Source organism: Drosophila eugracilis, unplaced genomic scaffold (genome assembly GCF_018153835.1).
Source record: "Drosophila eugracilis isolate 14026-0451.02 unplaced genomic scaffold, ASM1815383v1 contig_445, whole genome shotgun sequence".
In the NCBI taxonomy this organism is placed as follows: domain Eukaryota; kingdom Metazoa; phylum Arthropoda; class Insecta; order Diptera; family Drosophilidae; genus Drosophila; species Drosophila eugracilis.
This window is the reverse complement of record NW_024573311.1, coordinates 1,838,524-2,100,195: the sequence shown is the minus strand read 5'-3', so window position 1 is coordinate 2,100,195 and position 261,672 is coordinate 1,838,524. Positions and strand designations below refer to the sequence as shown.

The window sequence follows — 261,672 nt, the reverse complement described above, 5'->3', positions numbered from 1 at the left end:
GAGATGGCGGTTACCATTTAGAAGAGGTCACCTAAAAGGGACAAAAAAGTGGGCGGCTGTATATTAGAAGAGGTTAGAGTGAGCCAGCAATTATGTTAAAGCACGTGAAAATTAATTGGAAAACATGTGGTTTCAATTATTTGTTTAGATTTTATCCATCATTGCACTTGAAGTGCCATTCATTGTACTATTTTATGATTTGAAGATCATAAAATTAGCATAAAATGCCATTTTCAATTCAAAATAATCTTCTTCAATAGAAATTGATATCAATAATTTAAGAGAGAAGGTTGATGGACTTCAAGTAGTTAGGCATGGCTGCCTAAAAGTATGCTATATAAAGAAGAGATTTACTTCCACCTTCTGAAAAGCAGAATAAATTGTCTATAAGTAGATACAAAAATTATTTTGGGAATGACTTTCCTGCGTAAGAGTTTGTGGAAATTTATATATCTGATCTTGGCTTAGATCTCAAGCCGTAACAGCTAAAGAAATTACTGGGATTGCCTTGTGACAATGGGGCCAAGTGTGTGACAGTCTCATTTTATCAACAACAAAGGATACAGAGAACAGGAGCCAGCGGAGCAAACGACTCATAAATCATTCGCGACATCGATGTCGACTATGACGACGACTGGCAATCGCAGCATCTGATTGACTACTGTCAAACGGATGGACGAACGGGGATCAACGGGGAAACCCCCAGCAAACAAACGAATATATATGAAATAAACCTATACACCGATGCTACTGCAATAGAGCAAATATCTCTCTCTCAGAAACATTTATACATATCTACATATGTTCGTTTGTTCCACGTTTATGCTGCATGTAGAGCTCGTACAATATACAATGCCATATATGATGATGATGTACTGCTCGACTTTGGTGTCTCTTTCTCTGACTGTCTGTATATATTTTTATATATATTTATGTGTATATATATCTGTATAACCTGCATTTGTTGTAAGCGAGACTCCTAGGTGTCTCCTGCAGTCGGTGGGATTTTAGCCTGGCTTGGTTTGGTTTTGGTTGTGCTGGAATTCCTCATGTCGAAAGCACAATGGAAATTTTGCAGCATTCATATGCACAGTCACTGGTAGAACAGTGTGAGTGAGCTATTTATATAGTTTAAAATATTATATTACAATGGCTTTCATATATATCAATCTATATTTTCGATATCAATAAGATTAACTCCGTAAAATATATAGCTTCTAGCATGAGAATAACTTTTAGTTACTGAAATTAAAAATCCATTTTCTATAAACTTCACTGTCATATCTGTAACCAATGTACATTGCTGTACTCGGGATCACAGTCGGCAGAGCGTAACAAATGAAATGTGACACATTATGCGACCAGGCGTATAACTGTCTTTCCATCCGCCCATCGATATGTGTATCTGTCTGTGTGTGTGTTTGTGGGGGTGTATTAAATCAAATCGAAATGACTTTCGTACTCCATCAAATGGCGAAATTATGCAATAACTCCAATTGATTACGCGTGCGGGAGTTATCTAGTGGTCAGTCAATCCATCTAGTACTCCGAAAATCCATAAATATATATTTATATATATATATATTTAAATCGGAGTAAAATTTGTAGTATCAGAAAAGCGTTTAAAGAGGGTAGGTTCAGTGGGTGGGCCATAATTTGACTGCCTTTTCATCGTACTTCAGTGCCGTTTTTCGTTTTATTATTATTCGTTGTTGTGATGTTTGCTTTGACAAGCCACTTTAACTAGATGGAGCCAACAAACCTGTGCTCGTCATCCTCCTCAGCTCTTCCCCCCTACCCCGATAAGCACAAATTGCACACGCATTGACAACACACACACACAGGGAAAAAAACGAAACAACCAAAGGGGTTGTGAGGTTTTTAGGAGGGGTGGTGACTTTGGGGTGGGGAAACCCCTTCAAGTTGTTATCTGCTTGCTTAGCTATTGCTGCTGTTTGGCTCTTGGTATTTGCTTGCCATGTGTGTATATTTATACCCTAGGTGTTTGGTAAAACAAAGTTTATTCAAAAGTTAAGAGTTAAGAAAAACAAATAAAAGTTCAAAAAATATTAATTTATTTTTTAATATAGTCAAATATATTTAAAGACACTCAAGAATGGCTAATAATTATAAGAATATTAATCATTATTAATACAATTTTATAATTAAATAACTTATAGAATTTTTAGATGTTAGTCATTAACCCATGTAAGCCATTAGCCATATACTCGGATGAGTAAATACCTTTACTAAGTACCCCATAGTCTAAAGATATATTCAAGCAAATTCCCTGTTATGTGCGAGTGTTTTTGTGCAGTCCCCTACATATCCAGTTAAAAGGATAATGGAGCACAACAATTTTTACACGCATATATTTTACAAATATTTGCATTTTTGCAGGGTCTACCTTGCCTGACAAGTGAACGCTATTCCAGAGCTCCGAGGAGTGCGAAAAGGGTGATGTTCCTCTGGAATGGTTAGCTATAGTCACATAACTTTGGCGTACCTTTTGCATTGCTCCTTCTTGACAAAAGGACATTTTACCTCACTTTGGCTTCGCGTTTTTTTGGGCTTAGGCCTTAAGAGTCTCTCAACTCCCAACTGCCAACTAAACGAGTATTGTGATTGAGGTTAAAATAGGAAGAGCAACTCGAACTGAGTAAAGCGTGTTTGACTGCGCTTTATTGTATTTTATTCCGTTCGATCGAATTACGTGCCTTTTACACACTCCCTAATGTTATCGGCTGCCGTTGATATTACGATGAAAGCCGTTTATATGCAAATTTAAAGGAGTCACAACAACGAAGTATTCTTTGGGACAAATAATAAGTACTCCTGTTATCATTTAGAAGGGATGTTTCTAAAAATTGGATAGATAATGAGCGATTTTGATTTGGTTTCTTACAAAACGTCATGGACAATCACTTAGGAAATCTAACTGTCAGGTAAACTAATTCAAACTTAATCAGATTTAAAATTTAACTCTTACATTTAGCCATAATCGAGTTAACGTCAAAGAACGATTGTTGCACCGCAAGCTCAACTGAAGTCCTGCATTTGCCAGCACTAATCTGCACATCAACTTCTCTGTCACAGACAATTAAAGAAAAATTCCCAAAAATATAATTCTGGCAGGTGATATGATGTATATTTATTGCATTTAAACAGCAGATGGAAAAAATGCATTTCGATGCACAACAAAAAAAGAAAGAGAAAGAGAAAAACGTCATTGCACATTATATTGCTGATAGGGTAATGCATTTGCCCAGCCATTAACAAGCCATTCAAAATAATGAAGAAAGATGAATTGAATGAATCTGAATTTGAGGGGCCAGTGAAAATATACGAGTACTGCTAGAATTTTTCTACCTCGTTATTTACCAATTTATATTCAAGCAGATGCAAATTGGCATGTACATAAAGCTGGTTTCGGATACATAAATTAGTTGGAAATCTGTATTTGAAAGCCATTAACCTGATTGTCCCATTCAGTTGGTTGTCAAATGAACTTTATTTTCAGATGTTCTTAAATTAGGTCGACAGAATAATTTATCATCTTAAAAATTTTCATAATTTCACTTATCGGTATGTTATCATTACTCTATTCGTCGGATATTGGCTTGATTAATAGTGATAGGGACAGTGGTTAGGGTTTCTTTCTAAGTGAATGTTGAGCTTGCAAATATAATATTTTCTAATCTTTATACTTAAATATTTATTATTAAAATTGGAAACACTGTATTTGATTAAAGACTTGTTATAGTCTGACAATTATTTCAACCAGTTCTAATTTGTCTGCACATTTCAACGAAACTTTAATTAGCATTCTGGCTTTAGTGTAAGGTCAATGTGCAGTGCGCTTATTAAGTGTGCATTCTGCAGAAATGGGTCACCGTTGGCTCATCCACGTAGCATCCCCTCTGGCAGTCTCTGTCTGCCTTGTTAGCCATCTCTTTCCAGCTCGCTCCACTTGCGCCTTTTGCATAAAAAATGATGTGCGTGCCATGGAGGAGATGATGATGATGACTGGGGCAGAGCCGCAGTTATAGCCAGGTCAGGTTAGGTCTAGCCGGGCTTAAAGCTGCCACGATTTTGCCTTTGTTCTAAGCCCGTATTCGACTTGTAAAGATTTCTGTACACTGGAGGAAATAAGTGCCTGCCTAAATTTGAGTTTAGTTTAGTTATTTAAAATCTAAGACATAATTCAAATCGGTGATTAAAACTTTCAGTTTGCCTTCGGAGTACAATTGGGTAAGTATTTATTAACTCTTTAATTTTATAAAACGTTATGTAAGAAATAGTTCTGTGTGCAGGGTTTTCTCTTTAGGCCATCCTACATCATCTGAGCGAGGCGACGTGCGGCATACTGTCAGTGTCGTCCTAGTCGTCGTCCTTCTAAAAAATTGTTGGCCTAGCGGCTGCGTGCAAGGCAAGTGGCGCCAGTTTGTATTGTCATCCTTTTTACAGCTTTCCTTCTGCGCTTTTCCTTCTTTTTTTCCTACTCAGCTCTCAGCCTGTTTCGCTGGCTCCATTTCCATGGCTGTGCGAGTGTGTGTGTGTGTGCGAGGAAGCGCTTTTTCTTTTCTATTATTGTCTCACTTACAAGTGTACCCGATGTATTATGCATATCCTGTAACACTCCACTTTTGTTGTGCATTAGTCAAATGTGCGACAGTTGGAAAATGGCGAAGCCAGAAAACATTGAGGGGAACTTGCTGGGAAGCAGTGTGAAAAGCGGGGGGTGAGATGGCAGGACATCCATTTAAGGCTCATACACACACACACAATTGGCCTGGGACAAACGAGAGAGCGCGAGTCGGGCTAAATATGTTGTTTTCTTGGCTTCTGTTTTTTCTTTGTTCTTTCGCCAAGGTGGCTGGCAAATTAAGAAATTAAAATGCTGAAAATGGCAACGAATTAATAAGCACCTTAGCCTCAGTCTTAGTTGCTTAATTGGTTAGCATTTGGCTGTGAGCTGCGAGCTGCGAGCTGTAAGCTTCTGGCTGCCTTATTTATATTAATGCCAAACTGTAAGACCGGCTAGATTGGCTTTACCCGCCCGTTAAAGGTGGCAATTATCACAGTTCCCTTCAGCTGTTGGCCAATTCCATAAAAGTGACACTTAAACTGTTTTAGTTTTTCCTCTCCTCGGTGTGTTTTCCTTTGTCGGAATCCAGTTGCAGGTGGCAATGGCCCAACGGCTAATTGGGGGGCGTTGGCTTGGCCCAGACTAATGTGCTTAACCATGGATTGCTGCAGGTGTTGGGGAAAGGGATTCGGATATGGATTTTTGTATCCCCGAGTTTCTGGGAGTATTAGGTTTGTGTTTTGGGTTAATGCCAATATTTTGGTCTTAAAGATGCATAAAAAACGAAGTTAAACAAATTTTTAATACTAAATATCTTATTATGAAGGAAATAACATATTTAGTTAAGTGTTAAGTTCACTGAATGAATATATTATATCCCTTCTTTAACTTTTTCAAACTCAAGGCCATTCATAATGCCTTGATTGTTTATCTGTTTGCCGAAGAAAATTGCAGCAAATTGTGTTGTTATAGTAATAAGTTCGAATAATTACTTTATCGATGTTCCTCTTTAATGTATTTGACCAGACTAATTTGATTGTGTTTGGATTAACTAGAGATAGAATAGTGACAGCCACAAAGAAGTGATTACCATCGGAGACGATAGTTTTCTGATTTGTAATTGATGGAGTATTGATTATATTTTTCTTCATTTACGTTTACTGAGAATAACTCTAGAAGATATAACAAATTCTTAGCTTTATAAACTTATATTAAATTCAGTTCCTAATCATATTTTGTATCCTAGTCCAGATAGTTTCTTTTCTTAAAGTTTAAAGTACACAACATTCTACTCAATCCTTAGATTTCAGGGAGTGCCTTCACTGTACACTTGTTAAGTTCCTGTCACAACGCGATGGATAAAGAACAAGTTTTAATTACAACTTCCAATGTAGCCGGATGACTGTGCTGTTTTAGCATTTGAAATTTTCAGCTTTTGACAAATGCTTTCATCCTTCATGTCCTGCCCTGAATACTACGCACCTGTTTCCTGGAGCGCATTTCGGTGCCTGAGTGCCAATTACGGAACGTGTTTAATTGCTCGATTAGCGAGCATTTTGTTTGGCCCAGTCATGCCACGCCCACGCCGAACCCACCGACGCCCCCAATTTTCCGTCACCATCCATCTACACACAAACACACAGTAACTGCTTGTCATCGCTCTTCCCTGCTGCACAGGGAAACGAAAAATGAAAATCGCGTCATCGTCCACCGTCTCCGTTTCTGTCTCCAGAGTCATCATCTCGCCCTCGGAATTCCCAGAGCTATAATCTTGAACTTGCTACCCTTGGGCTAAGTTCGATGTGGGGGGATACTTTTGAGTTGGCTCAGGATGGTTTTTAACTAAATCTCGTTTTCAATTTCATTTCCACTCGAGCAACACTTAAAAACAGTCGCCGAATTAAATTATTCAAAATGTCAAACAATTATTCAAACGCCAAAAACGGACGAAAGCGAAGCAGAAGAAGTTCAACCCCCTTTCGCCCCTTGAGTCTGGTTTTAGCTATGGCATCGGGGGAGTTTATATAAGCCAACTTATGATTTAAAAAGATATTAGACTTGTTCACAGTTTGCCGCTCCCTTTGTTTGTTGTTGTTGCCTTTTGTCCTTTATGCTAAACAGAAGACGGCAGCGCAGAAGCAAGAAAAAAACAGGAAAAAACCCAGAAAGCTGGAGAAAAAGTAGCACAAGCTTTGGCAAATTATGTTGGCAATGGCATATAAATATATGTATTCAGATATATATATATAAGTATATGGAAACGCTGCCACAGTCCAGTTTGACTAAAATTCACTGAAATTGGAAACAAAAGAGGTATAGCGGTGTTAGGGCGGAACACCAAAAGATTTTCTTCCAAGAAGTTTTTGTTTAGAAAATATCTCTCTCAAACCAGAAATATTAATGGAGGTAATTCAAATTACGTTGTTATGGTAATAAAAAGCTTTGATATAATTCCACTTTTTCTCACCTTTAATTTTCAAAATTATTTTTAGATTTTTTGGTTCTTTATAACGAGTGTCGCCTGTAACTTAATAGGGGATTGCGAAAAAATTTCATTATATCTGAAGTTGAGGGCAGGTTTATGGACGAATTCTACGCATAAACTTTTATTAACTGTGTGCGTATTTTGCAATTTGGAAAAGTTTTCATTCCCACCCACTTTTCTTGGGCTGCAGCTTTTTAAAGCGCCGCAAAATATGCAATGAACCTTAGGCAGGAGCCTTGGTCTTATCGTCCATTTTAAAGAGATTGTCGCTTAGAATTCTGTAAATATTGCATTGAGTGTGTCTGGCACGCAAATTTGCTACTTGTTCCTGTCAATCAAAGGTCCTGGCCGCAGAAGCCGCCAACACCACACCCACACCCACACCTACACAGACGTACGATTACAGTTGTATTGGGGGGAAATTTAATGGCAATGTGGTTTTTATTTTAATTTGCCCAACTAGAAATGATCAAAGGTGAGCGGGAAAAGGCCTAAAATATATTTATTCTACATGTTTCTCCAATTCGGCGTTTTTGACTTTTTCGTTGTGCGGCTTGGTTTGGTAAATATTACAGTATTACGGTGCCTAGTGTCAGGCCTAATGAGTCAGATTTTGGCTTTGACGTTTGCAAAATGTATCGTAAGCGAGTTGATTGAGCAAGCCAAACGGGTTTTGGCAGGTTACTCAGTCAGCTAATTAGTAAATTTAGGAGAAAATGAGAAAAAAATGGGAAATTGTCATATTTTTTAAAATTTAAAACGATTTGAAAATTGCATTTAGAAGTCAACCCATTTAATTTCTTTTAATAAAATAAAATAAATAGAACACAATTAAATTAAACTAATTTAAATTAATAAATTCCTGACCTAAATTAAAGTTTTACATTTAATTTGAGCCTCTGAATTCTCACTGAAATGTATCGAACCATATCTAAATGCCAGTTACTCAACACCGCAAATTGGCATTAATTATGAAACCACAAAGCATTCCACCCGTATTTATATACATATATATATCTTAACATATATATTTCGCGGTATAGTTGGATCGTGGGCGAGTACCAGTTACCATCTTAATTATGTTTTCTTCATCTGTCACTTCTCACGCCCAGGCAATCGAACACTCGCCACAAAACCAATAGAGCAACAAATGAAAATCCTAGAGGGGAGCACAAAAAGAAAAGAAAATACCGGGAAGAAGTGTCATAAATCTATAACAAAAATGTTTGGCCATTAGTGGGAGCCAAAGAGGAAGCTGGGCCAGAGCAAGTTTTGCAATGGCTTTCAATTACACTTGACGCTCATAAGTATGCTATGATTAATGTAAAAGGTACACTTGAAATCCGAAAAACGAAATGCGAGACCCTCTCAGTCGATTTATCATAGACACATCTTCGGTTAGTTGTGAGTTGGAAATGGGAATGTTGGGGCAGGGGCAGGGGCAGGCTCTTAGCTCTTTGGCAAACTTTGGCTTTCTTCGCTGAACGCACACATAACATGGGTCATAATTACGGCGGACGAAGCGCTAATAGATGGTCCACAGAATTTTCATTTGTTTTTCCGTAGGAAAAAGGGTATTGTACGTTTATTACGCGCTTGGAAAGTCATTTATTATGCTATTAATAAAATGCCAATAAACATTACTAATTTACAAACAATTTAAGAGGGCTTTATAAGCTTTGTCTGAGAAAATGTTAAAGTAATAGAACTTTATCTTATGATAGGTAGGGTATACTTGATTTCAAGCAATCGCATCATGATTTTTTGCCTTCTGTCGTGGTGCAAATTAAGTCATTAGACTAGCACTGGATTTTCGCTTGATTGACACAACATTTCGCATGGCAACTAATTGATGTTAATTATTCGTTTTTAGTTTTGCTCCAGGATGATGCCTTGATGGATGGTTGGCTATTATATAAGAGGATGCCAGACATACCCTTCGGCAGCTGTACTCGTAAGTACCAGCTTAAAGCCTTTTTATAGACTGGATTAGCTGGGGGAAATGCTTTTCAAAAGCAATTTGGTTTGCCTCAGCTCGCAACGTGGCTAAAAATAAAAGGCAGATTCTCAATCGAGAGTAAAGTTAAAGCGACGCAAATCGAATCGTCGAGCAAGCCAACGAGTTGGTATTAAGTGGGTGGATGGCTATGGGAAAGCCAGATGGAAACATCTTTCACCATCGACACTTGAGGGAAAGTTGTCCTTGTCGATGGTGATGGCGAAACGGTAGCAATTTCTGAATTTATTTTTATCCTTACGAATGCCGCGGAAATCCTTTCAACGATGTTGACGCGTTTCTGCGTGGGTAGTTTCTCTTGCTACTGCTGCTACGAAGGATTCTTTATCCCCAGTTCCCTGATTCCAAGTCCCACATCCGCCATCATCCCCATCCTTTTACTCCAAGTCCTCCCTCCTCTTTCATCAGTCTGCGTGTCTGTGATAACAAATGCAATGGCGTAATCAGGAACAGACTTGGCCCTGCAAAACAATCACTCACTGTTTGACTTGAGTTAATCGCCGTTGGCCTTCGAGAACCACCTCATCGACTACTTCGACTTATAGGAAATTTCCACTGCAAGAAATTTCTTGAAATGGTGACAACTAAGATACTCATAATCTTAATAAGCCTTTTTTTGGATTTTTTATGATGATGATTTTGAAATGAAAGTAAAATGAAGAATTCAAGAATCGACAGTATTGGAATGCTATAATGACTAAAAAGCTCTAAGGAACATATATTTTGTTGTTAAATGAATATATTTTGGTCATAAATCCTGCGATTAAACCAACTTTTTTTTCAACTGAATATTGAAACTGCTTTCCTTATACACCAGTCCTCGATCTCCCACATACATCGTGGGATACACACGTATCGGAGGACTCCGGGGGTAAACAAAATTGATTGCGTGTATTTTCATTTTGCGGGCATTGCCGCAATGCCATTTCATTTTTGGCTTGGCAGATGAATAGTTTGCCCAAGCTCTGGCTTGGCATTTGACTTGACTGAGCTCCTTGACTCTGCCCAACAATGATATGAAATATTCGAAGTATGCACTTCGTTCACAAACATTAACCAGGGCTGCAAGTCCATAAACATTATGAAGTTAATGGAATTTAATCGGCTTATTTAGGTGGTTCTTGGAAGTTATTTTGGGTAAATGTGGTTTTAGTTTTACGGAAATCATCTCTTGAAATTTGAATTTTGAATTTTGTATTATTTAAGTAGACATTTAAGAATTTTTCTATATTTAATATTCATTTAAATTGGCCGTTTGGCCAAAATGTGTCAAAAAGCATGAGCTAAAATTCTGTATTAAAAGGCAATTAAAATGAAATAAACATCAAAATATAGTTATATGTCATAAAATTGCTTAACTATTATAGAAAAGAGCCAACAAAATAATATGCAAAATTACAAATGAATTTTATATATGCATTAATATGTATTTAGTATAGATAATGGGATGCTATAACGTTAGTTGGTTGATAATTCAGCATAAAATTGATGTCTTTAATAGATTTTATACATTTTTTTATTTATTCGTTTTGATAAATATAATCTAGAAATCTTTTAGTAAAGTTACCTTAGTTTCAGTCCTTAGAACTCCAATCAAATCAAAGGGAAAAGCCAAAGAAAAACAATTTAATGGATACCGCATGGAGTGCTCTATTGTTTTCTTATCGTATTAATGTCAATTGATTAAAAATCCCTCGTCCTGCATCCCTGACAACCTGCAGTCGTGTTTCTGTGTTTGCCAGTGCGTATTTGTGTTTGTATGTGTGCGTGTCCTTTTGGCTTAACTTGCAATTTACTCAGCTCAGTTCAGTTGAGCTCAGATCCTGGCTATGCAATCCCCACTTTTCTTCGACCTGCTTGCTTGCAACTTATGCGTGACTCAAGTGCATACTCGAGGGCTCAGAGCTGGGCTAAAAGTGTACGCAGCTAAAACTTTTCCCACTTGAAATAGTTTTTCCTCAACCCACTTTCATCTCGCTCCCAGTCAATTGCTGTCTCATTTCCCAACCAGGCAATGTGCTGCTCCTACTCCGACTCGCGTTGACTTTATGCAAAAAAATGTTTTTACTCATTTTAATACACATTTTTATGGCACTTTTGCTGGTAAGGCGCCGCCGAAAAGGATTCCGTTGCCATCTTTCTTATTTCATTTTTTTCCTAGATCCTTGGTCCATGCTCATCTTTCATCTCGTTAGTGCGTAGTATTTATACCGAAATTGGCTCAATTTGCTCTCGATTTATGCAGAAGATACTCGAAATGCTTTTCCGCTGCGATTGTTTGCACTGATGGCCTTCTGAGAGCCCCAAGCCAAGCCATTTGATACTTAATTGACTTGCATTTTTGCCCAGCAGCTGATTGCCGTAATGATGGACCATTAGTGATGAGTGCGTGAACGATTGTTATGCAAACAACGCCCAATTGGTTTAGGGTTCAAGGATCTTTTAAGATATTTCCTTAGCTGTTAAGATACGTTTAAGATATACAAAAAAGATCTAACAATTTGACTTAATGAATTAATGTAAGAACAGAGTTTAAAAAAGTCATTTAAAGTCCATATAATTAAAAATATTTGCACATAAATAAAATGTATTTACATTTTTTTGTTAAATAAACCCTTTAACTTACCTTTTCTTTGTATAATCTATATAAATATTAACATTTTGAAATCCCAAAATTTTTGGTATTTTGTCTTCCCCATCGCATCAAGGCCATCTCCAATGGCAGCCTGATGATGTCCGCTAAGTGCATAATCCCCCGGCGCACCCCTTGAGACCCCCCTGACCCGATAACCACTTAGAATATATACATACATATATATTTATGTGCGATATTAGTTCTCGTCGCTTGGCCACAATGTTGCCATTTTATTGTGCAATTGCGAGGAGCTCGCGACATTGTGAGTGAAAGTCAGGGAGACTGGGGAATGGGAAGAGGAAAGGGGTATGGGGTGTGAAAGCGGTATGATGGGGTTTATGGTATTGGCAAACCTTTCTTGCTCTCGCCGGCATAGTAAACGATTTCCGGCGCAGGCCGAAAGGTGGCGCTCTACCAATTGAATTGCAAATGTTGGCCGACGACAATGAGAAGGCGAAGTCCTGGGAAAAGGAGTGGGGCGGCGGGACGGGTACGAGGACGGAAGCGAGGCCATCAGAGGCAGCCATTGAATGGCTTACTGGAGGCGACTCATGATTCTCGATTCCGACACTAAAAATAAATGGGAATTTTCCACTTATAGATTTAATGCTGTGAAAGTAGTTCAAAAGCTTAAGTTTTAAAAATTGAAACATTTTCTAATGATTTAAAAATAATTTGCAATATTTTTGAATTCTTTTTTAATTATTATAAAATGATTTCTCTCAGTATTCAGCTGGCTCTGTTTGGCCTGCGGTTTGCCTAACGCGTTGTTTGCTCTGCGGTTCCTCCACCCCCGCAGATCCTCCGGCTCTGCGTCTCCGGCTCTGATTCCGATTGCGACTGCGATTGCCGCTGCTGCTGGTGGTACTTCGGCGGAGCCTCCTTGCTCCTCTGGATTGTTTGTTTGCTTTTGCGGCATATTTATTTCAAACGAGCCTGCACTTAGCGCTCCGTTGGAGGGGCGGCTGGGGGTTGGGCTAATGCAAAATTCAAACGAAAGGCGCTGCAAATGAGAAAAGGAGGAGGCTGCATGGCTGAGGTAGAAGGAGTTGGGGGGGGGGGATGAGTTCACGCCAAAATGGTTTCCGGCACGAAAGCGGAAGTCAAAACACGGAGCGGGGGCCATTGACTTGCCTCGGCTTATTTATGTTTTCTCTGTTCTCCCCTTCTCCCCCTTGTCAACCGTAGGACCCCTTTTCTCACCTCAAACGTCCACCCATTGCCGTCGAAGGGATTGCCTAATTTAATTAGTAGTCCTGGCCGGGGGTGAAAAAAGAAGCGAAGAAAACTGAAACACTAAAGGAAGGGCAAAATCGGGAGCTTTCAATAGCTATGAGTGCCCCAGGCATTAAGGGGATTATGATTTAATATCTTACGGATTAATCAGGTTTCAATGTTATAATTTAAGAAATTAAAAAGGAATCCATTCACATGTGAATGCTAAATCTTAAAGGTTATTTTATCTTTACAACTTTACTTTAATCGATAGTAAGAGCTATAAACTTTCTATTCATGAAACTCTTGAGACTCATTGTCAAACTTTATCCCAATATCGATACATCCCTTTTTAGGGTATGAAAACGGAAAATTAAGAACTGCCTTCTTACGCATGGCTTGGTCCAATGATTTACTCAGTTGGTCTGCTGTTGCTGCTGCAACTGGCTAAAGATGTGGATGCGGACAAGGATCGGGCTAAGGACCAGCGAGGATGGTGGAAAGCAGGTGGTCGAGCCAGTGGAACCTGGCAATGGAAACTGGCAGCTGCTGGCAGGAGTCGGCAGTTGGCAGCTTGACGTCGACATTGCTTGTCATGTTTGTGACACACACTTCAGTCTTCCGTCTTCAGTCAGTTGAGGTGCCAGCTCCGGCCAGGCCAGCCAGTCCTATTTTGTCGTGGTTTTGCCACCGCCTCTTCTCTTCTATTTTTCCTATGCTTTCTTTTTTGTTTTGCTTCTTGTATTTTGCGTTCTCCTTAGGAAATTTTTTGTTGTTTTGTTTTTGGCGTGCCACATGCAAGTTGCAAGGCGGCAGGACCAAGTCCATAGGCTGCCTGCCAGCTGCCTGCCTGCTGCCGTGTCCTTGTCAGAGGGGCTTTTGCCGCTGTCAACGTGGCGGATACCCTGCAGGATTTGCCAGGTGTCGGGGTATATCCAGGCTAAGCTTACCAAGTCGTAGAGACAGGCAGAGTGGACAAATGTGATGAACATTCTGGAGAAGTTTAAAGTTTGCTAGGATTACTTGACCCTTGTAGAGGGGTAAAAAATGTTTCCTAATTAATAACAGTATTTACTATTAGAAGGTCCATCCCCATCTAGACTAAGAAATTAATTATGGATGAAAGAATGTAATGATTCCTATGGTCATTAATAACTAAAATAAATATTATAATTTCTTAATAACAACCATATATAAATTTCCCATACTCCATTATTTAACCATTTCAAATTTAAATTATTAAAGCCAGAATTAACGCTAATATCGTACGTTACTCCGACGATTGTGTTTTTGAAGGCCATGAAAGGTAAGAGGACAGACAAGCATTGACAGTTTGACGGATAACAATCATCGAAAGTCTGCGAGGCTCATCGCCGTGTTCATTAACATCATCGCCCCATTGAAATCTGTAAAGTTGCCGACGGTTAAAGTTCAATTTAAGATTTTTTCGTGGTATTTCGTAGTCAATCACTCTCATTCGCGTCAGTCTTACTTAGATTTGGTTTTTCCTCCTCTTTATCAAGCGCTGCATAAAAAAGCTGAAGCTGTCAAAGATGGCAACTTGGATGAGAGGGCTTGGGGGGTTGAAATAAGGATGGTTTAAGTTAAGGTTGCCACGCCGATAAAAATCCTTTTGATTAGAGAGAGAGGAAGGAGAGAGGGAGAGAGAGATAGAGAAGGAGACCGACTTGAGAAATTAAATTGTGCTCACCTGGCAGCTTGGCCCCGCCCTCCTTGCTCACACTAAGTCAGCATGCCATGCCCCCCGCCTGCCCATCTCCCAGTGCATTTCTGCTGCGTCTGGCTTTTGGCTTCAGTTGGGCTGCCTGATAAATTTCCTTATTTCATGCTTCGTTTTTTAATTTATTTTTATTTTCCATGATTTTCCGTTGGATTTTCGTTCCCTTTGCTGCGCGATTCAGCTAACCGCTCGCGGCATTTCCGCTGAGCCAGACGCAAGGATATGCCAGAAACACACTCATACACCCGCACACCCATACACCCAACACACACACCATCTCAACAAGGGAGCAGTTGTGTATTCTTGTAATTACAGTTATGTCTCTGGGGTAATAGAGAGTACGAGCAACGAGATTCGCTTCTGATCAAATGAGCACAACATTTTCCCAAGCTTTTCTTTTATTTTGAATTTTCGTTTAACTTTTTTTCCTGCATTAATTTGTTTTCTCTTTTTTTTCGGCTATTTTCCTTTAAATATTACTTTTTGGCTTTAACTTAATAATAAGAATTCCGATAATGGGGCGTATGAGCTGAGGAATTGGTATATAGATTTTCCTTTCTTTTTCATTTTTTCCCTTAGTCGGACGTGATTGCAACAGATTCTCTTTGGGATTTGCTCAGGATTTGGCGCCTGCTAGTATGAGTCTCTGTGTGGGTTAGTGTATGTGTGTGTGTGTGTGAGAGGGTCCTTATCGGGTTTTGCCATTGTCGCTGCTGTCGCCTGTCTACTGTCTCTCGTCCTTTCAAGCTCCTATCTTGTCTGTTATATGCTCTTTGATAATGACAAGCGGGGATTTCATTCAGTCCTCACATCGCCTTTTTACGGCTTCGTGATTGGTCTTTGATTTGAATGAAGTTGGGATTCAGTGGGGAATCCCCGTGTTTATATATAGGTGTATATGCTATATTTGCATTGGATTTAAAGATGAAAGGAAAAACTGCACCTGCAGTCATTTTATATTCATATCTGGCTGGTAAATCTTCTTTTAATTTATGATTATGGAAGAATTTAAGCAAAAATTTAAAGAAGGAAACTAGTTTCTTATAAGCTCTCTAATTAACGATTTATACATTTTTGAAAGTTAGTGTAGTTAAAGTCCTCGATTAAAAAATGTTAACAGATCTCTTTAGACCATAAAAAAAGGAAGGTTGGGTTCAATGATCTTTCTTTTAACCATCCTTAAATTAATAATTATTTCCACATTGTCGATTTAACTACTATTGATAATTACCTAATTAACTGTTTATTGAAAATTGAAAACTAGAAACAATATTAATTTGCACACACAAAAACTTCCCCTAAAAAGTAAAAAACTTAATTGCAGGGCATTCCGCCTTGAGTTGATAATATTCAAGGACACGACAACGACGAAAAAGCCCTCATTTTTCCTGTTCATATTTTTTCAATGTTCCGCATCTTTTTTATTATTACTTTTTTTTGTGTTTTTTGTTTTTTTGTTTTACTTATTTTTTTTATTTTCTGGTCTTTTGAGAGCCGAGTTGAGTGGCTTGGCCTGGGGCGCGATGTTGTCGTGGGGTTTGACATCGCGATGGTTGTTGCCACTGCCGCTCATCGTTAGCCACCTTAGTGTCCAATATGCCAGGACACCCAGGGCTTTTCCACCTCTTATATATATATATATATTTTCCGGGTTCCCCCATCCTTATCATCTTTGGTCTTTTTATTATGACAGCGAAAACAACGAGCGAGCTGGCGCAAAAAAAAAAGGGAAGAAAATTTAATAATGCCATCAACAATAAATCTATTTGCTGTTATTGTTCCTAGACAAGAGCAAAACATCTGCTGGGCAAAAAGGACGCTCCTCGCTGGATCCGGTTCATTCCGTTTAATGGCTTTTGGGTTGTTTGGGCTTAAATAAATCTGCGGCTATTTTCATTTTTACCTACTTTTTTAATTGCATTTTGATGACGTCTTAATTTTTATTTCGGCTCCCGGTCTTCGGACCTTACGCCACCTCCCCCCAAATCCAATTTTCGTGCAGCATCCTTCTGCCCAGTTTTCCAACGCTGTAAGAGTTCCATTTTTATGCGCTTAATCTGCTGTTTGCCATTTTTCAAGGTTTTTTTCACCCCACCTCCCTCCCCCCTTTGGCAGTACATTAAAACTCCCTGTGGCCGTTACAATTTCATTCGTTTTTCTTGTTTTTTGCTCGGTTTGCTGGCGTTTTGTTGTATTGTTTTTGTTTGCGGCAATTTTTGGCATTTGCTGCGGGCAGTAAGCAACCAAACAACGACCAAAGTCACTCAGCAACATTGTAGTCTCGTGTTGTTGTTGGTTTCGTTGTTGTTTTAATGTCGCGTGATAAGCGATTTATGGCGGAGCTCTCTTGAATTGGTACTTCAGTTTTTGGCATTGCGCTTGACTGAATGAGGAAAAGCTGGCTGGAGTGGAATGGGGGTGAAAAAGCAATGGGGAAAGCGGGACAAAAGTGTGGAGAAAACATCGGCGAGTGGGGTATGTCTTAATTCTATTTAATGGCATGCCATGGTTATAAACTGTAAATGGTTTAATTGTTAGGCACCAAGCAACAGCAAAAATATTGCCAATAAAATAGAGACTTTTACTTCCCCGAGTTCCAAAATGAAAAGACAGATAATAAATAAATAAATATGTATGGATAAAGTTGAAGGTTTCCCTCGGGTAGGAGTTTCCCAACTGGCACCTGCAGCGGTGTCTTGCAATTGCCTTTCCCTAGATAGTTAGTCAAGGTTCGGGCGATGGCATGACAAGATATAAAGTCCATATTATAGACATGCAAGCCCACAGGAAAAGAGTTCAAATTCCGGAAAGAGGCCGCAAAATGGTGCAGCAAAGAGAAATGGTTACGTCTTGAAAAACTGTTTGAAGGGAAACTTAACTCATTTTGGAACCTTGTCCAAGGGTTTTTTTACCTGCTTTCTTCAAATGCATATTTAAGTATTACAAAATGGATCAAACTTTTTCCCAGGTGGCGAATTAATAGGCTGGTAATCATAGCGAAATGGAAAAAACCAACTATTTTTGAGATATATTATTCATAAATCGTTTTTTCTGCGTAATTGAACCCCGCAATTAATAAATTATTAAAGTATATAGTACCCTTCGTTTTTACCTTAGTTTTTTATTAGCACAAAGTAAGGTATAAGTACTGATGTAAATGAAAATCCTAACAAAGATATGTATTATATATGAATCACCATATTCCAATGATAGTTAACTTAAAGCATTCTACTCACTATCCGATATCAATAGTATCCCCTGAGCTATTAACCAAACAGAGGCAGCCAGCTCTTCGCATATGTTTTCCTTCCTCTGACTTTAAGCCCCTTAAATGTCTTCTTCGTCCACCTGTTCTTTTGCCTGCACCCTTACTTGTACTTAATTGAGTTACCAAAGTATCTTATCGTCGTAAATGCACTCCAAACTCCCCATCACACGGGCCAAACTGCCACTGCCACGGCCTTACCTCCTTGGGCCAAAAAAAAGGTAAAAAAAAGGTAAAACTTTAATGGGGCATCGAACAGTTGAGCCGCTTAAAAATGAAGGAAAAAGGGATGGAAATTTCGAGTGCAGAGTCCGAAAATAAACAGAAAATTGAAAAAGGAAAATAACTCATTCATACATATTGTACACACTCATGCTGGCCAATAAATAATGCGAATGCTGCGCTCCTTGAGCCGAGGGGAAAATCATAAAAATTGCTGTCCTCCACACAGCGGCTCCTTTTTTTCTCCTGATCCATGTATTTCCTTCTTTCCGGTATATCCGTTGCCAAGGAGCGTTGTCTGGTCAGACGCTTTATTTTCGGTGTATAATTAATAGTTTTTCTGCTCACCTGACATTTACCGAGTACTCCGTTGCTTCAAGTGCGCTTTAAAGCCGTGGCCCCCAATAATGGAATTCACTTTAAGTTTCGTCCGGGGCGATGAAAGTAAAAGTTTTGCCAACCGTTTCGTGGAAACTTGTTGAGACGCTACTCTACTTCCAAAGGCATTGATGAAGGCTTATAAGAAGTTGCCCCCTGCCTTTGTTTGTGTCTGAGTGCGGTGTAGATTACGCCTTAAAGTTGCCAATTAAAAGTTTTCCTCAATCTCAGATGAATGAGGTTCAGGAATATCGCGATGGGGATAGCAGTTTGTTTGACCGGGCTTCGCACCGATTCTATGATTATGTTCTGTTTCTTATACTGAATTTTAAGTCCTTAATTAATCTCTGAAAGCGGTGGAATAGGTATGGAGTAATGGATTCTTGAAGCTGTCTGATATAAATTATATTTTGTGAAGTGAAATTCAAGCTAGACAGATTTTTTTCAAAGTATACTTGAAGGAGAAATAACACCCTTTATGAAATAAATCAATTGCCTTAGAAATCTGAACTGTATTTTATACACTTCTTTAGATGTCTAGAACAGACCGACATTATAGGGAGCCCCATTCTATGCTGGTTTGCTTGTGCTAACGATTTTCCAAGCTGTCACTTCTTTTCTTTTCTTTTAGGTTGTTTAAAGTGGTTAAAGCATTGGAAAATATTGAAAACTGTACCTTTTTGAATGGATTTTCCAACAAATTAAAAGTCAAGCAAGCCAAAATACTGTACAGCTTTCTATGACACCTACTGAGGCCTGTCATATTCATGTATTCAGAGGGAAAAAACGTATGGAGCACAGCTTCGAACTACCTTGCCCTGAATTCTTGATAACCTTATGCATCTGATTACGATTGATAAATCTTTAATTAACCCACAGGCACGCAGGAAAAATCGAATTGACACGAGCCGTTTGTCATTGACCCTGGAACTGAAACTGGCGCCCAACGGTGGGGCAAAGGGTTCGGCCTTGCCACAAAGTCATCCCAAAGAGCCGAAGGGGGTCGCGTGTGCGGGCTGTTATTGAATTTTTAAGATTTATCGATTTTTATGTGCACATGAAAAGCGATGTTGGTATGGCTGTGGGTGTTAGGGGTAGGCGGCAGGTGGAGCTATGCTACCTGTGCAGAGCTTTGAACTCTCGACTCGACTCGACTCGAGTCGAAAGGACTTGCCTGTCTCGACAGCTGGCGGCATATCGTACGATGTTATAGTCAATGTAAAACACAGAACATAAAAAAAAGAAACACATCGTAACCAACTGACTAGGGGCATCATAAATTAAGGGCCTTAATAATGATGAATGCGGGGTGAAAGGCCAGGTACTGCTGCAATCAAGTCCCTTTAAGACAGCCCCGACCCGAATGATTTGTAGGTCCTGCGATTTTCCAGAGCCTTTGGGGGATTTATGCCCCTAAAACAACCATTGATGTATATGACTTGTGGAGGGTTACCGAGTTTATGACGTATTGGAATAATAGTTATGACTGTATAAAACCCCTTTAAACTGGCACTTATGGCACCCTGATGACGCCTGAAGTCGCGCCTTAGTTCATGGCAGCCAACGTGACGTATGCGCAATGTCCCTGATTTTAATTCGGATTAGTGGCACGTTTCTTCTGGTTTTAATTAATATTTACACACTTTTAAACTCAATGACGTTTGCGGCTTGTGAGGTCATAGAAGGCAAACTAAAAACGTATAATTGCTGACTGTGCAGGGGAGATGGAAAAACACATGTAACTGAAGTGAATCTAACCACTACGAAAGTCAAGAGGTTGATTTCAGTTATCCCGACGGATGTTTGTTCAGATTACATCAAATTAAATCAGTCAATCATTAAATTCATTGCCTTCGGCCTGAAGTAGTAAACAAATTGGTTTATTGATATAGTTTGAAATATCTTTTTGTGACATTGCTGGACATTCATGAAGAAGTTTTGTAATTAAGCCGTCTGTTTACTTTGAGTATAATTTTCTTTTAATTTAAATTTGAAATTAAATAGCTTGCGTTGCATTGTTTCCTGTCAGAATGATAGACCTTGACAGAAATTAGAAGAGTTTTTATCATTAATCTTATTGAGAAGTTATTTCAGATTTTCATTTCAATTTAAGGTCGTCAGCTTCTATCATTCCCGATCTTCTTTATGAAAAACAATTACTTTTCTTTATAAATGAGATGCTTAAAACCCATAGGATTACCTTTAAAATATCAGAATTGCCATTTCAAAGGATTCAAAATCTCCTGAATTTTTATTCATAAAGTTTTATAAATTTTCCACCTGGCTTTTCCCGCTGTACTCATTCGCCTGGCCTGTGCGGTAATCACAATTTGTCACATAATTACCATTCAATTTTTCGTATTACGAGCCATCAGTCTCGATTAATAAGCTGGTCTCCTATTTGGTTGCGAATTGCACTTTTCCATTCACCGTCTGCCATGTTCCATTCAACGTGCAGCAGCAGCAGCAGCAGCAGCGGTGGCGGCAGCTTGTTGTTCATTAACACATATTTGTCAAACTGACGAAAATTTTTCGTGATATATGAAGATAATTATTGACGATATTGTCGGACAGAAATTTGTGGGTGGGTTGCTACACACGCACACATTCTACGCTGATGAGGTGTGACAGATGGTGGGCACAAAAGTGAAAGTTTTTTTCCATTGCACAACATTGAATTATTAACCCCTTAGTGTACGACCACGCCTCTTCGCCTACAATCCAGTGCCGTGCTTTTTGACAAATTGACTAAATATTTGAGCTGGCGTTGAGAAATGAATTACAATCGATAAGTCATAAATGTCTCTGAATCAGACACGCAAAAACCACCAGGCGAAGAGAATATTACGTGGATCGAGTGGTGGCTGATGGGTAGGTTGGTGATGGTTTATGGGTGGTGCTTGGCGGTGCCAAGGTGGAATGATTATTATTTAATCACGCTGACAACCTGGGCGTTGGAGGTGGCAATGAACTTAAGTTAACTAGCCGGCTGCCTCGACACTCAATGAATCAATAAGAGAGACGGGATAAGAGGATACGAATACACGGAATCGATTTGATTGGCAGCCATTCGATTCGATTTGGATTTGGCTTTTGGATTTGGTATGGCGGAATGTTATCTCAGGTGTGGCGACACACGTGCCCAATTATCCTTGGATATTGCTTTAATGCCCCGCCAAGATTAAAGTCAAATTGCAAATTGTTTTTATAATTTTCCTTTGCGCTGAGCTCTAAGCCAACATCTTTTTCCAATTTGATTTGCATGGAAATGTAATTGTTGTTGCTGAAATGGGGGCGTGGCAAGGAAGATGGGGGCGTGAGCGGTGGGCGATGGGTATATCTATCTTCAGTTCACCCAATTCAGGTGAAGCAACCAGCAAGCATAACAACAACTGCGCCGTTCACAATGTATTTTCTATTGAATTTTTAATGAGTTCGACTGTAAAGGTGGAGGAAGGAAAGAAAGCCCTGGGATGCTGTAGATGGAGCTTATATAGTCAAAGATCTTAATATTCCCACGGCCTTTACTTGAAAACTTTGCGGCCTTGTTATTGCTGCTTCCTGCTGAATTTCCTATGAATGAGGGCAGATAGAAATGAGGACTAGACTCTAGGAATTCCAGGAAATCAAAAGCATATATCTGAAAGTAAATACCTCTTTATATCTAGTTAAAGAAAAGTTGATACAAAACAGTATGAACTTAACTTCCATGTACATAAACCATACTTTTATAATCAAAGTTTAACATATCCATCCATTCCGGGATTATCTATTAAATTTTCGAATATACTTTGATAATAACTTTTAAATGCATTTTTAAATTGACCAAAATGCTTTTATGATTACCTTTTGGGCTGGCTTTCACAAGCCACAAATCTGTATTTTACATTTTCAATGGCCTCACAAAGTTTACCATAATTTTCCGTTTCCAAAATTCCCTAGCATACTTTCCAGGGCATATGCTCAATGGGCTTTCCTCGTTATCTCCGTGGGCCGATTTGTGGGCGTGTCATAAAACAAATATCGATAAAAAGCAACAGACAGAGCGATACAAATACAAAATTGTGATTTGCATAATGTGCCATATACACACAAACACACACATACATACACGTAAAACATTGGTTCGGCCCACGTAATATACAATATAATTTACATTAAATTGCTGATCAATATAAATGTATCTATCTGGGCATTAGCTTAATTTGTAGCTGTATTTGTAACGATGTGTGTGTGTGTGTGTGCGTGTGTTTAGGATTAAATCGTTTACCTACTGCCAACAGAGATACATTGAATTTCCCTGCTGCTGACCGCGAGTGAGAAATATTTTTGCATAATTTCTCTTAGTGATTTGCTGGGGTTTTTCTGGTTTTTACGCTTTGTGCGCCATAAATTATGCTGAAAAACTGCCAAAGCTAAATACAGTAAAACAGGAAAAACTGGGGGAATCGAGATGCATATGTACGCATATATTTAGCCAAAAACCAAAAGCATAAAGTAATTTGGTTTATGGATATGACCGCCCACCATCCAACCACTTTCCTATTCCGCGTACATTTCTCGGTTGAGGCGTCAAATTCTGTTTGCCGATCAAAACAAAATTATCATTTTGGCCAAAAATATTCGTTTTTCCAGTACGCAGAATATTTGCATTTTGGCTGGTGATTAATGTTTGATGTGCAGTAATTAAATAGACAGACAGAGCAGCATGTTGCATGCAAATTCCGATTTTTCGGTTTGAGTCCTTTGTTTGCCTGCCGCGGCACTATTCGGTTTATGTTTATGCAATTTCAATTTCGGCCGTGCAATAAAAGCGATTTGTTTTAATTACTTACGCACATGGCATTTAATTATTTTTATTGATTAAATAAAACAATTAAGCTTATGTAAATTAATGTAGTCGAGTCAACTCCGCGTCAGTGTGATAGCTCCCCGCTCCCTGTTCGCCTTCTGTATATTTTTTTTTATTGTGGATCGTTGGGGCGTTGGGGCGTCGAATGGGGGCGTGGCATGCGGCTGTGGACATAGCAAAGTCAAGTTAATGGAATAGCTGAGCAGGGCAGGCAAGTAAAATAATTTAAGGCCAAGCATACAAAATTAATGAGGCCATTAAATCCTGGAGACGCTAAAGAGACACACACACACACACACACATACACTCCGAGCAGGAGTCATGTGTGCGAGAGTATGTGTGTGTTTGACAGTCAAAGGACAACTCTTTGTTCAGTCTCTGTTTATGACTCTCGTCCTGCGCCTGTATGGCGTGCGTGTGTGTGTGTCATTTATACACTAGGCAAGCGGAATTTGTTAGCTGCGTATTACTTTTTCTCTAAGAGCTAAACATTTTTTACCAGTGAAATTTTTAAGATAACGTTACTTACCTTTTCAGCCCCAACAAAAATATATAGTTTTATTGATTTTTGGATTAATAATAAAATGGATAAATAATTTTACAAGAATCAATAAGGAACGAATAGAATATTTTATAATTCAAGATTTTAGAGCATTCCTTAGTCGTTCTAAATAACCTTCTACACAGGCACCCAAAGTTTCCTTGTTGCATGCTCCTTATTTAACTTGCGGCCGCTTTTGGTCCTTCGGCACACAAACACACACCCGTGCCCAGCAAGGAAAACAAAACGGTACAAAAATATCGCTCAGCATTATGCCCGTGCACCTCAAGCAGCTGTCTCTTTGTTGCTGCTGCTCACATCCATCAGCGGTTACCGATTGTCCATGGCCCCCTCCCCGACTTACCCTTCTCTTTCCGAGGACCAACTGAATCGGACCCAAGTTAGCAGGGTTTTTGGCCTGGCTTGGCTTGGCTTAGCCTGCCCCGAAGCCCCTCAATTGAATGATGTTTTCTGGGCTCCCCCAAAAATAAACTGCCGTTTTCAACAATATTTACGGCACGTTGTCTGTTAGCTTAGGCATATATGAGTGAGAGCGAGTGTTTTGTATTTGCTGCGTGTGTGTGGTTTACCTTTCTTCTTTCGCCGCTTTTTTCTCGTTTATAAATTTGGCATAGCTGGGCTCTGGGAGAGGGAAATAAAACTGAACTACACTCAAATTTTCAAGTTGAAGGACGTTTAGTTGGGAGGAAATATTAATATGTTAAGTTTTAAAGAGTTTATGAAACTTAAAGTCAGAAATAGCTACGAATTTTTAAAGAAACGTTTAAAGTTTTTACTATTATATATTTCTTATTAATATTATTGTTTTATGGTAATTTTTGTAAAGTATCATAAATAATTACTAATTTCATAAAACGTTACAAGCTCGTTAAGCGTTTACTTGCGAAAAGTATTTAAAATAGCCTCACATATCCGCCAAGTGTAGGCATATGTTGGCCAAAGTCGTTAAACAGAGAGGCGCCCGAAAACGCAGAAATGTATGCAACATAAAAGTGCGACGAGCACCTGACGATGCCACAATGGCGGAGGCTTCATTAGAGATCACCTGGTGGAAATGGGAAATGTAGGAGGAGATGTAGGTCTTGGAATTAGAGGAGAAGACGGTGCGGTACACGTTTTGCATTTTTGGTTATTTGCACAGGCGGCACAACGGCACGTATACGTAATAAAGTTGAACAAATAAAATACACTTTCCTTCGGCGCAGAAAAGTTCTAATTTTTTGTTGCCCCAACCACCCGCTCTCCATTTGGCATGCTGTTGTTGTTGTTGGCCCGTGTTTTGTTTGGCTTTTGTTGGGCTTCAGTTGCAACCTAAATTTCATTTGAGGCACAAAACTTGTTTAGTTGGCAAACTTTGCGCGTCGTCAATAAGGCTTGGTGGCCATATCCGCAGATGAGGGGAGACGTTCGTAGGATTGGGTGGCGGGCGTTTAAGCCCAGACAGTTTGCCATGGCCGCACGCCATGATATAATCTGGGTACTGGGCCCTCGTATATATTACGCGCTCCCTAACAACTCCCGCCCACATCTGCCAGCCCAAATACCAACTCATCGTGGCCACCTCTCATCTACAAACAGACATACACGGATCGGGCAGGAGGGCACTGGGTCGCTGGGTGCATATCGATAGAGTAGAGGTTGCCTAGATTTTCACCCAAAAAAAAAAAGGAAAATCATCTCCAATTTGCCATGGAAAATGTCTGACTAAAAGTAGTTGTTTCCCTACAAGTTCAGGGATTAAAGATTGTGGGATTAAAAGGGCTTTGAATATGAAGGAAAATGGATGGAATCTGCTTGTATTAGGAAATGTGCTTTTCAGTAAATGGCTTTATTTTGAGAGAAATAAACAATAAATGTTTGTTAAATATTATGAAAGTTTGAAAAGTATTCAGTTTGTTGTGAAGTTCAGTAGAAAATATGAAAGTTTTGGTAGTATTAGTTTAAGATTTAAGAAACGAGTAAAAATATTTTTAAGTGTGCAAAGTGATTCCAAAGTTCCATTGTAATCTTCCTTAGGGTATTCCATATTCCTCGTTCATGGACATCATTTTGGCCTCTACCGATTAGCCATATCGATTCAAGCCACACTTTCAGCTTGTCTCTGCCTGTGGGTGAGTATATGAGGTAAGGTTGTGTTTTGGGGTTGGGGTTGGGGTTTAGGTTGGGGTTTAGGTTGGGGTTTAGGTTGAGGTTGAAATGCATAATTGGCGATTAGACGATTGGCCCTAATATGCCAAAGCGCAGCAGCGAATAACAAGGGAAGCGCAGTCGAGTCAGCTTTGGGCTTTAGCCCCATCTTCGGGCCAGCATTCGAATGGCCAGCTAATTGGGTCATGTCATCCCCAGCTGACCCCCGAAATGCCCCTATCCCATACCTACCTTTGACTGAAATCTTTAGAGGGTTGAGGAGTTAGCAGAGGAAAAAAGTAATGACAATGGTTTATGTTTTTCGTTTATATATAGATATATATAATGTTATATATATTTCCTTTTTGCTTTGTTGTTCATTCAGTTGCTTTCATGCATTCAATGCCCGCCTTTTGTCTGCGGGCTATCTTCCCTCTTCTTCCCACTCGACTTTCTTCTCTGCCCATCCCTCCAATACCCTCTTTCCCCTTCTTTCTCTCTCTCCTGTTAGCTATGCCGCTCTGTTGATAAGTGTACACATCTATAGACTATATACTATACGTAGGTTTATATTATACAATACATAATACATAATTTCAACTTAAATGGTATGGTTTTTTCTTGCTCTTTTTTCTCGTTTAAGATTACTTTGTGTGTGTGTCTATGTGTTTTGTATATGTGTTTGTGTGTGTGTGTATCTGTGTGCCTACTGCTTGTTGTTGCGAGTCCTTTGAAGACTCTAGCGCTCATTTAGATGCAAAGAAAAAAGTCTTTGGTTTACCTTAAAAATATTATTTTGTTTGCCTTTCCTTTTCGTTTTTTATGTTTTTTCTGTTTCTGTTTTTGTTTTCCTCTTAAATTCTAAGTCTTAGCACATACGGGCAATTAATATCTTGTGGATACGCTTTAAATCGTTACAAGGACAAACTGACATATATCTAAATGTACATGTGTGTGTGTGTGTGAGTCTGTGTGATGTGTCTTTTCATGTGTGTTCTTATTTGCGTGTGTGAGTGTGTGTGTGCACTTTGAGTACAATTTACATATGTTTATTTACGTATGCATTTGAGGAATATTTTGCCTCTGCGTTTACTTTTGAATTTTTCTCCGATTGGTTTTTTATGTTTGCCTTTCAACTGCCGACAGATTTTATTTTGTTAAATTTCCTCTTCGCCTCTCAACAGCTTGCCTTCTTCTAGATTTATTAGGAAATTTACAAAAACTTTGCAATTTTATATCATTTTATGGATAGCAGTAAATCAAATTGGATTGAGGAAATTTTTGGGTAAACCGTCCTAATTTCATTAAGAGAACATATTTGCATGACGGAATGGGGTCAACAGTCATTCTCTGCAGAATTCATTCAGAACCTGTTTCTATCAGCTTATAAATTGTTTGTAAATCTGAATAAGTGCACAGGGAAATGTGTTTTATTTAACAATTGTCTCAGTTTTTTGATAGTTATGGTAAAAAATATTGAAAACAAATCAGTATACAAGTTTGAAGTGGAATTTCTCATAGAATATTTAGAATTTACATTGCATATTTTCTGGCGCTAGTGAAAAATATTAAAGACTAAAGATGGAAGGTTGAAGGATTGTTTATTTAGTGTTTAAATTACAACTGAAATATTTTTAAAAATTATAGAAATAGATATAATATTTGAATAGGAAAACTTTTTAACAAGTTATTATGCCAGAATAAGGATAATTATCGAGAATGAATAACTTTACTGCCATCCACTAAGTCAGACTTAGAGCCTTCCTTGGTTTTTATGCTATTTCACAGCTTCTAACGGGACATAGACTGGGTTTTTAACAATAGTCGGATCAAGAATGGGTTTTCCTTTGTCTATGGGTTAGCTAATATATACATTTACCATGATTTATTTAACTTCTTCTGCAGCCTTTGCCATACGTATGCATACTATTTATGTGAATGTATATTTTACAAATGTTGAGCCACAAGTTCGGTTTTTCGTGTCTGATTTATGATTATAACTCTTGGAGGAAAGGTTTATTGGTTTTTGGGTACCTTCTTTTTTAACTTTTTTTACTTTTTGCTAACCGAACAACGAAGAAATTACACACACACATGCACACACATAGTCACATAGATATATATATAAATATATATTCATAGATTTAGTTACATTCACATGGTTTGCTTTTCCATATATATATATATATATATGTTTTTTGGGTTATTTTTTTTACTTTATGCGGGGAGTTGAGAGTTTGCCATGTTATTCAAAGAAAGTTTCTGCTGTACATATCCTATTTAATATTTAGTTTACGTTTACATTTAGTATTAGTTTTAGGTTTAGTTTTAGTTTTAGTTGAGTTACTTGCCAAGGAGAGTATACTTTAGTGTAGTGCAGTTGATTTCGTTTTAGCTTTCTCTTTGCTTTGGGCAATTATTATCTTCATTCGCATTATCTTTTTTGTCAGACACTATCACAAACAGTTCGCTTGCACAATAATCGCTGCTCGCCTAGGACCCCGGAGCTATCTATGAGTGTTATTATTTTGTATACCTAAAAAAGAGCTACCATGTTTCCCCCCTCCCAACATCTTATTTGTTGTGTTAAGTTTAGTCAGTTCTTGGTTTGGTTTCCTTCCTATCCCTCGGAGCGCGTCGCTTACACATCCGTGCCGCATCCTTCCTGATAGCCCTCGTCCGGCGAATTGCGGCTGCTGCTGATCAGGGCCCTTTTCAGGGCCGTAACCGGTGGCAGGACGGGCACGCCGCCCTTTTGCCACACCCGTATCGTCTTGGCGTTGATTGGCTGCCCGTTGGGCAGGATGGAGCAGGAACTGGAGGAGGTGCTGGGATTCGCCTGGTTTGCATGATTAACCGCTGGCGTTGGCGAGGACCGGGAACTGCCGCCACCGCCACTCCCATCGTGCAGGCGTGGCAGTGTGCGGCTACTGAAGTGCGGACTACTACCGGTGGAGCTGCCCTCCTGCTTCTGGTGGTTCAGTGTGGAGGTCAGCTGCTGCTGGAGCTGCTGCAGTGGATGCATCTGCAGCTGGTGGTTATGCTGGTGTTCTGCTCCCGGCACTAGGGGCAGACCATAATCGTTGGGGTAACCCGATGAGGAGCCACCCGACAAATTGGTGGTAACTGTCGATGCCGTAGACGTTCCTCCGCCAACACCACCACCTCCCGTCATCCCCTGCTGTAGGTGAGATCTGGGAAAGGTTTTGCTAAAATAATCCGTGGCCGCTGTTCGCTCGTGCAAGTCATACAGCTGCGTGGAGTCTATGATGGGCGTTTTGTCCGTGTAGCGCTTCATGAAGAGATCATCCGCGGATGTGGCGCCCACTGGGGCACCGTGTTCCCACAGACCCGATGGATACAGGGAGTCACAGCCATTGGCACGGCTATACTCCCCACTGCCGCCCACTCCAACACCACTGATTGGTGGTATCTTCAGGTCAGCAAACTCATCGCTTCCAAAACGCTTGGTGTCATTGATCAGATCCGGATTATTGCCACCATTTCCAGTGGATCCAGTGGGCGATATGAAGCAGGAGGCAGTGGAGAGGACACTTCCGCCATTATCATAACCTTGGTTGGAGTACGGAAGATCTGTCAATCTCGGTGGTTTCTGTACGGGATTAGCACTCCTCTGATCGTGACCACCATGGGATACTCCTCGTCCGCTGCTCTTCCTTTCCAGAGTTCCTCCTTGCACTACTCCCCCGTCGATTATATTAGCCACAGCTCCATTGGCGATGACCACCCCTCCTATGCTGCCATTTCCCGTAGCTGGCTGAGTCTTGTTCGTTATGGAATTCTGATGGTTGACCGATGTTATCACCTCCATGTGGTTGGGGGTCTTGCTATCAACATACGGCTGACGTTTGACCCTTAGCAGCAGGCACATGATAACCCCAAGGGCGAAGACAATCAGGGCCACCAGGGCAGCACTTAGACCAACAATCTGTCCACTTCCCAGGGATGCCATTCCTGCAGCTCTCATGCTCACGTGCAGGGTGAAGTTGGCCTCGGCCATTCCAGCTCGATTCTCGGCCACGCAGTAGAACTCACTGGAATCCGTCTCCTGGGCATTGGTCAGCACCAGTTTCGATCTCTTCTCGAATCCTCCCTCGACCTGCTCGAACATGTGTATCCTTTGGTAGGCGGTAAAGGCAGAGTTGTTGGCCAGAAGTCGTCCATTCCAGTACCAATTGATATTTGCCGCTGGAACAGATCTCGCCCGACAGGTGATCGAGGCATTTTCCCCCATCGCAGCCTCGACATAGTGGGAAATGGGCAACATCTCAGGTCGGCAGGCAAACTCATCCACATGAAGATCTGCAAAGCTGCGATCAATGATCCTTTCAGGACCACCAGCACAGATGGGAGCCACTGGATACGGGATATTCATTTTCATCAGCCAGAGTTTTGTGTCCCTCAAACGGCAGTCGCAGAGCCAGGGATTGTCATGCAGTTCGATGCCATGAAGACGACTCAAGGTCTCAATGGTCTTGGGCTGGAGCTCACTCAACTTATTCCCATTCAACCTAAGATGGGTTAGTCCTTGTAGGCCACCAAAGGCTTGGGCGGAAATGGTTTGGATATCACAATGGGAGAGATCCAATTTATGCAGCGCAGGGGTATTACCAAAGGCCTGGCTTTCGATTTTGTGTATGTGATTCGAGGCCAGAGTGAGTTCTCTTAGCGAGGAGATATAGCTCAAGGCCAAACTGGGTACAGTTACTAGGAGATTATGTGATAGATCCAACTCTACGAGATTTGTTAGACCCTTAAAAGTCTCTCTCTCGATCTCGCCAATCTTGCAGTTCCTCAGATATAGCTTTTGCAGGTTCAACAGATTGGCACGTATGAACTGCTCGTTGGACAGGGTCTGCAGCTTATTTCCGGACATGTCCAGCACTTGGGTATTGGGATCAATGTGCTCGGGTATCTGGATGAGATGTCGATCGATGCACTCAACCGTCTGCTTGCCACCCTTCCACTTGCAGGCGCAGACCGTCTGACAGGTGCTCTGCTGCTGGGCAGGAGGATCCAAGTCGGAGTGGGCGGGTGGAAAGTGCTGATTGGCATGGATATAGCCATCCTCCGTCATTGGCTGACTGTCTGCTATGGAGTAGACCTCGTTTTGGGAGGAAGGAGCTGGTCTATAACTCCCTGGGCTGGATGATGAGGAGGAACTGCCAGCTCCTCCATTTGCATACAGATGCAGCTGATTATAGCGATTGCCCAGAATGATTCCAGGCAGCAGGCTGAGGACCAGGAAAGCCACTTCCCTGATATGCATTTTCCTGGCTTTTTCTCGTCGAAGTCTTCTAGTTTTGAGCGTTCTAGGCTGAAGCCCAGTGTTTGTTTGTGATTAGTAATATCATTAGTTATTCTGTTTATGATATGAAGGGTTTATTTTAATAATCACATGGGTTTTATTTTAACTTTTTTTGATTTTTATATCTTATTTCCAATTTGCTGTCTTTAATTTTCGAAGCGCAGCTTCTGATTTAATTTAATTGATGTTTTTTGTGTTTTAAGTTGATATGGAAATCCATTGAACATCGGATTTTGGAATAATTTTTGTATAACTCAAGGATATGTTTCGTTGGGTTGACCTTTAAACTCTTACTTTCGTGCGATTGTATCCTTCGTTTTTCGTTTATTCGGGGTTTCTCTTTTAATTATGATATGGAAACTTCCTTATGGGTCAAGCGGAAAATTGATTAATTGCCGCCTTGACTACACTTGTTGTTGGTGCGCTTTTCGCAAAGATTTTCATGTTTTGCCGTAATTAGCGCTTGGCCAGACCCAAATGTTATTTATAGGGCTAGCCTCCCAGCACACCAACACATAGGCACTCGCTCACTGGCAAACAAGCACACTCGCACACACACACACACACTCGTCTCGATGATAATCGTTTTTATTTTTCGGCCAACGAAATTCGTATTTCCTTTTTCGCTTTTTTTCTATTATTATTATTATTTTTCTACGTAATTTTGCGGGATTTTTCTTTCTTCACGTGCTGCTTCTTACGTATACTTATACATATATATTTATATATATATATATAATATTTTTTTTTGGATGGTTGGTTTGTTTTGTTGCTTCGGTTAGCGCATTTTGCCACGCAAAGCTTTAATTCGCATCGCGTTTTTTCGTCGTTTTCGGTTTCGTTTTTGTTTGCGTTACGAGCGAACCTCGGGGGATGATTTTTGATTTTTCGAGCGAGGGCAGCTCGATGAGTTGTGATCTAGGCATTGATGACCACTGTTTTGGGCAATTCTTTACTTTTTGCACTACACAAAATAACGGTGAATCCTTGTTATCGGATGCACAACTCCTTTGAAACGCACACACACACTCAGCGACAACGGGAACAACGGCAACGCAACAACGTAACAGCGACAGCGACAGCGATAGCGGGAACCAACCGCTCGGCAGCGTTCTTCGACTTGAACAGAGCTTCATGGATTTTGAATCAAAGCCTTAGCTGTCGCTTTGCCATTCGGCTGGACACGAAGTTACTTCGGCTGCTCTTGTAACGTTCGGCTGGCTAGTAAGAGAGCAGCGAGAGAGCGTGAGAGTAGAGAAAGTTGAGAGCGAGATAAGCCTCTGTATGTTGCTATAACCGCTTCGCAACATTCACATGCAACATGTGGGCCTGCCAACCGGTTGAAAGGATTATATTACACACGAATCCGTTGTAAAGATTTCCAATTGGCTTCGCGCAATATAAATAGGGATTTGTGTTGTATAAATAAACCAAAAGGTTCATTCGTGGGCCGATCACATGACATCATTAAAACGAATTTAATTGGGCCGCCAACGTCTTGTGATTTCGCCTTTCCGACCTTTTGTTTTGCCATAGAAAATTAGGTGGCTTTTCGTCTGCTTTGCGATTCCAAGAATTTCGCTGGCCTTCAAAATTTATCAGTCTGAAAAAAGTTGTTTGCAACGTAAAATAAATTTGTGGCAAAAACAACAATTTGAGTTATTCAAATGTGAAAGGAAAAATTTTAGATATCAGGTGGATTTAATTCTTGTATTTAAAGGGGTTTTTTTTATGACTTGAATATAAGTTTATTAATTTAATACTCTCATTTGGAATAAGAAATTTATTAGATAATATTTTTTTATAAATTTCTTTTTAAATCTCCTTTGTTGTTTGTAGATTTTAAAGAATTTTAGGTTTTCTTAGCTTCGCTTAGCTTTCCCGCTAATTAACACCTTTTGTTAATGTCGTACAAAGTAGAGAAGTCTGTTTACATCGCTCGAATGTACTTCGGATGTTTCTAAGTTTCCCATTCTTCATTCCCATTCATCAAGCCCCCTTTGCCTCTCCTCTTTCGCTACCTGCAGTCAATCAGCGATCAACCTACTCAGGCATGAAACACCAACAGAAACAGACCCAAAAAAAACCAAGAAAAATTAAAGCTGAATGAGTACACTCAGAGAAAAAAAAAATAAAATTTTTTTTAAAGGATTTAAAATGTATTGTAAGAAATTACCAATTTAATTTTAATATTTTAAAATATTTTATTATATATTACTTTTTTTGATTAATGTTATTAATGTTATATTAATGTTTATAAACCATTAAAAATTAAAATTTAATTTTTTTATATTTTTTTAGCTAGATGAAAAGTGCAATCAAAAATCTCTTCTATATAATCCCTAAAATTTCAGAATTATTTAGATCTTATTTTAAGACTAATTATTATTTAGCTTGATTATATTTTTTAACATATTTCATATTTTATTTCTCAAGTTTATTTAATAGTTTTTAACCAGTTTCACTGCTTTATTTCTCTCAGTGGTCGACAACAACTAAAAACTGCTTAGCTTGCAGCCGGCAAAGACGAATGAGTAGCTGAAAAAAATACTTCCTCTGACTTGGCTCCGTTCGCTTCTTCCTCTTCTTCTGCCACTGCCAGTGCCACTGCCTCTGCTTTTGAGCTTGCCAGTCGAGTGCGGCGTAATTTCAGACTTGACCGAATGAGTCACATCCGCCAGATACGAGATACTAAAAATCCATTGAATGAATTTGCTGCATGGTGTGCAGAAAATTTCACAATGTGATGATTTTATGAGCGACTCGTTCATTCAAGATCGGTTTGCATAGTGAAAGAGCTCTCAACTCGGGTGATCTTATATGGCTGGAAAAACTATCTCCCTGCCACGTTTAATGATGGCCCAGAAGCACAAAACCAAAGACCAGAATATGGGAATATATGGGAATCTAGGAATATGAGAATGGGAATGAGAATGAGAATGAGTTGAGCTTGAGCTCCAAACTAATTAGCCCGAGGGCCAGAAGGAAGGGAGTCTGAAATTGCGTATAAGTTACTTCACCTGCGGACGACTGGGGGCAGCTACATGATACCACTCGTGTCTTTTGGCCAGACAGGAAACGCTCTCAGTGTTACCTGTTTTTCAGCCTCAGCCTTAGCCTCAACTTCAGCTTTCCCCCTCTCTCTATTGCATATGAATGAAATTGCAGCGGAGACGTTCCATCTACCAGCTGCCTCCTCCGTCCAGATTCAGATTCAGATTGCCTGAGAAGTTTTCGCAGAAAACTTGTTTACAGCCGGGGAAAAATACAAAAAAAAAAAAAAAGAAACACAGAGTAGAGTTGGCTTGTTGTTTGTCCTCTTTCGGCCAAGAGAAGAAGAAATAAAACGCGATTGCATATGCTTGTTACACTCCAAGATACATTTTCCGAAGCGAGATACATTTCCATTTTCCCACCCACTCAGTCACAGATGAGGCCGAAACGAAAAACAACTGAAAACTCAACATCGTAGACATTGATTAAGGTCAGTTATGATTGTGTATTGTTTTCTCGTATTTTTCCTCTGACTTTTTCGTTTGTCTAAGCTTCAAAAAGTGAAATCTTCTCTTGCGTGTTTTGGATTTTCTTTTTTTGTTTTTTTTTTTTTTTGTTGGGCAGCCATGCATGTGAAGTATTTCTATGGGTTGACTTCAGGTACCGAGAACTAAGCAGATTGGGTCGAAAGCTGGAACTTTATTCGCTTGAATTATTAAGTGGAAAAATCTTCTCATGTTTTGGCATTTTATGGATGTCAAGCATTTCGGCCATGTAACTGCAAAAGTGTAATAATTTATGTCGTTCTTAAAGTTTGTTAAAAGTAGCTGGTGAAGGGTTTTACATTAAATTATATTTACAAGGAAATATTATGTGGGAAAATATTAACAAATAATCATAACAAGAAGGAAAACTGCTTAAGGCTAAGTTTAAAGTAAAGTTAATGCTTATATTATTAACTAATTTTTAGCTTAATTATACAAGAAAAGAAATAAGCAGGAAGCTTAGAAAACAATAAATAAATTGATAACTGCAGGTAAAAACTATAAAAAAAAGGGTTTGCCTGACCATAAAATCCAGCTTTTAGCAATTATTAGCCACGGTTGGTAAAAGAGCCGTAAAATTATTATATATAAGTCGGAAATGTATAAACTTCTTTATAGAAGCCATAAAGAAGTCTTTAGAGCCAACTCATTATAATAAAATTGTTTTCTCCGCATAAAAATATTGGACTTCCTTCGTCGAAACCCATTCCACGCTCGACCGTCTTTGATGATCTTTTGCTTGGGTTGGCGAAAGTAGAACTCGGCCACTATGCAAATATCTTTCGGCCGCAGCGGAAGTTGGCTAGAAGGAAAAAAAAAACGCTGATCGCTGCCAAATGATCAACAGTTTTCGACTTAATATTTTTCTCCTATTTTTTTTTTTTGCACCTCTTACCATAATTTTTTGCTGCACTTCACTGTTGGCTGACTCCCCCGACTTCTGAGGTGGTTATAAATTTTTTCTGTTGACTTTCACGTTTCGCATTTGGCTTGTGAACGTTTTCTGTTTTCTGCAATTGCGTTCGGTACGCAACAATTAGCCGTAGTTAATTGGCCAAAAATGCTGTTTGCTAGCTGGTAGTTGTTGCTGGTTACGCTTTCTGCACTTGTCTGCTGAAGAAAACTTACCGCTAATCTTTGAGGCGAACACGACTTCCGTCTTGTCGGTTGCTGCTTGGAAAACTGTAAAATTTACAGTGTAAAGTGCGCAATTAAAAATCACAGCAGCTGCAGCAGAAGATGACTTTAAATTCCTCAAAAAAAAGAAGACAGAAAGAAAAACCAACCTTTTCGTTCATAATTTGAGAAATCACCTGGCAGTGGGCCTACAAGTGGGTGGCTTGGCTTGAGCCCCCAGCGACCTTTGTGCCCTTAATGCTGCGCCTAATTGCCCTTAATTTATTTAACTTCAAGCTGTGCTCAGACTTTGGCCCCGCCCACTGCTCAATTTTCCACGGAGTCAAGGGTTCGCTGCGTGTCCTTTTGGGTCACTTGGGACGTGAGACGGCCGGAGACCCATCTTCAGTGATTTGAACAAGTGTCCCTCTTGGTCCGCTCGTCCTCTACCCCTCTCATCCAATGTCCATTCCCATCGGCATCATCACAGGCCACTCAAAAGCAAACTCCTTTAAAGGTATTTGCAATTTGTCATGATCTCGGTAACGATTAATGCGAAAATCTCTTGAAAAAGTTATAAATTTTTAAATGTGAACATCATTAATAAGTTGCGACTCGGTTGGGCAGCACTAATTGGATTTTTATGTTTAGTATTTTGTTAGATTAGTATTTGCTATTAAGCAAAGGAAATGGGTTAAGGAGGAAATTAAATTTAAGGGCTTAAGAATGAGGCACATTAAAGATATAGAAATAAAAAGGTTTTCTAAATGAAAACCAGAATTACCTCAGTTTGCACTTTATGATCATATATTAATGTATATAATATAATATATTTATATCAAACTAAACGTTGTTTTAATGCAAAATAGCACCTCTTACTAAAGCATCAATAAAGTTATCTTCCAACCCTTAGTTTCGATATTCGAAACGTTGCAAATTCATTACTAACTCTTACTTTTGAGAGTGCAACCGAGTATTTTCCACTAATAAGGATATTAATTAACAAGCAGGAAAATGCAAATGGAGAATTGAGAACAGCTAAAACTTGAAATTAACCGCATTTCCCAGAGTATTCCATGTCCATCTAGTTTGGTCTTTGTCTGGACTTCGCCTTCGCAATCTACACTTTCCAACGTAATAGACAACATTTCACCCAAGGGTGAAAGTACGGACTTAGTGGGTGGTTAGAGAGAGGAGGTGACTGGGGAGGTCACTAAACGCTCTAATTATTTTCGAACTGTTTGGATTTAAATGTCTCTCAGGCGTGTGCAGTAGCAAAAGGCAGAAGCAACAACAGCAGCAGCAGCAGCAGAAGTAGCAGCAGCAGCAGAAGCGGCAGCAGCAACGCCACTGGAAATCACTTTATCTTCATTTTGGGGCATTAAGCCGCTTAGTGCAGTCGCCGCCCGATGTCCTTTTGCTATCTCGCTCCGTCTATCTGGAATTTTCCGTTCTCTGCAATTATTCAAAGCGCTCCAAATTAGGTAATTGCCCTTTAAAGAATCATTCTAATTATTTATGTTTATGTGTGGCGCCCTCTACATTTCCACACCCTCCGACAGCTACCCCACCCACTTGCATTGCATATCGCCGGCATTGTCATCGCCTGACCTCCCACTTTGCATCCCCTTTTCGGGGTGCCACGCTTGTTTGCGGCCTTGATTAATGGAGTCGTCCTGCGGCCATCGCTGGAAGCGTCCTGAAAAACAACAAAAGCTAGAAAGGGCACCGCCGGGTATTTCGTGTTTGTGTAAAATCGAAAGTTGTTTTTATTTATGGTAATTAATGAGCTATTGTTTACCTAATGCAATTATGTGTTTATTTGCATTAAATATTAAGGATTAAAAAGTGTGTTTTATGTGTGTTTAAAGAGTTATTCAAGAGATTTATTTTGTGGGTACTATAAAATGTAACATTTAGCAGGAATTTTGAAGGATAAAAACAAAATGTTTACATTAATACTTTGTTAGGTAAATTTATGATTATGTAAGAACAAGGTTTAAGTTTTTTTAATGTAACTTATTTCTGGTTGGTAAAATTATCTCAGAAACTTAACATATTTTAATGAGTAAATAAAAACTTCCAATTATTTGACTTCAAATTATATTCCTCAAATATTCCAATTTGGAAAAATTAAGTTAAATTCTTATACAATTCACACACTTTTTCACATAATAATTATACCCGTTTTATAGGATATTTCCAGCCGTAACAATTACAACAACAGTTGAATCGGCTTCCTAGGAATACGGGTGCGGACTCTGCTGTCTCGGCTGCTTGACTTGTTATGTTTAGATTTATGTCAAATTGTTGGGGCCATGCGCGACGGACGCACTGCTAGAGGGCTAGATTGGGTGGCAAATGGAAAGAGAAGGGGGTTGGTGGTAGTAAGGGGACTGCGCTCCTTTTAAGCTTTTCAATCAAAACGCGTTTAAGTGGTTTCCAGCTCAGTTTTGGGGCCTATGGGCGTCGGCAGAGGCGCCACCATAATTGGCCGAAATTAATTGTTTGTCTAATCAGTTCATTGGATGCGACGACGGCGGCGACTCTCTCTCTCTCTCTATCATCGACCATTGAACTCAGCGGGCTTAGAGCCATCGAACATGGCCCGAAAGCAATGCCCATTTCGAGATATCGACGGAAAGCAGCTTTTATGGTAATCTCTGTGAAAGATGAAATCGATTTGCCGCTTGCCCAATTTATGGGCTTCACGGCCAAAGTCGGGTCCCTAAATCTGTCCACTCTTAATTGGTAATCAGTTGTAAATTTATGAGGGGTTAAGTGTTCAGAACAAGTGGCAAAAGGGTCTAAATCAAGGACTTAAAGATGGTCATATTCTGTAAAAAATAACCTTATTTAAACTAGATATCAGCTTAGTCTGTTGACTATTCAAGTTCAAGTTTGCTTAAGCTTTGGTTTAATTATTAAATTTCACTTTTAATTTATTTATTATATTTGTCTATATTTGTAATTATATTTGCATGTAAAAAAATCTTTTAAATCTAAATTACACATGTTGTGGTTAATTAAAAAAAAAAAAAGCTTATTCTCCTTGACAGCTATATAAACCCTTATCTTTTTCCATTCGTGATAAACATTTCTTAATGAAACTCAAACAAGTTACCTATAAAATCGTTTTAATTACAGTTACACAGAAAGTTGAAAATGGAGAGAATAAACTCTTATCTTGTCAACGTTTTAACGAGACGTAAAAAAAAAGAGTTTAAAACCAATTAGAATCGCATTTCTGTTGACAGTTTTCACACATTGCCATGCCTGTCAATGCTTCACCAAATCCCTTAATCGATGTCCAGCTTATCCCATTAGGCAATCACAATTTATATGTCTGCGGCAAAATCATTCCCATACCTCGATGTGTCATCATTAATTACTTGAACGGAAGTTACATTCCATCGGTTCGGTTCAGTTTGGTTTGGTTCACTCGCTCGTTCATTCATTCATTCATTCATTCACTCGCTCGGGCCTTTTAATTTTCTATGATTTATGCGTAATTTGCCTTCGAACCGATCCAAACCCAAACGAACCTGCTGTCCATTTAAGTTCCCCAACAGGCCAGTAAATGCCGCAAAATGCGGAGACATGTGCACCTGTGTTGGCCACATCCTGTGCGAGAGCAACATCAAATAAACTTGGACGAAAATTAAGAAAAAAGGTAGCAGAAATACACCAAGAGAGATACATTTTGCCTGGACTACAGGTAGGAGTGGTCTTCGGACAAGTTATTACCCATTTTATAGATTTTTATTTATACGTTTTTAAGTATTTTGAACGACTTTAACAGAGCTTTAGAAAGTATAAAAGTAAGAAAAAGATTATCAAATTTTGGTGTTACTCTTCTTTATAAGTTCCATCATACCCTCTCATCATTTTGCTACCGAATTTCAGGTTTAACTAGACTTTACCTCCACTCGTGGAAACCCTCGAGGCGAGAACGCAGCGGGAGAATAACCGAGTCCAGGACCAGGTCCCAATCCCGGTCCCTCAGGTCGAGACACCTGAGAGCTCGGTAAGCTCTGCCTCCACTCCACTCCACTCCAGTCACTGTGTATTTAGAGCGTCCAGTGGCTGGCCTGTGACTAAATATTGGGACTGTGACTGGGACTGAGACTTCGACTGAGACTCTTGGCCAGAGTCGGCTCAGTCGGCTATTAAATGTCAATGGACTTCTGCATGAATGAGTTCTGCGACTTCTGCTTGCTGGTGCGTCTGGGACTGTTTTCTGTTCCACTTGGCATTTTGGTCTGCCTTTTGAGGGCATCCCCATTGGGCACGGCACACGCTCACACATAGTTTCATTTAAATTTCAATTGCCAAAAATAAATCTCCTTGGGCGCTAGGTGGTGGTCCTTCCCAGGCTCTATGAATATTTTTTTATTTATAGAACTTATTGAAACCTAGGAGCTAGAGGTTGGATGCGACTCTTATGTGACCAGCGGACTCGGGCAATTTCTTTTCCTCCTTAATTAAAATGTACAGCCGCAAGTTCAGTTCCGGCTACGTGTCCAGGGGCCAGGAAAAGTCAGCAGGTCGGGGCATAATTTCCGAGGGGTTCAAGGAGGCCTCAGCAGGGGCAGCAAATGGCAAAAATGAAACCTTAAACCCCAGACTCATTATGTAATTCAGGCAGCACATTCCCGAGCTTATCGCAGCGATACTAAATGCCAGCGAGGATACCGTGATAAGATGCCACTGAGGTTAAAAGGTTTAATGTCGATTCGATGAAAGTTAGTTACAAAATTAAGATGATTTATTAAAAAAATACTAGCTAAAATAGGGTCCATCCCAAATACTCACCCTAAAAATAATGATTTTTTCACAGTGAAGTCAAAAATTGTCAGAATTTGGAGCTCGAAATTCAATTCCCAATAAAACTGCAGTCACAGTTTAAAATGTGAATTTTTGTCCATTTTTCCCAAAATTAGAAAAGGTCAATTCCATATAAACAAGTCAATTTCGGCCAAAAATTTATTATTTGTAAGTCGGACATAGAATGATATGTTTATTTTGGTCTTTAAAAACACAAAACAGTCGGCTATTCAGCTGTGCCTCTTATTTCGACTAAATTATAGGCTAAAACGTGGATTAACAACGTCAAAATGTTGGGTTAATATTCGAAATTTTGATTTTCGGGACAAATAATCGTGTTGGACTGCTGTTATTATTAAATACAATTAAACTGTTTTTCAATATTTTATCAAAATTAATAAACTCTAAACCTTAACAGCACAGCTTCTTCAAAAACCTTGAGAAAAGGGAAATTCTCTCCATTTCTAATCTATTAACCCATAATCACTCGTGACACGCTTTCATCACCATTTTCTACCTTCTGCTGCTCAGATCCCCGACCATTTAGTGGCTGCATTAAATCTTCAACTAAATATTAAACGATGTCTCACATCCAACCCTCTGCCATGGGGAATTCTGGCCCACATCGACATAATAAAAGGTCGTGGCTTCAGTTTTATGCCACTTATTGTTCGGGCGGTTGGGGTTGTATTGTGGTGCTTGAGATTTTGAAGGCTTGTCGAGTAATAAACGGGTAACCTCCCTTAATCCCGGCAGCACAGTTGGAAATATTTTTCATTAGCATTAAGAGGCAATAGAAGTCAGGGGTAACAAAAAAAAAAAGATCGTATATATAGCCAAGTAAGGGGAGCAAAAGGAAAAAAGTAGTAGTTGAGCTTGCCCGCACATTTCCACGTGTCTGGCTGGTAAATCTTAGGGCTTGGGTTGATAAGGTTTTCCTCCGTTTTCCCAGTCGAAGTCTTATCTGCGACGGCTAACTGCTTGAGCGCATAAGTTTTCCTCGCCGCGTGTGTCGTTCCATTCGGGCTGGGTATCACCCTCCCTCTCAATCCTCTTTTGGCCTTTATGGCTACGTGTTTCGCAAACGGAAGTGGCCAGAATAGATGGTATATATAGTATGTATGCCATAATATATAAACACACACATTTCCGTGGGGTCTGTGATTTATACACCGCTGCTTAATGCCTAATGCTCTAACGACACTCATTAGAAACAATTGCGAGAAGTTTTAATTAAACATCGTCGCTCCCCATTTGCCTGGCTTTAGTTTCTCGACTTCTCAACGGATATATGATGTCTTCTCGGGGCTCTGTCAGAAGGGGATTTCCATAAATGCTGCCCGCTCGACCAGATCTTTGGAATATTAGTGGTAATTACACTTTTCACGCTCCAATTGCTCATTTCCCTTCGCAGCGAATATTATTTACTTTCCGTTTTTGGGCGAGAAATTAAAAATAGTTGGCTTACAATGTTTGTGCCACTAATTGCTAAGGTCTAGACTCTAGACCTGAGATCTTAGTCAAGCGTAACGCAATGAGTTTCTTTCGAAAGTTGCTTAATCGAAAACGGGGAAGGGCATACTATAATATATATCTTTTACCGAATGAATGAATGAATGTGTGACGTCGAAAATGATTCATGGGTAAGGCTATATTTGGATCGGTTTTGGTTAGCTTGAAGTCTCAGTCTCAGTTAATGCTCCATTGCAGCTCAATAGACTGAAACCAGATGGCTTTTTAAGATGCTAAAAGGTGCAACTTTTTCCCATTTTCTTACTAAGCCTGAAGGTATTTTTCAAATAAAGTACAAAATAGTTTTTAGAACGCCTATGGCAATTGAAAGGCTAACTGTCTATCATTGTCTTATACGGAATTTTATTTGTTTTTTTATATAGGCTTATAAATTTGATATTTATTGCCACAATTAGGCAACACTTTAGATTGATTGTTCAATTTGTACAAAATTTATAACTCTTTTTTTCACTTTAAACTTTATTGTATGTTTATAAATGATTTGATTTATTTATATTTTATGATGTCCTTCGGCAAAACCACCTTTTTTATAAAAACTCCTTTATTATAAATCAAAACCATTTTTACCCTCTAATAATTTTCAATTTATATTACACTTTTCCACATCTGCTGCTGATTAACTGATCCCGATCCTTGACTCTCTCAAACACAGCAACCGAAAGCCTTAAACTGAAACTCCTACTGCTTGTGACAACTTTGCCATGTAAACTCCAAGTGACTTTCCACTCGGCAACAATATGGCAAACATATTATGGGCATTTGTACTAGAGTGTATAACACTGAGTGTGCAACACCCACAACAATAACGTACAGAATGAAGAGTGGCAAGGGGAGGGGTGGTGAAAATTTAGAGGAAGGGTGAGAGTTTTCCTCTGGCTAACTGTGACAATCAACTGGAGGGGAAATAAACTCCGCTGGGCAAGGATAACAAGAGCCCTTTGCTACGGCTGCGGCTGCCCTTCTGCCTCCAACCAAGACCTCTTTCTCTCTCTGGCCATCTCTTTTCCTCTGTTTAAGCTGCCGCGATACTTTTGACTTCCTGCGGCAAAAACAGGACAACGAAAACAAGGACATGAAGTAGGCTTAGGCTTCCAACTGTGAAAATTCTCCCTCCAAGCTGGCTAGGATTTGGTTTTCGTGTGGAAAACTAGAGGGAAAAAAGGGCATAAAAAGAGAGTGAGAGGGGAACCCCATACGCCGCACTAAATTGCGGCTTTGCAGTCCAACAATGAGATACTTCAGAAAGAATTAGTTGCACTAAAAATTGCAAAAGTCTCCCATGGAATCGGCCAGACTTTCACTCTTCCTTTCTACTAGAAACCTCACACACCGTCCTACGCTCCCCCACCCCTCACTTGATTCATTTTTCATCTGGTTTTTGGGCACAGCGGGCGGCTCATGGCTTAAAGGCCCCAACTGCAAAAGGATTGAAAAAATAAGGAGTTAAGAGAGCGGGGAGTAGAGAGTCGAGAGCTTGGCGGGTCCGGAAAGCGACGACTGTTTTAGCGGTTTTTTGGCTGGACACTTTATCCTGTCCTCCCATCTAGGGCTCCCATGCTTTCCAACACCCTCATAACTGGTTATACAATTTTTAAGGCAGATCAGAGTTTTCCACTTTAAACTTTAAATATTTATGGTCCTTGGTAACTAAATCATTTTCGAGGGGCTTTTGACTATTCATTGGGTCAAGTTCGTTAGGAAAGTGATGGTTTTAAGATCTTATCTAATTAATGTATAAAAACTTTGAATAATAAATAAATTTAATAAGGTAGAAGTAAAAATTATTTAAAAAAAATTCTTTTGAGAATTTAGTATTTTTTAAAAACTTTTTCAACTTTAAAATAAGCTAAATATGGAGTTCTAACAATCACTTTTTTCCAACTATAGTTGTAGTTTTTCCTCATTTTCTTTAGACCGTGAAGTCGCATTAGAATAAAGGCGGCGTTTTTCCGCTTGTAACCTCCGTTAACCGACGCCCCTTTTCCGTTGACCCCTCTTCATCAACTTCTATACCCGCCCCGTGACCCTCTTTGTTGTTGCTGCTCTCCAGCAACATTTAGTTGGTCCAAAAAGTTGCAGTTGCCGCAGTTTCTGTTTCTTTTTCTCCCCCCGTTCTCTGTTGCTCTGTCTCTTCTTCCGTTTCTTCCTCTGCTTCTCGTGTTCTTCTTCTTGTTGTTTTGAAGGCCAATTTGGTTGCTGTTGCCAAAGTTGTTACTATAGTTAGTGTTGTTATCTAACATGTTTAATTCAAGGCGCATCGCTCGAAATTAAAGCGAAGTTGTCAAGCATGACGATCGGAAAGTGGGGGTGGTGTAGATGAGTGAGGAGCTTGTGTTGTATGTACATGCATGGTTGGTGGGCGGATAATGGGGGAGGGGCTGTATTGCACATGGCAAATTTAGCGTGAAATTTTACTTCATCCAGTTGGCTTTTTCTTTGCTTTTCGGTTGTTTTGATTGCCGTTTGACGAAATAACTGTGATTACACTTTACGTTAAGTACACAGAGGGAAATATTTGGGTGACTTTAAGCTTATTTAAAAGTATTAAGATCATTTTAGAGAACAAGTTTTGATCTATTTAGCTATGTAAGTAAATCACATGTCACTTTGATTTGTAAACTGAAAACAGTGCTTAAAGCAATTTTTAAATGGTATTTATTCAAACAGATTCCTGAGATAAAATCATACACCCTTTATTATATACGCTGAAAGTCAAAACATATATTTTTTTTCAGTGTACTAACTTTCTTCATCCTCTATTTCCAAGCGCTTCTTCCTCATCTGCGCTCTGTTTCACTTGGAAATTGTCGCTGTCAGTGCATTTGTTGTTGTCATTGGACTTCTGCTTACATAAAGCATTTCGCTTTGATTACCGTAAAGTGATACAACATAATTAGCCATAAGGCCAGGCCGAAAGAAACTGTAGCCAAGCCCCTTAAGTCAACGAAACCGAACCGAACCATAACCCTTTTATTGCAAATGAGCAAAAGCAAACAAATAAGCTGGAAATGTTGATAAGAGGCAAGTGGAAGCCATTCACTGACCAGAACTATGAGAGCTATCTATAATAAAGCAATGAAAACGGGTGTTTTACGACCAAACTAAGGATACACTAGTTAGTTAAGGGAAAATCATTTCACCAAAATCTTCAAAATATTATAAAAAAAGATCTAATTATCTGCAATTATATGTAAATATTAATTATTTACATTAAACTAATATAATATTTATAATCTTAAACAGTTTTAGGGAAATAATGATAAATTTCGTAAGCTTATTTCATTCCAAAGGAGAGTAGTCTCCCAACTTTAGTTCTTAGGGTATCGAAAACTTTAAAACCCCCTTTACCACACCCCCAATAAAACAGAAAATCTGTTTAGGCCAGTTGGTGGCACAGTGTGTGTGTGTGTGTGTGTGTGTTGGTATGGTGTTGCGTCTGTCTGTGTGTCAACCATTGTTGACAGACACAATCAAGCAATCAGAACCTAAAAACTTTATACCATTCATAGAAGGCCGTTTGCATGAGTGGGAGTGCGTGTGTGTGTGTGTGTGTGCGTGTAGGGTATGGATTGTGTCTACCCTCTAGGCATAATCAAACACAGAAGGCTCTCGTACTAATGCAGTTAACAAACTTGCGGAAACACAACCCCCACTCATACACACACACAGATGCCAACGCAAAGAGGATGGGTAGATGCGTGTGAGAGTCTTAAGTGCTCCAAACACACCCACACACACACACATGCGCTCTCAATGATGATGATGTATTGTGTGAGATGTGAATGTGATTAAATTTCCATAGGAGCTCGTCTTTCATGCCAATTTTCCATTAGTCCCCACACAGCTTCTATGCGTGAGGAAAACCCTCTACCCCCCTATTCCCACACATACACACACTTAAAAGCACATCAAGTTGTGAGGAGGGGGTGGTGGCATATGCTTATATGCTGCTCTCTGATGTTTGCTGTGCCGCGTCAAAAAGTGATGATGAATAGTTTGTTTGATGTTACTTTGACCATTCCCATGATCAGCACAAAATATACTCCACATACTATATATATATATATATATGTGTGTGTGTTAGTGTGGCAGATGAATGGGTTTGGGGGCATAAAGGGTTAGATTGGGAAATAGGCTAGTTAGCGGCGCTTTAAGAAAAACGCCAAGGGTTGCCCAGATTGCTTGCAATGATTTTGGGCAAATTTATGATAAGCCAGCAATGACAGGCAAAACTTTAGGCCCTTATATAAATCGACTTAGGGGATAAACGTAAGACGAACGTGCTGTAATTAAACCTGATGGGATAACAAGAACATTACTCTCGTTTTAGAGGTTTAAATAAAGGAAAACTAATATAGATGCTATGATTAATGGATATTAAATGGAAATATGGAATTCAATATTCAAATTTTAAATAGAATAATCAGTTAAACTAAAGTCTTAATGTCTTCTTAAATGCTTTCTTTCAAGAACAAACCCATTAATTAATAGCAATCTAATCATGAACACTCCGCAAATTACCACAGCTCCGAAATACTTTGGAATATTTAAGCCAAGAGCTCTTGACACTTAAACGTGCTGGAGCCAAAGCCAAATCCAGACCTAACCCAACCCATTGATCTTCCCGAGCCTCGCCCCAAGCCAGCTCCTCAAAACAATTAAATGCTTAGCTCGACAAAAGTCTGCGGTTCGCATTAAATCATCAGTCTGCAGTTGACTCCGTCTCTGGCATTGCAGCCCTGGCTCCAGCTCCTCATTTCCCTCATTTGCCCCACATCAGCTGAATAATTTACATAAGCAGCGACCACGGACTGCAACTCCATGCCATCATCCGTACTCTCCATTCCCATTCCATTCGAAGGACCTCCTTCACCGCTGCTGGCGACAAAAGAGGATGCCAAATTAAAGCCAAAAACCCATGCAGGCAAATCCCTCAACCAGACCTCAGCTGAAAATAAAAACAACAAATATCCCGACAGTTTCCCCTTGGCATTCTTTTTTATATACCCATTGTTTTTTTACAGGGTATTTTTGGTAAAAAATTTCCTATTTTTTCGCCTTCTTTGATATGAAAATCTTTCAGAATAAAGAAAATAAATGTGCTTATTGTTTAAATTTAAAAGAAGTTAAATAAAATATTATTGCAAACATTGCAAACTATATTTTTACTTCCAGTTTAGGTATTTTATAGTCGTAACATAGTATTGTTTTTGTTGTGGATTTTCTTCATATTTTTTCCTCAGTTTTTAGGTTACGTTTTTTGCTCAGAGGTTTTGTTTGGATTTTCGTCCATTCACTTGCGGAATTTTCGTGCTGTTGACTCGGCAACGCATATGAATGTATATCCCCCCGAACCCTGTATAGAATATCCCCTCCGCTCGTCCTACCCCCTGATACACCCTTTTTGCATTTAGGGAGTGTGCATATGTGTTGGCGCATACATAAACAATGCCACCAACAACGGGAAGAACAACCAAGCGGAGCAACCGACCGAACGGGCACCCAACGCAGGCATAACAATGACAAAAGAACGCATTTCTCCCTATCCGACCCATTAGATACCCCTTCCATAAGATACCCATCTCCCCCTCAGCCCCTGGCTGCATCCCGCTCGCGTTCTGTTCCTGTTCCTGTTTCTGGCCCTGGCTGGTTTATTATGCAAAAGTTATGCAAAGATAAGCAAAACTATGAGCAACGACAGCAGCTCACCAGCCAAAAAATTGTAAACGTTCCCCAGCCTCGGTTATGGCACTACAAAAAATAGTCTAATATTTATTTTTTCAATTTATTTATTTTAGGCTATTATTATTAAATACTAAAAATATTATGGTCATCTAACACTTAACGTTTTTAATGTATTTGTTAAATTAAAAAGTTCTGGGACCTTCAAAGTTTCTGTATAGGTAATCAATTTATTTAACAAATATTAAGAATAGGTATTAATCTAGGTATTACATGTTGAATTTTATTTTATAATTGAGAAAATATTATTATTTCTTTCTGTGCAATCGCTCTTCCCAAAAAAAAGGCGAACGGGTTCGGGTTCCTGTTCTTTTTGGAGTTGATTTTTTTGGGTGTTTTTGTTGATTCGGTGGGAAGTCGGGCAGCTGTTATGGGACACCCACCAAGTCATTCAAGTTAATTGTGCGGCCAAATGCAAAAATCAACTTTTTTACAAGTTCAACGGCAGGGGTGTAGTTCATTCCAAGGAAGAGGGGATATTACTGCGGGGTTTTATGGGGGCTCGTCGGCACCTCGTGAACGAAATGGACACTTAAACTCTAATCGAAAAACTTTTCCCCATATACAAGTCACTTTAAAATGCGCTTAATTTGATCAGCGTGCGGCGATTGTCGACGGCGAAAGAGACTTGTCCCTCTCAATTCTCATTTCTCTTCTCAGTCATTCAGTTACCTTAGTTTCCCACCCATTTTACAGATTTTCCATTCTCCCTCTCCCCTTTACCCTGCGCAGAGATTACCATAATGAGCCGCCATGAGATGGCTTACAATTGTTATAAACTTGTTACTGCCATTCGACTACAATTTGTTGGCGTTCTTTTCGTTCTATTCATTATTTTATTCTTTCTGTGAACATTTTTGAAATTGGTTATAGGATAGCCGGGTCTGCTGTATAGACATGAAATGATGCGGAAATTGCGATAACATTCGAGGGAAGTCCTTCAATGCGGGTGATTAGACTTTCAAAGGGGAGTCATTTTGTTGGGTGCTATCACAGCTACGATCTCTTTTATGGACAACATAAGTTGCTTATCTGGATAGAAAGTAAATGAAATAATCTATAAACTCACAAGTTTGGGAGAAAGGCTAGAAATATGTGCTGGATTTTACAAGCGAAAATAAATATATTATATAGAAAGTTCTTATATAAAATATTTTAATACATAAATATATTTATTTTATATTTCAATAACCTAAGAGAAAATCTTCAATTCGCAATTTCTGCTATTGAAACAATTCCCTCGACTGTCTGTGACAACATCAAGTGTGCATTTTGTTTGTGGAGGGACTTCTTCTGTTTTCCTCTAGAGTGAGTCAAGTGCACACTTTTGGTCCACTCTGCTCTCAGCCACACCCACTCACATATCGCCGGGCTGGATGACAGCATTCTGTGGTAGCAGTCGCCACTCGACGCGGTCTGCATTCAGCTCCCTCCAAAACAGCCTCGACTCGTTCAATTGAAAAATTAAGCAGCCACTTTGTCAAAATGCTGTTTCAATGGGCTCTCTCGCCCTCACTTTGCAAGGGTTTGGGTCAATCCCAAAATCCACACTCCAATACCATAAAACCCCGGAACCCAATCCTCACTATAGCTTCTGCTCCTGACTTCCAGCTCAGGCCCTTGCCTCGCCTTTGCCGGGGCTTTAATTGTCGACATCTGGGCCTGACATGTAAATGCAAAAGGTTCTTCAAAAAGCAGGATCCCCACCACTACAGGCTCTATTTTCTTTCAGTGCTGCCCGCTATAGATTATAGAAAGGAGCTTGATCAAGCTCATAATATAAAACTTGAATCTTAAAACCAATCATTGCTCATACTTCAGAATAGAAGATTTCTGAATGAGATTTTAAGTTTTTTTCCAAATTATTTTCCAAGAGGTAAACATTTTTTATGAATACAAAAATAAAATAAAGGAACTTGATCTTTGAAAGTAATCAATATTTGGCTAGAAAAGAGCTAGGTTGACATACCTCCATAGCTCCCTCTTTCACAGACTCTTTTGGTTGATGGAGCATACTCGTTTGGCACTTATTACATTGGCATCTGCGTATGGTTTTGGCGTTTATTGATGCAAATTTTGGCCCCTTCCCTGATCTTTTGGCCGGGAGCCCTGTCGATGGGTACATGGCCACCTAATTGACGTCTAACGTCGAACACAAGTGCGCCGCGCGCTGATTAGGGTTGCCTCTTAAACTGTCTCTTTTACCCCATCCTCAATCGCGACCCTAGTCCTGTTCCTGTCATTCCGTTGTCAAAAAATAAAAAAAAAAAAAAATAAAGTTTTCCCTGCAAAACCTTTTTACTCCCCCTCTTTATTTCTTTCAACGGAGAGCCCTCTACCAACCGTTACCCATTTTTTAATCGGCTTATTGTTGTGCTCATCTTTTGAATTTCGCATCTTCCCTGATTGAGTTGACATTAATGGGCACTTGGAGGTGTCAGCGAATGGCAGCAATTGGCAAACAGTCGGCATCACTTAGCATACTAAATGCTTTTCGTTTGTATTCATAGCAAAATGAATATTAAATAAACTAAGTTATTTAAGGGAATTTAGAGAAATAAATTGAACTTCAAAGTGAAAAAATATAGACTTTTTCTATAAAGAAGAATCCTTTCCTCATTATAACCCATTACAAAGCAGTTTAGATCGCCTAAACATCAAACAAATATTTTCACGATTTTTCCTGAAATCTGCATAAGATTTATTGACTTTTTAATCCATGTCAGGCTTTGGTTATGCTTTCTATTCCTCGAGCATCTCCATCATCCAGCATCTCAGGCTCATAATTATGTGGGAGTTCCTGATCCATGTCTTTCCTGGTCTCTCCCCGTTTCCTAGCTGTAGCCCACTCGTCATCAGCATCATGGAAGTGGGCGTCGTGCCGGCATTCCTCGTTCATGTGATCTACTTGCCAAGATTTTCACCAACTGACATTGCCTGGGATTCAACCGAGTGTGGGCGAAGCCGGGGCATTCCTTTTGCGAACATTACTTTAGCAATGTATATATTGCTCTTTTCTTTTCTATATACCCTGTAATTGGAGAGGAAAAAATAGGATGATGTTTATAGTGATGTACTTGAAAGTAAAACTAGGCTTTCATGAACCAATTGACATTTTAATATGCAATACCTTAGCCCAAGAAGTGACGGTTAATTTTTTTAATATATCTTAGCCCATAATAAATCCCATTAATGGGTAATGAAGAGTCTTATAATGACCAAGTTGCCTTGAGACTTTTTGTTTGGTTTTTCGGCTTGTTGTCACTCCGCGGCCGCGCCTTTGGTGCATCCACTTCGCTGCAGTGGATCCGAGGTTGAGTGCAGTCCTCCTTGCCATCGCTGTTGCTCCATTGCAATTCCGTTTGCTGTCGCTTTATTTTTATTTAATTAACTTCATTGGATTGCCATGTCAGGCAACAAGGAGCGGTAGAAAGAGTGCTGGTGGGGCAGCAGGGGAACTGCAAGGCAGTCCGTCGTCAGGTAGGTGGGCAAACCTGCTTGCATCTCCGGCCCTGCCCACATGCAAAAGCCCTGGCATCTGCTCCGTCTGTCGTTGTCGTTTTCAGCACCTTGACAATGACTTATTGTCGCCAGCAAGAATGGTGAATAGAGACAGAAGGGATCCCAGGACTCACAGCCAGAGACACAGCCTGGGCCCGGGCTCATCTCCAGTTCATTGGCAATTCTTTGGCTAAAGTGGCCTTTCTTGTCTGGCATGAGCTCAGCTCCTCTTGCCCTCGAAACATTTGCACAGACAATAATATTCTTAATATTATGATTGTCAAAGGAATTCTTATCTGTCTTATATCTTCTTATTAAATCAGATTTAAACCTTAAAAGAGGTATTTTTTTAAATGATTTGTAAATTTTTAATAGGTACTAAAATTATTTTCTGTGCATTTTCAGCCCCATATGAGGATTGGGCCTGCCCGGATGTAAATCAATTTATTTCGCTCAACTTGAATCCGAGATTCGGGCCGCAGTTGCAGCTGGAAGTGAATCGAAGGTCGGACGAGTTGAGTCTGCGGTTCAATCTGAATTTTTTGGGGTCAGTCAAGCACTTCCTGTGGCAGTCAGCTGAGAATGCCGAGATGCACATCCTGCGGCGATTTTATTCATGACGCTGCAACCAGTTAAGTGTATCCCTGGGAGCAGTAATTATAATAACCCATCCGAACTTCCCAGCTCGCACCCAGAGCCCAAGCCGCATCCCGGCCAAAAACAGAGCTGAGACGGTGTTAGTCTCCATTTCGGTTTCAGTTGCTTCTATTTCGCACAGAGAAGGCCAGTTGAGCGGGCTCACAATGAAAACCGCAAAGTCATCTCCGGTTTATTTACTGGCTAGCAGAAAATAAACCAGAAAGCGAAGATGAGACCAAAGGAACCAACAAAAAAACAAAAAAGGGCAAAGCCAACGAGGTTTGATCTTAAGTTAAAGTAAGCTAGTGGATACTCTTGGGGTTAAGGTAGTAACCAGTTTTCCTCTACAATGTGTTGGGTAAATGTTAAAAATATAAAACTTGTTAAGTTAGAAATGGACTGATCCATAGTTACTTAAGATTAGTTTTATAAAACTTCCAGATGTTGCTCTTATTAGGCTAAGGCATCTTAAGTTTAAAAAGTTTTCGGACCAACATATGCTCTAAGTGTTTATACTCCTTCCTTAGTGCACCCATAAATAAATGAAGCCGCATGAATTTTCAGTTGGCCAAAGGCTCTTCTCCGTTGGCAATAAGCAACAAAAAACAAAAGCCCAGTCAAGCTGGATCCCTTCGTATCTTCGTTCTCCACCTTGGGCGATACATCGAATTTAATTTCCTGCCAAAATCGACAGAGAGCAAAACATTTCAGCCATGTCGTTGCGGTGTGGGGTTCAGTCGAGCGTTAAGAATTCGCTCGGTTACTAAAACTTAATTTTGCGGCTTGCATTTCAGGGAATCTCTTGCTGGCCGTTGAATGAAATTTCACACAATTAGCTGGCCAGATCCTGTCCCATCCTGAGGCCCTACAACAACTGACGACCGGCACGTGATCGAGCCAAGAAGGGAATCGGGTTAGAAAAAATATATATTTTTTATTTCGGACAACAGTTGCAGGCCAAGTTTTTCGGTTCAGCAGCATTTGGCACTTTCAATGCCCCGAGTCCCAGTCATATTTCAGCACCAACTGGCGCGCAACTTATTAGACGGCTTCCTCTCTCTCACTTTCGCATCGATTCGGGCTTTTGGTATTTTATTTTTGGCCCTCAAAGGCGACACCAATTCAAGGTCCCAGCCTTTTCGAAACCGATTATTTTAGCACCCATTAAACGCGAGCCTCGGGGTTATACTTGTTTTTTACTAACAAGAAAATACTAATAATATGTGCATGAAAAAGCGATGAAGCTGCCATATTTTATGCTAGAATTTACATTTTTTAAAAGAATTTTGAGGTTTTAACAGATATTTAAAATGAAATTTTATTCAGAATATTATGTATACTCATTTATTAAGAATAAAATAAACAACAAAATGGTATCTCTAAGTCTAACTGATCCCTTTTCCATTATTAAAGCCTGGTCATTGCAAAATATTGCTTCGCAAAAAGGAAATCTGGCCAAAACAAATGCCAGGCTGGGCGAAATCATAAAAATAAATAGCAAGTGATTTCAAGTTTTTGACGCAACATGTGTAATTAATAGACTCCTCATATATATACTATATTCTATATATATATGTCCAGGGGAAGGAGGTTCTGTTTCTGGGTGGAAAGAATGATGAATGCCTCGTAAAACGCTAAAGCTGTGGGAACTGAAGGTGTCTATTGTATTATTTACGTCTGCATTGCAAAGCTATAAACCCTGCTCCTACCATTCCCCATGTAATCCACCAGTGCTCCCATTTGAGATCCATAAAATGGGCTTCCCATGGTTTTTCGTCCTCCCCATCTCGGGCAGAAGTGTCACACATGTCCTTGTGCGGCTTTGACTTTGGTCCCAGCCGAAAATAGCCAACTGAGGGTGGCCTTTGCCATGGCAGCTGTTCGGTTATTGTTGTTGTTGTTGTTGTTAGTCTTGTTGTTGTTGCAGCGAGTGTGTTGCCCACCAAGTGTGTCACTGTCACACACTTGACGATTTTTCGGTACGGCAATAGGCACTACAGCAGATGGAGCAGGCCAGTAGGAAAGCCAAAGTCGCAATAGGAAATACCCTGCAAGGAATTTTATTCAGGGATCTTAGGTTAGGTCCCATTTTTCCCAAAACAAGAATAGCTTTAAATATAAATCTTACAGAAAGTAACATACATAATGATTGTTAAAAAGCAATGCTTCTCTCAAATTACGAATGATATATCCTCCAAGGAAGCTTAACTCGCCTAAAGGTCCTGTGGATCGCACTCCAAAGTGATAGAATAGAAGAAAGGCAGATAGAGCCTCTGTTCTATGGCGCTGCTCAAGTGTTTGTTATATCTGCCTAAAGTCCCCGTGTCCATGTCCGTACTAGTATCATCCTTGTGTCCTGCTCCATGTGTCCATGTGTTCTTCGCCTGCTTGGCAAGGACAATGTTCAGTGGGTGCAGGGATTTGAGGAAGAGGATGTGGAAGAGGACCACTGGCAGCTGCGTTCACGCAAATAGAAAAGATACTCAAGGCACTCGTTCCGACAAGAGAGATGGTGAGAGAGGGGGGCGTCGGGAAAAACTGTTACGTGATGAGTGCGCATCATGCGGGTCCTGAAACCGCAACGCCCAAGGGGGTGGGTGGCAATGGGCTAACCACTGGGAAAATCAGGCATCAATGGGCGTTTAAGCCGGCTCGCTTGATGTCCGCAATGAGATTTAAATAGAATCAAATTAGTCTGGCATTTGCCCACTATCATTTGCCGTCGGCAGTAGTACCATCACCAGCAGTCATCACACCACCCATCACCACCCATTGTGCACCACCAATCCTCCGGTTCAATGGACGCTTTGTAGCTGCATGAGAAATTGTTTGCTTTAGCAGCTTAAGTCGTTTACCTAAAAACATAAATCCGTAGTATATACAAACGGTCGTCGCTTGTCGAACGTTACGTTTACCTTTGTCAACGGTTTTTGCTTACAACACGGCCCCCCCCAACGTTCCCGCCCGCTCTTTCCGAATATCTTTCTAGTCAGGTGCACAAATACAAACAACGGACGGACGGAGAGGCATCGAGACATCTACATCTATATCGAGTGAGCTACGGTTCCCTGTTCTCTGTTCCCTATTCCCAGTTCCATGTAAAGTTGAGTTCGGCCCAAGCATTGACAGTTTGAGCTTAAAAATCCAATTAGTCTTTGATTTGCATACAAACATACAACAGAGAAAAACAGGCCAGAATGCCAGGTATACTAAAATCGACTTTGAAAATGCTCATTACGTCTGGTTGATATTTTTAACTGAATAATATTGGCTTAATAGTATAGCATCGTTTTTTCTGTCTTCATTAATAAATATTATTATTTATATATTTATTTAAAAATTATATTAAAGAAAAATACCTCGCAGATCTTTATACATTACATACCTTTTATACATGTCATAGACTTCCCTCAAAACTAAAACCATATACCCCTTATTTCCGCCAATACCCTGTACTAAAAGAAAGAGCGAATCAAACTCACGTTGGGTAAAACGGGGAGGTGCAGATAAAGTGAAAGCGGCACACAAAACAGTCGCAGAATTTCTTGCTAAATATTTTAAGACCATTCCCCACCGAATGTGAGTTCAACGAATTTGTATTTCGGCTTTGATTTCGGCCCTCTTTGCTTTGAGTTGTTGCTTTTTTCGGGGCCCAGGACCTGGGCATCTCTTCTTCCCTCCACCTTGCTCTTGCTCCTTTCTGCTTTCTACTTTCTCCGGTGACTTTCTCAGCAGTGGCACCACAATAGACAATTGGATTTTTGCGGTTTCTAATCCAATTTATTTCGTCTTAAATACAAAAACTTGAAGCAGCGTCCTTTTTGCCTTTTTGCTACAAAGTGTCCCCCAAAAATGTGTTCACCTGTATGTGTTTGCTGTGTCCTGGGTGTGCGGTTCAATGTAATTTAATGGATGGCCAACACACACACACACTCACACACACATAGGGAGAGACACCCGCACACATCCGGATACAATAAGTTGGAAAGTTAAGCCCTAAAAAGGTGGGTGGACATGCATAGGCACCTGCTCACTCAAAATCAACGAGCAGAGGACAGCTCTCAGCAAACTAATTTAAATATTTCAACAATTAAGGAGTCCGGGCAATTAAAATATACCAACGCCAACTCTGGACCCCGAAAACAATGGGTAAATCGGGGATTATTCTGCAACCGGAAAGTCGAAATTTGTATGCACTATTTATGAATGAAAACACAAAAAGAGAAAGAGAGCGAGAGCTTGCCTTGTGTCTTGCTTGCTCTCGCAGCTATTTGACAGGATATTGTTTTGAGTAAGCCGGACTACTTTGGATTATAATGGAATTTATGCAACACAATGTGGATTGTGGCAGCATTCCTTATTCAAAATCGTATTAGAAGTGCTTGATCACCGGCAGCTATTAGCTGATTGATTCGTACATTGGTATTTTGATATCAATGAGTAATCAATGAGTAATTCCAGGGGCTAATATGTCATGACTTCTCAAATTTGGCTTTGATGCAAGGAAAATAGATAGAAATTTGAATGCCTCTAAAGCAGTTATAATTTTATCTTTGATTACTAGTAATTTTCTTTGAACTTCTATAGCCCAAATATAGTTAATTAAACTCCATTATTACTCTCCACCATTTAAAATCATTGATCATTTCATCAGGCGTCAGCGATACCCTGATGATTGCCAAGAGTACAACAATCAACACCGTGTGACTAACAGCCAGCCATTTCAGCCTTTTATTTCCTATTCCCGGATAACCTTCCCTTTCCTTCCTTCGATTCCACCAATTTAAGGAGTGGGCCTGGCTGTGTTTTGTATTGTGGACAACGTTCAATCAATGTCAACGTCATTGTCCTTCTACCTGCCCGATCCTGTTGCTTCAATTCTCCTGATTTCCGCCCCTTAACCTGCCATTCATCTTTTGTCCGCATTTTACCTTTACTCAGTTTCCACAAATCCAAAACCAAAAGATTCCTTCGCATTTGCCTACCATAATTTCCAGCAACCTGCTGACTATTTGGCTGCTACTTCTGCTGATTTTGAAATGCCACATGAGCCAGAGAAACTTTCGAATGGGAAGTTACACTGAAAGATAATGATTCTTTAATGTAATTAAAAGAGAAAAATTAATTCAGAAATAAATGATATATTGATGAAATCCTTTACAGATTGTAAACTTAATTTGGTTTCACTTCAAGGCTCTTCTTCTTTTAAAAATGGATCACCAATTTCTCCACGTGCATGCAATGGGCATTGTAGGTCGGAGGGAGGTCCTTATTCTTCCTTCCGTCCGCCGAAGCGATTCAAAGGGGCCCCGTGCAACTGTCAATATCACACGCAGAACTGGACACATGAGCGACACATTGACACATGGCGTACAAAGGCAAAGACAGACCACCACACACATACACGCTCAGTGGCACATCCTTCCTGCCTCTGTGTACGTGTGTGTGTGTGGATGTATTAAGTGGAAACACCTTGTAAAATGGCTGACAGGTGTTAGAAGACTTTGCAAGATTTATGCGCTGACATTAACATGAATATGTATGACTGCAGTAGTGAGTGTGTGTGTGTGTGAGAGCTAGTGTCTTTCTCTCAGGAGTCAGAATATGTGTACATGTATGTATGTGTGTGTGAGTCGCCCAAGCAGTTAAAGGATAACAGCGCATTAACTTAAGCATTACATTTACAGGGGCAAGCAAGGGAGGCACGCTTATATGAACAGGTGCCAGGACACGCTGTGGTTGCAACAATTAAAGTTTATTTGCTCCCACATAGACAAGCCCACACACACACACACACACATACACATACGTCGTATATACATCCAACAGGCACACGAGCTCGCTAGTAAATGTGTATTTATAGTCACCTTGCCACAAAATTAAATAAAAGCAAAAGTCAACAAGGAACATAGATTTGCTTGCCAGCTTTACTTGCTTTGCTTTGGTCAACTGAACAACAAATACCAACAGAATGCCACAACAACAGCAGCAACGTCCACAAAAACAACAGCCATGGCAATGTGAGGCAACATGTTAGCCATCATCGTTATAACGCTCGACAGGATCCGTATAGGAACACTCGCAGGACATACACACAGAGGACATTTTGGCCGGGCCAACGAGCGGCAATGTTTTTGTTATTCATCACAGAAAGAGGCGACTGCGTGAGGCACGCGTGAGTTTTTTAAAGTAATTTTAATATTTATAATAATAAGAGAGAGAATATATTCTTTTTTAGTCTTAGTACCTTATTTAGTCCTTGCATTACCAAAAACGGCTACCATCATCCCATCATCCTTTAGTTGGCTTTATTGGACCAAAAATCATGTTTCTCAACTCAGATTTTTGGTTTGAAAAAGCCTGATTGACTGGCTGAGCTGGCTTGATTACTTTTTGTCCGGCAAAATGACAGTGTGTGGTGTACATTTCTTTCGAGGACCATCTCTAACTGGGTTAGGGTGTCAGTGTCCTGTAGTCAGCTTTGCTGCTGTCAGCCATTTCAGTGCTTTGTTGTAGTAGATATTGTTGGTACCTTCGGCTTGGTTGTTGCCTCATTATGATTGTCAAAGTGACGGACTGGTCATGCAAAGGTAAACACAAAATGTGTAAATACAATGAGACATGGACGAGCCAGCGATGTGTATGTACGAACAGTATATGTATATATAAAGACACACACATACATATGTATAGCAGGGGGATATTACAATATTGCTCGACTCACATGCTGACTCTCAGTGTTGGCATTGTAATTATCATTGCGACACTATTTGCTGTTTGGCTTAAGTGCTTTGTGTGACCAGCCAAGCAAATCAATAAGCCCAGTTACCAGCCCCTATCTCTTACCTTTCGTTACCATTCGGAAAACCCCAACCCCCAGCCCCTACACTGCCATACCATTGCATATTTGATGGCTTTAAGACGTCGAGGCAATTGGTTTGTTATGCGCCTTTAAGTGGCCTAAACGCTTCATTTTTATGTCATTTCGCTGTCATCGCTCACAGGGCCCCACCCACTTTTTACGCCTCTGGAGGACCGGCCCCTAACTTCAGAGTCCTTCCTGGTCCGTCATTCATTATTTGCACGTTTCTCTGCTCGACTGTTCCTTTGTTTGGTTTGTGTTTTTGTTTGAGCTGCTTTCCGCTCATGAATTTTTTATTATATTTCGCCACCTAAACTCCCCCCGCTTGCCCAACACCTTCGACTTGGCTGTTGTTTCATTTTTAAATTATTAAATTTTATTGGCGTATCATTTTTTATGGGCCAACGCAGCCCGAAACATTATATTTCGATTAGCACCTGTTTGCCGACTTCCCACCCACATTTTTTTTCTTTCTGGTTTATTTTCAATTGCAGCCAATTCTCGGCTTGTTTTGGTGTTTTTTTTTTGGGACAACAGGTGCGAGACAAGCTATTGCCATTGCCATTTCTATTTCTCATTTACTTTTATGTTTTATGGAAATTTCATCCGACGTCTTCTTCTTCTTTTGATTTCCAGTAAATTAAATGCGATTTGTGTTTCACATCAAAATCATCGAAGCGAGCGGCGCGTGCTGAACGCCAGACGCTAAGTCGAAGACAAGGTGAACAAACCAGGCAGCAAAATCGATTCGGATGCCCCCCCAAACACCTGGTGAACTCATTAAATGTGTGCCCTAAAACTAACTACTCGAATGTGGATTAATCTGTGGCCGACATATTCGCTGATGCGCAATGCGTTTACAAGAGTTGCAGAAATTAATTTAATTTTTGTTTATTAATTTAGGTACTAATACTGGTAGTCAAGGATGAAACTAAGGAGGTGGTTAATGTGTTTTTGATGATCTTATTTATAATTTTTAATAAAATATATCACTTTAACTGGGAGTTACCTCATAGCTTATATATATAGTTAAAAAGATAAAGATAAAAGATACTTTTGAACTTCTTTTCAACACCAACATCAACCTAATTCCATAAAATCCCTTCTAATAACCACTATAACCATTTCAGAGTAAGCAACGTTTAATTGAATTTACCTCTCCATGGTCCTCCTTAGCCGATTACCACTGTTTGCCAGCAGCTTGAACTGCAGTTACGTTTGGGTGGCCCACACCCGTCCCTATGTCGAGGGGAAAAAGTTTCCTTGTCTCTGCAATTGTCATCGTGGCTGGTCGTTGTCTTCTTCTCTGCCTGGAAAATTACCCAAGGGAAAAGCGCCCAACGATGTCCAATGCAACTCAATGGCAACTAATTAATGTGCCCATTTAATGGGCCATACCGTAGCCCAGAAATCTCCGCCAGCCTGATGATACACCACCCACCCCTTCCCCATTTCAGTTGGTTGCGTGTGTGGGCTGTCAAGAATATTTCGAGCTCGGTCAGTTAATAAACTGTCAACGTGTTGGTGTCGATGTCATTTATACATACATGTAATATGCACTTAAAGGATTTTCTTTATACATTTTATCGGAAGTAAGTAAAAGTGATAAAATTATATTTATATATTTTCTTATATAGTCTTGTTAGTTTTCAAGTAAAACATTTTACTGTAAACGAAAACTGTGATAGCTAAGCTGCCAAAAAAAATGTTTAACAAACATTTCGGCTTACCAAAATCCCGATTTAGCTGGCAGTGCACCATAGAGAGAGAAACCGAATGTGAGTTGAGAGCATGTAGATATGTTCGTTAGTGGTCGAAAGGCGTTGACTGCATGCGATGAAATTGATTTTGGTGTGGCATCAATGAGCCTGACAGGTTGCCCCGGCTCCGGCTGCTGCTCGCTCCAGCTCCATTCCTATGGCACAACTCTGTCATCCGTCCGATTGTCAGCAATCCTCGCATCGCCTCATGCGTATTTTAATTGAATAAACATCCAGCCGCAGTTGGTAGCAAGCAAAGAGCAAAAAAAAAAAAAAAGAAATGATTAAAAAAAGAAAATTAAATATCCTCTGTTGCAATCGAGCCGAAGACAAACAACAGCCAATGCCAATTAAATGGGAATTTTAATTAGCGTAAGTTTCCCGGCATGACGTCACATCGTTGGCGGCCCAAGGATCGAGGGAAAAATCAGAGGGAGCAAGAGCTTTATGGGGCAGGTGCAATTCGATAAAGAAAATAATATTAATATTACTTATCAATAAGACGGTACAAAGAGCTTGTTTACAGCCAAGGAACGTGCTGCTGCTGGGAGCCGAGTTGATGTTTACATATGACTGAAATAAAGTGGATCCCTGAGCTGGAAATAAAGAATCTACAGCTGAGGAGGATACTTATGAAAGATAAAACTCTCCATTTAATAAATACAAATTCTTAAAACCTGAATTTTTTGATACTCTTCATAATGAATTCCCTCTCTTCTGTTGAAAACTAGAAATCTGATTTTTCAATAATTAAAAACGGAAAATGTTTTATTTTTAAAATTATTTTACAAAAGCTGTCATGGCTGAAACCAATTTGTCTAAATGTATTTTATGAATTACAAATATACCATTACAATGTAAATTGTTTTAAGCCCTCTTATTATTTTTTAATACTTTTTAGATTTGTGCAAAAAAAGGAGATTCCTTTGTGGGGATTTTGGGAATTAAATTCGCATTCGTGTTATACTTTCTGGCCGTATAACAAAACCTAATCAAACAACAATTAAAACACACACCCGGTACGAACATTTATTTCCAATATTTACCAACTCAATTTGATTTGACCCCATACATTTGCTTTATATATTTTAGATATTTTCCAAATAGATCGAGAGAGGGAGGCAGACCAAAGCAGCGGGAAATAAAAATGGACATTCAATTCGGTCGACAACTGGCTCACACTTTTAACAATTTCAAATGCCGCTCTTCATTTGTTTAAGCAGCAATTCTAACGGTTTTTTCCTTATTTTTTTGGATTATCACCAACATTTCAATCCTTTTTGCTGCCGCACTCCCATCATAGCGTACAAATTTCACACTTTCCATGGCCGCCACCCGTCACTGTCCCCCCTTTATCGGAGAGTAAATAAATAAAAATTTCAAATTCAAATTTTTGCAGATTGGCCGAGTTGAGTTGAGTTCCCTGGTGACTGCCGGCTGGACACGGACATGGATGAAGCAGAAAAGAACGATGACGAGGATTGGATTGGAGGACCAAGAGTGGACGAAGGGCTGCACTAGTTAGTCGTTCATCAAACATGACCAGGGAATGTGACTACAGTTAGGCCTCTGATAGATGGATTTTAGTTTGGTTTTTGGTATTAGTGAAACTTTAATTTTGATAAATTTCATTATGTTTTTAGTTGATGATATTTTTTAATACTCTTTTTTAAGTTATAATATTACAAATTATACATAGTTTAAGCCTTTTAGCTGCACTGTTTGCGAATTATAAATACATGTGTATATCCCCACTTGATGCAGTTGAAACTATCGGGCTGCTTTGGGCTTTTGCTGCTGTTTCCGCTTCTGTTTGATTTCATTACATCATTTGACGTCTGACTATTTGCCGGCCGGTTGGACTGGTGGCTTTGGTCTGGGGTTGGATTGGATTGGTTTCGTTGGGTTTTTAGGGGGTGGACAGACACTCAGGGGTTGGGATGGGAATGGGCCGGAGGATGGGTGACAATTCCCCCGTGCACTTGCCGTGTGAAAATTGTGCGCTATGATTTTTGTAATTTGATTTGCAGATTTTCGTCCTCTATGCCGGTCTGTCTGGTAGGTCCCCCAACCATCGGCATACATCACATAAATTGTTCGCCTCGCCTCGTTTCGCTTTTACCCAGAACTGATGAGCCCTGACTACTCCTGGGAGTTGGTCCTTGTTCTATCCTGGTCCGTTTTAGTTGTGAGTGGCTGTGAAACCACTTTTTATGATGACGCCACTGCTGTTGGAAGTCCTCGTCGTCCTTATTTTGTATTTGATCAATTTGTATTCTTGTGCCACATAGTTTATTTTGCTTTCATGCATTCCAATTTGAATGCCTCCTCCCCTTGAGAGCCAACATCCTTGTCATGTGTCAATTGCAATGTTGGAATTAAAATTCAATTCTGTTTTCATATGCACAAAACGGAAATTGAAAAATAGTGAACGGCAGCATGGAAAACTTGCCGTATTTTCTGAATTCCGCACTTCCTTGGCAAACTCAACTTGACTTGTCTCTTGGCTTGGAGAATGTCATCAAAATGTCTGCAGAAAGCTGCGAGACAGCTCTTCCCTTTGACATTCTCCGCCAGAGCAAAGTCAGGCTGCGTGACACATCTCTTCCCTGGGTTTTTGGCCATTAAGTCAAGTCTTGGCCTGAGACATTGTCTCAATCGTAGGACCCAAAAGATAAACTGGAACTGCTTATAAATTCTTTTGTCTTCGGCTGCAGCTGTCAATGCAGCAGCAGAAGAAGAGGCAGCAGCATCTTTAATCTTCCGATCTGACGGATCCTTGGCTTGTCTCGTTTGGGATCGTTTTGCCCTCGACTGGTGCGGTGCGACGAACCTGCACTCGATTGTAATTTATATGCAAGAATGCATCCAGTTTGGCCAGAGCCCTTAACTGGTTTTCAGTTTGTTTTTTTTTTTGCTTTCTTCAAGTTTCTTCCAGCTGCTGAACCCGTTCTGCGGTGCTGGATCTTTAAAGTGCTTAGGAAAAACACGGCAATAACTATTTTGATATGAGTATTTTAAGTGATTAAAATTTAAAGAATGCTAGTTTGTTCTTGCAATATAATACAAAATATAGTTTTAAAAATATAATCTTAGCCCACTTCTGGGAGGTAAATCAATAGAGGTAGACGGATTTCCACCGCACGCATTCATCCGCATTCATACGTCCATGCCCATTAGAGGCGTCAATTATTTTTTGATGGCTATGTGTCCATTATCATCAGCAGGAGCAGAAGAGATGCAGATGGTGGAAGGGTGGCGAGATGGGAGAGGGCTGAGATTGCGTGGATCGCCGGGTATGCTGTATCAAAATGAGCCATAAGTGGAACAAAGCTCGGAAACGTGACCAAATCAAATTTAATGTTTATTTCCATCAGTGGGACAAAGATGGCATACAGAGAGATTGATAGAAACCGTTGGCAGGAAGGGAGAAAGACTGAAGGGTGGTGAATAGAAATAAAAATGAAAGCGGACATGAAAATGAAAACAGATGCAGGAGCTGTCAAAAATTAACAACAGCAGCCGAGCGAAAATGAAAGGATTTCAGAAAGATATATATATAGTTTATATAGGGGTAAAAATTAATCTGGGGGTTAAAAAGGAAGTAGGTTAAACTTTTTCATTTATAAAACTTAAAAAAACCTTCTTAGCAATAATATATATTTTTAATCAAGAGTAAATTCTGCGCATCGATGGTTACATCTTCATAAATTACATTTAAATTGATTTTTCCTGATAAAATTCCGTTTTATTTTCCCTTTTTTATCACTCAATATTGATGTTCATAATGCTTCCTCCAAAAAATAAAAGAAGATTAAATGTGTCAGTCCATTGCCCCTGTTGTTTTGGTTGTAATCAAGTCCTTTTCGTGTTGTTATTTATTTTATTTTTGGGGGGGGATCCCAGATTGTTTGAGTAAATGATTTATGCCTGTCTGCACAGCATCCCATCGACTTAGTTCGGGAATCAGTTTGGATTCGCATTTGAAATATCCATATAAATATTTAAAGAGCACGTGGCCATTGTAAATGGTATGTCATGTTAGATGGCAAACAATTAATCAAAGATTTGTATTTCCCTAACTCCGAATCTCGTTCCGTCGTTCTTGGGGCAACAAAGCAATTGCCCGAGCCGGGCCCCAAAGGAGCAGCAGCTGGAATCATTATTTTCCCGGAGGTCCTTCCTTATTTTCTTCAGTTTTTTTTCTTATTTATTTTTGGTGATTTCACTTTGATTTTGGCCTCAACTTGACTTCATTTCGTATGTTGCTGGCAACATTTAACCGCTGACTCTCTTGCTGAATTTCACTCTCCGTGAGCTACTCGGCTTTCGATTCTCTTTTCTCTCTCTCGCTTGTCAGCGTTTTGGCCAAGTTTTCTATACACAGGAAACGAAGGAAGAGAAATTCGACGCATGTCCGCCGATGGGAAATCTGTTCAGGCCAACCACAGGGTGTTCTTGGTAGCATATCAGGACCTATGTCAAGTACGTTCCGTCATAATTCGGCCATTAATACACACACACATACAATCATACTCGGAATCCTTGGCAGGATTTGAAGGTGCTTCCTCTTCGCACACGCATTATTAAATATTTAATAACAAAAATTTAATGCGTGGTTTTCGACTCCTCGGAATTTTGTTTGGCTTTCCAGCATTTCTTTTTTTTATTACCACCGCCTTCGTCATTGATAAATATTGTAGGAGTCGCACGTGGTCGAAAGGTGTCAAGATTTTGGGTGACATATCCTTACCTGTCGGTAAGCTTTCGTTTTATTAAAATTATTTATAAACCGACTGACGCTTTCGACGTGGGAGTGAATTTAAAAGATATAAGACCCTGAAACTTAGATATAAATAGAGCCTATAAGGCGTTTAGTTGGCCAAGAGGTGTTAATGGGAACTTTTTTGTCTCTGAGGTATTTATTACACTTTAAAGGTTAGGCCTTATTGGACTAAGTTGTTTAATTAAGGGTATTAACCTTTAGGACGATTATCTATTTTAAAATATAAACATGGTTTGAGGGGACTTTACTTGTTTTCTTAAACCAAATTTTAAATTAACAGCTGGCATTTATCCAGTGCATTCTGCATTATATTAGTATACCTTTTTAGTAAATCTCACCTTTTCCATAAGTTTATTTCCCTGCGAAACATAAACAAATCTTAAAAAGAAATTAGACTAAAAATTTCTTCACTTGAGAAGGGAAGTTTTGTAATTTCCAAAAGAGAATCCCAAAAAGAGGCTCACCCAAAAGTAAACTGTTATATTTTTCTAAGCAATTATTTTTAATTTTTCTAAGGGGCAGTTTGGTTGTCTGTTTGTTTTGTTTTTTGGAGGAGGAGCAGTGGCGAAACTTTGAAGTGGCAACTGAGCCTACGGGAGATTTTTTCGGGGGCAGTGCCATCGACTGCTATCTGCTTGGCTCAATCAAACAGTCAACAAAACATGGCACACTTTGAGCCAACTCCGCAAAAATCCGGCAACAGAAGCATAAAAAATTGCGGCGGACAAATAAAAAAGTCGTAAACTGTACGACAAAAAAAAAAGGGAAACAGGACGAGGACGAGCTTCATTTTTGGGGAGCAAAGATGTTAGCCCTGCGGTCAGTTTGCTTATATTTCTTATTTAATTTTACACTTTCTCGCCCGGCCCCCCAACTGAGCCAAAAAAACGAAGCTTTTATTATTTTCCGTACTTTTATTTGCATAGCTGAAATCGGCCAACAACAACAATAAGAAAAAAAAGAGAAAAAGACTCGACTCTTTCTCGGACTTGGTCACGTTTTGTCAAATATTCTAGGTCTGGCGCAAAAATGTTTTTAATATTTTAGTTTTGTTGCCGGGGTTCGGAGCAATTTAGTGAAATATTTTGATTGCCAAACATGGGAAACTGGCAGCATGGCGTTTGCATATGAATAACCGACTGCACTTAGGATTCTCTCAGACACACAGATACACAGAGTGTGTGAGAGTGTTACTGTGAGTGAGAATGTGTGTGTGTGTTTCTAAACGGAAGTGGCAACATTGGCGCCACAAGCAAAAGTTTTTGTCGCTGACAGGAAGTTGCAATTTTGTTTGCAATTTCCTTCAGCGCACATTTCGGTGTCCTAGAAGGGGGAACGGGGTGGTGTGGCATAGAAGGGGCTGAAGGGCACAAACACGCCTCCTGCCCGCTGTCAGCTTGTTTAGTTAACTAAGTTGCGGTTATTACAAGTGAGAGGTGCGAGCTTAGAGTAACTCGGCGGTGCAGAGCAGCCACTGAAAGCGGTGCGCTTCGAGTGGTGCTCAATTGGCCATTTTCCCAACATCACAAAACAAGGCAGTTTTCAGCGTTTAACTTAATTAATGTTTATTTTGCAGACGGAATTTAAAATTGAATTTCCATATATTTTATAGTTGAGGTAATTTTAAGTCTTAAAATCAGTAACTAACAGAATAAAGGATACTAATAATGGCTTTGACTTATAACCTGACTTAGCTTCTTTCTGAATATCTGAACATCCCTAGTTGGTAACACTGAGTTTTGGGTAGAAAGTTACACGTGTGTTCTGCTGCTGAGCTGCTGCAGTGCTGATTCTGCCTCTGCCGCTGCCTTGGCCATATTTTCGCAGTCAACTTTCGTGGCAAATTAATTTGCAACAAAAGTTGCACGGCGCATTACACAAATTGAAATATGCAGAACACGCATTTCGCTCTCATTTCTCACTTTTTTACTCGTTTTTAGTTCTCGAGTTTTTAATTTTTATTCGCCCGTAATTTGTGGATTAAACTGGAATTATGGAAATGACAATGTAAGCTGATGCCGCAAAGTGTGTAGCAGCCAGAACGTAATCAAAAAAACATTTTATCGCCAACAATTTTCAATTAGTTTTCTGGGGTTTTCCTAATGGGTTTTAATTCATATATATACTACATATGAGTATATATTTTTTTATATTATTGTTGGCTTATGTTCTGCTAATCGTGCTCATGACAGCTTAATTAACGAAAACACACGGCTCTAGTTGCACTTTTACCAGCTGCTTCCCACAAGCTATGGGATAATCCTTATGAAATACTGAATCACGAAATCAAATATCCTAATAACCTCCAACAAGTAGATACATAATAAGGATTACACATATCAGTAATATCTGATATAGAGACAACGTCGAAATTTTAAACATAAAGACATTTGTAGTTCGCTTTAATAATTAAATCATCTACCCCACCGTCTTGCAACATTGCTGCGCACTCAGAGGTCCCTAATTAAATGTCAGTTCCCCTACTTCTCTCTTTGGCTCTCCAATTAACAAAACAGGTGGACAGAACCCGAAGGCCATGAACGCCCCCAACAGAATTTTCATACATAATTTCGTTTACAAATAAATTAACGCCAATGCCAGCAAAGGAAAATATTTTTCAAAAATATTCTTTCTTCTTCAAATAATTTTTGTTTTTTCCGCCGTTTGTTTTTTGTTTACCAACTTTTCAATTGACGGCATTTGCTGCCATGGTCATGAAGTGGCAGGAGAAGGGAGGTGGCCCAAAGGTCAGCGGCAAATATACAGAGATATATGGGCGCCCAGTATAAATGCTGCTCTGACATAATTTGCTCAATCATTTGCATAATTTTTAACAGTCCACAGCCCGCCCTACTTGGCATATTTGGGTCCTTCTCTGATTTATTTTATTTTTTATTTATATATATATATTTTTTCTCTGGTTGTGTTGCGCATCTCGTTAACAGGAGACGTGGCAGAAAATAAAAAAATTGGGAAATATTCAACACCAAAACAAACAAACAGACGAGGAGAAAAACAAAAACTCGATTGTGTTTTTTTTTTTCGTTTTGTTTTTGTGTCTGTGTGTGATAAGAGGACATTTTTGCGTAGCATACTTTGTGGCAAAGGACCAAATGGCTGACCGGAAAAAAAGGAGGGAAGCGCAAAAAATGCGACACGTGTTGCCGCAGCAGTTAAAAAATTGCCGCCTGCCATTTGCCACATTTTGCACATAAAAATAATTGTGTTTACTTTGTTTAATGTGATCGAATGCGGCGGCAAAGAACGACGCCCCCAAACCTTCTGAGCCAACTTTGATGTAAGCGTATCTGCAAGATACACAAGCCAAATGAGTGTATCTCCTCCGGTGTTGGTTTTAAATGCCAAAATGTGTTGGAAATCGATTGCAAATTTGAAGAGTGCGTGTGTTTGCCTCTCCATTTTCCCCCCTATTTCCCTCTTCCATGGCCCTTTGATTTCAACAGGTTTCGGGTGTGACATACTCGTATTTTCCTGGGGTTTTTCCGAGCTCCGAACACCGAAATTCTTGTTGATTTTATCTAAGCAGGCAAATGGCTGGAATTCTTAATTGAAACTCTTTGCTGATTGCAAAATGTGTTTGAATTCTGATTTTCGATTTCGATTGCTTGAATGCCTTTTCCAAGAGAAATATTAAATACATTTTAATTGGTTCGATGGAGATTATTGCAGAAGTTTCTCCCAACTTGCGTTTTAAATTTCTCTAAATTGGTTTTACTTTGTTACTTGAAAATGTAATAATATAGACTGTGCAATTTGATAACATAATACATATAAGGAAAGTTTTGTGAAAATATTTTAAGCATATTTGCCTGTTAATATCATATTTTCTCAAGTAGCCAATTAACAGTTTTCGAATCTAAAGGTATGCTAATCTAATTTTTTTTTTTGTTTTTGGAGAAATTCATCCATCAACCTGTATCTTTCGGCCAGTCGTGACTGGCATGTGGTCCAAATTAGGTCCCATATGTTGCCTTTGTTTGGCCAAAAAATCATCTTCTTTCTCACAAAAAACTAGACATAGATGGGATGAATGCAATGCCTTCAACTATTGACGGGTGTTGCTGTCACGGCCACAGGATGTCAGGTGTTGCTCGGCTTCTATGTAGTTTTGCAAAGGCAAACAAACAGGAGACAAAAAATGCCGAGGCCTTAACTCCACATTGCGAAATCTCCTGGCTGTAATGCCTGCAGGACATGTCACAGGGGTCCGTCTGAACATTTCAATCAGAGTCCAGTTGGCAGGACCCCCTGTTCCCGTTTGTCCGTCTCGGAATTCACCAGTAGTCCACTGTTCGGTCTGTGAATCCAAATGCAAATGCCTGAACACGATCCCCTACCCATCGTTATTGGCATCGACGCGGCCAATTCGCATCCTGTTCTAGCTCTGGTTTCATCCTGAAATCAGCTTGAATTTTAACTTTTAGCTGTGGTAAAAATACACCTTTTGCCAGAAAGTCCCCGCATATACTTGAAGGCAAATATTTTGCTTGTTTTAGCAGACGTAAAAATGTTTGTACATCAATATTTAACAAGTCCGGTATTTTTCCATTTCGTATTTTTTCTACTTTTTTCTCCCATTTTTAAGCCACTTGACTCATTTGCCATGCAAACTTAATTACAATTTCATTCGGTTTGTTGTGTAATACTCCCACATCGCCTCTAAAATAGTTTTGCATTTTCCCCCTTTTTTTTAGATTTTTTCCGATCCAGTTTGTAAAACGAAACTAATTCACTTTGCTGCCTAAATATTTAAGAGTCTCCGAAGGGCTGACGAGCTTTAAGTGCAAGGGGACGGCCGACTGGCTTGCAAATTAAGTTGTCACTTATTTGGCATGAAATCAAATTGAAATTTATTACAACAAAATGATTATTTAATAACAATGCAGCATCAACCCATCCCCGATGACTTGACAAGACTTGACTGCACTTTTCATAAATATGCATAAGTCGAGCAAGCAGGATAACCCGATGTTGGCGTCTCGTTCTCGTTCTTGTTCTCGTTCTCGTTCTCGATCTCGACATGATTTGTGGCATTTTCCGACTGCTGCCTGATGTCCCCATTTTCCAACTGTAATTGTAACTGTCATGTTGTGCGTGTGTCCTTTCCTCCCACACTGCCGCTATTTGTGTGTGTCGTCTGCAAGTTAGAAATTGAAATTTATTTGCATTTTTGATTTGTCAGTCATCATAAATATGCAAAGACCAAGGAAAGCAGCACCAGCAGTAGCAGCAGCGGGCAGCAGGGAAATGGAAAGAAATGGGAAATGTGAAGCGAGCAAGTGAGCGGCAGCAAGTGGCATTTGCTTTTTGATGAGATTTTTTAATGAACTTCTCTCAAAGCAAATCCCAACCGCCCCTTTGGTCGACCCAGACCTCGAACAATCCCTATTACAACCCTACAACCAAATGAACCCCACACCTGCTACGCCTGCACTGGGAGAAAAAAAAGTTATAAAAAGTTAAAATAAGTTATAAATACCTAATATGCCACCATTCCATATGCCACCGACTTTATTGATTTCTAAAATCATTTAAGACAAGGCTTAGGTAAAAATACACTGCAAAACTATATTCAGATTTCTAACAGTGTAGCTGCAGAGGCGCTTCCAGAGGAAGCCGCAAGAAGTCGCATTAATTGTTCTGATCTTTGCCATGCCCGGCTGGTCCTGCCAGTGCCAAGTTCAAAGCTAATGACGAGAAGCCCCTGACTGGCCGCTGAAAAGGAAACGTGGAGGCGTGGGTGGTGACTGCCATCGCGATTCAACGATTTCAGCTCTGATTGAAATGGAAACCGAAAAGGATTTTTACTTTGCTGCGGACTCGAACTCTCGGCCTTTCAGCTTAAAAGTTCAATGCATCTAGGCTTACTGAAAGAAAAGAAGACGCCGATGGCAAAACCCTGGCAAACGCTTTGCTAAGCTTTCGCCAGTCCCTAACCCTAACCTTAGACCCTACATTCGTATATCCCAACCCCCTCCAGTCCCATTCGGTTTATATTCCCTCAAACTTTTTGTCTCTATTTATCTTATCCTGTTATCCCGTTTCTCCCTCGCCAGACAATCGAATGTGGTTCCATTTCCAGCTTACACAAAAACTTGCACGTCACTAAACATCATTTGTTTTGCTTTTTGCTGTCCGGGCGATGGGGGAAGGTTTCCTTCACTAAAGCCCCACCCTTCCAAATCCTGTTGGTTTTTCAGCCACACTTACGGGCATGTGCTTGGAAATCATAAATTACCCCAAAAAGTATGCAACATAATACCAGAAATTTGTGTAAGCGCATTCTCAACGCACATTCTGAGTCAAAGAGGGGTGGGAGTTAGTTGAGGGTGAAGTGTGGGTGGATGGGTGGCTAAGACAACAACCCTAAGCGCATTTGGCTTGCACTCGACGTGACCCACACCCATACACCCAAGATGGACAGACACAGCTGTCAGGATTCGCAAGTCCTTCGCTCAATTTCATCCCCACCCCGCAGCGAAGGCGGCTAACTAACGTTTGCTCTAAATGTTATAAATAAATAAATAAAATAAATATACAAATACACACGGATTCGTGTATAAATGAATGCTGTTTTTGTTCAGCTTTCCCCCAGGACCTTCGAACGACCGCAGACTCCTAAAATATAAAAACCCACCAGTACAAAATATCCTTCTTCGGCTCTAATGAAAGTTGCAGTTGGGTTTTTGGTTAGCCCTTGGGTATTGATTCACTAGGAACCCCATTTCCATGTAGTAAGCATAAACTATTCCAATTTCGAAGGGGGAAATGCTTGGTAAATGCTTTTTTTGTATTTTCATTTAAAAGCCTCTTTGTTTTTCCCTTCTCACAGTTTTACTTCTAATAAACGTTGCATTTAAATTTGGTTTGTTGAACTCTTTCTCTGATTACAAATTCAATTGTTCAAGCATTCAAAGTTCAATATTGAAGTGTTAGATTGTGTTTTGCAAATGCCTGTATAAATGGAATATGCAAATATTTGATATTAAATGTAAATACAAGTTAACAAAATGCTTGAGAAAAATTTTTGAATTCTTGTATTTTTGCCAGATGCAGACTTTTGACATCCAAGTATGAAAATTTATTACAATCAAAAAAAGTTCTTATGCTAGGCAAACAATAAAATTTTAAAGATTTATTTATGTAAAAGCCTTGGCTAAGGGGAACATAAATTTCTAATACAGTTTAAAAATTCCCTTAATAATCATTTTAAAACAAAAATTTATTAAATGCTTCAAAGATTTGCAAGAACAGCAAAACTACAAAATGTTTGAAATACTTTCTTCAAATTTAAAAAACAAATCTGTCTTTTCACCAATAAATCCCACCATGTGTTTCTTTTAATTTACAATTTTATTTACCGAACTGAATGAATGCCGAAGGAAAGTGGTTCCCATGAATGTTTTTCTGCGGATACAAAATACAAAATATGATCTATCACATACTCCGACCATCTATCTCTGTCCAAAATAGGTGGTAGCAAGAGTTCGGGGGGCGTGGCATTTCTCTGCCACAGCAGTTCACTACTAATTGCAAGCGGTGCGTGCTGGGTGGAAAAAATGAGGAGAGAAGAGACGGAATAATAACCCAATGGTACTCAAATGAAGACCATTCCGAAGGGGATTAAGTAAATGCGTGGAAAGCGGGAAAACTGCGGGGTCGGGGGAGCCTGGGACAGCACTCATTTAAATTTCATGCTTATTGCCACAAAATAGCTCAGTTGGTGGCTGCCGCTGATGCTGCTGCTGCTTTTTGCACAGGAAATATTTTACATATATCACTGACAAGCGACGACGGATCAGGAAATGGCCAAGAGAAGCGGGAGGGGATTTCAGCTGGGATCTGGAAGCTGGAAGCTGGGAAGGTCGATGGGGGCCACGGCCAGCCAACCAAAAAACAAGCTTGGGGAAGCACCGAAATAACACCGAAGGACCCCACGGACCTCATATGTGTTTGTGTGTGGGTCTTTGTATGTGTGTGCTTGGTTAAGCTTTCAAGTAAAAATAGCAAAAATGCTGTCAACATAATAACGAAATTTTAACGCGCCCAGCGCAACGAGAGACTCAACTGCGGACTGCTCGGATCTCCTCTGGTCTGGTGTGGTCTGGTCTGGCAACGCCATTTCAACGCATCAAGTGATTTCTTTTTCCGGCTTTTTAGTCGATACCCTACCAAGGGGTATTCCCACTGGATCATATGCATCAAAAGCACATGGCTGATAGCTTTTATTAAGATTTGGTAGGAAAAATAAGAGCTAGTACTAAGTTAAAGTTCGGAAAAGAAAAACTTTATAATATAAAATTAGAGCATTTCTTGGTTCCCATTGAAATAATCTTTTCCCCAACCATTTTTTTGTATTACACCCTTCTTGCAACCCTTTGCCACCCAAAAGCCGACCCACAGTAAAAATATTCTGTGGAAAAACGTACGGAAAACTAAAAACTGAAATCCAGAAATAAATAAATTGACGTGGCTATGACGCTTACACGGTTCAGATGGGCACAGTGAGGCAATGGGCAAATGGGAAGCAGGGAGCAGAGAACTGGAGGTTTCTGGGATTGCAGGATGTGCAAGGACACAATCATCCGCGGCAAACCGAGCTGAGCTCCGCTTCTGTTGCAGCTCCTGCACTCGCTCGTAAATTCGGCATGAAAAAGTTGCACGAATAAATTAAATTTGTTTGTAGAGGGAAGGACCAAAAAAAAAAAAAAAAAAAGATAGGAAAGAAACCAGTAGGAAAATCTCCACTCTTTACTTGCTTCCTGTGACCGCCACCCCTTGGAAATTGTCTGGTTGGCATGTGAGTGCATCTGTATTTAATTTTGCCATTTTAAACGAAATTTTCACGCTGCCTGCATTTGGATTTTAATTTATACATTCGCATACCTCGACACGAACGATGACGAGTTGAGGCGTCTGGGGAATCCATTAGGAATTTCACTTAGCCGGTAATGAAAGCTCAGCCAGAGAGCCAAAAAAGCCAGGAATAATAGAAGCAGCAGCATTTGTTTTGGCCCGAAAGGCTGATGATTTGGTTAGTTTAATTAGAGAGCTTTCTGCCTTTTCTCTAAATTGCACCATCTTTCGGTGTCTGTGCATTTTGTTGTGATGTTTATTTTTTGAAAACTATTTTGAAAATGTACTAAAAGCGAAAATTGGTTGCACTTAAGGGGATGGCTTAGAATTCTGATTAGACGAGTTTAGAAGTGGCTTTAAAATGTTTGCTTCTTGTTAACTATTTTCAGACTTCCTAACAAGTACCATTTCATACATTTCGCATAATATTAATAGGTATATTTGAGAAAAGTAAGATCATAAGTCACTACTATTTGGCTTACAGTGCAATCCGGAATCTGAATCCCTGCAGACTGGAATTTGATTTTGATTTAGCTTGCAAATGACATTCTATCCATAAATCTAACGACTGTCAACCGATTTCACCTTAAGTCTCTTTTCTCTTTGCATATTCAGACAGAGTAAAAGGCGTTTCTCGGACGCAATCAGGCGTGCATCTCACGCAGCGCTAAACGCAAGTTGTTGCCCAGGTGATGAGCAGGTGAAAGGATGCTCCATACCAGTTACCCGTTACCAGTTACCAGCTAGCCTGGTGCTAATACGCCACAGCCATTTGCAATCCTGGGAGCCAACAAAGGGCCCATGCATTTGCTCGATTTCCATAGACTTTTCATTCCCCGCTTTTGACGCTGCCTCGCCACTTGAGCGTGCAATTGGCCGTGCAACGAGTCCTGCAAAGGCGACAACAACAAGAGAGGCGAGACAAACAAGTGACGATACTCTAATGGTTGTTATATTCCAAGTGAACCAATAAATACCCTGTACTTTCATGGAGTTTAAAGAGAAGTTGTCTTGTTTCCTAAGAATAAAAATGATTTATTTGTAAAAATATTTCTGCATTAAAATTTGGTATTTGAAATTGATTTATAAAAGTCGAAAAAATCACCACTTCTCCAGAATCATATAACCCTTTCTATCCTCCAACAATGGGTACCACAATCAGGCAATGATTTGACACTTGAGCAAAGCGAACGATGCTCGAGTGGCAAGTGGCAACTGGCAACGAGTGGCGAGTGGCGAGTGGAGTGAAGTAGGGGATATAAAAGCAATTTTAGCCAAAATGCGATCCAAAAGGACAAGAGAGGCTCTGCTCCCCCGACGCCTTTGTAAATTGCAAATTGCCAACGACCCGCTCACAAAATAGAAATTAAATAAAACCCGAGGACGATGACCACCTGAATTAGCCACGTCTGGTGGACATTGCCACAACCATTGCCATTGCCACCGCCATTGCCATCACCATCATCATCATAGACTCCGGGGGCAACACACACAATGCCCGGCCTAACGACAGTCAAATATAATTATGGCCTTAACAAGATGGAGACATTGTTGGCCCAAGGAGTACCACAATGAGCGGATCGCTGGTGCGGGCAACACGCAAAACAGCCGCAGAGCAAGTGTCACTAACATCCCGCTCCGGGGGGATGAACAGCAAATGAAAGAGCTGCGAGTACACCGCAAAATTAAGATCTTAATTAAGAACCCTTCTTAAATGATGAATTTTATTCAAATTATTCCTGCAGGCAAGTCATTAGTAAAGCTTTTGGGATTTATAGTAAGAAATATAATTTTTTTAGAAATATTTCATAATCATTATTAACCATTCTTAAGCCTATTTAAGTTTATTTTAAACCTTTTCTTTCAGTGCTTCCAATCCATGGCCACGCAAAACTCTCGCTGGGGGTAAAAGCAAATTATTATCATTTTTAAAAGTTGGCGAGCTCATCCGGCTGAGGACCTCATCCTGCCTTTCGCCCATCTGTCCCGTTGTTGAGGTGACGCTGCGCTTGTTTAATTAAGCCAGAAGCAGTTGAGCAGCTGAAAAGAAGTGGGTGGCTACAGTGGAAGTGGGATTGAGATTGGGCCGAGGTCATTGGGGTGGCACTGAACGGCACTGAACTGGTGAGAGTTGACTCCAGTTGTAGGACTTTTTCTGGTTCTGGTTCTGGCTCTGGTTTGATTGCCACTCAACTGGGGATTTAAAATATGCGACAGGCGTAGCGCAAAAGCAATCGAGATGAGTTGGGATACAGGGTTGATGTTGATGGTCCCGGGGATAAACTGGCAACTCAGGGCACTTAAACTATATACACGTGTTGTTTGTTATTTTCCACCCCCTTCTATCTTTTCACTCTCACGATCTAGGGGGAGGCAGGAAAATCAAAGTTTTGCCGGTTCACCTTTAGATAGTTGTTCAAATATGTCAACAGCTACGATGGCGGAAAAAAGTGTTGTGAAAATTTGCCAGACTGACGCAATTTATGGCCCTCGGTTGACATTTTGTTGCCATAACCTGAAGGAAAAGTTGGAGTACGAAAGTGCGAGGATGAAAGCAACGGAAGCCAGGATCGTTTCATATTTTGTCAACTGAGAGCGAGATTCGGTTTACTTTCCTTACGCTTTTCTTTAACCAGCCAACGGCGTTCTATCGTCCTCTTTTATTACTCTTTCATGGGGTAATCTGACGATAGTCTTAAAAATATAAAAGAATTGTTAAATTATATAATCAAAAGAAGTTATGTTCACCTTTGTCATCAAATATCATTGAGTATCTAAGAATATATATCCAGTTTTACACATTTATACCTAATTTCCTTGTATTTTTGAACCTTTTTACTAACTCTTTAATTTTAGAGGCAGTAATAAGTTTAAAACATTCTGAAAAGAGCATCTGACTTGCTGACCTGATTTTCACTCGCTATCTTCCTCGACTTATCTAAGGCATGTTGACGGTGAGAATAAATGGAAAATTGTTACAACTGCTGTTGCATTTGCATATTATTGTTTAGTTACCCACAGAACACGTGTAAGGATGAGCCAAAAAATAGGAAAAATAAACCAGAAAAATGAATCAGATTTCCAATTTCTGCTCAACTTATGCGGTGGAAATGTACTGAGAGAAAATCATGAAATTAACTGAGAATCAGCAGATTCTTCATATATTAGTTTAAAATCTTATTATTTTTTATTTACAAATGTATAATATTATATTAAACTTAATAAATATTGCTAAAAATATATTAAGATTAATATTAATTATTTGAAAATTCTTTTCTGTTTTGTTAACCCCTCTTCAGGTATCCTTTCCATTTGCTTAGCACATTTTGTATCCTATTCGTTTTTTTTTGGGTCAACTCGTGACCCAGTGATGCAAGTTTGGTTAGCTGGGTGGCCCAGGTTCGAGGACCTTGGTTCGGGGGCACAGGAGCACCCCGAGCACAACCTTGAGTGAAAAATATTGTATGCGACCAAAGTTAATGTCTGTTTACGTTTGGCGTTGGCTTTGCGCGCTGTAAACATGTATTTTTCCCCAGCCTCGAGGGATGGGGGCTTCCCCTGGCCAGAGGGGGCGTGGCCCACTGCACACGCATCAGGGCCAAAACTGTGGGGCGTTAACAAAGCCACTTCGTGTGGGGACTTTTGAAAGTAAGAGCGAGAGATAGATAGAGAGCGGCAAGGTGGGACAGAAGTTTGGACATTTGTTTGCCTGATGAGCAGAGGAGGAGCTCTTCTCGGGCGGACTGGGGAATTCCTGGGGTCACCCAGGTGAGCAAATGACAAATGGCAAACGTTTAACTCGGAATTGGCTGAAACTGCTGCAGTGCAGTCAAAGGAGCAAAAAGTTTCCATTTGCGGGCGAATAAGTTCAACTCGAAATGTCAGATGTCGTGGAATTCTCTTTGACCCGACTTGATACCACCACTTGTAGTTTTTTGCATTGAAATTTCAATTTCACCCACAGACCTGTTCAAGTTTCTTCGACAGTTAAAGTTTTAAATATTCAGGAGTAGTGGAAATGTTTATTTATGGTATAAATAATCGGACTTTGTTTTTATTAAATTAAAGAAAACTTCTATGGGTTTACCTTATGAAATAACAATTAAAACAAAAATTTGTTTACATTCTTCTTATATTCAAAGTTGAAATTCATAAAAATTCAAAAACAATTTAAAAATAAAAGTTTTTCACCTTTAATATCATTATAAAATATTGTTTACAAATTTCTTTCTTACTTTCTCCTCATTAATATGCAATGATCCTGTTTTAGATGCAGCTTTTTGTAAACATATCTCTGGCTCAATTAAAAAAAATAGTAATTTCCGCTTTACAATTTATTCCTCGCCGGAATGCTCCCATTTACGTAATGGAAGTCCGGCTTAAGAGACTTGACACCTTGTCCGTCCCTCGGAGCTGCCCCTTGCTCATACCACCCAGCACGCCCAACTCCAGTGCCCTCCTGTTTGTGCCACCCATAGTGGCAGGCCCTGTGGCTGGTTTTAATGGCTTGCTCCAATTGCCTCAAAGGCAACTTTGAAATGCAAAAATAAATGCGCTGCGATAAAATGCAAAAACAATACGGCAGTGGTGGAAAAGACAGCAAGGGGGACAACAAAAAGCGGCAGGAAGATCTGCCAGATCTACAACAACAACCATAATTTAAAGGCAACACAACAAGGACAACTTCATTACGCGTGATTTAAGGACAATCGTAGGCGCCAGCCACACCTAAGGGGGTGTGGAGGCAGAGGGGCTTGCTTTTGGTGCGTTTTATTTATTTAAACGCATTTGTGTAAATTATCATTTTAAATTGCCGCCAGAAGAGTGTCGGCTGGGGTGAGAGGGGTGCAAGTAATATATAAATAAATGAATGTTGCTTATACGCACAACAAGGACACAAAACAGAGTCCTCCCAGAGCCTGCCACTGATGCTGAAGGCTATACGAAGACTGTGCCTTAGTGCCACCCCCTCCTGTCCATCCCCATTTGACTTACTTTACAATGACATTTGCAATGTAATTTAATGAGTCACAATCTTGTTTCTCCAACTGCCTGACACTTCCTGCCTGCTTACCGCCGCCCTGCGAAAGTTCCTCCACTCACTTTCTCCTGGGCCCCCTCCGACTTCTTCTTCATGATTTCCCCCTGACGAGAGCAAAGGCAGCCATATATAACAGCTTCTGTCAGTCATTCTGGGGGCAAGATTGATGTTTCGCTTTTGCAAACTTTAAATGGAATTCAAAAATGAGGAAAAATAATCAAATTTAGAATATAACGAGGAGATGTAGATACAGTTTATACCCTGGAATATGAAATGGCTACTAAACGTATCTTTAAATGATTATTTTTTTAAGATAACGAAAAGCATAGCATAGCATAGCTTAGCATATATCCAAAAGTATAAAATGACATCCTTAAGAATTTCATTATATAGATCGTAATCGCTATTGCGGTATAGTAGAAGGAACCTTATTTGTAGTGAAATATTGTATAATTCCCAGCTGCAAAATAAAATCATTATGAAAAAGTTTAAACAACCTTAAATGCCTGTTTTAAGGGTGAAAAAATGAGGAAGAACCAACCCAATCCCAAACGTCGTGATGATAAAGATGAAGCTGAGGACTTTATTCTGTTGCTGTTGGCTCATTTTTTCTGCTGACCATGTCTATATTATGATTTTCCCTTATTCTTTTCGTTTTTCTCAGTTAATTTGTGGCCACACGCCACTTGCTACTCACTTGCCACTTGCCACTTGTGCCACATGTGGGCAGGATTGGAGGAGCAAAGGCTCTTTTGGCGAAGGCGAAGGACTGCAAATTTTTGCGCACGAACGAAGCAAACGAAGCTTCCAAGTGGACCCGCTGAAATATCCAATTTGTGAGGGCGACTGGATGGATGGGGTGGAGCTGGAGATGAAGGTGGGGATGCCGTTGCCGGGCTCCTGGTCATGAATGCCAAGTAAGACGACTAAAGGAGTCGTCCTTGTCGCCAGTCGCCTTCAAAGTAAATCACTTGAGAGCGGACAGCCACGGAACGCGTTGAGCTGCTGCCATTTTGATTTGGCGCAAAAGACGCAAAAAGGTAACTAACAAAGGGCCAGCCAAGGACCTTGGATCCCATCCTTCGACCACCCCGAACCCGAGACGCAGCGTTCTATTTTTTTTTTACCAAGGACTTTTTTGCTTGGACCGCACAATTTTTCTTACTTCATCTGTAGATTTGCTCAGCGCTGCGTTTGAAAAATTGGCTGCCGTTGGCTGAGTCTTCGGCTCTTTCGTTGTCACGTCACGTCAGGATGTCGGGACTTTACCTTGAGGAGCGGAATGCACTTGAAGAAAGGGGATATTAATTCTTTCGGAGGGAATCGAACTAACTATGAAGTTGGTAATAATAAGACAAATCTGTTCTTTACTTACTAAATTCCTAAACTTCGTTAAACTTTGTTTTTTAACTGTTTATTAAGAACATAAGATAATATATAACACAGCATGAGAATATACCTTAATTCCAAGTGCAGGAATTTTGAAAGGGGACCCACCACCCACACCTTTGCAAACTAGTTTCCTAACGCCATAATGATGATGTCACCATCAGCAGACGTCACCTCACATAATGATGAGCTGGGGTTTCAGTACGGGATTGGTCTAGTCCCGAAAAGTCTGGAATCGGGATGGATTTATTTGCGACTGATGCTGACCAACTTATCTCCATCAGCGTCGGCGGGCACAGATTGATCAACTGAAGCGGCGTTGCGAAACTTTTGCCCCGGCACTTAATGAGCTTTTAATAAAAGTCAAGCCAGCAATCGAGCAAGCCAGCAAGACGGGCAGGCAGGCAAGAAAACCCATCTCCTTCGTTCAAAAGAAAAGCATGGAAAAATCCCAAGAAAAACTGGCCACGCACGGCGGCGGGCCGAGGCCTTGAGCCTTGTGCATTTGAGCGCAAAACTTATTTCTGTCACGGAAATTAAATTTGCTCGCTCAGGCGCCGCCGCCGCAGGCACAAGTGGAGAAGTGAAGTGAAGGCCTCCGAGCACTTTGCCTAAATCATGCCCGACAGCCTTTTGGCCATGGCACCCTCTTAGCCACGCCCCCAAAAACTTCGCACAACTTCCCGGCCCGCCCCTTATGAGCCCCATCCCCCGTTCAACTTGCGCTGCTAAGGCGACAATTATACGCTTTTAATCTCTTTTGAACGTCGCGAACGTGCCCAAAATTCTCAAAATCTTTTCCGAAAAGCAGCCGAAACTTGGTGGCCAGAGCCAAGGTGTCGCCCACTGTACACTTATACACAGGCACAATCACACGCACACAAAAACACACAAAAAGGCAATGGGAAATAACTGCTTCAAATCCTTTGGAAAATCCCGGCGAGAACGCTTTGACAGCAGCAGCGAAAAATAAAAGAAATCTGCTGAGAATTAGCTGTAGATGGAAAGGAAATTTCCATTTCAGTTTTAAATGAAAAACATTTTCCATTCACAAAGCATTTATGTAGTTTTGGGTCGTCAGAAATATGCATTTTACCTCTGTCCATTTTAATCAAATGCTTTCTCCCAACATTCAAACTTTTTACATTTCAGTTTTCAGCAGCTCTAATTTAATTATGATGTAAAATATTTGTTAGCTGAGCCAAAATTCACTTTCATTTATATATTAAAGAAGACTAATTAATATTTAAGTGCCTTAAAGGGAATCAAAATTCTTTAACAATCAAACGCACAACCAAAATAATTAGCCAGTTGTATGACAATTCGAAAATCCTGAAAGCCGAACAAGAACTTTGAGCCTGGCAAATTAGACAAAATGTTTTTGGGCCGAAAAGCAGATTGAAGCTGACGCCAATTGCGGTCCTTGGATTTGGTTGTTGGCAGCCACAGCAAGAGCCCCTGTTCGATGGAAATTCTATTGGCCCTATAAATCTGTACCTGGTCAATGGCTAGCAACTTGGCCCGGGCTTACAACTCAATTCCCGTTAATTTCGCCCAAAAAAAAAACGCTTTTCGGTAGAGGCAAAATTTGTGATACGAGGTGTGTTCAAAAAGTAAGGTGACTTTTCAAATTTCTCGGGCAACATATTTTCGATTATCGTTTTTTTTGTTTTGTTATATTGGTACACTCTTCCCTAACATCTGTACCAAGTTTCAATGGAACATCCTCTTTTGTTTGGTTGTGAGAGGCGTAAAGTTACAAGTTGTTTTGCGAGCTCGGCGATTTTTTGCTTTTTTCGGTCTTGGCTCGTCTGGGCTCTTCCATTGGGACGATTGGGCTTTGGTTTCGATATCATAACCATATACCCATGATTCGTCACCAGTTATGACCCTTTTGAGTAAATCTGGGTCGTCGTTGACGTCATTCAACAGCTCTTGAGCGATGCTCATGCGACGGTTCTTTTGCTCAAAATTCAGCAATTTCGGAACAAACTTCGCTGACACAGACTCATACCCAAAACGTTTGAAAAATTTCATGGCACGAGCCAAGCGATATACCGACATCTTCAGCAACTTCTCTGATAGTGATTCGACGATTTTCCAAAACAATTTTCGTCACTGCTTGAACGTTTTCATCAGTTGTTGACGTGCTGGCGTCCAGAGCGAGGCTGGTCATTGGCATCTTCCCGGCCATCTTGGAAGAGTTTGTACCACTTGTACACATTTTTTACTCAGAACAGTTTCACCGTATGCCACTGTCAACATTTCAAGTGTTTCAGAGCACTTAATTTTATTTTTTACACAAAATTTGATGCAAATCTTTGATCCATATTTTTCGATAGCAAAAAATCGCCGAGCTCGCAAAACAACTTGTAACTTTACGCCTCTCACAACCAAACAAAGAGGATGTTCCATTGAAACTTGGTACAGATGTTAGGAAGAGTGTACCAATATAACAAAACAAAAAAAACGATAATCGAAAATATGTTGCCCGAGAAATTTGAAAAGTCACCTTACTTTTTGAACACACCTCGTATAGCTCTTTTGGCTACTAGCTACTGTGGTTTTTGGCCAAAAGCAACAATCCCCTAGTATACCGAAAACTAACAGCAATAACAACAATGCGACAGGACACCAACAGCAACAACAACTACAACAATTGTGTTGACAGGCGCGGCAATGCGACGCTGCCAACAAACAAACCGCGCTACAAACCGCGCAACAAAAATGCCGCAACAATGGGCAGGCAAAGAGGGCGTTGGCCATAAGGGGAGGGATATGGCAAAAATCAGGCAACCAAAATCCAACAGCAGGCAGAAAGTGTAATGACAATCGACAACAATTACAATCAAAAATGGCTGAGCACAGAAATTCCGGAATGGAGCAGTCAACCAGTCGACGGGTTGGCCCACCATGGCCATAATTACCTTTTTGCCAAACTGTCCCCAGGGGTGGGAGAGGAGGCGTGGCAGTTGCCGAGTGTCGCCCATAACATTTGTAATTTTTGACACACACAACAGCAGCGTGGGAGAAAACTGATTTCAGCATGTGTAGCGAATATTAAATTACTATTATTAAACTGTTTTTTTTTCTGAAAAATCGGAAATGCTTTGGACTGGAAATGGAAATATAAAGGAATGCTAAAAAACTGAAAATAATTGTAAATAAAACTGCATAAATTCTTAATTTGGAAACAAGGAAATTTCAGAGATATTTGTTTTAATTTTTAAAATAATTTTGTATACAAAATTAAAACAATTTTGATTTAAAGTTGAGGTTTTTATATAATTAGTAATATGAGTTCAAAGATTATTTTGTATAATATTAAGAGGAAATAAGAGACAGAGAGAGTCACCCATTCGACAGTCTGAAAAGTCAATTGCGATTTGAGCTTCGTGGGTCAATAGCTGACAAAATATTTCGCTACATCGACGACAGGTCAGCAAGTTGATTGCCTCATTTATTTTTCAATTACAACATTTGTGCTGGCCAGCAGAGAACAACAATAGGAACAACAATAGGAACATGCAAATTGGCGAAGGAACAAAAGGAAAAACAATGGCAGAGACTAATTAAAAAATGTAATGAATAAATGAAAAATCACAAAACTCATTAGTCCGATTGCCAAATGACATAGACTCGCAGCAACAACCAGGAACTGTTCTCGAAAACAAGTTTGTTTGACACGAAATACCGCCAACAGCATAAACATGAGCATAAATAAAAACAAGGCCGGCATTTACAAATGATAGCAATCGAGATAGATGGAAAAAAGAATGAACTGAACATAATTGATAGGTTGGGTCAACAATAGCAAAAAATAAAAGCGAAACAAAGCTGGCCAAGAGATACAAAATTTAATTAAGGCCAAAGCCAGCATGTCCTTTGACATTTGAAAAAGAGCTCGTTGCTTTCTACTAATTATATTAAAAACTATACATTTTATTCTACACTCAATGGCGTAAATAGAGATAATATTTCGACATTTTAAAAACTTTTTTAACTATTTAAAGAATGAAAGTAACCAAATAAATTTTTGCTTTAATTTCCCAATGTTGGCTGAAGTTTACGAAATGAAATGTAGTTGCACACTTCAAAAATCGATTTGAATCATGAGGAATTTTATGATTGTCCGCAATTAGATTTTAATTAATATAATTAACCTTTAATTTGAGCTAGCACGCATGCCAAGTGATTAAATGTTATGAGTACTTTTAATTGTTAAGAAGCCGTTAAGCGAGGACCCTTTGAGGGCTTCCAGTTTGTACTGGCATTTAGCTTTAATGAATCCAATTAAGGTTATTTAATATTCGTTTTAATTAAAGAAAAGTGTAGAATACAAAATGCATTTTAAGCAAGAACTCTTCCCAATTCAATTAACTTTTGAATACTACCAGAAACTTTTCAATAAACAGCTACCCTATGACCCCTGGCAGCTAGTCCTATATCACGAATCAAAGTATACCGCGCTTTCCTGGACCTGATCCTTACTGACATACATGGGGCAGCAACCGGCAGCGGGCAATCACTTCATTTCAGGACCTCCCATCTCTGGGTCTCCCACCAATCACACAGAAATTCCATGCGATGTGCTGGGCTCGATGTCGATGTAAAGCTAACATGTCTATGCCTACATGCTAATATGTCTGACAGTTGGTTTCGATTTGGGTTCAGTTTGGGTCCTGCCACTGCTATTGCTACTGCTCCTACTCCTGCTGCTACTGCTGCTTATCCTGCCAGCTTAACTGTCATGCAACTACAGCGTGGAACGCAAAGTATCCTTGAATTTGGGGCGGGTCGATGGTACCGGGATCCGGATCCGGATGCGGCTGCGAATTTGCTGCGACCGCCAAAGGACTCTATATAGGGCTTGTCCTTCTGGTGACAGCCACACGCTACCATTCCAGTTTTTCGCCCCTTCTTGGTTGTCGAACCAAAAAGGCGAAAATAAATAAAATAGAATGCTAAAAATTCAATTTGCAAAACGTTATCCGTGGGATTTACATAAAGCAGTCATTTTGAAGTTATACGCATCCCCGAAACTTTTCCACTGCCTTTCACACTCTTCCGCCTTTTTTTCGGGGGTTCTCTATATATTTAAGTATATCGTATGTTTCTACACAGGGAAAATTAATGAAAAATATTATAAAAAAGAGAAATTTCCATAGTAAAAAATCTTTTTTTTCAATATAAACTTTACCAGATAAACTATATTTTGATTTACAAAGAAAGGTTGTCTATATTCCTCAATATTTTCTGTTTTTTTCCAGTGCACTTCGTTTTGAAGGGGAACTTAGCGCAGAGAGTGTTACCCTCGTTGAGCGCAATGCCGCTGCCATGTCAATAACTTGGCTTGTATTAGTCATTTGAGCGCCTCCCCCAATTTCACTCCTCCAGCCAACCGAAATCCTTGTCTCCCCTCACTCCTCCTTTCGTTCTGCGTAATTCGAAATTTTTTACTGCGAATAGACGATTGAGTTTGGGTTGCAAATGGAAAACCATCAAATTTATTGAAATCACTTGCTTCTGCTTCTGAGACTCTGGCCGGGCTTAAATGTCCTGGCAGCCGTCTGGGGTCGTATCAGTCGCATCCTTTGCTATTGTAAACATCAAATCACAGACAGTAAAACCTTAACACACACACTCACATACGCTGGCCCAGTAGAATACATTGAGACACGTTCAGACGGATCCAGGATACCGCACACACATACGCACATAAACATAAACGTAAGCATAAACAGAAAGGATGAGACGATGGCCCAAAATGCGTCTGGGCGAATGTCCTTTTTGGCCATGCGGGTAGTGCGACGTCCTGCCTTTCACTCCAATCATTCCATTCGTCAATCCCCCGTCAGTGGTTGTCGATGCGCTGTAAATTCTGTTCAATTTTCTAAAAAGTTTTCGCCGAAATTGACTTCGGTTGTTATCCAAAACAGGGAAAAACGAAAAGAAAAAGTTGAGAAAACAAGTCGAGTTTTGAGTACAATAAATAAGATGAGTAAAGGACTTAAGTCGACTGTTAAATTCCCTGGAATTTGTGTTGAGATTATGATAGGAATTTGTTTACTATTGAAGGCGACTGAAGGAGACTAAAGGAGGTAGAAGGTTCCCTCCTTGGGTTTTATTTACATACAAATTGAGTTTTTTAAAACAAGAAAATGTTATTTCCCGATTATATAGTTAATGTAATTCTCTGGAAACTCTATAAAGATATATAATTTGGAAGCTCACAATAATATACAACCTTTCTCTTACAGAAAAATATACTTCCTATTATTCCAGAATTTCCCTGCTTATCTTCAAACTTCTTCGTTCTCCTTCGTTTTTATGCCTGAATAAATAAAGCGATAAGTACCCGAACTCCACGGCGATATCCTCGATGGTGATAGCCCAAATATTTATAGACCACAAGAAACCACGGTCGCTGTGACTTCCGTCCACTTCCTCCATCTTCTATCGCCGACTTCGTATCCTGACAATTTTCCGTGTGTCATTTTGCAAATGTTGTCAGTTGAAGTGTCCGGCAAAAGACAGAAACGGACAGCGGCCGACGGGGAAGATGGAGTGTGGTGTACGGATAAGGAATCAATAAACTTGGCCAATGGTTAGCAGAAATCTTGAATACAAATATTTTACAATGTTTACAATGTTTTGCAATGGGCGGAGGAGGCTACCCTCCTTGGCTTCTCCTTCACCTGGCCGTTGGCTTTATCGTGCAATAAAAATTCAATCACACAAGCTGGAGAAGGATGAGGAGGAGGAGATCGGAACACAAAAGCCATGATAGTTATGTAGATACAAGCCGTGGGATCGTCGTACTGGTTGAGGGTCCCAGCGCAGTGCTTAAATATTCACATATCGCAAATTCAATTGAACGCAACGCAGGATAACATGGCCCGGCTTCTGTCCTGGCGGCCACGCAATGCCAAGGATAAAACGGTGTTGACAACAACTATGGGAATACCCACACACACACCTAGTTGGGGTTGGGGTTTGGTGGTTGAGGGATAAGAGAACGTAGCCAGACAGCCGGAGCAACATCTACGAGAAACGTAACTTTTTATATGTTAAAAAGGATTTGCGGTTAAGCCGAATGGACAATGGCAAGGATTCACACACACACCCGTACAGTGACTGCGAAAAGTCTCGCAACTGGTTGCATTTTTCCCCCTTTCGGAGAAGATAGCATCTGTACATATCCCCCGGATTGCGATGGGCGCTTGAGCCTCGAATTGTTTGTGCCCCTAATAGGGATCAACGTTGGTCAGCCTCTTGAGACATCCCTGCCAGATCGCAGGTGCACGCAGTGAGCCCCCCAGTTTATCCTCGTTATCCACCTTGGGTTTTCCCACACACACACATGCTACTTGCTACATGACAGGGTAGATTGTTTTCCTGTAAACAAGTTTATAAACAGAGTAAACAAGTCTCTAAAAAGTGGAAGCAATTTTCCTGCAATTATGGCGATGGATTGGAAAAAAACACCTATTCTGTACTTAATTTAAGAAAGAGTTAGGATAAAAATCGAATACTTTTGTAAATTAAAAAATAAGAATTATATAAGGCATATAAGGTATCCCCAATTCCTCTTTTCAGATACTTGAAAGTTTTTTCTTTTAGTCTTTTTCCTCATCTAGTTTTACCCCTTTTGATCTTTTTTTCTTACCTCACTTACAGCCTGCTAATAGGTAAAAAGTTATTACGCATACGCCACGTATTGTAATTATTTTAAAAGCGGAAAATAATCGCATCAAAGTGAATTAAATTAAAAGTTCCATGGCATTGCGTAAATCACACGTTTCCCAGGGACCAAGTGGGTGTGATGAGGTGGATTGTGGGTGGTTTCCTGGGGGGATGGCGAGTGCGTAAGCTGCACATGGTGGAATTCACTTAAGGATTCGTCGGCAAGGCTCGTAAAAGGCAGAAATCAAAAGGAAAACTTTGTCGTCACTAAAAAATTTTCAACGAACGTGATGAAGGTAGAACCAGTATGGGAATGGAAATGGGTAGACACTAATACGGCGACCAAAGTGATTTTAACGCAATGCAAATGCCTGAAAATTCGTTGTGGAAGCAAGGGGGGTGAAAGTGGGCGGGCGATAAATTAATGGCGCTTAACTCCATGTTTACAAGACGAATGTGCACGGGAGTAGAGCCAGGATCCCAAGACACACACGTGCTGGTGCAGACGAGTCTTCCTTCCGCCGGAGTCCTCGAAAATAGCCGTAAGTCTCCCGGCCCCGTGACTGATGGGCGTATGCAAATGTCCTGATGACAGGCATCAGGAGCAAGGATTCCACCGCCGATGAGCAACTGCGCGACACAGAGCCGATTAAAAGTTGCCATGACAGCACAGTCACATCCCATCGCATCGCATCCCATCACATCACATGGCATCTCATCTTTTACGCCTCTCTCACTTTGGTCTTGCAATCTATTTACATTTGCCAGAGGCAGGGAAGGCGGTTGATTACAGGGTAATCGACAAACCAATATTCTCTCTTAAACATTTATTCAATGTTTATATTCCGATTTCTATTAGTTAATACATAACCAGAATCTATTTCACAAAAAATCATTTTCCCAAAACCCAGTTGAAAAACAAATTAAACATAAAAATCAAAACGTCATTCAAGGGAAAATTAAGTTTCAACACTGTCGAGGAATAACTTCTTGCCATTACCCCTTCTATTTCCCCAACCTCTTTTGTAGCTCTGAAACTTTCCAAGCAGCCATTAGAATAAGTGCAATAATTATATCACTAATGTGCACTTACAATTGTTGACTTGTCGTCTTGATGGCAGGAACGCAGTCCCTCCCGAGGGCAAGAAACTTCCATTTATTGGCATTGTGGGGGGAAGTTGACTGCTCCGGGGGCTTCTGTTCACCGGTCCCCGGAAGGTGAAATGCGTTATTTGTAAATTTATCGACGCTCCGGGAGCGTTATTATGGTAAAATCAATAACAAATATTGACAGACCCAAAACTTGAGGTCAGGGCTGTCTTAAAGGGCGCCACCTAGCGGCAGGCTAGCGTTCCCCGCTACTCGCAAATCACTACATTCGAATGCTTGATGAAAGGCACGTGACATTTAAATTTTTTATATCACTTCGAGACATGTGGTACGGGGAGCACGTTAAGGGGGTTTCAGTGGGTTTAGTGGTTCAGTGGGTGGTTGGGGGCACTGATAGGTCGGTTGGGCACGAGGACGAAACAAATCAGAAGCGAAATGCTCTCGATACACAGAAATTTATACAGAAAAATCATTGAAGCGACTTCAATGAAGATGGCGATGATGATGATGATGATGATGATGATGCTGATGGCGACGGCAGTGGGGGCGGCCGAATATGGGCGTGGCGCGACCATGACTGATGGCAAATGCTGCAGTTGGAATAGACAAATACAATGGGGATAGGGATCAGGGGGGCTGGCTGTGTAGATAGCACATAACAAGCTCAATCAAAGACAAAAAGCAAAAAAAAAAAAACATCAAATCAGCACACACATACACACAGGGGGCAGGGGGCTTGAAGGACGCACTACGATTGGATTTGTATTGATATAAATTGCTGGAGCGTCTAACGCGAATTACAGCTGCGAAAGCAGGACTCTTCGGTCGGAAAAGGGCGACGACAGCAAACAGAAACAAGGACGCGGACGCTGACGCAGACCAGGGACAGGAGTTCGAGGACATCAACAATCATGGCCAGCGAAATGAAAATAAAGGAATAATCAAATCAAGCAGCATATTGATTGATTATGCACCATAAATAATGAATAAATATGAACTGGAACAAAACAGAAAAAAAAAGAAGATTAAAAATCAAAGCAGCTCCAAGGCCAAAGTGGAATGCAGAAAAAGGATTATCGTCCTCTTTGTGGGCCTTTCACAGGTGCCTCAGACAGCATCAGGATTTCGCCTCGGAAATCGTAATTTATTTGACATTGCGCATACGCCATGTGAACCAAGTCAAGCAGTGTGCATATGTGCATTGAGTCGGAGTCGGAGTCGGAGTTGGAGTTGCCTTAACGCAATGATTAATTGTTGTATTTACCGAGTGTGCGTGTGAGGGCTGTAAGAGCCAGCCCCTCTTTTATTTATTTAGAACGAAATTAATGTGTGTGTGTGTGAGAAGTAATCCAAAAGAGTCCTTAGGCTGTTTTATTTCGATTTACTTTGGGTTCGAGAAAGTAAACCAAAAATACCTGTAAACGGTAAGTCCAAATGGAAGACAAATACTTGGACAGATCAGTCGATATAATGAGCATTTCATTGTTTTGTGATGTTCTTCAAAAATCATATAATTTTATATAAGAGCATTGAGACTTCTGTTTCATTTGTCTAAATGCCACTTCCCCTTGTGTTTAGTTTAAAATTTATGTGTGCCAGCGCAGCGATTTGTATTTAATTAAATAAGCTACTGCATATGTCTGCCCCTGGACATATATATGTGTGTGTTGTATAAATCTAAATAGGAAATGCGATAAGTAATGACAGAAAGGAAAGGCAGTGTAATTTGAATGAATGGGGATTGTGTATTTCTTAGGGCGTAATTTATGCCTTAATTTCCACTTAAAACGGGGAGGAGAACTCGAAGGAGACATCTCGCTGTGTTATTTATCAACTTTATGTATCTCCGTTACTGATTAACTGTTGGCTAATCGAAAATGTATGAGTTATTTGCATACATGATAAGCTTGGCTACCAAATTATAGCAGTCTTCTTGTTCTAGATGCTCTCAAAATAAGACTGAAAACGGTGCGAAAAAAAGCCCTAGGAAAACAAGAATTTCCGCAACACGGCAAAGTTTCGTTGCAAATTTTCTTCTATTTTTTTCGTGTATTGTTCTGTTTTGTTTCCACTGGATCCTTTATGAATGGTGGACTCCTTCACCTATATATATATATATATATGTGTGTGTGTGTGTTTGGAATGCGGCAAATTGCTATGGCCAGGCGAACGTGAAACGAGCAACAACAGCGAGAAACTGCGTTTTCCCAGTGGACTGCAAGTTGAGTTGAAAATTAAATACCAATTTTTGGTACATGGCGCTGGCCCTTTGTTGTTCTCGCTACTGTTGCCTCCTCACTGCCTGCAACATTTCAAATAACATTTCAACTTTTCAGCACTCGCCATCGTCAGCAGACAAAATTCTGCTTCGGTTGCCACAGAATCCCCTCCCTTCTTCCCACACCAACGTTTCCCTCTGCAGCGGCATTTATTTATTTGTATTTGTGCGCGCAGCTCAATTACGTTTAACGCTTTTGACGTTTTACAACATGGCCAATACCCACACACTCCCACTGGCTCGCACATACACTAGAATACACACACTCACTCACACATACGGATAGAGGGAGAGGGTCCAGTTGAGTCGCTGATTGCGGCGGACAGCGAGCAGAATTCCCCCCTCTCATCCACTCAAACATCCTTTTCTCACAAACCTTTTTGGAAATTGTTGAAATTTTTCAACCTTGTTTCGTATTTCTGTTACACTTAGCGATAGAAATTTTGGAAGATAGTTTAAGAAAAGAAAAGTTTCTTTATTAGACATTTGAATTCCTTTTGGTGAATGTTACTTAAATCATATATGAAATGAAATTTAATTTACTAGTGGCTGTATTCCTCCATGTCACAACCTACTATTTCTCTCTGTGTATTCAGTTGCGCTTAATTGGTTCTGTCAGCGGCAGCAACAACGGTGGCAGGAGCAGCAGGGGCAGATTAAAAAAGTTCTCCTAAAATAACATTAGCAGCATGTCCGATGCCAAGGGATTGGATCCAGGGCAGGATGGCGAGAGAGAGAGGGGGTGAACAGGAAAGAAAGGGGCAGTGGCAAGGACTGGAATTTAAAGCATGTGCCTCGTCTGCCGGTGCTGGGCAAACAATTTGCTTAGTTATTGATATGAGCCGTACAAGAAATCTAGAGAAATCCGGAGAAGGAGAAAGAGAGATACTAAGCGAGAAGAATGAGGAGGCACTGCGCCACTTCATTTCCGGGCTTCCGTTTTTCTAATAATGAGAGTTTGCCGTAATCTCGCGAAATGTACAATCCGATTGGAGTGAGGGTCAAAAGGGGAAGGAGTAGGAATCCAGCCAGCAGTCAGTAACCAGTAACCAGTAGCCAGTAGCCAGGATCCGAGACCAACAGCTGGCACGTGAACAATGCGAGTATTTTCGATTTGAAATGGGCGGAAAGCTGAAAGAGAAGGAGACAGAGAGAGAGAGAGAGAGAGAGACGTGGACTTGAAGCCAGGGTCCTTGTGTCCTGTAAGTGCGCTCATTCGTATCAGAAAGAGTCACGTACAAATGGCAGCAATGGCAGCCATGGCAGCCAGACTCTCCGCTTCGTCCGCTTTACAGTTTTGCACTCAATTGCTTATGAAATTAATAGGATATGTCAGTGGTTAGTATTGACCGGAAGTAATACAATTGATAAGGATTATGGATGTCCAACTGTGTGCTGCTGCCACTGCTTCTGCTGCTGCTGTTGCTGCTGTTCTGGCATGTGCGTGCCTCGATTCCTTAATATCCTGCCGCACCTTTCCTCCGCGGCCGTCCTTTGGCCCGTCACTCATCATCGGCTTGGCCAACTGGGCGTATGAGTGTTATTGACGTGTGTGTCCTGTTAGGTTCCTGTTTCCCAGTGGTTATTGGCTTAGCCCCAAATTAGCATATATAATGCAGGGGGCAATCTGCAGGCCATTTCAGCACTCCCCGAAATCCACTAACCCCTCTCACTACATCAAACACCCACGCACACACGCCATTGTTTAACACGGCGTATGCGCAATTATTAATTCAGAATTTTCATTATGCTTGCAGCGGCCACGTTTATTGTTCGGCTTGCTGCGGTCAATGTTGTTTTTATTTAAATAATTTAATTGCTTTTCGATTTGTTTACAAGTTGAAAATGCAAATTTGCTGCCTAGGCCGCGGGGCAGTAAATTGACTGCGATTTAAGCCACGCGTTAATCCTTTCCCCCATTTAAATGAGTGGGTGGCAAAAACAGTTGGTGTCGTGATAATAGTTACCAGTTGCTTTGAAAGGGGTTAAATTTATAAATGTAGTTTAAATAAATTTCTATATTCAGAAGTCAGAGATAAATCGTTTCAATTTTGAATATTTTTTAGTGGAATTTTTCTAATTAACAACGTAGTAATTAGTTAACCCATTTGTACTTAGAGTATTTCAATATACACTCTGTGTACTGAAGGCAAATACTGTGTGCTCATAATAAAATTAACAATTACGTCTATAAATAGAAATGTGCAGTATATATAATTTTAATAAATAAATAATAATTGCTGCTTCCGAATTCGTGCTCGAACGCATTTGAATGGGTCATCGATTTTTCGAATCCCCTGAAAGTGGCTATCTCTTAGCCCAATAATATTTACATTTGCAATATCCACAGCCAGCCAGATTTCCTCTGGCTGCTTACATAACCGCATTAGGCCAAGGGCGGATGGGGGATTGGCGGACAGAGAACGAAGCCGAGTAGAAAGTCAAAGCTGTGGGCCAATTCAATTTGTTTGTCTCACTATCAGACGAGCATCCGCTGACGGCGTCGCTTCCTTAACCGCCCTTACTTCTCGATTCCAGCCGTGGAACTATATCCTCGACAATTCCCAAGTTGCATTTGCAGCTGCTGGAGATGCTCTGCTGCCGGAAATTATTATTGGTTTGTTAGAGCGAGTTGCTGATCCAAAGATCCCAGTGGTAAACTCTCAGCGGCGCACTGATGAAGCTAACCAAAAAACTTTTCTCTCGCCATTTCAGTCGTAGTGTCTCTATCGGGTTTCTTGATACCTCGTGATTGGAAAATTTAAGGGAATTTTATAAAAAAGTTCATTTGGTGACATATAAAATTTCAGGGAAATATGAAACATCTTTTAAATTTAATAAATTGGTTTAAATTACTTTTCCCAAGTCAATTTATCCTAATACTTTTCCTACTGAAAGGGTTTAACAGAAATACTATTAGGCGGTAAATCCTACTAATGGGTATGTCTAAGTTCCATCACTTAACTAGATAGCTTATTTTCGCTTAAGCATACGTATATTTCTTTTTCCCAGCCAAGATGGAGTCAACTTTTGCCATCGCAACGCATCGCCCGGCCATTGTCTCCGGCTCCAGAGGAAAAACTTTGCTCATGAACTTAATGCCAGAGGTGAGGGTTGAAAGTATCTGCAGGAAGTGCGGAATGGATGGATGGTGGAATGGAGGTGCATAATGCGTAGCAGGAGTCCCTGGAGAGCTGCGGGGAGTTCGGGTGAGAGCACGCATCCTGATGACTTTGGGCATTATTCTTAAATCCGATCCAATTAAAATGCAGCCAACTTGCATATGCAATGCAATTTAATTAACGTCGCTGGGGGATTTTTGTTTACTGCCCTTTTGGCCACTGATCCACTCGTGCCTTCGGCTCCATTTACCCCTCTCTTCTCCACTGGTCAGTTTCAAAAAGCATATAAATATCCACTCAGACATGCGTGTGTATAAGAGTGTGTGTGTGTGTGTGTGAGAGTGGATCCTGGTATGCATGGCCAGCATATCCTTCATATCCTTCAGTTCATTATGCAACAATTATGCAGAGCAAAGCATGCGTTTAATCTTTTACCCAACACACGTACGTAACCAGCTATCTGGCTCTCTGTCCCACCTCTCCATCCACCATCTCACTCTCGCATTGCATTTTCTGTGCGATTTAATACGCATTTAAATGCAAATTTATATACGAAATTATCTACGTGAAGAAATCTTCGGGTTTTAAATAACATTTGCCCGAATCACCAACAATCATTCAGCAATAATATTTTACCTTTTCATTTTGCTCCGCTCTTCTGTTCGTTTGTGCAGAACGTGAAAGAACGAATTTAAAAGTTGGCTTAAGGGATATTAATAGGGGAAAATAATGGCGAATCTGTGGGATTGAAATGACAAAAAAAAGGTTTACAGAAACTGGAATTTAAAACCATTACAAAGGTGACCTTTATTCGGGTACATAGATGAAAACATTCGATAAAATTGAAAACAAAACAATACAAATATTCTGCCATAAAACATTTTCGTTTTTCATAGGAAGATAATAATCAAAATAAATAATTCTACCTTCTATGCCAGTATAAAATAATTGATTTCACCTTTTCACAGCTCAACAATTTACACAAAAATGTAAATACCCCGGCATATTTGCACATATTTCCATCTACGGGAAAAATCAGCATAATGGAAATGAAAAATAAGCAGAAAGGATGAGGGATTGCACGGAGATGCAATAAAATTCATTAACCCGAACATAATTAAAATTGATAGACAACAAAGGCGAAGTTGACTCGAGGCGGCAAGTTTATTAGTCCACGGAGCGTTAATTGCATTTGTCTACCGGATCCCTGTCTTCTTTACCTTTCCCACCTTAAAATGTAACAGCCCCTTAGCCCCTTTTTCAGCCCAGTGACATTGAAGCAGCTATCACGTTCACAGAAAACAAAATCGTGAACAAGATGAGACGGCCATAAATCGAAATCAAATCAAATGCCTGGCAATGCCGACTATAAAATACTTGGTTTGGGATTTTTGTTTTCCGTTTTTCCTACTGTTTTCCTCTGACCACGCCCACACGCCCAGAGTTTTGGCTACTGGTCTTGCTAGTGCTGCCTTTATGAAAACGTCCACAACTTTATTTGTTTTCAATGGCAATATTTTTGCAGGCAAAAAATGTCTTTTACTGTTACTTACTAAGAGGAAAGTTTTCGGGCACTTTCTATTTTAGTTAATCTGAAAGAAATCTAAAAAGGAAAAATAATTTTTTGGGGTTTTTCTTAAGATTCTATTCAAATATTTTAAAAAACTAAAAGTCAGGATATATATATCAGGATATACAAATTGCAACTATAAATTAGCTCAACATGTTTCTTGGTTTTAGATGTATTCAAATATTAATTTGAAAATATTATTTATGAAATCTTAATTAATGGCATACAATTCAATATATTTTATAAATATACATATATAATAAGTTCAAAAGTTACGTAAAGGGTAATCCAAAGTCTGGCCCTTGTCCCAAATGCAAGTGCCTGTTTTTTGTGTGTTATTGTTGAGCTCTAAGAGAATATCTCTGTGATACATTCCCCCGAAACTAGTCGAGGGTTGGAGCAGGATTTCCCCTATCATCCACCCGAAAGTGAATCGCTTTTTATTAGTTGAGGCAGCTTACGTTGAATTGATTTGTTGTTATCGCATTGTTTGTGGGCTGTGGCCAAGTGGATAGATGGATGGATAGATGGATATGGATGTGGATGTCGATGCGGATGGCTGAAGTGGACGAAAGGATCTCCACTCATCTCGACTCGTCTCGTTTAGGGACGTGTCATGTGGCAATCAAAATTGAAAATAAAAGGCAACAGCTGCGTTGTCAACAAAATAAATCAGCGGCAGCAATTTCATTATTTGACAGTAAACGCGATAAACTGTTTCGGCCTGCACTCCGGCCAGATGGCCGTCCCTTCTTTTATAGTGCTGCCGAAAAAGTTGAAATTGTTATTTGTGTTATTTTTGTTTGTGTTATTTTTGCTATATTTCACAGTCGAACACACATGCACGTACAACTGCGTACACAATTAGCAGCTTCCTCTTCAGTTATTTTATTAATTGAGCTGCAAAAAGTTTAACTGCCTTCCTTTTTAACCCAACCTGATCCTTGTCACCTTCCTGCACTGGAAATTATATTTCTGATAAAATGGGAAACCAATTTAATGAATAAAAACGAAATATTATTAAAAAATCTACTTTATTTGTAAGAGATTGTGATACAAGGGCACTTGAAAATTTATCAATAGACATATTTTTATTGCCTTCCATAGCTTAAAACCGATTTTTTCAAATGTTCCGATTCCTATTTCCGTATCCTGTGAAAAGGCGTCGACGACACACCGCTGCCAGCCACCAGCAAGTACAGGAAACCGAGTTCCCAGTGCCAGATTCAGATTCAGAGTCAGAACACCGGAGTCAGAGCCGGAGTGGAAGTCATGGCAACAACGTATGGAAATCCCAATGTGCGTGTGCACACAAAAGTTACTCTGGGAATTGCTGGAGGAGAATTTCGAAGCAGGTGGACGATGAACCGAGGAGTGTGTGTGTTGGGTATGTGACCCAACCGCATGAGGCACTGAGGAGTTGCCGAGATTGGAGGGGAATGCTATACGAATAAAATTTCATTAAATACACCAACAACAGACAAGTGCACGCAATTATGGTGAGATAGTTAAGTTTTTGATTGTGGGAATCACGCATGAGTACGCACACTCACACACACACACACACGTTCAAGGATTTCCCACACTCTTGGAAACTTTTTTTGCTTGTGGTAAAAACAATTCTCAACTTGAGTCGTGACGCAGAATTTTCGTACATTTTGTGCGGGAATTTTAGTTTTAACAATTGCCTCAATTTATGTCGCAAAACTTTCCTCCCGTACGTAAAACTTCCCATTCCTTGGCCGTGTGGTGAGATGGGGTAAGAGGGGGTGAGCTGGAGGAAGGAGGGAAGTCAACTACGCGTGTAATAAATTTCAATGCCTTGTCGTTTAATTAATGATAACAAATTGGGGTGCAGGGGGGCAACGGCAGCAGACGACGCCAATAAACACCCCCCTAGCAAGGACCTTCCTCGCCACACACACACACACGCACTCAGTTAAAGAAATTCACACACACATACATACATACTCGGCGTTAATTCAATTTAACAAATATTGACATATGCTAATTCATACAAATGTTTGCCAGGCCTCGTCGATTTAGACAGAACCAGAGTCGCGGGGATAATGGATTATAAAAACTGGCAATGAGCCGCGTTAAAGCCCAATTATTTGCAGAAGACATTAGCTGAATTGGGTTTGACGAGGGGTTGCCTTGGCACATTATGGAAGGATTTAGTGACAGTGGCAGAGGAAAGCGGTTAACTGAATTGTCGCATTAATCAATAGCTTATGTGGCACTTAGAAATGCCATTTTGAACTTCAAATATTAGTGATTAAAATAAATATTTAGCTTAAATCTCTTTTCTTTTCTGTTTCCCATCATCTTTTTACCACTTTAATTGATGGCTTAAACCCTATTGTTTGGACATACCTATAGAATCTCCTTGTTTGTAGAACAATCTAATCGCTTTTAAAACCCATCCTTAATGGCTGAGAATGAGAAAAGCTCCTCGAGTTTGGTCGCCGCTAACATAGGAGCGTCCAATCGCCTCCACATTAACTGAATTGAACCTGCTCTTTGAGCAACACAGTTGGTCTCACTTTACACTGGCTTATGATGCCGCTGCAGTTGAGCTTCCCAAATTTCCATTGACTTTAGCTCTCTCTGGAAGCCCGAAAGTATCGAACAATAACTCCACAATCAATGGCCAAAACGCCCAACAACACACACCCCTAAGCGTTGGCGTCCAAACTAGAGACCATCGTCATCATCATTGACGGCATCTGAAGTTGATGGCCAACACATAATGGCAGACTAATGACAATAATCGCCTGGCCCAAAGAATGGTGGGTGGCCGGAGGGTGTTCAGATGTGGAAAGAGCCATAAGCAGTTGGAAAATTTATGGCCAAGGGCAATGGCAAATGGCCATGTGAATGGGTCCTGCCAGCCTGGTTAACTCTGCGTAAAAGGTCCTCTGGCGGCAAAAGCACAGCAGGACATTCGATTTATAAATGAGCCATGCGTTCTCTCTTCTGCTTATATGAAAAATATGTTGAATTAATGCTTCATAAAGCAAAATGTGTCCCATTTTGATGCTCTAACAGAAGGTGTAGTCATGTTGCCGGAAGGATTCTAAAGTCATAAGCGATTTGGAGCTCTTGTTATTTACACTTTTTATGCAATTTTAAATTGGAAAAATATAAATAGCATGTAGTTTTTTAAACTTTTTTATATATATTTTTAAAAAGTAATTTATATTCTAAATTTAGTGTCAAAACAACGGAGCTTGAAGGATGTTTTTACTGAAAACTAGAAAAATAAATTTACATTGTGCTATTTTAATTTTAAGATACTTTTGAAACTTTAAAAGTCCCAAAATTATGCTTCTTTTAGGGCATCTGAATCCTCGACTTTCAGAGCCAACCTTTTTACCATGTTTTTTATGGGTGTTAGCCTGGTTAAGTCTGGGGCTTGGTCGTTGGTTTTTAACTCGGCACTTGGCAAGGTCGCCAATTTCGAGTTGAGTGAGTGACTCCTAGGCAGACAGCGCAGTCACTTTATTAAATTTAAAATCAACTTTTCCTTGCGGTCGTGTTGAGAGAGCACTGCACCCGTTTTACCACCAAGAAACCCCCAAACTGTATATATCTCCGTATCCCTGGGCTATGACCTCGTCTTCGTCTGATTGTGCACACACACACACATACATATGGGTATGGGCGTGGCCCTGAAGGGGGCATGCACAGCCATTATTGCTCCATTAAATTTGTAAGTCAAGCATTTTAATATTTGGGCCAAACAATGCAAACGAGAGGCAAACCAAACGCGCGGCCAAAATAAGAAAGGAAAAAAAAAGAACGGAAAACAAGGCAAATACGCTACGGAGCTGCACACGCGATCCCTAGAGGAGTCCTTGGAGCAGCAGCAACACTGGCAGGAGGAGCGGCAGAAGCAGCAGCAGCAACATCAGCGACATGTTCGCATTTTTATAATAACAACAGAGCAGAGGAGCAGAGAAGCAGAAAGGCAGAGGGAGCCAAAGGAGCAGCGACGACAAAGATATGCAATTTCGCATATGTACTTATATCCTAGCGACATGAAAAGGATCAATTGTGGCAAAACGAATTGCATACGAATGCGATGCCAGTGCCGCGTGCTACTGTTTGGGGGATAGTGTTTTTGCCTCCATACCCCTCCCAGGAGGGCATGGGCGTCGTCCGTGGGGTGGTTGAACGACAGCCAGCTCTCGAAAGCAAAACGACGAAGTAATCCCGGATTTGCATTTTATCGGAATGCGGCGACGGCAAATGGAGGGCAACGTTGGTCTCGTTGTTGCTGCTGCTTCCGCATTTAGCTGAAGACAACATACTGCACCGGTTCTATTCGGTTTATGCGTAGGATGAAATCATGAAAACTGAACATAGAATGATTTTAATTGCCATACCATAAATCTTTTCTTTGTTTAGATAACTTAGATAGATCTTTAAGTTTCAAGTACTTCCGCTATTCCTGAAAACTAAAATCTTCAATTCACAATTTTTACCCGCATAAACTTGTATCACCATCTCCCTCAAACGCAATGCCCCATTCAGATGCCATCTCTGTCTAGCAGTAAGTCAGTCATTTGCATGCGTCGCATATTTGTCGTTACAACAGCCAACTGTTTGTTATGCAATTGTAGTCGGTGAGTTGGTAGAATCGTCATCTCTCTCCCGACTTCCCAGTATTTGAGCATGTGTGAGTCCTTGCTGCTGTGTCCTTTTTAGTTTTTTTCAAGGCATTCTTGGAAGACAAGAGTATTCTATATTCGAAGTAAAATGTTTGACGCATTTTGTAGTTATTTTATTAATAAGTTGATATCGATATAAAGCTAAGTTAAGAGGCCTTTAAATTTTTTGAGTTCATTAATTTTCACATTAAGTTACCTTTACTTATAAAACAGTGTCAGTGAATTAGCGGTAATAAAATAAAACTCATATATTACTAGACAAAATCAGTGGTCACAAAATAACATATCTTTAGAGTATTAACAAGTCTTAGAAACCAAACTCTACCTAACTGGTTTATTCACTATGATTTCGTTGTCAACGTTTTGTTTGCCTGTTTTGCAGTCAGGAGCTTATTCATATTATATAAACTAAATGCGCTCGCGTCTTGCGTAACGAATTGAAAACTGCAATCCACGGGGAGCTGTTGAAATTTCGCTGATGAAGTGCCGGTGGCTGTTTCTGTTGTGTGTCCTTTCCCTCAATCTCTGGGCAACAGGGCGGAAAATACACAACACACAGCGACCGGAAACCAGAAAAAAGTGTTGACATTTGTAATCAAATTTTTGGGCTGTAAATGCTGTTATCATCAGAGGAGAAGAAAGGCCCAGAAAGAGGTAACAGCTTGCTGAGAGGAAGTCGTGGGGGGGCGGTAAACTGGAGGGGTTAGCCATATGAGTTATATTTTTGACACGACCATAACAGACACACACATACACACACGTATATATTCACATACACACAGCGGAGAAGTTATAGAAAATGTGCGATTTGCCAAGTACGTGACGCTTTTGTTGGATCCATTCTTTGGGCAACAGTTGCCAGTTGAACTCGAATGGGTATAGAACCCCTCTATATCTCCTTTCTCACCCCCTCAATCTACTTTCACACACAGGCGCACACACACACACACTGCAAATGGCAGTTACTTTTGTTGTTGGCATTCCAAGTTGTGCCCACATTTTTTAACGTTTTGGCGAGAAAACGCATTAAAATTTGTTGCACGTCGCATAAATGCTTCCACTGTTTGTGTGTGTGTGTGCTTTCCTATGAGAGAGCAAGTGTGTGTGTGTGCAGGAGCTAAACGAGCTAAAAGGATCCAAAAGGAGAGGGGGTAGAGTTGGGTTAGCTGGCGAGAAAAGTTTACTACGCTCCTGCACTGCAGGCAAATAAATTTGCGGATACCGAAACCGAAAACAGCACATAAAATCACAGCCAGGACTAGAGATTTCGAGAAAGGTGAACGAGAAATAGCGAACTGTGGAAAGAAGAAGCAAAGAGAGTGGGCCGAATGTCCTGTTGCCAGCGATATCCTTGACTCGACATTGCCACGATTATGCGCTGGGGTCAAGGCATCGATTTAACTTGGATTTCCTTGGATTTACCACGAAGTCGATCGCCAGGATTAGAGAGTTTCAGAGAGCAATGAATAAACCACATTATTTCTGAAGATAGCAGCAAGATGGAAATTAGAATGTTGCTAATAAAGCTAAGCTTCATATTCATGGCGATTTTTAAAGTATTTTTAATCTTATAATTTCAAGGAAGTCCTTTCTTATTTTTGCCATAAAATAGGCCCATTCTCGCAACACAAGGAACCAAACCTCTTTTCTCTTTTTTCCTAGTTTTTTTACTCCATGGCGATTTTTAAAGAATTTTTAAGCTTATAATTTCAAGGAAGTCCTTTCGCATTTTAGGCCATAGAATAGGCCCATTCTTTCTGCAACCTATCAAGCATTTGACCACCAAACCATCGTTTCCAATCTCTTCCGAGTTCATTTACTCCTGCCACTGCTAGAAACTCTTCATTTCCGCATTATTGGTAACAGTCCATCATTAACCACAAGTTTGCACCCATCGAGAATCCCCATACTGCCCACCGAGCAGGGAAGGCCAACTACATGGTGGCAACCGCAAAATGCTTTTGCCATATCTTCGAAGTTAGTTATGGCCAACCAATCAACAATTTAGCATGCCAAATGTGCAATCTCAGACCACTAATTGCAACGCATTCATCAGGGGCAAGTAGACAGACATTTAGCACACAAAATGATAGAGAGACCCCCCTTTCGCCACCCCTTTTCAACAGCCCACCCATACTATTACCCATCCAACGCCAGCTGGCAATTGGTTTATTAGGCCCGAAGGATTCTCTGCTCGATTTGTGCTGTGCTTTTCTGTTTCCTGCCAAATGAAAGAAAATTGTAAATTGCTTTTAATTAAAAGGCACAAACATAAACACCTGCTGCCTGTCCACACATACCCATACATACAAGTGTATCGTATATATACGCACTCACGCATACAGTGTAGTAACGGAAATGAAATCGCAGCTAAGCTACGGCCAACAACAATTCCACAATTCTCATTCAAACGCAGCCAGCTGTTGGTGTCCTTTTGTCTATTGGTTGCGGGTGAGGACATTAATAAGCCTGAATGGTGGTGGAATGGGCCATAGGGGAAGGTGGAGTTGTAAGGGCATTCCCGACACACACACTACCACCCACACATGCAAAGACAACAAGGACAAGGAAATATGGCGGCATGTGTTGCGCGTTTGTTTATAAATCGCCAGGCCGCACGACCAAGACTCAGTAAGATAGAATGAGAAAGAGGGACAAAGTGGAAAACAGTGGCAGCAAAATCTGGATATTGTTACTCATACGCAGTGTGCGCCATTTGGTTCGTATCCTTGATTTTACATATACGATTCGTAGTGGAGTTTTAAGACTTGGATTATTGGAACTGGGGCTAGGTACATAATTAAAGTACCATTATCATGCAGTGTTAAACTTATTTTATGAATCTAAAAATTGTTAATTAGCATAAAACCTAATTTAAAAACATTCTTCCTAGTTAGCTTTCAAATTAATCTCTTTGGGTAGCAACCAAGTACAAAGTATCTCCGGCCTTACCGACTTTGTTCATTAGGGGTCCCCCGGAAGTCCTCAGACATCCGCTTGGCCACTCAGCCACTCTGCCCACACAATTTGAATGCAAATGCACGGTGCACCGCCCGACTTGTTGCCCCCCACACATACACACCACTTACCCCACACTCATGCACACACACAGCTGCTGTGGTCGTTGTTGTTCTCGATTTCGTTGTCGTCGGTGCATTTGCATGCAACACTTTCTGTGGGCGGGTCCAAAAAGGCAGGAGGATGCCAGCCAAGTTGATTGTTTTCCTGCGGTTGCTCGAAGCTGCAAAACTGTGAACATTCGCCGGAGAACAAAAATTGAAAATGCATCTTCTTGCGGTGCTGGGAATGGGGTCTGGAGCCCAAGCTCGAGTAGTGCCATAAATATTGCGGCATTATTTTCAAATAAACTCCCAAAAAAAAACAGGTCTCCATTTTACTTTTTGGAAATTTTTGGGCCCTGCCGCCGAATGATTTTCACACATGAGGAACGTGCAAAATTGTCCATAAATCTTGCCGGGATTGGCCTTCCCCTTAAAGTTTTTTCGGAGGTGTTTCTGTTTTGCGGTTTTTTTGGTTTATTTTTGGTTCGGTTTGGGTTCTCTTTTTGTGTGTCGGTGCTTTCATTGATTCTGCAGTGCAGCAAACGAAACAACAATGGCAACTCTGGCGGCATTGTCGTTTAGCCTTTTCTACATTTGCAAGTGAAATGTTTTGCGGCTTGTCAGGCGCAATGCAATGAGGCGGGTGGGGTTCTAACCAACCAATATGCAATTGTAGCCGGCAATGCCAAAACAGATGCCAATAGACAGCGCTTGGCCCCAAAAAGTAGGCTACAAAAAAGCCACCACAGGCACTCTTTGGAGGGAGCATCGTGAGGAGGGAACGAGGGCAGCAGACTGTGTGGAAGGAATGTGGAAATGAGCAATGCCTGTATTGGCATATTCAATTTCGGTGATACAGTGGGCGGAATGGCCAGGACACATGACAAATGGAACAGAATGAAGACATGATCTTAGAGGTCCTTGAATGCAAAGCCTTTTCGGTACAAGCTGCTTTAAAGTCACCTCTTTGTTTAAAGGGCTTTTTTACTATATTTATATTTAAATTTACAATTATTACTCAGTTACTTAAAATACATTTCTGAAAGAATCTCCAGAAAGCATTCTAATTTTTATAAAAATTCTTCTAAAATTGTTTCCTTATTAATTTCCTTGCTTTTCTTCAACTCCTTTGCTCAGAGATCTTCCAAGTATAATTCACCTAGATCTCAATTGCATTCTCTTGATTCACTTAAGATGGCATCCTGTGCATCCATTGTGGCACAGATTTATGGCAAGTTAATATGTCCATTCCAAGCATTTCGATTGGCCCAAAAGGATACCGGGCGGAGGGCATAAAAAGTTCTCGCTGCTCAGAGCTGGCACACGGCAAATTATTAGTTGAGCATGTGCCAAAAAATATTGCTGAAGACGACGCCAGGCAGTAGCAGGCCGTTCCGCCCAGTCCGATGTCGCCCATGGCATTCCTCCATATATACTATATATATATATATATATACCTATATAGAGAGTCTTGGCACTAGGTCGCAAAAATTTATGGCCGTTGTCTGTCGCGGACAAAGAACATCTTTGAATGTTGTATAACTTAAGTGCCAGTGCAAATTTTCTGCCACTTCATGGCCCAAACTCACACACACTTGCAATCACATGAGAATGCACTTTTCTGAGAGTGTATGAGTGTGTTAGTTTTTGTTGCAATTTTCGAATTTATTTTCGGGGCGGAATTCTTAACTTTATGAAAAGCCATTTGGCAATTTGGCACAGCAGCCTCAGAGTGCAACTTGCAGTCCCCTTTGGCATTCGGAATTAGAAATTAAGCCTGGGAAAATAAAATAAATACTCTGCCTTAAGAATCTAGCTAATTGAATCGGGATTAGGTGGATTTTAGCTCTGGGACTGAGACACTGAATTCACATTTACTCAAGTTGAAAGTCAAATCGTGTTTCATTTATTAACTGCAATGTATTGATATTTTTGCTTAAAGTCTTACATATTTAGAGATATATGATTGCCGATTGCACTTTAAGCTTTTCTTGATTTCAATCTTAAAATGAATTTCATTTTAATTGCTGTCGATTAACTCATAACTGTGGCCCATCTGAAGAGGTTGTGTCTAAAACCCCCAGACTTCTGGCGCTTTTGGGGTAAATACGTTAATTAAGCCAAACACTTAGCCGCAGCAAACGAGTAAAGTGTACGCCTTTGGGGGTGGACCAGTGTGGTCGCTCAATTTGCCAGGCAGTTAAGTGCGTCAGTAGCAACAACACCAACAACGGCAACAGGAGGCTGTGCAACAGCAGGCAAGGACCATAAACAAAATGCAATAATGCTCGACATGACACCGAAACCCGCAGAAAACCGTACGGACAGCAAGAATGACCGGGCAGCCGCAGAGGAGAGGACAATTGGACAAACGATTATGGCCGGAAATGCATATATATACATGCGCGTTTAAGTATGTAGGTGGGCCTACATCCTCATATACACAAGTACATATATGCATATGCATATATCGAATGGCCAATGGACATAAGCACCCTGATATTGGCTTAATTAAGCAGTAATAATTGCGCATAAATATAAAACAACGGAACGCAATTCCGAATCGGGAATTTGTAGTGTTTGCGGTCGCCCCGTCTGACATTTACTGCGCAGAGCTGATAGCGTGAGGAGTAGAAATTACGAATGAATAATATTTTTTAACTACATTTTAGATGTAATAATATGAGCAGACATAAAATTTTGAAGGATGTTAAATGTTGCCTGGAACTTCTTAAAAGCTAACACAAAATATAGAAATTTCTTCCTGGAACTTTTGTTAGTCATATCAAATCTCTTGAGATATCCGTGATATAATAATTGTTTTCTTTTTTAGAAATCTTCCCACTCTTAACCAAAGTAAAAGTCAACTTTTCCCACCTCTGTCAATCCTCAATAGGCAATCCGAGGTCAGTTGGGCTCTCCCAAAGAATCGTAGATTTTTACTGCGGATCAGATTGGATCGGCTTTCATTTTAATTATTCACCTGATTCTCTTCGACATGAGCCTTAAAGCCGATTTTAAGGCAATTACAAAAAACGTTTGCAAACATTATATTCTGCATTATTAATATTATTATTGCTTTTATTGTTATTGCCGGCCTCGAACATATGTTGAACCATTTGTAGCAACATGAAAATTACACAAATCGTTTAATTTCTGCACAGTTCTTTTTTTGGTCTGCTTCCCTCAACCCACTGAGGGTCATAAATTTTATCGTAGCCTCCGACTCTGACATTTTTACCTGTGACATTTCCATTGTTGTTTCCCCGTGTTTTTGTTATTTTTTGTTTGTTTGTCGTAATTGTGGCCAGACAAAACAAGTCGCAAAAAAAAAAAGATGGGGCCGAAAACAACTTTGGCAGCGGCAGAACAATGCGGGATCATAAAAATTTAATGAAAATTAAAATGAATATAATTTGTGTGTTTAATTTAATTTTATGATGCCCCAAAGACCGCGGCCGGAGTAATGTTGTGTGGAGATGGATGCTGGCAATAAACCAATTGCGCCTAAAACTATGCAACAGATAATAAATCAGCAGCATAAATTACGAGAGGACGGGCCCCAAGGCCAAGGCGAAAGCGTCCTCTGCTTCTTGACAACACGACGAAAATGGGAAAACAATTCGCAATTCGCAGAGGAAGGCCACCACACACACACAGACACACATATACCCAAGGGAAAAGAAAAGATAAAAATAACAATAACGGTAACGGTTACAGTAAAAGCAATGTTAACAATAACATTACTTCAAATTTAATTTAAATTATTGCCCCCGTCTCTCCGGCGGGACAAACAATTGCAAAGATGAGTATCTTGCGAAGATTACCTGTAATGTTGTCGAGTATTAGCTAAACTACACTTGGACAAAAAAGTGTTCTTATAGTTTTATAAAAACTTAATAATTTTAGAAAAAACCTATAATTACTTGAATTACTATCTAACAAAATGAATATTTAATAAAATAAATTTCATAAGACCAACTTAATCGTTTCGAGTGTAGAACTCCCTCTTACCGCCATCCACAACAATACGGTAGACGAGTGCGCATGGGACAAGGAGCTTAGGTCAACAATGGTGGCTATAAGGCGGCCAACAATAGGCCACATTGGCCGGTTCGCGTTTTAGATACAAATCGCGGTCGATGAGGTCAAGCCCAGGATATGGGATTTGCCGACCGCCGGCAAACTAACATTACATCTAAGCTGCAAGCACCATTGTCAGCAAAAGAGGATTGCGGCAGCCGACCGACAATTAGTTGATATTTACCAAATGGAACTCGGCACTGATCTGTGGGATAAGCACTTCCAATTGTTTGGGCATATTAGGGGAAATTAAGTAACTGGCCATTGTTTTTGGGTCAGGAAAATGTGTTAGATCATTGGGGAAATGATTTGACTTATATGCATTCTCTACATCATATTTCTATTATAAACAAAGTTTTGGCCTTAAACTAAGCACTTTGATTTGATGCAGTACTTTGAGTCCACAAATAACTTAACCCAAATCGTTTTACACATGAGAAATCACAAAATTCAAATATATATAACCATTTCTAGCTAAAATAACATTCCAATTATTTATTCTTTGACCATATGATACGTACCGGAAAAAGAGCCATCTGCTATGCATATCAATCAATGCGCAACAAAAATCCAATTTTTCCGTCACCATAATTGTTATGCAGGTGATTTGAACCAACTCATTAAAATGAAATAACCAAACGCCAGCAAATTAAATTGCCAAATCGCACAGCTCTCCCCCAATACGAAACACAATACGAATTTCGGACTGGTTTTCCACTAATTACAAAAACATAGATCCCACCGACGATGACAGCAGCTACAACAGCAATAACAACAAAAACAACATCATTGCAAGCCATACAAAACATTCATAAACTTGATTTCCAGTTGCATTTTCCATTTCCAACAGGATGTGCATTAGCAATTCAAATTCAATGCTCGCCATTAAACTCATTAACTGCACACAGCGGCCAGGATGAAAGAGACCAGGTCCCTATGGGTCTCCTCCACCTCTGGGAATTCGAGACGACATCGAAATCTAAAACTACACGAACAGCATAAGCACAGACAGTCCATTGGGGATTGACAGTTCCGGCCCACCTTTAACGGCCATCGATCGACAAATTGAAGAACTGTCTTCATTAGACATTAGGCAGGGACATCTGCGAAAGCTGGTTAAGTGTTTGCACTAGTTTTTCTCGCATTTTCCCCAGCCTTTCTTTGCTGCTATTGGAAGAGCTTCCGCTTAGGTAATTTGACTAAACACCTCGGGGACTTGAAAAAACAAAGGAGGAAAATTGGGTGTAGCTAGGTTTGGATGTTCGGATACCCTTTATCTGTTAAGTATTGCATATTTTTGACTTACTTAATCTATATTTGTGGAAAAGAAAACAAAACGTAATCTTTCTTTTACATCTTTTTATAGATTCTGAAGACCAAATTGTACATCTCATATATAGAAATTGAACAAACTTTCTTCTGAGAAAGAATATACACTAAAAAACTAAAATGTTTCTTTAGAAGTGCGTTCCAATTATTATTTTATTATGCAAAACGCTTGTCACACATAATGGGACGACAAGATCCTTAAAATGTGCGTTGAAAACATTGTATTAGCCCTAACAATCTGCCCTTGTGCGAGGGTATGACTAAGACCTTAAAGCATAAACTAGGTAGAAAAACCGGAGACCTGGCTCGTTTGCATAGAAAAGCCATTTGCACGCCGTTGACTTCGATGGCGGCTGGGCCGGAATAGTTGACTAGCTGCCAGAGAAAGGAGGCATTGGAGCGCAGGAAGCTGCCGAGCGTTCCTGCTCCTGCTCCTAGGTGGCAAAGGATAATTGACTTTCAAATCAGTTTGCTATAAATTTTTATCGGCACTTCTGATGCTGTTGCTGGCAGTTCCAGCATTCGAGAGACCCCCAGAAGACCAGCTCGCGGCGACATCGCCATCGCCATCTCCATCGACAACGGCTGCAATCAATTGCCAAAGTCAACGGGGGCAAGCCTGTGATAATTGCCAGCTCCGTGGAGTACCCGAGGTCCTGGAGTGCCGTAGAGCAGGAGTGCCATTGGCCCTGGTATCGACAAAAACGCCACTAATGAGTTTTATTGAGTGACCCGACCCCGAGGGGGAAAACTCCAGCCCAGCTGCCCACCAACTCTGCTTCACGAGCTAAAAAAGAATTTGATGACGCACGGAAGCAGTTAATCAAATCTGCAAGTGGGCTTCCCAAAATCTGCCCGAGGGGTCATCGTAATTGCATTTACCTCTGCACCACACATACACATATGACCCACACCAGCTTTTCCATTCGATTCTGTGCCAAAAATAGTCGAGGACAAAAAAAGATTGCCAGCTGGAAATGGAGAATGGAAATGAACGTGAAAATAAAAATTGGCATAGGCACGTAAATTATGTGCTGCCAATTAGCAGGCCACAAATTCCTGCACGCAATTCTTCTTTCCTTTAGAAAAATCGCAAAAGGAAATGAAAATGTGACCAGAAATACGCAACGAACAAAAACGGGAAAATATGGAGTTGGCAAATCAAAGCAAAAGAAGTCTTAGCCTAGGCTATTTTTTCCTCGACACACCCATATATATATCGTATAATAGGCACAGCACAATGTTATGCAAAGGATGAAATCGTGAAGGAATGGGTGTGCTGGGATAAGTAGACTGGGCTATACCCTAGAAACTGTAATACCATTTTTAACATAAACAAGAGAAACTTTTAGAGTTTAATAAGTTCCTATAACAACATTTCTCTTCCTGAACTATTTTTACAGTTTCTCAGAGGTCCTTCATGTCGGATCTTCCTTTTCACCATGAAAGTCGTACAGGGTATTTAAGAAGGGAAATATGTATATAAAAATAATTTCGTCACGACATAAGTGGCATCATTAGAAGAAGTATGTTGGCAGCCACCCACCGGCAGCCTTGACTCCCATGGCAGCACCACCCCCTGTGGCACCTCCGCACTACCTCACCTCACCTCACCATTCGTCTCAAGTGCCTGACGCAAAAAAGTCAAACACCGAAATTGCCAAGCACCAACAACGCAAAAAGGAGGACAGAAAAAGTTATATATGTATATATATATCGCGGCAAGTGCTGGGGCCAAGTGAAGGCGTCAGATTGGGGGCGTGTTTCTGGTGAAGAGAGCGGATGGCGGTGGTGGTGAAAAGGGGGCGGGCTATTGCGGATGAGTGCGAAGAAAACATGGTAATTTTTCATAAAAACCGCCAAATGCGCACACAACCCGAAGCGAAGAAAAGTCGAAAAAAAATAAAAGAAAATATATACATTTTCCTTTTGCCCGCTTTTCCGTTCTCCTTCTGTTCTTTTTTTTGCTGGCCTGCGCGGTTTTTGCGGCGGCTGGAATGTGACTCAAAGACGTGGGCGCTGCCTGAGAGCTGGGGGCGTGGCATGTCATGTTTATGCGACGTCTTTAGCCATTTAGGCATGCGAAATGCGTTTTGCCCCGAAATCCTTTCTACGTGAATCCCGAGGCCCAAGGACAAGACAGGCCAAAGAAATGGGTGGTATGTTTTTCTGTTTTTTTCTTCGTTTTTGGCTAACTGAGGGCAGTCAGTGGGTTGGCCGGGCAAAACAAACTTCGAGCGGAAGTGGCAAACGGCGCGGCGGAAATGTCAACAAAACAGCAAAACGCTTTAGCCACCCCCCAACCACATAAATCCCTGCTTCGTCCCCGACCACTCATAATCATTCCCTGGTGAAATATTATCAAATTGCGGCAATTGATTTAACTGCCGGCGGGTCTACGTGACGGGGGTCCGGTCCTAGGAAAGACCCAAAATCGCGATTCAAACTGACGCAGTAAGCCATCAAAGCAGGGATCTCAAGTTGCAGATAGATAGTTTGGTTTGGCTGGCGGAAGATAAACACGAGAGGATTGAGTAACTGATTGGTAAAAGGATAGGACAGCCCTCAAGGAAAACTGAAAGCCACAGGGAAAGACAAATTGAATTAACAGCTTCACCTGATAGGTGAATTTTCAAACTCAATTAAACTGACTCCTTACGAAAATTCATAAAGAAAACATTTCAATGTTTTTTTAATCTTATAAAACTTGCATTCAATCAACCAATATCTCTCAAGTCATTGTTAGAAATTGAACTAATCTCTTTATATTTAAGATTTTCTTACTTGAAAAATACCTAATCCGCCTAAAGTTCATGCAAGTCCATGCACTAAGGCCAATTAAAAGCCAAAAATGCATCTTAATTGGAGTTTAAGTGGGAAAACCTTTACTAGGACTAGGTATTAATCCCATCAAAAGCACATATAATAAAACAACATTTTATTGAATAACTTAATTGTTTAATTACACTACAGCAATTGGGATGTGTGGGCCGAGAGCCTGATTAAGACCCAAGCTAGAACGGTTAAATACAGGGAAACATTTCTGAGAATTCCCAAAGCAATTCAGTAGGTGCCGTTGATTTATTTCGTTGGCGTAATTGAAACGCGTTGCCAGGACTGTGATCAAATGCTGAAGCATAATTAGTGCTTTGCTCAAAAATAGATCATAAATAATCGCTGCTTGCCTAGAGGATGAGAATGCCGCTGAAGGAGCAGCCGCAAATTGTCTAAAGGGGTCCTGCATAAATTACTTAAATGTTCTTCTTCCTTGGACCCTTTCACATCCCTTTTCGCCAAGCTCTTCTTCTTAGTCCCTGTCTCACTGTGTTAAAGGCAACGCGTCGTATGCGCAATTGTATTAAATTACATTCGTGTTTTGGCAAATTAATTACGAAATTATGTTGTCGTCTGGCGCCTAACGAGCTCTATCTCCAGGACTCCCCATAACCACGGCCGCAGATACATGTGTATTCATCTAACTGGATAGTGGGCGGGGCCCGTTGCCTTTGGTAACGCCTTCGTCCTTGTACTGAACGCGCCATGCATTTCACTTATCTTTGACTGTCAGAATAACCGCATCGTCCTGCCGCTTCTTCTGCCCCTTCCCATCTCTGGGTCATAGTTCATGCATATTAAAAGTAATTTCAGCTCATTTTTGGCATATTTCGTTGTCTGGCTGGACAAGGACGCTCCACCATCAGCCAATAGCAACAACAGTGGCAGCCCAAACAGATTACTCAGCATTTGAATGGACCGTGTCGTCATTTTTCGGTTTGATTCTGGCACAGAAATATTAAACGAAATCTCAGTCGCCATAAATTTGACTTTATGTTCATGCCTCGCTTACCAAATGGTGTTTACAAATCATACAAATCTCTGGCCCTGGCTCTGTCCCGTACCATTTTCCCCCTTTTTTTCTTTTGCTTATCTAATTATAGCTCGGCCAAGGTCAAAGCTCCAGCATTACTCATACGCCACATTAGCCGGCGTTGCCCACATCATTGTCAAAATAAATTACAATAATTTGTTAAATCGTTTGCCAGTGAACGTTGGGCTTTGGAATATCCGGGGTAGGAGATGGTGGCCAAATGGAAATCAAATCAAATTGCGAGCAACGTTTTAAGTTAAAAATCACATTTGCATATTTTCTGCATAACAATCAGAGAAGCAATGGCTTGTGACGTCAGAGGAATCAGGTGAACTCAACCGCATCCCATATGATGCCATCTGGTGCACTGCGGGAAATATTATCAATTAAATATCCAAAATAAAAAGGTTAAATAGGAAATTCTATATGTTCTATATTTCTATAGATAAATTAGGCTTATCATCTCTTCTTTCTCATGTTTATTAGTTTGATTAGTAGTTTGGTAACACATTAATAAATAGAAGCATTTTCTTTGCAGTGCTACCTGTTTTGGGATCTCCCTGTGAAACGTCTTTCAGACTTTGCCAAATTGCTTCCAGCTTGCAGCGACGGCACACATCAGCCAAAATCAAGGCGATGAATTTACCCCTACCTGTCACCCCCTCATCTGATCCCCTCCTGGGATACCATCCCTCGCACCACTCAATTTTCCCCGCCCCCTTTCCAAAAGCCAAGGATGTGTACGCTTCATTTATGCATTCATCAATCAGCTAACCAAGTGTAAATTTTGCATTTCCTTGCGCGTTGAAATAAAACAGAGAATTTGAATTTAGCTCCTGCGGCAGGGCACCCTCCTAGAAGCTTTTGTCTTTTGGGCTTTTACCTCGCATCGCATCGAATGCTCCCTCGTTCGCCCTTCATTTATTTTATTTTGAAATATATAAATCGCACCTAAAAAGTATGCTACACTAAACTTTGATTCATGGCGCAAACTTTCCGTGTGCGCTGGGAAATTTCGCTTTTCCTTACGCACACACCCGCACACCCACACACTTCTTTGCAGCTGTTGCCCACAACGTTTCGGTTCAACGCTTTTTACGTGCTCAGCTGCCACACGGCTCCTCATCCCACCTTTAAATTTTTTTAGCTGGAAGCACAAAAAGAAAACAAATAGAAAAAAAACAGAAAAGGGGAGTTGGGAAAGCCAGCTCCGAAAATTTTTTCGCAATTTTCCCTTGCGCCCATTTAGCACTTGGCCATGATACGCAGTTTTCTCTTTTATTTGCTGTGAAAATAATAGAATCATAAACTGAAACGAACCAGCTCGAGCGAGCGAGGGAGACATGGACTGGGACACGTGGTGGTCCGCTTTGAAGTGTTTGATGAAATTTTCAGCACTTAATGATAGCACACGCAACCTTGGTGGGAAAAGGGGGCTGTACCAAACCAAAAAAAAAAGTATGGGGTAACGACTCTGGCAACATCGCAATGTCCTTTCCTCGACCAGCGAACACAGCACATCATAAACGTCAACGGCAATGACCATGCACCACACAATTGTGTTAACCAAATGATGCTGCTGCCCCTGCTGCAAGCCAACCATTACCCCGTTTTCTGGCCACGTCCAGTTCAGTTTCAGTTTCGGACCTTCCGCCAGATCGGCTGGACTACATAAATAGCAGCCGGAGTGGGAAAAGAGGGGAGATGGGAAAGTGGGAAAGCCGTCAGCCAACCGGGCCAATAAAACCAACGAACCACTCCAAAATAGGCAGCATGGAAACGCGCGAAAATAAAATAGCTGGCGGTGGGGAATGCAAAAAGTGCAGGGGCCATTGAAACAGAATTTTTATATACCCTGGAGGACAGTCCATAAAGGCTTTTTAATGTTCGCCGTTGAAATATTTAAACATTCACGCGGACTCTATCCGACTGACCCGATTGTTTAATTTTCACTACGGGAAACGCGCCAAGAAAATTTCATTTATTTACAAGAAGGGAAAAATCTGTCATAAGGAAGATTATTTTTCTTTATAAAGAACATAAACATAACATCTTACGATAATTGGAAACTCACATTATTTTACTTACTTACTTACTTAATTTCCCTACTTCTAACTTTCAACTAAACGAATTTTGAATTTCAACCTAGCTACCGAAGGTTTTTGCATTCATTACAAACTTGCAATTACCATATAAGGCACTTCTGGCATTATCACATCATTATTATACCCGAAAATTTGCATGGCCCCGTCCAATATTGTCGGTCCCACTTTCCCTTGTTCCTTTCACCATTTTCCGCATTTTCCAACGCAAAGTTGCCTGTGCCTGCCTGCTGTTGTCACTGTTGGTCAGCAGCTGCTGTCGTTCTTTCCACATTTTCCCTGCCGCCGGTTAGTATGGCTGCCAGTTTTGTTTTTGTTTATGGCCGGGAATTATGTTGTTAGTGTTGTTTATATTTTAAAGCCCCTTCGAATGCTTAAAGTGCTGCATTGAACGCGCCAAACGGTTTGCCAATTGCCAAATAAATTACGAAATTTACAGCCAACCCCAGGAAAAGAAGGAGAATCGCTAAAAAAAAATCGACATCGAACTCACTAAAGCCCCCCGCCAAACAGTTTTCCTGCTGCGAATGGCTGCTGAGTGTTGGCCCATTTGGACACAATCAACAGCAACATTAACGATATCGCCTTCAAAGTGCCGACCCGTACCCAACCCAAAAAACTCAAGCCCGAGCCCAAGTCCACGCCAAAAGCAAAACCGAACCCGACCCAGACGGATCTGGGTTCTGCTTGGGTCCGGAGTGCGGGCCGAAAGGCCAGAGTCCGGGTCCGGGCAATAGCACGGCAAACACGCAGGTCCCCCCAATGACAAACCCCAAAAAGTTTTGCAGGTGAAGCAGATGGCCTTTACACTATAGCGATGGATGCGTGAATGGAATCTTGAAATAAATATTTAACTTAGTCTTGGAAGGAAGAATTCAACCTGTAATTTGTGAAATATTTTAAATGTTTTCAGAACTAATGATTATTTGTAATATATTTATACAAATAAAAAATAGAGTAGTAATTATTAAAATTAAAACTATTCCTACTCTGGGGTCACATGTCGTATAAGTAATTTTCATGAATATTTGAGAACGAATTTTAATCTTTAAAGAAAATTAATTAATTCAGTTTAGTTCAGAATCAGAATATTAAATACAGTTTCTGTCGAGTGCCAATCACGCTGTCATCCCTAGCTTAAATTTCCCCTTGCCCAGCGGCAAAGAGTTTTCCTGAGTTTTGCTTGTTGCGTGTCCACTTTCACTTAGTTTTCATCGGTGTGTGTGTGTGTGTGTGTCGGTGCCCTCCTGTATTAGTGTGTACCGAGAAATTGCGGTTTGTTTGCCAGGTAATTACATTTCGGCATTTTCTCTGTATGGGTTTACCCCCCAGTTTTCCACTCCCCCTCCTCTAACACCGACCCGCCGATCTTCTGTGTGTGGGCATGTCAGCGTGATAATTATGCGACTATAATCGCACTTTTACATGCCAGTCCTTTGCGAGTAGGGGGTAAAGTGGGGTCACCGCCACTAGCACCTGGAAAATGGAAAGGAAAGCAAATAGAGGAAAGGCACTGGGAGGCCGGGAGGTAAACTCAACTTGGAACTTCGAACTTGGCAAAACACTTGAACCTTAAACGAAATATGTCGTCAAGCGGCAAAAGTCAGCAGTGCCAGCTAATTAACTGGTCGCCAGGTACAGACTTTCTTCTCGACCCGACGACGACGACCACGACTACCCGCCCCTCGTGGAACACATTCATGCAATATTTAAGGCAACTTGGACGGCCGGGCTTAAACAAAAGCGAAAGGCATGTTTAATCATAAGAGCAAAAACAACACGCCGTTTGCCGTGTTGCCAAAGGCAGAAGGTTCCTTTCGGTCCTCGGCTAAAGCAGCACCAGAATTGGCCGAGAAGTGACGTCAACGTGGCGGGCATACAAAAAAGGGTTAAGCAAATATTGAAGTGAATAAAAACCATGAAAAGGGATCCAAGCAAAAAATTACGACTAAAATACCCGCATCTATATATATATATAACAGATGTATTACCAAAGCTAAGACTACTAACTTTTGAATTTAAAGTTTTAAGTTATAAGATTAAGAAGGTTATTTTGGAAAACTTTAATAAATCTCCAAGCATTTTATTTTATAAAATTGTTGAAAATATCATTCTTTACTAAAAGATAAAACAAGATAAAGTATGGATATATAAAGGTAAATAGAATAGTTATAATAAACACACAAACTTAAAGGAAGTTTCAGCCTTTTTTAAAAGGTCAAAGATGCTATTACCTTGCCTGCAATTGTGCATTGTGGCAAAGCAAAGCAAAGCAAAGAGAGATGAAACGCAACGCATACAGTTAACTACTCTTTTGGCCGAGTCGCGCTGCTGTGGGCGTGGCACATAGAGAAGGCGTACAGGCCAGAGCGAAAGCCAGTTCCAGTTCCAGTGTAAAATCCAAAGCCTGAGCCCCAGCCTGGCTGGCTGGCTGGAGGAGCAGCTACCAATTAATGTCCTTGTTAGGCAGTGGCCTGTAAAATTGGCTTAAAAAATATGTAACCTTATGCGAGAGCGAGCCACAAACAGAATACCACTATGTGTGAGTAATAGTTTATGTGATAGGCTAAGGGAGGAAAGGCCTTCATTTTATAAGCAGATTTTCTAATTAGTATAGTTATGTTTTAAGTAAGAAACGGGATAACTGTTCTTCATTATAAATGGATGGTTATTAATATTCTATTGTGGTATTTTAAAGTATTTTTGTTGACATCAAAAATTTAATTATAGTTATCCTTTGTAATTTGTATTTTCCAGCTACAAAGTTGTTCGTGGTTTCTTTTTATCCAATTATCTTGTATTTGTCAGCAGTATAAACCCATCAATGCATGTGTGTGTGAATAGGTATGTTTATACGACCGGTGAGTGTGTACTATATGTGTTGGCCAAGCGAAGGGCAGGGGGGAATTCTTGCCACTACAATGGCTACTGTTACGTCCTGGCTGGTGTTGCTTTTGGCTTTAAGTGAAATAAAGTTTACTCCGCTTTCTTTTTTATGCACTCGCGGCTATTATTTAATTTGCGCAGCTGGGCGTAAATGGGCGGCGGCAATGGCGACGGCTTTGACATGGCCGGCACGAAGGCTCTCGGAATGCCAGAGTTCAGCTTTCAGCGCCCAACGTTTCTGCATTTCAGCATTTCATTATGGGCCACCTCATGCGATGCCATGGCGAATCATTGGATCCGATTGTGAACCAAAGCGGTTGCCGGGCACGCAACTTTTGACCAAAAACCAGGTCCCCAAATATCGAATGGAAATGCAACATTTTTGCAGATATCAAAGTTTGCCGCAGTGATTTGCAAAAACCAAGAAGGACACATCTTTTCCAAAGCCAAAGAAGCCTGTCTGCATCCGTCTGCGACCAGAGGAGAAACAACCGCAGCCGGACGGGTGGAAAGTGCCAATCCCAGTGCGGCAAAATGTGGGCCAGTTGGGGGCTATTGTTAGCTCCTGCCTGCGAGGTCATCTAATCTGTAAGCATAAATTCCAATCATTTTGCAAATGGAATGTGCTAGAACAAGCCGATGAAACCGCAAAACACAACACAACAGACAGCCGAGATGCCGAGGGCAGGACTTCCGTCAAACTGCAAACTGTGGTTCTCGGGATAAGTGGAATTTTTGTTACTGACATTGATTTTGGCGCGTACCGTGCATTGGACATCACCCTTTTCTTTTTGGGTTTGATTTGAAGTTCTACTTCCAAAAATTTCCTTTGAAGCCAGCCTTCAGCTGGTCAGCATAGAAGGCAAGTCATCTAATTAGGAATTGAACTATGATATCATAAGGAAAACCAAAAGCTTTATTTGAAACACGAAATTTCTTTGGATAAAGCAAGCCTGTTCTGCACATTCATTCAAAATTATTTTAAATAGAAAACAAAGATATACATTGAACATCAACAAAAACGTAATTATGCGTAGGAAGAAATTTAGACCATGTCATCTCAACTATGCTGATGAGCGTCTGTGGGACCTATCTTATTTAAGGGTAAGCAAATCAAACCCACCTTTGATCAGCTAATGAGCCCATAACCAAAAGGCCAAATGCAAGGAGCTTAACTTGGAGGAGGAATATGAAATCTATCAAACCCGTCTGATGATCAGTTTCCTTTCCATTTTCTTCATTTTGTTTATATTTGTTACCATTTGCTTTTTATCAGCGGAAATTATTTTTGTTGAGGTGAAATCAAACGGCTTATCGATTAGGTTTATAGTTAAAAAAAACCTCTTTAACAGCATTTAGAAATGATCATATCTGACTTAGTGGTCCCAAAGCTAGCAGTTTTCGTGGCACTAGTTTCTTTGAGCCTCAATTTCTTTGACAACATTGTAAAACGGCACCCGTGGGTCATGATTGCCACCTCGATTTTGGCAGCATATGTTGTGGTATTAACAGGTGAGTTTAACAAACAAGGCACTTGACTATCTTCATGATTGGCATACAAAATCAGATTTAGCTCAAAACGCGTATAATTATTACGTCAAGGACTATCCCCTGAATGCCACATTCGATGTCTTTGTACTCTGCATGATTTACATGTTCCTGCCGATACATTCAATAAGGGCAGCCGCCCTACTGGCCACCTCAGTTAGCCTCACATACGTGTTCTACTATATGAACTCACTACGGTATGAGCAGGAATTCGAAGGAAACTTAGAAGGATTCGACGCGTTAATAGTTGATATTTTACACAACGTGGGCTTTAATATGATGGGCATATTCTTTCGCATTATGAATGAAACTATGGTTCGAGCCTCCTTCCTGGACCGCCATCAGTTCATCATGGAGGAGTTGTGGTTGCGCAACGCTCTTCATCAGGAATCTACACTCTTGGACAGCATTCTGCCGCCTCAGATTGCGAAGCCCATCCAGGATATCATTAAGAACAAGATTTCGCGGTCTGAGAACACGTATGACCGCTACCTTGTGGGTGTCCCACGCAAGGGAGAAAGCTTCATGGCCATTCAAATCCATCCCGATGTCAGCATTCTCTACGCAGATGTGGTGAACTATACCCACTTGACAACGACACTGACGGTGGTGGACCTGGTGAAGGTCCTGCACGATCTATATGCCAGATTCGATGTGGCAGCCTCTGCTTTCAAGGTGCAGCGCATCAAATTTCTGGGAGACTGCTACTATTGTGTGGCAGGTTTAGTGAGGCCCGATCCAGATCACGCGAAATGTGCAGTTTCTTTGGGCATTTCTATGATTGCCGACATCCAGGAAGTTCGGTACGTTCATCATTGCAAGATTAATTATTCACTAGCTTTCACTCTCATCCTAAGGGCTGAACGGAACTTGGATATCGACATGCGCATAGGGGTACATTCAGGGTCTCTTCTTGCAGGCGTCATCGGCGAGGCCAAGCTGCAGTTTGACATATGGGGTAATAAGTAATTACTTTGATAAGATTTCACCAAATACTTTTTCAGGTAGTGACGTCGAGGTCGCCAATCATCTGGAGTCTACAGGAAAACCGGGCTATGTTCATGTTAGTGGACGGACTTTGAACAAACTAAACCCAGAAGAATATTCCATAATTCCGGGTACACAAAAAGCCAAAGATGATCCGCTTCTAGCTGGTATGAGCACATATCTTCTTACTGCCGAAACCAAGCGCAACTCATACCAATCCGTGGAAGGAGTTGTATCTGGATCGAGCATTGATATAAGGCCAATCAATACAGTTCGCTCGACCAGGGGGAGTCACACATCAATGACCGAACAGTTGCGCCAAGAATTCCGGAATATGCCAGTTGGTGGCATTGAGTATGTAATATATTTCAAATTTTATTGATTCCTAATACTATTCCTCATAGCTTTCATAAGCATTGCTTCAGCCGAAAAAAGAAAGAAAAAACTAATACAACCCGCAGCGGAATTGGAATTTTCTGTGCAGGATTTAAAGATTCGTCTCTGGAATGGAATTATTTGCACCAGCCGGACTTTATGTTTAAGTCATCAATGCTGCTAGCCTGGGGCATTGGTTGCTGCCTGATCTACATCCAGATTGCGGCAAATAACTTTGCATGCGTCTCATGCATTGTGGTAGATTTGATAACGTTTTTCTTTCTGACTTCCCTGCTGTGCCTTGCGTGGTATAAGAACTTTTGCTGGTGGAAATGTGGACGATATGAGTTCAAAGTGTACGGCAGATTCAGCTGCTTGGCCTTCCACCTGTTCGAGAAGATCCAGCACAGCGTCTCTATGCGCATTACCGTCTATTTGTTAATTATTATTTGCTACTATGCCGTGCTCTCACTAATAATGGTGAGTTTCTAACAAAAGTAGTCATTGGGAAAAAAAAGTAGTCATATTCATCTTACAGTTAAACTGCGATCGCGCACAGTATGAGTTGAACTACATAGAGAGCAAGCTTTTTCGGTACGAGATGGATCAGGGCCCGTGCTTCCATCCTTGGGTCTTCACGAATATGGTATCCCTGATCCTTGGCATAAGTTACACGTTTGCACGCATCCCCTTTGCCCTGAAGATATTTATCAGCTGCTGCGAAACCATCGCCTACGTGCTAATCGTCTTTTTCGAGTTCGCTTTTCTTTTTCAGCACAGTCCTACCACTACGCCGTATATGAAAGCGGAAGTAGCCCACTGTCTGCGGGTGAGCATGATGTTGATCACTATGTATGCGAAGGAACGTCAGTCAGAGTTCAACACAAAGATGAACTACAAGTAAGTATCCAGTACATGATTTTACTCACAGTGCCTGAATAATCCTCATGCTAATAGACTCAATGTGGATCTGCAAAACAAGCAAAAGGCCGCGGATATAGCAAATCAATCCGTTATAATTCTGCTGAATAACATTCTTCCAGCTCATGTTGGTTAGTTTAGTAAAACTTAGCAAAACTTTGTGAACTATTTCTCTCCCTCCCACAGTCGACCTCTATATCAATTCTTTAGCCAAACACGAACTTTACTATGAAAGTTATAAAATGGTATCAGTCATGTTCGCCATGCTCATCAATTTTCCAATGAATTTGCCCAGCCTACGCGTGCTTAATGATATAATAACTGAGTTCGATAGACTGGTAAGCTTTAATACTATATATATATTAGCTTTGTTTAAACTCCTTTCTATCGCAGTTGACTGCCTACAGAGAATATTACGTAGTTGAGAAAATCAAAGTAGTTGGCTGCACTTATATGGCAGCTTGCGGATTGGATTTTAACTTGGCCTCAAGCATCCGCCAGAACACCAGTCACTATCGGAACAATTCTCTACATTTCGAGGGTAGGCGCAGCTTAATAAGGAGCAACATTAATTATTCTCATAAGAATAACAATCAATTAATATTTTAATTTCAGTGGAACAGGCACGCAGTTACAGATTGACTGATGACGCGAAACTCGATCACGATATCGATATGAACAACGATGAGGTGGTGTTCATAATGACTACGTTTGCTCTGGACCTTATGCGTGTTATGTCAGCGTGTAACAAAGCCTACTCGAATTTTTTCGACGGTGTCCTATCCAGCGGACAGATCTGCATCGGGATCTCCAGCGGCGAGATAATGGCCGGCGTGGTGGGTGCTTCCCAGCCGCACTACGACATCTGGGGTAATCCCGTCAACATGGCCTCTAGAATGGAATCGACGGGACTGCCTGGACATATTCAGGTGACGGAGGAATCCGCCAAAATTTTAGAGGAGTTTGACATTCAGTGCAATTACCGCGGCTTGACCTTTGTAAAGGGCCGTGGCGAAATTCCCACCTACTTCGTGGGCATCGACGAAAACTTAAAATTCAAAGCCTCTAATAGAAATGATCGGAATTCGTCAAGGCGATATTCAGTTATGTCTTCTCTTGATCCAGATTACCAAGGTTCGTCTTCAAGCAACTTAACAGAATCAAGCGAATAGCTTATACAATTTTCACAAAAGCTTGAAAATATATATTTTATAAAAAACCATTTAATATATTTTAATCGCAGAATTATCGTTCTTCTTCCTCTGTTTTTTACTTATCAATCATATAGCCTTTGCAACAAAAATGACAGGACTAGTTCTGATAACTCCACATTCATTAAAAATATAAATCCTACACTACAAAATAAACTCGGAGATATGAACAGAAAAATCTTTAGAAAACCGTACAGATTTAGGTTTGGGTCATGTAAACTCGAATTCGCTGCTGAGCGCCAATGGGAACAAAGCTTTTTGAGGGTAAGCTGTGCGGGGTGCTTTTCGGGTTATTAAACATAATATCTTTAGGACAAATGTAAGGATTTGAATTTGGAGGAAGAGTATAAGAAGTATCAGATCCGTCTAATGGTCAGTTACCTAACCGTTTTCATCCTACTGTTTTTACTGGTGGTTACATGCAACAATCTAATCTTATACTATGGCATCGAGGTGAGAGATCACAGTTAACCGATTGATTATTTCATCTATATGAGCCTTTATGCAGTATTTCGAAAGTGCCTATATAGATATTATTTGTGATGTAACGACATTTGCATTGGTAGCTGGCATATTGGCCGTAAATTTTGTTGAGTCCTTCGTATTTCGTCACAGTTGGGTAATGCTATGCTCCTCAGTTTTGTCGGCATATATTGTGGTAATCTGCGGTAAGTTTATATAGTTATGCCCTTGACAATTGCCTCCTTTTGGATATTATTTTTAGATATTACGCAAAACATGTATCATTATTACCATTCAAGTTGGCCTCTAAATACCTCATATGATGTTTTTGCTCTGTGCATGATCTATATGTTCCTGCCGATACCTTCTATCAAGGCAGCAGCCTTATTAGCATTCTCAGTCAGTGTTATATACATTTTCTACTTTTTGCACTTTATACCATTTGGCCAAAAAGCCATGGCAAGTCCTGTTCGCGGCTTGGAGTTAATAACCGTCGAAGTAGTTCACTACCTGGGCTTCAACATGATGGGCATTTTCTTCCGAATATTCAACGACACCATCGTGCGCGCCTCCTTCCTGGACCGCTATCAGTTCATTAAGGAGGAGATATGGTTACGTCATGCTCTGCGCCAGGAATCGACGATTTTGGACAGCATTCTGCCACCTCAGATTGCGAAGCCCATCCAAACCAGCATTAAGGAAAAGATTATGAAATCGGACAGTGATTATGACACCTTCGACTTTGGTCGCCGGAAAAGAGAAAGCTTAGTGACTTTCCAGATACATCCCGATGTCAGTATTCTCTACGCCGATGTAGTAAACTATACCCACTTGACAACAACTCTGACGGTGGAAAACTTGGTGAAGGTTCTGCATGACCTCTACGGCAGGTTCGATATGGCTGCGTCTTTTTTTAAGGTGCAGCGCATTAAATTTCTAGGCGACTGCTACTATTGTGTAGCTGGTCTAGCAGGGGCTGACCCCGATCACGCCAAAATGGCCGTGTCCTTGGGCATTTCCATGATAGCCAACATTCAGGAGGTGCGGTATGTTGGTCATTAGATTACAGCCTTTCCTTTATGTACTCCTCAACATATTTTCCTTTCCACAGGTTGCAACGTTCTTTGAACATCGATATGCGCATTGGAGTCCATTCAGGAAGTTTGATTTCAGGTGTCATCGGAAAAGCCAAGTTGCAGTTTGATATTTGGGGTATGTTGTATCAAAAGAAGGTTTAAGTAACTTTTTTCTATAATTTTAAGCTTTGTCTATGGAACATCTTGGGTTTTATTTCTGCAAATATATAAATTATTTGACCTTTCAGGTGCTGACGTGGATATTGCCAATCGTCTGGAGGCGACCGGAAAACCGGGCTATGTGCACGTCAGTGGGCGAACTTTAAGTCACTTAGACCCCAAAGACTACACGATATTTTCGGGCACAGAAAAAGGCCAAATTGGATCCAGTTCTGCAAAAGAATCCGATGAGCACCTATCTTCTAACAGCAGCACCAAACCGCGATTCATTCAAATCCTTAAAAGAATTCCGCTCCTATGGTAGCATGGAATTTAAAACATTGGAAACAGAACGAAGAACTCAGGTCGTCGCTGATGGCTCAATATCCGAAGAGTTGCGTGATGGGTTCGACAAGATGCCAGTTGGGGGCATTAAGTAAGGTTAAAGTGTAATATAAAAAAATTTCTAACATATTTCACCTTAGATGTCGATCAGCCTGCTGCCGCCGAGATACGGATACGAATAAAGAGAAATCCAATCGCGATTTGGGAATTTTTTGTGTAGCATTTAAGAACTCATCACTGGAATGGAACTATCTCCATCAACCAGACTATCTCTTTAAGTACTCAATCATGCTGGCTTGGGGCGTTGGGTGTTGTCTGATCTACGCTCAGACAGTGACCACCAAAATTGCTTGTAATGAATGCATTATTATTGATCTGATAGCGTTTGTATTGCTTACTTCTATGCTGTGTATCGCGTGGTACAAGAAAGTCTGTTGGTGGCTATATGATAAATATAGCCCCAGGAAGTATGGAAAATGCAGCTGTTTTATATTTTATATCTTTGAGAAGATCCAGCACAGTTTTGTACTGCGCATTGTTGTTTATATGACGGTTTTAGCTTGCTACTTCATGGTGATCTGTTTGATAGTTGTAAGTTTTATCCTTAGTTATTCTTTAGTTTAGTTTATCAAAGACGTCAATGATTATTTTAAAAGTCTTTTAAATTCTAAGGTGACCTGTGACCAAAGTCAGTTTCAGTTGGATTGGATTGATAGTAAGCTCTTTCACTACGAACTGGATAGGGAGACCTGTTTCCATCCGTGGGTCTTCACGAACATGATGGCTCTAATCCTTGCCACAAGCTACACTTTTGCGCGCATTCCATTCGCTCTAAAGACAATTATCGCCTGCCTTGAAGCTCTTGCTCACCTCTTGATCGTATACTTCCAATACAGATTTGTGTTCCATCACAGCCTCACCACGACTCCCCATCTGTCCGCGGAATTCGCGCACTTCATTCGAGTGAGCATGATGTTGATCACTATGTATGCTAAGGAGCGTCAGTCAGAGTTCAACACAAAGATGAACTACAAGTAAGTATCGAGTACAAGATTTTACTCATAGTTTACTAATTAGTCTTGCTGTTCATAGGCTCAATGTGGACCTGCAAAACAAACAAAAGGCGGCCGATGTCACGAACCAATCAATCATAATTCTGCTCAATAACATTCTTCCTTCTCATGTTGGTAAGTTTTTAGCTAAAGATTTATGCTAATCGTTAGGGACTTGAAAAGTACTGAATGAACTTCGCATCCTTTTCCGCAGTCGATGTCTACCTTAGTTCAGTAGCGAAACACGAACTGTATTGTGAAAATTATCGTAAGGTATCAGTCATGTTCGCCATGATTATGAATTTCCGAATGGACATAAAAAGCTTACGGGTAATAAACGATATCATAACCGAGTTCGATAAGTTGGTAAGTTGATATACTAAATGGTTTAAAGGATATACCTGTAGTAAGGGAACGAACTTGCCTTCTGATCGCAGTTGATTGCGTACAGGGAATATTACGTTGTTGAGAAGATCAAAGTCGTTGGCTGCACATATATGGCAGCTTGTGGATTGGATATTAATCTGGCTTCAAAAATTCGCGACAGCACGTTTGTAAGCAGTAGTTCGGCATCAACCGATTGTAAGTGGTAAATGGACAGTATTACTGTCCACAGCTTCGCATTTTTTTTGGCTAGTTTTCATACAATCCTTTTTTAGTGGAACGGTTTAGCAGTCTTCGATATTCATCTGACAGAACTAACAACCGTGATGAGGTGGCCTTTATAATGACTTCGTTCGCTTTAGACCTTATGCGTGTCATGTCTGCGTGCAACACGGCATATAAGACTAAGCCCTTCGATCGGGCATTATCCAGTGGAGAGCTCTGCATAGGCATTTCCACCGGCGAGATAATGGCCGGCGTGGTTGGTGCTTCCCAGCCGCACTACGACATCTGGGGTAATCCCGTCAACATGGCCTCCAGAATGGAATCGACGGGGCTGCCTGGACATATTCAGGTGACGGAGGAGTCCGCCAAAATTTTAGAGGAGTTTGACATTCAGTGCGACTACCGCGGCTTGACCTTTGTAAAGGGTCGTGGCGAAATTCCCACCTACTTCGTGGGCATCGATAAGGACTTAAAGTTTATTGCCAAGAACAGCCCTCAGTCCTCTGCACGGCATTCGATACACGCTTCAGAGATAATTCTGTACGGCAAAAATTATGAAGAATAATTGTTCGAAAAAAATTCGTCGTATTATGAAAGTAGCTGAAATGCATATTGTGGGCTACGTAGCTCAGGTATTCCGATCTTATTTTGCTGTCTGGGAAATCTGAGATACGTAGCTTTTCGAAATGAATTTGAATCTACTTATCCCATTTTTATTTTGAAATTAAAACGTTTTTACTAATAACATGAACAACTTGTTTTATTATTGATATTTCTGTTGAAGATAAAATCCTACATAAGTAGGCGTTGACATTGGAAGTCAAAGGGCAGAACAAGTTTAAAGACAATTATTCAAAATGCCTTTGCCGGGTGGGCGGTGCTATCTGAACTATGCGCGGGAACGCCAGTGGGAACCCGGATATCTTAAGGTAAAATGTATTAAATGTTTAAATAGTAAAATATAGCAACAAAAATAAACACAATATCCCTAGGCGAAATGTGCTGAGCTGCACTTAGAGAACGAGTTCCGATTGTATCGGATTCGCCTGTGGAATAGTTACCTATTCTCTTTCTTCGTGCTGCATATTGCCGTGACTTTTCTACACGTTTGTCTGTTGTTGGCCATTGTTCAGGTAAGTTACATAAAATTTAAATTTTATTGATCCCTTCTTAATGGGAACACAATACTAACTATACTAATATAAAATCTGATATCTATACATTAAAAATATTTTCTTTTTTTCTAAGAACTCTAATCTTATCTATGTCGATGTGACCATCTCTATAGGATGTTCCCTTGTCATTATACTTGCACTGAGTGTTAACTTTTGTGATGACTTTATAGCGAGGCATACCTGGTACATGTACGCCAGCTCGATTTTCGCCTCCCTTACATTGGTATTCTCTGGTAGGCGTTCTATAAACCAAATGCATATATATATTAGTAACATTCACGAATCATTATTTTAGACCTGACCGTATGTCTCTATCACACCTACGTCCACAATTGGCAACTGGGCACGTTATACGACACCTACACCATATACATAATATACATGTTCCTGCCGATCCACTTCACAAGCGGTGCTGTCGTGCTGGCTCTTTTAGTGTCCGCTATCTATATAACGTACTTCGTTAACGTCACGGCCCGAGGTATAAACCACTTTTTTTCCGAGCTGTTTGCCGTCGGCGGTATGTCCGTGGATATGGTGCATAGTCTGTGCCTGAATCTGGTGGGCTTATTCTATCGAGTGATAAACGATACAGTGGTTCGCTCATCCTTCCTGGACCGTCACCAGTTCGTGAAGGAAGAGATATGGCTGCGCAACGCTCGATTGCAGGAGAAGCAGTTGCTAGACACCATCTTGCCGCCGCAGATCTCCCGGCCCTTGCAGAAGGATATTAAAAACAGGATAGTCATGATGAAGCATGGCAATGGCATACGCAGCCTGAGCGCCTTGGAACGTACAATGGCCATCCAGCTACACCCTGACGTGTCCATCCTATACGCTGATGTGGTCAACTACACCCACTTGACCACGACCCTGACGGTCGAAAAGTTGGTAAAGCTTCTGCATGACCTCTACGGCAGATTCGATATGGCAGCGTATCAGTTCAAGGTACAGCGCATCAAGTTCTTGGGTGACTGTTATTATTGTGTGGCAGGTCTGTCGGACCCCACTCCCGATCATGCGGACAATTGTGTGTCCCTGGGTCTATATATGATTACCATTATAATGGAAGTGCGGTAAGTGCCTTAAATTGAGATGTGACTCTTTTTATATATCATTTTTATTTTGAATTCCCAGTAAAGCTCAAGGCTTGGATATAAATATGCGGATTGGTGTTCATTCGGGGAATCTTTTCGCAGGGGTTATCGGTGAGACCAAACTGCAGTTTGATATTTGGGGTGAGCTGGACAATGTACACCAAGAAATCCTACTGATAAACACTGCTTCCCCGAAAATGTTATTAGGATTGGATGTAACCATTGCCAATGTATTGGAGTCTACTGGACTGCCGGGTTGTGTGCATATCAGTAGTGCAACCTTGAACTGTTTAACCGAACAGCGCTACGTTTTTGAAGATGGCCCCGAGAAGGCAAGGGATCATCCACTTCTTGATAAACACCGAATACGTACATATATAATACGGGAAGACTTGCAGGATGAAGAGAATGATAATTCGGTAGTCGGTAGTCCGAACGAAGTCTCCGTCTTCAATTTGGAGTCAAGACAAAGGTTAAGTGATAATACGAATGAAACTTTGAAGGAAATATTTAATGCAGAGTTGCATGAAGAGTTTCGTAAAATGCCGGTCAGTGAATTTAGGTGAGTACATAATCGTTTGAAATCCAAAACAAAAATGGTTACTGGTAAGTACTTCTTTGTAAAATAAGAACATTTTTTACCCTACAAACCCAGCCTTAAATCATTGTGGAATATTTATCGACGTAAAGATGGAGTGAAAGGACCTGCTCACCACCAGTTGAACATTTGTCTAACCTTTTACGATTCCGAACTGGATAAAGTGTATCTTAAGCGAACCGACTTTATGTTCAAGTATAGTATCCTTCTGTCCTTGTGCATTGGGCTGAGCCTGATGTACATTGAAACTATGGATAGCACAGAAAAATGCGACAATTGTATTTTTATGCCATCTTCCCTCGCTATAATACAACTAATTCTGACCTTCATCGCCTGGTACAAGAAGATTTGCTGGACAAGATATGGTCGAAAAAACCCGTCACATACATACAGTCGATTCAGCTGCATTATATTTCGAATTTACGAAAAAATCATTGGCAGTCTACTAATCCGCATCTTCATATACCTCTACTTGGTCATATCGGGCTTCTCCCTGTTGTGTCTTATCGTGGTGAGTATTCGAAGCAATCGCGTTGGTATTAGCGGTTTAAAACTAAATTCTCAGATGTCCTGCGACCGCGATGAGTTCCAGTTGTTGTTTATTGAGGAAAGGGTCTTCCACTACGAACAGTCAGAAAAAATATGCTTTCATCCCTGGGTGGCGACCAACATGGTTTCCCTTTTGATTTGCACGACCTTCACATTCGCCCAGATTCCGTTCTTACTGAAAGTCACGATGGCCGTTTTACAGACTTTGGGTTATTTGTTGATAGTTTTCTTCCAGTTTGAGTTCGTCTACCACCACAGCATAACGACAAACCCCTATTTTCCGACCGAGTATGCACATGCTCTGATAATAGTCGTTACCCTGCTGACTATGTTACTAAAAGAGCGCCAAATTGAGTTCGCCAACAAGGTGAACTTCAAGTGAGTGGGAAAGACTTAACATAACCCTTACATTTGCACTTAATCGTATTTCATTAGCTGGCGAGTTGATCTCAGAAAAAAAGAGAGTGATGCCAAATTAACCAACCATTCAATCATAATTATCCTCAACAACATTCTTCCCAGCCATATTGGTGAGCTTTAGGCTGGTAAATTATCACAATTGCAATAAATTACATATTCTATTTTCACAGTCGATGTCTATATACATTCACAAGCCAAGCATGAACTATACTATGAAAATTATCAAATGGTCTCCGTCATGTTCGCCATGTTAATGAATTTCGAAATGGATCTACGAAGCCTGCGCATACTGAATGAGATTATCACCGAATTTGATTTGTTGGTAAGCATAAAGGTTATGATTTATGATCCATAAAATGGCTAATATCCGGTTTGCCACCACACGTTTTTCTCTTAATATCAGTTAACATTCGTATATTATATGTTGCTCTTTAAGCTATTAAGTTTCATAATTTCTATACCAAAATCTAGTTGCTGTTTTACAAGGAATATTATTCAGTTACGAAAATCAAAGTCGTCGGCTGTACTTATATGGCAGCGTGTGGATTGGACCTTAGTTTTGCCGGTTCCACCAGTAAGTCGCTAAACCGAGACTCCATTGGTAAGTGTTTTGGGCTTACAAAAATGACCATCTTATTGGTTCATTTCATTTTAGACAGCGATGAAGATGGTAATCTGGCATTTTTACAACCGCAGAGTAAGAGGGACCTTGAGGAAGTGGTCTTTGTGATGACTTCTTATGCCCTGGACATGATGCGTACGCTGGCCAAGTGCACGAAGGCATACGAAAATATTCCAGGTGACAAGAATGCTGTAGATGGAACAATGGCCATTGGCATTTCCAGTGGAGAGGTGATGGCAGGCATAGTCGGCGCCTCGCAGCCACACTATGACATCTGGGGCAATCCGGTCAACATGGCCTCGCGTATGGAATCAACTGGTCTGCCTGGACAGATTCAGGTGACGGAGGAGTCAGCCAGAATTCTTCAGGAATTCGGTATTGCCTGCAAATATCGTGGCTTGACTTTCGTAAAGGGGCGTGGCGAAATTCCAACCTATTTGGTGGGAATCGATGACAAACTTAACTTTATCTATAAGGAGCAACATCGAGTTCCCAGTCATGTGGAGCGCAGTACGGTTATATCTTTGCAGGCCACCTATAATCGTTCAGAGATGGACCGCGAAAGCGTTGAGACCATTATTTCAAGGCATTCCATACATGAAACTAAGTGGAAGTAAACTATTCTACTTCCAAGCTAATCTACTAAACTAAAATACAATTTTAACAAACTGAGTACCAATAAAGAGAACGTCAGCTTTTTAAAGACCTGCTAAATTGTCTCACCATTTCCTCATCCAGAGAGTGACATGCATTTTCCATTCGAATTTCCAAACATAATTAATGATTTTGCTACGCCTATCCATTAAAAGTGTCAAAAACAAGAACGGCAGCAGCAAAAACCAGACTGCTAACTAGATTTGGCCTTTTTGCTACCGCCTTCCCCTTCTCTGTTCCAGTTTGATTGAATTAATCCCAAACCGTGTTAAAATTTTGAGTGCCAAGTGCCTAATGGTTGAAAATCCCTTTTCTCACTACCAATTAAAAGGTATTTTTACAAGCAATTTGGAAAATATGATGGCGCTGACAGATGTGGAAGGTGAGATCTCCGCCTCCCTTTGATGCTGATGATGCTTGTCATTGTTTGCCGTAATTGACGAGTCCTCGCCGGGATGAAACATCAAAAAAGCACGACAACAGGAAAATGCGAAAATATGCGTTAGAGAAACATCCATTTCCGGTGAAAGCCCCCAGGATTCGGTGTCCCTTTCCGCTTTTCCGTATAGAGTTGTTTTATCTGCACGGACACGGTCCAACGTTCCTTTGACATGTAAAACGCTCTGGTCCAAATGCACGTCGTCCAACAACAGTAAAAAAGGCAAAGCAAAATACGCTGGCTCGTTTCGAGAAGAAAAACTCAATGGCAACAAATTGAAATTCAGGTAAATTTCAAATGCAAATTAAAATGCGAAACTTATTTGCCCTGAAAACAGGTGAGAAGATTAAAAATCAATTATTTTGTTATACAGCTAAGGTGTATTCATTTTTAATATCCCCTTTTAACTTATAATAAATATTGTTTATGTTAACCTTTTTCATAAGTTTTGCACCGATAATATATATATTTTTAATAATTACACCTCTCATTGTTATATCCAATTAAGACTTCTGTTACTTGGTATCAACTGACTAGTTATTTAGAATCAACTTTTACTTCATTAATTGATATATATATATATATATATATATAAGATAATGTGAGTCATATTACATTCGTTATTATTTCATGGCTGACGGCCTCTTAACCTGGAAACTATATATTTTCACAGAAATAAACCAATTAGAAATGGTCAAAAACAACTGCAGTGCAGAGTTACAAAACAAAGTTGGTAATTTGGCTAAGTGCAGCTACACATTGCAAATACTATATAAAAAATGCAAAATTCAATGAGAATAAAACTAGTTTGCCTCGGGCAAAATTAAATAAGTTTAAATAGTTGCTAAAATTTTTTTTTTTTTTTTTTTTTTAAAGATTTTTATTTTTTAAGTTAAAAATACAGGAAACTTAAAATCTGGCATTTTCATGTTTATTTTACAAAACTAAAATCTGGCTTAGATGTGGCAAACGCACTCTTTGCTACATATTCAGATGATGATTACTTCGTATATCGAAACTGGAAGTGAAGACCAATTCTGGCACACTCAATAACAATGCGGAAAATGTTTCCATGACAAAAAGCGAGAGCCAGTAAAAAAAAACAAAGAACGCAATCGAAATCGAGTTTCATTCTCAGGCCATTTGCCATTCCCAGAATCCAAACTAACAACATTGACTCAAGTCCACACTGAAATGCCAAAAAAAAAAAGAAATGGAACTTAAACTAAACCCTCCCAAGCTAACTAATCTTTTTTTAGGGATTTCTTTTTCCATTCTAGCAGACCCATACTGTGTGTTTTGCTGCCAATCCGAGCGACCAAAACGAAAATGTCATCATCAGCAGAGCTTCGGTCAGAGAATAGAAGTAAACCCAACTATCCGAACCCCATCTCCACATATATATATTTATACATATATACATATATACTGCCACTCAACGTAACTTTTTATGTGCAACATAGCAGAATGATTGTGTTCCGTTCCAGAAATATCAGCACAACAAGCACGACAACAACTCCGGCCACAGCAACAACATCTTAAGCCGTTTCGCATAAAATTTCACACACCATTTTAGCCAAGTGCCACATTACCTGCACACAAGATGGGACTCGACTTGCCACGGCTGGTCTCGTCTCGCCTCCTCCAGTTGCCTTCGCCTCCTGCCTCGAATGTCCTGTGAACCAAACCGGAGGAAGAAAAATAAAACGTTGGAAAAATGCTGGAAAACACGAAACTGAACATAAAAAATACCTTTTGACACATGCAAGCAGAACCAAATGGGGGCGTGGCCACAGTGGCCAAAAAGAAGTGTTGGCCAGTTGAGGAAGGCGGGTGACGTAAAGGCTTAAAATCAGCGGGCAAGGACTAAAATGGCGACAGCCAAACGAGCTGAAAAGGAAAAGAAAAATCTTGAAAATTGCATTTTAAGAAGAACTTCGTGTGGCTATAACGAAAAATCTATAAACACACACATCCCCACACATCCATGTTAGGGTCTATAAGTATATATGGGAAAAGTGCGACTGAATGCAGACGATAGAAAAAGGATACAGCCAAGCTCAATCTGGCATTGACTTGGGGCCACAATGGCCTTTCGGTTATCCAGTTGGTCAGCAAAGCATCCAGGACCAATCCAATACAATTTTAACGGTAATGTGGTCCAAAAGCAGGCGATGGCGAAATTGATATGGCCCCCGAAATGGTGAGCATTCACATTCACATTCAGCTGCGGTACAGATGCAAACGAAAATATCACGTATACGCATCATAAACAGGAAAGCTAAAAGGATCTGGAGCTGGAAATCACCCTGAATGACCTTGAAACATTGTCGGAATTTACATTTTGCAATGGAAATAAAAACAATTAAAATGGTGATAGATAGTTGATCCTCGAATTGCAAAAGCCAACTATATTTTGGCATTAAACTTTACAAAATGCTTGCCAAAATGAATATTTAAAAACTTTTTTTTCCTTAAAACTCATAAATATAAAAGATCAACGTTCCAAGAAAATCCATCTTGTTTTAGTATCAAGTGAGTTGCCACAACAATTTCCACTTCCCACTCGAAACCAAACTGTTTTGGCAGAATTCTAAATCCAGAAGCGCGAAAACCGAGCGGCAACAACTTCAGAATTATGGCAACAAATTGCAAACAAACAAGCAACAAACAAGTGAATCACCTTTAACGCTTCCTATGCACTTTTTTGGTCTTTCGCCCTGCCACTCGTTCTCTATCCTTTTTCCGGCCAAAGGGATCCATGGGCAGTCAGATGGCAGGGGTAGGCAAACGGTTCAATGGGCGGTAGGTGTGGCAGGTTTTGTCATAACTTCAGCCAGTGCCTTCAGGCGGGGCACAAGAAAAGAACCAGGAATGACAAAAACTGCACACAGAGAGGCACCAGCAGACAGGTTGAACAGCTAAAGACCGAGACATGCATGTCAAAGGACAACGAAATCTTCGAGTGTGAGTGTGTCAGCTGCTACACAGTGAAAAATATTGTTAATCTATTCATTGGAAGTCATTTCCTCCATTTGAAAATAATCAAAAAATGTATCCAAAATGTCCATTAAATAAAATTCTTGAATCACTATATGGATTAAATATATTATTATCAAATCAGAGATTGCCAATTTTCTCGACGTGTATTTACGAGTGTGTTTCCGTTTGTGTGCGTTGCTTAACACTCAAAAGCGGAAGTAAGCGGCGTGTGCTGCGGTCGAGGATGAGCGGAGTGAAAGGAGTTTCTAGGGTAAAGAGAGAGAAGTGAGTCGGGACAGGAAGCAGGTTGAAGTTTGTTTTCTTGCGGCCTCATGACTGGCACTTCTGTCTGCTTCTCCTGTAGCTGCTGCTGGTGCTATTTCTGCTGCAGTGACAGCAAAAACCAAGAAGAGACAGCGGCACGGCAGCCCACGAACTCGAAGATGGCAGCAGGTGGAAGGTGGATAAAGGCTGCAGGACGAATCTGGGTAGCCTGCAGGCGGGCAGGCAAACGGGCCAGGACAGGTGTGCAGCACTAACCGACACAAAAATATCACTTTAAAGTTTTCCAGTGAGTCCTGTCGTCTGTGTTGGTTTTTGACATGAAATTGCATTACATTTCACACGGAAACAAGTTGGGTGTTGCAATGAGTTGGCTCGGCACTTTTGAACATTGTCTTATTTTTATGCCAACTGTCGTTCGGTTTCTCGAGTGAAGTGTACAAATTAGTTGGCCTTGTCACAAGCACAAAAGAAGAAGCAACAGCAGCAGCGGCAGCAACTACAACTTACTCTTGTCTGGCATCCTTAAGCTACTTTTCATCGATCCGCTCAGCAATTACGTGCAGCGTTCTCTCTACGGAAACAATTTATCAGACTGGGCAAACGACCCAAGCTGGTTTCCTCGCCCAAGGAAACCAAAAAAAAAAAAAAAAATTGAGAGAAGAAACATGAAAACAACCGGCCCCGGCCACTTTTCTCGAGCTGAATGTATGCCCAAAGTGCATGGTAAAGTAAATTTTATTTAACGGCAGCAACAAACAAACAAAGTGGGCAAATTTTCACGAAGAGTTATGGTTGGAAATTTGAGATACTCTTTAAGAATGCCAGGAGTTAAAATGATAGCTTTATGCCTGTGCAAGTTTTTTTAAATACTGCTGATTATAAAGTTTGTAACCGATGGAAAGAATTGGAAAACATAAAGATATATATTGGAGTAAAAAAATATAGAAGGTATAGTTCCTTATATAAAAAGTAAGAAAACAACAGTCCAGTTCTTCTGAAAATCTAAATTTCCTTCAGCAATTTATTGCCAAGTTGGTCTACCCCTAGCTTAAACGACAACCGATAAAACGGGGCCTTGAACTGCGTGGGTAAAATGCCAAACAGCTAAGGAAAACATGGCACGGGGCCAATGAACTATATAAAGGAACGCCCACGTCGGGGATATATACATATGGAATGGATCGGAACCCATTCTAGTGCGCTCACCTCATTCGGTTGCTGCCAAATCGTCACATCATTACTTATAGTCCGGCAAAATATAGTGTTTTGTGTCGGGCTTAGCCTAAAAATAGACTGACTCCGGCCAAATTGAAAACGTTTCGGCTAAAATGCACTTAACGAGCCAGCCTAACCGACGTAAATCCCCCAAAACCCCTTCAGCCCCCTTTTCCATTGACTGACAGGAGCCAGTGTTGAAATTTATTGTGCTAAGCAAACGGGCAATTTACCAAACTGCAATTGTCGGAGGAAGCCGCTAAAGAAGAAGAAGAATAAGGCATAGCTGATGGCAAAGGGGAGGAAGGGGGTGTGCGCTGTGTGTCTAATCGTTGCGCTAAATTAACACGTATACGCCATGTGGCTGGCCAAGATTTTTGTCTTCTTGGCAGTTGCGGAGCTTCAGGTTAGTTGCTTACATTTATCGTTGCATACTTTCAAGAGAAAGAAGAACTCTTTTGTACTCGGTACTCGAGTTACACAGAACTTTATATACTTAATTACTTAGTCTTACCGCTGATTAAATATGAACGAATTTAAATTGAAAATAATCAATATTGACAAGGTACTTAAGGAGTATCTTATATCCTGTTATCTTATTATTATTTATTATTGCTTATTCTTATAAATGAAATTACTTCTTTTGTCTAAAAAAAGTCTTCGCCTAAACACAATTTCCTTTGACTCTTTTATTGGTTTATCGATTTGATGTTGTAATTTCGCTTTGAGTACCGGATATTTTATAGTCGAAAACTCGAACCAGTTTTTCCGTGGCAATGCTCACGTTTTATGGGCCACAATTTCACAGTTAGCCAAGTTAGCCAAGTGGAGGTGCCAATATTGTTGTAAACTGCTGATAGTTGCCGCTGCTGCCAGTGTTCCTGTTGCCTGGCAAAGTGCAATGCGCCAAATGCGATTGCCATTTGCTCCGCAGCTCCGCTTTGCCTTTTCATGTTTCTCCCCAGTTTCCAGTGGTCCGTGAGGAGTTCTCATTTCTGTTTCATTTTTATTGCATTTCATTCGCTTTTCGCCACTCAGCAGAAGCAGGAACAGCAGCGGCGAGCGAAAAGCGAAATACATTTTTAGTTTTCTAATCGACGCGCGTTCATCGCATAAAAATAATGCAATAAACGATAATCCAAACGAAGCCAGCTGCATTTCTGGCTCGACTTTTGTTCGGTGGTTCGATAATGTCTTGTTTATGGTCGTGGGTCAAAGGGGGTAGCTCAGATATCTGTTCAGAACGAATGGCTAATATCGAAATACTTTTGGTTAGGGCACGAGAAAAGGACATGAGAGGGAAAGTACACTTAATCGATCTGCAACTGCAGAAATTGCTTTTCATTTATTCACAAAGAACAAATCGTGAGAAAAACGTGTTAAAGATATTTCTTTATTCAAATAAGAACTTTCTTTATGCAGTAATATATTACCACTTTTTAAGTTAAGATTTGCCTTATATCCTTTTAATTGTATTTTTAGATCTCAGTCTTAGAAATCGTCAAATCAACCTACAATAAGATTATGTAGAAGCCCTAGGAAAATCCAATTAAATTAAAGGCAAAGCAAAAATGTAATTTAATTGGAATTTAAATCAGTTCCAGTTGATTTGCATTCAAATAAGCCAATTGTCGGTGACATTGAACTCCGTTCAGCTTCAATTTGCTTACGAAATTCCCCTCTCCAAACGCTAGTCGAGTCCCCATTTCAACTTAAAGTTCAGACCGCTCGGGCATTTGAAATTCATGGCGCATTTAATGAACTTTGGCGACAGGCAGCCCAGGTAAGAGCAGGTGAACATGGCTCCCAAACAGCTGAGAACCATTTTAAAGGCGACGGAGGCTGGGCGTCTGGGAATGATAAACGGCTCGAACTGATAGAGCTAAGCAACCTGAATGCTAGGCTATAGACTTTTTTCGCTGTTTTCGAGTTGTTTGTTTGTGTTGTTTTTTTTTTTTTTTTGGTGTTTAGCCTCTGTTCGCTACGCGAAATTTAACAACACAATAAAACACATCAAATAAATTTGCGCTGAAATTTTGCTTATCGGCGAGGCGTGGCAGGGGATTGTAGGATGTTTAAGCGGGAGATTTAATGGCAACTTGATAAGCAGACAGCCAGGAGTTGCTTTAAACTCATGGTAATAAACTCAGCGAGCCGTGAGGCTGTTTTGAAAATCTAAATAGACTCGCCGCCAAAGCAACTTGAATTTATATCCCAAACCCTTAAAAAAAAGTTAAGAGTTGAAGGCAAAAAAAGAAATACGGAGCGCGGAAAACAAAGGCTAGAAATAATACCGCGGCATGCATAATTTCGAATGGTTTTTCGGCGTCGAGTCGGCAACATTATGCAACATTCCTTTCAGCACACACACACATAGACAGACAGCTCTATGGAAAACCCCAACCCCTTGCCGCTTCATGCTCATTATGATAATAAAAATGCTGAGCCAAAGAAGGCGTGGCTGGGCGGGGCCAGATCTGCGTGGGAAATTTCCATGGTCCTCCACGGTCAAAGCCCACAACAACAATTAAAACGTTATTAAGCGGCCGACAGAGTGAAAAAAATATAGGAATTATGCAAGAATGGGCGAAAAGGGATTCGGTGGAGGAAATGGCGGAAATGGCGGACCACAAAACAGATACAATGAAAGGTAGAAAAGCTAAAAGCGAGCAGCAAATAAATGACAATGCGGTAAAAAATGTTAGTGAATTTGTGGCCAAGGATGTGGACAAAAGGCTGTTCTGCTAATGAATGTGTGGGCTAAATGGAAATGTATTTTTTTTCTCCACGTGTGTGTTTTGTCTGAATTAGTCTAGGTACAGGGCAAAATCAATAAGACGATCTGGGAAAAAGAAAACTATTTATAACTGTCAATATCTTTGCCTAATGTAATTGATATTTGAAAACTTTTATCTTAAAAAAAGGACGTAATTATTAAATTATTCTGAAATAAATATTGTAAAGAATGTGTGAGAAATAGGCAGCAATTCTTATTAGCCACCAAATAAATTACAATTCCCATCTATTTCTAAAAGCCTATTAAAAGGTAATTTATATTAAAGCCACAAAATCGATGTAAAACTATAACAATTTATCGATCTCTGGTTAGTTTTTGGCATCCGCGACAATCAATTAGACCAGAGATTTGAAAGCAACAAAATGAAAACAAACTTTTGTTCCATAGCACAATGTTTCTAAATTATTGTTGCTGCTACTGATAATGATGATGACGGTGGTGATGGTGCATTTGCTTTCTGGTCTTGAAATGTTAATTACGGCCAAAGAAGTACATGAAAAGAATTTCATTTTCGGGGCACTGAGAGCAAAACAAAAACTTCACAAATGTTAATTATTTAGTATGGCAAGAGAACAAAGAGTCTTTGCAGGCAGAAACACAAAGCAACAAACAAAAAACCTCACCCATACACATATGCACAAAAAAGATGACCGAGCATACAGAATAATGCACTATAGCACGCATTCCCACACAGATATACAAATATTTGTACAATGACAAGAAAAGTTCATATTACGAAGGATATGAGCAAAACAAGGTTATGTCTCTGCATTTTAATTAATCAAGAGAAACGAACAAGGTATTTCCCAGCTACAAAGATAGAAATATATCTCAACTTTTACGGTTGCCAAGGGAAATTTAATTATAGTTACAAGTCGAAAAACGTAGATGGTTTATTATTTAAAAAAAAGGTATATCAGATAAATATATTTAAAGAAATATTAAATCTCACCATAAATTGGAATTATTTAAACCAATAGTTTGATCTTTTAAAGACTATAAAGACTCAACTTTCCTGTAAATAATTTTCCAAACTTTCTTAAGTTTTAAACTTTTTCAAAACTCACCTTATGGCCACCTCTTGAGATAATAAAATCCAAGTTTTGTTCTACTTTGTAGGCTAATTGGCATGAGTCTACTGAATAGCTCTTCATGTCAAAACAGGCGAGATGGAAAACTCTTGACGCAACAACCGGAAACAACAATGGAAAATGGCGCAGCAGAACCGGAAGCGGAAACTTTGAACCACTAGTTATGAGTATCGTTAATTAAACTACACCGTATAAATCATAGGCACCGAAATGTCGGAGAGATTTCTTCATGCTGGCCAAGATCTCGGCCACACTTTATTCGCTATTATCTGTCTATCCATTTATCTGGCTATCTGGCCAAAAGCGTCCATCTCTTCTCCGGTTTTTAGCCTGCCCCACTTGTACAACTTTTGTCTTAACTTCCTTTTCCTTGGCCTTTGTGCCTGCCACAACGTGAGGGAGGAGGAGCGAGATGGGTAGACTTGGCCAAACACTTTTCACGTTGCGCGAAATTTATCATGATTCCATTACATAATTAAATCCGTTTTAATAGAAACTTTGCACGTCTCCTCTCGTTGCTGTTGTTGTTGTTGTTGTTGTTGTTGCAGATGTTGTTGCTTTTGCTGCTTTTGAGATGTATTTGGTAAAGTTTCCATCGCATCCAGGGCCAAATTGAAAAACAAAACAGTCCAAAGGAAGCTGGAAAGTTGCCGCCGACGTCGCTGCCGGCGTCGCTGCTATTGCGTAAATGAAATTAAGAAAGTAACCAAAGACTCAAAGCTGCTGCCCCGTTCACGCCCCCAGGCAGCCCCTTTAACTTATCTACTGCTGCCATCTCTGCACTGTAATAAAAAGAACAACCGCTCTTTAAAGTATAATATTATGTATATTACGTATACGCTATTTCTTAATTTATAGGAAAGTTTTCGGTTTAAAATCATTTCCAAAATGAATAGACTATCGCTATTGAAACTTAAAATTTCTTATTAGTATATAATGAAATTCTTCCTTTATTAACAAAAAAAAAAAAAAAAAAACCTTTTTCCGCAGTGGCTCCTTGCCTTTCATTTCTGTTACCACTCGCAACCCATCTTCCACTGTTGCTTGGTTTTTGTCTTGATAAATTACCCCGTCCTTGGCAGCGATTTCAACGTTGTCGGGCGACACAGTAAAGTGATATTTTTATTTGGAGTCTCGTCTTCCTCCTTCCTTCTTCCGCGCTTCTCACTCGATTCATTCTTTTTCTTCACCTCGTCCCCTCAATTGCTGCCATTTTTAAATCTTGCCAAATTGTTAACGATGCTAAAGTTGCCATTGAATGAGAGTTAAGGCGTTCTTGAAAGTCCTGGCATTGGCCAAAAAAGCTGTGGGTGGAGGAGGAGGGACGACGTCTAGGACGACGACTACGGCTACGACGACAAAGTTTAGTAAATGAAAATAATTTTCAGTTGGAAAATTATTTAAAGTAGTTCATTAAGTGGGCAACATTATTTCCTTTTTTTTTTTAATTTTAGTACCCTCTGTCATTCGGAAGGGCTTAAACTATTTAAAAAGTATTCTTACTCACTTGCTTGTGGTTTTTAGTGCTATAGAAACCTTTTTTGACTGAACTATTGATGATAATAAATATTTGATACCTCTTTTTAGTTTAATTTAGGACTTTAAAAGCAGTCAAAACCTGAACTAATTTTTAAGTTAAATGAAACTAGTCTTTCATGGCTACTTTGTGGCACTTCCAATGTTGCGGTGTTAGCATTGCCCTATGAGCTTCACAAATTAGCCTTAGAATCGCGCTAGTTTTGTAAAGCAAGAGTTTTAAAAGGCATTAGGAATCCCTTTAATCTCCAGCAACTAACCATCCTCTTGATGCAACCAATTACCCTAACCGCACCATCAACGGTCTCCACATTTTCAATTAAAATCGCATTAGATAACCACATGAAGGCCACATACCTCGTTATCCAGCTTGTTGCTATGAAAACTCTTTCCCTCTGTAACCAGCACCACCCCACCTTTCCCCTTGTATCGCACTTTCTTTATCCCCGCTTGACAACTCACTTAAATCGCAATAAATAAGGCAAAAAGAAAGAAGCTAAAAAAAGGTAGCACACACACACCTGACAACATTGAAATGGAAGGGGGGCTGAGGTAAAACGATCCCGCATCACTGATAAGGAAAATCCTTTGGAAATCCCACTCAAGCGAACGGCGGCAGTAGGAACAACGACAGCAGGCAGGAGGAAACCCCGTTCTCAAATACCCGCAACGGGCATTAAAATAAAATTAATTTTTCTTTCACTGAAGTCAGGCAGGAGAAGGAAAATGACAAAACGATTGACTATTAAAATGGATAAGGCATAATATTTTTCGCATTTTGCGGTTACAAAGTGAACGATGGAAGGCCAGTTAAGGGAGGTGGTAGGTAGCATCACGTAAATGAAAGGCAAAAATAGTTTACAGTCGGAGCTTATCTCACTGAGCCAATAATGTTTGCCTTTTTCGAAATGACAAAAGCACTCAAGCGCAGAACGGCAGAGGGTTAGCAAAATGAAGGGATTTTAAGGACATAAAACGCGTCAACTAAAGGCTTAAAATAAAAATGAGAAAAGTTTTATGCTCTATGATCTTATCAGGCTAAGCAGCAATATAAGTTTAAAGTGAACTTATTAAAATGAAAGTTCATCACAGGATAGATAAATAAAACATATTTTTGTTATTTATACCAACGAGTAAAATTAAAGAGCAAAATAATAAGCTAAGAAAAGCATAAAAAATTATCATTTTAATTATAATTAGCTTGCATCACTCGAAGGACTTGCAAATGTCCTTGTGGCTCACAAAAATATTCTCATATATACATTTTAAGATCACTCTGTGGCCTGTTTGTTGTTGTCGCACCGAGCACCAAGCTCTTAATGTTTTCGCAACGGCAATTAAACATTGAGTTTTAGGGCCACCCCCTTGAAGCCACAGGAAGTTCAAGCTGAAGATGCCATGAATAATTTCCTGCTGCTGACCAAGAACCAAAAGAAGGCAGAGGGGGAGTAGCAGCAGCAGGGGGGAGTTAGATAAGGCATAGCTCACACGAAAGACAAAGCAACCGCAAAGTGGGAGGAAGAGGGCAATATGTGCTGAAAGGATGTGAGTGGACTCGAAAAAAGTTTCTCCGACTGCGGTGTGGTTTTTGGTTGGCTTTTGGTCTCTCTCCTCTTTTGGACATAATCGCCATTCCAAAAAAAAAAAAAAAAAAAAAAATGAAACAAACCTCATTCTCCCACACTTGGCCACGTCGCCTGAGATTATGGCTCGCTTAGTGGGCAATTATCGCCTGCAGGGCCCATAATTATTATCATCACCAGGACCAAGTTGCATTTTCATTTCATATTCAAAAGGCGTCCTCCCTTTTCCTATCCCTATCCCTATCTCTGTCTCTCGCTGGGCGGTCTCCTGGGGAGCTGGAGCTGTAAGTGGAGCTGGTCTGGTTGCATGTTATCTGCTTCCACACATGAGTGGCATGAGCAAACCGAGTGAAACTACTACTACTACTACCACTACGAGCACATGCTGAAAACATAAATATAACAGAGATATCCCCCGGGGGGCAGTCGGATTTTGGTTTGGGTTTTGGTGGGCAGGACCCATCAGACGAGGCTCCTCACACAATGGACTGCTGCGAGTGGAATTGTAAGTGCGATGCCTGCCCAGACTCTGATGAGCGACTGCCACTAAAAATAATAATAAACGTAAATTTCTCTAATTTACACACACACACTCGCAGGGACAGGACAAAAAGGAGCAAGACACACACACACAAGCATAAGGAGGGTGGAGCTCATGACAGTCACACTGACACAATGCCCTATAGAGATGATAGGAGTGGAAGTGTCCCCTTAAGCGAACTTGGAATGCCCTGCAGGTACTGAGAAGTGTATTGATTTGCAAATGGAAACTGTTTAAAATATTTATTAATATGTCCCTTTTAATATCAAGTAAAATATAAAATGTATGGTTAAGGTTAACTGTGATATATTACTTTGTTCTTAAACTGATTAAAAAAATTGATTAAACCACCATCAATATTAGCTTACCATTCACACTAAATAGTATTTTCAGATCCCTATTGTCTTAACTGAGTTATTTTTAGACCATTTTAGTAAATGGGTTACGGAGTATGCTAATGAAAGTCAGTATGATTTAACCAAACGTATTCCTCGAGTCATTATGCTTCTTTCCCCAACAAGCTATCTCACTCTGACCTACGCCTCCCCCTCCCCCTTTGCCAACCCGTCAAATAAACAACAAAGTCACTGAAATTTAATTTCCAAGCATCAGCAGGAACAACAAAAAGCGAAAGGATGATTGAGTGCGAGTGAGAGATGAAGAGCACTTGGCAGCATGTTCATGTTGCTGCTGTTGTCATGTTGCGACAGCGTTCTCCCCTCTCTATCTTTCGCACTGGCGCCGCTGCAGTAGCCGAAAAGTTGCCTTATCACTTGGGCGCATTTACATAAAAAAACCACAAATAAAAGTTGCCAACTAACGCAGCACCAAGGAGCAGAAGAGAACCAACAACAGAAGCACCAGCAGCAGCATCAGCATCTGAATCGGAATCAGAAGAAGAGCTGAAGAAAATAGAAGCACAATCACAATTGCGTTTGGCTGTGCACTGAGAAAAATATTCACTTAATTATATATATTTAAATATTTAAGAAAGAGGACTTTGATTTAGAATTTATATTGATTTTTGCAAGCCAACAGCACAAAATGATTCGATTTATATTTTTGGTCTTGATAACAATTTCTGCGCAAGGATATATTGTAATGTTACAACCAGTTTTTTTCCAGTGTAGCGCCCTTGCCTGCGACTGAGTGAGAGTGACTGAGTCAGTGAGTGACTCTCCAAGAGAAGAGGGCGGTGGGCAGAGGCTGGGGCCGTAATGAAGGGGGCACAGCTTAAGCATTAAAAACTTTTCACATTAAAGCACATTACAACAACAAATCATAGAGCAAACAAAACAAACGCATACAAACAAACCCAGCCACACGCACACACTCGCATATGTAGAGCAACACATTTAGATAATATGCTACAACTGCTGTGGCGCAAATGACAACGCCACTGATGGGAAGGGTCGCGGGGTGGGTATAAAAAGGGGGCGATGGGAAAACTCATGCGAGTTGTAAAAAGCTTTGGCAACAATGTCGCCTGAATGTCGCGCATTGTTTCCAGGCCGCTGCCTCTGACACTACCAAAACTGAAGAGCAACCTCCCGCCACCATACTTTCCGAAATTTCCGAACACCCCGCTTCCCTCTTCCAACGACGGCGCTGGCCAAACTTTTTTTAAACTTTATTTTTTGTTTTTTGTTAAGCACATTTGCGCATTTTCCTTACTTATAGCATACTTTTAAGCGCCAAAGCGCATTAGCCAGGCAATGCATGAAATTAAATTACACATCACGAAATCTTCGCCGAAACATGACAGACTGGAAAAAAAGTCCAAAACTTCTAATACAAAATTTAAGGGAAATTAGTAGAGTCGTGCAAATTAAAGATTTTTAGGTTAATATAGCTTATTCTTATAATTTAAGATATCAATTACCAAAAATGTTACTGCCCGATTATCCGCTTATCTATCTATCTTTCTATAAGTAATTTTTACTTAAGGTTACAACGTTTTAAGAGTTTTGTCTGAAAATCCTTCTGTGACTAGCCAATTATACATAGCAATTGACATCTTAAACATCGTATACACAGAAAATCCCAACTTTATGCTTATATCTATAAAGCCTTTAAGATCTTAAGCAATGAACATACTATACATCTTAAGCTTGCATCTGGACAAGGACATCTCTCAACACATAAGAAGTCCTTGACAGTTTCCGTTTCAGCCATAACTCTCCCGAATTAAGCTCTTGAAACGTTCTTGAAGATTGTTTCATTTGCAGCTAACAATGCGCTTTGCACCGAAAACGAGACACTTCTCTGCTCCTTTATGAAATGACCTGCACTCAAAAATCAACGCGTTGTCGCTGACAACCCGGAAAATCCAGAAAACCCTGGACAATGTCGCTTCGCTGATGGTAAGAAAAAGCGGTTTGAGGACGCGGACAGTGCTCGGCGAAAACTTGTTATGTCGTTAAGTGTGAAACTTATTTCGCACATGACGCCGCTTCAGTGGAGGTGGAACCAGGATGAGGATTGAGCTAGAGATGGAAGTGGAGTTGGGGTAACTTGAGGAGACTGCGGGGGCAGCTGCCGAAAATTGCAAAAGAAATCAGCAACAAAAGTTTCCTTGCCGTTGATGTTTCGCCCCCTTGGCCCAACTTCTTTTATTTATACTCTAAACAAGAGGTAGATTTGATTTAAACAAAATTTAGAACAACCCATAAGTGACAATTTTCAAGTCTTACGTCATTCTAAAAACATTTCTTTAATTTCTTCCTTTACTTTAAATAATAATAAAAAATATATTTAAATAAGTTTAAGCAAAAACATGAAGGAGCACTTTGGAAAGAGAATACCACACTTCGTTCTTTTTAACAAAATTTAATTTTCATTCCCTTCCTTTTTCGCCTCTTCAACTCTCTTTTTGTTTCTTAAAAATCAAAATAGCTAAAAAGTAGCGACAAGTGTTAAAGAGAGTGGGTGGGGGGATTAAAAAAGGCCAGGAAGGAAAGTGTGACGAGAGTGGAAAAGTTTCGGCCAGTGGAAAGTAAGCGAAAAGCATCAGCGATGCCACCGAAATAAGGAAACCGGGGAGGTGGAAAGTGAGCTGAGGAAGTGCCACCCGGCCAATCTTAAAATAAACTGCAGCTGCGCGAAAAAAGTGACAAGTTTTGAGCGGACCAGGACAGTTCTGAACTAACAGGAACATGTGTCCGCTGTCCGCAGTCTCCTTCATCCTTCTGCCCCAACGTTCATTCCCCCTACTTATTGGCACTCGGACCTTTCGGGACGTGACATATTTTGCAACATAAATGTGTTTTTCTTTTTGTTCTATTTGCGGATTTTGACTTTAACTTAAGACAAGGTTGCGTAAGGAAGGGGGGAAGCTAATGGGTCGATATGATGTGTTGACAGACCGTGTGGTTTCCATTTGGCCATGAAGTGGATGGGGAAACACAAATTGAGGACAGAGTGATTTTCAGAAAATTTCTTGAAATTATTCGGATAAATAAAGCAATGCTTGTGACCTGAACACTACTCTTTAAAACGAACAGCTAACTACGAACTACCACTACTACGAACTCAGTTAAATCACTTCCAATTTGATCAATTTTTAAACGTCAAGCTAAAAAGCCATTGGAAACGGCAAAAAAGTAAACCAAAATCAATAAAACGGTAAGTTTCTTCTGAAAATTTCGCACCTCGAATCCCCTTAAAACTTCCTCGACTCAAATCCTTTTTCCCGCAATCCCTCCTTCGAAATTCACCCCCACAATTCACAGTTGCATTTGCTCAGCTGACAATTCATCTCTTAAGAAAGTTACGCGAAAATATTCCCCCTTTCTTTTTTCCAGAGAATGCAGATGTTTTTTTCCTTGCTTTTTGGGAGGGGGTAGTAGCTGTGACTGTGGTTAAAGGGAAATGCAAATGCCAAGGCAATTTATCAGCTTGGCGGCAACATTCAAAATTAAACGCAATCACATACAAAAACCCAAAAGTGCGAACAAGAATCGTGAATGAGGGGAAAAAGTAAAGAAAAACCGGATGGTGGAGGCTGAACGGGAAAAAATACAATTGAAAACTTTTGCAATACGCGGCTGAGCGAAAGCGGGTTTTTCCGCTTGACGGGGGAGAGGGCGGAGAAAACGTAGAACTCTACTCGGTGCGTTTTCATATCAAACTTTGGCTATTGCATTTTCATGTGTCTTACTTTCTTTTCACTGATAAGACAGAGGAGCCGGGGAATCGGAACGCGGGACGCGGGAGGCGGGTGATATCGTTGTCAGCCAAATGCACTTTAGCCGAGTTATCAAAGAGTTGAAATTGCATTGCCCAGGCCCAATGCGGCGTCAGCCAAGGAGAAGAGGAAGGCGCCTTTCTTAGCAACAATTTCAAGCGCATTATCCAAAAAGCTCTGAAAGGGAAGTGAGCACAAAATGCAGCAGCTGAGCTGTAAGCAGGAAAATATGCCCATATGACACGGTAGTTTTAAAGAACTAAAAGTGAAGACCTTTGGGCCAGAAAACAGGAACGATACCAAACTCTTAAAAAAAGATTTATTAAGAACACTTCCTGCAGGAAATAAAAAGAAATAATTTCTTATTTTATATTTTATATAAACTACCATTTAAAGTGGTATCCTTTAGAAACCAGTGTCATAACACCTTATGCACTAGCAGACAAGGAGGTAAAGCCTTCGCAGCATTCGCGCTGCTCTAGAGGCACAAAAGACAAAAGTCAAACTTGGCTGCTCAGACAAAGCCTGCGTCGGTCTGTTTATCTTGTAAGGTAAATCATTCGAGACTGAAAGTCAAACAGCAGCCAAGGGAGACCATGAGGAATCTGGAGGGGTATTGGTTAGGGGATTGTGCAATCCGGGCGTGCGAAACTTTGGCCAAAGTAGTAGAGGCGACAAAGACGGGAATTGAATTCAAACAATAGCCGTCATGGGACAGAACCAAGTTGCACCATCTTCTGCACCCAAGTTGCACCTGCTTCGGCAAGGTTGCAGTTTTAATACCCCCACACCCCTCCTTATTCTCTTTTGGACTCTGCCGCATTGCGTCTCCTGTCGTGTCCTGCAAATTAGTTGCATATTAAAAATGCGTTGGCCAAACAATGACGAGCCTTGAGGGAAACCGAAGCCAAAATTTCATAGAAGTCCCATCGAGCCAAGGACCTTGTCAGTTACACTTGCAAAATATTTACTTAATCAAAATTATGCTATCGTAAGTAGAACAATATTGGCACCACAATATCTTTTCGTTTGGCTAACATGTCTAATAATACAGATATTTTATTGCAAGCTAATACGTGTATTACAAGTAATTTCTTGATTTTAAATCTATAAAATATATTTATTCTCCAAGTGCACTGCTTATTGAGAAGATGTTGCATCTATCCCTGTCCCTGGACCTCTCCCTCCCCCCTCTCATTGAGCACTCGATTGCAAAGGCAGCAGCGGCGGCAGGACGAACTTTTGCGCTGGCGTCGCTGCTGCCGCCGCTGCCATCAAATGAGAAAAGTTTAAATGACGCTGCAGTTTGCAAATGCCAAGCCGTTAAAAATGAGGATATCTGTATAAGAAGGCGAAGGATTTGGTGGAGCAGGGAACAAGGAACAACGACTGGAGACAGGGGACAGGGGGCAACTGATTGGGCAGGATGGGGATACCAAGGAGGAGAGCAACAGGAACAGGACGAAAAGGGCCGAAAGGAATGCCATTTAGGAGGTGATAAAGAGGAAGCTGCTGAAGATGGAGCACTGGAGGCAGCCCAATTTGTTATCTGCAGGAAAGTCATGGACCATGGTCAGGGAATCATCAGTTAGCCGCCCGTCGCAGTGGCTCGATCTTCTTGGGGCAAATGAAGAGAGGGTAAAAAACGTTAAGATGATGGACGATGCGGCAGGGAGACAACCAGATAAATGACCAAATTACTCCAAATTCGAATGGAAAAACTCTTTGTATTCATTTTGAATGGAATGCCAAAATTAAAATTAGTTTGCAAATTATTTATAGCCAAGCTGCAGAGTTTTTATTTTAAAACCTTTAACTAGTTTCTGTCTAAACGAAGAGTTTTTTTAATTATTATCTGATGGAGAGCCACAGCTATAAATCAAGGATGATATTTACAAACTTTTTATGATAAAAAAATACAGTTTTGAAAAACTTTTAATGATCTAAAATTGATTTTAATGCTGGAACTGTTGAAGTTTAGTAAAGGGTAATATAAAAGGGTAATAAAAAAATATCTATTTATTTACTATGAACTTTTTCAATATTTATTTATATTTTTTTTATCTACAAACATCATATTCCTTTTTTAGCAAAACTTTTTTGCAAGTCTTCAGTCCCTTTCCATTCACCCATAACCGGCATAAAAACGCAATCAGTGTTTAGCATGCTCGATTCCTATTTTCGTACTTGTTCCTCTTGCTTACACTAAAATCACATCAGATCCGCATTGTGGGTGTTCTCTGTGGGTGGGCTGGAGTTTTCTCCATTTTCCGCCACAACCACGAAAGCAAGTTGGATTCCACGTTTTCCGATTCTTTTTTTTTTTTTTGTTGCCTTCCCACGCGACTTTGTCTAACTTTTTCATTAAATGTATTTCAATACTTTTTCGGCCACCTCCTTGAACTCTCTACCAAGAGCACTGCCAATTTTTCCACTTGACCAATTCATTTTTGGCCATCATCCCCACTCCTACCGCCGCTCCTCCGCCACCCCAACCACCCAAATTTGATTTTGTTTTTTCTTCGCACCAACTTTTAGTTGATTTAGCTGCCCTGCGACGCGAACTGGAGACTCGCTTGCTCTGCTCAACTGATTGCTTACACTGAGTGCAAACAGTATTCTGATTGGTTCAGGGCAATCAGTGGCTGGGGATCGCAAAAATATATATCAAGATTTTCGCCAGTTTTTGCAGTACTTTTTTTTTTTAAAGCGGTCAAAAGCTGAAAGGAAACATTCAATTACAAATTGGAAATCGGAAAAAAGGTTTAAGAATGCTGGTCAAGCAAATGTATTGCATATTTATTGACAGGAAACGAAAATGGTTTTTTTTAAATCCAATTTAATCAAGGTTTGATGTAATTGAATTTTAATAAATAATAATCAATCATTTTCTTTACATCTTTAAAGTTATGCATCAACTGTTTTAGCTGTCTTTATTTTAAAAATATTTTGGAAAACTTTTTATAGACTTTAAGGATTTTACCTATAAAGTTTCTTGCTTCTTCTGAAATTTGATTTGTTTATTCAATGTTAGCATATTATTTGTATAATGTATACCTTTAGTTTTTCCTGTATACATTTTATTAAATTCTCTTAAAGTAACACAAATTGTCTTTTGGCACCTTTAATTTAACTGAACACTTTACAAGCCCACTGTACGGGATTGGCAGTTCGGGCCAAGGTTGTTCGAAATGAAATTCGGCCGTTAAGGTGATTGTTTTCAAACCTCAAGCGCTTCAGTTGGTTTACTTAGAGGGCCAAGTTTACAACAGTTGTGGACCTGGCTTGCTGGCCAGCAATCCCTGGTATCCACTTTTCCGTAGGTCTTCGAAGCCATTCGTAGGCGTTTGGCTTAACTGGCATATACATATACATTTTTACGGTCAATTGCCGTTTGTCTGTCCTGCAGATCCTCCTCCCCAACCACATACCCTTTAACCCCTGATGGCCCCAATTCGCTAGTACGCTCTCCTGTTACTCTGTTTGTTTGTTTGTTTGTTTGTTTGCCCAACTCGAATTTGATTCGACGAAACGAAACGAAATGAAACGAAAAAAAAAAAAAAAAAACCTTAAAAATAAAACAAGAAAAACCCAAAGAGATTTGTGTGTGCGAGCCGCCTGGCGACGAACTTTTGACCGGGGCGAATGCTGAGCAAAAGTTTTTAATTTTATTTATTGAAAAGTTTGTCCTGTTATTTATTTGCTAGCCATGTTGAAAATATGACCAAACACGCTCGGGCCGCTCAACTAGCTTAAAGCCACTTTTGCCCCATTTCACTTTGTTTGACTTGCAGATGGAACCGAAAACAGAAAACACAAACTGAACCAGGAGCTTTTAAAATCTTCTCTCTCACACTAAAAAAAATATTATTAAAAATATGTATAAAACATTACACATTCAGGTATTAATCGCACAAAAGCCATACAAAAATTTATACAAAAGTTCACACTGATTTTATTTACACAAACAGGGGCTTATGTTTGTGGCAGCAAAGAATATGTTTGCCGAATGCTGGGAACAAAAATGTTCAATAATCCATATGTAATGCCCATAAAACTAATGTTTAATATTTTTCATTTTTGACCTTAATACCATTTTTGAAGATAGGCTAATCAGTCAATTTAAAAATTAAAAATTGAAAAAAAAATTCATTTTTCTTAGACAAGAAAAAGATCCTGTAATTATTTTTTCTTAGTGGTGGCTCTTAGGCTTTTTTGCCGGACATGCCGGGCTTCATTAAAAACTCATTGCCACTTGCAAGTTTCGTTTATCATTAGAAGGATCTGTCAACTGTTACGGTTTTACAGTTTTCAACAGTTTTCCAGGAGAGGCGGATGCAGGGCGGAATGCGGAAAAACTCGCCAAAATTTTGTTTGTTTGCTTCTCAAAAAGTTTCTGTCCGAAGCCCATTTAAAAATAGCTTAAGACATGGACATCGAAGACCGTCCCTCTCGACAAACTTTTTAGCACTGAGCACCATAAATTATGGTTAGTTAAAAGTTGATATAGCCGAAAGAAAAACATGCTCAGCCATTGACGGTACAGTCGTGCCATCTAATTAACAGTTGACTTTGGGATTTCCTCAGTTGGCGGGAAAATAGATTTCGGGAAGGACTTGTTATAAGTTGGAAATTAAGGGTAAAATAATTAAAGGCAATTTTTGGGATACGGAAAATTTTAATATCTTAAAGGGATAAAAAAATAATTAATAAACCTGAAATATTTATATATGGACATACCAGTATAGTAGGTAAATAAAAATAAAAATTATATACATTACCCATGATTTACCTTTCCATTGTCTTAATATTTATATTATAGATTTTTATATAGTATTAATTGATTAACCACCAACTGTTTTTCCTAGAATATTTCCATCCAAAAATGTAACTCAAAACCCAGAGATTGCAATGGTTCATTTAACTTGCTTGCTCATAAATTTGCGCAAATAATTTTAAAGAAAGGCGAAAGCTAAGAGCACAAAATTTTACATTTTTAATTGCTTGTTGCGTTTGTTTTGTCAACGTTTTGTTTTTGTTGCTCTTGTTAATCTAATTTACTGCCTGCAACTTTGTCTGCTGAGCTTCTGTTTTTGGTTTTATTTTAATTTCCATTTTTTTTCTGGGGTTTCTGTTTTTGTTTTTCGGGCGGGGGTTGTGGGTGGTTGGAATTTTGGGACTACAGGGGGCAACGCATTATGATGGAGGAACATTCTAATTAACTTTTGTTTTAGCACAAACTTGAGTGGAGTGGCGAAATGCTGCCTTTTGCAAGTCATGGGAATGGTCTTGGTTCTAGTGGATACAACAAAGACTGTGTGGCATATACATATCAGCGTACTTATTTATGAACTTGTGCCCCTTGCAGTAAAATTAACATTGACAAAGCAACAAGAAAATTTCTTTCTTTATTTTTTTTTTTTTTTTTGCTGGGACAAGCAATTAAATTCGCTTTGTGTGCTTGGGTTTATTGTTTTTCGGTACAATCTTCTTTTTTTTGCGTTTCGAGGTTTATTTTTTGGAATTTTCTTTTTTTTTTTTTGGCGCTCTTCCGTCGCTTTCCGCTTTTGTTTGTCTTTGCGCTTATTTGACAATTTTATTCGTCCTTTCTGTGCTTTTTTCTGGTTTTAATTCAACTTTGTTTGCACATAATTTTTCGGAAACAAGCGTCAGAAAGCAAACAAATGCATGAATAAATACACACGAGATGGAACAAATGACAATGAATGCGAATGAGTGAATTGTTGCTGTTCATATGGCTGCTTTTATTGTTGGTTTTTTGTATGAAAAATGCAAAAGTCAAACAGCAACAACAACAATAAAAAGTACACAAAACATCCTTATACAACTCAGCCTGACGTTTTATTTCCTTTGATTTGATTTGATTTGATTTGCTTAGCTGGAGGGGGAAGGCGAGGCGGAAGCGTGACTATTGAAGTTTAATGATTGATTATATTGTTGCAGACCAGTTAACAGCAAATGGGTGAAAAATCAAAAGTCAAATCAAAGGAAAATGGTAGAAATGGGGAAAAGTGGAAATACACTTTCTTTATTTTATATATTTTTGTTTTTTTGTTATTACAAAAAATTTGAAAGATTAATTGATTGGAAATTTGTATCATTATTTGAGGCAAAAATCCTTAAAAATTATTATTGTTATTATAACATTAAAAAAATATTTTCAAATACCTTAAAAAATTAAGTTTATTTAGTATAAAATAACTTAACTCTTAACACTTAATAAGATTTAATAAGTACTCACCTTTTTTGTAGAGTATAGAAAAATACTAATAAATTCTTCAGCCAAACAAAAATACAAGTCAATATGAGATTGATTGAGATGATTGAATATTTAAATAATTTCTTTGTTATTTTATAAAAACGAATTTCGAAATAACTCATTTTGATTGACTGCTTTGCAACTGACAAAAGTCTTGCGGAAGCTAAAACAATTTACAATGTTAAAGGCTATACCATAAAGTAACTTTTTTAATTTAATTTCCTATAGAAAATATTATAGATTATTATCATTCAAACTAGTTTGTCCAAATTTCAAATCAACAAGGCTCGGTAAAACCCCTATTAATAACTTTTAAGCCGAGCTAACTTCTACCAAATAAGCCAAAAGGAGCTAAACAAGGAAAAACGTTTTCCAAACGACATGCCAAGTCAATTTTCGACTCAATTTTAGCGAGTTTATCATGGGATAATTCTCCTTAAATATTCAAAATGATTTTGCTACCATCTCTCTAAGCCCCTCTGCCCATCACTTTGCCCCTCTAACCAAGAACATCAGCATAAAGTTCTCCTCTGGGTAAAGCTCTTTGCATCGACTACTTCAAAGTAACAATCTCTGGCCTTTGATTTGTGCACAAATAACCATAAACAAATTACAAATTAATAACATACTTCACTGCTTAGTAGACAGGGACAATCTCTCTCTGTGTGTGTGTTTGTGTGGCGGAAGGAGAGAGCCTGCTATGGCCATAACTTGGAGCTATCAAATGTTGCCGATGAGAAACGGCTGAGATAAGAACAACACTAGAAGAAAAAGTACTGACTTTTAGAAATTCAAAAATAATTTAAATCTTATTTTAAAAACCTTTTTTCAAGTTCTAAATATTATTTTCTTAATAATTTGTCTGATATAAAGTTAATTTTTGAATATATTAAGTCTAAGTCGAAGTCTACTTTCCAAAATAATTCTTTTTTCATGTGCACAGAGTGTTCTGGACCAGGACCAAAAACAGAGGCCATGGCCAAAAGATGCCGAGGAGTGGGAAAATATTGGGGCGAGCTGAAGGAGGACAACAGAATGCGGTATAAATTTACATATTTTATTGAAAATTGAATAGCGCCAAGCAGCAGAAGCAGCAGCACCAGCAGCAGCAGCCACCAGCTCCTCTCGTCCGGCAACAACAGGAATAACAAAGTTAACAAAATCCAGAAGAGCATTTGCCCCCCTCGCAAAAACCCCATGAAACAGAGATCCCCAAAGAACAAAAAGCAGCATGCAGAAAAGAATGAAACTTTTAATACGAAAGAAGCATTCAATAGAAAGGCAAGCACAATAATAACAAAGAGAACAGCAGCGGCAGGGGTTCGGAGTTCGAGGAAGGGGATGGGTTGCTGAGTCCTGGCTAGATGAAAATATGACAGTAAGTTATATGCCAAAGCCAAAAGCAGGAAAAGCAGGAGCTGGAAATGTCAGCAGTAAGAGAAACAGGAGTATCGGCTAAAGGAAAAGCAGACGCTGAGCTGAAGAGCGGGAGACTTGTAAAAATTTTCCGGGGAAATTATTGAACACAGCGTGGAAAATACATATTATTTCTTCAATTTAAAAGGTCCTAAGCTTATTACGTAAAACATTTCAGTTTTCTTTCATTTGATTTCTATTGGTAATGAGTAAAATATTTCTTTGGTTTGGAAAATATATAGCATTTATTTGATAGTTCATTTCTGAATCAACTTGAAATACCCAATAATACCCAGGGCATTGAAACATTGCAATTTGTAGTTGGGAGTTTTTCATGGTTGGCGTTGGGCGAAGTAAGGGAGAGAAAGGGGGAGGGCGTAAGAGGTGCTGTTACAGTTGGAAAACTACTGCTGCAGTTGTTGTTGCTACTACTGGTGATTTCGATTCAGAAGCGGATTCTGCGCTTGGCCTCGCTTACACGAAGATTCATTTCAAATCAATACACATAAAGAATAAAAGGTAGCCAAACCGCTGAACCCACATACGATTGGAAAAACTGGATGGACTGTGAAAGGTGGAAATGTGGGGAAATGGAAAAGTTGGATCGAAATAAGCTGCTCTGTGTGAGAGTGCCTTGGCAGAGGGCATCGCATAATTCAGACAACGCATGTCAATGTAGTCGAACAAGTCGAGTCCACCGACATCCTACCAAATTCTGTATTCAATTTGGAAATCTATCTCAGGTGTCGAAACAATGTGAGATATTTGCCATGTACTTGGAAAACTGTCATAAACTTGGCTTACGCCAGCGGAATCAAAAATATGGCTCTGATCACCTGAGAGCAGAAATAATCCCATGATTTGAATTCATCTAGCTAATGTCTTGGAAATGAAACTCCAACTTACTTAGATTTAGCATAAGTAAAAATCAGTTCTTCTTTTGAATTTGAATGTTGCTTTAAACAATAAACTTTACCAAATAATTTATTTGTAAATACAATACTTAAAAATAAAAAATACAACTAAAAGCCCTATCATTTAACTAAATCTGACAGCCAAAATAAAACTCTGATTTTGCAAAATTTTATGAAAACTTTCGCCTTAAAAAGCAACTCACGAAAATCCCTTTAATATGCCGGATAAATCCGCTTTTTCAGCTGAAAAACAACAATGTAATACCAGGTATGTGGCAACAACAACACAACAACATAAAAAGGGGGCAGCATCAGCAGGTGAAAGTTACCTGCTATGACACCTGGCCATGGAAGCCGCCGGCAGACAGACAGATTGCTTATACGCCACGGTGGCCACTTCTACCGCTTCTTCCGCTCGTTTCGCCAATGTGAATAAATTAGCTTTATTCCGCAACTTTGGTTGCTTTCAACTTTACTTATCGATTTCCGTGGCACCTCACTTCCATTCCACTCGCCTTAAAGTCGAGCCACCAGAATCTCTTTAGTCCCTGGACAAAGATTCGGTTTTTGGTCTTAATGAAAACTCACGCTGGTAACAACAACAACAACCGCACAACAAACCCACGCCCTCAGCAAATCATTTAAAATTGTACAGACACATGCCACGCCCTCGCCGCCCCGCACTTGTACACACACACACACACATGGGACAAAAAGAAGAAGCATCAGCCACAGAGAATGAAGGTGAAATTGTTGCTAAAAATGCGAAGCGTAAAAATGCAGCGTACGTGCAAAATGTACCGCAAGCAGAGGCGTGGTTAAAAGACGTGTGGAGAGGGGATGGGGGAGAGGTGGTTGGAGCAGCGGTGGTAAGTCATGTTGCCCCATGGAAAAGCCAACAAACCTTGGCTCAAAGTTTTCAATGCGCGCGTAGCGAAAACAAAAGGTTTTTTATTGAATTTTGAAATGCTGCTACGCTGAGGTGAAGTCCCTGTTCTTCCCCTTTTTCTCATTCCATCAACCCTTCGACCCATATTTCAATAGTGATTTTGCAGGTGTATGTGTGCGTTGAGTGAAAAAGCCGCGACTGTCACGCTGCATTTGCTGCAACGAGCTGTAGAAACAGCAACAGCAGCAGCAGCATCACCGAGCAGAATACCTTAGCCAGGTGCAACTTGGGCTCAACCAAAGCCAGCACGTGCTGGCGGGGGGTATACACAGAAATATATTTATAAGAAAAACGTTTACTTAAATATTTGAAAATAATAATACAAGTTTCCAGTACATGGTTTTGAGCAACGATTGAGTAACAGTTTGGAAGCTACTACTTATAGTGATTATACATGCTGCCTAAAAGTAGGCAAGGTAGCATGAACAACTTAATTAAGTTTCAAACCTTCCTTGTAATACTACTACTAGGCAGCCATTCAACAATAATTTTACAGGAATCTTTATCTTAACTTATCAAAGGGTAACATTTTCCTCTCACTGCATCAGAATCTGCTCCTAGGGAGGTTGCAGATTTTCCACATCGCCAGGGCGATCAAAGTTTAGCGAGGATATTTTAAAGCTTGTCAAAAACGTTGCAATAAATAAACGTGGCGAGCTAAAGACTGCGCCCTAAAGCGTCTCCAAGGAGCTTGGAAAAGGCGACAAGGGTTGCTGGTTCTTGGTGCAAAACATTTGAAAGCGCTTGCGGGTAAATAACGTTTAACGGGAATGCTTTCACCTTCGGCTAGTTGACCCCAGGCACCTGTCAGTATTTGAGGCAACAAGGGAAAGGAAGCGAAGGAAATTTAATTTACACGAAAAATTAAATGTTTATGTGAATGACAGAGCAGCTTCTTTTGAATAAAATCTGCAGAGAAATTTTTGATTTAAAAACTATTAAAAGGTAATTGCCAATAGCTGTAAATTGGTTGAATGAAATCGATTTTATTGATAAAATTCTTATTGAAATTTGTGGAATAAAAATAAGCAAAAGTTAAAAGCAAAAGGCTATTTATATTACTTATTGCATAAAAAGTCTTTAACTATCCTTTACAGCCTGAATTCCCTATCCTTATTTCATCGATAATATCTTCATTCATCCAAGAACTCTCTAGAAAAACCGACCAACAAATTAGGACGAAACTTTTTGCCCCAATTCGAATGAATTACTAAGAAGTGTCCTGGCAAATGAAATGATAATGAAATGATTACCTGGAGAAGATTTCGAGATTTCTTTTCATGGTAAGCCCCCACACACACAGAGTCACAATTAAGCCTTTAGTCAATGCCCTCTCTTGACCAACCTCTCCTTCCGATGTGATTACATAAATCCTGAAGAAGAAAAAAAAAAAATACGGTTGGTGGGACTGTGGGTGAACCTTTTTTGATTATGATTGGGACACATGGGAGAAATGACTGTTGGTGGTCTCAATATGGCTAAAAGCCAAGCGAGAAAGCCACCAGGTCCTTGGGTATTAGGCTAATTGCTGGACCAACCTGAAAAGATATCCGGATCCGGATTGAATCTGTGTAGTGGATGCAACTCCTCGACTCATGTCAATGCCAAGCCAAGTTTAATCAACGTTCCACAGACTTTTTTATCGCTCTCTCTGGCTTTTTTGTGATGTTCCCTTAGATCCTATAGTTTATAATACACTTTCTGAAGGTTTACTATTTGAATGGAATTTTCTAAAAATACAATTAAAATATCAAATAAATAGTTTTTTGCTTAGATGTTGATATGACGTTTAAGGAAATTTTAAAAAACGGATTTTAATTTTAAAAAATATCCGTTTTGACTATCACTTCAAGACCGTATAAGAGTATTTGTCGCATCGCACTCTACTACAGCTACTTTCTGTTTAGTTTTACGTATATATTCAGCCTGATGTTGGCAAATTAATTCAGGAAATTCAATAAAAACAAGCACCAAAACATGGCAAACAAAACTCGTCGAGTCGTCGAGAATTTGCCCTCAATGCTCGCAGCTCCATGCAATCAAAGAGTGCATAGATAAATCACCCGGCTAAATCCAGAGGGTCTGGGTGCCATCGGAGCGGAGGGCAAAGGAGGTCTAGATGCCTGTGCTGGGCGGCGGTGGGTTAAAAAACACGGCCAAAATGTCAATGCAAATTTAATGGCTGACAATTTATATGCATGCCAAGTGACTTTTGGCCAACTACTGAACTTTGTGTGAATGCGAAAGCAGCCGGGGAACTGGGGACAGTTTGGAGTAGCAGGAGCACAAAAACCGTTTGGTGGGCAAATTCAATGGTTGAAGGAGGGTTGGCTAGAAAAAAGTTCTGAAGGTGCCAAGTGGCTGTCAAACTTTAGCCAGCAAAGCGGGCGAGAAGGAATTTCTCGCCCAAATCGAATCGAATCGAATGGCATGGAAATGCGAAATGCGAAATCGAATGAAATTCCTCGTTTGTCCTTGTTGCCGCTGCTCATAAATTAAGCCAACGCATCCCATGTACCACCTACTTCCTTCTCCTCCTGCACTCCATGTTAACATTAACGGTTTATTTATGTCGCCGCCGACATTTAAAATGCATTTCCTGCGACCAGGTTGGGCCCCAAAGATGAAACCAAAAGAAATGGCCAAATACCGGCGGAATAAAAAAGAGAGGATTAAGAGAGGTGCTGAACGGGCAACCGAGAGGCAGATGGAATAACTTTAAGACGTGTATTTATAACGCAAACCGGAAACTTTATGGCGTCGCATCGGGCGCATAAATACGGTCGAGGTGTCGACGTGACTCCGGAAGTGGCCAGGGAGGAGATCCGGAAATATGCCTCCGGGAGGAGTACTTAAGTACGGAAAAATGTGGGTCAACTAAAAAACAAAATGATAGGAGAACCTTAAACAGCTTTGATGGCTTAAGAAGTATTGTAAATATATAACTATTGTAAATTATAAGATTTAAAGAGGTATAAAATTATGTGGGGATATCTCTAAAAAACCCCCAACCAAGTTTATCTTCCTTAGGAAAGGTGAAAGCATCTCAAGGTAGTAAAGTAGTAAAGTACAAAGGGACAAACGTTACCCAAAAAGGGTAAAGACTTAACCAAAGTCAAGAGAGACAAGAACCAATTCATTTTCGAGAGACACCTGTAAACATCTTAATCAAGTTAAATAGAATGTAGTAAGCAATTTGTCAAATATGAAATACTAAATGGTAAAACCAATTCTTACATCACTGTCATTTACATGTCTAAATTGTTAAATTAAATCATTAACATCGTGTAAGCCATATTTATTGACATCTCTGGTGTTCATAACACCCACAAGCTTTGATTATTATCGCAGACCCTTCTCCCTCTTATCTACAGGCGGTATTGTGGTCAAATCCCTTCTGTTGTTATCAATCAACCGCATACAAGACACTCACAAGTGGCCAATAAATTATTAATTAAGTTGAAAATCAAGCCGGCAAACAGCAATGCTCATGATTGATGACTGATTGGGGAGAGGGCGTTGCCTTGTTACGAATCTATCATCCAACTGTCGTCGAACTTAACCAATCGGAAGACAATAAGACCTACTGTGCCACGTGGGCATTGCATCTCGGACTTCTGGCCTGGTAATTTCCAATGACAACAACAATACCAACTGAATTGGTTCGGTTTTGCAATGTGCAGCATAACAAAAGTCGCTTGTTTTTGACCAACAGCGGCAACAGCGGCAGAGCCAAGCCACAAGAAGTTGGCCAGTTCGAAGGGTTTTTGCTTTCGGGAACAACGTTATGCACTTAAAGACAAAAGAAACATTTGAAACAATCAAACAAAAAACCAAATAACAAAGAAAAAAGCCTAAGAACTCTTTCGACTATTTGACACCCAATAAAATAAAAATATTTTCAAAATGAACCATAAAAGATAAAATAAAACACACTGAATTTGAGGTCTAAAATGATATCCACTCGATTTATTAATATTTATAATACCACATGTTGAAAACCACATGACCTGTACAGAAATTCAACCACTAAAAACCAAATACAATATTCATAAATTAAAATATTATATTAAATATAAAACGCATTATATACCTTTGTAGTACCTCCTACCAAACGCAATACACCGAAACGAAACCCAAATAAAAAGGGTTGCAAAAAGCCGGGCAGCAAAGTTGGCAAATCAGCCACAAACTGGGCAGGGAACGGAGGAGTGTGGATAAAAAGCTTTGGCGGCTCGAGGCGAGTCCAGTAGACGGCGATAAGCGGGCGTGGCAGCCTCACCAACAAAACACAGAGGAATACGAAGGACGGCAGCCATCTAGGATAACAAGGAGCAGCAGTGGCATCAGCTATGTGGCCGGCTTGGCAACTGATAACGCTGCTGGGGCTTCTGGCCAGAGTTTTGGCCCTTCACTCAACGCCCGACAGAGCCATGGCCATAAGCGCGGCGCTGCTTGGCCAGGACTTTGAGGATTTTCAGCCATACTTCGCGGAGAAGAAGGAACCGGTAAGAAAACCGCCAATTATTGAGAGAAAAAGTATACGCCACGTTGAAATCAACTTGTTTTTCTTTAATGTATATGCAATTTCTGACCATTTTATTTATATTTCAGGAACCGGATCAGTTGGTGGCCGCCACAAAGCACGAAGAACACTCCGAGGGCGGCGAGGAGGAGTCTGGCGAGGAGCATCACAGCGAGCACTTCCACAAAAAAGGAGGCAAAAGTAAGAAGGGTCACAAGCACGACGAGCACTCCGAGAAGGGTGAGAAGGGTCACCACGATAAGGAGGGCAAGAAAGGGGAGCACGGCGAGGAGGAGGGTCACGAGAAGAAGCACAAGCACTCCGAGTCGCATCACAAAAAGAAGAAGAAGGGCTCCAAGGGCGAAAAGGGCAGCGAGTTCGAGGATCATGGCTCCTACAAAAAGGGTCACTCCATCAAGGGCAAGCACAATGTCCACAAACTAGACGAGAACAAAAAGGAGAAAAAGTTCTACGACGAGGATCACAATGAGGGCGGTGAGGAGAAGCACGGCGGATTCGAAGAGTCCAAGAAGCATAAAAAAGGCAGCAGCTTCAAGAAGGGTCATCACAAAAAGGGTGGACACGAGGAGCACTACGGCAAGAAGGGTCACAGCAAGAAGGGCCACAAGAAGAAGGGTCACAAGGGACACAAGAAGAAGCACGAGGAGTCCAAGAAGTGGGGCCACAAAAAGGAGCACGGCAAGAAAGGTGGCGAAGACCACAAAAAGAAGTGGCATAAATCCAAGAAACAAAGCAGCGAACACGATCATGGACATCATTAAACTTCCAGTTGACCTTCTTAGGATTTTTACTATTTTATTTTGTATTTTGTAAGCATTAAAAACAGATCATTCAGACCCAGTTAAGAACTCTTTTCAATGTTTTGTTTACATCTTTGGTAAACTAAATCATCTTATAAGCTGGAATAGTAGTAGTCCTTGTTCACTTAGATATAATATTTAACATGTACTCCATGCTGTAATCGCATTCAAAGCCCATTCAGGTCACCGAATATGACGCCCATGTCCCATATAGCTTAACATGTATAATGAACACAAAATGTCTTTTGAGGACTTGTCATAGTTATCTTTAAATTACCGCCCGAAAACAGCAAGTATTCATGCTTGTATCTGCTTAAAAAGAGATTATGCAGGACATATTTGCCACGCACTCACACAAGCTCATCAGGGAGATTAAAGAAAACATAATTAGGAGCAAAATCTGAGCCATCTTTGGCCAAGGGTTCACAGATCAATTGGCGATGTTTGGCCTGTCCCTTTTGCACACACCTGCAATGAACTAATTGCCAAAAGGTAAGTGAAATATGAATATGGCACAGAGAGAGTAAGAGAGACTAACCCTACCGTGCCAAAGGTTAATTACGCATACTGCAGGTCATTCCCTTACTTGCCATTCTGTCCCAACACACACTCACACTGAGATTTGCACACTTTAGCGTACATATATGCATGGCAACGTGTGTGTCTGTGTTTGCTTAAGCCATTTCCGGTTCGATTTTAGCCCAAATCTTGTCCATTTTCTAGCCTAAGCAAACAAACGGAAACTGGCTTAGTTGGAGCAGCCGTTGGGGAGTTGGGCCGGGCCAAGAAGGGCAAGGAACCAGCCAGGACAACCGGCTCTGTTTGGTTCCATATGCTAATCCCTACGACCAGCGTCATAAATCATTTTCAACCAACTGGAGAATGGATGAAGGCTAAAGGACGTAGGGGTCTGCAGGACAATAGAGGTCGGGGTTAAGTAAAGTTCGTCTGAGCCTAAAAGCATTTGACGATGCCCTCTCACAGGGAGTTCAACCAAATACTTAAATTTTGGTTTTTTCAAATTTATTTCAAAATTTATCTATAGATTTAAGTAAAATATTTAAGTGTAAAATTTATGAAATTATATTTTTCTGAACCTCTTTAATCAATCTTCAAGAAGTTACTTTCAAAAATGAAATGGATTTCAATGTTTTCTTACCTTTCTCAAGAGTATTTCAATCTTCTTTTCCCATAACTACACTTGCCTTCCCCTTTATTTTCGGTTTTCCGCTGGCTCTCCCTGGCATGAGTTATGCTGCAATCTGTGGGAAGCAGAGTATAAAAAAATGTATGCCAGATCCATTGGGATCTGGATCCTGCATTGCCGCACAACAACTGCAAAGACCAATAACAACAGCATGAATATAACAAAAGCCGTAGACCCAGACCGGAGAAGAAGCTTCATCTGGGGCTCAAAAAGCAAGTTTTTGTCTGGCTCAGCTTTCGTCTTTTTGGATTTTGTGTGAGTTGTAACTGCAAGGTGAACAGTCAACAGTTGAAATTCGCATAACTATAGTTACACTGAGAAAAACTGGGAAGCCTATATTACAACTTGTAAAAATGTAAAAAAACCTATAATCCTATGGTTGGGAAATCAGATATGTAAACTTCTTAAATCAAAACGGAATTCAGCTAAGAATATAATATCCCTTTTCCCTGTGCAAGTGTTTGCGTATATGTTGTTTCTGTTATTGTTTTTTGAAAATTGCCTGAGCAGCAACAACAAATATGGGAAAACCTGGAGTATGGAGCAGGGGCAGGAGCAACAAGAATCCCACATGGCCACTGGGCAAATGCATTAACGAAAGTGGCTGAGAGTGCAACAGTGGCGTCAGCTTGTGGGGATGCCCCGCACATGGGAGGATGGGGTGTAAAGGTTGCCGTGAAGGGGTACGGGAGAGCAAACCAGGCATTGCCGTGTGGGCTGGTGTATCAGCACTAAGAGATCATAATTCACACAAGTCGGCTAATAATTCAGTTAAGTTGAAATGCGCAACACACAAGTTGCACAGTTTCCACCAGCATGAGGGCGGGGAAATGTGAACGCTGATGAAGTTGGCCAGTGGATGGGGTACAAGAGGTTTTCTAGGGGGTCAGAGGTTAAGTGCCGCCACCACACACACACAACCCCTCGTGGGAGCCATTAGGAGGAGGAGCAAGCGGGCGAGAAGCTCTCCAATTTGGGTTTATGGTTTCAGTTTGAGAACTAGTTAAGGAGTGGTTTCTAAATACCATAAATTAATATATACTAATATTAATAATTAAAAGTTACAGAGAACGTTGAAGATCTTTGAACTTTAAAATTATGGAAATAAATCTTTTTATATCGAAAAAACAGTAAATAGATTAAAAATTTACCAATAATGAGTAACCGAAAAGGGTTATTTATTATTTAAGTTTTATTTTTATGGCAATTCTGATAATAAATCAATTTTAAGTTTTCTCGTATTTTAAATTAAAGAAAATTTTCCGTCTTGATTAAATATTTTATTTCCTTTATTTAATACCCCCATCTTTGTAATCCCCACACCCATTTTAGTATTTGCAATCTGAGACTGGCTGGCAGATAGTGCAGCAGTTTTAAGGGATTTTCAATGTTCTTGCAAATTAGTTTCAGCCTCCCAAGTGAGTGAGTGTGTGTGTATGTGGAAAAGTTTATTGTTTATGAGGACCAAAAGCTTCTTCTTCTGCCTTGACTTTTGGTCCTGGTTACAGCCATGTTGTTGTTTGGCTCTTTTGCTGTTGCAAAGTCTGTTCTCTGTTTGCTGTGGTAAAGTGCACCCTTATTTTTCTGCCAAAAGGCTTAACCATTTACTGAAAAGGGGAAACTTCCGCGATATTTGTTAGTTCTTTACATAGAAAACTAATTTAGCTGTCTAAAAGTTTAATTTGGCTCAACATTTCTGCTTAAATTCAATGTTTAAAACCAAGAACCTCTTAAAAATAAACATAAATAATAGGCAAATTAAGAGGACCACCGAAAAGAGCAAAGAAATTGACCATTATAGCCAAGGTTGGGGTCATTTGGGCTTAAATTTGCTGGGGTGATGCATCTGCTTGGGGACAATTAGGACAGCTCGTAAATATGCCAGAATGCGCTCGGATGCATCAATGAATGTGTCAATGATTAGGCACGCCGGGACAAAGGACACGATGCCCACGATGATGGCGCAAATCGAAATGTTGCACTCCGCATCGATGGGGTTCTAGAGGGGAAAGTGGTGGGTGGTATATGACGTCAGCGCCTAATGCAACTGCAGTGTAATGTTAGGGGGCTACGGAAATGTGAAGCCCGATCGTCGAGGGTAGAGTGATGACGGGGTGTGGTAACTGCAGGCCATAATCAAGCGAATGGAAGCAAAGGACAACGACTGCCACGATACACAGGTGCACTGGAAAAAATTATTGAATTTTCACATAAATTTTATTTTTATTATTTCTTCTTGATTATTTTAAAATTTTGCTGATATTGGAAATTTTGCTCACCACACATAATTACTTTAAAAGATTAAAGATAAAAGCAAATTGAAGCGTTTTTTAAGCTGATAAGCAACTCGTGTTATCAGTTAGATAAGAAAATAATGAAATTGATAAAAAATTTAAGGCAAGTTTGGGTATAATATTTGTATTAAGCTATATTAACATTAACTTAGATTTTATATATCACACAACATTTCTTCCAGTGCACATACACCCGCACTCGACCGAAGACAGACACACACACAAACATGGCCGTGCCATTGCAGTCAATTTATTGTGACCAATATAACGCCCGGACTGACTCGCCGGATGGCTCCTGTTCGTTGGAACTTGTAGAGTGGCGAGGAAGGAGAGCAGTGGGTGGTAAATGAGAGGGGGGCAGGAGTCGCTGGGTGCATGTAAATTGAAAATTATGGCAATGCGCAACAAGATTAGCCAATGGCTGGGTGGTCCTAGTGGTGGTGCTGGCGGTTCGGAGCCTTCCTAACAAGACCCAAATGAATTTATCGAGATGGGCAGAGATATGGAAGGTTCTGGATGTACGCGAGTTGCACAAACATAAACTAAATGAATGCCCATGGCCGCCAAATGAAGTTATGACTTAATGTATACAGTTATCCATGCATATACATATATATCTATATATATATAGACAGCGAATGGCAGAAACAGAAAGATAGCAGTCGAAATATCTCTCAACGAAAATAAAGTTATACGGAATATATGATATGCAGATTTCGGGCAAAAGTTAGCAGAGCCTAGAGGTTAAAAAAGAATCAAAAACGAAGAGTAGACTTATTGTGGAACTCAACATCATTATAATAATATTTTAAGCTGTACTGGAAAAATATGAATATTTTGTATGCAAATATTTTACTAATTTACGTTTTTTTTTTACTATTTTATATAAATAGTAATGGATGTTCAAGGCAAATTTTAAGTGAAAAACATAGCAAAAGAACTAGAAAGTTTTTACAATTCATGTTTCCTTTGTAACACAACAAAGTTTTTCTAGTTTTTTTAACTATTCCTACAAGAAAAATCTTTATATAAATGAACTAAATGTCAAGGAAAAACATGATTGGCGTACATTTTAGCTCATAATTCTAATATACATGAAAAGGATTTTAGCCAGGACACTTACGAGCACACACACCGAGAAACACAGCAAAGTGCCTTGGGAATCGAGTGGCAAGGGGTGCATATCTTAGCTTCGATGTGTCAAATTCATTCCACTTTGGTGCTCTGCAGTCAGCTCCACTCAAGCATTTTTCTGCGCCATTTTGACACAGAATCCAAAACACTCAGTCACTCACACTCATCTGCAATGCGGGGGATCTCACCCCCCGGCCCCCTCAGAATTTTCCAATGAATCGCAGGCAGATTCTCATGCTGCTCATGCTACATGCTGGATACTGCATGCCACATGCACTGGCTGCCTTATTATGCAAATGTCCCGACTCGAGATGCGCTCTCGCCAACGTCATCGATTTATAAGTTATGCAAAAAGCGGGAGTTTGAATTTACCAATCCCCCTGTCATCCAACATCCAACGCCCCTGACTTATATATATCCGTATCTTTTGCATCTGAAACATCGGGACTTTGACTGTTTGACTACTTTGTAAGCATGGATTTACGTTGTAGTTGCCACTTTTGCTGACTGCAATCCGAAAATTTAGCAAAATCAATCTGAGCGGTGAGGCACTGAGAAAAATAATTTGCTTAGGAAAAGCAAACTTCATAAAAAATAAAATTCCAAAAGATTTTCTATGCTATTACATGTGCAAGTTGCATTTTTAAACAAGTATTTAATAACATATATTTTAGTATATAATTGATTCGTAATTATTGATTCTTAACGATTGCTAATATAATTTTTTCACAGGTATGCATAATTTTTAAGCTCCATTTTTAACAATTGTTTACCATTTCGCTTTTAACTATTTTCTAATTGAATAAAATAATAGTTGAGATTGACCCATTAAGGCAAGTTCCTGTTTCCTTTTCTAAAAGACCTTCTGCGTGATATCGAAGAGTCCCTCCCAGGTGATCTCAAATATTCCATATGTGCGAATAACGCCTTTGTACAGGCCGTTCGGAACATATTGCGGAAATTCATCTGTTCTTACCTGGCACCTTTCGAATGTGAACTTCTGGGCCGAAATCAAAACCAAAGTGTCATTGAACTGAGGAAAATTCGAGCAGTCGGCGGCACTTGGCATGATGATTTTCTTGTAGAAATTATTCATGGCCTGATAAACAGTTTGTCGGGGTATGGAATACGGCTGGATCTGGAAGGTCTCACCGCCATCGGTGCTGCGATAGATTTTTGTATCCATTTCCATATCATCGGGAACATCTACATTAGTATAAAGGCTACCACTCAGTCCATATTCTCCCCGAGCAATGCGAACGATATTACATTCTCCTCCGCCCAAATCGGGATTACTTGTCGTTAGCGATACCGCTATTAATGTATACTCCCAGGATCTCTAATTTAAATAACACTTTTTAGGACCTTATTAAAAAATGTATTTTATATTAAAGAGCTTACTAGATTCCTTGCATCTTTGACAACCGACACGGCCTCCGTCATAAATCCAGAGATCAGAAGTACGAAACTTGTACAGTATACGGACTGCATTTTATTTTTGTAATAAATCTGCATTGGAATTTGAGTTTTATTTATATCCGAATTTTCAAATTAGTCAACGAGATGTCACACGTAATTATTAAATGTGTTTACATCTTCATGCGATCGTTCTAATTGATAGAACAAACAATTTCAAACATCCAATCTTGCTCCCGCTTATGATAAAGTTATCTAATATCAGATTCTACCCGTAGTACCTGTAATCTGGGGTGGATTGAAGAATAAACTGACTAGTTTATTATTGTAAATTGAATATACATATATTATTTTTTATGATTCTTTTATTTTTTTGTACCGTGTGAAATTGGTAAGAGTATTAAAACAACGCTCATAGCTTAACCTTATTGTCTGTTAACTTTTTCGCCATTTTCACTGATTGATTCTGGACAAAAAACAACAAGACAAAGAGGGGCAAAAATCGACTCCTAACTAGAACAAGAGCAGATGGAGGAATGGATAAAAGAGGCAAAAGAGTAGGACAGCAAAAAAAGATTTAAATCATCGGTAAATATCTTTTTTCAATGCAAATTTTAATCAAAGTTTTTGCCACCACAGTGAGTTTTATTCTTTGCTCAACATGGGGAAAAAAAAAAGGAAGGAGGAAATGAAATTTTTTTTATTTACTTATTTATTATTGGGCGAATAAAGAGGGTTTTAAGCGACCCTCGCTCAGACAATTATCGCGAATTGATTAATTTAAAATTGCATTTCTGTGCATTTAAATAGCAAACTAATGGCTTGCATGATTAATTGATGGCAATTTTTATTGAGGGCATTTAAAACCATGCAATATAAGTGGAAGAAATTGAGCATGTACAAAATTAATTTAATTTCGGGGCATACTTTACCATGTTATATGTTATGATTTCTTGTTTTAAAAATTTAAAATATATACTTATAATTGGACCAGCTATTTATAGTTTATGGTCTTAATCGGAAGAGGAATGTACATATATACATAGTTCTTCGTTTAGTAATAATCTGTTTATGATTATGATGTTTATTATCACGAAATTAAATAAGTTAAAATATGTTAACTTTCTAATTGCTCTTTATAATACAAAATTCTAAAAAACTTTATATGAATAATTATTAACTTCAATTAAAACCTAAAACTCTACGATCAACCCTCACACTTCTTCAAGCCAGTGTGGCCACACCGATACTTAGCTCCATCTCCCTTCTGTGCATAACCCTCTACTCCCGCCATCTCGCTCTCGCTCTCCGATTGGCAAAAGCTTCGCTCGCATTCGATATCAGCTCACAACTTCGTTTCGAAGCTCGCGATCACAAAGCTCACGATCGAACTGGAAGATATCGAAATCGAATCGCCAAGGAGAGCTTTTCGAAGTGCGAGCGTCGACGTTCAATTTCTCAGTCGGTTTTAGTTCGTTCTGTTGGATCACACTCAGCAATCACACGTTCGCAAGGTGAACGCGAAGACACAGCAAAGTAAGCTTACCTCCGAACACCCACCACCCCACACACGCCCACCAAGAAAATAAGTAAAGTAAAACAATGTTCTCAACGAATTAAATAGCTAAAAAAAGCGGCATTAAAATCCGCCTTGAATTCGCCCAGAAAAAAGTGACGAAGTAGCGATCAAAGCGGAGGAGAAAAACACGCACACAAGTTGCAAGTGTGTTAGATAATAAGTGCAGCACAAACACACAAACAAGAAAAACCATCGAAAAAACAGAAAATTAATTAGTTTTATAAAGCCGATCAGAAAAGTGCGGTATGAAATCGTGAAAATTTGCTCGTGGAAAATATTTTGCCTTGTCAGCTGACCCCTTTCCCCGTGCTCGCCCCGTCTCTGTCGCACCACGGGTCTTGTGATCGCCGCCTCTTCCTTACTCTCTTTCTCTCTTATTCCGAACTTCGAAACAGAAGTTGGAGTTTTCGGTTTTTTTTTGTGGTAATGAAAAACCAATATGGAGACTTCGGTATGAAAAGGCGGCATCGAAATTCTTTCCTTTTCCCTCACCCACTTTTTTTCATTTGTCAGCTGACGGCAATGACAGTAGTCTTGTGATCAACGTCAAAAGCAGTTGTCAAATATTCGAACTCGAATGGAGAGAGCCAGAGCGGAGAGTTGCTCTCCCACTCTCAGCTCTCTTGTTTTTTCTTCAGATAAATATTAAAACCCGCATATTTTGAAAAAAAAAAAAACAAGCATTTCAATTACATTCTGCAGCTCACATTGTTAGCCTGTGTGTGTTTTTTCACAGTTAATATTTTATTTATTTAACGATTAGTTAAGCAAATTACTCTTTTTCGAACTTTCAAAGCTCTGTCACGTGAAACGAAAGCTCTACCTTTTAAGTTTTACGCAGCATAATCGAAGAGGGGGAGTTAAAAAAAATAATTAAATCAATGATTAGTAGGTTTTGGTTATAAAATATAACCTTAAATTGGTTAAATACGTAGATTTTCTAGAAACTTAACCTGTACGTGGGAGAGATAATTACTCTGCTCTCTTTGTCAGCTGACAAAACTAAACCAGCAATTAGTGATAAGAAAATTTTCACCTCAGCCCTTTTCCAGCCAGCATTTTATAATTTTTCCTCTCCGATTTTCCCTTGCAGTTGTAGAAACAGAATAAAGCAAAATGTCCAACCTTAAGCGTTTCGATGATGAGGAGCGTGAGTCCAAATATGGACGTGTCTTCGCTGTCTCTGGTCCTGGTAAGTATTTATTAATTTAATGATGTAGCGCGTGTTTTTTTTTTTTACTTTTTCAATATTATGGATTTGTATAGCAAGCATGTATACACGTATTGTGTGTGTATGTGTAAAACCTTCATTTAATTAACCCCATAAAAGTTAACTTTCTAAGTTTCAATATCTTTTCCTTTTATAATAGCTTTTAAAATGCAGTATCTGTATTTCTAAATGTATGAAATCTTCCTTCATAATAACTATCAATGGGAGATAAACAAAATTATTTAAGAACTTATCCAAATCATATCTTTTTCATATTATTGTAGTTTTTATCAAGCATTTTATCAAAAGAAGAACATTCAAATCTTAAATCTCCAATTCTAAAACTAAAACACCTTCACATATCAGACTAAAAATGTAGCCCAACTAACCACATCAACCGCTTCATTCCAGTCGTCACCGCCGAGGCCATGTCTGGATCAGCTATGTACGAGTTGGTCCGTGTGGGCTATTACGAGCTGGTGGGTGAGATCATTCGTCTGGAGGGTGACATGGCCACCATCCAGGTGTACGAGGAAACTTCTGGTGTGACTGTCGGTGATCCCGTGCTGCGTACCGGCAAGCCCCTCTCCGTCGAGCTGGGACCCGGTATCATGGGCAGCATCTTTGACGGTATCCAGCGTCCCCTGAAGGACATTAACGAGCTGACCGAGTCCATCTACATCCCCAAGGGTGTGAACGTGCCCAGTTTGTCGCGTGTGGCCAGCTGGGAGTTCAACCCCCTGAACGTCAAGGTCGGTTCCCACATCACCGGAGGTGACCTTTACGGTCTGGTGCACGAGAACACCCTGGTCAAGCACAAGATGATCGTGAACCCCCGCGCCAAGGGAACAGTGCGCTACATTGCCCCATCGGGCAACTACAAGGTCGACGATGTCGTCCTGGAGACAGAGTTCGACGGTGAGATCACCAAGCACACTATGTTGCAGGTGTGGCCTGTGCGTCAGCCACGTCCAGTGACTGAGAAGCTGCCCGCCAACCACCCCCTGCTCACCGGACAGCGTGTCCTCGACTCGCTCTTCCCCTGTGTCCAGGGCGGTACCACCGCCATTCCCGGAGCTTTCGGTTGCGGCAAGACTGTGATCTCGCAGGTGAGGATTACTATTTATTGTGTTTTTAAGTTCCCCTTATTAATATCCTTAACTCTCCACAGGCTCTGTCCAAGTACTCCAACTCCGATGTCATCATCTATGTCGGTTGCGGTGAGCGTGGTAACGAGATGTCTGAGGTATTGCGTGATTTCCCCGAGCTGTCTGTTGAGATCGACGGTGTAACCGAGTCCATCATGAAGCGTACCGCCCTGGTTGCCAACACCTCCAACATGCCTGTGGCTGCCCGTGAGGCCTCCATCTACACCGGTATCACTCTATCTGAATACTTCCGTGATATGGGTTACAACGTGTCCATGATGGCTGATTCCACCTCCCGTTGGGCTGAAGCTCTTCGTGAAATTTCGGGTCGTTTGGCTGAGATGCCTGCCGATTCCGGTTACCCAGCCTACCTGGGTGCCCGTCTGGCCTCCTTCTACGAGCGTGCCGGTCGCGTTAAGTGTCTGGGTAACCCCGAGCGTGAGGGATCCGTGTCCATTGTCGGAGCTGTATCTCCTCCTGGTGGTGACTTCTCCGATCCCGTTACCTCCGCCACTCTGGGTATCGTACAGGTGTTCTGGGGTCTTGACAAGAAGCTGGCCCAACGTAAGCATTTCCCCTCGATCAACTGGCTGATTTCCTACTCCAAGTACATGCGTGCTCTGGATGACTTCTATGACAAGAACTTCCCCGAGTTCGTGCCCCTGCGTACCAAGGTCAAGGAGATCCTGCAGGAGGAGGAAGATCTGTCTGAAATCGTGCAGCTGGTCGGTAAGGCCTCTCTGGCTGAGACCGATAAGATCACTCTGGAGGTTGCCAAGCTGTTGAAGGACGATTTCCTGCAGCAGAACTCCTACTCTTCCTACGATCGTTTCTGCCCCTTCTACAAGACCGTGGGCATGTTGAAGAACATCATCGACTTCTATGACTTGGCCCGCCACTCTGTTGAGTCGACGGCCCAGTCGGAGAACAAGATCACATGGAACGTGATCCGTGAGGCTATGGGCAACATTATGTACCAGCTGTCTTCCATGAAGTTTAAGGTGGGTTGACATATACTTTCTTTAACATAGAGATTTATTAACCAATCATTTCCAATCAATTTTAGGACCCTGTTAAGGATGGTGAGGCCAAGATCAAGGCTGATTTCGAGCAGCTGCACGAGGACCTGCAGCAGGCCTTCAGGAATCTGGAGGACTAGAGACCGCGTTGGGCCTACTCTTACACTCTAATCTTATATTTGTTATATAGTTAACTTTTAAAAATGAAAGCAGTCAAAAACCATCCGAAAAAACCTAATCAAACACCAACAATTCCGTGCTGCATTCGAAGAGAAACGAAAGTCCAACAAATTCCACAACTTCTTGGTGCCTTCGAGAGATGTAAACATTCCGGCCTGTGGTTAATACTTCCCCTAACCACGCCTCCATCCGCCCAAGGCTACAACAACAACAACTACAACGTCCTTCTATGTACTTCCATTTACAACAACAGCAACAAAAGACGCACACACATACACTTGAATAAAAGTACACGGACACTGGCGCACACACACACAAAACACATACATAAAAGACACAAATACAAATGCATGCTTAAATAGTATTATTGTTTAATGAATGGAAATTCTTGTTTATTTGTGAAAAAAGTCATGTTTTCTCCCTGTTTGTTTGTTAAATTTATGTAAATATTTAAAGTATGAAATATTAAATGTACGAATAAAGTGCAACAACAAATACATTTAATGTAATTGAATGTGGGTTTCACTGTCTGTATATATGGATCTATAAAATTATTGGAAAAATTGATTTTTCTTGCTAACATAAAGTCCGTTTCTGAATCATCTACCTAGTCATTCCATATCCTTCTTTGCTTCTTTGAACTTTTCAAAATTATTTCTTTTCTGAAATTGTAAATTGTATATGTTATTTTGATCAAAATGGATAAAGACAGGAAGCCTTGGATTGCACCGCTAACCTCGAATACCAACAGTAGTGATGATAGCAACCATTCCACCCCTAGGGGTTCCGACTCACCGAGCCAAGAAAGTCAATCAAAACCTATGCCGACGAGCTCGGCTAAGAAGTGTACCTGCCATACCTGCACCTGTAAGCGACCAGAGGCCAAACTTGGCGCCGCAATCTCTCCCATCCAAATTCGCCAAACTGCGACCGAATCCAATGACCAGGACTTGAAAGAATCGGAACGCGCACCATCGATTCGGCTGTCTAATCAATCCGCTAAGAACACGCGCATATCATTGGACCCTTCTAAACTTGATGATTCCCATTTGGGTATGGAGGAGGTGATGGATACTCATCACTATTCATTTGACGAGGAAGAAGATGTACTGCACATGGGTCGAATCTTTGGAGTTTCCGGTCCAGTGGTGAATGCCGAGGAAATGGCCGGGGCCGCTATGTACGAATTGGTTCGGGTGGGTCACTCCCAGCTGGTGGGTGAGATCATTCGCCTCGAGGGCGACATGGCCACCATCCAAGTATACGAGGATACGTCAGGCGTAAGTGTCGGAGATCCTGTCTTTCAGACGGGCAAAACCCCTTTCTGTGGAACTGGGTCCTGGTATCATGGGCAGTATATTCGATGGAATCCAGAGACCCTTGCGAACGATAAGTGAACTGACCAATTCCATTTACGTGCCCAAAGGCATCGATATACCCTCCCTGCCGAGAGACATATCGTATGCATATACCCCCGGGAAAATCAAGATCGAAGATTTGATCACCGGTGGTGATATTTACGGCTCGGTTTTTGAGAACAGCATGATGTCTGATCACCGGCTGATGTTACCTCCGCGGTGCAATGGTCGTGTCAAGTGGTTAGCTCCTGCTGGTAACTACTGCGTGGACGACGTGATCATAGAGACCGAGTTCAACGACGAGATCACACGGCATACAATGCTCCAGGTTTGGCCAGTACGCAAGTGTCGTCCAGTGGAAGACAAGCTGCCCAGCACTTCTCCACTCCTGACAGGCCAGCGGGTCCTGGATGCCTTTTTTCCATGTGTCCAGGGCGGAACAACCGCCATTCCGGGCGCCTTTGGCTGTGGAAAGACTGTCATCTCGCAGGTGAGATTACCATAATAAATGTTTACATAAGGAAAGCAATTGAATTAATTTATGGCGTTGGCCGAAACCTAGAAAACGTTATTTTTATTTGATATATTGTTTTAGATTCAATAATATAATCTATCGAAATCTGATGGAAATTAATTACAATTTATGAGCAATACTATTTTTTCGATATATTTATTTTTTAGGCACATTTGTCTATTAAAATACATTTATTATTAAAATGGTTTATGAATAGTTTACAATATATTGCTTAGATTCAATGATAAAATAATAATGTATTGCTACTTTACCACTTTTTTGACATTTCGTGGTAGTTGATTTTAATAATTTATTGCCTTAGTAAACACTTTTACACAGATTTAAGGACTATAAATATATTTTCATTATTTTAAATCTCTCCTTACTTTAGTCCCTGTCTAAGTACTCCAACTCCGATGTCATTATCTACGTTGGCTGCGGTGAGAGAGGCAATGAAATGTCCGAGGTACTTCGGGATTTCCCACAACTGGAGATTGATGTCAACGGAACCATGGAGTCAATAATGAAGCGCACCGCCTTGGTGGCCAATACCTCCAATATGCCTGTGGCTGCCCGAGAAGCCTCCATCTACACGGGCATCACCCTCTCGGAATACTTCCGTGACATGGGTTACCACGTGTCCATGATGGCAGACTCTACATCTCGATGGGCGGAGGCGCTACGTGAGATCTCAGGACGTCTGGCGGAGATGCCTGCCGATGCTGGCTATCCCGCGTATCTCGGAGCCCGATTGGCCTCTTTTTACGAGAGAGCCGGTCTGGTCAAGTGCCTGGGTAGCCCCGAGCGTGAGGGATCCGTGTCCATTGTGGGAGCAGTGTCGCCTCCTGGTGGTGATTTCTCTGACCCCGTGACCTCCGCCACTCTGAGCATTGTTCAGGTCTTTTGGGGATTGGACAAGAAGCTGGCCCAAAGGAAGCACTTCCCATCTGTGAATTGGTTGCAATCCTATTCCAAGTACATGCGCACACTAGACGTATATTATGAGGAGCCCAATCCAGAATTCACAAAGTTGCGAGCAAAGGCCAAAAAGGTGCTGCAGGAGGAGGATGACCTGGCGGAAATCGTCCAGCTAGTGGGAAAGTCGTCATTGAACGAAGAGGACAAGATAACCCTTGAGACGGCCAAAATGATAAAGGACGATTTCCTGCAGCAAAACTCCTACAGTCAATACGACGCCTACTGTCCCTTCTTCAAGACCATCGGTATGCTCAAAAACATGATGGCGTTTCACGAGGCAGCGATCACGGCAGTCCAGAATACCGCCGAATACGATTCTCGGGTCACCTGGGGATTAATCCGAACACAGGCTGCCAACGTTCTATACGAGCTCTCCACCATGAAGTTCATTGATCCCAAGCTGGGCGAAACGGCTGTTCTTGAGGCCTTGGACAAAATCCATGATAATATCATTGCAACGTTTCGGTACCTAGAGGAGAATGTCGAGGAATTATAATGGTGATACAAATTTTCGATTTACTAATGCCAAAATTACTTGTGTATAAAAATTTTAAAAAGTTTTTAGAAAGTATTTTTATTTTTAAATCAATGGATTATCTGTTTGATTTTTATCTTTACATTATATTAGAATCATTTTTCTATCGATAAAGCTAAGAAAAGATACATTTTAGCGAATAAATGAACTATAAAGTTATCTTAGTTAAGAGCAACATTTAACACCTCTAATTATGTAAAGAAAGTTAATCCGAACTATGCTTACATTTTCCCACATATTAATATGCAGATGAGAACCCATTCGTACTACGATTATCGAGTAATTATTTCCCTCAACTTATCGAGATAATTTTCTAGTCGATGAAAAGTCATTTACCCACTGACGCGTTTTGCTCATTAGAAGCCATAATGGTGCACCGTCTGCCGCCTCCTCTGGAAATTATCCGACCACCTTCCTTTGCGGATTCTCGCCGCAGTTAATCCTTTACCCAACATCAACGTAGAGTCGGGTGGTGGTGAACCCAAAAGGAGATTATAAAAAATTTCGTTGATTTATAGGAAAAGTTTGTTAATGCGCCAAAAGCGGCCACGCCCCGAAAACCGACCAAATTTCCCAAGCTCACACCTCCAGTTCAGCCACAATCCAAAAAGCAAACGTCAAGGCCCTGTGAAGGGCTTTTTTCCGCAGCAAGGGAGCGAGAGATCGATTTCGATTCAATTAGTGGAAATTAAATGTAAGTATATATGTACAAGTCACCACCTCGCCCGCTGCATCGTCCCCATCCCCCCCATTGCCGCTCACTCTGTGGATTGCGATGATTACATTTCCGCAGCCTGAGACCTCCCTCTCCTCCACCCACTTTTCCGCCCACTACGGCAAACCAAGTCAGCCATAAAATGAGCGCCGAGCAAAAGAAGCAAGCCAAAAAATCAGAATCAGTTCAATTGCAAATTGAAAATCCCCTTACAACTTCCGTTTCCGCTATGCGAGGGCCATCACTGAGAGGAAAAGCAAATGTACTGCAAAAAAAGGAATCTAAAAACTATAGAGTTTGCATAAAATGTAGAGCTATTAACCGCATTACGTTTTGAAAAGATGAAAATTAAATGCTTAAAATCAGAAGGATTTCCATCTACAAAATGTTAGTTTAAGTCTTCAAAATTGCTTAGGTTATTTATAATTTCAATAAATTCATTATATATTTTTTAACCTTAACTTAAGAAGTTTTATCTTATTAATCCTTTTCTATTTATAAAACTGATCTTTTAGGTCACAAATAGTCATAGGTCATAGATTTGTCTGTTGTATATTTTTAATGATGTAAAACTATGTAAATTAAATAGGAAAATACTTCTTAAAGTGTGTGTCAAACTCTTGCAGATGTGTGCGTGTGCTTACGAGCGCTTTGTATGTGAGAATGTGTGTGTCAGAAAGAGAGTATGTGGGTGTGTGTGTGTGGGCGTCTGGCTGCCATGACAAACGTGGCGTATGAGCAATGCGCGCTAATTGGCTGCCATTCGATGCTCGCTCCGTTCCGTTCCGTTGGCATCGCTCTGGATCTCAGAGAAGCCGAGTATCCTTGCTCCGAATCCTGCCATCCTGCCAGTCCTGCCACCCTGCCCCTCAACCCCTTGTCTCCTATGCGCCCCACTGAGCTTGCCACCCCTCATGTCCCTGAACCATTTCCCATTTGCGAGTTTGCAAGCTGAAAGCTGCTTGGGCTCAGCTTGGGATTGCGTTGCTGATGGCGGAGTTTCACAGGGCCAGAGCACAGGATTTGGGTTGGGGTTGGAGGTACTGGGGACTTATTGCATAATTTGAAGGGGTTAAGCCATTGAGCTTTAATGCAAAATTTCAATTGAACGTCAAACAGTCAATTCGCTTTAGCGGCGATAATCGTAAAAGGATAATGGCGCTAAAAGCGCATAAAAAGGCAGCAGTCAGGCGGCAAGGACTTCTGAAAACCTCCCAGAACCAGCCCATCCCCTTCTCGATGGTGTGAGTATGTATATGTTGGTGAGTGTCTTTTTTTTTCCATTTTCCGTCTGCTACTGCTGTTTGGCCTAAGTGTGCACTCAATTAAAGGATTTCTTTTCGGGACAGAGGCTAACGGCCACACAATATTGGAATGGTTAGATAAGCTCTGAGCCACTCGTTACCCTTTTGCCCAGATATTTCGCCCTCTCTACATTTTTAAGCCGCTTTTCGGAGTATCAGATAGGGCAAATACAAAACACAAGCATACTTGGAAAACCGAGTGAATGCCATAACCACGACTGCTTAAATATTTCCATGTAATATGGTAGTAAGATTTTACGTTTGTTTAAAAATTTAAAAAAACGATATTTAGTCAGGATTTTTTTTTTAGATAGTTATTTTCATTCCATTATTTCATTTGTTTAAATACTTTATTAATACAGGAATGCGGAAATAATCTTATCGTACTATTAATTGATGGCATTCCAAATCCGATTAAGGTAGATTGATTACATAGGCAATCCAACTCATTAATTAAAAGCTCTTGATATTCTTAACAAAATTAAACGAGGATCAAGTTAGCTGCAGAGGAATTTGGTCTAATGGTATATTTTTTTGTACCTTAAAGTACTTTTAAGTAAGCATTGAAAATTTAGATATATATTTAAGACTTGGATTTATGTTCCTTGTAAAGATAGAATCCGGTCTTGAGACATCTCCCTGATATCCATCTGTTAATTTAAAGTCTCAGCACCCAATTCTTAACCCTTGCCCCCTAACTCACCGCAATCGCTGACAAGTTTAACCCAAATAGGAAGCGTGTGCCGAGGCCAAGGACATGTTTCACTGCTGGTTATTGTTGTTTCTGATTGTTGTTCCTTAGCCGCAGGGCCAAAAGGATATCATAAGCACATAAGATGATGAAGTTGGAAACGCAACGGAAAAGCCCGGGATGAGAGGAAAAAGGGAGGCGGCAGTAACAAGGACATGAACAAATAGCAAAAAAAGGGGGCGTGGAAACAAGGATGAGGGCAACTTAATTTGCAACTTATACGCAAAATCCTTTTGATTTTGTTATGTCGCCGCTTAAAGGTCTTCAGTGTCCCCTGGTATATATCCTTGTTGTTGTGTCAGTGTGTGTGTGTATGTGTGAGTTTTCCAGCTCGCCTGCAGTTATTTGCCAAACTTAAGGGTGCAACCTTTTTGCCTTGTTTTCCCTGATTTTCCACGTTTCCTTTCAGCTGTTATTCGGTTTTGGCTTGGCCAAGTTTTCGTTTTCGGTGGAAAAAAGGTCCGCTGATCATTGTCCTTTTTGGGCCTATCCACAAACACACACCCACTTACACATATAGACGGAGACATATCGGGCTGCTGTTTAAGGGAATTTAAATTAAGCCTATGCAAATTCGCCCCAGGATGCTTTTCTTTCTTTAGCGCCTGTTTTTCTTTATTTTTTAACGGAGAATGAACCACCAACTGCTGGCCGTATTAACGCCGCATTATGGCTGCAGTCACGCCCTTTCTTGGATCCTCAAATTTTAAACAGTGAACGAGGAAAAAAGATATTTTAAGAATGTATTTAAATTTTTATGCTTATTTTTACTATTCAAATCTTTTTTTATTTGTTAAATATAACCCATGAAAAAATTAATTTATTCTTAAAAAAAACATATATTATTTTTATATCTTTTGATTTAATAAAAGTTCGTCAAGTCTTTCTCAACTAAGACCAGTTTATCCAGTTTCTACTGTGCACACATGAATCAGCGCCTTAATGTATGCTCTGAAAAATGCCATGAAAAAGTTTTTGCCATAAAAATTTGCTCGCTTTTTGGAGCGTCACATAGATGGGAATGAGGGAAAGGGAACGGGAAAGGGAACTGGAAATGGAAATGGTGGGAGAGAGAAAGTCCTTTGCCACTTGCTGCGGCGTGTCGCCTGTCACACAACAACTGCCCTATCACTCACTTTCCTCCACTTTCCCTCGCCGCTTTCTCCGCAGATAATGAAATTGTTGCGAGCGGAGAGAAAAAAGAAACTTTTGGCTGTGTTCTGTGTTCATCAGGCGAAGGCAGGCAAACATTTTAAATACAAAAGGATATGCGTGGGCCAGGACGAGGAGTCCTTTTACAGTGACATTGATGAAACGCTTGAAATTTACTGCGCTGCGACCTCCTCCTGGCCCCTTGCCACGCCTTCTTTTCTCTTTAAAATAAAGTAAAATGCACTCTAAGAAACGTAATCTAAGAAGGAAAACTTAACTGCAAAATGTTTTATAATTTTCCCATGAAAATAATGTAAAATATGAATTGCAAAGAAAACTTAAAAAAAAAATAAGAAATTACCTAAATTATTATTAATGTTCCATTTTTTCTTCCAGTGCCTAGGCCACCAATTTTTATGTCTTTTTTTAAACTTTGTGGTTTTCTCGCATCCTGGTCCTTGCTTTGGTCCTGTTTCAGTTTCTGCTGGCTGGCATTGTTGTGCTTACTTATCCCTGTCGAAAAATTGCCGAAACTTGGTGGAGCTCGTCCTTCGGGAGCAGGATGGGATTGGGTGGAAGGGGAAGGACGTGGGAGACTGGATGAATGAACGAATGAAAGGGAGCTCTCCAGCTCGTAGTCAGTGCATTTAGTCAAAAGTGATTGAAAAGGCATTTTGTTATAATGCCAACTTAATGACAACGAAATTACACCAAAAGCCAAGCCAGGGAAAAAGCAATGCCAACAACAATCGCTGCTAAGCAAAATGAGTTTTCAAATACTTTGAGACCGAAACTTTGTCTCCGCCACGCATAGAGCACCCGAAATACAACAATTTCCCGCTATTTTCCCTAGCTGCTATTTTTAATAGAGTGTGTGGGTGGACGCTTTTCCCCAGCGTTCTCGCCCCTGCTGTTTCCCCGAGACCCTCACGACTGTCCTGTCATGCTGGCAAAGCGTTTTAATTGTTTGTCGTGGCCCTAGATTTCCCAGAATGTTTAAGTAATCGAATCAAGGCTGAAATCTTCTTTAAGATTTACTCACTGCTGAAACTGATTGCGAAACATTTCGCCAACGGCTGCTAAACTGATAGAACTGAAGCTGAAGTGGGGATAATTAAATTCGGAGAAGAATTAAATACGCAGAAACTTAGCTTAACTTAACGGAGAAAGTGGAACTGAGGAATACATTAGACATACATTTTCTGGAAGAAAAAGTAAGAGACTGGCGTGGAATATCTTAAAAAATGCCCAAGAAATATTCGATTGGATATCATTTTTACTCAATTAAAAACCTATTCCACAGCCCTTTTTTCCTACTTTATCGTTATATTTCCAATTTCTTAACAAATCGAATGTTTGTTTCCTGCACCTTGGTACTTTATGGGCTCGATGAACTGCGAAAACTGGAAAGTTTTACTGCCTTTCATTGTCAGACTCTGGGTTAAAGGGCAAAAGAGTTTCAATTATTCACGTTGAATAAAACGCAGCAGAGCGGACATACACGCACTCAATCATACAGTTCCGGTGCATCTTTTATAGTAAAGGTAATAATTGGGAATTATGATAAACTTTGAGTTTAATGAAATATTTATGTTGAAAATTTCATTTGTTAAAATCATATTCATTTTACAATTTACCCTGCCAAAAAAATGAAATAATTGTATTTTTTTTCGCACCTTTGGAAGGTAAAGAAAACAAATTACTCATTAAGTTCATTATAAACACGAATTATTTTCTGAAATACATTTGAACTTGGTTTTTATGACATTTAAATAATGTTATTGTAGAGCATTAAAAAACATCGGTTGCCATTATTTCTACCGCTGGTGTTTGCACACACACAGGCTGAGATTTCTAGGAGTTCGGCGTTAAGCCCAGATCTGCATCCGGAGTTGGACTTGGAGCACGTAGCCAAAAAGTATGCTATTGAAATATTTATGCACGCTCGCCTTGCTCGTTTTCTTTGTTTGCATCCGTCTACTTTGCATTCTTTCTGCCTCTGTGTTTGTATGTTTAAGGGAGAGGAAAAGAGAATGGTGTGATTGTGTGAGTGCAAGTGCCAGTGTATGTGCGGCTGATTAAGCATTTGACATACATATTTCCCTGCTGCAGCGACGAGTTCAAAGCGCATTAGACAAGCAAAACAAACACGTGCCGGCACACACACACACAAACACCCCATTTGCCCTCTCTGTTGCACTATGTAAGCCCACACTCTCAGACCAGAAGAGACCCTTTGATCCAGAGGCGAATCCTGGCATTTGTAGGGGTTTCTTTCAATAAATATAACTATTTTAAAGTAATTAAAATATTAAATTTATGAACGTATTTAAAACATATCTAAGAAGTATTAGATGAATATAAAGCCCCAGAAAAATACCCTCGATCCGCCCCTGATTTCACCAACTCGCTGGCCTATGTGTCGCATTTTCCTATTAGCAGTCAGTCGAGCAATTCGCAACAAAATATGCAAATGCAGCCAAGCGAGTGAGCTCAAAACTCCTCTGCCATCTCAATCCCTTTCACACGCCCCCTTTTTTTCCTCTGCCATAAAATCTGTCTTTGCTAGGCATTTGCCGCATTGTTTTTCTGTCTGTTTGTTAGTTACCGCCTGAATGATTTCCAGCCGAACATTTCTCAGACAAATTTTCAGCACGTGATGCAAAAAAAATAATAATATTAAATACCTCTGTCAAAGGGGAAAAGTGCAAAGAAATTAAGTTCATGCTAAAGGTTTAAGTACATGTAATCATCATTTACGTTTTACGTTTGTTTCAATAGTTAGAAAAATAAATCGCAAATCCTATCTGTGTTTGACCAGCTAAAATATCAAATCTATAGCATTCAACTTCTAAAAAGGTGAGATATTTATAGTACATTTCCCATGTACTATAAATATCTGCTTCAGTTGAACTAAAACCAATGGAACACGAAGTTGTTCCTTAATAGTTAGCCAAAAGTTGTCGCACTGATAAAACCCCTTCAAAACCAGTTTCTTTGGCAGCTTACTCACTCGACTCTCCATTTCCCATTTTGTTTCAATTATCCCTTAGCCTTATCTCGGTGAGTTCAGCTCTCCAGCGTTTGGTAAAAGTGGATATTGAAAGGAGGACCGGGCTCAAGACGACAAGAGAAATGTTATGTTGGCTTTTAATTGAATTTTGAAACCGCATAACTGAAATCGCAAAGCCAGCCAAATCTTGACCTCCGCCTCACTTTACCACTGCCATTGGACAGGCAATAAAAGTGTTGTAAAAATCCGCCAAAAGTAATTTGTGCTAAGCAAGTTGATTTTTCAATCGGACAATCGAATTATTTATTACTCTACCTTTTGCAAGGAATATAAAAGTAATTCATTTGGAAAAAAAGTGTATTTGTTCGACGATAAAAGATAAAATATTTTTTGTAGATTTCTTTTTAATTTTTAACAAAATGAAACCTTTATTTTATAAGCTCACGCATATACCTCATTTGATAGTTCTTTACCCTTTTCCAGCAGCCTTAGTTTTTGGTGGGAAGCTGCCCGGTTGATTACAAGCGATTGCCACTTGGCGATAACGCTGCCAACAGCTCGACTCCGGACCCCAACCCCGACTTTTGCACCCCCAATCCGGCCCGTATGGCCCCGGTCAATTAGTTAGCGCATTAAAGGGGATTCCACAGCTTTCGAAGAACTGGGGCGGGAGTTGGACTGGCCGGTCAAGGAATTTATTGGACTCTCAAGTCCAAGTCGGTTATCGCTGTAACCAGGCTTGCCGGATGGCGAGGGGGTGCTTGAGAGAACCATTCTCAGATCGGCTCCAGTTGAGTCGTAATTGACTTGTTGCCAAGTAATCGTTGCCTGTTAACTGCTGTTGTCAGGGGATTATCTACAGTTCAGTTGAAATCGACTGTTCCTCGCCAGCATCCTGGAATCCTTAGATCCCACATACACAAACACACACACATAGGTGGGGGGCTACAAGTCAAAGTTCAGTCAACTGCATAAAAAGTGAAAAACAATAAACATTATTGGCCTGCTACTTTGTAGAGGGGAGAATGGCAACCATGGAGGTGTGCTGATAATTTAAATGAAAAATGATTTTAATTGGAATCTTGCACTCTATGGAACTCCCATTCTTCTTTTTAGGAAATAACATTTTAATTGGAAAATGGAAAACAGTATCCTACACTGTAAATGTGCTTCCCCTTTTTAAAGAGATCTATACTCTATTTTTTACTGTCAGATAGAGCTATCCATATTCTTTAGATACACAGTTTAATATTAACTTAACGAAATGTATTTTTAATTAAATATCATAAAAAATAAATCTATAAATAAAAAATGTTTTTGTTATTGTATCCCATCATCCCGTTTGTAAGCTCTCCAGCTAATTGGTTTTGCAATGGTCGAGTGTCCTAGAATATTTACCTGGTCCTTCGACCATCCATCATCTCCCCAACATGCTCAATCTCTGTCTGAAACTGGCGCACCGGAAGTGTGGCCGCAGCAATCAACGCGCCAAGTTGGAAGCCCCCTCATCCGTGTCCTGGCTGCACTGGCGGCCATTTTGGGAGCTTAACCATAAATGTTGCATTTCGCTTTTAAGCTGCAACCTAACGATGTGTGTGTGGAGTGTGTGGGGCAGCCGATGGAGGGGAGCTGCAGAGTTCGAGGATGAGGCTTACCAGCAATTTGGGTTGGCTTTTCCCCAGTCAACGGGGAGATGCAAGCTGGTAACCAGACAGCATCTGGCCACCTTTTTACACGTGCCTTGACTGCGCCGCGTCCTTTCAGCCAACCGCTCATCTCCGGCTAATTCTCTATGCATTTCAGCGCCGCAATTCAGGAAGAATCCCCTCCTTGCACGGCCCTCTATTCCTCCCGCACGCGTATCCCTTTGACCGGAGATGTAGTCTATTTGAATCTTCCACTTGTTGGCGCCCAGTTGGGTATTGGCATTCTTTGAGAACACCTGCGTGTATGGCAGCAATGTGAGAAATTTTGTAATCAATTGTTTAAATAAAAATATACCCAAAAATTTTAAATATTTATACATTAATTTAGCTTAATCGGGAAATCGAATCGAAAAATTATAAAATTTTTGGAGCTGATTATTATTATTATCTAAACCTATCTTAAGTATAAAAACGTAATGTTGTACTTTTTGCAGTAAGAGCATCTCAGCTTTTACCTTTTGACCTTTCGACTTTTATGCGGCCATTTTACACACGCACACACTGAAGCGGTAATGCCACCGCACACACACACATACAACTGACTGACAGCTTGTTTAATTTTTTTTTTTTTTGCTCCTTTAGTTTTTTTTTCGACCATTCAATGAGCTTTTAAGAGCGCTAATTAAAAATGTGGCAAGTGTAACCAATGCAGACGCATCCCCCACTCTTCCTCCCTTCCACCTGTTTTTCATGCCATTAAGGCCTGGCCCGAACGGATCCCACATAATGTGGCTGTCGTCGTCTCGCTTTCTATTGGCCGCTCTTGAGCATTTTGCGTCTCTGGGAGTGCGCAATTAACGCCTTTACTCTTGGCATTGGCAGCCCTGGAAAAACTAAGAAAAACCTCAGACCCCATGCTTACGCTTTTCTTGCACTGCCCCCACTCTTCCCGGCAAAAGCCCCTGTGGTTATTGCGGCTTTGTTTGTGTGGAAAGCGTTTTTAGATTGCATATTTATTAAAATGCATCCAAAGTTGCAGCACATGAAAGCACAAACGCAAGACGAACGAGCTGAGGAAAAGCTAAAATGTAATAACTCTTGTTGGAGGCCCCCATCCGCTTTTCCGACCACCCATCCTCCCCTTAGTTTTTCCAGGCTATGCATTTCCGTAAGCAGCTTTTGTCCGCAGGTGTTTTCTATTGTGTTGGCTCAACGCTCAACGCTCAACGCTCGATGGAAAACGATGCGATGTAGGTGAGGCATTCACAAAAATATTGGATCATTGTTGATATTAAGTAAGTTAAAAATTATTTTACCTATTTTAGTTTTTAAAAAACAAATACTTTTCAATACATTTATATCCAAAATCTTTTTTATTTTTGATGAATTTATTTATATTTTTGATACATCGCACCTTTTTCTTTAGTGCTCAGAGCGAGCGTTCATTTTGTTGCCAAGGATTTTTCAAGACCAAGCTGCTTATTATCGCGAAAAGAGAAATAATAAAAAGGAGCGGCAACTAATAAGCTTATGGCTGTGCAACCTGCCATCGCCCAGCCACCCAATGAGCTAGCCATCATCCTTGCCGGGCTCTGCTAATTGTGAGCTAATTCTAATTATCAGCAACACATTCGAGAGGTTCTGGTTCTCGTTTTGGTCCTGGTTCCGACTCCTCCTTTTCTCTCTCTTGAAAGCTAACGAGTGTTTATTAATGGCGCTAATGGCAAGCGACGCCTTTGATGAGCGTAAAATGCTTAAGCACACAGATCCTGGCCGGGCTTTTTACTTTTCCTTCTCCTTTTCAGGCCACGCAATTAGCGCACAAATATTTCCGCATACATTTCGTTCTATATATATATAAATATATATACCTAATTTTTTTGTATTTCTGCTGCCTTTCCATTTTGGCCATAAAAATGCTCAACCGAATTGTAGTAATTACAACAATTTGCATAAGAGCGGGACAACGAGGAAAGGCGGAAATCAAAAAGCGCAAAGCACCGAGGAGCCAAGCGCACAGAAGTATGCTACGCATTTTGCAATTTATTCAGGCAGACAAACGGGTAAAAGGACAACCAATAAATTCAAAAAAAAGAGCTCTGAGCGAAAACGCTAATTATGTAATATGAAAATGCGAGGACAACGTTGAATTATTTGCATATGGTAAGCAGCAGCACAGGACAACATAGAACCCTTATTTTGTGATCCTTTTTTTTAGGTTTTCTGTGTATACCGTGTTTTTTAACCATTATCAAATTCAATTAACACTCCGCATGCGGCAAGGAATTTTTTAATTTTTATTCCCATTGCTGTGTGGAATCGAAAACCACACACAAATCAAATCCGCACTCACTTCTGGGCACAGCTTCTGCTGCAGTTGAAATTTCAATTAGGCCAACAAATTTACAATTGAATAAATTCAAAAACCTGAAAACCTTGCAACGCTTGATGTCGATTAGTGCAACAAAGTGCAACAACCGAGCGGAAGACAACAGCACCATTGTGAAAATCATAAATTCTGCCAATTGAAGGTGGAAAATTCGATTCTCTCTGCATAGGTCAGGCAAGTAAATCAAATGTGCTGGAAATTACATTTGATACTTTATTTGAAACCGAAGAGGAGATACAAGAGTGATTCACTTGATAATGTAAATTTGTTCTTTTATTTTAACTGCAAGGATCATCAACAATATGAACGGAAGCAAATTGGCGAAAAAGCAAATGGTTTACACTTTGCGTCGTTTGTTGATACGTATAGAATATATCTTTTTGTTTTATAAAAAATCATTTTAAAATTATTTAAAACCTTATGTAATTCTTTAATAAATTATTAATTTGCAAAAATAAGTAGCTTATTGCTATTTAAATATTTTTCCGCATATTTTTTCTCAGATTAATTGATACACTTTTCGGCTCAAATATCTAAAATAATATTGTTTATATATTTTTTATGAAGTTTAAAAACATGTTTTTACATTACTTACCTTATTCAGTTGCAGTATGGTCAAAAGCTTTTGCAATCGATTTAAATTTCAGGTAAACTCTCACCTGAAGATTCATGGCATAATACCCGAATAAAAACCCACAAATTACTAAAACAAAAAAAATAATAATAGCTGGAAAGCAGAGTAAACACGAAAAGTATTCAGGAAAAAAGGGCATTTCGCCTGAGTCGCGTTAATTTTGCATGCCCCAAAAAGTATGCAGTGCGACGGAAACGGAAACGAGAGCGTGAAATTTCAATATGCTGCTTACACCACTACAATTCTGCATGGCAAAAAACCAATTTCAATTTGTTAACCATTTTTTTATTCCCAATCAAATTTATTACATAGGCTCACAACAGAAGTATTGAGTAAAGGGGAGCTTGGGTTTGCCACCAAAAAACGAGAATATGGAAAACAAATTCGCAATCGGCGCTTATTTTCTTAAAAATATACATATCCATGTGTTGGCCGGGATGGGTTCCTCCTCTTGCTGCTTCTCCTCCCGGCCTATTTGTATGTGTGTGGGTGAGAGTGTGTGTGAGTGTATTTATTGTGCTGCAAGAGTGTGTGTTTGCAGGACAATTAAAACCAGGCAAACACAACAAAAGAGGGCGGTGGTATAGCAGACTCTCGCCCGTGGCCCTAGTAAATGGTAATCAACGCAAATCCTCCATAGAGCACCGCACACGGATAGGCAATCAGCAGCTGTTGATGGTCCATGGAGAAGGCGGTGGCGAACAGTTTCGAGGCCGATATGGCGCACCAGAATATGGAGATGCCGCTCACAATTAGGCCGAGTGTGCCCCTGCAAGAGTGAAACGAGATACCAACTCAGTCCAGATAGATATAGACAGCGGTGAAATCAATAAACAATGCATATGCATGAACCAGCATTCGTACAGTGTAAGAAAAAGAACACAATAACAATCTGAGGCTCTCTAATCACATGTGCAATGTTCGCAACTCCACAGGAATAATAATTAACATTGCTATAAATAGATGCCAGAGTAAAGAGCTTTACTTAAACTTAATGTTGTTAAAATTACATTCTCAAATTCCAATAATAAGATTAAATATAATTTAAAGTTTCTAAACATATTAAAAGGATGAAATGATGGTTTTGGTGTGTAACGCTTTCCTCAATGCATCGGTTTCGGAAAGAGTATTCGACTGACAAAATGTTCATAAAAAAGGATGAGTATGTGTACGTTGGTGTGGGTATGACTGAGCGTGTGTGCGAATGAATGGGCAGGGCAAACAAAGACAGCAGGCGATGTGCCGGCAAAAGGATGTGCAAACATAGCCCAACTACAAAGCGCACACATACTCCAAACAGGCTCCCACAGAGAAAGCCCAGCGGAAAATGAAAAATTGATTTCAAAGCGATATACGGAAAATGTTACCTATATCCCGAGCAAAGATTAAAGGCAAGCTAACTAAGATAGAATCCCTATAATTGAATACTTTAAGAATAGTGAATATTTCTATGCAATCTATATATGTCTTTTAGAAATAGAGAATACGAGAATAGCTATTTACTTTATAGTCTTCCAAAATCTTTGGTAGACCTCCCTTGTCACCAACTAAACAAACATCTCGATAACTCTGCCTTGACCCTCGAGTTCAAACATTTTAGAACCATTAAATCAAAGTATAGAAAACAAACTTAAATCTATTGAGTTTATGTTGCCATTGACGGCCATTGACTTGGCCTTGACAAACAATAAAATACTTGAGTTAAAAATAAACAAGTTGTGTGTTTTAAAGGATACTCAAAAAGAGATATTGGCATATGTCTAACCCATTCCAGACTGTCTAGTCTATCAAGTTGTAAGTCTAGAATCTTTTCCCGTTAAGCCATTAAATCCGGAACAGAAATCAATTTACAAAACCGAAACATAAATCCCCATATTCGAAAGTTCCAATTTTCAGCTACACGCACTCGTTTAATGGATTGCCTTTTCTGTGGTCTCGGCGGCTCGGCTGTCACCTCCACCTCCACGACCACCTCCCATTTACCACTCAACCAGTTCACTTTTTTTTCATCCTCTAGTCCGTGCAATCTTCTCCAGAACTTTGTTGGTTGTTGGTCAGTGTGTCCGTTGCTGGTGCCAAGTGATTTTTTGGCCCGGACTGGGGCAGCTTAAATGGTCCGGCACTAGCCTAAAAACCAATCAAAACAATACTATGAGGGACCGGATAACTCGACTGTCTGTGTAATTTTTGCGCACTTTTGCATCACCAAACAAACTCAATTAAAAAGTCTGTCTAAAAAAGGACAGCGGAGAATCGCAAAAATATTTACTGTAAACTTGGCTGGCATTCACAGGGACTATATGAACATCAAAGCTAGCACATACACGCCCACCCACAAAAGTGCAAGCGCTTAAAGCCAACAAATAAAAAATGAAAGCAAACAGGCAACCAAAATGGCAATTGCACTGGGCAGTTGGACAGTTTGGTGAAAGGGTTGGGTGGGGGTCTGTGGAAAATCGGTAGAGTTTTTGGGGCCGATGGGTGGATGGGTGAGGCAAGCTTGGTGTCGAGTAAGCCCGAGCAATAGTTTATTTTTACACATAGTCACACACATACGCACACTCTTATTTCCAGCTCTCGCCACCCACCGCAGCACTTAGTTTCCCCGCACCGCTCTGAAATTATGACGTGCCAAAGGGGCGGGTGGGCAGTTGGTGGATCCACTAGAGGAAGCGCTAAAAACTCACGCAGCATTTGCGTGTTGCTCCTCGCATGGCCGTCATAAAAAGCGTGGCGAGTGAGTGGAGCTAGAAAAAACAAGAAAAAAAAAACGCTGCCAGAGAAAAAAGGCGGGGCGGAAAAGGCAAGGAAAAGTGGGCGGGAAACCTGGCTAGCAAGTGCTGGACACATATTTGAAAAGGAAACTACGTGAACGAAACTCAACGGGTGGCAAGACAGGACATGGAACGTTAGACAGATGGACACAGGACCGCCTGGCAGGAACTTTTCCACCACCCACTCAACAAAACCACCCACTCCACAACTGCTCTCAACGCGAAAATTAAACGGCGCATAGTTGGCGTTATTTTGCTCCGTTTTTTTTTTGCCTGTCTTGCCTTGGCTTCAATGGAGTCCTAGGTCCTCAGTTCTCACTCCAACGTCCGTAGTCCATAGTCCATAGCTTGGACTCCTCGGTCTGTAGTCTGTAGTTTGGCAGTTGTGGCCCTGGAGTGCACTAAAAGCGCAAATTAAGTTGGCTACTCTTTTTTATTCGCATCTATGTGTATGCATCGCTGGCCCAAAACTGCAACAAAATTAAAAACCTAAATTGTGCGCAAAGAGGCAAGGGGAAATCAAGCCCAACGGATGGTCAGATAAAGAAAAATTAAACGCTGGCCCAGGAGGAGTTGCTAAGGACAAGGATGGCTTCTAGGAATTAAGAGGTCAAGTTTTATCATTCATTTTTTGTAATATTATTAAAGAAGTTTAAGAGACAATTTATTCATGAAATTATCCAAAAGAAAAACAAAAAGAAAATCTGTCTTAAAAGTTTTCCATCAAAGACGTTTTCATATCCTTTGATATTTACAAAATGTAAACGTGTTTCACCACATGTCCCTACAACATATCATTCTAAGCTTTCTATTTTCATATTATTATAAGTTTTATTTGCAAACCACTTTTACTTGAAAATTTGCTTAAACGAAATAAACAGTAATCGATAGAACAAATAAAATAGCTTGTACAAGTGCAAGAATTAAATTTGCAACAGAATAGTTATATAAAGCGCATTCAATCCAATATCTATCACCCACTGGGGCATTTTCATTTTGGCAAGGGCATCTATTTCATTACAGATACATGACCATTTCAAACAGAAATTGCAGGCTCAAATCAAACAATCGAAAAACAACACCAGCAATAACAATAACAATAATAACAGCCAGAAGTGATCAGCTTGAATAGACGAGGAGGAAAGGCGGAGTCGAGGCATCAATTGGACAAATTTGAATGGCAAGGAACAGATCGAAAACGTGCTGCAGTCGCAGCTGGGCGAGCTTAGGCAAAAGTTTGTAATTACAGGCCACAAACAATGAGGAGTCGACGCCAATGCATTGGCAACTTTTCAATTAAAAACATAAATATAAAGCACAGGGGGCACTGCGGGGTGGAACGAATGAAAGGGCAGATGAAAAGCCAGCGACTTGTGTCAACAATTACTTACTGAATGGTGATTAAAACGTTGATGCCGGACAGCACCACCATGGGCAGCAGACAATAGCCAAGCACCGAGGCCACCGCTCCGAAGGTCACCTGCGACCGGCTGACCATCAGGGACAACAGGCAATAGAAGAAGATGCAGCCCATTACGCCGATTCCGTAGATGTAGGAAAACGTGACTTTACCGCTCTGTGAGAGAAGAAACAGATTTTCATTAATAGTTAAAAAATAACTTCTATTTAAAAATGAATTTCGAAAATAATTTTGAACCAATTATTAAACTATTAATTAAATTTGATTTAAAAAGATATAATGTAAAAGTTATATGTATAACAAACCAGTAAAAGGAAGCCGCCAAGTGTGAGGCAAAAGACCAGTGGACCCGCCATGTCCGTGTCCTGCAGGATTTGCTGGTCGGTGGCTCGCAAAGGATTCAGCACGGCTAGCGTCTGGGATGAAAAAGAGCGAAGTAGTAATACGATTAAAATTAGAGCAAGTGAAGGATTACATAGTAAGGGCGTCGGATCGGGTTGACAGAAGTCCGTCCGACCGGCAACAGGCCATCATCACTCATGGAGCCTGTGGCACGGGAATGGGATTCAAAACACGGGACTTCGGTCCCGGGGACACTACACAACACAATTCATTTGTTCGCACAGCGGTCATAAAACGGAGCCCAACTCCCGTTTTTCCAAACATTTGTTCTCTATGCGTTTTGGTTTTTCCCCTTGTTTTTGTATTGTGTGTGCAGTGGCAGAGAAATTTGAAAAATGGAAATTGATGATAAATGATATTGCTGACCAGCCAGCCAGCTAGCAAGTGAGCCAGAATTTGGGAACTGGGCCAAAAGCTGTCAACGCATTTGACGCATGCGAATGTGGGCCAGGACAAGGGCCATGAAATTTGATATTACAGCCAGCAAGGACCCACCAAAAATTGTCGATGAAATTCCGAGTGTCTCTCTGTGGGTTTACCAACCTTAATTGAGATTGAAAAGAATTTGAAGTGGAAACATGCAACCACACAAGAATTGTTGAAAATCAATTCGATGATACGGTTTTTTTTATTTTAACATTTTTTCAGATATCAATTAGATAAAATTGGAAAAAAAATGGTAAGAGCAGTGAGACATATTCATGAATGCATTAGTTCATTTATCAATTTATAAACTTTTTAATACCTTCCTTCCTTTTATTCCACGGATCTTTCTTCCGGTTTTCCAAATTAAATATAAAAAGTACAATAAAAAGATGAAAAAACATTCCGATGAAACTATCTTTAGGCGACCCATGTCACACCACGTAAACCCTGAAAAATACCTCTGTTGACTCTGCCATTTGCCAACGATCCATTACATTAACAATCAGCCCCAGAGTCAAACACAAATCTAACCATAATTCCCCCAGCTAGCTGATGAACAATTTAATTAGCATTTCGTTTCATTTCAGTTTTATGATGGCACACGGACTCATTAACATTAACATTTTCATTTTTCAATTAACACAAGCGTAATAAATTCCGTGCCGGAGCGAAAGAAATGAGAATCAGGCGCACGCAAATTTTTTACAAAATGGACAAAAATGCAGAAAGTTACAGCGTGAACTGGACCGAACACGAACGGGGGGATAAAATGAGCGAGAAAAACTTTAATTAAAAACACAAAAGTTGCTTTATTTATTTAAAAACAACTACAGCCAGGCCGGCAGCGAGTGAAATGAAAAAATATGTCTTCATTAACGACACAAACCGGCAAGTGCAGCGACAACAAAGCATACAATAAAAAATGCAAAAAATTGCAGGGAAAAAAAAGAAAACAATAGAATTATTGCGGCAGGAGAGGAGAAGCTAGCAATAAATACAAAAGCGAAATGCAAAAACATTTAAATTTCAATTAAAACGGAGTTGGCGGAAAAGCGCGGCCTAAAGTGGCCGCCCAAAAGAAATACCACCCGCTGCGTTGCAAAAATTAGAAAAAAGCAAGGGGAAAAGTGCGTAGAGGCAAAGCTGGAATTATGCGGCGGGTAGAGTAATTGTCCGGGCAAACAAAGTGGGCAACTGAAAACTCAAGGCTCTTTTGTGGTGTGTGTCGGTGGCATCCGGCGGGAATCGGGCGCATAAAATATGCAATTTGCCCTGCTCCACTCAAGATCTCTAGTTAAAATTGCGTTCAAGTGCAGCGAGGTAAAAAGGAAGAGCTATCCTCTTCCACCTCCGGGCATTTCCAAAGGTGGAGTACGCAAATTATAAAAAGCTAAAGCAAAGCTTTCTTTTGTTCTACTTACCTTTTGAAAAATGTGATTCGGATTGATGCCCAGTTCTGCAACAAGAAATAAATTAATTAAGTATAAGTTTTATTATTGAATATTAAATTATTTGGGTAAGTACTGAAGATGAATAAGTTCTTACATTCTTGGAATTTAATAGGTCTTTTTATATTCAATTAATCTTTCGTTTATGAAGGTTTAAAGATATGTCTTGCCTAGTTATGTCTGATCTCTTCTTATTAGTAGTAGTAGTACTATTGATAATGGCATCGAAAATATATAAATTTTTTTGTAAAATGCTTTGTGTATCAAAGAAAATTTAAACATGTGGGTAAGGAATTCTAATAATCCAATAATACATTACAAAAACACTTATTTATGATTTAAAAATTCGTGTCTATCTCACCCTCCAAAAGTGGCGGCTCATCATCAAACTCGTTGCCGGCTCCTCCGGCGACACCTGACTTTCCACTCTTGTCTTGTCCGTAACTTGTATCGGTGTATGCCGTGGGATCATAGAATCCTCCAAGTCCTTGAGACGGGGTTTGGGCATAGGCCGCATCATAGTTCGGTGGAACAGAGGCCTGTGTGTTGTCAAATGTTTGGAAATTCCTGTAAGGAAATAAAGCAACAATTATTGGTTTAGCACTGAAATTCCTAGTTATAACTCACAGTTCTTGACCAAACTCTGGCATGTCGAAATTGTAACTGGCATCAGCCGAAGGCGCCGAGCCGTAAAAATCATTGGTTCCACCAAACTGAGCCATAATCACTTTAATTTAAACCCAATTCATATATTTACAAAATAAAACACACGTCAACTAAAGAAGGACTATCGTCTTGAAATATTTCTGCGATAATTATCGTTAGTAGCTATCGCTTAGAAATATCACTGGTTAATATATATCGATACTTTTCGATTTTTATTTCGAAAGGCGGGAAGAAATATTTTTTGATTTCTGAAAAATGTTTCGTATTGTAGCAATTAAATATAAATATATGAAAAATGGAGAATCAAAGCACAGCCGAGTAATAAAAAAAACACCAACAATTTTTGTAACATTCATAATACATTTTATTTCCATAGCTCCATTCGCAACACACACAAGTTACTGAAATAGCTATTATTCTTTGGTAGTAGAGGTATATGCTTTTGGGGCTACGTTGTTATTGCGTTCTTTAAAGGTCTATAATATGTAGGAATATAATATTTTGTAATTTCGTAAAGTTTCAAACTCCCTTTAGATTCGTTTAGTTGGTTTTAGTTTCACACAAAAGGGTAACGAACACAATCGATAACTATATGAAAATTTACTAACAATAGATTGGTATTATAATTATATATCAACATAGATAAATATACATTTGTTGTATATGTATGATATTTATGTTTATGGCTGGTTTAACTGCGTTTCATTTGCGCTACCGACTAATTATTGTTCGTCTTTCCTAACTCGCCGTCGTCGTGTGTTTTTTGTTTTGCGGATTTTTCTGTTGATTCGATTCTGACCTGACTAGACCTGAAGCGGGCCAAACTGTTTATAAACTTATAAATAAACTTGAATTCAAATATCTTATTATGCATTATGTAAATATGACTAGATTGAATGGGGAATTCGAATAATAACCTAGCTTTGGTTTCTTATTTCGATTGGTTTGCTCCTTAGTCCATTCTTCTTGCTAGGAAATCCCGCAGTTGTTCTTGGCTGGCTCCGCTTAATCCTCCAGATTTCGGAAGGCTTGCTGTAGGTCCTCGTATAACTGATCGTAGTCCGCTTTGATCTTTTGCTCGCCATCTTTCACAGGGTCCTACAAATGATTAATATTAATTATTAATATATATTATTAAGTCGAGCTAAGAATTTACGAAATTCGCAATCAATTTAAATTATCAAAAAAAACTTACCTTGAACTTCATCGACGACAGCTGATACATAATTCCGCCCATCGACTCCCTAATGGTGTTCCATGTAATCTTGTTATCCGACTGGGCTGTGGACTCAACGGCATGCCGGGCGGTCTCATAGAAGGCCATGATGTTTCTCAGCATGCCAACCGTCTTGTAGAAGGGACACACACGATCGTACGGCGAGTAGGAGTTCTGTTGCAGGAAGTCGTCTTTCAGGAGCTTAGCCACTTCTAGGGTTACCTTGTCTGTCTCGGCCAGCGATGCCTTGCCCACCAGTTGCACAATTTCAGACAGATCCTCCTCCTCCTGCAGAATCTCCTTGACCTTGGTACGCAATGGCACAAATTCGGGGAAGTTCTTGTCATAGTATTCATCCAGGGCGCGCATGTATTTCGAGTAGGAGATGAGCCAGTTGATCGAGGGGAAGTGCTTTCTCTGGGCTAGTTTCTTATCGAGACCCCAGAACACCTGCACGATGCCCAAAGTCGCGGAGGTTACGGGATCGGAGAAGTCACCACCGGGTGGAGATACAGCTCCGACAATGGAAACGGATCCCTCACGCTCGGGGTTACCCAAGCACTTGACGCGACCAGCGCGTTCGTAGAAGGTTGCCAAACGGGCGCCCAGGTAGGCTGGGTAACCGGAATCGGCAGGCATCTCAGCCAGACGTCCCGAAATCTCACGCAGAGCCTCGGCCCAACGGGAAGTGGAATCAGCCATCATAGCCACGTTGTAACCCATGTCACGGAAGTATTCAGACAGAGTGATACCGGTGTAGATGGAGGCCTCACGGGCAGCCACAGGCATGTTGGAGGTGTTGGCTACCAGGGCGGTACGCTTCATGATGGACTCGGTCACTCCATCGATTTCGCATGTCAGTTCGGGGAAGTCACGCAATACCTCAGACATTTCATTACCTCGCTCACCACAGCCGACATAGATGATGACATCGGAGTTGGAGTACTTGGACAGTGCCTGTTGAAAGATAATTAATATATAACGTAAAAAGATTAAAAATACTTAAAACCTAAAAATTGTTTTTTTTAGGAAGAATCAATTTTTACTTAGTAACTCACCTGAGATATGACTGTTTTTCCACAGCCGAAAGCTCCGGGGATGGCAGTTGTGCCACCCTGGACGCAGGGGAAGAGCGAATCCAAGACGCGTTGGCCGGTGAAGAGAGGATGGTTGGCTGGGAGCTTCTCGGTAACAGGACGCGGCTGTCTTACAGGCCACACCTGCAACATAGTGTGCTTGGTAATCTCGCCGTCGAATTCCGTCTCAAGAACAATGTCTTCAAGGTTATAGTTGCCGGCAGGGGCAATGTATCGAACAGTGCCCTTGGCCCTGGGCGCCACAATCATGCGCTGCTTCACCAATGTGTTCTCATGGACCACTCCATACAAATCGCCTCCGGTAATATGCGAACCCACTCGCACATTCAGTGGATTGAATTCCCACATCTCCGACCGAGACAAAGCGGTTGTGTTCACACCTTTGGGTATATAAATGGAGTTGGTCATCACACCAATGTCCTTCAAAGGACGTTGAATGCCGTCGAAGATGCTGCCCATGATGCCCGGGCCCAGCTCCACGGACAGTGGCTTGCCGGTACGCAGCACGGGATCACCCACGGTGACGCCGGAAGTCTCTTCATAAACTTGTATGGTGGCCATGTCGCCCTCGAGACGAATGATCTCACCCACCAACTCGTAGTAGCCGACGCGTACCAACTCGTACATAGCGGATCCAGACATAGCCTCCGCGGTGACCACTGAAAGGGGAATAAAAGAACGGGATGAAAAGGGTCATGAAACAATGGATTAGCAAGAGAAACAGCGTTAGGGTAAACATAAGAAGTAGCGAAGACATCATAATAAAGAAAACGAGAAGTAAAATTAGCAGAATAAGGATGAAAAACAGTCGGGGAATGAGCGAGAAATTAAGAGATTAGTTAGATCTTGGGAGTCAGCGACTGAAGGACGCTGGTGACGTCGCTCACCTGGTCCCGAAACCGCGTAGACACGGCCATATTCCGACTCGCGCTCCTCGTCTTTGAATTTCCTCAAGTTGGACATGGTCGCGGTTGCTTCTCTTCTTCTTCTGCTTCGGTAACGGTCAAAACGTTCGATAACTGTGAAAAAGTAACCGTTTTTTCTTATAAACAAAAACACACATTTTTCATGCCCCCGAGATAGTTTTTCGTGTGCGCTGAATAAGGAAAATCGTAGATGGCGCTGTTGTGCAGCAGCAAAACCCAACGGCAGCCCCCAGTGAAAAGCTTCACACCCCCGCAGCCCAGCATCGATTTTCCAATACAATTTTCACGCATGCCACGAACGGCCAGCTTAACTTTTCACTTTTTCCGCAGCACAATTAGGATTTTAACATTTCCCTTTTATTACGCACACTGAGATCTATGTTCTTCTTGTTTTATGCGGTAATTACTGATTTTTTGGCTGACCTAAAATTAAATATGCTCACATTTGTTTCACCAGCTCTTATGAAAACTCTCTTGCTTTTTTGATTTTTCTCTAGTATTGATCTATCGTTTATCGGCGAGGGTGCCAGGTTCTTGGTAGGAATGGACTCACGCCAAACTTAAATCGTAGCACGCACTAAATATACTCACGCTTTAATAGCGGGATTCCATTGACAGATTCTCAATACTTAAAAAAATACTAAAAAGGCTTTTCAAATTAAAAAATCATTTATATTTTTAAGATAAGGAAATATATTGGCTTGTCCCAAAGGTAGAATTAGTTTGCATAATTTCTATGGGGGTCAGTTTCTAATAAAACTGTTTTAATATTTACTAATGCTTTCGGGGATATGCTACCAGGAAAAGCTATTTCAGAGGATGTCTGAGGACTTCCGGTTTTTTCCAATCTTCCACAGGATCAAGTATTCCAACAGGTAAATTAACATTAATATCCATAGCTTTCGTAATTTTCTGAAAGAATACGAATATAAAAGGAATTAGTGCTAGTACGACTAAGACCGCAGTATAGTGCTTAATTCCAAAACCAACTGAGCTTGGCATTCTTCCCGATAGCCCCCAGCTTGGACCTATCCATAGCATTCCACCGCTAGAATTGTCTTTGTATTGCGCCGCCACAGCTTTATTGTATTCAGCCATAGACTCATTGAAGTGGTAGTCGAGCTGCGATTTCTCAAGATCGAGATGTTTTAAAGACTGGTCGGCACACAGTTGAGAGCTGTTTTTGGAGACCGAGCACCAGAAGATTGTATAGCCAATGAGCCCGTTCACTTCCTGCGGTGGCTGCCAAAACATGGTATTAGATTTGAGATTGTACCACAGCTTCTGGGGCTGACGGCGCGTAGAGTTGGTCAAAATTGGAACACGGATTATTGATCCATTCATCGAACGCCCCAAAGAGTTCTGGCTCCAGACGGAAACGCTGCCCGCCTCCTTGGCATCCCATTTATGAAAAACTGCGGAGTTGTTGCCCAAAAGAAACGGTCTTTTAGGAATACTGAAAAATGTTTAGAAAGAATTGCTCTAATTTTTAAATTTTTTTGTTTTAAATTTTGTTTACCTATTGTTCGATTGAACGATATAAGTGAAGTTGGGTCCACAAAACTCCAGTTCGTCCAGCTGTTGCCAGAAGACGTAAAGATCACTTTCAACGGAGTCGAAAAAGAATCCAGTGGATACTAACTTTGGCGGCTGCTCTGGAATTGAGGGCTGAGTTGAAAAGTGGAATACAAAATACTCAGTCGGCCAGGGTGATTCGCTGTAGTTATATCGAAGCCACATGCGCACTTCATATGCCTGGTTGCGATAAGAAGGGATCTCAAAACATTTTGGCCTTCGTCTCATATCATCTATTTCGGGCAGCACATTGGCGTCATGCTCCTTTATCAATGAATTCCGCGGAAGTAGCTTTACTCGCCATTCATATGCAGAGCTAGCCCAAGCCCACGCATGCGACCCAAAATCAACGCAGGTTGTGTTATACTTCGTGCTAATCTCAGGCCACCTAGGTGGCCAATGTGGAATTTCCATTTGAATCCGTGTCAAGCGGATCTCTTGCTTCTGCACATTATCTGAAAGGTGCAGTTCCAGTGTGAAAGTGTGATTGAAGTTAACAGTGTATTCAAAAGCAGGTCTCATATTGAGTTCCTCCAAAATTGCGGTATAATCCAGTTCAAATTCCGGGATGCACTTCATCCGTTCCGATCCACGACATTTCCGAGCTACTCCATTATCCATGCTCAAGTAGTAGGTGCTGATTTGCCACAGATACCTATCTCCCAGCTGACTGAAGCTGCACTCGACTGGCGATCCGGCCCCACTGTGTTGGCACTCAAAGTCCTGAACATTTAGCAGGGGCGGCACATCAACAAACCTTAGATGTGAGCTCATATCGCCCAACAGGCATTGGAATTTCATTGTTGTACCTTCCCTTTGGGGTTCGGTCCACCCTGTATTTTATGCTAAAATCGTCGACATGCACTGTTTCCACTTTGCTATCATCCATCAAAAGTATCATTTCCCACGTTTCCGTAATGTAATTGTTATAGAAACAAATCACATCGAATCCTTCACCGCCATGGACATAAGTTGGTTTGGTGTACACGACTGGAGAATTATATGCCCAACAATTTGCCATGGTGGCCAACAGAACGCACATCGAAAAGATCATGTTGAACGAAAGTTATTATTCGAAATGAATATTTTGGTCTCTGTTTGCGGCTGCTTATCTCTATATTTTTTTTTCGGTGACCCTGAGTAACATTTTTAATTCGACGTAATTTAACTTTTCGTAGAGTTAGAATCATTTCTAGTTTTATATTTCAACGTAACTAATAAAATTTAATGTTTTCCATTTAATCAATAGTAAATTAATTGAACCTCGGAAACTTAAATATTTGATTCTGCTTCCACAGAGAAAAAATAAAATAATAAGCTCATATACAAATGTTACGAAAATAATGTATACGAATAAAACACAAATATAAAAATCTAACCATTGTTCACATAGCACAAAAAATATATTACATTTGCATGAACAACATGTAATGTTGTTAGTTGCTTTTAAGTTTAATAATCTAACTCGCATATATATTTGGTTTTATTCTCGCATAGTTTATCGTTCATATAAAATCCGTCTTCTGATTTCAGTTCCACACAGTGTTCTGCTGCATTCCCATAGACACGGCTGGGCTGGCCAGTTCCCCACTTCAGATAAGCTGGTAATCCGGTTGCTTGAGAAACGTATTTGTCATCTTCACCCAGATTGTTGATTCCCACCCAATATCGTTGCTTATTCACCAATTTGGCAATGATTTGATTTAACTCCTCTAGATTCCTTGGAGTAGCCAGAAAGCCTCCTTTCTGTCGGCAGATATTCGATGCGGCCCACCAGTTTACCTCGTGATCGTGTTCGATAAAAAAGTATCTTGAACCTATTTTCTCGAATCCTTGAAAATGCTTTTCCAGAGATTCCTCAGATGCATTACATGCAGTTTTTGCCAGGAGCAGACTGCGTTGTACGGCATCAAGCAGGAAGCGAATACTTTCTAAACCTGGTCCAACTGGTCTGTCTTTGTTATTTGGAGAAGTCGAAGCTTCTCCATTGAGTGCAGCGACCAAATATTCCTGCATATAAAATGCACTCAAAATACCCAATAGAAGTGTTACCTTCAACATTTTTTGATTTATGTACGTTAGTCTTTAACAGATGTCTACTAAATTCAAAGTTTCTTGAAACTGTGCGTAAATACGCTCCAACCTCTGCGATTATATACAATTCTGATAATCCATTATACCATATATACGAGTACTAATGTACATATATACATACATATATTTATTTTGTTTTTTCTCTCTAAGAAAGATGGTGCATTAACCTGAACCAGATTAACCATTAATTGCATATTTTTATATAAATTAAAAGGAAACGACCCAAGCCTGGACTTTGATTTATTTTTGATTCGTCTTTATTGGAAATCGTATACATATATGTAAATTAAAGGGAAACGAGTCAAATATATAAATTATTATACATATTGAAAGACTTTTTACCTTAACAATAATTGTTGTCGAAAAACGAAGATATAGATAGAAAAACTGATAAGCGAACGATTGGTTTTGGACGCCTATTTGGCGTACTGTTTTTACTTTTGAAAATATGTTTCTCATTATTTACTTTTAATTAAAATGGAAAAAAATTGCATTACCAAATTTGAATGCCATCCTATTCAAGATAAAGTAACTAGATCAACGTGATATGACAATGTGATATTACAACAAGATAATTTTTTGAATTTTTAGGTTTGAATGGAGTTTGACTAAATTTAATTTGAATAAATGATACAAATTTAAACGGTTTATCTTGTTATTTGGAATTAAAATAACTTTATAGCATCTGAACAATTTTGAATATTCGGGGAATACCCTAAATGCAATTCCAATATACGGTAAAATAGGACTTCTTAAAATACCATTCATACCTTACCTTTGGTATTTTCACTTCCTCAGCGAACGTCCACACTGTGCGCTAATTTATCGGCAGCGGCTAAAATATATCTCCTTAAAAACCCCAATTAATACGAAATAAAGTAAAAAAAACGGATCTTTATCCGCATGAGACCGTTCAGCGCCGGTGCCAACACATGAGATCTTTGCGGTTGTTCAGTGGTATAGAGCGTACAGCGCCCTAGGGCCACCGAAAATATAACCTCTAAACTCCGGCCCAGTAGGCAGATGCACCTGCTCCACCTTTTACCCTTTCCAAATGCAAGTGAAAATCACCTTTAAGTAGTGCAAATACCCTGCCCAGCCATGTCGACGACGTCGGTGGTGCAGCAGTTCGTCAACGGGCTGAAGTCCCGCAACCGGAATGTTCAGAACAAGGCCACGCAGGATCTGCTTTTCTATGTGAAGACCGAGCTGCGCGAGATGTCCCAGGAGGAGCTGGCGCAGTTCTTCGATGAGTTTGACCACCACATATTCACCATGGTGAATGCGGCGGACATCAACGAGAAGAAGGGCGGCGCCCTGGCTATGAGTGAGTTCCTGTAATGTCGATATAGTACTTCAGGGAGAATTTAATATTTGATCTTTCAGAGTGCCTGATAAACTGCGAGGGCAGTCTGACGGCCAGGAAAGGTATCTCGCCCTACTTGAATCGACTACGAGATCTGCTCCTGATCAACGATGTTTCCGTCATGGAAATTGCCGCTCGCTCTTTGGTTAAGCTGGCCAACATGCCCACCTCCAAGGGAGCGGATTCATTTGACTTCGATATCAAGAAAGCCTTCGAAGTGCTTAGAGGCGAGAGGCAAGAGGTATGATACATTTTAGTTTCGTTTTTTAGTTATTTGTTAAGAATATATTCAAATAATTCTTAAATTATCTTATTTTTAGTATCGCCGGCATGCAGCCGTGTTTATTCTCCGTGAGCTGGCCATCGCCTTGCCTACTTACTTCTATCAACACATCCTAACATTCTTTGAGGTCATCTTTAACGCCATTTTCGACCCAAAATCTGCCATTCGGGAATCCGCGGGAGAGGCTTTGAGGGCGGCTTTAATTGTCACCGCCCAGCGAGAGAGCACAAAACAGTCTAGTGAACCACAATGGTACAGGATCTGCTATGACGAGGCCAGTACTAGCTTCAGTGCGGACCTGGCCTCTGGAAAGGAACAAAAGGGCGTGACCCGAGATGATCGCATTCACGGCGGCCTTATCGTATTCAATGAGCTCTTCCGCAGTGCAAATGCCACTTGGGAGCGACGTTACACATCGCTGAAGACTTTATTTCCAAAGACCCAGCACAACAAATTCCTGGAGGCCAGCACTTCGTCGGGAATGGGGTCCCAGCTAAATACACTTGTGCCTCGGTTAAAGGTGCCCTTCATCGACAAGCTCGGTAGCACACAGACACATTTGGGCGAGGGGGAGCATTACAACGGCGTAGCCAAGTTCGCGAGCGTGAGTCTAACGATCAAATATCCCCACCTTCGAATGTATTTGTTATTTTTATTTATTTATTTGGTTTTGAGGTACTTAACAAGTAGTTATAAAACAACAGTTGCTTTATAGATGAAATCAGCTGACCTAATTTCAGTTAACATTTGTTTATAAATATTTTGCTTAAATAGTTTATTTTACTTTAGATATTTAACAAAACAACTAATGATCCCGACTTCCCTTAGCACAACGTATTGGAGTCGGCTTACGCTCACGAGATCCTTCAGGAGCATTACACCACCATTTGCGACAATGTCTTGGAGCAGCGATCCTCAAAGTCACCTTATGTACAGCAGGCACTGCTGCAAATCCTGCCGCGACTTGCTGCTTTCAACCGCGAAGTATTTGTGGAAAAGTACCTGCAAACCTGCGTGTCGCATTTGATGCTGATCCTGCGGGGCAAGGAGAAGGATCGCACTGTGGCCTATATAACAATTGGTTACATGGCTGTGGCCGTTCAAAGCGCGATAGAGATTCATCTATCCGGGATCATGGCCAGCGTTAAAGGTCGCTCTCCCAGCCAAGGACTTGACTAGCAAACGGAAGGTGCCAGTGGATCCTGCTGTATTCGCTTGCATAACGCTGCTTGCGCATGCTGTTAAGTCGGAAATAGCAGAAGACGTTAAGGATATCCTTGAACAGATGTTCTACACAGGTCTGTCGCCAGCCTTGACCGTTTGCCTGAGAGAACTTTCTGAGAATGTACCCCAACTGAAGTCCGCCATCACAGAAGGATTGATCGGTATCCTATCCCAAGTGCTAATGAACAAGGCAGCTGCTGTTCCATATAATACCCTACCTCCGATCGCCATTGATGCTTCGTTGATGCAGAATGCTGATGGAGCCACCACCGTGCTGGCTCTTAAGACACTGGGCACCTTTAACTTTGAGGAGCAGAACATGCTCGACTTCGTGCAACGGTAAGCAGTTACTTTTTTTATCCTTACAATTTTGTACAAAATTATATTTTTTTACTAGTTGTGCCGACTACTTCATCGTACACGAACAGCAAGAGATACGGCTGGAGGCGGTGCAAACATGCACGCGACTTCTAAAACTGGCAGTGCAATCCTCTGAAAGTATGGAAAACTCCAAGACTCTCAGCGACACTGTATCCCATGTAATTGAACGCTTACTGATGGTTGCCATTACTGACATGGACTGCAATGTGCGGATACGTATCCTTCGCTCGCTGGACGAGACTTTTGATGCAAAACTCGCTCAGCCAGAGTCTCTTAACTCCCTATTTATAACCCTGCACGATGAGATCTTCGAGATCCGGGAACTAGCAATGGTCACAATTGGAAGATTATCCTCCATGAACCCGGCTTATGTAATGCCCAAGTTGAGAACCACCATGATCGAGTTGATCACAGATCTAAAGTACTCGGGAATGAGTAGGAACAAAGAGCAAAGCGCTAAGATGCTAGACCATTTAGTAATAAGCACGCCCAGGCTGATTTCCTCCTACATGAATCCGATTCTAAAAGCATTAGTGCCGAAGTTACATGAACCGGAATCGAATCCTGGCGTAATTCTAAATGTGCTTCGGACCATTGGTGATCTGGCAGAGGTGAATGGAGGCTCTGATGAAATGGAACTGTGGGCAGACGACCTTCTCTCCATATTGCTTGAGATGCTTGGGGATGCTGGCAGTCCAGATAAGCGAGGAGTGGCTCTTTGGACCTTGGGACAATTAATTAGTGCGACGGGCAGAGTTGTAAGCCCATATCACAAGTACCCAGTGCTAATAGACATCCTCATCAACTTTTTAAAAACTGAACAGCGTCGCTCCATTCGAAGGGAAACGATCCGTGTGCTGGGCCTATTGGGAGCAATGGATCCATACAAGCACAAGATGAACAAGGGCTTAATTGACAGCCAAAAGGATAATGTTCTGATAGCATACTCGGATGGCAAAGTCGATGAAAGTCAGGACATCTCTACTGCAGAACTGCTGGTTAATATGGGTAATGCGTTGGATGAATATTATCCAGCAGTGGCCATAGCTGCCTTGATGCGGATCTTGCGTGATCCCACACTGAGCACTAGGCATACCAGCGTGGTGCAAGCGGTGACCTTCATCTTTCAAAGCTTGGGCATTAAATGTGTGCCGTATTTGGCCCAAGTGCTTCCAAATTTGCTGGATAACGTACGGACCGCGGATAACAATCTAAGGGAGTTTTTGTTCCAACAGCTCGCCATTCTAGTGGCTTTTGTAAAACTACATATTATCAGCTACATGGGCGATATTTTCAAGTTGATCAAGGAGTTTTGGACTATTAATACACCCCTGCAAAACACTTTAATCAATCTGATTGAACAGATTGCCGTAGCTTTAGGATGCGAATTCAGGGATTATCTTGCAGAGCTCATCCCACAGATCCTACGAGTGCTACAACACGATAACTCCAAGGATAGAATGGTCACCAGAAGGCTGCTACAAGCTCTGCAAAAATTTGGCAGTACTTTGGGGTATTACCTGCCACTGATTGTTCCTCCCATCGTAAAGCTGTTTGACTCTCCCTACGTGCCGACGCAGGTGTCAATGGTGGCCCTGGAAACGATCAACAACCTGGCATGTCAGTTGGACTTTACAGACTTCTCTTCGCGCATCATCCATCCGCTGGTTCGAGTGCTGGACGCTGAACCGGAGCTGCGTGACCAAGCGATGATCACGCTTCGCTCGCTGGCAAAACAACTTGGCAAGAAATACCTGGTATTCGTACCAATGGTGCAGCGCACCCTCAACAAGCACCGCATTGCGGATCCCGAATACGAGAAACTACTCAGCCGTATTCAGTCCAACAGCACTTTGGCAGATTCTTGTGGAGCGGGAGAGTTAGGACTTCGCTCGGCCAAGATAAAGAACAATGAGCCATTCGTAACGGACAGGAATAGCAATAACAAAAATTTGCAGGTTTGTTAAGACAACTTATTACTTCGAAAAGCTATTATCAAAAGTCAAGTCTGTAAATATTTTATCTATTTATTTGAGGGAGAAAACGTATAGTAATATCAAACTTTTTTTTCCTATAGGTTACCACAAACGAGCTGCGAACGGCGTGGCAGGTGACCCGTCGCGTCTCCAAAGACGACTGGGTGGAGTGGCTGAAACGCTTGTCGATTGGACTTTTAAAGGAATCGCCGTCGCACGCGTTAAGAGCCTGCCGATCCTTGGCTCAGGAATATGATACGCTACTGAGAGATCTGTTTAACGCCGCATTTATCTCCTGTTGGACAGAGCTCTCGCCAGACCTTAAATCTGAGTTAACACAGTCACTTATACAAGCCCTGCAAGTTACCGACATGCCGGAAATCACGCAAACGATTCTCAACCTAGCCGAGTTCATGGAACATTGCGACCGCGATCCAATACCAATTGAGACTAAATTGTTAGGAACTCGCGCAATGGCGTGTAGGGCGTACGCCAAAGCTTTGCGATACAAGGAAGAGGAGTTTCTCTTGCGGAAGGATCCTCAAGTGTTTGAGTCCTTAATTCTGATTAACAACAAGCTTCAACAAAGGGAAGCGGCAGAAGGTCTGCTTACAACCTATCGAAATGCAGCTGATGAGCTTAATGTTCAGGGAAGATGGTACGAAAAGCTCCATAACTGGGATCAGGCGTTGGAGCATTACAAGCGGAATCTACTTACGGATTCCTCGGACTTGGAAGCACGCCTTGGCCACATGCGTTGTCTGGAGGCGCTTGGAGATTGGTCGGAGCTGAGCAATGTGACTAAGCACGAGTGGGAAAATTTCGGTACTGAGGCCAAGTCAAGAGCTGGACCCTTTGGCTGCAGTGGCTGCCTGGGGTCTACAAGATTGGGAGGCGATGCGAGAGTACGTGAGGTGCATTCCGGAAGACACGCAGGATGGAAGCTATTATCGAGCCGTTTTGGCGGTGTATCATGATGACTTTGAGACAGCTCAGCGTCTTATTGACGAAACGAGGGATCTTCTGGACACTGAGCTCACCTCCATGGCGGGAGAGTCTTATGAAAGAGCCTACGGAGCCATGGTTTGTGTTCAAATGCTGGCGGAGCTGGAAGAGGTAATCCAATACAAGCTGATTCCGGAGAGAAGAGAGCCCTTAAAAACTATGTGGTGGAAGCGTCTTCAAGGTGGACAACGCCTGGTGGAAGACTGGCGAAGGATCATTCAGGTGCACTCGTTGGTGGTAAAACCCCACGACGACATACACACCTGGCTGAAGTATGCAAGCTTGTGTAGAAAAAGCGGTTCTCTGCATTTGTCCCATAAAACTCTTGTTATGCTACTGGGCACCGATCCCAAGCTAAATCCACTCCAGCCGCTTCCGTGCAATCAACCCCAAGTGACCTATGCCTACACCAAATACATGGCAGCCAATAATCAACTGCAAGAAGCTTACGACCAATTGAGGCACTTTGTGAACACCTACAGTCAGGAGCTTAGTTGTCTGCCCCCGGAGGCATTGAAGCAACAGGATCAACGACTGATGGCGCGCTGCTACCTACGCCTGGCCACATGGCAAAACAAGCTGCAGGATAAAATATCGGAAGCAATTCCAGGCGCCCTCGAGTGCTTTGAGAAGGCCACCAGCTACGACCCTAACTGGTACAAGGCTTGGCATCTGTGGGCGTACATGAACTTTAAGGTAGTGCAATCACAAAAATCAGCACTAGACAAACAACAACCTCAGGGTGGCAACATGGGAATGTCAATGAGCTCAGGGCTTGACAGTGATCTGCTGATAATCCAACAATATGCGGTTCCAGCAGTTCAGGGCTTCTTCCGTTCAATCAGCCTTATCAAGGGTAACTCACTGCAGGATACACTTCGTCTATTGACCCTTTGGTTTGACTATGGCAACCATGCAGAGGTGTACGAGGCTCTGCTTTCTGGAATGAAGTTGATAGAGATCAACACTTGGTTGCAGGTAATCCCACAGCTAATTGCCCGCATAGACACCCATCGCCAACTGGTGGGACAACTGATCCATCAGCTTCTTATGGACATAGGAAAGAATCACCCGCAAGCACTAGTCTATCCTTTAACAGTGGCTTCCAAGTCAGCGTCGTTGGCACGCAGGAATGCTGCTTTCAAAATCCTGGACTCAATGAGAAAACACTCGCCCACATTGGTGGAACAGGCAGTTATGTGCAGTGAAGAGCTCATCCGAGTGGCGATCCTCTGGCACGAACAGTGGCACGAGGGTTTGGAGGAGGCCTCTCGGCTTTACTTCGGAGATCGTAATGTGAAAGGCATGTTTGAAATATTGGAGCCATTACATGCTATGTTAGAGAGAGGCCCGCAAACGCTAAAGGAGACGTCCTTCTCGCAGGCCTATGGACGCGAGCTTACAGAGGCTTATGAATGGTCTCAGCGTTACAAAACATCAGCTGTGGTTATGGATCTGGATCGAGCCTGGGACATTTACTATCACGTTTTCCAAAAGATCTCTCGTCAGCTTCCACAACTTACATCATTGGAGCTACCGTACGTGTCGCCCAAACTTATGACCTGCAAGGACCTCGAACTGGCTGTTCCCGGTTCCTACAATCCAGGCCAGGAACTGATCCGGATTAGTATCATTAAAACAAACCTGCAGGTAAGACTTTCAATGTTTTTTTTCGTTATTGACTTGTGTGCATAAAATTTGTAGTTATTTTTCTAAAAAATTGAATAATAGCCATTAATTTGAGTTTCTGAATTTACATTTTTAGGTCATTACATCCAAGCAGCGGCCGCGAAAACTGTGCATTCGTGGATCAAACGGCAAGGACTACATGTACCTGCTCAAAGGCCACGAGGATCTCCGTCAGGATGAGCGTGTGATGCAGCTATTCTCGCTGGTAAACACGCTTCTACTAGACGACCCAGACACGTTCCGTCGGAATTTGGCTATCCAGCGTTATGCGGTAATTCCGCTGAGTACCAACTCGGGTTTAATTGGATGGGTGCCTCACTGCGACACACTACATACGCTTATCCGCGACTATCGTGACAAGAAGAAGGTGCCACTTAACCAGGAGCATCGCACAATGCTAAATTTCGCACCAGACTACGATCATCTCACGCTGATGCAAAAAGTTGAGGTGTTCGAGCATGCGTTGGGTCAAACTCAAGGCGACGACCTAGCCAAGCTGCTGTGGCTCAAGTCCCCATCCTCGGAACTGTGGTTTGAACGGAGAAATAACTACACCCGATCGCTAGCGGTCATGTCTATGGTGGGTTACATTCTGGGTCTTGGTGATCGTCATCCATCGAACCTTATGCTCGACCGAATGAGCGGCAAGATACTGCACATCGACTTTGGCGACTGCTTTGAGGTAGCCATGACGCGCGAAAAGTTTCCGGAGAAGATTCCCTTCCGTCTCACACGGATGCTAATCAAAGCGATGGAAGTCACTGGCATCGAGGGCACTTACAGAAGGACATGTGAAAGCGTGATGCTTGTGCTACGCCGGAACAAAGACTCCCTAATGGCCGTGTTAGAGGCCTTCGTTTACGATCCCCTGCTTAACTGGCGCCTCTTGGATGTAGACAAGAAGGGTAACGATGCGGTGGCTGGAGCGGAAGTTCCGAGCGGAAGAGGGGGTTCAGGGATGCAGGACAGCCTTAGTAACTCCGTGGAGGACTCCCTGCCCATGGCTAAGTCCAAACCCTACGATCCAACGTTGCAGCAAGGTGGCCTGCACAACAATGTAGCCGACGAAACGAACAGCAAGGCCAGTCAGGTGATTAAGAGGGTCAAGTGCAAGCTTACCGGCACCGACTTCCAGACGCAACAGAGCGTCAACGAGCAGCATCAAGTGGAGCTGCTCATTCAGCAGGCAACCAACAACGAGAACCTCTGCCAGTGTTACATTGGCTGGTGTCCGTTCTGGTAGGTCAACAGATCTGGTAGAGATCCCAATCGACAACCGGCAACTGACTGAGCGAGATTACGAAAACTACTACCACCAACTGAATTGTGGGCAACCATCTCCGAGGAAGATTCGGAGGTGATTGTAAATTAGGCTTTAAGTATAAAATATTTTTATAATTTATGTTAGAAATACGCTTTATCTTTTATTTGTAAATCCGATTGGAAACGTATTCCAATTTTGTAAAAATCATAAAACCTATGAAACAATTAATACCTGTTATTTTATATAATTCGTTTTTTCCTAAGTTTTAAAACATTCATATAATGGTCTTGTTGTTGCATATTAATGCAATATTTATAAGGATCTTAGGTCGACCAGATGAAGATATCTCATTAGGCACTTAGACGTGCTTTGCAGCGCACCCTTCACCCTTAAAATTCTCTTTAAGTCAATTAAACTATTTGTTTTATTCATTATTTTTATTTGGGAATCAAATTGCAAATAAATTCAATTTTTTTTAATCACCAAAGACCCACACAACGTTTAGGGTAAACGAACAATTTAATATTTTGTCGTTTTTTAGCGACCAAAAGGAAAACAAACGAAACATTTGCAAAATTTTCAATATTTTTCAAACATCTAAATTAACCGAACTCCTAGCGGGAGCGGTGTTTACTGATTACTGATACTTGCAGACCACCCAAAAAGCGGGAGCCACAAATAAACTAAATCCTGCACAAAGATTATATTATATGTATATGTAGAAGATAGGTAGACACTAAAACTGCACATTAAACTAGACCTAGGCGTAGCAGTAGAGGTTGGAGGGGCGTGGCGTGGCTGGGTTGGGACGGGCCTTAGCTGTTGTTCCGTTTGCCGCGCTGCTCCTTGCGCCAGGCGTCGATGCGCTGCTTCAGTTCTATGTTCGGCACCAGCATGTCTTCAGTGAGGGGCTGTCGGTTAAATGGGTCGGTGCAGCTGTTGAGCAGATGCCGGGTAATGATTGCACGGTCCATTACTGTGCCGGAAGGAAGCACCACTGGGTCCGACATGAGAGTGTCCATCAATGGATCCTTGAACTCATCGGGCGCGTCGGCGCATTCATCTTCAGTCTGTTGGTTGGCAACTGCAATGGAAATATTATAAATACAATGCGTTTTAAAAAATTTGTCATCTTACCATAGATTTCGTGGGCTCGCTGTGTGAGCGCTTTGAAACGCTCTACCTCAACCGCCGATCGGAGGGCAAGGCGTTTGATCCTCGATGCTGCCTCATTGCAGATTTGCACGTCGAAGGAGCGTTCGTCGGCAGCCAAGGCCTCAGCGAATCTATCACAGTCCAGGTGGAGATATATATCGAAGATCTGTGCCAGCAGAGTGCGTGGCTCCCAGCCGTACTTGGTAGGATTCTTGACTTTCAAGTCGTTGCACTTGGGCCCGGCTAGCTGTTTCAGATTGAAATTAAGCATGGAGCTGAGCCGATCCACGAGCTCGGCGCGCATAAATGGCTCCTTAATGTCGCTCTGAAAGAGATTAAATAATTATGTTTTTGAAATTAAGAGTTGTTCTCCTCTTCTCTTCACTCACTGTCAGATAATGAAACAGATCGACTGTCTCGCGAGCCAGTGTTAAGTAGGAGCGACACTGACGCTCGTCCGTGGCCAACTGGGTAAGTCGGCTCTGTTGCTGCTCCGCGTTCATCTTGCTTAGGTTCGCCTTATCCGATAGCAACTGCTGGGTCAGATGAATGCGCTTAAGGTTTTCCAAGCACTCGTCCAGCAAAAAAGTGGTATCATTCATTAGCATATTAACAAACTTGACGAACTGATTTCCCACCCGGGATTCACAAATCACGGCCTGCCTATGAATAGGATTTTCCCACATGGATTTGAACAGATGGCTAATATGGTATCTGAATTGGGATAATATTAGATACATTTTTTGTTTAATAATCAATGAATTTTAAGAATTTTGTATTTAGTAATTTTCAAAGTATATAAAGGGATTATACATATGTACACCGAAACTTAGGGTCGTAAAATATGTTAACGGCACACGAGTTTATGTTATATGGGTTTATTAACATACTTACCTTATGGTAAACTTATCGTAAAACTCAGTGCTTTGGCCGGTTGTCTCTACATCCACATAGAACCTCATCAAGGCGCTGACGAGGGCGTTCTGAGCCAGCTCGTGATTCCACATCTGTTAAAACAACATGAACTTAGATTTAGTAAAATCATTAACCGATTAAAACCAAAACATACCGCTGTGTTGACCGAGTTGGCTGGCTTTAAGGAGAACACAAACATCACCTCGACCAGCTTGGCAGTCACGTATGGATTTTTGATGAGGTGCGAGGCGCAAACGCAGGTCAGCAGCCAGGTGATGATTGAGTGGTCGATGCCCTGACGAATGTCGACGTTGGCGTGCTGCATGGTAAACAAAATGAACTCGGCAATGTCGTCAATGTACCACTCGGGCAGTGCGGAAAAGTCATCCGTTGGCATCAGCAGCGGCACGGGCTTCTTTGAGATAAAAGGCCCTTCGATCGGGCGTCCCTCGAACTGGTACAGCATAAATTCACAGACAGTCGAGTAGAATTCAGTGCACCGCTGCAGTAAGGCAGGATCCAAGAGTGTGATCTCACTGCATGTTTTCGAGCTGTAATTCAAAAATGTTTTAGGATTTGATACACAGTCACTTTTTTTAAATAGGAATGATAAAAATAAATTCTTTGTCCGCCCAATTAAACAAACAATGACTAGACAACACATGGAAGTGACTCATTATTAAAATTGATACGCGTCATCGATAAGAATATGAAAAAGTATTTCAAGCTCCTTAATAATAAGACCCTAAAATAAATTAAGATACTATCGTAATATTTACCGATTTAACTTGCGCAGCTGCTTCTCCCAGCGTTCTTTAAACTGATTATTGCGGTTGGCGTAGCGAGAGTTAACCCAATGGGGCTTGGTACGGTCTAGCTCGTCGATGAGCTTCTGCAGCTCTTTGATGGCGCGCACCTTTTGACGGTAACGCTGAATGGCGGGCAGATAGCCTAAATGATGAGCCTGTAGGGTGAGGAACCAGCACTGCGTCTGGAAGTTGACATTCTCCACGGGCTCGCTGAAATTACGGGCCAGGAAGGTGCGGTACTCCTCCTCGTTGTACCGAATCTTCGTGTCCTGTTCGATGTTGATGAGTGAGTTCTTATAGTAGTGGAAATTTGGTTCAATCCGGTCCAGCTTGATCTTCACCGAAAGCTGCTGCAGAACGCTCATAAGGTTAATTACAAATCCATCTCTAGCAAGAAGCTTTTCATCGCTGGCAAACTGCACGCGCCGGTCGTTGTGTCGAAGAATTTTGGCAATGTACTCTAATGTCTTGGGGCGACTGCTGGCATTTACACACAGCGAGTGGAACACAACGTACATGTGGGTTCGCATGGAGTGGAGCTCCTGGATAGTAAGAAGAACAATGAGAATGGTTATTTAAAAACAATAGGTGTAAAAAATACGTTTTTACTTTGGCAAAGAAACTCACCCATCGCAACCGGGAGCTAGCAGCATCTTCGAGCTTGTTCTTGGTGCTAAATTCTGCAAACTTTACATTCTCTTCGGCGAACAGGGAAACGGAGAGGAAGGGTCCAAGAAAACTGCATTTTACTATTTCACGTCCAGAGATCTTTGTACAGATGGGCGGCAGGAAATTTGGCTGCTTTGACACGAGATCTGCGATGGGTCGCACATTACCCACTTTGATGACCACTAGTTTGGCCAGCCACTCAATTTGTTGCACACTGATCTTCGACGTGCAGATGTTGCGCTGCATTCCAGCGAAGAGACCACGAAGTACTTGACTGAAAATGGTGTCAAACGCTTCGGGATCCTGGTGCGTGTGGGCTATCAAGTCAATGAGGAAGGACTCGCTCACCTTTTCTGTGTACATGAGCTCCAGCAGTGTCGACTGATCCATGTGGCTATTGAGATTCTGATGGATGCGATCGGTAAGCACCAGAACAGTCATCCTCATCACCTGTTCGAAGGCCAGTTGCAGAGCAGGCTGTGTAAGGGATGTCTTTCGGGCACACTCCGTCTGATAGTTCTGGTAACAACGGATTAGATAGAGAAGCACGTGGTGTTTGGTAGTGGTTCCGATGCTAAGCACCGGTGGTGCCACACAGGCGCCTCCTGCCTCACTACTTGTCGTTTCCATTGGTCCAGGTGCAGCGACAGTCGCCGTTTCTTCAGTGGCTGGCGTTCCACCGGTAGCTACTGCATTGGCGAGAATCTCCTGCACCTCAGTATCATCTGATTTAATTTTCTTAGCGGAAGAAAATTCCTTATCTTCAGTCAGAGTAGTACCGCCTTCTCCTTCGTTAAGCTCATCGTTGAAAATCTTCAAAGCTGCCTCCATTAGCACACTGGACACAATGCATTTAAAATCAAATCGGCGGTTGGGCTGCTGCTCCAGAAAACTGGCACTATGGGCACAGATTATGGAACCGCTACCGTACTCATTCCACGTGGCATTAAGCAGGCGGGAGAGCAGTTGCTCGTTCTGCTCATCCGCACTTTTGGTTGGGCTTCCCACAGTCTCAACGGGCACTTCATGATTCCCACCGAAGAGCTTGCAGGTTTGCAGCCCACTTCGCTTAGTGCCCTCGGTGACTGGCAGGCTGAGGCTTGGAGTCATTTCAACATCTTGCACTGGAGTCGAGGCTACGGACTTCATTTCCACATCCATGTCCGGTTTGCCGCTTAGCTCCGACCAAGCGGGTGCTGGTGTGGGCGTGGGGAGGGTAACCTCTTTGTCGCTAGGCGTGGCATCGCGGACCAGACGAGACTCGCCAGACACATTTGTCTGCTTTCGTGGCGCCTTCTCAGGACTGGGAGTCAAGGGCGCTAAAGCGCTTTGAATGCCACTTCGAGCGGCCAAAGTTCGAAGACGGCGGGCGCGCATCTGTAATATTTTAAATGGTTAATTTATCACCAATCATCACTAATTCACCTAACTTAGTTTTGGTACCATTACTTTTAAGAATCATTGTTTTTTATAAAAAATTTCTAATTAATAAAAATTCGATTTAACTTTTGCAGAAATACTTGCCTCCTCGGCAGATAATTCAGCAACCACGACTAACTCGGCCGGCTGTTGTGGTTGATCTTCGAGTTGCTGTTGCTGCTGACTTGGCAACTCGCCTTGCGCAAGCGGAGACTGCTGATCCTGATCCTGACCCTGCTCCTGATCATCATCCTCCTCCTCCTCCATGGGCTTCTGTGGCGGTTCTTCTTCCGGCATTTCTCGAATCCGTTGCTAAACAATGCGTAGTTACTACCAAATGACTTTTCCTCTCTCTGTTTTTGTTTGTTTGTGGCGTAGTTTTTCCGCCGCTTCTTCTCCTGCAAGACGAGAGGCGATGATGTGGGTTAATGAACCAAACAAAAGCACGCGCAGTCGACATAAAATAACGAAAAGAAACAAAGTCCAGCGGTCAACGTCAAGTTCAAGAGGAGACAATGCCGCCTTCACAAGAACCAGATGGATTGCTTTGCTGGGTGATTTCTCTTTGTGGGGAAATTACGCACTAAACTGCAGCATATCTAGGGGCCAGGACAACTGACCTGCCACAAAATCAACATTCAAATCAAACTCAGACGCAGATTGCCCGAGGTTGACAAAAAATGCACGGCTGCAACTATTTATAGAAGGGGATTTCGAGCAGGGCGGCGTACTGCACCTAAGCAAGTGCAGTAAACAATATCATAACATATGCGAATCGGATGGGGAAACCTTATATAATGGCAGGAAAAGCCGATCGAATCGAATGGGAATATATAGTCAATATACCTAATAACCCGAAAAGTAATCTGCGCATTTGAGGAAGCAAGTAAAGTACACAAAATCGAGATATATAATCGGGGCAATAAGGGTGAGATAGATAATCGGGGGTTGCGGGACCGCATAGGTGGACTTACCTGACTCTCTGGTCTCCGACTTTCACCTGCTACTTATCAAATTGCTTATGCTCCGGCTCTATGCTATTGCATTTTACTGACACCGGAATTTTGTTCTGGTTTAGCAATTCCCGAACAAACCACGACTGGTGACCACGCAAAAAATTTCTCTTTTGTTCCGATTTGAGGATTGGTTATCGGGCCTGTATTGGCTGTATATTTTTGGAAACACCTGATTGCTGCCAGCTATTAAGTGAATCACTAAGATACACACTGCTTTTAAAAAATGTGACAGACTTCCACACCGATGTCTACTGAAATTATTTTAATTTTTTGGTTTTTGCGTCCGTCGTTTCAGTTCAGTTTCAGTTTGGCCTTGTGCCCGTCGGTCACACTAACCGCTTGTGTGGATTCAATATGGTCGCACTTAGGGATGGACCGATTGGCGGTAGTTGCTTTTAACCCTTGATAGGCCGTCGTACTTTATTGTTTTCTTAATAAACGTTTTTTTTAAACCGTTCAAAAACAATGTATGTTTTAATCTTATCTTAATATTGACATAAAGAATTCATTTGATAAAAAATACACTCTAAACTATGTTATTTATAACTTGAAAAAAATGCTATCTTACTGTTATGTACATACATACAAATGTATGCACCCCAAGTATGTTTTTGAAATGCGTATTAACAAATTTACTTAGAAGGCATATTCCCATTTTTTTAAAATCAAAATTAAAGTTTTTAAAACTGTTTAGTCAAAAACGATTTACGATGCATTACATTTTGAAAAGAAAGCTTAAAATTCGTCCGCTACTAACACAATAAATTGAAATTGTGAGTTTGTTATTTTTGTTCAACAAAAGAAAATCATTTACTTCATTTTACAAAAATGTTACAATTATGTGGAACCTAATTATGAACCTAATACCTAAGTAGCCGCTACTAGAAATCCGTGTATCGCTGTCGCAGAGTCTGCCGTTTAGCAACGTGGTGCATCTGCAAAATATAGAATTAAATTAAAAACCTGACTTTAGAAACGATTAAATTCTAGGGACTAACCAAACGCTGCTGACGTCGCTCTCGATTCTTTTCGTAAGCCCTGAGCAGCGAGGGACACGTGCGTTTAATAAACTCCTCCGATTCCCAAAAAAGCCCGCCCTGGTTCTCGTATCGTAAAAGGAATTCAACCTGAAAAGATTTTGGTTATTAAATTGATTTTTAAGGGGATAAAGCACTTGAGACTCTATCAACTTGTTTTTAAAAGTAAAAGAAAGCGTAAAATTCGAATATAAGCTCAGTATACTGAACTGATAGTTTCTTTTCAAGCTACTATGACAACTTGCCTTGCCCGCCTTGGTCTCCTTGCCCAGAATGCGTTCAATACCGTTTTCCGGCTTGATCCGCCTGAAAAAGTCCTCATCGTTGTACTCGGTGACTACCTCCTCGCCGACTTCGTTCAGCATGTCTTCGATGCTGAGCAGTCCGTCCTGCAGACGCTCGCCGTTCTGTTCGACGCGCTGCACAAACGTCAACGGATGCTGCTTGAGGTAGTCCTCCGCCTCGGCGATCGTCTTGGCTAGGTCAAACTCTTCCTCCGGCTCCTCCTCCTCGTCATTGTCCTCGTATTCCTCTTCTTCGTGCTCGCCGTCCAGTTCCATGCCATCACAGTTGGCCCCGCTGGGCGATGATGTCCGCTTCGTCTGCGTGGAACGTCGCTTCTTCTTGACCCAGTTCCCGCCGTCGTTCTCTTTGACGTCTGGATGGAAGCGTACCTTCTTCACGCGAACGGACGGCGAGGCGCAGTCTGTGGTGGAATTGTTTGGGAGTCTGCGATTCCAGCAGGCTGCTATTGCTGGAGGCAGAAGTGGATGCAGATACAGATGTGCCGGAACTCTCGGCTAGTGTGGTTTCCTTGAGGTTCTGTGAGATTAATTTAACTTTCGTCTCGAAGGCAGTGCAGGAGGATGTGGGCGAGTTGCTGGCTGGATGGTCTGGTGGGGATTGGCTGCTCTGCGGACTGTCGCCCTCGCCCCGCGTCCCTACCGCAGCTTCAGTCTTGTGATCCGCCAGCTCCGCAGTTCCCTCCTCTGTTCTCAATATCGATCCCTTCCCCAGTGAATCCGCAGCGGAGTCCCTGCTGCAGTTGTCCACATCCCCGGAGGATGAGTCTCCCTCTCCCGTCGTCGTCGTCTCCACCATCACACACTTGATTTGCATAGATTTGTCCAGCGAGTCACTGCCAGCCGAGTCATCGTTGGACTTCGTATCCATGTAGCTGCGACTCCAGGGGATCTGCTGTTGCTTTCTATCGTTTCGGATGGCTGCTACAGTTCAATTTTGGCTAAATGCATCGCAATTCAATTGTAATCTTTCATCAAAACTTTGTTGCTTTGCTTCAGTATTACCAGATGGCGAAATGGCTTTCAAACCAAATGTAATCGACCAACCCAGATTTCTCACTAAAAAATACAAACAATTTTTCCAGCTCTAGGGTATGACCGTTTTTATGTTATTCAAATGAACTGTTACAGTAAAATACCCGTAAAATTATTGCTAAATTTGAATTTTTGTTTAAAAATCATATTTTTTATATTTGGATAATTTGTATTCCTTAATTTGATAATTGTATTTAAAAATTTTGGATATTATTTATAATAAGAAAAACAGCTAGCCTACATCTGAGTAAGAATCTGGAATTATTTTCTGTTATTATTATTTTTTTATAACAACATTTTGGGCTCATTTTGCCCCTTACGATCACTATGGTTTTAAAACTAAAAAACTTACTAATCATACAAACGAAAAACGATCCATTTTAAATGCAACTTGTGTATTTTTATTTGATTTCTTTATTAACAATTGTTTTTTGTACATTTTTCTTTGTTGTAATTTAATGCCGTAAATCTTCGAGTGTGTTGTTGTGTGTGTGTGTGTGTTGTGTGTTGTTGTGTGCGTAGTAAACAAATCTAAGTTATTTACACTAGTTTTAAGTTTAAATATAGTTCAATGTTAAGGACTATTTAATATAATATATTGTGTGTATAGAAATCGGTATCGATATAAGATGTATATATGCTTATCAAAGGCGGTTGCAGTTATATCCACGAAGGTTTCTGTATACATATCGCTAGTTAGCGTTATATTCTGGTTTTGATTTGCTTTGTTTAAATGTTTCCTTGCTTTAAACTATTTAAATATGGCCCCGCTATTCCACATGTGTTCTTTTCGTTTTCTTAGAGTTAATGATAACATTTTTTTTTGTAGTGTTTACGATTACACTGTGCTACAAAGACGCTGTTTGCTGGAAAACAATCGTATTAATGATAAGAAAATAACTATTCTGTAGTAGAAACTAAAAACTATTAACTAATTTTAACCGTATGCTGCAGTTGTACAAAATAATATTGCAAATATTGCAAAAATTTCCCTATTCTCTGTTGATTTTGAATTGCATTTAAATTGTGTTTTTGTTTTTGCAGCAGCAGCTGTGTGTAAATATATATATATATATATATTTTATGTTTAGATTTATATAGTATGTATATAGTACCATATTCATTGCATGATATACGCGCTCATTTTCTTTTTGTTTTGTATTTTTGCATTTACAATTATCAATAATCACAGTTCCCATTCAAAAAATTAAACCAATTAATTTTAGCAAGACTTAATTTTGAATTTATCTCTTTTTCTCCTATACAAAGTTGATTTCTTTGAAACGCTTTTGGATCTTGCTCTGGTTGGGCTAGGTTTTCTTGTTACAATTTACATATTTAGCCAATGGTAAATATAGGTCCTACATTTAAATTTATTTTTATAGTTGTCTGTCTGATAATTTACAATACCATTAATTTAAATTACATTTTGCACCTTTCTATCAAGTAATTACAGTAAGAATTCCGGATTCTCCCATGTATAAAGTATTCGATTTTTTTTCTTTTTTATAAATTATAGATGTGTATGACTAACTTAGGGCTTAATCAAGTTTTAAGTGCAGGAACATGTTCCAACTAGGTGTGTATGTATGTGGGTGTTAGTGACAATATAAATCCTTAAGAGGTGCCTAAAACGAATCCCAAACTCCACTAACTCATACCCCAAAAAAAAGAAAACATAAGCAACAATAAAGTATTAACAAAACCAAAACTCACTTAGGGCTAAAAATGTATAATTAACTTAGGTAAAAAGTGATTAATTTTAATAAAAGATTTGACCTTTGGCGGTCTACTTTCTGGAAATGACTTTGCCCGTCTTGGCATTGACCAGTATCATTTTGTCCGGTGTAGTGGGTCGTTCCTGGACGTGGTTGTCCTCCGTCTGGTTTGCACTTCCGCGGAGAGTCCTTCGGCGCAGGCGATCGCTTATATTTTCGCTCTTCTGCGACTCCAAAGTGGCTTCTTCGTGGGAAGGCTTCACACTCAAACCGCTCTCGTTCTTGTACAGAATCAACTTGGTGCTGGGATTCTTGGCTGGCGGTTCTTCCATCCCTTCATCAGCAGCCTCATCTTCTTGGGTTCTCTCCCCCTGCTGCATATTGGCATTCATCACATTGTCCTGGTTGTTATTGTGCTCGGTTTGCTGGATCTTGGACTCATCGGTTTCCTCCGGATCACGCTCTACACTGATCTCAAGCTGATCATAGCAGGTAAAAAACTCCACGGATTTGAGTTTCTCACTAGCATTAAAATGTAATGTCGTGTGCTCCTCGATTTCTGATTCATCGTTGCCATTGTAGTCACAGTGGGCACATTGCTGAGAACTCGGGGGTGGTGGATTGACGCAGGCATGTTTCTGGAGATGCTGCAGCAGCTCATCATGCTGCTGTGTCTCAAACGGACAGTGAAGACACCGTTCGGGTGCTGGAATAGACTGGGGCATGTCTACGGATCCTGCATCACTACTGGCATCCGCTGCCAAGTCACTGGTGGCCACCGAGGCGCTGGTCGACGGTGTGGAGCTGCTATGTCGCTCTTCATCTTCCTCCGGGGCCTCACCTTCGTTCTTAGTCACAGTAGTTTCCCTCGGAATGGTGACTACCTGGCCATTGCCCGATTCCAGCTGCTTCTTGAGCAGAGAGTTCTGGTTATCAAAGCTCCCGGTGGAGGAGCTTACACCTCCGCCGGTGGTCTGTTGTAGGAGTTGCAAACTCAACTCATTATCTACCACCCAGATGGTTTCCGGGCCAGTCAACTGCAGTAACTTGGGCGCTGGGTACGCGGAGTCCTCCTTGCAGTTTTTATAGAGCTGCTGGCACTTCTCCTGGTAGTGGGACATGTGCACGGCCCGGTGTAGTTGAAGCATGGTCTCCTCGGCTGTGCGATACTCGCAGTAGGCACACACATAGCCCTGATCCTGATCCTCCAGTTCATGGTCGGTATGGGCCAGCAAATGTTTCTCCAGCTCTTGCTTGGCATTGCGTTCATCATTGTGCTTCTGGGCAAAGCGAGCCGGACACCTCGGACAGTAGCTAATCAGTTTGTATTGGTATTCCGGTGGCAATTGCTGTGGGTTTAGTTCGGCATCCGAAGCGGCATCCAGCTGAACCTGAGACAGATCTATCGAAAGCGGTGTGGAGGCGGGCAGTTGTTGTACCTGCTTGGCAGCAGCGGCCAACTGCAAGGCCATACTGTAGTCCAGACCTCCTCCGGCTGGTGGGCCTGATACACTCATCTGCTGTTGGTGGACACTTCGCATATGGCTGCTTAAGTGCTGCTTCTTGGCGCAGACAAAGGTGCACAGTCGGCATTCATATTGAGTGGGTTTGTGCAGCGACACGTGGTAGTTCATCTGGGATTTGCTCTCTGAGATGTAGGGACACACCGGACACTTTTGCTGCTTGCTCTTGGTATTATTGCCTACGGAAATGGAGTGATCCACCGATGAGGGTAGGCGGGTGATCTCGATCTGGTCGTTTTGCTGCAACTGCTGCAACTCCTCGGCACTGCTGCAGGCCTTCATCGCATTGCAGGCTGCAGCCCAAACGGCAGCAGCCGCCTGTATATCCTGCTGGGTGTTGGCCGCATTCACCACCGCAGCGGCGCTGGCGGAGAGCGGCGAGTGGAGGAGCTGCTCTAGTTGTTTGGTGGTCATCAGCAGCTGGGCACTGTTGTTGTTGCTAGCATTCGTGTTGCTGCTGTGTTTCAGGATGTTGCTGGTTGGATTCGACAGGATGTGGGACTGGGATTCGTTGCTGGCACCTGCTCCCATGGGTCGGTAGATGGGTGGTGCATTTGCCGAGACACTGGCTCCTCGCTCAAGGGTCTCGATCCGAATATCCCCGGAATGCTTTAAGCGACAATGCCGCTGTTTGAGAAAAATCAGAAGAAATAATCAATAATTAGTACAACTTTGAATGGGTTGATGGCATTTATCAAGTGTCCTTGTTTTCATGTATATATATGTGTGTGTTTGTGAGTGTGTATAGTATGTATTGTGTGTTCCCTTTACAGGGAGTATAACCATGAGTTTAGCCCAATCGAAAACCCTCGCACCGTAATGGGAATCCCTTAAAGGTTAGCTTTGTTTTTATATTTTTTATGGTGTCATGGGTTTGTTTTTTTTTCATGATTTTGGATTTATGGATTTCATTTAGTTCGAGAGGTAAATAGAGAGCAAGCAATACTTTCACCAATGATTTTCTTATAGTTAATCGTTTATCATATAGAGTACAACAAAAGCAAGACCAGACACCACACATTTAAACAGTCAAAATGGGGATTATAAAAAAAGGGGGCTTACGAAATAGACTTTCAATATTTACCAGCGCAGCGCAGGGACTACGGACACAGATGGAGTGGTGAGATGGGTGGCGGAAGGTGTCGGATTGGGGACTGCAAGTTGTCTAAATTGAGTGCTAAACTATCCAAGAATAATGGGTATATTTCTAATATACCCAACTGATGTTTAAAGTTTAAGCAAAGAAATTTATCTTTCACTAGGCTTATATACCAACATATATTTTCCCAAAACCTAATATTTAATACTTTTCATGTAATTAAAAATCGGATATTCTGTAAATATGGTTATTTGTGGCGTTATAAATTTGAAATTCTAACCAGAAATAATTTCTTTACTCTTTCATTTTTTTAGTCTTAATCTTTTTCTGATCTTATATGTCTGAATTAAACTATTTAAGGGAAATAATTAAAGGAAAGGTGTTCCCACAGTAATCCATTTCATTTTCTTTAAATAAAATATATCCCCATTTATAAAGACTTGTCTCAAGACCCCCACGAAGGTACAGGTTTCCTGGAAGAGTTCGGGTCAAGATAAAACGAAACTTTTGGGGATTGGCGGCTTGTTTCGGTTTTTCAATGGGACAAAACACAAAACCATTAAAGTGCACTGGGCCATACCTGGATGACATGCTTCCAATTCGAGACCTGGTGGCAGTGGCCGCAGCGATACGGCGACGGATCGCGTCGATCGCCATCGGCCGTGGTCAGTAGGCTGGGACTACCTGGACTATGGCTATGGAATCTTGTCGGCGGATGGGGCATCGGCAAGGCAGGTGGTGCCTGTTGCTGCTGTGCCATAACAGCCAGGTAGGAAGATGAGGCTGCCGGCGGCGGTGGCGACGATGTGGAGGAGGAAGACGCGGATGCGGACGCAGAGCCGGCGGCTGATGAAGTTGACGCCACCGAAGACGATGACGACGACGACGACGATGACGAGGGAAAGGATTTGGAGTTGGGATTGGCTTTTGTGTTAGTGTTTATGGAGTGGGCATGGGTTAGACCCGACGCCAGGTGGTAACCTTCACCGGCCATGAGTGGAGGATGATCATTGTGGTGGGATGAGGATGAGCTGTGGTTACCCGCACCCAGTTGATGAGCCAGGGACTTTGATATAGCTGGTGGTGTGGCAGTAGAAATAGGAGTAGGAGTGGTAGTTACTGGCAAAGGCGATGCATTGGGCTTGCTGACTGAGTTGGTGGGTAGTGGTTGTGTGGTATTGTTGGTGGTGGTAGATGAGGCGACGTAGACGACATCCTGCCGGAGTCCATTTCCCACAACCGAGTTACTGTTAGCGTTAGAGAGATGATTTCCATTTCTGGCACTGCGCGGTGATGTGAGCAGATCCTGCAGCGATCTGGCGGTGTCTTTGGTGGTGCTAGTGGTGGCTTTGGTGGTTCTACTGGTGGTGGTGGTGTTCGGCGACGTCAGACTGTCGGCACTTGCCTCGTTTTGACTCGCTTTCTGCTCACCGTGCTCTAAAATGGAGGCGGCACTGGCTTTCGTCGTATTGGCTTGTGGCTTTCCGCCCGCCAACGCCAAAGCAAGTCCGCTCAGAGCGCTGGCGTTGGGCGTGGGCGAGTGCTGGGCCTCCTGGATGGCCCGCTGCAGTAGTCCGGCCGAGATAGCCGGACTCGTTCCGGCGGACCCGGAATTAGGCGACGACTGCGACTGGGTCTGCGATAGGCACATGGCGGCGAAGACCTTGTTCATGTAGAATTGCTGATTACCGCCCACGGACACCTGTAGTGGTGAGGTGTTAGAGTTGGCGGAGTTCGACTTCGGATAGTTGGCGTCCTGGTAGTGGATCTTCACGTGCGCCAGCACCGCATCTCGGTTCTGGTGGCTATTGAAGGTATTAAGGTAGAATAAAGTAAATTAGTATACCCAAAGAAAAGCGAAAGAAATCCTTTTCAAAGCTTACCCAAAGTTGCACTTGCGGCATCGGTAGACCGTCCTCTTCTCATTGCCCTCCTGGTGAACCTCGGTGATCAGATCATCGCTGGGCTTGCCTTGCATCACTGATCCCTGATTTGATCGCTTGACCGGCGAAATGGTCACCGAGGGTGTGATCATCGTGGACTGGTGATCCTTCTGTTGCTGCTGCTGCTGGTGTTGCTGCTGGGCCATCGCGGCGTTCATCATTGTGGCCAAAAGGGGAATTCGGATGAGATTGTCCGCTAGATGGGCATCATCCAGGACATTTGGCTTGTTCGGCAACACCGGCTCCAAGGTGATATCTTGGCCGGTTACCGATCCCACCTTAGCGTAGTCCTTGAGGAAGGCTAGCGAGGCCACCTGATTAGGAGTCATCTCTCCCGACTTCATCAGCTTAGGATCGCCATCCTCCTCGGTTACCTTCATAAGGGTGATGTACTTATTATACTTGGTATAGTTCCTGCGACCCGTCTCGTCGTTCATCAGGACCTTTGCCGTCTTGTGGGAGGGATCGCGAATGGTCTTCAAGCGAATATGCTTGGTGATGTCCCAGCGCCAGTTGGAGCGGTATGAGCAGAGGGAGCACTCGAAGGGCTTTTTGTTCAGGTGACCCACGATGTGCACATGGAAGCGGGATGCCGTAGAGGCCCAGAAGCTGCAGTGCGGACACTTGTACACCTTCTTCAGAGACGAGTTGGCTGCCTCCTCTTCGGGCGTCATCTTTTTGGTTACCTGCAGTGCGTGAAAGAGTCAAATTTCATTTTGACGTGGCATTTGCTAGTGCTGGGGTCATGGGGGTTAAACAAAATAATTCCTAACATATACTAAAAACTAAAAACCTAAAAAAATAAATGGATTCCAATCTTTTTAACATTAAATTCAACAAAATCTTTCTAAAATATAAAAATAAAAAACATTTGAACCTTCGACTATGGGATCTGTGCTTAGTGGACTCTGGACTTACCTCGCCGTAACCGGGTGCTGTTTCCACGCCATAGTAGCTGTTTTCCTCATTGCTAGCCGCCTGACTTCCGGCCGGAGACTTGATCAGGCTGTGGCTGTTGTTCTCCTGCTGCATGGATGCGGCTGCGGCGGCAGCGACGATCTCCTTGGTGGCCTTGTTCCAGATGCAAACCCTCTGTTGCTGGACGGCCGCCTGCTGCTGGAGACTTTGCGAATCTGGGCGCCGATCGCCGCTCTCCCCGGAATTCGAGTCGTACATCTCGTTGGCGCAGCGGATCGCCTCAACGCACTGCTTCAGATGGTGCAGCAGATCTGTGGAGGACTTGCAGCGGTGACGGCAGTGCTGGCATCGCGTAGATCCCGTTACACTGAGATTCAGGGCCGAATGGGAGTGATGATCTTCGTCATCCTCGTCAATTTCCAGCCGATCATCGGCATCGTCCTCGTGCAAACCAGCATCTTCGTCGTCGATGATCACTGCCGAAGCGTGACAGGTCTTGCCGTGGATGATCGACTCCGAGAGGCATTTGGCCACATGGCCGCACTGGCACACCAGATTCTCGTGCTGCGCTCCCGTCTTCAGTTTGTCCATAAAGCTGGACTTCTTGGTCATTTGGCTGCGCGAGGAGTTCTGGGATGCCACCGTCGTCGCTGGCGATAATTGTGGCACATCTGACTTGTCCAGCATCTCCGAGATCTGTTTCTCATTGAAGAACATCGATGCGATCTCTGTCAGGCTGCTGCGCGAGGCATTCGTCTCCTTCGACAGGTTCAATACGCTAAGGATGAGAAATGTTATTACATTTAAAATTTTTAATATAATTTAATTTTTTTTTATACTTAGTAATATTATCGTTACTTACTCTTTGGCACCCTTGCTGATGGGGATGAGATTGGGCATAGGTCGCTGGGCCCTTGGTGTGGGAGTGCCAACACTGGATGTGTCCGAGGAGCAGCCGCCCTTCTGGGAGAGATCCGTGGGTTCTTCCTCCTCGTCGTACTTGCTTCTCTTGCCGTAGTGATGCAGGTGCACTGACTGCTCTTCGCCTCCACTCATGGCATCATCAGGGTCCTCGACGACGTCCAGTTCATCGTCCACATTGTTGTTATTATACTTGATCCTCCAGCTCAGCCGAGTCGCTGAGGAAATCATCGCACATCTCACTTGCTCCCACTTTATTTTGGCGCCTCGGCCAAATGGAGCCAGCATTGCCCACCGGCGGCACATGATGATTCATCTCGTGCACCGTCAGCGATTGCTTGATGTCGGCGGTAAAGTCGCAGGCGGCACACTTGAAGGCACCCGCACCGCCATGGTTCTTCATGTGCCTGTCCAGATTCCATTTGTAGGGTGTGCGGAAGTCGCAGGTCACGCACTTGATCATCGGCATGGAGTGGTATTTGACGTGCTTGCTGAAGCGCGCCTTGATGTGGGTCACATAGCTGCACTTGTCGCAGCGGAAGAACTTGGTCTTGCCGTGCTCGGCCAGCTCGTGGGCTCGCAGTTGGGTTCGGTAGAGGGTGGTGAACTCACAGGCGCTGCACTTGAGCAGGCGGTTCTGCGGTTCCTCCCCGTTGGACGGGGGAGTGGCCGAGCCACTGGTGGGCGAGGGAGTGGGCGGTTCGGCCGGTGACTGACGCTCGTAGTCGCGCAGGACCTGCATTTGTCGCTCATACGTAGTGGTGGCCAACTCAAGTTCGCGCTGCTCGCGTTGTTGCTCCTCACGCTGTCGTTGGTTGAAGGCTTGGATATCCCTCTGCAACTTCTCCTCCTGCAAAAGGAGCTCCCGCTTCACCTGCTCTAGGGTGGGCATATCCGGCACCGATACTGTCAGGCTCTGGCCACCCATTACGCCTACACTCTCCTCCAGGCGTCGCTTACGTGCCTCCCTGCTCATGCCCCTTTTGCCCCTGGCCTGCCCATGTCCGCTGGGTATGCCATCTGTGCAGCCATGCACCATCTTCATGTGCCGCACCAGCTTCTGGAAATGCCGCGAGGCATACAGACACAGCTTGCACTTGTTGATCACTATCTTCTCGCCGTGCACATCTCGCAGGTGAGTCAAGTGGTAGCGGGGATTCTGCGTAAAGTACGCACAGTGGTTGCAGCTGTAGTTCCTTTTGATTTTGCACTGTGGCAGGCCCTCCTCCTTGGCATCCATGCCTATGACAGCCTGCTGTTGATGCTGCTGTTGCTGTTGCTGCTGTACGCTGTTCACAACGGCAACGGCTGCTGCCGCTTGTTGCTGCTGTTGCAGCAATTGCTGCAGACGAAAGCGTTCTACATGTCGCTCCAGGAGTGATGAGCCCGCTTGTGTGGCAGCCGTATTACTGCTCGAGTTACTCGAAATGTGTCCCTTATTGCCGGTGGGTTGATGACCACCCTGCTCTGTGTACAACTGATTGCCGCTGACTACGCTGCGCACGATGAGCGTGTCTCCAGAACGCTGCACCATTGATGGTAGGTCCATGTTGCTGACGTTCCAGCTGTTGCTGCTAGTCTAGTGGTCTCCTTTCCTGTCTTGGAAACTCCCTCAAGACTGGCTAGTGGTTAACTGCAAGAAGAGAAAATGTAATTCAGTTAGTTGAGGTTGCAAATAGACTTATTAAAACAACATGACATTTACATTATGATGTTATGTATGTGTGTGAGTTTATTTAATTCAATATGGTGAAATAGTATAAGTCTATATAAACTATTTTTATCAGAGACTACATCACAAAGGTTGTAAGTTTATTGTGGCTTGAATATTAAGACAAGTCTGAAACTATATAAGTTGTTGGCAGTTTCCTCTACTATCTGCATTTCTACACTCAAATTAATCCTTATTCAAATGCATATACTTATAACCACTTCTGTAGGTGACAGCTTTAAAGTTTCTGACCCCAAAAAATGTGCTACCCTCGTAATCCTGGGTATAAAAAAAAAGAGAAATATACGAGGAAATAAATCCCAAATACGATACAAAGGCTGCCTTAAATGCAGATTTCAACACTTGCCCAACTCATTACACATACATTAACACAAGCACACATGAATCGCATTAATGTGTGTGAGTCTCATAAATATTTCAGCGTTTTCCACCGCCAAACCGTCTCTCTTCTCCTTCAACCTTTATCAGCAAAAGTTGTTTCAGTTTTCCCAACTTCCTTGGCAGGATATTAAAATGAAATGTTTTCTGTCCGCCGAAAATGCGACAAAGTAGCGTAAAATCAACAGATAGTCAGGGAAATTGGGCAACGGAAAATGGAAAATCATTCGAGAGCTCTGACAGGAAAACGAACCCTAAGAGCAGACTCAAATCTCGGAGGTAAATGTATTGTAGTTTGTGCGTAACACAAATCCATTTTAGGGCTAATTGGAGTTGGCCAAGTTGAAAAAGGAAGATGGAGGAGGGGTTCTACTAAGGGAGCTGGAAAATTTCAATGCTACCATACACACACACAAATAAACAGTCAGGATCCAATGAAGGTCAACCTTTTTTGTTGGGCCACCGTTTGCATGAGTGCACAGGAGTGCGAGGAAATTCTGGAAAGCTTTCCCCACTTTCCCATTTTTGCGGCTAATCCTTGGGGTGTCGTTTTTATCAAATGCAGTAATTTTGCTTTTTAAGCGTTTTTTATTGCCCACCCACATCATATGTGTGTGTGTGTGTGTGGTGTGGGTAAGTCCCCCGCACAGAAACCGCAATTCTGTTTTGGCTTAGAGAGGACGAGGAAAAAGAACAATTTGATGGAGCATCCCTCTGGTGTCATCATTTAAGTAACATATTTAATTATAAAAAGAGATGGCGCAAAATATACATTAAAATACGCATATATATCCGGCACACACACGCATTAGGCTGTGTACTCTTGACATTCAACACGTTTATTGTCGCAGAGCAACAAGCTCATCGTCCTACCAACAGCCCATCCAACACCCCCGCACCCTTCATCCCACACCCAACATCCTACATCCTCATCAGCGTCAAGGCGGAACTCATTAACAGAAAGAGTGAGAGGCGTCCAAGTGTGTGTGTGCGTATGTGAAAGTGCGTTTTGTGTGGGTGGATGGGTTGATTCAGGGTTGGCAGGACAACATATGAAGCAGTCACTGTTAACGATCACTGGCTTGGACACACTCAATGTTAATTGTCACTCGGGGTCACTTTAGGTGAACTTTATTAGCTTCGCTTATTTCGAATTAATTAATTTACTAAGAGGATATTAGATAAAACATTCTATTTAACGAATGAGATTTAAAGACCATTAAATTGTATTATTCACGCATTTTATGTTCCACTAAACTAATCCTATATATATTTATTATAAATTTTTATAGCTTTTCCACAAATTCCACTTATATCGTGATGTGCCTCAACCCTTGTCGAAGTCACAGCATTCAGGTAGCCCTCACCCTGGACAGGATCGCCTTATCCTTATGCATTGTTGACACCGCGCTTATTACGGAAGCTGAAGGAGAAAATACGTCGACGAGCTGCTTCCTGCTTATTTGCCTTTGTTTACGTTTTCTTCTTGTTATTTTTGATGTTTTCATTTTTTCCCTCCAGTTTTCAGTTGTTGGGCGACTGTTGTTTTTGTTGTTCTTGGCTGAGTAAATACGCTAACATACACACACACACACAAAACCTGCTTATGCGGCAACACGTTTCGCTTTGAAATTTTAATTTCTCACGCGACGCCAAAAAGTATGCTACAAAGGATAAGGCAAGGATGGTGGGCGGGGCACGGACTTGCTGGGCCCAAGCTGTTGCCATTGTTTGTTCTTGTTATTGTTGTTGTTTTTCTTGCTGCTGTTGCAGCCTACGCGGACTTAATTAATCTTGCTGTGGGCTTAGCCCGTTGTCCTGGCAATCCTCAGTTATCCTGGTTATCCCGTTCCCTTTTCCATTTCCCCCTCTTTATCCCCAATTTTGACGCTCTAAGACTTCTTTTCTACGGTTTCGGTCTGTTTCTGTTCTTTTTTTGGTGATAATGAGGCGACACTGGAACGCCTCTTTTCTGCGGCTGCATTAAAAACTGTTGAGCGTTGGCGGTTGATGGTTTGATTGATGGTTTCTAGCGCCTGAGCCCAAAAAACGGGTTAGACTTTTTAGCTTTTTCTCACTTTAATTAGAAACCAGAAAGTTAAAATATTTAAAGAGAGTTTTTTAGCTTTAAGAGCAGTTGTATAGAAATTAAAGAGGTTTCTTTTTCAAAGAGATTATTTAATCTAATTTAATATTTTTAATTATTATTTAGCTTTAAATTAAGGCGCAAATTAAGAACAATTTCCTTGATTACATATTTTCCCAGTCTTGTAAAATGTTGGCCATCAAGTAGTTGCATAATTTGGCCATTTCAGCGACTTAAATGTCCCGACATTTCGGTTCGAATTTTCGCAGCTTAATTGGCACTGCTATCGTTAAGGTTCTGTGGACCAAGTGGCATTCGGGTAGCCAATTTCCTTGTTTGGTCATTTGCTTGCCGACCAGATGGAGGAGGAGGAGAGGAGAAGAGAACGGAAAGCCGGAAAGGGAAGTGGAGCGACAGGAAATGGGTGAACGGAAGCTGTGTTGTTGCTACAAATTAACTGCAAACTGCAGTAAAGTAAATAAGAAATGTGCCAGAGGGAGAAAGTCTTTCGGACTGCTCGACAAAATGTTTATTCATCATCAATTTGTTTATTTCGATGGCAACTAACGCTTTCGATGTTTTTTATTTTTGTGCTGGCCATTTCATTTTAATTTCATGATCCTTTCGAGAGGAAGTTATCGCCTTGTTTACGGCAATGCGAATTGCCTTTGAAAATGTTATAACAGCACTCGTAAAAAGGACGAAATGGCTGATTATAAAAGCAAAGTTAATAATTAAAGCGCTGGGAAAATGTCTTCCTTTAAACACAATTTGCGTCTTTAAAATTGGAATTCAAATTGCCAGCATTTAAGTTTTAAAATAAGTTATCCAGATTTTTGCCACTTCCCTTTTCTGCTGGAAATAATGTTGGGCGGGAAAAGCGGCGAAAAAGTTTTTGCCATCCTTGGTCTGGGTGTTATTACTTAAAGATTCTGTTGCTAAAACTAAAACGTCGAGGCAGTCAAAACTTTTACAAAACAGTCAGCAGCTCTACCTCCTCTCCAGCATTACCAAACTCAAGGGATCATTGGGGCCGACGCATTTATATTGCCTTCACATAAATCTCAACAGACGTCAAAGTTTATTTCGCATTTTTGAAATTAAATAAAGATTTGTCACGTAGAAATCCATTTGCTGAAAGTCACCAACACATATTGAACCATTCCTAGCTTACACGCACACACGGACACTGATGAGAGAGCATAAAGTCAGACTGTACTTTCTTATTTCCTGTTCTCCGCTTTTCATTTTCCTAGACAAATGCCAAGGTCGAAACTTTGCCTTCTGAGATTTTTGAGGACTTTGACATTTCTATTTTAGTCGCGGAAAAAACGTTGACCGGAAGTGCCGCGAGTTTCCACTTCCGTTTGTGATTAAAGTTGAGTGGACGGAATTCGCTCAAAAATCTATGCGGAATATTAACAAAAGTTACATCTAAAAGTAAGCCGCTATTATTTAGATTTTTTCGGCGTCATTTTTTTCTCATCTGGGATTTATTACGGGTGTTGGTACCAGCATATGTTGGCATATGTTGCCAGTCACCTGCTGTGCCCTCTGGCTACGAATATGTGAATATATTTCCATGGTTTTCCCTCCATTTCGGCACCGCCACCCACAAGTCACCCTATTCCCTTCATACATAAACATGACGCGAAGCTGTCAATTCCTTTTCACTTGTCACTTATACGCCATGTTGGCCATCCGCAGCTCACTCTTTTTCAGTCTTATATCTTCTTCACCTAATTAGCAAATATGGCTAATGTGGGCGGAAAAAACATGAAGACCAAATTCAAAATGAAACCCAACATATGCTTCGACAGGTTGGTTTTTTGATTTGTAATAAAAAAAGAAAAAAAATAGTTTGAAGTCCAAAAAAAAAGTGCGGAAAGGAAAAACCACAAGGTGGGAAAATCACAACGAGATATCCATGAACCCGCGCACATGCAAATTAACAGGCAGCAAAAAATGGCAGGACAACGTTGCTAATGCGCCCCGTTTGCATTGTCTGCACTCATACAAATACACAAGACACACAGTATCACACACACAAACACACACTTACATGACTCGTCTGTCGTTGGTTTTAACAGAAGGATATTCTTTTGTTTAACCGAAGCAACGAATAAAACACAGACCTCTCTATTTCTCTCCCCCTTTCCTTTGTGTTTTTCTCTCTCTGTCTTTCTCTCTTGTTGCCAATGTTTTTCCCGAACTTTTTTAGCCGTCACACAACGAATCGCTTTAGCGGTCCAACAACAACTGAAGAAGTGTCCGCCGTTTTTGGATTTTCACAGCAAAAATCCTGTGAAAAGGATGCTGCTGTTGCTGCTGCCTTAACTTCGGCTGCTGTTGGTTAGTTGGCCTCTCTTATTCTGCAGAGGACTCAACACTTCGGGTGCAAGACTGTTAAAGTAACAGTTGGGCTTTAGTAAAGAGAAAGCCTTAAAAGACCATTCTCTTAGTCCATGTAAGGCAACAGAAAATCAAAGGATGTTAGGCTGAGATTTTTAAATCGAAAATAAATATATTTAATATATCTGGTGAAATATTTTTTTAATATTTAATGAAATTTAATATTTTTTAACTATCATAATAAGTAATTAGGCTTTTTATGTAAATTTAATGTAAGAGTGGGTTATATATTATCTATAACCTTAATTTTCTGCTAAATTCCTACCTTATTTAGCTAACCATTTACTTATTTTTCGGTTAATAAATTCGACAATCAAAGCCAATAAGTGTAAACCGCAAACCTGTTAAAAGGCAAGGCAAGAACGTCCTCCATTTACACCATTTTAATTTGTCGCAATCCGAATGACATTTCACCGCACTTAATTTGTTAACCAGGCAGAAGAAAGAGATCCACTTGAAAGGAAAAGCGGAGACACGGACGAAAAAGAAAAGCCATCAGAGTAAAAATAATGTGGAAATCAAGCGCACTTCAGCCGTGCGGCAGTTGTCGAGAGGCTAAGCCGAAACTGTAAAATGAGACGGGCTGCCATGCGGGCTTCAGTTTTTGGGTTCGGTTTTTTGCGATGGCTTCGTTCTTGGGCCTTCTACTGAGGGGTGAGGGACTTTCTCGTGTCCTTTTTCAAGGCAATCAACACAAATGCTACTTAAAAATTTATTTGTGACACGCACGAGACGCAGACACAAAGGGAGCGGGTGAAAGGCGGAAGGGAAGGAGAATCCAACTGAAGGCGTTGCAAAGCACAAACACTTAACACGCACACTGTGGCAGACACACACGCTCACCCGCAGACACAGACACATGAGGCGCCGACAAAAAAGGACAATCAACATTTTAACACTTTTAAAGGCAAAGGATACAACGAGGAGGAGGGGTTCCACAGTTGAGAAATGTGTTGCGGTCATGCATTTTTATACGGTCTACAGTGCAAAATTATTAAAAATTAATAAATAGTGACTTTTAAGTAATGTATTTGAAATAATAAAAAACTTTACTAAACTCCCATTTTATCATATTTTTAATTAAGTCCTCCTACAAAATAAAATAAGCTTTATTCTTAATTATTTTCTTCTGTGTACACCCAAAAGGGAGAAGGAGAGGTCACAGCATTGGGTTAGAAGGACATGCAAGTCCGGAAGGACAGGAAGCATCCATGGCCAGCATCAGACACGGACACTTGACATTTAAGCCTGCCATTGAGACGGGTCCTGCATGGTTTTCCTAACCACTCTGCATCTACCATAGGCTCGTGATAGATGTGGGTAATTTTTGTGCATTCAGTTAATTCCTGAAATTTATACGGCATTTATGAAGCGGACATGCTGGGCATGCTCACGTTTTTACGGCAAATATTGACAAGGATGGTAAAGGAGGTAAACTGCAGTTGGTTCTGTCTAAAATCTTTTAAGCAACTTTTCTGTAAACTTTTCTAATCAAACACTCAGCTACGGAAGCGCTGAAGAGTGTTATCCGGATATGTGAAGAGATGTGTATGGGTGTGAGTCCACGTCTAGTCTGTGCCAAAAACTCGACTTGTTTGTTTGCCTGTTGCCCCGATGGAGCTGTACTTGTATCCAGCAGCTCCTCCGGCTTCCTCTCTCTTTTTCTCCTCCCAAGTAAATGAAGCAGCTCAATTTCGCCCACACTGGGAGTAGAAAGTTGTTCGTGTGCAGCATGTGGAGCTCGAAGCTTTTCCATCTGCAATCCCATGGGTACACAGAGACCTCTCCATCCAAGTCGATGTGGTTGAGAAAAGTGTTGCTTGGTCAGTGAATGAGAGGGAGCCTGCCAAGGAGGTGTAATGAAGCCGCACAAATGCACACAACATTGTTCAGGGCTTTTTGCAGTGATCAAAAAGAGGAAAAACGAAAAATAATTTGTTGCAGTTTGTTTGCTTGATTCGAGTCTGACATGCGAAAATTAAAGAAGCATTACAGAAAGTGCTGCAACATTTTCACATTTGTTTCGAATTTCAATTAGTGCTGACCAACCATATGAAATTCGTTGATAGGGGGAAACAAAGTAGTGAAGTTATTAACCAATTTTGCTTCTTATTACCGATATTATATGAAATCAAAGAGAAAATGTTGTTTTCTTTTTTTCTTGTTTAAGTCAAAAGCAAAATAAATATGGGTCATAAACAAAGAAAATGCTAATATATAAAGCCTTCATGTTAAAGCCAAATCATCACCATCATCATCAGTGTCAATAACGCTTACAATCCTTTTTATATATCACATCTGCCTGCTGACAACAATTGAATAGACAATATTTCATTTATATTTCATAGCCTATTTTTTAGGGATTTGTGTTCGCTATACTGTAGGCATCGTCGTTCTGCTTTCACAGGTAAATTCGATTGGTTCTCAAGGGGAAAAAACCATACACGTGTATTTCACTTTATATGGGTGGCTGTGCTGTGGTGGTGTTGTGTGTGGCAAGAAGGCAGGATGCACGCACTCGCCTCAAAGTTTTTGCAAGTTGCAGTCAAAGCCGCAGCCGCATCCAAGAGCGGTACTTCATCAAACGAACAACTTGCCGCAAGGTAACACAACCAGCCACACACACTCACCTGCCTACAGTTGTGGTCAATGATAGATGTCTTCTTTAAATTCTAACTTTAGTTTGGCATTTAGCTAAAGGTTAAAGGTGCGTTTGAAGGGGTTAAGACGGAGTATATTGTATCTATTATATTGGTTTATTTGTCAATTGATATCTTTACTGCTATTACTTTGTCCACTGCTGTACATATATACCCATATAGTTAAGAACTTTTTGCTTTGGTTGCAGCCAGCAACTCGGAGCTCGCCACTTGTAGACACGTGCACAGTTATAAAAGCATATAAAATTTCCTATTTAACTTCCGGCATGTTTCAACATACACACACAGTAAAGAAAAACTCACACAAGCAAAAGCGTAGCAATAGGGATATAGAGGGAGTCAGGTCTGACATGGTAAGTCTAAAGAAAACATATCCGTGACAAAGTAAACCACCTCCAGGTGCAACCAACAATAATAATACTTTTAGTAGTTGATTTTTTTCATTCACTTTCCACTCTTTTCTGCCATGGTTTTCTCCGGCATTTTCCTCCGCTTTTTTTTACAGACTTGCAACTGAGTTTTGCCTTTGACAAGATGGTAGTGGCACTAAGCGAACGACAAGAAATTGAATTCGGCTGCAGGTGGCAGGTAACACCTTTTTCTCCCACCACTGCCGGCTTTTTCGCCCAGCTTTACAGGATGTGTGACAGGCTTTTGAGTTGAGTTTCTGCGGAACCTTGACAGCCGCAGGATTTAGCGGTCCCCAGTCGGGGCTTTAATATTTAATAAGCTGACTTCGGTCTAGGCAAGTTCAGAGCTGAGCTAAGCTAAAAAAAAGTTTAAAAAAAAAACCAAAAGCAGCAGCAGCAAAAGCTGTCTTCAATTATGCAAAAGAGGCGTGGCGGTAAGGCAACTTGGCCCAGACGGTGACATGGCCAATGAATTGGGGGAAAAACAAGACCAAGGCCAGATGAAAATTATGCAGTGGCGTGGCAGATTGCAAAAGGTTTTATTCTGTGGCATAAACTAGTGAGAAAGTTGGTCTGTTTACTTAGGATAATCCAAAGTAAAATTGACATCAAGAATAGGTAACATCCTTAAGTAAAATATGACTTGAAAAATAGATAAATTATGATTTGATGGAAACTAAGGATTAAAGCTTACATTTTTCAAATATTTTATCCCAAAGAACAGCATACATTAGCACTTCATGATTTCATTAGCTTTTTGAACTTACAGTCATAACTGCCGACTTTAATCATCAACTTAGCTGTCTTGCTATTTAACACAGCCCCACTAATTATTCACTTCGTCACATATTATCACGTAATGCCTGCCAAGTTTCCATGTTTGTTGCCCCGCAGAGTTCATGGCTGCGCATATTTTAGCACACACACGACTCACTCGCCTTCAAGGACTCGACTTTTGGGTTATGTATTCCATTCCAAGTTGGTCTTTTGGTGTTCGGTCTTTGGTCTTTTGTCTGGGATTTTGTTAGGCACGTCCGATGCTGTCGCCCACGCTTTATTTGCACGTTTTCGGTGTTCTTGGACGGGGCAAGTTTATTGTTTGTTGTCGGCACATTAATCATAATTTAACGATTAGCGCAAGTTTTGTTTATTAAATATTCTTCGAGCCGAGTCGGCTAGAGTGTGGTCAAAATTTATGGACCGTCGGCGTCGCCGATGCCACGCGTCGATAGGCCACAAAACTCTCATAAATTGCAATTATTTCACAGAAAAAAAAGATACAATTTATGCATGGTTTTTGCTTTCCCCAAAATTTATGGCTCACACTTTAATTATGTCGACGGCGGAGGGCGGGATGAAAGTATTTGCATACTTCGGGGAAAAATGATTGCACTTTGCCACAGACTCGAAGCGGGGAATTTTATCAATTTATTAATAAAAAATGTGGGTCCAAAAATGCCGCAAAATGTGGCACGGTTCACATATTGTTTCACTTCTGGCATTTTCCTCTCTCTCTTGCTGTCACATCCTGAGTAAAGTGAAGCAAGGATACCCCTTTTTTTTACACCCCTTTCACAGGGTTTACATTGCCCCAGCTTGGTTTATTTTTATTTTGGTTTGGTCTTTGATCAATGTTTTTTTTTTTGTTTGGGGTCGCTTGGGTTGTCTGAAAATGTCACAGTCATTTTATTTTAATGCCATATTCTTGAAAAGTAAAAAAGGTAAAAAGTAGGTTTTACAGATCAAAGTGATGTTTGGGTGTTTTAGTATAACTTTATATCCACTAAAAGCTATGAGTGTTTCGGTTGACTTATGTTTTATCATTATTAAATGTTAAAAGAGTGAAATAATATGGCAGGAATTTTATAAATATACGATTACTAAAGTACAAGAAGATAAAGCAAGTGGACGTTTTAAGCAAGAATGACTTATTTTAGTATTTCGATTAAAATGGAAATGACACAACATTTACTAATGAGAAAAGACTTTAATTGGGATAAGAACTTATCATTTCTGCATTTTAAAAATAAAGCTGAAAGAGCTCGATCGAACTGATGACACATTTAAATGGATGAGCAATTTGCTCTTTCCCCAGAAATGAAGAGAAATAAGCCCACCGAGAGAGCGGCTGAGTGGAAGAGATATACATTTTTGCAAGAGATAAAAAGACAGCAAATGCAAATTTCAATGCCTTTGTGTTGTGAGATATTTAGCATTTGACATTGGTTTCATTTGTTCCAGCCAGGGATTGAGGAGCCATAGAGACGGATAAGGAACGTGGGGAGGGGCTTTTTACGGGCTGAGACTCCGACACCTCGGCTATCTAAAGCTATCTGCCTGCCTGCTAAGGTCAGCCACTTGGGCCTGTACGAAACTAATTGATAATCAAACAATTGTCCACACACACTCGCTTGTTTATCTGCCTGCAATCGCTAATTAGTTGCATTGTCCGAGGCGAGGTCAACGCTGCGTATGCGCAATGTGCAAATATGGCATGGAGAAGTAGAATATATAGCGCACAGACCTGCGGCTCACACACAGCGACTATTGCAATAATAACGCACAAGTTCAAGTTTATCACGTATACGCCCCGAGTGCCGAATAATCGAGAAGAGCGCACCCGAAGAGAGGGCGGGCAGAGCGAGAACAATTCTAATTCTAATTTATTGATGCCAGTCAATGCCATGGCATGCCTATAAATGAAAACTCAAACATTTTTCTGTATCTGTAGCTGGCCGTGACAACGACTCTGTTGTTGCTTTGGCTGCGTTTTAGCAATTTGCAATTGGTTCAAGATCAGCCAGCAAAATAAAGCAAAGCATTTTGGCTCTGCAGCAGCATTGCGTGCAGGAGGATAAGCGGAGATGGGTGGTGGCATGACGAAGGGGTGGGGGCTTGAGCCAAAGTCTGGCCTTGTGACAATTGATTTTCGCAGCCACAAAGAGCGACAATAACAACGACAACAGCGATTACAAAAGCAACACCAAGAGTGAACCACTTTGACATCCACTTTTGTGGTTAAAGCTTGACTCATAATTTATTCTTAACTGCGGAGGCCTGAATTGCTTTGGAATATAACAATAATATTAATGATACAAATTGAATGCAAACCAAGTCAAAACAAGCACCTCAAATGCCCTTTAGAAGTAAAAGAGATTAAAAATATAAGTTACAAAAAATGTTGTAATGTTGAATCTTGAAAGATTTGTCCTTGAAATGGCATTAATATGTTTTTTAATAATTTACATTCCCCATTACACATATATAAGTTATTTAAAGCAGTTTTAAATTTCTTTTCTCTCAAAAAGAGTATCGAAAATGAAAATGCTCCGCTTTTTTTTTATCAGAGGCAACTTCTTGAGTCATTTGAGTCGCAGTTTGGCATTGCGGTTGCCGGTGCAGCTGCAGCAACAGCAACTACTACTGATGATGAGTGCACAATCGAGGCTGCCAAGTTGCTCAATGCTATCTCATCGCACTCAGTCTCCTTGCCCACTGTGTAGCCATCTCTCTCTGTCAGCTGTGTATTGCTATCTCAGTTGGTGCAGTTTTCAGGGTCTCTGGTGCATCTAAATAAACAGAGTCTATATAGTATAAATAAATTCTGTTTTAGTGTGTTATGGTCTGGCACTCGATGACTTTGAGAACTGTTTGCTGAATGACAGCGGACTCGGTTGTTGACAATGGTGGAACCTATATAGATTATGGGAACAATATCTGAAATTACTTCATAGAAGGCCCACCGATCTGTAGGCACAAAATAGTTGGCCGAACACTTGCACCTCGAGTGCCATTCACTAAAAAGTTCGATTTGCCAAGGCTTTTATAAACAGGCTGACATATATAGTCGTGTATATATAGGCCCTCTATTCTTTATGCATGATAAAGTGGGCGGTGGCATGGTACGTACATCAATTTTCATTTACTTATGAAAATTAATAGCATTTCGCTTAACTTGGGATCGAGTTTTCCCAGCCAAGAGCAGATTGAAGCGGCCTGGAAAAGGGGTTTGGCGTGGGTTGGATTCGGGTGGCTTCTGTGCGTGGCTAGCCATTAATCAGTGAGAGAATGTTGCCACAAACAAAATTAAATGGATGCCTGCAGCTGATGGAAAATGCTTTTCATCCACCTGCCTCCTTTGCCTCCTTCTCTCTAGCTGAATTTTCTTTATTTTATTGCCACTTTTAATGCGATTTTTTTCCTCTCGCTTAATTTTTCGCTCTTGGCCTGACAATTTCATTAAAATATTATTAATTATTGTATCTCTCGCAATTAATATAATTTTGCACAGTATCGAATTGCATCCATAAATATGAAATTTGATTGGTTTTTGCACATGGCAGAGAATTGAATTGGTAACGTGGAAGAATGAAACATAAAGCTGTTAAAGAGAAAAATGGGAAAATGGATTGAGCGAAATAAATATTTCAAGTGGAATTTCAGTTGAGGCAATTAACGTATTGTATATATGAATATAAAAGGGAAAATATATTGAAAAAAATAAGGAAAAACTGATAACAAGCTTAATTTAATAGATGTGTTTCGGCAAAAATATGCATCTTTAAAGTTTTTATAAAGTGTCAAAAGATTAATATTTTTTTAAGCTTTCGTTATACAAATGGAAATGGTTACTGACACTTGATATTTAAGAGATATTTAAAGTTAGTTTGAAAATAAAAAAACATACAGAATTTCAGATTTAAATCATATACTTTTGAGATCCTTGTTACTTATATCCTCCTCAACAAACTTTAAGTTACATAACATTTTCCATTTTTGTTCAATCGCCTTTGCAACCAACATGTTGCAAGTCTGTGCAGTTTTTACTGCCGATCTCCTCATGATCGCCAGATGGTTGTTGCTGCCGCCTGCCGCCGTCGTTGGCCAATGTCAATCAAACACATGTGTACGCGAACTTGACTTTCAATGCAAAGCGCACAAGGCGAAAGCTGCGCTGCTCTGCCGGCGTCAACTGTGATCGCCGAGGCGCTGCAGCAGCAACCTTGACCCGGTTCTTGAAACTGCAACTGCAATGGCAACTGCAGCAGCAGCAGCAGCAGTCGACACTTGTGCAACATTGAGAGAGGCTGACAAACAGGTTTAGCTTTATGCCGGCAAACACAGCGTGACGATTAATGGAGGGACAGAAGGGGGGTTTCTACGCGCACCGGCTACGATTTTTTCTGATTTTGGGACCGCGCGCATGCGCAAAATTCGCAATGCGTTAACACGCATTTATTAACATGGTAGTTGTGTGTGCACAGAGGAAAAAAGGTCGTAAAAATGTTAACTTTACGCCTCTTCCATATTAACAAATATTTTTTATTAGTTTTGTGGAACTTTAATAGCCCTGATAAAGTGATAAATGATAAAAAATGTGTTTTTATTTTGCAATAAAACGTTTAACACATTTTTAAAATGTTTGCTTAAAGCCTTTAAAATGATTTTTAAGAAATGAGAAAATAGCCTAAGTCTTCTTAAATATATTTAAAATATTTTTATTAAAATTAATTAAATTCGTTAAATGGTTTTATGAAGTAAATTTCAATCCTGATTTTTTCTCCATGCAGTTTCGTGCACTTTAGTTTTTACTTTTTGTTTATTATTGATGTCTTAATATGACTATTGGCGATGGTCAACTGGAATTGAAATTGAAGCGGCGACTTGCCCACGATGTCCACCGTTCGGCATTGAAAAGCTAAAAAGCGAAAAAGCTGCGACGCGAGCGCCTGACGTCAGCGAGTTGTCATCGTTATTATTGCAGTTGTTGTAAGGAGAAGGTCGAGGTTAATTAAGTTGTCTTCGCCATTGGCAACCTTGTTTGTAGTTGCAGTCTTGACATTTTGGCTTGAGTAAGTTGACTCCTCAACCCCCTGAAACCCCGCTCCTTCTTTTTGCGTGTAATTCATTATTAATTGTGGCACCTCCTTGCGCTTTACCTGTTTTAACCCCCTCCCTGAAAACTCTTGGTTCCCTTTTACTAGTTAATTGCTCTGCAATTTGATTAAAATTAAACTGCATTTGCGGTTTTTCGCCTGCCAGTTGCTTTAAGTTGAATTCCCTCTCGATTCTCTTGATTTTCCTCATTTTCCACTGCTGTCACGTTTGCTGGCAGCATATTTTCTTATTAAATTCCAACTGGCAAACGTGAGTGAAGCTGTCCTTTGCTCTTTCTACTCCTCTGACCGACATCCGTGCAAATTTAGTTGCAAATTGGAAAAGGGAGTGCAGTTGAAAGGCGACAAGTTGTTGCAGAAGGTCTCTCGACTCACACACACGTGTGCACAAAGGAAATCAATGTTATTGCAAAACAAAAAATAAAGTTAAAGTTGAGTGCTAATAAAAAATGACTTATAATTATCGTCGTCCCTTCACATTATATAAAAAATATATGGAAATTAATTTTAAAATTACATTTGAAAAATCAAAAATAGTTTATCTTACGTCAATCTGATTTTACTTTTCTTTTACCAACAATTTATGTGTACTCTTTCCCTAATTATTTGATCAAAGTGACCGCTGGCGGAAAAAGAAAAACCCAAAAGGCCACAAAGTGAGCAACAAGTGAGCATCAATTCCACTCTTGAAAAAACCCAAAATAGCAAAAGGGAAATCCCGCAGAAAGAAAAACAAACAAAACTTTCCTGCTATTTGCTTAATTAAATGCGCAACGTGAGGGGGTAAAAGGGAGGTCAGGTGGTCATCAGATCAGTACGCAAAGCTCAAAATAATCAACGAAAAATTCCAGAGAATGGGAAGAAGGGCAGATAAGTAAGAGTGTATTTGATTACAAAGCATTAATAAGATGCGGCGGCAGCCAGCAAAAGGTAAAAAAGCATTGGGTATAGAGCCGGGAAAAGCCACGCCAAAGAAAGGTCCTTTTGCAAACAGCCGCAGCCGCAGCGGAAAACACCGCAAAAGGAAAATGGTGGAAATGGAGATGAGCAAAGTGCCAGGAATCAAAAAAGAATAAGGCGCAAAAAACTTAAAGTAGGAAATAGTTTTTACACAAAATGTAAAGGAAAGAAAAAAAGCTGAAATATATTTTAAATTACGGAAATATATTATATAAAAATATAAATTATGTTTGTAATGTGAGTCTTTGCCTCTTACTTCGAGAAGGTTCACCTACTTAACCTAAAGCACCATTATTTATGGTTATCAAAGTCTATTTAAAAAACTTTTCTATTTTATTGGATTTATCTGCAATTATTTTGTACAAGTGTAAGAACATGAAGAACAGCAATATTTGCGAGAACACCAACAGCATCTGCAGGTAAATCATTAAGGCTCCGACTGCGGGTCGGACTAAGCTGTAATTAATGAGCGAGTGGAACATCGTTGAGCCAGGCGCCGAGCAAATTAACTTGAACTGGATACCGAGGTGGTTGGGAGTCGAAGGTCGGGGGCTCAAGTGCAATTAAAGCAGCGCCGCATTTTGTCTTGTAATCATCTAACTTTTTCCCCTGCCTTTTTTTTTTATTGCTGATGCGAGAAAAAGAAAGCGAAAACCGCAGGAAAAGTGAATATACGTAATAGAGGAAAATATCTGTGGAATTGGAATGAATAAGGAAAGGTGCTTATGCGAAAACTTGTCCAGTTTCTAGGAATTCATTGGAAGGATTTGTTGATGTTGGTTTGATTGGTTAAGCTCAGCCAATCAATTCATTGAAATTGAGATGGAATATAATTGCTGATAAATTTGATTTGAGGCAGGAGAATGTGAAGTGGAATCAAGAATTTAGGAAATCAAGTTTCTTAATATTAACTGGGAAGAGTTCTGATTCTGTACAAAATAAGCATATTATGTGAAATTCCTAATTGATTGGTATTACCTTAACTAACAGAGTTTAATTAAATGCATACATGAATAAGCTTAAGCCTAAGTCTAATGCGATTCCAGAAATGGTTTATTATTCCGCTTCCATGAATCGCAATTAATCTCTAGAGAAAATCGATTAAGGTCTCCGTTCTTGCTCCTTTCCTTATTGAAGCTAATCTTACTTTTGATTTCGCCATTTTCCATTCATGGCAACCCCTTTTGCCTTCCCCCTCATATGACCTTCAGTTTCCGCATCCTTATTAAGCTGTCTTTGAGTCTTTTGTTGTGGAAGCCTCAAAGTTTTCACGCCCCCATCTCTCAGTTAATTATTAAGTAGAATACACAAATTTATGGTGAATACCAAGTCGAAGGTAACATAGCCCCCGGGCCACTCCCCTTTATCCACCCCTTCTCAAGTATTTGTTGTGTGCGTTGAGGTGTAAACGTGCGGATTAAGTGTCTCAGTGTCTGTTCTGGGCCTAGAAGATATATATCAATGGGCTTTAAGGTGGTGTGGAAAACACTCCCACTTTTTCGTCCTCCTCTTTAACCTCACAAAATTTCCGCTTCGCCCTTAACTTTGCTAATTTTTGTTGCCGTTGTTTCGGTTTTCCTTTTCCTTAAGGTGAACATTGAAAAATTGATGAGATTTTGTTTGCTTTGGTTTTGAAGCTAAAGTTTGTCGACACTTGAACTTTTCCAACCTGCAGGTGCGGAGGATTTTGAAAAGGAATTTCCGCACAAAAGACAGCCAGAGGAGAGGCATAGGAAAAAAGAGTTTTCTTTTTAGATAGTTCAATTGGCGTAGAAAAAGCCAACAGAAAAACGACAGCCCAAAAGGGAAAGCGCGGAGAAAAAACTGTCATAAGAATTGTGCATGGGTTAGATGGCTTATAAATACAGTTGAGGACAAGATAATAGGATATATATTTGATACATTATTTTAGTTTCTTAAAAATGTAATATTATGTATTTTTTACAATGAAAGTCTTCTAGATTATGGACGTATAAATATACAATATTATTTGTAAAATCATTCCAAATTATACTTGATTTAAGGTAAACCCTTTTCGCAGAAGGTTATTTTTGAAGCTATTATTTGTACCACTATTATGTTTGCTTACATTCATTCATATTCATGCTGGGACCTCGTGCGGGGAAAAAAATAAAGAAAAACGCCGGACATGAATTTATAACGAGTCTGCCTAAGCCATATTGATTGAGGCTGGGAAATAAAGAGACAGACAGTGAGATAGAGAATGAATAAAGGGGAAATGGCCGAGGCAGACTGCGAGACAGAGTTGACTGAGCACTTGGAAATTGCCAGCATTTCTCCAATATTTCTCCCGGGCGCAGCAAAGTATGCAAGGAAGAGGAAATAAAGGAAAGTCGCATGCAGGAAATCAAACTTCACTTTTGATTGAGTTTCGTTTGGAAGTCGCTTTATGGCCATAAGCCGATTTGCGGTCCCTTTCGAGGCTTTGTCTTCCTTCCAGCTGCTTTTCATGATTTTTAATTGGATTCTTTTTTTTTCAACCATTTAACAGAATTTCGTATGAACTTATTTAATGGGTTAAAGGGTTGCTTCTCATGCCAAGGATATTTCTATATTTATATAAGGGGGAAGCACACATACACACACACGCACACAAATGAATATCAATGAACTGTCATAAAAGCAGCATCCTCTGTGCGAGCGAGAGAGCAACTGCCAATGACAAGACTGACACGTAGGCAAACATTTAAGCACCCAACAACAACAGATGCAGGCGAACACACACAAACACAACACGCTCAAACATACACAGGCAAACGGCACATAGACACACACATTTCACACTTGACAAGGGGTCATAAGCATGGGTAATAAGACTTAAAAGGGGTCTTTTACTATTTTATATTAAGCAGTTTTCTTTATACTTAGTTGGGAGAATATAGAAATCAATCTACAATACATATAGAAACTTTTGAGCTTTCAAATAATATCTGCCATATGAGAGGCGTTAAAATAAAACTTTCCTCAAGAAATGTGGATAAACAAATCTTAAAGAAAGTTTTCTAAAAATCTTAACCCAAAGAGTCAACCAGCCAAGGTGTCTCATAAAACTTTTACAGCTTTTCGCGCAGGTCAGAAAATCTCTCCCCATAGAGACCTTTTGACCCCCCTTTAGCTACGCCTTTTCTTTTCGGGTTCCTATGACGAGCACACTCGGGTCACTTTCGCCCTGCCAATGACATGTGATTTCAACTAATGACAGCTTTTCGGGGCGTTTGTCATCGCAACAACAGCATCAGAAACTTGGAAACCAACGAGATTCCGACCCATAACAGACTGAGGGACAGCCAGACAGTATAACCAGCTTAAAATTTAATGAAATTTTCATGTGCTGGCCGGAATTTCTTTTCGGACCCATAATAATCCAATGTGTGTGAGCCAGCCTGTAACACATGGCGTATGATTAATGTGGCAGAGAGTATTCCTGCTTAGGAGGGACCCAAAATGTTGAGCCTGTCAATTAGATAAACTTTTGTCAAATATTCAAAACAAAAACTGGCAAATTGCTTAACCGACACTCTCACAGAAACAAACAAAGACACGTACATAGTCAAACATTTTACATTTTATTTTCTAGCAAAGAGAAAATGCTTTGAAAATTGACAGCATCGGCATATAAATGGGATTTACTTTTCTTCTTTCTGTATTTGATGAGTCCTCTGTATTTTAGACTCTTTTCACCGTTCCTGCGGTGTCAATATGTATTTTTGATTAGCTTCAATTTCAGCTGCCTTTCTGGGTCATGCCTTTTGACTGCCGCCCTGTGAACCCCAATAAAAACTTTCAATTTGCATATGCATTCAATTTTTAATGAGCTTTTAAGCGGAGCATAGCTCCATATGAATTGGGAACACGGAAAATTCCACTTACCGATATGCAAAGTTAAGAGTTCCTCGCTGGCTTTGAACATGTCAACTGTAAGGATAATAAAGGGGAGAGAATGTAGTTATTATAGATTTTAAGTTACTATATATTATAACTTGTATTAAACTATACTTCGTATGCTATTAGTTCCTAACCCTTTTTTAATATACCCATTTATTTTTCCTTTCATTCGACAGCCAACATGTTTATGCCATGTAAAAGCAAAGGCTTGAAATGAAAATGTTCTAAACACTTAGTGTCAATGGCCCAGATATCGTTTGCTCAGTGATGCATTAAGTGATGCACTTCACACCACATTCACACACACACATCCACATACACACACTGGCATAAAGCTTCTCATCTACTGACACACATACACGAATTTTCCGACACCCTCTTATTGGAACCTTCATCGTTGACAAGCGCTCCTCTATTGACCCTAAACGCAAGCGCAATTGGTCGCTTGACTGATTGATTGATTGACTGATGGATGGTTGGCGAAATGGTTGATTGGATGCATCAATTCGAATTGGGATTTAGTTGTCAAGGATGTTGTGACACCACTTTCTGCTGGACAGCATTCTTTATAGCACACATTTTGGGGCTAAAGATGCTTAAAGTTGGATTAGATTGTTTTCATAAAATTTTATTATAATTTTTACGATTTCAAAAAATAAAGTATTTAATTTATGTTTACTGACATAGCAATTCACTTATTTCCCTCATAAACGACATTTTGCAGTAATGGCCTTCTTTTGGCTCAGTTTTAAATGTACTTTCAAGTCACGTTCTTAGCTTGTTTTGGTCAGCAAGTCAAGGCAACGAATGTTGCCTCAAATGTGACCTTTTGTTTGGCTCCACGCCACACAATATTATCCTCAGAGTCGGTCTCCCATTCCCATTGCCATTTCCATTCCCATCCTCTCCACTAATGTTAATGGCTTGTCTTGGCATACAATTGGCTGCTGTTGTTTTGCTGGTTTTGCTCCCACAATGTTGGCCTAATTAGCAGCTCAAAGAGAATGGCCATTTTCCACAGTCACAGTCGCAGTCACACTTGCACACACACACACACACACACTCAAACAGACCACCACTCACATGAGCATTAAGGATAAGCCAAATGTTGGCTTGCATTTATCACGCATACGGCGTGTTGGCCAAAAAACCACTTTGTGTGGGTAGAGCCAAAATGGGAAAGTGGCAAAGAAATGCGCGAGAAGAGAATGGTGGCGGGGCTACTAAAAATGTAATTTTGGCATTAGTCGAGCTTGGCAAACATAAAATTACCTTGATTAGAAACTCAAATGTGGCTCATGCCGAATAAACGAGGGGAGCGAGAGATATGCCATGGGGATCTGGCGATTGCCACGGGGCCATATATATGTATACATATATCAGCACCGACCTAAGCCTAAAACGACTTTGGCCCGTGCCAAAACCACCCCCTCTGCTTTTTGGGCCAACCTCAAGCCCATATATCAACGTGCACCTGTGCCAAAAGGAGCTGCGGGGAAATGGGAATAAAGCCAGGCCCAAATGATGCTGCGTTGGGTGTTGGCCACCATCTGAGGAATGACTGGTTCTTGGATCAGCTGGGGATGGGGAATGGTGGGTATGGGTATTGTGTGGCAGAGCGGCACAGTGGGTGGGAGTTTTCTGTGGTGTGAATACCCACATTCATGCATCGCCTGTTACCTTGAGGCGAGCCAAGTCGCAATAAAAACCAAACGTCACACATAAAAAAAGCAAAGAGGCAAAGATATGTAGAGGAAAAGCTCTTAAAAGACGAACAAGAATATGCACTATAAGCTATAAAATTTAAATATGTGAATATCATAAAAACGTTGAATAGTGCTACGCTTTTATAAAATAAATTGTGAGGAATATTTACTTATAATAATATTAAAAATGGGTTTAAAATAAACTTAAAATTTTTATTTCCAAGCAGTTAAAGGAAAATTGTAAATGTATTGAACAGATTGATGAGTAAGGTTTTTCAATATTTTGAGCTAGCAAGTCATCTGCTGTCATATTTTCTTTATATTTTATACCCTAACTAAAGAACTCCTGAAACATAAAGGTAAAAAACTCGGCAAACTGCTGAGGCATGTCCTTGCTTTTCTCTCTCTCTTTATCTTCACCATTCCGTATCAATTACATAGCATATGTGAGTGTGTGTGCGTTAGCGTTTAGTTTTTATGTTTAGCCATAACAAACAGCATAAAGCTGGGTGGCAAAGTGGGTGGAAACTTGCCGCAGACACAAGGCTAATCAACGAAATTGCTGCAGCCTTTTAGGCGGCCAAACCAGCAGGCAACATATGGCCGGGATAACCCCTGTTCGGCACTTCATGTTTTGATTAGAGGGCGTGGCATGATTGATGAACCATTGAATGACCCCTCGTGTACTGCCGTAAATCCTCCCACTTGTCCACGACTTTGTTCCGTGCCGGCAAACTTTGAATGAAATGAGTGTTATAAAGTTTTCGCCACCCCATAATCTCCTTTCGCAACATTGAAAAAATTTGCAATGCAGCATGAAAAGTGGCACAAAAGCCCTGACGGCAAAGTTTTATTCGTTGCTCTTTTCTCCTTTTTTTTTATGCAGCAGCTAAAAATTAAAATGAAGCTAAGCAGCAGCTGCAGCAGTTTGCATAGCAGGGATTCTATCGCCATTCGGGGAATGGCATTAACAAACTTTCAGGTCAGCTAAAAGGCAAAGTTGCCAGCATTCAAGGTGAGTCAATCAACAAAAGGATTTTAGCAAGCTGAAGTTGCTTTTATTCGGGGCGTTTTTGGGCGAGGTTTATTTACTGTCCATTTAAGAGTTGAATTTAAGAGATAAATCAACAAGGAGGGCGTTTATTAAGGAATATATTATATTATTAAACTATGAAATAAAGCTAATTCTTGCTTGTTTTTTGATAGTCATCATTTGTTGCTCTTATTACATAGCTATGAATTAGGCCAAGACCCACCCCTCTAAATGAGTCACTTAAGAGTCCCTTGTTTCATACATGCAGATCAAACATATGTTTTTATTGAAGGACTCTTTCAATACAAGCAAAAGACCCTCGACAGCGCCAATCAACATCGCTATGAGGCAGCAAACAAAGCACTTGAAGGGCTCGAAATTCGCTTGGCTTTGTCATTAGACGACAAGTCGAAAGGACATACTTGAGCGAGTATAGACGTACTTTCTGAATAGATGTGCGACCATATTCAAAACACGCAACACTTGTCAGCAGCAGGCGTCGGCAATCATTCAACATGAACACACACCATACAAACAGCCGGAAAGAAACAATGAACTGCACTGAGAAAAAGTATGGGTATTAGAATGTAACAAAAATAAATGACATGATTTTAGAATAATTTCAAAACGTTTCCCTTTTATTCTGAAATACACCAACTTTAATAATAATTTCATAGCCCAAAAATAAACTTTTGCCTGCCTATCAGTTCGAGTGCGAGTAATACTTTTGGTCCTCGGCTTTGAGCTGAGTTTTTCTCCTTTCTTCTGGGCTGTCATTATTAAAGCATCCTCATCGCAGTGGTTGCTCTTGTTGCTCCTGTTGCTTACGACTTTTAGTTGCCGCTCGAAGGCATTTGGCACATGATTTTAGTCCTGCGAGCAGTTAACAACAGTCCTTAACACTCATTCCCAACGACCAATATATTTCTGTGTGCACGTTCACGCCTTAACACCTGCAATGACTTTGTTGACAGCTGAGTGGGTTGAGGACTCCAAGCACACTGGCGGTGTGGTGGGAGCTTAGGTAGAAGCAGCTGATTGTTATTTATGTCATTTATATGACAAAACTGAGTGATTTTCGTTAGAAAGACAATCACTGCAGGATGTGATATTCGCATGGATATTATGAAGAACTTTAATGGTTAAGAAAATAGTTTCAGCAAAAGCTGGCAGTAGTATTATTTGACTTTCAACAAGGAGTTCTATTTATTTTAATCAATCTAATTTCAAGACTGATTTTCATTATTCATCACTTCTTCGGATTTCAAATTTGAGGCCTTGGAATTTGTATTGCCTACTTGTGAGCGCATTTGGAGTACAAAGACAAACAATTGTTTTGAGGTCGATTCTCAATTGCCTGGACTAAGCCCTCAAGTCTGTTTGTATTGGTAAATATCTCTCTCTCTCTCTTCTCTGTGAGTGGGTGTGTATGTCTGTGTCATGGTTGTTTGTTTGTTTGTGTGGCTTGCACTTCACTTAATTGAATCAGTGTGATTGACATGTCTCCTCTGCATATATGTATAGGATTCAAATGGAAAAGTGTGTGTTCTCAGAGATGATCTCTCTGGCCAGCATTGCTTTGAATTTGCGAATGCAGGGGTGTCCTTTTGTGCAGCAGTCACAATGTTCATCAATTATCAACTAAAAAGAACCCACAGAGAGAGAGAGAGAGAGAGAGGGAGTCTGGGATGGGGAATACTAGAGAGCACAAACAGAAAAAGCAATAAATCTAAACAAAAGGCCTTTGGGGCCAAGTCGAATGATATGGGATGGTAGCAAGGACGTGGTCATAGATTATGGCCATGTATTCACCAGCTGGAAAGTCTTGTTTATGGCCACCTATCCACCCCACCCCTGCTACTATTTTCCCTTTGGCAGAAAAACAAAGGCCAAAGGCCAATGAATTGGCCTCAGATTTTTGGTTCATTGCCTGCTCTGGCTGGATTGACCATATATATGGATCAGCTGGATCCTGGTATGTATGACTAAGAAATCCCTAACTTCTACATTGTTCCTTCTACATACCAAATTGGTTCGGGCAAAAAGCGAAAAGTTAAGACCAACTAACCGTCAGGCACAAACTACAAGTTGGCACTTTTTTTTTGGTAGCTCAAAAAAGGCAATTTTCCCGGGAGTTTGGGTGAAAAGTGGCAGTGTTGAAGCCTTGTACAAATAAAATTTAAGTAAAACAAGCTTGGCAACAAAGTTTGTGCAGTGCAAAATGTTCGCTTCCCTTACTTCGTTCTTTTACCCTTTTTTTTGTTTTTGGTGCTCACTCTGCATTTTTGCCTTTAGATGCAGTCACATGTGTAGAGGGAAAAATGTAGAGAGGCAAGGGGGGCTTAGAAGCCAGGAAAAGGGGCGTAAAGTGTGAAAAGAGGCGGTAAAAGGAGTTAAAGGGAGGATCAAAACGAGGAGAAAGCCAGAAGGACAAAAGCGCAGAAGAAAAGCGCTTGCCAAGGAAAACTCATTGATTGCAACACGCAGACAAGGGCGAAGGATACCCAGATGATAGGACATGAAGGATAGAAGGGAAAATGGGAAAAAAGGGGGCGTTGGTGGGTGTTTAAAGGCGTTCACATGGCAAACATAAGTCGCACACTCAAATCAATAGCTTTGACAGCTTGGCATTGTTTGAAAAACGAACCAAAAGAGTCAAGCCAAGAAAGGAAGGTTGATCGAATAAGAGATATACAAGTGCAGGGGCGTGGTGACGCGTGCTTTTCCAAGGGAGGGAGAACTAGCATGCCTCTGTATGTGTGCCAATTGCATTCATTTGACTTGACTTGGCTGCCAATTGTCTCGATGCAATGGAAAATTTCTGGCAGACGTCATTGGAAAATCGAAAAACAAACATAAAAATAACAAACAAAATGGAAAGAAAATCGAAATTGAAATGCGAAAGAGCTCCCTCACAATTTGTAAATATTTTAAATCATTAATGATAGCAGATTCTGAGTGCATTTAAGTGAAAAAACTTTTATAATTTGAGTAATATTTCTCAGGAAACGTTGAGCTTTTCAAATGCTTAAATTTCTTTTATATTTTCGAAAAACTTTGCCCTCCGCACGTGCTTTTCCTGTACAATTTCCCTCGCATCTGGCAAAAGGAAAAATAAATAAATAAAATTAAGCAGATGAGTAATGCAAAATTAATGAGACAGCAGGCGATGCGAGAATGGGCAAAGAAAAGAGAACACAAATTCAAGGATTGCAAATTGCAATTACAAAAGGCAGCAACAAAAATCGGCTAAAGCTGCCAGACGGGCCAACAACAGCAACAATAGCCATCACATCAACAATAAAATGGCAAAGTAAAAAGATAAAAACTACCTTGGCCCAGTATTGAAAGCGCCTATAAAACTCATCGCCTTTCTGTATATGTATGGGTGTGTAGCTTGATACTTGTGCATTGGCTATATAGTAGATATAGGTACTCGAACAGGGACCAACTGATTCTGATTCTGCTGCTGTTGCTACTGCTGCTGCTGCAACAACACCAATAACAAGCAACAATAAATGTCACTGCACACCCCATTGGCCACGCCCTCTCTCAAGTAGCAAAAGTGCATTGAAGACGTGACCAAGTCGCCAAAAAAAAAAACCATACAATCAAGAAAACTTTCGTTTCATTTCATTTCAGTTTCAGTGCAACGTGGCGTATGGTTATTATGGTACTTTTTTCTGCACGGAGAAAAATAAGGGTATGACTCTTTCTGGTGAAAAATATTTTTATATATTTTTAAATTATATTTTGTAGGTAAATTTTAAATCAAATTTATGAAGTACAAAAGTCACTGAAATTTTTTATACTATAAAATAATAAAAAAAAAGAGGTTTTTTTTCGTGTGGCAAGCATAAAATTGAAGAGTTCCGAACATGAGCAGAAGGAAGGCTGATCGGGGGTGTTCAACAGTCTTATCAGTGACAAAGTTTGCCCAAGTCAAGCACTCGACATATTTGTCGACCAAAGATTGGAGGAGGCACCGGCTGGCGGTGGCACATAAAAAGTGCAAAAAAGAAAATAACAGAAGAGAAATAAGGGAAAACCTGGCCAACCTCAATGGTGTCGCTGCAGCCTGATAAGACACAGACACACACACACTGTGCAAATTGGCCAAGTCATAAAGGCGAACTCAATTTGCTGTTGATCACGTTTTTTACTTTTTTTTCTCTTAGCCATTTCCCGCAGCCGAACTAGTGCAACAATGGAAATCTTTTTATTACCAAAGAAGTGGAGCAGCCAAAAAATAAAAGAGTACAGCTAAAAAGAAATACAATTAAAATTATTTATTAGCGAGCCGACAACAGAAATTGGCCGAAAGCAAAAAGCAGGACCGAAAGGAAGGGATGATGATGGGAGGCTGAATTTTTTGGATGATGGCTAACAGCGGGAACTGGCGCACATTTGGCCATGTCTTTTTGGCCAGTTGCCAACCATAACAGAGCAGAGCAGCAGTGGCAGTGGCAGCAACAATGCGACCAAGTTTTTCTACGCCCATTCTGTTGCCTTTTTGGCTTCTTGGTCTAGGAGCTTATTTATGTGCGTTGGCTGCAAAATATGGCGCAGAAAATATTTTCCTCTATTGCCAGCTTTTCATTCTCCGTTTGTGTTTGCAGCATCTTTGTGTATTTTTCTTTTTTTTTTTTTGGGCTTATTTACTGCACAAGTAGCCGAAGCTAATTGGGTGAAGCAGCAAAGGGGGGAAATGGGGGTAAATAGTCTAATGCATACTGCATTTTTAACAATGTTTATGGATGGGAAATATTTGTTTGGCTATTCCCTGATTTTGAGTGGCAGTTCTTCAATTCGACCGCATTTGTGACTGTTTGGCAATTTATTTGCCAATATATATATATAACAACTTTGGCCAATTAATTATAACTTATTTATGGCCAAAAGAAACTTTTGATTTGTGGCATACTTTGCGGGGTTTTTGTCTGATAAGAAAATGTGTTTTTAATTAGATTTTGACAAAGTGCAGGTGAATAATTTATGAAGTTTGCAAAAGGCCAACTGATTTATGAAAATTTGTATGCCATTTGATTTATTTTTGGAGTTTTAATACAAGTTTGGTTATCTGGAAAGTTTTAAATTTAATTTTAAGCAACTTTTCTAAAAGTGCAAACACTTCCTGGAATACTTTTTTAATAAGCTCTTTTGCTAAAATAAAAAACTGTTAAAAATCTAAGAACTAAAAAAGAATTTGTCATCACGCAATCCAGAAATCTCAACTCTTGCTGGACTATTTAAAATGCAATGTAAACACATTGGGTACGGTTTCAATTTCTTCGTCGTTTCAGCCTCAGCAATTCTTATCAGCAGAGAAGAAACAAGAAGCCAGAAGAACGAAGAATGTTGAGCCAAAAAGTTTCAGAAGCGGTGATAAAGTTAAGTCACTGAACTCGATCTCAACAGAAGCACTCACAACGCACCGTGGTCTTATCAACAATTTGTATTATTTGCTTTATTTAATTTTTGCAGGGCGCTGCCTCTAAATAATTGCCAAAATGCCATGGTTAGTTGAGTAAGAATGAAAGATTGATTGACAAAATCGTGGGAAAAGAAATATATACATGAGTTCATATCTAAGAAGGAAGGGCAAGGCAGGAGAAGACTAGGGTTCAATTACCTGGCCAGGGGAAGGTAAACGAGCCAGATAATAGATTCGGCAATGTGAATAAACTCATTCCTCTGCTGCACTCGCATCACATCATTTACCCTGATGTATTACCTCTCCCGAAAACAGATTTGCTAATTAAATGCCAGACATATATAAGGCGTATTTCCAACAAAAATTAATTAAGGAATTGTCACATCAATCAGGTTGCAAATTATGGGCTCTCGTCATTTTTTTCTCTTTTTTTTCTGCGGCCTGCATAAGAATTTTTAAATAAACAAATAAAATGCAGAAAATAGATTTATGTCTGAGTGCAGGAAAATTTATGACAGATGTAAAAAATGTCCCGTGTTTCATACATTTTTCCCCCTTTCAGTTTTATGAATGACGTTGATTCCGGTGTGGGAAGTGGGATTTGCCACTGAGAACCGAGAACTGAGGCTGACCAGTTGCTGGTGGCCATATCCATGGCCCTGACTGACACTTCTACTTATAAGAATTGCGAAAAAAAATATATATATAAATAAAAGGGAAAACACTTGCGTTGATAATGAGAAAAGTTTCGCCTTTTTGTTCTGCCTACATTTGTTGTTCTTACTGGCAATTCTTTCTTTTGTTTTGACGATGATCCTTGGTCTGGTAATGAGATATGCACTCGGGGACTCTCTTGTTTACAGTACCCCAGTCTTGCGGTCTATGTGTATGTATATTCGGTCTCAAGTATTATTCTTTGTAAAGATCTCACACTTTGCCGTCTCCAGGTGTTTGTGGTCTGGGCGAAATGGATTTGTTTTCCATGGAAAGTCTGTTGGGCTTTTTTAATTACCTAACTCCCAGCTGCTTATGCTTATTCGAATTAATGGCAATTGGGCGAATTTCATGAAAAGGTTTGGTCTAGAAAACTAAGGAGTCTCGAGATTTATAAATACTTTAGACATTAAAAAACAACAGGGTAATTATTAAAATATTTTTCTTAAAAAAGCAAATATCACTTTCATTTTTAGTCACTAAACTCTTAAAATTTTTCTGAAAACATCTAAAAATTCTTAAACATTGACACATACAAAAACATTCTTGCATTTTTGAAAACACCTATATTTTCATATATTTTAACAAACAAAACAGCGATAATTCTGTTTACACTTTTCTCATGGCCATTGGCTGGTTCACAAGCAGATTCTTACATTGGCCAACCTGTCGTATGCTTAAAGACGTGTGCATAATATAAATATTTTGCGACAGCCACAATCTATTACTCAACAATCACAGTGATCACAAACATAAGTTGTTTACCAACCTTTGTGAAATTATTTCCTTCTGGTCTCCAGATCGATCGGTTATATATATAGAGAATATATATTATTTTTATAGAATTCACTAGCACGGATATCCAAAATGCTGCTGAAGTATTCCAAAATGCAAAGTTCACGGAGTATCCAAGACTTAATTTATTTTAACACTTTAATGCGGAACTAATGGATTCCGCCTCTTGTACTTCTGTTTATTTTGTATTCCAAAAAAACGAAAATCTGTATAAAATGCACGAAATGTGAGTAGAATTCTCTCTTCTCTCTTTTGGTTGTTTATGTTTTTCTTTTCTTTTTGGCAGAGATTTATAAATATTTCTTCTTTCGCACTACACTTTGACACTTTGCGTCTCCAGATTGAATATTTTAACAAAATGCAGTTTTGCGTTGAGATTGGTCGGCAAAAATAATCCTAGATTTGCTACTTTGTTGCGGTTTTAGATTCGTAGTAGTTATATTTTTAGAACACGCACTTTTCCTAAGCGAAATTCTTGTTTGTTTTGGCACTTTCGAGTTTATACCCTTTGGGTGTTTTTTTTATTTTTATTTTTTGGTTTATTTCTGTTTCGGCGGCATCTCTTTTTTGTGTATTGCCGTCTATTTTAAGGTTTAAAAATATTCTGCGGTCAGCAATTTAAAAATAACAATAGCTCCACGAGCAGGAAAACCGAATGCACTTCTTGTTTCACTGGGTTTTATTTTTTATTTTGGCTTGAAGTTAGAAGAATTGGAATTGTTTTCCATTTGCAGATGAATTAGTGTCGTGTTTTTTGTGCTGTGCTGGTTTCCACTCGAAGAACGAAGAACGCGATTGGGCTTTTGGATTTATTGTACGTTGTTTGTTTTTTTAAAGCGATTTCGGAAGCGAGCTTCTTCGGCTGCTCAAGAGTCCATGCGACCGTTTCCGTTTAACCGCTGCGGCGTTCCACTCACTTCGATGAACATCTTGTAACTATTTTGAAAAAGCGCACGAACGCAGCTGCAGAGCGCCAGCCAACCAACCAACCAGTCGGTGGCCCCAACCAAAAGAACCTGAGAGAGCGAAATGGAGCCGATTGGAGCGCCACAAGAGAGCTCCGCGCTTAAGAGAAGAAGCGAAGCGGAGCATCCGCGGTGCTGTTAAAGAATGTTGAAGAACGCAGATGCTCTGTAACACTGCCGAAGCGAAAGCCGAACGTTAGCCGAAGTACAAACGAACAACTGTTAAAAGGGGGGAGAAAAGAGACAGACAGTGGCACACACAGTGACGAAGAAGAGAGAGCGCACAAAGAGCATGCCAAGCCAAGCCCCACATTGCAATTACCGCAAAACCACTCCCCATCTTCCCTCACCTAACAGCCCGCCGCTCTGCTAACCGCCCTCTGTTAGTCGCTCTGTTAGCAGCGGCCGTTTGTTGTTTTTGGCCTGATAGAAGCCATATGTTCGCAAATTTCATGGCTAAATGCCCAATCTAATTGCCCA

The 261,672-nt window shown here is 40.8% G+C and overlaps 16 protein-coding genes across 16 annotated transcripts; 7 read left to right on the top strand and 9 right to left on the bottom strand.

Annotated features, from left to right (window-relative positions):
- Nucleotides 1-26,418: 26,418 nt before the first annotated feature.
- Nucleotides 26,419-32,634, bottom strand: LOC108104079. Its single transcript, XM_017209974.2, has one exon. It carries the CDS (start codon nucleotides 31,375-31,377, stop codon nucleotides 28,729-28,731), a length of 2,649 nt encoding a protein of 882 aa, XP_017065463.2. The 5' UTR covers nucleotides 31,378-32,634; the 3' UTR covers nucleotides 26,419-28,728.
- An 87,165-nt stretch (nucleotides 32,635-119,799) lies between these two features.
- On the top strand, nucleotides 119,800-123,853 carry LOC108104025 (adenylyl cyclase X E). The gene is made up of 12 exons (XM_017209857.2): nucleotides 119,800-119,904; nucleotides 119,956-120,096; nucleotides 120,153-120,312; nucleotides 120,368-121,151; nucleotides 121,206-121,306; nucleotides 121,353-121,689; nucleotides 121,740-122,190; nucleotides 122,249-122,610; nucleotides 122,668-122,762; nucleotides 122,818-122,969; nucleotides 123,025-123,172; nucleotides 123,247-123,853. The coding sequence occupies exons 1-12, from the start codon at nucleotides 119,830-119,832 to the stop codon at nucleotides 123,801-123,803; spliced, it is 3,363 nt and encodes a 1,120-aa protein (XP_017065346.2). The 5' UTR covers nucleotides 119,800-119,829; the 3' UTR covers nucleotides 123,804-123,853.
- A 154-nt stretch (nucleotides 123,854-124,007) lies between these two features.
- Nucleotides 124,008-128,290, top strand: LOC108104029 (adenylyl cyclase X E-like). The gene is given in 13 exon segments (XM_017209863.2): nucleotides 124,008-124,106; nucleotides 124,155-124,295; nucleotides 124,351-124,510; nucleotides 124,567-125,350; nucleotides 125,416-125,516; nucleotides 125,629-125,750; nucleotides 125,752-125,975; nucleotides 126,025-126,475; nucleotides 126,557-126,918; nucleotides 126,977-127,071; nucleotides 127,151-127,302; nucleotides 127,374-127,518; nucleotides 127,596-128,290. Coding segments are annotated over 13 exon segments (3,351 nt in total). The 3' UTR covers nucleotides 128,111-128,290.
- Nucleotides 128,291-128,402: 112 nt separating this feature from the next.
- On the top strand, nucleotides 128,403-132,706 carry LOC108107891 (adenylyl cyclase X E). The gene is made up of 12 exons (XM_041819088.1): nucleotides 128,403-128,474; nucleotides 128,538-128,678; nucleotides 128,758-128,953; nucleotides 129,016-129,793; nucleotides 129,855-129,955; nucleotides 130,022-130,376; nucleotides 130,470-130,923; nucleotides 130,978-131,339; nucleotides 131,397-131,491; nucleotides 131,552-131,703; nucleotides 131,853-131,982; nucleotides 132,037-132,706. Exons 1-12 carry the CDS (start codon nucleotides 128,403-128,405, stop codon nucleotides 132,618-132,620), a joined length of 3,420 nt encoding a protein of 1,139 aa, XP_041675022.1. The 3' UTR covers nucleotides 132,621-132,706.
- A 30,517-nt stretch (nucleotides 132,707-163,223) lies between these two features.
- On the top strand, nucleotides 163,224-164,241 carry LOC108108136 (high mobility group nucleosome-binding domain-containing protein 5). The gene is made up of 2 exons (XM_017216066.2): nucleotides 163,224-163,379; nucleotides 163,486-164,241. The coding sequence occupies exons 1-2, from the start codon at nucleotides 163,224-163,226 to the stop codon at nucleotides 164,176-164,178; spliced, it is 849 nt and encodes a 282-aa protein (XP_017071555.1). The 3' UTR covers nucleotides 164,179-164,241.
- A 5,257-nt stretch (nucleotides 164,242-169,498) lies between these two features.
- Nucleotides 169,499-170,313, bottom strand: LOC108108093. Its single transcript, XM_017215992.2, has 2 exons — nucleotides 170,254-170,313; nucleotides 169,499-170,191 (listed from the first exon to the last, which is right to left on the bottom strand). The coding sequence occupies exons 1-2, from the start codon at nucleotides 170,293-170,295 to the stop codon at nucleotides 169,706-169,708; spliced, it is 528 nt and encodes a 175-aa protein (XP_017071481.1). The 5' UTR covers nucleotides 170,296-170,313; the 3' UTR covers nucleotides 169,499-169,705.
- A 1,391-nt stretch (nucleotides 170,314-171,704) lies between these two features.
- LOC108108387 (V-type proton ATPase catalytic subunit A) lies at nucleotides 171,705-175,913 on the top strand. The gene is made up of 5 exons (XM_017216441.2): nucleotides 171,705-171,804; nucleotides 172,941-173,039; nucleotides 173,469-174,166; nucleotides 174,229-175,206; nucleotides 175,272-175,913. The coding sequence occupies exons 2-5, from the start codon at nucleotides 172,964-172,966 to the stop codon at nucleotides 175,362-175,364; spliced, it is 1,845 nt and encodes a 614-aa protein (XP_017071930.1). The 5' UTR covers nucleotides 171,705-171,804; nucleotides 172,941-172,963; the 3' UTR covers nucleotides 175,365-175,913.
- A 157-nt stretch (nucleotides 175,914-176,070) lies between these two features.
- On the top strand, nucleotides 176,071-178,834 carry LOC108108003 (V-type proton ATPase catalytic subunit A). Its single transcript, XM_017215861.2, is given in 3 exon segments — nucleotides 176,071-176,717; nucleotides 176,719-177,252; nucleotides 177,668-178,834. Coding segments are annotated over 3 exon segments (2,232 nt in total). The 5' UTR covers nucleotides 176,071-176,102; the 3' UTR covers nucleotides 178,751-178,834.
- An 11,822-nt stretch (nucleotides 178,835-190,656) lies between these two features.
- On the bottom strand, nucleotides 190,657-197,663 carry LOC108108460 (protein YIPF5 homolog). The gene is made up of 6 exons (XM_017216517.2): nucleotides 197,491-197,663; nucleotides 197,225-197,430; nucleotides 196,837-196,871; nucleotides 194,893-195,003; nucleotides 194,559-194,743; nucleotides 190,657-191,162 (listed from the first exon to the last, which is right to left on the bottom strand). The coding sequence occupies exons 1-6, from the start codon at nucleotides 197,583-197,585 to the stop codon at nucleotides 191,000-191,002; spliced, it is 795 nt and encodes a 264-aa protein (XP_017072006.2). The 5' UTR covers nucleotides 197,586-197,663; the 3' UTR covers nucleotides 190,657-190,999.
- Nucleotides 197,664-197,869: 206 nt separating this feature from the next.
- LOC108108406 (V-type proton ATPase catalytic subunit A) lies at nucleotides 197,870-201,297 on the bottom strand. Its single transcript, XM_017216462.2, has 5 exons — nucleotides 201,212-201,297; nucleotides 200,730-200,861; nucleotides 199,804-200,501; nucleotides 198,725-199,702; nucleotides 197,870-198,627 (listed from the first exon to the last, which is right to left on the bottom strand). Exons 2-5 carry the CDS (start codon nucleotides 200,803-200,805, stop codon nucleotides 198,535-198,537), a joined length of 1,845 nt encoding a protein of 614 aa, XP_017071951.2. The 5' UTR covers nucleotides 200,806-200,861; nucleotides 201,212-201,297; the 3' UTR covers nucleotides 197,870-198,534.
- Nucleotides 201,298-201,495: 198 nt separating this feature from the next.
- Nucleotides 201,496-203,144, bottom strand: LOC108107896 (cytokine receptor-like). Its single transcript, XM_017215702.2, has 2 exons — nucleotides 202,288-203,144; nucleotides 201,496-202,224 (listed from the first exon to the last, which is right to left on the bottom strand). Exons 1-2 carry the CDS (start codon nucleotides 203,142-203,144, stop codon nucleotides 201,576-201,578), a joined length of 1,506 nt encoding a protein of 501 aa, XP_017071191.2. The 3' UTR covers nucleotides 201,496-201,575.
- Nucleotides 203,145-203,795: 651 nt separating this feature from the next.
- On the bottom strand, nucleotides 203,796-204,404 carry LOC108107905 (C-type lectin 37Db-like). The gene has a single exon (XM_017215715.2). It carries the CDS (start codon nucleotides 204,402-204,404, stop codon nucleotides 203,796-203,798), a length of 609 nt encoding a protein of 202 aa, XP_017071204.2.
- An 841-nt stretch (nucleotides 204,405-205,245) lies between these two features.
- Nucleotides 205,246-213,853, top strand: LOC108108281 (serine/threonine-protein kinase Tor). Its single transcript, XM_017216287.2, is given in 9 exon segments — nucleotides 205,246-205,764; nucleotides 205,824-206,044; nucleotides 206,124-206,690; nucleotides 206,915-207,232; nucleotides 207,234-207,649; nucleotides 207,708-209,649; nucleotides 209,769-210,518; nucleotides 210,520-212,322; nucleotides 212,438-213,853. Coding segments are annotated over 9 exon segments (7,410 nt in total). The 5' UTR covers nucleotides 205,246-205,538; the 3' UTR covers nucleotides 213,605-213,853.
- Nucleotides 213,854-214,043: 190 nt separating this feature from the next.
- LOC108108291 (ubiquitin conjugation factor E4 B) lies at nucleotides 214,044-219,961 on the bottom strand. The gene is made up of 9 exons (XM_017216299.2): nucleotides 219,567-219,961; nucleotides 218,698-218,990; nucleotides 217,132-218,550; nucleotides 216,475-217,046; nucleotides 215,850-216,246; nucleotides 215,675-215,787; nucleotides 215,170-215,494; nucleotides 214,763-215,105; nucleotides 214,044-214,709 (listed from the first exon to the last, which is right to left on the bottom strand). Exons 2-9 carry the CDS (start codon nucleotides 218,887-218,889, stop codon nucleotides 214,441-214,443), a joined length of 3,630 nt encoding a protein of 1,209 aa, XP_017071788.2. The 5' UTR covers nucleotides 218,890-218,990; nucleotides 219,567-219,961; the 3' UTR covers nucleotides 214,044-214,440.
- Nucleotides 219,962-220,393: 432 nt separating this feature from the next.
- On the bottom strand, nucleotides 220,394-221,987 carry LOC108108013. Its single transcript, XM_017215872.2, is given in 4 exon segments — nucleotides 220,394-220,543; nucleotides 220,607-220,735; nucleotides 220,891-221,362; nucleotides 221,364-221,987. Coding segments are annotated over 4 exon segments (1,110 nt in total). The 5' UTR covers nucleotides 221,819-221,987; the 3' UTR covers nucleotides 220,394-220,489.
- Nucleotides 221,988-222,378: 391 nt separating this feature from the next.
- On the bottom strand, nucleotides 222,379-261,323 carry LOC108108145. Its single transcript, XM_017216078.2, is given in 8 exon segments — nucleotides 222,379-225,850; nucleotides 226,903-228,127; nucleotides 228,206-228,951; nucleotides 229,184-229,961; nucleotides 230,046-230,296; nucleotides 230,298-231,737; nucleotides 250,531-250,575; nucleotides 260,202-261,323. Coding segments are annotated over 6 exon segments (6,435 nt in total). The 5' UTR covers nucleotides 231,654-231,737; nucleotides 250,531-250,575; nucleotides 260,202-261,323; the 3' UTR covers nucleotides 222,379-223,771.
- Nucleotides 261,324-261,672: the final 349 nt, after the last annotated feature.

Coding starts and splice junctions, on each gene's coding strand:
- LOC108104079 (XM_017209974.2), bottom strand. CDS start 31,377: ATGCATATCAGGGAAGTGGCTTTCCTGGTCCTCAGCCTGCTGCCTGGA.
- LOC108104025 (XM_017209857.2), top strand. CDS start 119,830: ATGCGTAGGAAGAAATTTAGACCATGTCATCTCAACTATGCTGATGAG. Junction 120,097..120,152: donor CGGAAATTATTTTTGTTGAG/GTGAAATCAAAC, acceptor CCTCTTTAACAG/CATTTAGAAATGATCATATC. Junction 120,313..120,367: donor ATATGTTGTGGTATTAACAG/GTGAGTTTAACA, acceptor ATACAAAATCAG/ATTTAGCTCAAAACGCGTAT.
- LOC108107891 (XM_041819088.1), top strand. CDS start 128,403: ATGCCTTTGCCGGGTGGGCGGTGCTATCTGAACTATGCGCGGGAACGC. Junction 128,679..128,757: donor TGTTGTTGGCCATTGTTCAG/GTAAGTTACATA, acceptor TATAAAATCTGA/TATCTATACATTAAAAATAT. Junction 129,794..129,854: donor ACCATTATAATGGAAGTGCG/GTAAGTGCCTTA, acceptor TTGAATTCCCAG/TAAAGCTCAAGGCTTGGATA.
- LOC108108136 (XM_017216066.2), top strand. CDS start 163,224: ATGTGGCCGGCTTGGCAACTGATAACGCTGCTGGGGCTTCTGGCCAGA. Junction 163,380..163,485: donor TCGCGGAGAAGAAGGAACCG/GTAAGAAAACCG, acceptor TTTATATTTCAG/GAACCGGATCAGTTGGTGGC.
- LOC108108093 (XM_017215992.2), bottom strand. CDS start 170,295: ATGACGGAGGCCGTGTCGGTTGTCAAAGATGCAAGGAATCTA. Junction 170,192..170,253: donor TCAAAGATGCAAGGAATCTA/GTAAGCTCTTTA, acceptor TATTTAAATTAG/AGATCCTGGGAGTATACATT.
- LOC108108387 (XM_017216441.2), top strand. CDS start 172,964: ATGTCCAACCTTAAGCGTTTCGATGATGAGGAGCGTGAGTCCAAATAT. Junction 173,040..173,468: donor CTTCGCTGTCTCTGGTCCTG/GTAAGTATTTAT, acceptor GCTTCATTCCAG/TCGTCACCGCCGAGGCCATG. Junction 175,207..175,271: donor TGTCTTCCATGAAGTTTAAG/GTGGGTTGACAT, acceptor AATCAATTTTAG/GACCCTGTTAAGGATGGTGA.
- LOC108108460 (XM_017216517.2), bottom strand. CDS start 197,585: ATGGCTCAGTTTGGTGGAACCAATGATTTTTACGGCTCGGCGCCTTCG. Junction 196,872..197,224: donor TGAGCCGCCACTTTTGGAGG/GTGAGATAGACA, acceptor TTCTTGTTGCAG/AACTGGGCATCAATCCGAAT. Junction 194,744..194,892: donor TTGGCGGCTTCCTTTTACTG/GTTTGTTATACA, acceptor CTTCTCTCACAG/AGCGGTAAAGTCACGTTTTC.
- LOC108108406 (XM_017216462.2), bottom strand. CDS start 200,805: ATGTCCAACTTGAGGAAATTCAAAGACGAGGAGCGCGAGTCGGAATAT. Junction 200,502..200,729: donor CTACGCGGTTTCGGGACCAG/GTGAGCGACGTC, acceptor TTCCCCTTTCAG/TGGTCACCGCGGAGGCTATG. Junction 198,628..198,724: donor TGTCGTCGATGAAGTTCAAG/GTAAGTTTTTTT, acceptor AATCATTTGTAG/GACCCTGTGAAAGATGGCGA.
- LOC108107896 (XM_017215702.2), bottom strand. CDS start 203,144: ATGAAATTCCAATGCCTGTTGGGCGATATGAGCTCACATCTAAGGTTT. Junction 202,225..202,287: donor ATCGTTCAATCGAACAATAG/GTAAACAAAATT, acceptor AACATTTTTCAG/TATTCCTAAAAGACCGTTTC.
- LOC108107905 (XM_017215715.2), bottom strand. CDS start 204,404: ATGTTGAAGGTAACACTTCTATTGGGTATTTTGAGTGCATTTTATATG.
- LOC108108291 (XM_017216299.2), bottom strand. CDS start 218,889: ATGCCGGAAGAAGAACCGCCACAGAAGCCCATGGAGGAGGAGGAGGAT. Junction 218,551..218,697: donor CTGAATTATCTGCCGAGGAG/GCAAGTATTTCT, acceptor AAAATATTACAG/ATGCGCGCCCGCCGTCTTCG. Junction 217,047..217,131: donor CTAGCTCCCGGTTGCGATGG/GTGAGTTTCTTT, acceptor CTTACTATCCAG/GAGCTCCACTCCATGCGAAC.